Source organism: Salmo salar, chromosome ssa04 (assembly GCF_905237065.1).
Source record: "Salmo salar chromosome ssa04, Ssal_v3.1, whole genome shotgun sequence".
Classification (NCBI taxonomy): Eukaryota; Metazoa; Chordata; class Actinopteri; order Salmoniformes; family Salmonidae; genus Salmo; species Salmo salar.
In genome coordinates, this window is record NC_059445.1 from 34,969,590 (window position 1) to 35,230,364 (window position 260,775).

General features: G+C 41.2%; 1 protein-coding gene and 1 pseudogene across 6 annotated transcripts; both read left to right on the top strand.

The window, feature by feature from the left end:
* Positions 1–43,956: 43,956 nt before the first annotated feature.
* Positions 43,957–94,128, top strand: LOC106602811 (beta,beta-carotene 9',10'-oxygenase-like; annotated as a pseudogene).
* Positions 94,129–103,223: 9,095 nt separating this feature from the next.
* bco2b (beta-carotene oxygenase 2b) lies at positions 103,224–227,252 on the top strand. Of its 6 annotated transcripts, NM_001279080.1 has the most exon segments (13): positions 103,346–103,451; positions 129,412–129,628; positions 130,830–131,041; positions 139,660–139,775; positions 139,974–140,076; positions 166,447–166,575; positions 169,960–170,120; positions 174,784–174,951; positions 179,811–179,948; positions 184,957–185,139; positions 221,136–221,246; positions 224,208–224,302; positions 224,305–224,349. In NM_001279080.1, coding segments are annotated over 13 exon segments (1,695 nt in total). In that variant the 5' UTR covers positions 103,346–103,423; the 3' UTR covers positions 224,339–224,349.
* Positions 227,253–260,775: the final 33,523 nt, after the last annotated feature.

The window sequence follows — 260,775 nt, forward strand, 5'->3', positions numbered from 1 at the left end:
ACTACGCTGCTCTCATCACTCCACTTGGGATCATTGACATGGCTGATTAGCCTGTCTTCAGAGGACCAATCTTCCAGAGCGAGTGGAAGGGAACACCACATTTTAGTTCTTCTCCAGACTGCATTACAAGTCATTGTAGCCACGGACAACTAAGAAGAAGGACATTGTGACCTCTTGTGGACAATCAGAGCCTTACACTCAAGTCCGAGAAAAAGCCAACCAAACCCCTTTTGGAGAAGGCTTAATTCTGACATAGATAAACAACCAATCAAGGCATTTCACACATAAATAGATTAATGATTTCTTACTCCAAACGGGCGGTGGTTTGTTTGCAAAGTATATGATTCATGGGAGAATAGTTATAGAATGTATCCACAATAAGTGTCCCTTTTTCTCTAGTTCTCCCTTTTTCCCCCTCCATCTCTGTGAAATAAGCCGTCATATTTTATCAGTCTACTAGGGACCTTTGTCTCATGTAAAGGGTGTACGTTTATTCTGTGTTATTATTTAGTTAGCAAGTAAATAAATAATTAAACCAATTGGTGTAGTACTGAATCATGAGAAAGACTGACGTTTTTTGCAGATCCAAGAATGTTATAATTGTTCAGAATGATGATAAGTGGACTATGATTAACATGTTGACTGTTTTATGGATGTTATAGGTAAAGACCTTTATAGAGTTTAATTCGGGAGACGGTAGCGTCCCACACCCCCTAGAGAGGTTAAAGTGTTACCATCTCCCGAATTAAACTCTATAAAGGTCTTTACCTATAACATCCATAAAACAGTCAACATGTTACCTCAGCCTTTCTCATGATTCAGTACTACACCAATTGGTTTAATTATTTATTTACTTGCTAACTAAATAATAAACACAGAATAAACATCCAGTGAAATTGCAGTGCGCCAAATTCTAAAACACAAATACTCATTATAAAAATTCATGAAACATACAAGTGTCACGCATCGGTTTAAAGATTAACTTCTTGTTAATCCAACCACGGTGTCAGATTTCAAAAATACTTTATGGTGAAAGGAAACCATGCGATTATTTGAGAACAGTGCCCAGCAGACAAACAGTAACCAGCCAAGTAGACGAGTAACAAAAGTCAGAAATAGCGCTAAAATTAATCACTTATCTTTGATGATCTTCATATGGTTACACTCACAAAACTCCCAGTTACCCAATAAATGCTTGTTTTGTTCGATCAAGTCCCTCTTTATATCCAAAAACCTCAGTTTTGTTAGCGTGTTTTGTTCAGTAATCCACAGTCTCAAACAACATCCGGTGAAATTGCAGAGCGTGAAACTCAACAAAACAGAAATTCTCATAATAAACATACATAAAAGATGATCTTGATGATCTTCATATGATTGCACTCCCAAGACTCCATGTTACACAATAAATGTTAATTTTGTTCAATAAAGTCCCTCTTTATATTCAAAAACATAACTATTCAAACGTTTTGTTGGTGAGTTTTGTTCAGTAATCCATTGGAACAAAGCACGGTCACAACAGACAGACGAAAAATCAAAAAAGTACCATAAAAGTTCGTAGAAACATGTCAAACGATGTTTATAATCAATCCTCGGGGTTGTTTTTGTCATAAATAAATAAATCATATTTCAACTGGACAATAGCTTTGTCAATAGAAAAGAAAAAACAAGAAAGGCATGGTCCCAGTCACGCGCAGGACTCATGTCTGGAAATTTCCACTGTCCTCTCATTTAAAGTGGTGTTTCTCCCTCATTTTTCAGAGTAAAAGCCTAAAACAATGCCTAAAGACTGGCCACATGTAGTGGAAGCCATAGGGATCGTGAACTGCATCATAAGTCTTTGTATGGTGGATAGGCTTTCAATGGAAAAACAGGCATTTCAAAATAATAACACTTCCTGGATGGATTTTCCTCAGGTTTTTGCCTGCCATGTCAGTTCTGTTATACTCACAGACATTATTTTAACAGTTTTGGAAACTATAGAGTGTTTTCCATCCAAATCTACCAATTATATGCATATCCTAGCTTCTGGACCTGAGTAGCAGGCAGTTTACTTTGGGCACACTTTTCATCCAAAACCCTAGTGAGGTTAAACAACTTCTTCTGTGGTGCCCCAAATCCTAATGAGTTAATTGTTACATGAATAATTTAATTGGGTAACAATTAAACAGTTAGTGGATTAAATTAATAACAGTCATCAGATGAATGAAAGTAAAGTCAAGACATAGGCCAAGGACTATTGTGTTTTTTTCCCCTGGAGGTTTTCCTTATCGTAGACTACTACTTCAGCACTTTTAGTCTTGAAATCTTTGGTTGTTAACTAAACTACTCATTCTGTTTAGCACATGGCCTCACATGTGAATCCTTAAAGAGATGGGTGAGGCTAAGGCTTAAGAGGATGTGAACAATGTTGAGCGGGTGTAGACAAAGAGCTCTCCATTAGGTGTACCACAACTTTTCAAGGGCCATTTTCTCAAATGTGGGGTTACACGTTTATCAACGTTCAAAGCAGAATGACTTTTCCATTGTTCCTCAACTGCGGAGTATGATATACCTGTACTTTTATCCAATGTAAAAAAAACACAATTTGAAATGTTGCTACATTAGACCAAATCAAGGCAGTCGGTCACACATTTTAAAAGTTAAATGGCAAATAAATAACAAATATATATTTTGTATTTATTATTATTTGTTATAAATAATGTTTTGTTACCTACCCTTTCCACCTGGTGGGGGCCTGTCAGGAAGTCCAGCATCCAGTTTCAGAGGGAGGTGTTTAGTCCCAGGGTCCTTAGCTTAGTGTTGAGCTTTGAGGGCCCTATGGTGTTGAATGCTGAGCTGAAGTCAATGAACATAATTTTCACATAAGTGTTCCTCTTGTCCAGGTGGGAGAGGGCAGTGTGGAGTGCAATAGAGATTGCATCATCAGTGGATCTGTTGGAGCAGTATTCGAATTTTAGTGGGTCCAGGGTTTCTGGGATGATGGTGTTGATTTGATCCATGACCAGCCTTTCAAAGCATTTCATGGATTGTGAATAACTGATCTAATTATGTGTTTAAGCTGTTTAGACTTCATGTTCATCTGGCCATAACACAACACTCTCAGCCTCAGTATTACAGCCTGCTGAAGCTGCTGCTGCTCTTTGAGATGTACTGAAAGAGGAAGAGAAGAACATCTCTCTCTCTTTATCTATCACTCTGCTCTCTCTTGCTCCACCACTTTCTCCCTCTTCTCTCTGTTTGTTTCCACACTGTAAACCCCAAGGCATTTTTAACTCAAATAAGTCAGTGAAAAGTAATAATTGCTTAAAATGTTTGCGCTACTGACTCAAAACTAAAATGGAGTCACATCAACTCTTTTTTTAACTCAACTTTTTCAACCTTTTTCCTAGCATGCTCTACTCAAGTTGATTTTAGGGAATTGTTTTTAATATCTCTGTTTTTCCGTGATTTATCTTATGCTACACTAATCCAATCATTGAGTAATATTATTTGCACCAGTTACTTATAGATCTGATGTGGCCTGTAAACCATGAATTTCAGGCCACTCTTTTAGGGTAAAGCTAGGACTCAAAATAAGTCCTTATAAGATATGTAATGAATTGTCATATAGAGTGTAAAAACATTCACCTAGGAACAGGACTAAGGATGTACAAATTCAACAACCATGTCTCTGTCACTAACAAGTACAGTCATGGGTGGTAACTTTACAATTCACAATGGCAGTCTGGGAAATGATATACAGTACGAGGCATTCGATAAAACTAGAGTCTCAGATATACAAAATAGTTTATCATACACTGCATTTGAGGAACAATGGGAAAGTCATTCTGCTTTGAAAGTTCATAAACTTGTAACCCCACTTTTGAGAAAATGGCTCTTGAATATTTTTCATACACCAACTGGAGAGCTCTACACCTGTTCAGCATCATTCACACCCTCTTAAGCCTTAGCCCCACCCAACTCTTTAAGGATTAAAATGTGAGGCCATATGCTAAACAGAGTAAGCAAGCTAGTGTAGTAAACAACCAAAGATTTCAAGACTAAATGTGGTAAAAGTTGTAGCCTACAATAAGGAACAACTCCAGGTAAAAATACACTTTATCTAGTCCTTGGCCTATATCCTAATCTAACTTTGGTGCATGTCATGTTGTTATTCACATTGCCGTCTCTGGTAAACACACACTATATCAAATAAGATGTTGTTCATTTGTCACATGAACAGGATAAAGCTGGTGTAAACGATACAGTGAAATTGTTACTTGCATATTTGCATAGTAGCAATATCAAAAAATTATTTGATGGTGCTCACCCAGACACACTTCTCTACATTGATGGGTCATATGAAAGAAATGCTATAAACACCCCCTATACACATCTAGCTAAGTGGATGGGTCAATATTGTCTAGATATGTACACATGTTCATGAAATACAATAGATGGCCGTAATCACCCCCATGTAGATAGCTAGCTAGCTAAAATATGAATGATAATCACAACCCACGACTACTAGCAATACAAACTGATTGATTGTCATAGCTGTAGTATGAATTTAGGTTCAATGTCAGCTAGCTATCTGACATTAGGCTATAACTAGCAATGCAAATGGATTTCTGATACAAATAATATCAGAAATCAATACAGCTTGCTGGTCCATGGCTGTATAAACTTGTATAAATCTGTGACACATGGTAAAAGGCAACTATTGAAACAACCCTTTACATTTTCAAAATTCTGGCACACTTTACAAGAACGTTCTGAGCATAGAGGGCCATTCCATCCATATGATATGTGGTAGAGATGAGAGATGTTGCTTTCGCTATTATTCTCAGGGATTGTCCAAGTCTACTGTTAGGTGATGTCACAGCTTCTTTGGAAGGACCCGAAAAAGAAGGCACAAGTGAATGTGCAGGTATGCATGTGCGCGACTGGAGGATAGAGTGAGAAGGCCGAAAATGAGTAAAGGGGAGCCGAATTAAAAATGAAGCCTAAGTCGAGGTTTCGTTAGAGAAAGAGGACATGCTAGTCCTGGATGGGAAAGACGGAAGGCGTACAGAGACTGTTGGATGATCCTCGACGGTCTTAGAGGAGCTCTAGGGGAACATTTCCTAGGTACTCAGGCTCAGGCAGGGTTTTGCAGGGGGGAATATGGCGGAGATGAGAGATGTGGCTTTCACTATTACTCTCAGGGATTGTTTAAGTCCACTATTAGTCAGGTGACGTCCCAGCTCCGTTGGAAGGACCCGAGAGAGAAGGCGCAAGTGAATGCGTAGGTGGGCATGTGTGTGAATGGAGGAAAGAGTGAGAAGAAAAAAAATGGAGCCTACTTTGGGATTTCGTTGGACAAAGAGGACGTGCTTGCCCTGGAAGAGGATTGTTCCATACCACTTACTAGTCATTTCACCTTTTGGGATTGCCTTGAATTCAACTGAGGAAGCTACCCGCCGGAGTGATGGACTTTTCCATTGTTTCTAAAAGTTTCCTGTGGAATTAAGTTGGACATTCTGTTTATTTCCTAAAGAAGAGGACATCTTAGGACATTGTGTAGTTTTCTGTTTGACATTTCATAAGGCGAGGATATGAGTATCTATGATTAGCTGCTGTGAGATTGCTACAAACTGCTATTGGTTGTCAATAGATAGGCTACACGTGCACGTGAGCTGGGCAGAATGGTGTGAACTGTGAAATTGTGCCTGTTGTGCTGTTGCCTAAAACTGACAATATATTTTATTGGTTGTCAATGCGTTCGGACCCATAGTAGGAAACCTTTTGCCAATCCCATTTAAATAAATTATTGTGGGTTCCCAGACACACACAATCTAAATTCAGTCCCTTCAGAAATGATTCATACTCCTTGAATTATTCCACATTTGGTTGTGTTGCAGCCTGAATTCAAAATGGATTTTGTTCTCTCACCCATTCACACACACACACAATACTCCATAATGACAAAGTGAAAACTTGTTTTGAGAAAATGTTACTAATTTATTGAAAATGAAATACAGAAATAGTGTCTCATTTAGAGAAGTATTCACACCACGTTGCTATGACATTCTAAATTGAGCTCAGGTGCATCCAATTTTCTTTTGACCTTCCTTGATTAGAATCCACCTGGACAATTCAATGATACATTATGAATATGGTATTCAGGTGAGGTTATCTATGAGATTATCGGTTTACTGTTGTGCGCATTCAGTTTGCCTACAAAATAGCTTTACACACATACCTCAATGGAATATTAAACTTTGTGTAACACAGAGCCGTAACAACATCAAAAACCAAAGCAACTGTCTGTATTTACATGTATTGTAAATGTTTATCAGCACAGCATTATGACAGCATTTTCTAAACTGCAGAGGGGGTTCTTGCTATTATTTTGTAGGTTTTCTATACCATTATCTTCTGTAGAATGCTAACTTTGGTGCAAATGCCAGAGTTGAGTGGAAGTTTAAGGACATGACGGGTTCTACAACCAATGTCATTTTTGACAAACACACCTGTCTATATAAAGGTCCCACAGTTGTCAGAGCAGAAACTATACCATAAAGTCCATAGATTGCCAAGAATTGTGATGAGGCAAATACCTGGGGAAGGGTATGAAACAATTTCTAGAGTGTTTAAAGTTTCCAAGAGCACAGCGGTCTCCAACATTGGGGAAAATAAATGTAACTACCCAGACTCTGCCTAGAGCTGGCTGTCTGACCAAACTGAGCAACAAGGACCTTGGACAGGGAGGTGACCAAGAAACCAATGACCACTCTCACAGAACTACAGAGTTCTATGGGAGAACCTGACAGAAAGACAAGTCTCTACAGCACTTCACCAATCTGGGTATATTGGTAGAGTGGCCAGACGGAAGCCACTCCTGGGGAAAAAGGCACATGACAGCATGCCGGGGGTTTGTAAAAAGGCATGTGAAAGACTGAGGTCATAAGACAAAATATTATGTGGTCTGATGAGACAAAAATGTAAATATTTGATCTGAATGGAAAGCGTTATATCTGGAGAAAACCAGGCAAAACTCATCACCTGTCTAACACCATCCCTACGGTGAGGCATGGTGGTGGCAGCATCATGTTATGAAGCAGGGACTGGGAGACTTGTAAGGATAAAGGAAACAACGAATGGAGCCAAAAACAGACAAATCCTTGATGAGAACCTGCTTCAAAGTGCAAATGACCGTAGACTGGGGGGCGAAGACTTACATTACAACCAGTGGCGGCCAGTGCCGTCTAAGATGAGGGAGGACACTTTTTTTCTTCATGAGCATTGCCTTTTTCTATTACAGCATACTGGATTGCTCTAAATGATATTCCATTCACCCAGTTCAATGTAAATGCGATAGTTTTAGGCTACTACATGATACAGAAAATATCCCTATACCCATCATGAGGTTGCTAAAACCTAGCCTATGAATAAAAGTTTACAAAGTAGGTGCACACAGGTCAAGAGACAAATGAGGTGACAGAGAGTGACATTCAATACCACCTTGCACACTCTTGCCTGCATCTAGCTGATATCGGGTGTAATCATTAGTCCAACAGATGCAAACAAGAGTTTCTATTGGAAAAATTCAGGTATGTTTATCCCGTTTTTTTCTTTGCTTCCATTTAAGAAACGTTTTTCAACAGAATCGTCGGAATGAATAAACCCCTAATCACGTGTAAACAGAGTTCACTCTCATAACAGCCACATTCTTTTCCTTCTCTTCCCTTCGTTTGTGGACTTCAATGAACAACAAATCAGCTGTATGTGATCAGGTGAAAAAACCTTTCCAAGCCAAACCTCTACAAACACCCTACATTGTTGTCACCATGTGAGCTAAGGTAACGTCATAGTCAGCATAGCTAATAGAACTAATGCGTTAGTAAACCCGCTATGGCAATGACCCTATGCACACAGCCAAGGCAATGCAGGAATGGATTCAGAACAAGAATGTGAAAGTCCTTGAGTAGACCAGCAAAATCCCAGACTTGAATCCCATAGAAATTCTGTGGAAAGACTTGAAGATTCCTGTTCACCGCTGCTCCCCATCTAACTTCACAGAGCTTGAGAAAATCTGCAAGGAAGAATGGAAGAAAATCCCCAAATCCAGATGTGCAAAGCTGATACAGACATACCCATGATGACTCAATGCTGTAATCGCCACCAAAGGTGCTTCTACAAAGTATTGACTCAGGTGTGTGAATAGTTATGTAAATTAGATATTGATGAATTTCATTTCTGATAAATTTGCCAAAAATGTTATGGGGTATTGTGTGTAGATGGGTGAGAAAAATAATATTTAATATGTTTTTATTCAGACTGTAACACAAGAAAATGTGTAATAAGTCAAGTATGAATACTTTCTCTAGGCACTGTAAGTATGTTTTTAAGAGTTCTTTACTAATAGCGGTCTGAGAATAAATATCTCCATCACACATTTTGACTCAAACCTCATACTGTATATCAGCCAACTGAATAGAAGACAATAATTAAACATGATGTAAGGTCTATTCACTTTCAGATAAGAAAATATTCCTTAAAATGCTCTCTCAATATTGGATTTTCCATTATGCTTCATAATGTTAGGATATGCTACCTAGCAACACATAACATTGTCTTTCAGATGCTGTTCTTTACACCACACTTACAATTTGTCAACAGAAATACTTTTCATTACACTGTTAAAATTAACTTATTTGTAACCCTAAAACTAGCGGCAGCTGAGCTGCCACCAACTCTTTACAGTGCACATCCATTTGGCCATACAGGTAAAGGTGTTCACAATAAAGTCAGTGCGTATCTCTCTGATAACACAGCAATGTGATTCAAGTTGCTGTGGGTGTAAGGCTGCAGTTACACAAAGCAACTGTCACACAACTTTGGTAGCTTGCAACTGAGTTGCTTCTTGATTGCTTCATAAAACACTTCCATGCAACTAATAAGCAACTCATCTGCAACTTGGTTGCATCCAGTTGCAAGCAACAGCCAATCAAAACAAATGCTTTTATCACATGATCCATTCGAAGGTTCAGAACTCTGACCCAGTTGTTATGTCAACAACACAGCTGTCAGTGCTGCAGGAACCGTGATCAAGGTAGACAGAAGAGACATTTGCCAAACAGGAGCTGTATAATAAAAAATTAGATTTGGGGCTATTTATTGACTGCTTTGACGGTCAATAAATGTAATTTTTAATTGAACTCTTAAGTGAACCCTCTCTGACCAGTTTCAACTGATATTGTTCAACAGGAACGGCATTAGCTAGCTAGCTCGCTTAGTTAGTTAGCAACGAGCTAACAACAAACTATCTGTCTGATAATACTGTACAGACTGTGGGTGAGATAGACTGGTAGTAGTAGTCATCCTGCAGTCTATGTTATTGTCTCTGTGCCATCTGTCTCATCTCTCCCCTGCCTCCCTCCCACTGGTTGTGTGAATAGACACAGCTCAGCAGCTCACTGTTACAAATCACAGGACAGTCAGGACTTTTCCCAGGAGCACTGTGGTCTGGCTTAGTCTGAAGATGAAACCTGGCCCCTGGCCCAATTTTCGGGTTTTTGGCATGTAAGAACTGGACAGACTGCTCACACTGGGGAATGGGGTTGGCAGATAGAGAGACACAGCCCAGGCAGCCTGTCTGTGGAAAGTACCTTGTAAAGTCCAAGCCATCTGTGGGCCAGCCCATTGTGTGCAATGCTCTTTCACTCCACAAAGTTGCCCCGGTGATGACGCAGGGGCCAGATGTAAGAACGAATCAAATGGAGCCCTGCCCTTTGTGTTAGAATTATGAACCCAACCCCAGGCAGACCCAAACCACCTGCTCATCTCACACCCAGATACAATGGCCTGGTCTCTAATGTCATGTCCAGTCACAGAAGCCAGTGCAATGGTGCCACAAATATGTATCTATTTTGTCATGGCTTGGACTAAGCCTATGACACGGCTTATGAGGGAAATGTTGACATAAAAGCAATTCAAATTGCAAGGGTAATGCCTTATATGCCATTCAATATTAAATATCAAGTAATTTCATTCAGCATCTCTGAATCCTCCTCAATGTTCTGTGACCATGCTTCTACAAGTAAGTTGCAACGGGAACTTTATGGATCCCAGTGCTAGTATTGCAGACGGCAGTCTGTACCAAAGTTATTATAGTTTTGGGTTTTCATATTCTTTTTTATTTCTATTAGTTTTTTGTTTAAAAAATATATATATTTTCGTTTTGGAGGCAAACATAATAGTTGTTATAGTTTTAGTTTTTCAAATGGGTGTGTTAATTGTTTCATTTCAGTTTACGGAATCGTTTTTTCATGATTAGTTTTAGTTTAATTATAATAACAGCTGTATGGTACAGACCAAGGTTACAACAACATCTCCTCCAACCTCTCCTCCTTCCCATCCAAAAATTATATATCGAATAAAACACTCATACAGGACACACAACCACAACTCCAAACAAATCTTTTCAGGTTTTACACATAATTTACATGTGATCGTGTCATAAAGATTTTCCAGAGATGATCTCCAAACAGCTTTATGGCGTGATCCAGCCATATTACTACCGCTGGCAGAGATACAGTTCCTTGCCGGGACATCTGAGGTTAGACTGTCTTTCTCTGCCCCTTGCTGACTAGGACAGGGGTTTGAAGTCTCCAATCATTTAATTTATGAAAAAAAGTTATACACTGCTCAAAAAAATAAAGGGAACACTTAAACAACACAATGTAACTCCAAGTCAATCACACTTCTGTGAAATCAAACTGTCCACTTAGGAAGCAACACTGATTGACAATAGATTTCACATGCTGTTGTGCAAATGGAATAGACAACAGGTGGAAATTATAGGCAATTAGCAAGACACCCCCAATAAAGGAGTGGTTCTGCAGGTGGGGACTACAGACCACTTCTCAGTTCCTATGCTTCCTGGCTGATGTTTTGGTCACTTTTGAATGCTGGCGGTGCTTTCACTCTAGTGGTAGCATGAGACGGAGTCTACAACCCACACAAGTGGCTCAGGTTGTGCAGCTCATCCAGGATGGCACATCAATGCGAGCTATGGCAAGAAGGTTTGCTGTGTCTGTCAGCGTAGTGTCCAGAGCATGGATGCGCTACCAGGAGACAGGCCAGTACATCAGGAGACGTGGAGGAGGCCGTAGGAGGGCAACAACCCAGCAGCAGGACCGCTACATCCGCCTTTGTGCAAGGAGGAGCAGGAGAAGCACTGCCAGAGCCCTGCAAAATGACATCCAGCAGGCCACAAATGTGCATGTGTCTGCTCAAACGATCAAAACAGACTCCATGAGGGTGGTATGAGGGCCCGACGTCCACAGGTGGGGGTTGTGCTTACAGCCCAACACCGTGCAGGACGTTTGGCATTTGCCAGAGAACACCAAGATTGACAAATTCGCCACTGGCGCCCTGTGCTCTTCACAGATGAAAGCAGGTTCACACTGAGCACATGTGACAGACGTGACAGAGTCTGGAGACGCCGTGGAGAACGTTCTGCTGCCTGCAACATCCTCCAGCATGACCGGTTTGGCGGTGGGTCAGTCATGGTGTGGGGTGGCATTTCTTTGGGGGGCCGCACAGCCCTCCATGTGCTCGCCAGAGGTAGCCTGACTGCCATTAGGTACCGAGATGAGATCCTCAGACCCCTTGTGAGACCATATGCTGGTGCGGTTGGCCCTGGGTTCCTCCTAATGCAAGACAATGCTAGACCTCATGTGGCTGGAGTGTGTCAGCAGTTCCTGCAAGAGGAAGGCATTGATGCTATGGACTGGCCCGCCCATTCCCCAGACCTGAATCTAATTGAGCACATCTGGGACATCATGTCTCGCTCCATCCACCAACGCCACGTTGCACCACAGACTGTCCAGGAGTTGGCGGATGCTTTAGTCCAGGTCTGGGAGGAGATCCCTCAGGAGACCATCCGCCACCTCATCAGGAGCATGCCCAGGTGTTGTAGGGAGGTCATACAGTCACGTGGAGGCCACACACACTACTGAGCCTCATTTTGACTTGTTTTAAGGACATTACATCAAAGTTGGATCAGCCTGTAGTGTGGTTTTCCACTTTAATTTTGAGTGTGACTCCAAATCCAGACCTCCATGGGTTGATAAATTGGATTTCCATTGATTATTTTTGTTGTCAGCACATTCAACTATGTAAAGAAAAAAGTATTTAATAAGATTATTTCTTTCATTCAGATCTAGGATGTGTTGTTTAAGTGTTCCCTTTATTTTTTTTGAGCAGTATATTTTATACACCTTCCACCATCAGGCCTGCCATTCCTTGTGCAGGTACCAGTGCATTCAGATTATGCAATCAAGTGTAGAATAACAGAGCTATTCTAGCATGGGCAAAACCAATGTAGAGCTCTTCTTTCTCCTCTTTGCTTTATTGAGACTCCAGCTCAGTTGTTACTGCCAGACAATACAATAAAGCACCTGCTCAGCACATCAGTGTGTAATGAACAAACACTGTCTTCCTGCTTCCAGGCAAGGCAGACATACAAATTGTAGGCTATATCCCAAATGCCCCCCTATTCACTACAGCCTACACTCTTAAAAATAAAGGTGCAAGTTGGAACCAAATAAGGTTCATGAGAGTGATGCCATAGGATAACCATTTTAGAGTCTCTGAAGAACAAAAAATGGGAAGATTCTTTGAAGAACCATACAAAAATCCCAAACCAGAAATGTTTCGGATCTCCAGGACAGTAATTGAATAGCCCTTCTGTTGGGTTTTCAGCCTTAATTGCATATTTCTCAGGGTGCCTTTCGAGTGAATTTTAGAGTTACCAGTACCAACCATGACTGGGTTTTCTAGTGAGGAAGACATGTTTTTTGCATTCATCCATTTTCAGTCCACATGGCCTTCATCAAGTGAGATCAAGTTGACATTCAAATTAAATGATTCAATACAACACATCAAGCCTGCAAATCACATTATGCTGGCTTGAAAAGTGATGTGTAATTCCTATAAGATTCCAGCCAGATATCAGTCATTTTTAATTTTTATTCACTCCCAACCTGCATTCAGAATGACTGCTAGGGTTGGGAAGACCAAGCTATGAGACTACCTTAAACATCTGAACTGGAACATCAATTTCAGTAATGGTGCAATAAGCAGTAAAAAATACATGAAAGTACTACTTAAGTCGTTTTTTTGGAAATCTGTACTTGACTTTACTATTGATATCCATCTTTAGCAACTTTTACTTCACTACATTCCTAAATAACAGACTCACTAAACACAAATGCTTTGTTTGTAAATGATGTCTGAGTGTTGGAGTGTGCCTCTGGCTATTCGTAAATAAAATAAATCAAACTAAAATTGTCATCTGGTTTGCTTAATATAAGGAATTTGAAATGAATTACAGTGGCATGCAAAAGTATTCACCCCCTTGGCATTTTTCCTATTTTGTTGCCTTACAACCTGGAATTAAAATTACGTTTTTGGGAGTTTGTATCATTTGATTTACACAACATGCCTACCACTTTGAAGATGTCAAATATTTTTTATTGTGAAACAAGACAAAAAAAACTGAAAACTTCAGCGTGCGCAACTATTCACCCCCTCCAAATTCAATACTTTGTAGAGCCACCTTTGGCAGCAATTAATGATGGACTGTCATTTGGATGGAGCTGTTCTTGCCATAAAATGGACTTGGTCTTTTACCAAATAGGGCTATCTTCTGTATACCGCCCCTACCTTGTCACAACACAACTAATTGGCTCAAACGCATTAAGAAGGAACGAAATTCCACAAATTAACTATTAAGAAGGCATACCTGTTAATTGAAATGCATTCCAGGTGACTACCTCATGAAGCTGGTTGAGAGAATGCCAAGAGTGTGCAAAGATGTCATCAAGGCAAAGGGTGGCTATTTGAAGAATCTCAAATATATTTTGATTTGTTTAACACTTGTTTGGTTACTACATGATCCCATATGTGTTATTTCAGAGTTGTGATGTCTTCACTATTATTCTACAATGTAGAAAATAGTAAAAATAAAGAAAAACCCTTGAATGAGTAGGTGTTCTAAAAGTTTGACCGGTAGTGTAGATATTTAAACACACAATTCTATAAATCAACCTGCAATAGATCATGCTGGGAAATATGATGATGGCTGTGGTTTTGGTTCAACTCTGGTTATTTAACTCTTTACAGTTTTCATTTAGCTCTTGAATCAACACTAGAAATGTTAAACAAAAAAAATGTACATTGGCCAATTGTGTGTGCTATGAAAGGGACACATCTGCATGCTTCCATACAACTTTGTAGAATTGTGAAGAACCGTAGATGCCACGTCAAAAACCCCACACTTAACTCAAAGGCTCTTTATTAGGCAAGAGTTCTCCAATGAACCTTAAGAGCTGAGGAAGGACCATTTAAGAACATTTCTTTTTTTCAGTGTAAATAGTTCACTACTTTTGTCAAAAGCCTGATGGGGAAAAGGGTGTTATTTTACACATAGCCATAGTCTAGCTTCTGGCCCAGCTAACAGGCCTCAGCTCTACCGTCAGCATACTGACACTCCAAGCCTGGGCTGCCTGGGTCACAGGAACCTTCCACAAACTGATTAAAACATTCAGGAATCTCTGACTTACTGAGAAACGGGCTGGGCGTTACTAACACAGGAGATCAGTCCAAAAGTATTCATCAGGACAGGACCACACTGCTCTGTTACACACAAACAGGCAGACAGGCCAAGCCACAAGGGGACACAAACAAGTGGACAGACTGCTACTATTTTAGGTCATAGAACTGGGCCAAGGCACCAATACCATCATTCAGCCAAGTAAGTGGTGATGTAGAGAGAGAGAGAAAGAGACTCATATAGAGAATTAGAGAGAGAGAGAGAGAGAGAGAGGTCACTGTAGCCTCCCTCCACTGCCTCACATTTTGGATGGAGAGATGATACGTGTACATTTTAATACCATCCACATTAACTGGTGACTTCATGTCATTGACAGTTTACGGGTGAGAGTGCATACCGCAATCACTGCTAATATTAACCTGTCCACAGAATTACCTCTAATATTAACCCCTCTAGGGGTTAGGTTTCTTCAACAGGCACTGTTTTGGGAACATAATGCTATTTACACAGAACCACAATGTTTACAGGGAGCCTGACTTCATCTGTTGAGTGTTTACTATCATGGGTGGTGGTGGGGAAGTATGAGAGAGTGAAGGCGGGAGAGGTCATATTCCATACTAATTAAATATTCATCAAACTGCATCTTCACCCAACCTTATACCATTATTTTTGGTTGACTTCACAAACATCGCTCTGGTTCAAGAACGTATTCCCTCGCCAATTAAAATAGTTGGGGCAGGAGAAGGAAGAGGAGGAGGACTAGGGAGCGTGCACTGGCCTTGTTCGGTCTTGTTCTTGTTCCATTTAGGCACAGTACAGTGTGTACTCATTGCTGAAAAGCTCCACAGTAATAAAATGGACCAGCACCATTGAGTAATAGCTCTGCTGTTTTAAAAACATTCCATGGCCACCATGCCAAATAAACAACAAAAATAGATAAATGTCAAATTGTGAACGGTGCTGGAAGACTTGGACCAAGCACTTGCTGAGACACACAGACACACATGCACACGCAGATGCACACACACACACACACACTGTATCCTGTGCAGAACAGTCTCCACACTGAGCACAACACTGTTCTCAGACCAGAACCAAGAATCGCAGTTTTGGGACTTATAATTCAAGGGGCGGAAGGAGAGGGATAACCCGTAAAGTTGGAACAACATGCAACGTTTCCCCAACTACATGAGATGGAGTATAGTCTTGTGTTCACAGTCATTTCCTAATGGTTCATCTCTCATGACAGACATAGCTGGCCAGACACCAGCGTGCACACAAGATTTGGTTCTGGGTGCTGATATTACATAATAGTGAACATGAACTATGAGCTGCATTTTACATCACAGGTTTACATTAGTTTCAGACTTGAGGTTAAAGGTCATACTGAAATGGTTTTAGGCATCCTTCATCCTTAAACGCAATTGTTATAATGATTGACTGACAAGGTACAAATCTGTCGTTCTGCCCCTGAACAAGGCAGTTAACCCACTGTTCCTAGGCCGTCATTGAAAATAAGAATTTGTTCTTAACTGACTTGCCTAGTTAAATAAAGGTAAAAAAATATATATATTATCAACGTCCCTGTCATCCCTCTCCAATATAAGGGCTGCCCAAGTCATTTTAGGTCAAATATCTATGTTAATGTCTTCACATGTGAACTGGAGATTACTGCATTTCTAAATCTTTTAACGTGTCATGCTGTTGATTCAGTGTGTCTGGCCAGATACAGTCTTGGCTTGTAAAAAAAGACTCCTTGTAAGACGGCTGGAGTTTAGTTCATGCATGGTGCATACTTCTACCTCTTTCCATTTTACTGAAAATGTCCAGTGTTCCCCAGACCTTGACGTCAATCCATAGCTGGATACTGAGATGCTGCCCAGACGCAGCCTCCCACTAGTAAATTCACAGAAAAGAAACAGCCAAGAATCACTGTGATTCTTGCAAAGTGGCTACACTCTACACGGAACCCAAACCGGCTGCACGTGTGCGCCATCGTGCATACATTTATTTTGTCCCCCCACACCAAACGCGATCACGACACGCAGGTTAAAATATCAAAACAAACTCTGAACCAATTACATTAATTTGGGGATAGGTCGAAAAATATTAAACATGTATGGCAATTTAGCTAGCTAGCTGGCAATTTAGCTAGCTAGCTTGCACTTGCTAGCTAACTTGTCCTATTTAGCTAGCTTGCTGTTGCTAGCTAATTTGTCCTGGGATATACAGTGAAGGAAAAAAGTATTTGATCCCCTGCTGATTTTGTACGTTTGCCCACTGACAAAGAAATGATCAGTCTATAATTTTAATGGTAGGTTAATTTGAACAGTGAGAGACAGAATAACAACAACAAAAAATCCATGGAAAACGCATGTCAAAAATGTTATAAATTGATTTGCATTTTAATGAGGGAAATAAGTATTTGACCCCTCTGCAAAACATGACTTAGTACTTGGTGGCAATCACAGAGGTCAGACATTTCTTGTAGTTGGCAACCAGGTTTGCACACATCTCAGGAGGGATTTTGTCCCACTCCTCTTTGCAGATCTTCTCCAAGTCATTAAGGTTTCGAGGCTGACGTTTGGCAACTCGAAGCTTCAGCTCCCTCCACAGATTTTCTATGGGATTAAGGTCTGGAGACTGGCTAGGCCACTCCAGAACCTTAATGTTATAGACTGATCATTTCTTTGTCAGTGGGCAGGCAAATGTACAAAATCAGCAGGGGATCAAATACTTTTTTCCCTCACTGTAAACATTGAGTTGTTATTTTACCTGAAATGCCCAAGATCCTCGACTCCGACAATTAATCCACACATAAAATGGTCAACCTAATCGTTTCTAGTCATCTCTCTTCCTTCCAGGCTTTTTCTTCTCTTGACTTTAAATTGGTATTGGCAACTTTCATTAATTAGGTGCATTATCGCCACTGACTTCGTTCGTCTTCAGTCACCCACGTAGGTATAACCAATGAGGAGATGGCACGTGGGTACCTGCTTCTACAAACCAATGAGGAGATGGAAGAGACAGGACTTGCAGCGCGATCTGCGTCAGAAATAGAACTGATTTAGCCCCTGGCAACGCCGAAGCTCATTGGCGCGTGCGAGCAGTGTGGGTGCAATAATTGAATAAAATGGAATTCAAAATGTCTTTTGCATCGCTTGTGCACGCGACGCGAGCGGTGTGGTCAGCGAAGTAATATGCTGACCAGACCGGACACGTCACGTGCGTGAGCTTCGCAAAATACATTTTGAAATCCATGCTATTCAATTTTTGCACCCACACTGCTCGCGCACGCCAATGAGCGTCTGCGATGCCAAGGGCTAAAATAGAACTCCTTTCTATTTCTAAGTGGCTAAGTCCAAAAAACCAAGCATGTGCTTTGTCCAATATTTACTCAGCATTGGATTACCAAATAACCCAAATTGGGAAAAACAGATTTTTTGTTGTTGAGTGTAATAGTAATCAGTTTCTATAGCAATTATGATCACATTTCTGTCGAGGTGTGGGCAGAAAGAATGTTGCGATATTTTGCAGTGACATTTTCAAATTAAGCATGCATGCTGCCAATATAACGAGTGCCTGTCCCCACATTCTGCAAGATCAATTGTATATACATTACCGTTCAAAAGTTTGGGGTCACTTAGAAATGTCCTTGTTTTTGAAAGAAAAGCAAATTGTTTGTTCATTAAAATAACATAAAATGTATCAGAAATACAGTGTAGAGATTGTTAATGTTGTAAATGACTATTGTTGCTGGAAACGGCAGATGTCTTATGGAATATCTACATAGGCGTACAGAGGCCCATAATCAGCAACCATCACTCCTGTGTTCCAATGGCACGTTGTGTTAGCTAATCCAATATATCATTTTAAAAGGCGAATTGATCATTAGAAAACCATTTTGCAATTATGTTAGCACAGCTGAAAACTGCTGTCCTGATTAAAGAAGCAATACAACTGGCCTTCTTTAGACTAGTTGAGTATCTGGAGCATCAGCATTTGTGGGTTAGGAGCACAACAGGATTGCCTATTTAATCTTTTGCAGTATTTTATGCTGTATCTGTCAAAGGACCATCAATTTCTGTAAGAGAAAACAGTGGCAAATCGTTGTGGACCTGTCAGGAGAACGTTTGAATTCAACAATGTTTTGCATCGACTTTTCCACCACCTAAATATGGTAGATTGCCGGCGAAATCTGAAACATATATATTTTTTTTTAAGTACAAATCCAGTACTTAGCATACGCCTACTTTATGGTAAATCTCAACTAAATCCGAAAGTACTGTATATTATAAACCACGCTGCCTATGGGATTGCAAAACTTGAAATACATGAAGTCGGAGGTTTACATACACGTAGGTTGGAGACATTAAAACTCGTTTTTCAACCACTCCACAAGTAATTTTTCCAACAATTGTTTACAGACAGATTATTTCACTCATAATTCACTGTACTACAATTCCAGTTGGTCAAAAGTTTTAACATACACTGAGTTGACTGTGCCTTGAAACAGCTTGGACAATTCCAGGAAATGATTTCATGGCTTTGGAAGCATCTGATGGGGTAATTGACACAATTCAATAGGTCAGTAGGAGTCAATAGGAGGTGTACCTGTGGGGGTATTTCAAGGCCTACCTTCAAACTCAGTGCCTCTTTGCTTGACATCATGGGAAAATCAAAAGATATCAGCCAAGACCTCAGGAAAAAAAAATTGTAGACCTCCACAAGTCTGGTTCATCCTTGAGAGCAATTTCCAAACGCTTGAAGGTACCACGTTCATCCGTAAAAACAATAGTACGCATGTATAAACAACATGGGACCACGCAGCCGTCATACCACTCAGGAAGGAGACACGTTCTGTCTCCTAGAGATGAACGTACTTTGGTGCGAAAAGTACAAATCAATCCCAGAACAACAGCAAAGGATCTTGTGAAGATGCTGGAGGAAACAGGTACAAAAGTATCTATATCCACAGTAAAACGAGTCCTATATCGACATAACCTGAAAGGCCGATCAGCAAGGAAGAAGCCACTGCTCCAAAACCACCATCAGAAAGCCAGACTATGGTTTGCAACTGCACATGGGGACAAAGATCGTACTTTTTGGAGAAATGTTCTCTGGTTTGATGAAACAAAAATAGAACTGTTTGGCCATAATGACCATCGTTATGTTTGGAGGAAAAAGGGGGAGGCTTGCAAGCCGAAGAACACCATCCCAACCGGGTTTGGCAGCATCATGTTGTGGGGGTGCTTTGCTGCAGGAGGGACTGGTGCACTTCACAAAATAGATGGCATCATGAAGCAGGAAAAGTATGTTGATATATTAAAGCAACATCTCAAGACATCAGTCAGAAAGTTAAGGCTTGGTCGCATATTGGTCTTCCAAATGGACAATGACCCCAAGCATACTTCCAAAGTTGTGGCAAAATGGCTTAAGGACAACAAAGTCAAGGTATTGGAGTGGGCATCACAAATCCCTGACCTCAATCACATATAACATTTGTGGACAAAACTGAAAAAGTGTGTGCGAGCAAGGAGGCCTACAAAACTGACTCAGTTACATCAGCTCTGTCAGGAGGAATGGGCCAAAATTCACCCAACTTATTGTGGGAAGCTTGTGGAAGGCTACCCGAAACGTTTGACCCAAGTTAAACAATTTAAAAGCAATGCTACCAAATACTAATTGAGTGTATGTAACCTTCTGACCCACTGGGAATGTGATGAAATAAATAAAATCTGAAATAAATCATTCTCTCTGCTATTATTCTGACATTTCACATTCTTAAAATAAAGTGGTGATCCTAACTGACTTAAGACCGGGAATATTTACTAGCGACTAAATGTCAGAAATTGTGAAAAACTTGTATGTAGTGTATAGTAAACTTCGACTTCAACTGTAGCTATATAATTTATGTCGAGGTACTAGGTCCAGTTAAATGAGAGATTCACTTGGCAATTTGTTGTAGTGGCTACTTCAAGATTTGAAACCATCACATTCAGAAAAGGTGAGGAATTTACTATCCCACAATGGTTTTGCAAATAATATACATTACCGTTCAAAAATTTGGGGTCACTTAGAAATGTCCTTGTTTTTGAAAGAAAAGCTAATTGTTTGTCCATTAAAATAACATAAAATTAATCAGAAATACAGTGTAAACATTGATAATGTTGTAAATGACTATTTTCGCTGAACCGGCAGATTTTTTATGGAATATCTACATAGGCGTACAGAGGCCCATAATCAGCAACCATCACTCCTGTGTTCCAATGGCACGTTGTGTTAGCTAATCCAATATATCATTTTAAAAGGCGAATTGATCATTAGAAAACCCTTTTGCAATTATGTTAGCACAGCTGAAAACTGCTGTCCTGATTAAAGAAGCAATACAACTGGCCTTCTTTAGACTAGTTGAGTATCTGGAGCATCAGCATTTGTGGGTTAGGAGCACAACAGGATTGCCTATTTAATCTTTTGCAGTATTTTATGCTGTATCTGTCAAAGGACCATCAATTTCTGTAAGAGAAAACAGTGGCAAATCGTTGTGGACCTGTCAGGAGAACGTTTGAATTCAACAATGTTTTGCATCGACTTTTCCACCACCTAAATATGGTAGATTGCCGGCGAAATCTGAAACATATTTTTTTTTTTTAAGTACAAATCCAGTACTTAGCATACGCCTACTTTATGGTAAATCTCAACTAAATCCGAAAGTACTGTATATTATAAACCACGCTGCCTATGGGATTGCAAAACTTGAAATACATGAAGTCGGAGGTTTACATACACTTAGGTTGGAGACATTAAAACTCGTTTTTCAACCACTCCACAAGTAATTTTTCCAACAATTGTTTACAGACAGATTATTTCACTCATAATTCACTGTACTACAATTCCAGTTGGTCAAAAGTTTTAACATACACTGAGTTGACTGTGCCTTGAAACAGCTTGGACAATTCCAGGAAATGATTTCATGGCTTTGGAAGCATCTGATGGGGTAATTGACACAATTCAATAGGTCAGTAGGAGTCAATAGGAGGTGTACCTGTGGGGGTATTTCAAGGCCTACCTTCAAACTCAGTGCCTCTTTGCTTGACATCATGGGAAAATCAAAAGATATCAGCCAAGACCTCAGGAAAAAAAAATTGTAGACCTCCACAAGTCTGGTTCATCCTTGAGAGCAATTTCCAAACGCTTGAAGGTACCACGTTCATCCGTAAAAACAATAGTACGCATGTATAAACAACATGGGACCACGCAGCCGTCATACCACTCAGGAAGGAGACACGTTCTGTCTCCTAGAGATGAACGTACTTTGGTGCGAAAAGTACAAATCAATCCCAGAACAACAGCAAAGGATCTTGTGAAGATGCTGGAGGAAACAGGTACAAAAGTATCTATATCCACAGTAAAACGAGTCCTATATCGACATAACCTGAAAGGCCGATCAGCAAGGAAGAAGCCACTGCTCCAAAACCACCATCAGAAAGCCAGACTATGGTTTGCAACTGCACATGGGGACAAAGATCGTACTTTTTGGAGAAATGTTCTCTGGTTTGATGAAACAAAAATAGAACTGTTTGGCCATAATGACCATCGTTATGTTTGGAGGAAAAAGGGGGAGGCTTGCAAGCCGAAGAACACCATCCCAACCGGGTTTGGCAGCATCATGTTGTGGGGGTGCTTTGCTGCAGGAGGGACTGGTGCACTTCACAAAATAGATGGCATCATGAAGCAGGAAAAGTATGTTGATATATTAAAGCAACATCTCAAGACATCAGTCAGAAAGTTAAGGCTTGGTCGCATATTGGTCTTCCAAATGGACAATGACCCCAAGCATACTTCCAAAGTTGTGGCAAAATGGCTTAAGGACAACAAAGTCAAGGTATTGGAGTGGGCATCACAAATCCCTGACCTCAATCACATATAACATTTGTGGACAAAACTGAAAAAGTGTGTGCGAGCAAGGAGGCCTACAAAACTGACTCAGTTACATCAGCTCTGTCAGGAGGAATGGGCCAAAATTCACCCAACTTATTGTGGGAAGCTTGTGGAAGGCTACCCGAAACGTTTGACCCAAGTTAAACAATTTAAAAGCAATGCTACCAAATACTAATTGAGTGTATGTAACCTTCTGACCCACTGGGAATGTGATGAAATAAATAAAATCTGAAATAAATCATTCTCTCTGCTATTATTCTGACATTTCACATTCTTAAAATAAAGTGGTGATCCTAACTGACTTAAGACCGGGAATATTTACTACGACTAAATGTCACAAATTGTGAAAAACTGTATGTGTGTATGTAAACTTCGACTTCAACTGTAGCTATATATTTATGAGGATACTAGGTCCAGTTAAATGAGAGATTCACTTGGCAATTTGTTGTATGGCTACTTCAAGAATTTGAAACCATCACATTCAGAAAAGGTGAGGAATTTACTATACAATGGTTTTGAAAATAATATACATTACTGTTGAAAAATGTGGGGTCACTGAGAAATGTCCTTGTTATTGAAAGAAAAGCTATTTTTTTGTCCATTAAAATAACATCAAATTGATCAGAAATACAGTGTAAACATTGATAATGTTGTAAATGACTATTTTCGCTGAACCGTCAGATTTTTTTTATGGAATATCTACATAGGCGTACAGAGGCTCATTATCAGCAACCATCACTCCTGTGTTCCAATGGCACGTTGTGTTAGCTAATCCAAGTGTATTATTTTAAAAGGCGAATTGATCATTAGAAAACCCTTTTGCAATTATGTTAGCACAGCTGAAAAGTGCTGTCCTGATTAAAGAAGCAAAACAACTGACCTTCTTTAGACTTGTTGAGTATCTGGAGCATCAGCGTTTGTGGGTTCGATTACAGGCTCAAAATGGCCAGAAACAAAGAACTTTCTTCTGAAACTTGTCAGTCTACTTTTGTTCTGAAACAATGAAGGCTATTCCATGCAAGAAATGTCCAAGAAACTGAAGATCTCGTACAACGCTGTGTACTACTCCCTTCACAGAACAGCGCATAATGGATCTAACCAGAATAGAAAGAGGAGTGGGAGGCCCCAGTGCACAACTGAGCAAGAGGACAAGTGTCTAGTTTGACAAGTCCTCAACTGGCAGCTTCATTAAATAGTACCTGCAAAACACCAGTCTCAATGTTAACAGTGAAGAGGCGACTCTGGGATGCTGGCCTTCTAAGCAGAGTTCTTCTGTCCAGTGTCTGTGTTCTTTTGCCCATTTTAATCTTTTCTTTTTATTGGCCAGTCTGAGATATGGCTTTTTCTTTGCAACTCTGCCTAGAAGGCCAGCATCCCGGAGTCGCCTCTTCTCTGTTGATGTTGAGACTGGAGTTTTGCAGAGCCTCTCAAGCTCAGTTAGGTTGGATGGGGAGCGTCACTGCACAGATATTTTCAGGTCTCTCCAGAGATGTTCAATCAGGTTCATTTTCTGGGCTCTGACTGGGCCACTCAAGGACATTTCGAGACTTTTCCCAAAGCCACTCCTGCATTGTCTTGGCTGTGTGCTTAGAGTTGTTATCCTGTTGGAAGGTGAACATTTGCCCCAGTTTGAGGTCCTGAGAGCTCTGAAGCAGGTTTTCATCAAGGATCTCGCTGTACTTTGCTCTGTTAATCTTTCACTTGATCCAGACTAGTCTCCCAGTACCTAATGCTGAAAAACATCCCCACAGCATGATGCTGCCACCACCATGCTTCACCGTAGTGATGGCTGTCGTGCCTTTTACTGAGAAGTGGCTCCCGTCTTGCTACTCTGCCATAATGGCCTGATTGCTGGTGCTGCAGAGGTGGGATAACCTTCCAGAAGGACAACCATCTCTACAGAGGAACTCTGGAGCTCTGTCAGAGTGATCATCAGGTTCTTGGTCACCTCCCTGACCAAGGCCCTTCTCCCCGATTGCTCAGTTTGGCCAGGTGGCCAGCTCTAGGAAGAGACTTGGGTGTTCCAAATTGTTCCATTTAAGAATGATGGAGGCCACTGTGTTCTTGGAGACCTTCAATGCTTAAGAAATATTTTGGTACCCTTCCCCAGATCTGTGCCTTTCCAAATCAAGTCCAATTCATTTAATTTACCACAGATGGACTCCAATCAAGTTGTAGAAACATCTCAAGGATGATCATGGAAACAGGATGCACTTGAGCTAAATTTCGATTCTCATAGCAAAGGATCTAAATACTTACAGTAATTCAATCAGATATTTTAGTTTTATTGTGAATACACACAATACAAAATGTCTAAAAACCTGTTTTCGCTTTGTCATTATGGAGTATTGTGTGTAGATTGATAAGGCTGTAAAGTAACAAAATGCGGAAAAGGGGAAGAGGTCTGAATACTTTCCGAATGCACTGTACATGTAATACTTATTATCGACTGTGGCCTAGAACATTTTATTGTCTTTTCCCTGACATATCTCAATCAATCCAAAGTTATATGAACAGTGATCAGGCCTGATACTAAACTAAGCTCAACAATCAATACTTTTTTTCCATCCTGACATGAAACTTAATTTCATAGCATTTAACATATCAAGTTACAGAAGCAAATGATCCCTTCTGAATGAACAGACAGAGGCTTGCGTCCAAGCCAAGGACCTTTGTTTAAAATTATTCAACCAAACATTTAAATCACATCCATATTACAGGGAGAGAACTGTTGTTTTTGTAGTGAAATTTAAACACAGCATTATTCGACTGCTGATAAACCATCTTATCCCTCACCAAACCATTCCTGGAAATACGGAGAGAAAAAAGCCAATGTCTGGATGTTCTGCTGCTTAAAGTCAAATAAAGTGAGGACCTGTCAAGATCCATAGAGCGGTAGGAAACCTCACCACAACCTCATTTCCTAGCCAACTAGCTAACCTACATTGCTATATGGGTCAAATAGTGTTAAATATTCTTGCCACACTCTAACCAAAATGTTTAGTTATTACAAGGGTCATATGAAGTATGAAGGACCACATCTCTTTAGGGAAGTATTGCTCCTGACAGCGTAAAGTTGATTATATGACAGGAGAACCATAAGGGGAAAGTGCACTGAATTACTAAAATAAGTGACTGGCAACCCCATAGAAACAACTTTACACTCTCAGGAGCAAGACTTCTCTAGACAGATGTGGTCCTTCATATTTTATATGGCCCTTGTAATAACTACACATAACTACACATTATGTGTATAACATACAGTACCAGTCAAAAGTTTGGACACACCTACTCATTCAAGGGTTTTTCTTTATATTTACTATTTTCTACATTGTAGAATAATAGCGAAGACATCAAAATTATGAAATAACACATAACAGCTCAAATAAGCAAAGAGAAACAGTCCATCATTAATTTAAGACATGAAGGTCAGTCAATCTGGAAAATGTCAAGAAATTTGAAAGTTTCTTCAAGTGAAGACGCAAAAACCATCAAGCGCTCTGATGAAATTGGCTCTCATGAGGACAACCACAGGAAAGGAAGACCCAGAGTTACCTCTGCTGCTGCTGCGGAGGATAACTTCATTAGAATTAACTGCACCTCAGATTGCAGACCAAATTAATGCTTCAAAGAGTTCAAGTAACAGACATCTCAATATCAACTGTTCAGAGGAGACTGTGTGAATCAGGCCTTCATGGTTGATTTGCTGCAAAGAAACCACTCCTAAAGGACAGCAATAAGAAGAAGAGACTTGTTTGGGCCAAGAAACACGAGCAATGGACGTTAGACCAGTTTAGATTTTTGGTTCCAACTGCGGTGTCCTTGTGAGATCCAGAGGAGGTGAACAGATGATCGCCACTAGTATGGTTCCCACCGGGAAGAGTGGAGGAGGAGGTGTGATGGTGTGGGGGTGCTTTGCTGGTGACACTGTCTGTGATTTATTTAGAATTCAAGGCACACTTAACCAGCATGGCTACCACAGCATTCTACAGCGATACGCCATCCCATCTGGTTTGCGCTTAGTGGGCCTATAAATTTGTTTTCAACAGGACAATGACCCAGCACACACTTCCAGGCTGTGTAAGGGCCATTTGATTAATAAGGAGAGTGATGAAGTGCTGCATCAGATGACCTGGCCTCCACAATCACCCAACCTCAACCCAGTTGAGATGGTTTGTGATGAGTTGGACCGCAGAGGGAAGGAAAAGCAGCCAACAAGTGGTCAGCGTATGTGGGAACTTCTTCAAGACTGTTGGAAAAGCATTCCAGGTGAAGCTGGTTGAGAGAATGTCAAGAGTGTGCAAAGCTGTCATCAAGGCAAAGGGTGGCTACTTTGAAGAATCTCAAATATAAAATATATTTTGATTTGTTTAACTCTTTTTTGGTTACATGATTCCATATGTGTTATTTCATAGTTTTGATGTCTTCACTATTATTCTACAATGTAGAAAATAGTAAAAATAAAGAAAAACCCTTGAATGAGTAGATGGATCCAAACTTTTGACTGGTACTATGGAGCAAAGGGCCACAGGTGCATCTGCAGCGATATAACGGATGATAAACTGATCTTTACTGTTGAAGTCCATGGTGAGGGAAGGGTAGGGTCTGCTTTTCTGTTCTATTCTATGAAGATGACGGTATGATATGGTGTGCTACCTCTCAACGAAGGTGCCAAACAGCAGTCTGAAGATCTTCTGGATGTTCTCAGTGCACAGCCAGATCCATTGGTCCTTCATCAGCAGACACAGGATATTCAGAGGTACGTCTGCCACGGCCGTGTCTGCAGCACTGTCACACATACACAGAGTCAGATTCAGATTCACACATAGTCACGCATGCAAGCAACAGATACAAAACAGATATAACATGTGCCAGATGATACAAATACTGGGCCATGGTTCTGAAAGAAGAATAAAGGAAAGTGGATAGATCGCCCTAAATTGATAAACACTGGATCCTCAAAACAGTGGTATGATGCTGCCCTCCAGAGGCTGGGCAAGGTTACACCACCTTCTGGACATAACTGAGTGGCATATGCTCATTTTAGATGATCTAATTTAGAAAGTTGATATTGACATCTGTTCTTGCAGAGACAATCCTCATAGACTGTCAGACAGTTGACTGTATCTATCATGTACACTCAGAAAAAAAAGATTCTAAGTAGAACCATACAGGGTTCTTCGGTTTGTCCCCATAAGGTAACTATTTTTGGTGCTGGGTAGAACCCTTTGCAGAGGATGCTTTCTAGAACCCCCTATGTATGGTTCTTTAAAGAACCACTTCTTTATGGGACTACCTAGAACCCTCTATGAATGTTTCTGCATTGAACCCTCTATAAAAGGGTTCTACCAAGAACCATTTAATCATCTGAAGGTTCTTCCTAGAGCAGACTATGAAGGATTCAACCGAGAACCCTTTTATTTTTGGACAGTTCTTCCTAGAACCATCTATGAACTTATTAGCCTTCAATTGTTATTATGTATGACAATATATTACATATATCATTGAGGGCCTAGTTATACCCTAACCACCCACAGTGGTTCCCAAACTTTTTATAGCCCGTACCCCTTCAAACATTCAACCTCCAGCTGCATACCCCTCTAGCACCAGGGTCAGCACACTCTCAAATGTAGTTTTCCATTATTGTAAGCCTGCCACACACACACACACACACTATACGATACATTTATTAAACATAAGAATGCGTGTGAGTTTGTCACAACCCTGCTTGTGGGAAATGAAAAATAGATCTTATAGGACCAGGGCACAAGTAATAATATAATAATCAATAATTTTGCTCTTTATTTAGCCATCTTACATATAAATCTTTATTTGTTCATCGAAAATTGTGAAAAACTCACCACAGGTTAATGAAAGGGTGTGCTTGAAAGGATGTACATAACTCTGCAATTTTGGGTTGTATTGGACAGTCTCAGTCTTAAATCATTTTCCACACAGTCTGTGCCTGTATTTAGTTTTCATGCTAGTGAGAGCCGAGAATCCACTCTCACATAGGTACGTGGTTGCAAAGGGCATCAGTGTCTTAACAGCGCTATTTGCCAAGGCAGGATATTCTGGGCGCAGCCCAATCCAGAAATCTGGCAGTGGCTTCTGATTAAATTAAATTCTCACAGAACCGCTTGTTGCAATTTCAATGAGGCTCTCTTGTTCAAATATCGGTAAGTGTCTGTTGTTTGGTGCTTTCCCAGGTAAGAGGGCAGTAGCTCTTCGGCTGCATCAGATTCACAACTGTCAGTGTCCATGCTAGCTGTGCTAACAACAAATGTAGAATTACTGATGCTAGCATTAGATGTGCTCATGGAAGCAGAACAACTTGTGTCATTGACAGGTGCAGGTGTAGTACTGCTGGAAGTAGCAGTACTACCAATAGAGCTGGTATGTGTCTCTATGGCCTTACTTTCTTAACCATTCATCTATTTTCCAGCAAACGGAATGAGCAGCAACTACGTTTGGCAACATACGGACTGTTAGTGGAATTCCCACAAGAGAGTAACAGTTACTGTGATGTTAATTATTTGACTAGGCTACCTGTATTTGACATTGTGTTGTTATTTCGCTGAAAACTAGATGGTTTAATTTTGTTTTTGGCAATGAAACGAGGCTACTCAGGCGAGAAAAAAATCTCACCCGAATTAAAAGCCCCTTTGGAAAATATAAATGGACTGTTTGAAAATGAAAGGAAAAAAAACCCAGACGGCATTGCGCATGTACCACATTTGTGTTAGGAATCTCCTGGTTTACAGTAGTGATGGGGAAGCTAATCTTCCTGAAGGTTTTCTAGCAAATTGTGTCCAAAAAAGGTTCATTGCTCAACGCTTTGATTAAAGCACTGTACACTAGTGGCACCTGCTGGTCAAAAGAATTTAGAGCAGCCAAATTATACTGAACAAAAATATAAATGCAACAATATCAAAGATTTACAGCTCATAGAAGGAAATCAGTCATTTAAATGAATTCATTAGGCCCTAATCTATGGATTTCACATGACTGGGTAGGGGCGCAGCCATGGGTGGGCCTGGGAGGGCATAGGCCCACCCACTGGTGAGCCAGGACAGCCATCAGAATGGGTTTTACCCTAAAAATAAATACTCATCAGAGCCCACCCTCCCTCTTCTCAAACAATCCAGAAGGTGAAGAAGCCGGATGTGGAGGTCCTGGGCTGGCGTAGTTACATGTGGTCTGTGGTTGTGAGGCTGGTTGGATGTACTGCCAAATTCTCTAAAACAACGTGCAGACATTCCTGCAGTCATTCCTGCAGTCAGCATTCCAATTCCACGCTCCCTCTAAAATTGAGACATCTGTGGCATTGTGTGACAAAACTGCACATTTTAGAGTGGCCCTTTATTGTCCCCAGCACAAGGTGCACCTGTGTAACAATCATGCTGTTTAAAGGCTTTAATTGCATAAATAAGTTCCTCCTCTGTATTTTGGCCTTCACATGAGTGTCTGTACAGATGTTAATTTTACATTATTAATAGGAAAAAAATCCATACGATTAGCTTCAGTTAGTGGAGATGGAGGAGGCTGAAACGAAAACATTCTTAAAGTACTTTACTTCCTCTTTCAAAATATCATTCGGTGTATCATGCGTGACTCCATTTGTAACAAGTTAATACATTCTTTTGGGTAGCATTTCTATGTTGAAGATTGAAAAAGAATTGTGCATTTTTCCCATCCATTTAGCTTTATTTAAAAAAATATATATATTACACTGGATCTTTCTTGAATAAGATGTAACTTATTCTTTGCCTCTATGGTACAGTTTGTATTGCTATCTAACTGTACTGTTAGTCCTTTAATTTCCTTTGTTAATATGGACTCTTTTAATCTAAATTGCTTTTATTTTATAGATGAATACTGAATTGCATGGCCTCTAAAAGGCACATTTAAAAGTGTCCCATACAATAAGGGGATCTGCTGTACCTATGTTATGTCAGAAAAAGTCAGCTATAAATTCTTCTGTCCTAGTTATAAACAAGTAGGCTTTGATAAAATGTCCAATATCTTCGCCCACGTGGAAATTCTGTTAGAGTAATATTTATGCCAATTATGTGATGATCCGACAGCATTCTGTCTCCTATCAACACTTTTAAAACTTTTGGTGCCAGAGAGAATGACATAAGAAAGTAAGACGACTAGCTTGATTAAGCCACCATGTATATCTCACTAGGTCAGGGTATTTAAGCCTCCATATATCCACTAATTCCAATATATCCATAACATTCATGATTTACTTAAGTGCCTGAGGGTGATAGTTTGTAGGGTGATTTACTTTACGGCCCATAGAGGTATTTAAACCGTATTCAAATCCCCCACCATAATAATTGAGTCTAGTGTTGCTTGTAGAGTTGATACATTCTTATATTTTCAAAGAAGCTTGGATCATCATTATTTGGACCGTATAGGTTAATAAGCCATATTTGTTTATTGTCCAATAACATTTAAAATAATCCATCTACCTTGATGATCTGTTTGGACAATTTGCACATTTGGATCAAAATTACTGTTAATTAATTGTCACCCCTTTTGAATTTCTTTGCCCATGGGAGAAATATATTTTGCCCCGCCCCAGTCCTTTTTCCACAAAACTTCCTCAAATTGTTGGAGTTTCCTGTAAACAATAGATAGTACACTCCTTCTCTTTTAGCCAGGTAAGTACTGATCATCTTTTCTTATCTGCTAAGGCAATACAATTATCATCACTTAACATAGTGAGACAAGTTTCAATTCTATTTATCAAAATATATGTTTGTAAACACACCATTAAAAAGTAACATGATGATTAAGTGTCTATATAGCTGTACCATAATATTTGCATCGCTACTAAGTAAACCTCCAATTGGTCCCCACTATTCCACCCGCTAAAAGCCCTCCTCATCCCGAGTTGAGTTGTCATCCCAATGCCTGGCAGACCACCCCCGACCCCGCGGATCCCATAGCCCCGGAAAGACCGGGATCCATCCTTCAAAAAGAGCACACAGTGCCACCCACAGAATAGAAGCAGATCAACCGCCAAATGCATTTCTATTGCCCTCATCTCGATCTGTATTATATATAGCCATTAAAAATAAATATATGATAAATAAGATAAACATCATTTAAAATATACTTTAAGGCTTTTTACCTCTCACTAGTCTCGCCATTTCCAAATTACATTATGGCAAGCAATTATTGTGAATCATCCTATATCGTCCCAAACATCTTTTACTCCCTCGCAACAGTTGTGGGATACACACACCCACACACTCAACCCCTTTCACCCCACATCAACCATAGACTCACATTCTCAACAGTTGCACCATCCCAGAGCCCAACTCAAGGTATTGATTTACGAATGTATATACAGTTGCAGCTGTATGAGGCCTGCAAAACTGTGTAAAAAAAATGGGCAGAAATGGGGAGATTTTATTAAATAATGTCACGTCCTAGATGGAGGTCAGATATACCCCCTTCCCCTGAAACACCCACAACATGGTCCCCCATATTGACCTTATTCCCAAGCATCTCCGTGGAGTCAGACCTTTGATTTTGTGCCACCAGGGCCAAAATAATATGCCCCCTCTCTGAATGTCTGAGTGTGGCCCCTCCCCATAGGTTACTGCAGCTAGTGTTGCCAGCACTGCCACTGCCTGGGTGGGGGCATCCCACCGGAATCCCCACCGACTAGGTACAAGGTCATCGTCAAGGTTCTCATTAGCAGCTTTGAGAATTTCCTTATATATTATGCTCTCCCTTCAGGGGACTTTGGCTTTGCAGGACCAACCCTGCCAAGCAGGCTCAGGATCTTGTATTGCTGTTCCACCATGATAGGACAGTAAATAAATAACATGTATATCCCTCATCTGAACAACATTGAAAGCTCTCACAACCCCTGCTCACAGCAATACATTGGTTCTGGGCTATGCAACCATTTCCTTTCTCACTCAACGCCACACTTTCCCAAACACCAGAAAACACACCATCCATCCACACATACTGTACCTTCTGTTTACTGAGTTCTCCACCATGTTGAATTTGTGCTTTTGTGTTCCAATTAGTTACATTTGAAGATAGAAAAGCTATATATTTTTTGTTGCATTATTTACAATCCATAACCAGGCTAGAATTGTGTGTTTCCTTATTTGCCTCCTCTATGAGAACTTTGTAATTTTTAATATAGCCATGGAGAAGTCTTTGGATCTCTGAACTGTTTATCAATATACAATTTATCGACAACGAGAGCTATGCGTTCCCCTTTCAATCTATTTTCCTTGAAAATTGGATACAGCACTTTACGCCATTCTGCAATGTCCTTTGGGAACTGTTCATCCATTCCAATTTTTGTGCCAGCAAGTCTTTTGACCATTATTTTATCTTTAAAGAAAGTACATTTGGCAACAATTCATACAGTGAGGGAAAAAGGTATTTGATCCCCTGCTGGTTTTGTACGTTTGCCCACTGACAAAGAAATGATCAGTCTATAATTTTAATGATAGGTTCATTTGAACAGTGAGAGACAGAATAACAACATAAAAATCCAGAAAAACGAATGTCAAAAATGTTATAAAATGATTTGCGTTTTAATGAGGGAAATACGTATTTGACCCCTCTGCAAAACATTACTTAGTACTTGATGGCAAAACACTTGTTGGCAATCACAGAGGTCAGCCGTTTCTTGTAGTTTGCACACCAGGTTTGCACACATCTCAGGAGGGATTTTGTCCCACTCCTCTTTGCAGATCTTCTCCAAGACATTAAGGTTTCGAGGCTGACGTTTGGCAACTCGAACCTTCAGCTGCCTCCACAGATTTTCTATGGGATTAAGGTCTGGAGACTGGCTAGGCCACTCCAGAACCTTAATGTGCTTCTTCTTAAGCCACTCCTTTGTTGCCTTGGCCGTGTGTTTTGGGTCATTGTCATGCTGGAATACCCATACACGACCCATTTTCAATTCCCTGGCTGAGGGAAGGAGGTTCTCACCCAAGATTTGACGGTACATGGCCCCGTCCATATCCCTTTGATGCTGTGAAGTTGTCCTGTCATCTTAGCAGAAAAACATCCCCAAAGCATAATGTTTCCACCTCCATGTTTGACGGTGGGGATGGTGTTCTTGGGGTCATAGGCAGCATTCCTCCTCCTCCAAACACAACGAGTTGAGTTGATGCCAAAGAGCTCCATTTTGGTCTCATCTGACCACAACACTTTCACCCAGTTGTCCTCTGAATCATTCAGATGTTCATTGGCAAACATCAGACGGGCATGTATATGTGCTTTCTTGAGCAGGGGGACCTTGTGGGCGCTGCAGGATTTCAGTCCTTCATGGCGTAGTGTGTTACCAATTGTTTTCTTGGTGACTATGGTCCCAGCTGCCTTGAGATCATTCACAAGATCCTCCCATGTAGTTCTGGGCTGATTCCCCAACGTTCTCATGATCATTGCAACTTCACGAGGTGAGATCTTGCATGGAGCCCCAGGCCGAGGGAGATTGACAGTTCTTTTGTGTTTCTTCCATTTGCGAATAATCGCACCAACTGTTGTCACCTTCTCACCAAGCTGCTTGGTGATGGTCTTGTAGCCCGTTCCAGCCTTGTGTAGGTCTACAATCTTGTCCCTGACATCATTGGAGAGCTCTTTCGTCTTGGCCATGGTGGAGAGTTTGGAATCTGATTGATTGATTGCTTCTGTGGACAGGTGTCTTTTATATAGGTAACAAACTGAGTTTAGGAGCACTCCCTTTAAGAGTGTGCTCCTAATCTCAGCTCGTTACCTCTATAAAAGACACTTGGGAGCCAGAAATCTTTCTGATTGAGAGGGGGTCAAATACTTATTTCCCTCATTAAAATACAAATCAATTTATAACGTTTTTGACATGCATTTTTCTGGATTTTTTTGTTGTTATTCTGTCTCTCACTGTTCAAATAAAACGACCATTAAAATTATAGACTGATCATTTCTTTGTCAGTGGGCAAACGTACAAAATCAGCAGGGGATCAAATACTTTTTCCCTCACTGTACCTCTGCTCTTTGTCCGAAGCGGTGTACACATTCGAGTTGGATTTTGTCGATAGCTTCGCGTGTAATCTGAAGCGCTGTAAGGAGGAACTCTAACTACAGATTCAGGAACTTCTTTCTCTTGGATACCTGTAAGTACCAGATTGTCTCTCATGGATCTACTCTGTATGTCAGGTAAGGCTTCTCTCAGAACGATGTTCTCCTTTTTAAGTTCATTAACTTGTTATGGATAGGGGGCAGTATTTTCACGGCCGGATAAAAAACGTACCCGATTTAATCTGGTTATTACTCCTGCCCAGAAACTAGAATATGCATATAATTAGTAGTTTTGGATAGAAAACACTCCAAAGTTTCTAAAACTGTTTGAATGGTGTCTGTGAGTATAACAGAACTCAAATGGCAGGCCAAAACCTGAGAAGATTCTGTACAGGAAGTACCCTGTCTGATCATTTCTTGGCCTGCTTTGTCATCTCTATCCAAAACAGAGGATCTCTGCTGTAACGTGACACTTTCTAAGGCTCCCATAGGCTCTCAGAAGGCGCCAGAACATTGAATGATGACTCTGCAGTCTCTGGCTGAAAAACAGTAGCGCATTTGGATAGTGGTCGATCTGAGAACAATGAGACGGGACGCGCGTGCACGTGAAGAGGCCATTTTACATTTTCAGTCTTTGAACGAAAACAACGACTACCGGTCGGAATATTATCGCTATTTTACGAGAAAAATCGCATAAAAATTGATTTTAACCTCTTGGCGTTCCCCTAGGATAGGGGGCGCTAAAGCGATTTCTGAAAAGAATTCGTGCCCATTTTAAACGGCCTCCTACTCAAACTCAGAAGCTAGGATATGCATATAATTAATACTTGTGGATAGAAAACACCCTAAAGTTTCTAAAACTGTTTGAATGGTGTCTGTGAGTATAACAGAACTCATATGGCAGTCAAAACCCCGAGACAGATCGAAACAGGAAGTAGAATTCTGAATTGCGAACTCAACTTCATCACGTTGCCTATTAATCACACCGTGAGCTATGGTTCATTGAGCACTTCCTATTGCTTCCACTAGATGTCCCCAGTCTTTACAAAGTGATTTGAGACTCCTACTGTGAAAACTGAATGAATGAGACGCTGTGGAACGTGGTCACACGGAGAGGGCCATCACCATTATGACGCCGACGCCCCTGGTTACCCTCCCCTTTCGAAACTTTTGAAACAATGCAATCGTCCCCCTCGAATCTTATTGGCTCTCTTGTTGAAAAACGCCCTGAAGATTTATGTTATACAACGTTTGACATGTTTGAACGAACCTAAATGGGGAAAAAAATGCATTTTCTCGAAATGGCAGTCCCGTGGCCGACGGAAGTTTTGGAGCAGCCTTCAGACGCGCTAACAAGAACAAGCCCTTGGAACATAAAGGAGTATTTTTTTCGAACTAAAATACATTTGTTGTGGACCTGGGAAATCCTGGAAGTGCTTTCTGATGAAGACAACCAAAGGTAAGGGATTATTGACAATACTATACAAGACTAGATGTGATATGCGATTGTTCCAAGATGGCGTATCGCATCCCCTTTCATCGCAAAGTATGATTACCCAGTAAAGTTAATTTTAAATCTGGCATTACAGGTGCTTTCAAGAGATATTCATCTATAAATCTTAGAATGACAATATTACATTTTAAAAATGTTTTCGAATAGTAATTTAGTAAATTGTAGCTCTGTTTCATCGGATGCATTTGAGGGAAAATAGTTAGTCAACGTTACGCACCGATGTAAAATGCTGTTTTTATATATAAATATGAACTTTATCGAACAAAAGAATGCATGTATTGTGTAACATGATGTCCTAGGTGTGTCATCTGATGAAGATTGTCATAGGTTAGTGCTGCATTTAGCTGTTTTTTGGTTATTTGTGATGCATGTGGTTGTTTTTTTTTAAATTATTATAAAATATTGTTATGCTAATGTCGATATGATTTTTCGCTGGCCGCACAGGGGTTAAACAGCGTTTGACATTCTTCGAAGTACGGTAATGGAATATTTTGACATTTTTTGTCACGAAACGCGCCGGCGCATCACCCTTCGTTACCCTTCGGATAGTGTCTTGAACGCACGAACAAAACGCCGCTATTTGGATATAACTATGTATTATTTGGAACCAAACCAACATTTGTTGTTGAAGTAGAAGTCCTGGGAGTGCATTCTGACGAAGAACAGCAAAGGTAATACAATTTTTCTAATAGTAAATCTGTGTTTGGTGAGTACCAAACTTGGTGGGTGTCAAATAGCTAGCCTGTGATGGCCGGGCTACCTACTCAGAATATTGAAAAATGTTCTTCACCGAAAAGCTATTTTAAAATGGGACACTGCGATGCATAAAGGAGTTCTGTATCTATAATTCTTCAAATAATTGTTATGTTTTTTGTGAACGTTTATCGTGAGTAATTTAGTAAATTCACAGGAAGTGTTCGGTGGGAATGCTAGTTCTGAACGTCACATGCTAATGTAAAAAGCTGGTTTTTGATATAAATATGAACTTGATTGAACAAAACATGCATGTATTGTATAACATAATGTCCTAGGAGTGTCATCTGATGAAGATCATCAAAGGTTAGTGCTGCATTTAGCTGTGGTTTTGGTTTTTGTGACATTATATGCTAGCTTGAAAAATGGGTGTCTGATTATTTCTGGCTGGGTACTCTCCTGACATAATCTAATGTTTTGCATTCGTTGTAAAGCCTTTTTGAAATCGGACAGTGTGGTTAGATAAAGGAGAGTTTTGTCTTTAAAATGGTGTAAAATAGTCATATGTTTGAAAAATGGAAGTTTTCGGATTTTCGAGGAGTTTGTATTTCGCGCCACGCCCTATCATTGGATATTGGAGCGGTGTTCCGCTAGCGGAACGTCTAGATGTAAGAGGTTCTTCGGTTTCAATCTTATTGACGTCCATTTTAGCTTGTTTGTCCAATTTCTCAGCTTTTTCATCACTCATCTCGAGGCTTGCTTTCAACTCTTTTATATCCTTACTGACTAGTTCAAGTATACCCAGTTTGTCATTTATTGATTTTAACAGATCGGTTTCGACCTTTACCATTCCCGGTAGTGAAAATCTGTCTGTAGATGTCTCGTTTTCGTTTTGAAATAGGTTCCCGTCTTACTCTCCGTCATGTTTGGGTGTTGCTTGTTTTCGTAATATTTGTCGATAAATTTCTTTAGTCTCATGATTTGTTTTGTTATCCAGATTGAAGGTTATTACCCACCAGATTGTGTAGTGCTAATATTTAGTCTAACTTACCGATATTGATTATTACGTTTTTATCTTGAGGTGGTCTACATAGCTGTGTTCAGTCCGCCATCTAGTTGTTCATTTATTTTCCTTGTAAGAAAGGTAACGTGCGTTGTAAACGTAACTACAGTCGGTGGTTATCTAGCCAGCTAATTTTCACAAGCACCTAAATAACCACATATCTTTGGCCTAACCAAAATAGCTTTTTACCGGCTAGCAAACAGGGTTACCATGTCACATGGCTCCAGCGACTCCTGTCAATTACAGAGGTCGGAAAACGTTAAAATGCACGAGTCCTTATTGGACTAGTGGTTACAATCCGGTACATATAACATAACCATCCATGCTTAATATCAACTGAGAGACCTAAGATTAGCTAGTTCGCTACAAAAGCCAGAAGGAAGGGGTCAAACTAGTTTGCGACAGGATGTGTATTCTTGTATAATAGCCACATTATTGACTAATTAGCTTTTCATTTGAGGGGTAATTACAGGCAAATATTGATAAATGTTACCTTGTCCAATAGAGATTTGTGTCACGTCAGGGTAAGCCTACACGAGACACATGAAGTAGTTCTAAAATCCCTGACGGAAAAGTGAATGGGTGGGGGGGAATTATGGGAACCATTTCTAGGGTTTACAGCTAGGTTTTATGGGTATTATGATTCATACTGTGGTACTCAATAGGGTTCGATTTCCTCCTTAACTTTATTTAATGGCGAGACTTCTGCGTAAATTCTCCAAAACTGCCAACAAAAGTCACTTCTGCTAGTCAAAACCGGCAGACCCGCCCTGAGAACAGAGTGTTGCAACTTGAATGGCTGAATGCGATACACAACATCCGGGATTAGCATTAAACCACTTGAGCATGGTGGTGGAAAATAGTGTTTCATAAGGAAAGTATGCATACTTTCCCCATTTTTTGCCATTAAGTGGAAATCGAAGCCTATGCAGCCTGAATGGATAATGTTTTAGGGTGTTTTCACATATAGTTATCTTTAAAGTGAACAAGGGTAAAACAAAAAGCAAAAGAAAATAAACTTGGTTCTCTTTGTATTCACACTGCCCTCGTCTTTGAATGAGCACTCAACTGTTTTGCCAGTTCACTTCACCTATTTTGTGGGCCGAGTCCTCTTTGCATTTACATTGTTTATAAAGGAACCAAGATCTTTTTCCAACATTCACTCAATGCAGGACAAGCCATTCCATGAGAATATGTTGTTATCGGACACCTAGATATGTCTTATATTTTGGAAGGTAATAGATAGCATTTAATTAAAATTACAATTTTAATCAGAAGATAATATTAACAAGTAAATTTTCTTGCTAACAGAATAAATAGCAATAGAATAACTGCAGAATAAAGGATGCTGTAATTGAAAATTATACACTCAAGGTTGGCTAGTGCCCCTTATAGGGTACAAAATCTGTTCTACCTTTATGTTGTGATTCTCACCAAATAGGTTGTCTTCTCACACTATTCAACCCCCACAATCAATAATCAGCTTATGAAGCTCTCTTATCTTATAGATCACATATTGCAAGCAAATAATCTGAACTAAAAACTCCACACATTTTGGCATTTCTGTACATCCAGGCAATCGCTAATCAATATCCAAAAACAGCAAATTTTTTCCCATGAACCTGCACATCATCTCTATTTGTGGCACCAATGTGAGGGTTTATGGCAAGTGAAACAGTGTTGCATTAGTCTAGTGTGTGGTGTGGGAATAATAACAAGAGGCCCTGGGAGCTTTGCTTTCCCATTGCCCTAAAACAAAAGGAACCGGACCGCGGATTTCAAGCAAACCGAACTCAGACCACCACTCAAGATGGTCTCCGTTCGGGGCTCTTGAGGGGTCTGAGTTCCTTTGGAGTGTTTGGAATGTATTACTGGCTGCATTTGCATTTGGACGTTAAGATGGACTCAATATCGCCATCTGCCGGCCGTTGGGCTAAGCTTTCAGTTGCTTGACTGCTATAATCCTCTGAAGTTTCGAGGCCTCAGCTTTTTCAGGTCAAAACCTGAATCAAAATTAGCGATATTATCAATTAAGATAAAGTAGTATGTCTTGAATGCGTCATGGTAAAAAGTAGTTAAAAAGGGGTAATAATTTACATGTTTTATCATATTATGTTAAAAGTTTAAATTACTACAATTATTTATTTTTTACCATGAAGCATTCAATACATACACATTTTTATAATATTATTATTTAGGTTTCATAGTCTTTCATGCTGACCACACCGCCCATGTTGCGTGCATTAGCGTTGCAAAATAAATGTACACATACATGTTATTCAATCATTTCATCGAACTGTGTTGCCAGTTAGTCACTAACATGCTGACTACACCAGGCACCCACGTGCGCCATTGCACGCATGTTGAATATGTCCAGCCAAACCAGACTCAATCAGGATATGCATGTTGAAATAACAAAACAAACTCTGAACCAACTATATTAACCTGTTATGGCTAGGGGGCAGTATTTTCACGGCTAGAAAAAAAACGTACCCGATTTAATCTGGTTACTACTCCTGCCCAGTAACTAGAATATGCATATAATTATTGGCTTTGGATAGAAAACACCCTAAAGTTTCTAAAACTGTTTGAATGGTGTCTGTGAGTATAACAGAACTCATATGGCAGGCAAAAATCTGAGAAGATTTCATGCAGGAAGTGGCCTGTCTGACAAGGTGTCGTTCTTCTTGTCATTGTTTATTGAAGAGTGAGGATCGTAGCTGTCCCGTGACACTTTCTACGGCTGCCATAGGCTCTCAGAAGGCGGCAAAACGCTGAATCGTAGCTTTGCAGGCTCTGGCTGAAACAAAGTAGCGCATTTGGGTAGTGGCTGGTTACAGTACTGTGAGACTCAGGCTCGTGCCCGCGTCGACCGAAAGCTTTGTTTTCTTTCCTCTGTTTAGCTAAATGGACATTCCCGGTCGGAATATTATCGCTTTTTTACGAGAAAAATGGCATAAAAATTGATTTTAAACAGCGGTTGACATGCTTCGAAGTACGGTAATGAAATATTTAGAAATCTTTTGTCACGAAATGCGCCATGCGCACGACCGTTATTTACCATTTCGGATAGTGTCTAGAACTCACGAACAAAATTACGCTATTCGGATATAACGATGGATTATTTTGGACCAAACCAACATTTGTTATTGAAGTAGAAGTCCTGGGAGTGCATCCTGACGAAGAACAGGAAAGGTAAGACCATTTTTCTTACAGTAAATGTGATTTTGGTGAAGGCTAAACTTGCCCGGTGTCTAAATAGCTAGCCCTGTGATGCTGGGCTATCTACTCAGAATATTGCAAAATGTGCTTCATCCGAAAAGCTATTTTAAAATCGGACATATCGAGTGCATAGAGGAGTAATGTACCTATAATTCTTAAAATAATTGTTATGCTTTTTGTGAACGTTTATCGTGAGTAATTTAGTAAATTGTTAGTAAATTCCCCGGAAGTTTGCGGGGGGGTATGCTTTTTCTGAACGTCACATGCTAATGTAAAAAAGCTGTTTTTTGATATAAATATGAACTTGATTGAACAAAAAATGCATGTTTTGTATAACATAATGTCCTAGGTGTGTCATCTGATGAAGATCATCAAAGGTTAGTGCTGCATTTAGCTGTCTTCTGGGTTTTTGTGACATTATATGCTAGCTTGAAAAATGGGTGTCTGATTATTTCTGGCTTGGTACTCTGCTGACATAATCTAATGTTTTGCTTTCGTTGTAAAGCCTTTATTTGACTACCCACATTTGGGCAGTCTTGTACTTTTACCAAGTTAAAGCATTTTTTTTGCACACATACATGTACATTTGGGCAAGCTTCCTTACTTGGGTGGATGCCAACCAATGTTTAAATACCATAGGAAGTTCAAAGATACAAGTCTGTGACATCCTTCATTGTATGCATATAGAGAAGTTCAACAAACCCATGTTAGGATTGGATTAACTCACCCATTCAATGATGCTTGCTCTGCCTCTCAAGCTGATGTGGACCTCAAAGGGTGGAAGGGCATGGCAATCTTCACCTCTTCCCCAGTTGTGGTATGGGCATTGATCTACAGGTAGCACAAGAAAGTTTGTCAGATGTATTAAACTGTCTTCATAAGTGATGGATACACGCTTGACAATGTTGTCATCCTCGCAAATCACTTGATGTGGAGGTGTGTCTGTGGATGGAGGTGCCTGTGGCAGAAGAGTCTTCTAAAAGGATGGAATCATGCACTGTCTCTTCCACACTGATGACCGGTAGTCTATCAATGCACAGCTGTGGATGGAGAAATCCACCCGTTCTGTTTTAATACATAGAAAATAATGTGGATAAATAATTTTTGAGATGTAGCATAAGATGCACATACATGGCTAAAGGCATAGAATGATAATAATACCTTACACAAAAGGAAGGAATGTATTCATCCGAGCTGCTATCCCCAGAATCTTCAAAGTCGTCAGACTCCTCTTCAGAATCTTTGTTCACCTGTGATTCCTTTAAGGGACTCCAGGTCTCATCAGCACCACTCTCATCAGCACCAATTTCATCATCCCAATCAATGCAATCAAAAATAATACAGAATAATAATAGAATGGTAAATTGTAAATACAAAGAGTATCAGGTAGTATCACAACCAGCCTTATTGGGAATCCCATAGGCCGGCGCACAATTTTCCCAGCATCGTCCGGGTTAGGGTTTGGCAGGGGTAGGCCGTCATTGTAAATACGAATTTGTTCTTAACTGACTTGCCTAGATAAATAAAGGTTAAATAAAAAAATACCTTTGGGATGAATTGGAACACAGACTGCGAGCCAGGCCTCATCTCCCAACATCAGTGCCTGACCTCACTAATGCTCTTGTGGCTGAATGGAAGCAAGTCCCCGCAGAAATGTTCCAACATCTACTGGAAAGCCTTCCCAGAAGAGTGGAGGCTGTTATAGCAGCAAAGGGGGGACCAACTCCATATTAATGCCCCTGATTTTGGAATAAGATGTTTGACAAGCAGTTTGACATACTTTTGCCAATGTAGTGTATTTTGTGGTGAGGATTCATCTGCTTGGTGTATAAACAGGGTTGTGGCTGATGCCTTGTGTGGTGAACTAAGATGTACACTACCGGTCAAAAGTTTTAGAACACCTACTCACTCAAGGGTTTTTCTTTATTTTTACTATTTTCTACATTGTAGAATAATGGTGAAGACATCAAAACTATGAAATAACACATATGGAATCATGTAGTAACCAAAAAAGTGTTAAACAAATCAAAATATATTTTATATTTGAGATTCTTCAAATAGCCATTCTTTGCCTTTGATTTATTTAACACTTTTTTGGTTACTTACATGTGTTATTATTTCATAGTTTTGACGTCTTCACTATTATTCTACAATGTAGAAAATAGTAAAAATAAAGGAAAACCCTTGAATGAGTAGGTGTTCTAAAACTTTTGACTGGTAGTGTGTTTACTGACGTCAATCAGAGCAATAATCTCTTGCCAAGTCCAAACAGTTTTCATAATTCAATTATATAATTATAATTCATAGTATTTAATGAGCGTGTGTAAAAGTAATGTGCCTTCACATGCACCAACCCCTTTAGCCTTTATCTCACCTTCTGTGTATGTATTTGCTCTGTGTTAACATTCTGTTTACCCTCAAACTTTTAACATACTATGCTGGTGCATATGGAATATGTGGGCAAACAGATGTTCTAGAGTCTATAGGATGCAGTAGATGGGGGAATCATAGGACAGAAAAGGTGAGACCTGTGTAGCGAGCATTACACATTGCATACAAAAAACTAAAACCAGTTGACTAAACAAATCTAATTTAAAAACATTTCCAATATGAATACCTTTGGTATATGTCCTGATACGACGTAGGGGATTCATACCTTCATATCTTCTAGTTGTAGTAAAGTGGAACCAATAATTTTGTGAGGCTATGTACAGTATGTATGGTGTAGGGCAGATATGAGATTGATGGGCTATTATGCTTTGCATTTTACCTATATACTGAGTAAAACAAAACAAAACCACATCTGTTTGTAAAACTAGGATAAATCTAACCATGAATGAACAGTTTGACATATCGAAAGTCCATATTCATGACCTATTTTCTAAAAACAGGATGTTTCTAGATGGTTTGTATGAGCATGGTCTGGTCAACAATATGGTTCGGTTTGTGTGTCATAGGACTCACTCATAGGGCAGCAGCCTCTAGATAGCCTAGAGGTTCAAGAGATACAAACATTTATAGAAAATGATCTATTATTTTGTGCAGATAAGACCATCACACAGTCTAGTGATGTCAAGCCAAAGGAGCTCAATAAGTGTAACCAGCTAAAGCAGAAGGGTCTGGAGTCTATCGCCCCTCTGGTGCGTTCCGTGGAGGAGACCCCAGAGCCCATCTCCACAGAGGTGCGTGAGACCATCCCTACCTGGATCCGAGGCAGCCTCCTCCGCAACGGCCCGGGGAAGTTTGAGTTCGGAAACCAACAGTGAGTCACACCTTTAGCCAATTTTATTGGAACAACTTAGACCAACAACCATTAGACCAGTAGAATAAAACAAAAATAAGCACAAGTAGGCTACACATTGGAATAACAAGAATTAACCTATCCTGTTTAGCATTTGACCACCAAACTATTTTACATTTAACAACAAAAATATGAGGATGTTAGCCTGTTCTCTGACTTGTTTGTTCTGCCTTGCCAACTCCTAAAGTGCTATGGACAACAGCCAAGTAAATACAAACAGATCTAGAACCATGCTACAGTATATGGATACATGATGAATCCACTTCCAGTTTATTCATGACAAATATATCACCACTGTCCTGTTCTGTCCACTAACCCTGACGTAGCCCTAACCTATCCCCACTGTCATTTATTCTTTAGCTACAACCACTGGTTTGATGGGATGGCCATGCTGCACCAGTTTAAGATTGAAGATGGCAAGGTGACTTATAGGAGCCGCTTCCTGCAGAGTGATGCCTAGAAGAACAGCGAGAGGGACCGCATCATGGTGTCAGAGTTTGGCACGGTGGCCATGCCCGACCCCTGCAAGAACTTCTTCATGCGTTTCCTCTCTTGCTTCGAAATGCCAGGTTAGTCACAGTCACAGACAGAGTGGAGAGTGGGTGGATATAAGCCAAGCAGCTGAACGAATGATTTATTGAGCAACATTTTACAGTTTCACTTACACCTAGTAAGTTTTATTATTACGGTAACAGCATTGTCATTATCTCCCCTCTGAAGCATAATATACTTTTAGTTTGTCAAATCGACAGTTGGCGACCCATACCTTACGAGATTAATTGACACATTGTTAAACAAACATTACACTGATTCTTACAATAATTATTCTGGTGTTCTGCGCAGTACACACCGCATATTAAGAAATTAAAATATCAATACAAAATAGTAGATACGGTTATCCAAGCAATAACCATTACCCTCAAGCAGCAAAAATAAATTAATACAGATGAATAAATTCAAATAAAGGTAATGGAGGAATATGTTTAAACCCAGTCAGTCAAAAGAGAGGTTTGATGGTCAATGTAATCATTTTCATCCTGCCTGGGAGCCTCCCCGTAGCTTGCCGGCCCATGATTGTCAGCACGTGGTCCTGTGTGATGACAAATGTAGTAGTCAGAGTGATCACTATTTAATTCAATAATCTTGATCATCACTCGATCATAATAAACTAAATTTAGAGCAAAACAACGTCAACATTTTTGGGGTTAGGCCTTTCTGTAATTTTCATAGGCTTTCTAGGGCAGACCATGGCTTTTGGCACCGCTAGGTTGCTACGCAGTAGCTGACCAGCAGAACTCGTGACTTCACGCTCGAGACCAGACACTGGGGGCCTGAATATACCACAGCTAAGGGCTGTTCTGAGGGACGACGCAACGTGGAGTGCCTGGATACTGCCCTTAGCCATGGTATATTGATCATATACCACAAACCCCTGATGTGCATTATTGTTATTATGAACAGGTTACCAACATAAATATACTTGCTTACTCTTCTAATTAAGCAATAAGGCGCGGGGGGGTGTGGTAAACGGCCAATAAACCACGGCTAAGGACTGTTCTAATGTCACGTCCTGACCAGTATAAGGGGTTATTGGTTATTGTAGTTTGGTCAGGACGTGGCAGGGGGTATTTGTTTTATATGGTTTGGGGTGTGTGTGTACTTAGAGGGGTGTTGTATTTATGTGTTCCGGGGTTTTTGGTTTATGTTCTTGTTTTGTATTCTAGGTTGTGTATTTCTTTGTTTGCCTGGTGTGGCTCTCAATCAGGAACAGCTGTACATCGTTGTTTCTGATTGAGAGTCATACTTAAGGAGCTTGTTTTCCACCTGTCTCTTTGTGGGTAGTTGTCTTTGCACTGCTGTTAGTTTAGCCTGCAAAACTGTCGTTCCTTGTTTATTGTTTTTCGTGTTCACTTATAAATAAATAATGATGAGCGTGCAACCCGCTGCGCCTTGGTCTAATCTCTACGACTACCGTGACAGAACTACCCACCAACCATGGACCAAGCAGCGGAGTGTGGAGCAGGAGGAAGAAGGATGGACATGGGCGGAGATGAGGATGAGCATTTCCAGGGCTATGGAGGAGTTAAGGGAGCCCGAGAGGCAGCCCCAATAATTTTTTTGGGGGGGGCACACAGGTAGTTTGGCTGGGCGAGGATTGAGCCCCAAGCCAAATCCCCGTGCCTTTTTTAGGCAACATATGACTGGACAGGTCCCGTGCGTACTGTGGCGAGGCCAGGTATTTTCAGGCCGGTGTGCGCAGTGCCAGCGCCCCACATTTGCCAGGGGGAAGTGGGCACCCAGCCAGTACGGGCGGTGCCAGTTCTGCGCTCGAGACCGCCAGTGCACCTCTACGGTCCAGGGTTTCCCGCTCCTTGCACTAGCCTAGAAGTGCGTGTCTCGAGTCTGATACCTCCAGTTCCAGCACCACACACTAGGCTTCCAGTGCATCAGCCCAGTCCAGTATGTCCTGTTCCCGCTCCTCGCACTAGCCTTGAAGTGCGTATCTCCAGTCTGGTACCTCCACTACCAGCCCCACGTATCAGGCTTCCAGTGCGTCAGCCCAGTCCAACTCGGCCTGTTCCGGCTCCCCGCACGAGCCCTGAGGTGCGTGTCTCCAGGCTGGTACCTCCACTACCAGCCCCACGCATCAGGTTTCCAGTGCGTCAGCCCAGTCTCGAGCTTCTGAAGACAGTGCCCCGTCCAGAGTGTCCGACGACAGTGCCCCGTCCAGAGTGTCCGACGACAGTGCCCCGTCCAGAGTGTCCGGCGACAGTGCCCCGTCCAGAGTGTCCGGCGACAGTGCCCCGTCCAGAGTGTCCGACGACAGTGCCCCGTCCAGAGTGTCCGACGACAGTGCCCCGTCCAGAGTGTCCGGCGACAGTGCCCCGTCCAGAGTGTCCGGCGACAGTGCCCCGCCCAGAGTGTCCAGCGACAGTGCCCCGTCCAGAGCACTCCACACAGCAACTTGCCCAAGCCTCCCCCATTTCTCCTTCACCCAAATCCAGATAGCTTATGTTCTGAAAGAGTTGCAAAATCTGGACCCCTACAAATCAGCTGGGCTAGACAATCTGGACCCTCTCTTTCTAAAATTATCCGCCTCAATTGCCAGAGAAGTGAGTGTTCATTTCTCTACCACAAGCTGCCTCCAACGTCGTTTTTGAGGACTTGGCAGTACTTCCAACCAGGCTCACAACCACAGACCAGGCAAGCCCAGGACGTCCACATCCGGTTTCTTAACTTGTGGGATCTTCTGAGGGGGCTGGAGTGGGTGCTGAGGAGTATTTTTGTCCGTAATAAAGCCCTTTTGTGTGGAAAAACTCATTCTTATTGGCTGGGCTGGGCTCCCCAGTGGGTGGGCCAATGGCTGCACCCTTGCCAAGTCATGTGAAATCCATAGATTAGGGACTCATTTATTTCAGTTGACTGATTTCCTTATATGAACTATAACTCAGTAAAATTATTAGAAGTTGTTGAGTTTATATTTTGTTCAGTATATATGAATGCAGCTGCCACTTCATTAAAGCCATTAGGAGCAGTTTATCATAGCACACTGCACTTTATTCCGGGCATCAATATTAGCACTCATCACTGCAATCTTTACCAGAAAGTTGGTTGGCCATCTTTCATGTCATGTAGGATGATACATTGCTATGTTTTCACAAAAACTCCAACTTTACCTAACATCATAACTAAACTTTAGACATACGAGTTACCACACCCGGTCGCAGGGATGGCTAACTCTGGATATTCCTTTGGTCTATACTGAGTTAGGTAAATCAGCTTTCAGTTTGTTCCACAGTAAGGTGCAAGAAATCTTCAATGTTCTGGTGCCTCTAGGGCAATTCAGAAAGCTGATTGACGACCTTACTAATGAATGTGTTTGTTTTTCTTTCTGCTTGCATTTTGTATTTTCTGTAAAAGAGACCTTGGTCTCAGTATGACTCCCTGATTAAATAAAGGTTAAATAAATTATAAATAAATCCTTCTATTGTATATATGTACGTATACGAGAGATCACCATGATGTTACATAGCAAGCAAATGTTGCTCCTGTTGGAAAAAGTTGCATTCTGTGCATGGTTCTCTGCATGATTGTGCTCTGTACTTACAAATCTGTAATCATATAAAATAGTTGACAGTATGGTAAGGGGCAACAGCTCAGCCATGAAGTGGCAGGCCACACAAGCTCACAGAACAGGACCGCCGAGTGCTGCAGTGCGTAAAAATCGTCTGTCCTCAGTTGCAACACTCACTCCCGAGTTCCAAACTGCCTCTGGAAGCAACACCAGCACAATAACTCTTTTTCAGGAGCTTCATGAAATGGGTTTCCATGGCCTAGCAGCCGCACACAAGCATTAGATCCCCATGCGCAATGCCAAATGTCGGATGGAGTGGTGTAAAGCTCGCCACCATTGGACTCTGGAGCAATGGAAACATGTTCTTCGAAATTGCTGAATCACACTTTACCTTCTGGCAGTCCGACAGACAAATCTGGGTTTGGCCGATGCCAGGAGAACACTACCTGCCCGAAAGCATAGTGACAACTTTAAAGTTTGGTGGAGGAGGAATACTTTACTGAGGTCTGTTTCAGGCAAGGTCCCTTTGTTCCAGTGAAGGGATTCCTTAACGTGAAAGCATTCAATGACATTCTAGACGATTCTCTGCTTCCAACAGTTTGGGGAAGGCCCTTTCCTGTTTCAGCATGACAATACCCCTGTGCAAAAATGGAGGTCCATACATAAATGGTTTGTCGAGATCGGTGTGTAAGAACTTGACTGGCCTGCACAGAGCCCTACCTAAACCCAAATGATCACCTTTTGGATGAATTGGAACGCTGACTGTGAGCCAGGCCTAATCGCCCAACATCAGTGCCAGATATCACTAATGCTCGTGGCTGAATGGAAGCAACTCCTCGCAGCAATGTTCCAACATCTAGTGGAAAGCCTTCCCAGACGAGTGGAGGCTGTTATAGCAGCAAAGGGGGGACCAACTCCATATCAATGCCCATGATTTTTGAATGAGATGTTCAATGAGCAGGTGTCCACATACTTTTGGTCATGTAGCGTTAACTTGTCCAGTGATTTTATTATTTTTTGGTTGGGACATTTACAAAGTTTGCATAGAAAAGATGTGCAACAATTGCCTGCTAGGGTGCGTTTCCATTTGACTATCTTGTTTAAGAACAGCTGGAGGTAAATAAAAGTTTTTGCAAAAATCTGGTGTTGAATAAAATTGTAGTGGTTAAAGTGTTTCCATTACCCATTTAGGTATTAATAAGTTGGTGACAGCCTGTATTATATTTTTATTGTTTTACCTTTATTTAACCAGGCAAGTCAGTTAAGAACAAATTCTTATTTTCAATGACGGCCTAGGAACAGTGGGTTAACTGCCTTGTTCAAGGGCAGAACGACAGATATTTTACTTTGTCAGGTCGGGGATTCAACATTTCGGTTACTAGTCCAACGCGCTAACTAACGCTCCAACTATGCCCTCCCTCCTATCTGTTTCATGTCTCAGGTAGCCAATGTATCGCCACGTCCATGTCATGGTGAAACTTACAAGAATTCCTGAATTGCTTCACCTTGCTTTTCCGGTTGGTAGGCAAGTTTCACCATCAAAATATTTCAGATCTACAGGAGTGCAAGTCAGGACAATCCATGTCCAGCAAAGAAACATTATTTGTATAGTTGAAAAAAAAAATCCATCATTTGTTGCATTAAAAAAGTTTGACAAAAGAAAAATCCACCCCGTCGAAGGGATAACAATGTTATTGTCATAAAAATAGTTGTACTCATCCTTAAAAATGTCGTACTGGAGAGAAGAGGACCAAAACGCAGCAGGTATGTGCAGGCTCATCTTGACTTTTATTAACTATCAAAAATGAACACCCAAAATAACAAAAAACTCACGAGAATGAACAAACAACACCAACAGTCTGGCAAAGCATAGGCTCAACACAGAACAATTCCCCACAAACCCCAGTGACAAACAACTCCTACATATGTGACTCCCAATCAGGAACAACGATTCCCAGCTGTTCCTGATCAGGAGTCACAAGACACACACCAGACTGCCACGTCCTGACCCCCAAACTACTACACCAGCTCCATCTGCTGGTCAGGACGTGACAGTTATCAATCTTTAGAGAATTTCTTCCATATTTGCCATTTTCATTACACATGTCGGTATTATATTTTTTGCGACATTGCTTTTGTCGAATAAACCTGGGTCAATGGAAACCTGCCTATTGTCAATATCGCAGTGCTATTTCATGGTGTAATCTCAAATGTAACCTTGGTGGAGATTGTGGTGTCAGTTCTAGTGTGGTTTCCAGATTCTGCTGATCTGTTCTATTTAACAGTGAAGACAAAGAATGTACTTTTATTGAAGATTGTTTTTTCAGGACTAATTCAGAGCAAGTAAAATGAATTCAATGAAGAATTCCTAAATGAGATGTGCCTCTCTTCCATCTGTAACTCAAGCTTGTCTGTGGCCCGTGGTGTCCCTTCTTCCCCCCAGTCCCCACATTTCAACTTGACATAACCTTGGATTGTAGCCAAGCCCCTGAGGCCTCCATCAGGTCTCCCGGGTCGCATACCAGCTTGAGTTACAGTATGAACAGACGCACATCTCATGTAGGAATTCTTATTTGAATTGAGTTTACTTGTTCTGAAATAGTCCTGAAAAAACAATTTCCTCTCCTCTCCAGAATTTTCATACAGCAATAGGAGTCTTTGCAAGCAGCACAACTCTTTGCAAGTAATATGACTGTTTGCAAGCAACATGAATCTTTAATTTTCCATGCAAGCCATGCACAGACTATAGTCATTTCCAAGGTTTATAAAGAAAGAGTTTTTCCAAAAATGTAATGTCACTCACTCATTTATTTTGTGTAGGCCTACACCAGAAAGGAAAATGAAGGAATATCAGCAGCAACAAGATGCATTTGCCCCCATATAAATAGAATGATTAATTTCAACATTCTATTTTCTCCCTGCAGAGGCAACAGACAATGCCAGTGTTAGCTTTGTAAAGTACAAGGGAGACTGCTTTGTCAGCACTGAGACCAACTACATGTACAGGGTGGACCCAGAGAGCCTGGAGACACAGGATAAGGTACAGTAATGACACAAGAAATAGGAGATAAGAGACAGCCAAAGAAAACAATGAGCTCAGTGACCAGACACATTTCACAATCATACCCTTGCACAAATCTACTGACTTACGTAACTTATGCAGTGTTTGAAATATACAGTGTGATTGTATTCAGCCTCCTTCACTTTTTCCATGTTTTGTTATGTTACAGCCTTATTCTAAAATTGATTAAATCGTTTTCTTCCCCTCTCATCAATCTACAAACAATACCCCAAATGTATGAAACTTTTTTTTTTATATTACATTTACATAAGTATTCAGAACCTTTACTCAGTACTTGGTTGAAGCACATTTGGCAGCGATTACAGCCTCGTATTTGGGGAGTTTCTCCCATTCTTCTCTGCAGATCCTCTCAAGCTCTGTCAGGTTGGATGGGGAATGTCGCTGCACAGCTATTTTCAGGTCTCTCTAGAAATGTTCGATCGGATTCAAGTCTGGGCTCTGGGTGGGCCACTCAAGGACATTCAGAGACTTACTTGTCTTGAAGCCACTCCTGCCTTGTCTTGGCTGTGCGCTTAAGGTCGTTGTCCTGTTGGAAGGTGAACCTTCATCCCCAGTCTGAGGCCCTGAGCGCTGTGGAGCAGGTTTCCATCAAGGATCTCTCTGTACTTTACACCGTTCATCTTTCCCTCGATCCTGAATAGTCTCCCAGCCAATGCCGCTGAAAAACATCCCCACAGCATGATGCTGCCACCACCATGCTTCACTGTAGAGACCTCCCTGACCATGGTCCCCCGATTGCTCAGTTTGGCCGGGCAGCCAACTCTAGACAGTCTTGGTGGATCCAAACATCTTCCATTTAAGAATGATGGAGGCCACTGTGTTCTTGGGGACTTTCAATGCTGCAGAAATGTTTTGGTACCGTTCCCCGGATCTGTGCCTCGACACAATCCTGTCTCGGAGCTCAATGGACAATTCCTATGACCTCATGGCTTGGTTTTTGCTCTGGCATACACTGTCAACTGTGGGACCTTATATAGACAGGTGTGTCTCTTTGCAAATCATGTCCAATCAATTTAATTTACCACAGGTGGACTCCAATCAAGTTGTAGAAACATCTCAAGGATGATCTATGGAAGCAGGATACAGCTGAGCTCAATTTCAACATGTTTTCCCTTTGCCATAATGGGGTATTGTGTGTAGATTGATGAGGATTTTTTATTTATTTAATCAAATTAAAATAAGGCTGTAACGTAACAAAATGTTGAAAAAGTCAAGGGGTCTGAATACTTTCTGAATGATTCTTGTGATTGCCAAAGTCTCTTAGGGGTGTCCGACGTCAACATATTTGTGTGGGGGCTCACATTGATATTTTAATTCTCATTGAGTGCACCTGATTTGTTATGGGGATGACAAGGCCCCCTGTCACACCAACCCTGATTATATATATAATACATATTTTTTGTCATTTGAATTGGTGGAACAGTAGGAAATTGAGAACATAATGTGATCTGTGTTTGACTTTCTGGTCAAACTCCCTCTACTCCTTGCTAGACTATCTGCTGACACATTGATGGTGGACTGGGCCTCTCAGACACCTAACCTGACATACATTAGTAACAGCTGTGTAGTTTATCTGACCTGTTCTTCCTACTATAGGTGGACTGGACAAAGTTTATTGCTGTGAATATGGCCACTGCGCATCCCCACACTGAACCAGACGGCACTACTTACAACATGGGCAACTCTTATGGCAGAAAAGGTCAGTCTAGATAGAATCTCTACTAGGCCCGCATCGGCAGAGCTCTACACTGACATTTTTTACAAGGAGCACATGTGCTCCTAAGTTGAAAAATGTAGGAGCACAAAGAAATATTGGAGCACAATTAAAAATATTCAACATATTAGTAGGAATTGCCAGCAATTACACAATTCAGGGTTGAGGAGCATCAGAATTTTTTTGTTGTTGTTGATTGTGATGTACCCTACATTGGGCCAATATGAATCCTAGCTACTTTAAAAGATCATCCCCTAAAGAAGCTTTCCCTTTCTTTCTGTTCACCCTTAGCGAAAAAAATGGCTTCTGGCAAGCAGTCGTGGCAAACTCAGTATGAATATGCAAATTAGATCAGGTTTTTGGTGTTAAACAACATCGAAATGTATCTACATAAACCAAATCACAACTTTAAATTAACTTACTTCACAGAACAAAAAGAAACAAACTAAATATTGTAAATATACTAAACAACAGATACAAATTAATCCAATACAACTTGAAGTCATCAGCATGGTAATATAGAAAATAACAAGACTGTATTTTTACCAAATCGATTGTGTAATCTTTTTATGTAGCTACAACATTTACATGACAGAAATGTAAACACTATGGGGATGTGAATTATTTACATGAGCCAAGTGATAACCGAGCAATATATTAACCAATGAAAGTTCAATATTTTAATGATTAAAACGAAATCAAACGCAGTTGAGAAGTATTGCCTTTTTAAGTGAACTTTGGAGATTGGTGGCCCTCTGGAAGTCCTTTGTCCAAAGCTTGTTGAATGCATGCACTGAAACAATCAGAAAACATAACACAATTAGGGTAATGAAAACAATAAAAATCTTAAAATTCTTAAAAGGTAGAAATTGAGGTAATATATACTGCTCCAAAAAATAAAGGGAACACTTAAACAACACAATGTAACTCCAAGTCAATAACACTTCTGTGAAATCAAACTGTTCACTTAGGAAGCAACACTGATTGACAATACATTTCACATGCTGTTGTGCAAATGGAATAGAAAACAGGTGGAAATTATAGGCAATAAGCAAAACACCCCCAATAAAGGAGTGGTTCTGCAGGTGGTGACCACAGACCACTTCTCAGTTCCTATGCTTCCTGGCTGATGTTTTGGTAACTTTTGAATGCTGGCGGTGCTTTCACTCTAGTGGTAGCATGAGACGGAGTCAACAACCCACACAAGTGGCTCAGGTAGTGCAGCTCATCCAGGATGGCACATCAATGCGAGCTGTGGCAAGAAGGTTTGCTGTGTCTGTCAGAGTAGTGTCCAGAGCATGGAGGCACTACCAGGAGACAGGCCAGTACATCAGGAGACGTGGAGGAGGCCGTAGGAGGGCAACAACCCAGCAGCAGAACCGCTACCTCCGCCTTTGTGCAAAGAGGACCAGGAGGAGCACTGCCAGAGCCCTGCAAAATGACCTCCAGCAGGCCACAAATGTGCATGTGTCTGCTCAAACGGTCAGAAACACTCCATGAGGGTGGTATGAGGGCCCGATGTCCACAGGTGGGGGTAGTGCTTACAGCCCAACACCGTGCAGGACGTTTGGCATTTGCCAGAGAACACCAAGATTGGCAAATTCGCCACTGGCGCCCTGTGCTCTTCACAGATGAAAGCAGGTTCACACTGAGCACATGTGACAGAGTCTGGAAACGCCGTGGAGAACGTTCTGCTGCCTGCAACATCCTCCAGCATGACCGGTTTGGCGGTGGGTCAGTCATGGTGTGGGGTGGCATTTCTTTGGGGGGCCGCACAGCCCTCCATGTGCTCGCCAGAGGTAGCCTGACTGCCATTAGGTTCCGAGATGAGATCCTCATGTGGCTGGAGTGTGTCAGCAGTTCCTGCAAGAGGAAGGCATTGATGCTATGGACTGGCCCGCCCGTTCCCCAGACCTGATTCCAATTGAGCACATCTGGGACATCATGTCTCGCTCCATCCACCAACGCCACGTTGCACCACAGACTGTCCAGGAGTTGGCGGATGTTTTAGTCCAGGTCTGGGAGGAGATCCCTTAGGAGACCATCCGCCACCTCATCAGGAGCATGCCCAGGCGTTGTAGGGAGGTCATACAGGCACGTGGAGGCCACACACACTACTGAGCCTCATTTTGACTTGTTGTAAGGACATTACATCAAAGTTGGATCAGCCTGTAGTGTGGTTTTCCACTTTAATTTTGAGTGTGACTCCAAATCCAGACCTCCATGGGTTGATAAATTGGATTTCCATTGATTATTTTTGTGTGATTTTGTTGTCAGCACATTCAACTTTGTAAAGAAAAAAGTATTTCATAAGATTATTTCATTCATTCAGATCTAGGATGTTTTATTTTAGTGTTCCCTTTATTTTTTTTGAGCAGTGTATAATATTGCAATTCATATTACTTTCCCCAAAATTAATTATTGTTTCTTTAAAAAATGCTGGGTCAAAATCACCCAATTTGGGTCATTTCAACAACCCAGCGCTGGGTTAATATTGGCCAAACACAGCATTGGGTTAATTCAACCAAGCGGGTTTGAGTTGTGCATCTAACCCTGCTGGGTAAAGTATACTATATGGCTGGGTTAAAACCGAGTATGTTGGGTTGTGACATAAACCCAGCACATTCGGTTGGGGGATTGACCCAGCAGCAGGATCATTTATGTAATCCTTGGGTTATTTTCAGTACCATCCTACTTTTAATTTTGCTTGTATATTTTTGCCTTCTCTACCATCCCACCCCTCCCTTCCCTACACATAGACAATCAAGATTAAATTATGAATTTCATATCACGTCAGAAAATGTACAAAAATATGTATATTTTTAAATAGCATGTTCAAACAAAGCCCTATTGTCTAAATGTAATATTTCACAAGAATTCATAAAATGGGATTGATTATTAGAATGTATTTATATTATTTAATGAACCAAACAATCCAAACATCAGATTAAAGCCTCAGTTGAGCTTGATGTGCACACTCAGATTGCAATCTGTGAAAAACAAAGCATGCATGCGTGTGATATTGTCTGTCTTTATTAAGAGGTATTAACTAGGGCTGTGGCGGTCATGACATTTTGTTAGCTGATGATTGTCAGCAAATAACTGCAGGTCTCACCATAACTTACCGTTAATTAACATAAACACATTTAGCATCTCCTGGCTTCCATGCATAGCCTACAAGCCACTGATGCAGACCTTTGGAACATCTACATTTTAAAAAGTCTAATAAATCCTTGTAATATAGCCTACACCATCACAATAAATCCATGATTTATTTTAGACAGGTCTAAATAAACATTACATGAAGAAAATAGTCTACATCAGAAGAAGAGAATAACATTCTCTAAGTTGTCATTATTTAGGCCCTGATTTGGCTATGCCATATTGCTTTGGGCTACCCTAGTTCATTTAGCAGACAATATTTGCTTAGAATTCCGTGGCATTATTTTATAGAATACAATTGAACATAACTCAATAAAATAGAAAGTAAAATTTCCCCAAACGATTTGAGTTAGTGTGCACATACGGCTATTCTGTGTTGAGCAGTTAACAAAGAAACAGGTCCTCATATTATGCTTAATTTAGAGTTATTTATGCAACTTCAGTTCTGATACAAACGTTGGGCTATATGTTTAGATGTTTTATACATTCTAAGGCTGCATGATGTGACTCTAATGATTTGTTTTAAGTTGAATGAAAGGCATGAGCTTTGCTTTGTTTTTTTCTCAGGCTACACACACTCCATCAGTCTCTCATTCACAATTTGACAAGCACTTGATAATGCGGGAATCCCCTTTGTGTGGCCCCCCCCCAAAAATAAAATAAACATGCTGCCAGTGGCCATTGTGCCCTTGGGCATAATATAACAATTATAATTCCCTTATCCGGGCTGCATGCTCCGAAGCACCTCTCACTCACATTGCTCTCCTAGATAGCACAATTCTCATTAGCCAATGCCCGTCATTGACTACAAGGGTAGACAGATACATCAGGGACGCAACTGTGTGCGTCCTTATCCAATTCCAAGTCGCATATTGAAGATATTGGAAGAACAGTCTACATTTACTTTTCGTCAGCCAACAAGATAAGTAGGCCTAACAAACAGCAAAATAACTAGTCTATGTCAATCTACTATCACCCATAGTACAAAAGTTTACCTATTCTATTCTGTGTGAGAAATTTATATTCCAAACATAGTCTGAGACAGTTGTGGGATTTTTAATGGGGAAAATGATCTTCCCCAAACTAGACTGCATATCTATATATGCACTGCATATATATACTGCACACAAGCTGGGCATCATTCACAAGTGATAATATGCAGTATCATTCACAAGGGAAGAAAATACATGTCATCTATGCACTTAAATAGCGAATGGAGGACGCTTTCTCCGTGGTTCATTTTCATGCCAGCCAGGTAGGCTATACTCCTGTTGTAAAGAGAAGCAATGTGCTTAATATTAGGATAGTTGAGAAATAAATATAGTAGCCCTAGCCTATAGAACGCTGATGGGATCCTCCTCTTTTTAATAGAGGCCATCACTCTGTTTTCTCACGCAATTGCATAGCCTATAGAAATGTTGCGCAACATGATCACATTTGCATTGATATCAGAGTGGTTAGAGGGACAATAGAGTGCTGAGTACCAGGCAGTTTGCAAGTTTGTTAGGCTACTAATGACCATTAGCAGCATCAGAGCTTGGGGAAGCCTAATTACTGTGACTAAACGGTCACGTGGAATTTGACTGCCGTCATGAGTCGTGACCGCCGTTGTGGCAGTAATACGGTCACCATAACAGCCCTAGTATTATTAACACAGATCGGTCTATCAGACAGTGCCAGAGCTAATTAATAGATATTCACATTCACTGACTAGTGGTATAAAGTACTTAAGTAAAAATAGCTGAAAGTACTGCTTGAGTAGTTTATTTGGGTATCTGTACATTACTATTTATATTTTTGACAACTTTATCTTTTACTTCACTACATTCCTAAAGAAATGAATGTACTTTTTACTGCATACATATTCCCTGACACCCAAAAGTACTGGTTACATTTTGAATGCTTAGCAGGACAGGAAAAGTCACACACTTATCAAGAGAACATCCCTGGTCATCCCTACTGCCTCTGATCTAGCGGACTCACTAAACACATGCTTCATTTGTAAATGATGTCTGAGTGTTGGAGAGTGCCCATGGCTATCCGTAAATAAAAAATAAAATAAATGGTGCGATCCAGTTTGCTTAATAAGGAATTTGAAATGATTTATACTTTTACTTTTGATATTTAAGTATATTTTAGCAATTACATTTACTTTTGATACTTAAGAATATTTAAAACCAAAAATTTTAGCATTTTACTCTTTTGCACACCAGTATCCCTACTTGCACATCATCATATGCTCATTTATCACTCCAGTGTTAATCTGCTAAATTGTAATTATTCGCTCCTATAGCCTATTTATTGCCTACCTCCTCATGCCTTTTGCACACACTGTATATAGACTTTCTTTTTTCTACTGTGTCATTGACTTGTATATTGTGTTATTGGCTTGCTTATTGTTTACTCCATGTGTAACTCTGTGCTGTTGTCTGTGTCACACTGCTTTGCTTTATCTTGGCCAGGTCGCAGTTGTAAATGCGAACTTGTTCTCAACTTGCCTACCTAGTTAAATAAAGGTGAAATATATATATTTTTTATAATTAAAAAGGGGCAACAATCGGTTGAATAGCATGCATTTAGGTTTACTAGCATTTAAAAGCAGTTGGAGGCCACGGAAGGAGTGTTGGTATGGCATTGAAGCTCGTTTGGAGGTTTGTTAACACAGTGTCCAAAGAAGGGCCAGATGTTTACAGAATGGTGTCGTCTGCGTAGAGGTGGATCAGAGAATCACCAGCAGCAAGAGCAACATCATTGATATATACAGAGAAAAAATTGGCCCGAGAATTGAACCCTGTGGCACCTCCATGGAGACTGCCAGATGTCCGGACAACAGGCCCTCCGATTTGACACACTGAACTCTATCTGAGAAGTAGTTGGTGAACCAGGCAAGGCACTCATTTGAGAAGCCAAGGCTATTGAGTCTGCTGATGAGATTGCACTGATTGACAGAGTTGAAAGCCTTGGCCAGGTCGATGAAGACGGCTACACAGTACTGTCTTTTATCAATGGCGGTTATGATATCGTTTAGGACCTGGAGCGTGGCTGAGATGCACAAATGAAACCAGATTGCATAGTGGAGAAGGTACGGTGGGATTCGAAATGGTCGGTTATCTGTTTGTTAGCTTGGCTTTCGAAGATTTTCAAAAGGCAGGGCAGGATGGATATAGGTCTGTAACAGTTTGGGTCTAGAGTGTCTCCCTCTTTGAGGAGGGAGACACTCCTCAAAGAGGGGATCTTTGGGGATCTCAGATGATACGAAAGAGAGGTTGAACAGGCTAGTAATAGGGGTTGCAACAATTTCGGCGGATAATTTCAGAAAGAGAGGGTCCAGATTGTCTAGCCCAGCTGATTTGTAGAGATCCAGATTTTGCAGCTCTTTCAGAACATCAGCTGTCTAGATTTAGATGGAGCTTGGGCAAGTTGCTACAGAGGGTGCGAGCTGTTGGTCGGGGTACGGTTAGCCAATTGGAAAGCATGGCCAGCCGAATAAAAATGTTTATTGATTTTCTCGATTATCGTAGATTTATCGGTGGTGACAGTGTTTCCGAGCCTCAGTGCAGTGGACATCTGGGAGGAGGTGCTCTTATTCTCCATGGACTTTACAGTGTCCCACAACTTTTTGGAATTAGTGCTACAGGATGCAAATTCTGTTTGAAAAAGCTAGCCTTAGCTTTCCTAACTGACTGAGTATATTGGTTCCTGACTTCCCTGAAAGGCTGCATATCACATTGGCTATTCGATGCTAATGCAGAATGCCACAGGATGTTTTTGTGCTGGTCAAGGGTGAACCAGTTCTGTTCTTAGTTCTACATTTTTTTAATGAGGCATGCTTATTTAAGATGGAGAGGAAAGCACTTTTGAAGCCAACCAGGCATCCTCTACTGACAGGATGTGGTCAATTTCCTTCCAGGATACCCGGGCCAGGTTGATTAGAAAGGCCTGCTGGCTGAAGTGTTTTAGGGAGCGTTTGACAGTGATGAGAGGTGGTCATTTGACTGCGGACACATTATGCATGCAGGCAATGATCTCTGAGATCCTGGTTGTTGACAGCAGAGGTGTATTTAGAGTGCAAGTTGGTCAAGATGATATCTAAGAGGGTGCCCATGGTTACGGATTTAGGATTGTACCTGGTAGGTTCCTTAATAATTTGTGTGAGATTGAGGGCATCTAGCTTAGATTGTAGGAACGCCGGGATGTTAAGCATATCCCGTTTTTTTTGATACACTGCCGATTTTGAAGGTTTTCCTACTTACAAAGCATGTAGAGGTCTGCAATTGTTATCATAGGTACACTTCAACTGTGAGAGACGGAATCTAAAACAAAAATTGTATGAATTTGTATCACATTGTATGATTTTTAAGTAATTAATTTGCATTTTATTGCATGACATAAGTATTTGATCACCTACCAACCAGTAAGAATTCCGGCTCTCACAGACCTGTTAGTTTTTCTTTAAGAAGCCCCCCTGTTCTCCACTCATTACCTGTATTAACTGCACCTGTTTGCACTCGTTACCTGTATGAAAGACACCTGTCCACACACTCAATCAAACAGACTCCAACCTCTCCACAATGGCCAAGACCAGAGAGCTGTGTAAGGACATCAGGGATAAAATTGTAGACCTGCACAAGGCTGGGATGGGCTACAGGACAATAGGCAAGCAGCTTGGTGAGAAGGCAACAACTGTTGGCGCAATTATTAGAAAATGGAAGAAGTTCAAGATGACGGTCAATCACCCTCGGTCTGGGGCTCCATGTAAGATCTCACCTCGTGGGGCATCAATGATCATGAGGAATGTGAGGGATCAGCCCAGAACTACACGGCAGGACCTGGTCAATGACCTGAAGAGAGCTGGGACCACAGTCTCAAAGAAAACCATTAGTAACACACTACGCCGTCATGGATTAAAATCCTGCAGCGCTGCAAGGTTCCCCCGCTCAAGCCAGCGCATGTCCAGGCCCGTCTGAAATTTGCCAATGACCATCTGGATGATCCAGACGAGGAATGGGAGAAGGTCATGTTGTCTGATGAGACAAAAATAGAGCTTTTTGGTCTAAACTCCACTCGCCGTGTTTGGAGGAAGAAGAAGAATGAGTACAACCCCAAGAACAGCATCCCAACCGTGAAGCATGGAGGTGGAAACATCATTCTTTGGGATGCTTTTCTGCAAAGGGGACAGGACGACTGCACCGTATTGAGGGGAGGATGGATGGGGCCATGTATCGCGAGATCTTGGCCAACAACATCCTTCCCTCAGTAAGAGCATTGAAGATGGGTCATGGCTGGGTCTTCCAGCATGACAACGACCCGAAACACACAGCCAGGGCAACCAAGGAGTGGCTCCGTAAGAAGCATCTCAAGGTCCTGGAGTAGCCTAGCCAGTCTCCAGACCTGAACCCAATAGAAAATCTTTGGATGGAGCTGAAAGTCCGTATTGCCCAGCGACAGCCCCAAAACCTGAAGCATCTGGAGAAGGTCTGTATGGAGGAGTCCCTGCTGCAGCGTGTGCAAACCTGGTCAAGAACTACAGGAAACATATGATCTCTGTAATTGCAAACAAAGGTTTCTGTACCAAATATTAAGTTCTGCTTTTCTGATGTATCAAATACTTATGTCATGCAATAAAATGCTAATTAATTACTTAAAAATCATACAATGTGATTTTCTGGATTTTCACAGTTGAAGTGTACCTATGATAAAAATTATAGACCACTACATGCTTTGTAAGTAGGAAAACCTGCAAAATCGGCAGTGTATCAAATACTTGTTCTCCCCACTGTATGTGGGGCAATCAATTCACATATGGTGTCCAGGGCACAGCTGGGGGCTGAAGGGGGTCTATAACAAGCTGCAACGGTGAGAGACTTGTTTCTGGAAAGGTGGATATTTAAAAGTAGAATCTCAAATTGTTTGGGCACAGACCTGGATAGCATGACATAGTTGCAACTCCGCCCCCTTTGGCAGTTCTACCTTGACGGAAGACGTTATAGTTAGGGATGGTATTTTCAGGATTTTTGGTGACCTTCCTAAGCCATGATTCAGACACGGCTAGGACATCAGGGTTGGTGGAGTGTGCTAAAGCAGTGAATAAAACAAACAGGGAGGAGGCTTCTAATGTTAACGTGCATGAAACCACGGTTACAGAATTCAACAAATGACTGCGCCTGGGGAATGGGAGTGGTGTTGGTGGCTGCAGGGCCTGGGTTAACCTCTACATCACCAGAGGAACAGAGGAGTAGGATAAGGATATGGCTAAAGGGTATAAGAACTGGTCGTCTAGTGCGTTCAATACAGAGAGTAAAAGGAGCAGATTTCTGGGCGCGGAAGAAGAGATTCAAGGCATAATGTACAGACAAGGGTATGGTAGGATGTGAATACAGTGGAGGTAAACCTAGTCATTGAGTGACGATGAGAGAGGTTTTGTCTCTCGAAGGCACCAGTTAAGCCAGGTGAGTTCACCGCATGTGTGGGGGGTGGAACAAAAGGGCTATCTAAGGCATATTGGGCAGGGTTAGGGGCTCAACAGTGAATTATGACAATAATCACTAACCAAAGCAGCAATAGACAAGGCATATTGACATTAGGGAGAGGCATGTGTAACCGAGTGATCATAGGGTCCAATGAGTAGCACTAGATGAGTCAGAGAGCCAATTCCGTAGTTGCTGCTACGCTAGGCGAGCTGGATACACGGCGATTCAGATAGCTCACCTGCTAGAAGTAAAAACCTGTGAGCAGTCCCCAAGAGCCAACACAAATGGGTTGGGGTCTGGTCACCCCCGCCTGGTGAATGTACTCGACCACATTGAGGCGCAGGTAGCCTAGTGGTTAGAGCGCTGGGTTAGTAACCAAAAGGTTGCAAGATCAAATCCCCGAGCTGACAAGGTTAAAATTGGCATTCTGCTTCTGAACAAGGCAGTTAACCTGCTGTTCCTAGGCTCTCATTGAAAATAAGAATTTATTCTCAACTAACTTGCCTAGTTAAATAAAGATAAAATAAATGAAAACAATTGGATTAAAAAGGCTGAATGATCAATGGGTGAGTGAATTATCTTTGTCTTATGCCCTACAATTTGCAAACAGTCTGATTAGACCATCATGTCAATACCATGTCTGTCTCTGCAATTGCATTTGTTACACTCTGAAACGCAAGTGGGACTTCTCTTGATGGCATACTTCCAAAATCTCGAACTCTTGAATTACATTTTTTCTGTCCTGAAAGACTCATTGGGCAACTAAGATGTATTGTTATGCTTTTATTGTTGATCTCTGGTAATGTGTGACCAAACCCTGAGACGGTAGATACCATGTAATTGCTACCGACTCCCTTTGATTTAAAAAATAGAGCAGGTTTTGGCCTCTTAAATGTTGATGTCAGAAGTCTATTTCCAAAAATGAACATGATTAGAAAACAGGAAAATATGACAAATGCAGACATAATGGGTTCATCATAAACTTGGCTAAATAAATCTGTGTCAAATAACTCGATATCTATTGATGGGTACACAGTTTTTAGAACGGATCGGATGAGTAAAGGAGGAGGGGTTGCAATTTATGTGGAATCCAAGTTTAATACCTCTGGAATTCTCTCAATTACCAAAGCCAAACATTTTTTTAATTGCTTGCGGTTAAAGTGAACGTATATAAGGACTCCCACATCACACTAGTCAGCTGGTACAGACCGCCCTCGACTTCGGGAGACGCACTTCATTATCGTTCTGATGTCCTGCATAAGCTAAATGACTCTGAATTTCTTCTTTTTTTCACTCTTTTAAAGAACTGCTTGACTGTCTGAATCTTGCAAAATTAATTAATGAGGCTACAAGACCGAATTCCAGAGCACCTAAAAAAATCAATATTGGACATTCTTCTAACGAATTCACCTCACAAATACACATCAACTGGGATATTCTGTAATGATGTCAGTAATCACTGTGCAATTGCTTGTGTTAGAAATACAAAAATAAACAAAGCCAAGCCAATAATAAATTAACAAAGTCCTGATTACTCTGTAGTACAGCAGATAATTACTTTTTTGTAAAAAAAATTTTACAAACAAAAATATTATGACTAAAACAATAGTCAACTTAACATGTACATACATATCCACAAATATTAATGACATCAAACTTGCTCAAATCCATGTGTTCCCACCGTATTTCTAATGCTTGTGAGACTCTGCCACATATGACATCAAAATGTGTAATGTTTTAGCCAGACAAACAATTACTTTTCCATTGCAGTTAATCACTAGTCTGGCTAACACCTAACTCTTGAAGTCCTCCTGACTTCAGAGTCGGGAATGGCTCTTTGATGTTGTCAGCACAAAGCGTTGATAATGAAGGGGGCTGTGCTTTTCCTGGTTGGATCTCTTCTGTGTCTTTCTCATTCAAACACCCAGAGCCACACACAGCCCCTGAGTGCCACCTCCTATTACAATGGTTGGATTTTCAAATCCAAACAATGAGAGGTCTCAACCCCAAGGGGAAGAAAAAACATTTCAGAGAACCAATCAAGCCCCATCGCACAATTTAGGTCAGGGCTCTGTGCATACCAGTCAAGTTCTTCCACTCCGATCTCGACAAACCATTTCTGTATGGACCTCGCTTTGTGCACGGGGGCATTGTCATGCTGAAACAGGAAAGGGCCTTCACAAAACTGTTGCCACAAATTTGGAAGAACAGAATCGTCTAGAATGTCATTGCATGCTGTAGCGTTAAGATTTCCCTTCACTGGAACTAAGGGGCCTAGCCCAAAAACAGCCCCATAATTCCTCCACCACCAAAACGTTTAAGTTGGCGCTATGCATTGAGGCCGGTAGCGTTCTCCTGGCATCTTCTAAACCATGATTTTTCCTTCGGACTGCCAGATGGTGAAGCATGATTCATTACTCTAGAGAATGCGTTTCCACTGCTACAGAGTCCATTGGCGCTGAGCTTTACAGCACTCCAGCTGATGCTTGGCATTGCACATGGTGATCTTAGGCTTGTGTGTGGCTGCTCGGACATTTCATGAAGCTTGAACAGTTCTTGTGCTGACATTGCTTCCAGAGGCAGATTGGAACTTGGTAGTGAGTGTTGCAACCGACCACAGACAAATGTTACGTGCTATGCGTTTCAGCACTCAACGGACCCATTCTGTGAGCTTACAGTGGCAAGAAAAAGTATGTGAACCCTTTGGAATTACTTGGGTTTCTGCAAAAATAGGCAAACACAGTGTGCTTAAACTAATATAGTGAGGGAAAAAAGTATTTCATCTCCTGCTGATTTTGTACGTTTGCCCACTGACAAAGAAATGATCAGTCGATCATTTTAATGGTAGGTTTATTTGAACAGTGAGAGACAGAATAACAACAAAAAAATCCTGAAAAACGCATGTCAGAAATGTTAGAAATTGATTTGCATTTTAATGAGGGAAGTAAGTATTTGACCCCCTCTCAATCAGAAAGATTTCTGGCTCCCAGGTGTCTTTTTTATACAGGTAACAAGCTGAGATTAGGAGCACACTCTTAAAGGGAGTGCTCCTAATCTCAGTTTGTTACCTGTATAAAAGACACCTGTCCACAGAAGCAATCAATCAATCAGATTCCAAACTCTCCACCATGGCCAAGACCAAAGAGCTCTCCAAGGATGTCAGGGACAAGATTGTAGACCTACACAAGGCTGGAATGGGCTACAAGACCATCGCCAAGCAGCTTGGTGAGAACGTGACAACAGTTGGTGCGATTATTCGCAAATGGAAGAAACACAAAAGAACTGTCAATCTCCCTCGGCCTGGGGCTCATTGCAAGATCTCACCTTGTGGAGTTGCGATGATCCTGAGAACGGTGAGGAATCAGCCCAGAACTACACGAGAGGATCTTGTCAATGATCTCAAGGCAGCTGGCACCATAGTCACCAAGAAAAAAAATTGTAACACACTACGCCGTGAAGGACTGAAATCCTTCAGTGCCTGCAAGGTCCCCCTGCTCAAGAAAGCACATATACATGCCCATCTGAAGTTTGCCAATGAACATCTGAATGATTCAGAGGACAACTGGGTGAAAGTGTTGTGGTCAGATGAGACCAAAATTGAGCTCTTTGCATCAACTCAACTCGCCGTGTTTGGCGGAGGAGGAATGCTGCCTATGACCCCAAGAACACCATCCCCACCGTCAAACATGGAGGTGGAAACATTATGCTTAGGGGGTGTTTTTCTGCTAAGGGGACAGGACAACTTCACTGTATCAAAGGGACGATGGACGGGGCCATGTACCGTCAAATCTTGGGTGAGAACCTCCTTCCCTCAACCAGGGCATTGAAAATGGGTCGTGGATGGGTATTCCAGCATGACAATGACCCAAAACACACGGCCAAGGCAACAAAGGAGTGGCTCAAGAAGAAGCACATTAAGGTCCTGGAGTGGCCTAGCCAGTCTCCAGACCTCAATCCAATAGAAAATCTGTGGAGGGAGCTGAAGGTTCGAGTTGCCAAACGTCAGCCTCAAAACCTTAATGACTTGGAGAAGATCTGCAAAGAGGAGTGGGACAAAATCCCTCCTGAGATGTGTGCAAACTTGGTGACCAACTACAAGAAACGTCTGACCTCTGTGATTGCCAACAAGGGTTTTGCCACCAAAATTCCTCCTGACCGTTGGGCAGTTCTGCTCCGCAACTACATACTTTTGAATATATATTGTAAAAAAAAAAAGATGGACACAATAAATGTAGCTATAAATGCTACAAAATCCACCTTCACAATAAGTGTATCCAGACAACTTGTTTGACATATAACATTTGCAACTAGTTGCTGTGCATCCACTGCCGTATCTTCTTCAACACTGAGGCTTTTTGCCCCTTCAAAACTCTTCTCCACTCCACATAATCTAGGAGATTTGCTGAATAGCCTTGATCCTTGACACCTCAGCCGCTTTTACCCTAACATGGTGCTCAGGTCACGGAATTAGGGAATATGATCTCCACCACAGTTACAACATTTTACATTCACAGACTCTTCAATAACATATTTATTCCGTCTGCAAACACTTGACACCTGGTCGCATTGCATATGGTTTCGCACGAACGCTCTCACGAGGTATTTTATACAGGGAAAGTTGGAACTTTACATACACTTAGGTTGGAGTCATTAAAACTTGTTTTTCAACCACTCCACAAATTTCTTGTTAACAACATATAGTTCTGGCAAGTCGGTTAGGACATCTACTTTGTGCATGTCATAAGTAATTTTTCTAACAATTGTTTACAGACAGATAATTTCACTTATAATTCACTGTATCACAATTCCAGTGGGTCAGAAGTTTACATAAACTAAGTTGACTGTGCCTTTAAACAGCTTAGAAAATTCCAGAAAATGATGTCATGGCTTTAGAAGCTCTTGATAGGCTAATTGACATCATTTGAATCAATTGGAGGTGTACCTGTGGCTGTATTTCAAGCCCTACCTTCAAACTCAGTGCCTCTTTGCTTGACATCATGGGAAAATCAAAAGAAATCAGCCAAAACCTCAGAAAAAAAATTATAGACCTCCACAAGTTACCACGTTCATCTATACAAACAATAGTATGCAAGTAAAAACACCATGGGACCACACAGCCATCATACCGCTCAGGAAGGAGACGTGTTCTGTCTCCTAGAGATGAAGGTACTTTGGTGCGAAAAGTGCAAATCAATCCCAGAACAACAGCAAAGGACCGTGTGAAGATGCTGGAGGAAAGGGGTACAAAAGTATCTATATCCACTGTAAAATGAGTCCTATATCGACATAACCTGAAAGGCCTCTCAGCAAGGAAGAAGCCACTGCTCCTAAACTACCATAAAAAAGCCAGACTACGGTTGGCAACTGCACATGGGGACAAATATCGTACTTTTTGGAAAAATGTCCTCTGGTCTGACGAAACACAAATATAACTGTTTGGCCATAATGACCATCATTATGTTTGGAGGAAAAAGGGGGTGGCTTGCAAGCCAAAGAACACCATTCCAACCGTGAAGCACGGTGGTGGCAGCATCATGTTGTGGGGGTGATTTGATGCAGGAGGGACTGGTGCACTTCACAAAATAAATGGCACATGAGGAAGCAAAATTATGTGGATATCTTGAAGCAACATCTCAAGACATCAGTCAGAAAGTTAAAGCTTGGTCGCAAATGGGTCTTCCAAATGGACAATGACCCAAAGCACACTTCCAAAGTTGTGGCAAAATGGCTTAACTTCTCTAGGGCCAGTGGGACGATTTCGTCCCACCTACGTAACAGCCAGTGGAATCCGGTGGCGCGTTATTCAAATACCTTAGAAATGCTATTACTTCAATTTCTCAAACATATGACTATTTTACACCATTTTAAAGACAAGACTCTCGTTAATCTAACCACACTGTCCGATTTCAAAAAGGCTTTACAACGAAAGCAAAACATTAGATTATGTCAGCAGAGTACCCAGCCAGAAATAATCAGATACCCATTTTTCAAGCTAGCATATAATGTCACAAAAACCCAGAAGACAGCTAAATGCAGCACTAACCTTTGATGATCTTCATCAGATGACACACCTAGGACATTATGTTATACAATACATGCATGTTTTGTTCAATCAAGTTCATATTTATATCAAAAACCAGCTTTTTACATTAGCATGTGACGTTCAGAACTAGCATACCCCCCGCAAACTTCCGGTGAATTTACTAAAAATGTACTAAATTACTCACGATAAACGTTCACAAAAAGCATAACAATTATTTTAAGAATTATAGATACAGAACTCCTCTATGCACTCGATATGTCCGATTTTAAAATAGCTTTTCGGTGAAAGCACATTTTGCAATATTCTAAGTAGATAGCCCGGCATCACAGGGCTAGCTATTTAGACACCCAGCAAGTTTAGCACTCACCAAAGTCAGATTTACTATAAGAAAAATGTTATTACCTTTGGTGTTCTTCGTCAGAATGCACTCCCAGGACTTCTACTTCAATAACAAATGTTGGTTTGGTCCCAAATAATCCATTGTTATATCCAAATAGCGGCGTTTTGTTCGTGTGTTCAAGACACTATCCGAAGTGTAAATAAGGGTCACGCACACGACGCATTTCGTGACAAAAAAATTCTAAATATTCCATTACCGTACTTCGAAGCATGTCAACCGCTGTTTAAAATAAATTTTTATGCAATTTTTCTCGTAAAAAAGCGCTAATATTCCGACCGGGAATCTGCGTTTAGATAAAAAGACGAAAGAAAATAAAGCATGGGGTCAACTCGTGAACGCGCGTAAGCCCATTGTCCTCTGATCGGCCACTTGCCAAAAGCGATAATGTGTTTCAGCCTGGGGCTGCCTCGATATCATTCAGCTTTTTCCCGGGCTCTGAGAGCCTATGGGAGCCATAGGAAGTGTCACGTTACAGCAAAGATCCTCAGTCTTCAATAAACAGAGACAAGAATAACAAGATCTTGTCAGAGAGGGCACTTCCTGTAAGGAATCTTCTCAGGTTTTTGCCTGCCATATGAGTTCTGTTATACTCACAGACACCATTCAAACAGTTTTAGAAACTTTAGGGTGTTTTCTATCCAAAGCCAATAATTATATGCATATTCTAGTTACTGGGCAGGAGTAGTAACCAGATTAAATCGGGTACGTTTTTTATCCGGCCGTGTCAATACTGCCCCCTACCCCCAACAGGTTAATAAGGACAACAAAGTCAAGGTATTGGAGTGGCCATCACAAAGCCCTGACCTCAATCCCATAGAAAATGTGTAGGTAGAACTGAAAAAGTGTGTGCGAGCAAGGAGGCCTACAATCCTGACTCAGTTACACCAGCTCTATCAGGAGAAATGGGCCAGAATTCACCCAACTTATAGTGGGAAGCTTGTGGAAGGCTACCCAGCAACGTTTGACCCAAGTTAAACAATTTAAAGGCAATGCTACCAAAAAGTAATTGAGTGTATGTAACCTTCTGACCCACTGGGGATTTGATAAAATAAATAAAAGCTGAAATAAATCATTCTCCCTTCTATTATTCTGACATTTCACATTCTTAAAATAAAGTGGTAATCCTAACTGACCTAAGACAGTGAATGTTTACTTGGATTAAATGTCAGGAATTGTGAAAAACTGAGTTTAAATGTACAGTCGTGACCAAAAGTTTTGAGAATGACACAAGTATTAATTTATACAATGTCTGCTGCCTCAGTTTGTATGATGTCAATTTGCATATACTCCAGAATCTAATGAAGAGTGATCAGATGAATTGCAATTAATTGCAAAGTCCCTCTTTGCCATGCAAATGAACTGAATCCCCCAAAAACATTTCCACTGCATTTCAGCCCTGCCACAAAAGGACCAGCTGACATCATGTCAGTGATTCTCTCGTTAACACAGGTGTGAGTGTTGACGAGGACAAGACTGGAGATCACTCTGTCATGCTGATTGAGTTCAAATAACAGACTGGAAGCTTCAAAGGAGGATGGTGCTTGGAATCATTGTCTTTCCTCTGTCAAACATGGTTATCTGTAAGGAAACATGTGCCGTCATCATTGCTTTGCACAAAAAGTTCTTCACAGGCAAGGATATTGCTGCCAGTAAGATTTCACCTAAATCAACCATTTATCGGATCAAGAACTTCAAGGAGAGCGGTTCAATTGTTGTGAAGAAGGCTTCAGGGCGCCCAAGAAAGTCCAGCAAGCGCCAGGACTGTCTCCTAAAGTTGATTCAACTGCGGGATCGGTGCACAACCAGTACAGAGCTTGCTCAGGAATGGCAGCATGCAGGTGTGAGTGCATCTGCACGCACAGTGAGGCGAAGAATTTTGGAGGATGGCCTGGTGTCAATAAGGGTAGCAAAGAAGCCACTTCTCTCCAGGAAAAACAACAGGGACAGACTGATATTCCCTGTACCTTTTGCAGAATATCAGTCTGTTTGGGGCATCCGGGAAAAAAGCTTGTCCGGAGAAGACAAGGTGAGCGCTACCATCAGTCCTGTGTCATGCCAACAATAAAGCATCCTGAGACCATTCATGTGTGGGGTTGCTTCTCAGCCAAGGGAGTGGGCTCACTCACAATTTTGCTTAACCTCACTAGGGGGTGTGGTATGTTAGCGAAATTGCAGACCTCCAAATTCTAAAACAGAAATACTCATTATAAAAATACATGAAACATACAAGTGTTATACATGGATTTAAAGAAACTTCTTGTTAATCCAACCACGGTATCAAATTTCAAAAAGGCTTTATGGCGAAAGCAAACCATGCAATTATCTGAGAACAGCGCCCAGCAGACAAATCATTACAAACAGTTAGCAGCCAAGAAGAGGAGTAACAAAAGTCAGAAATAACGATAAAATGTATCACTTACCTTTGATCTTCATGTGGTTGCACTCCGAAGACTCCATGTTACACAATAAATGCTTGTTTTGTTCGATAATGTCCCTCTTTATGTCCAAAAACCTCAGTTTTGTTGGTGTGTTTTGTTGAGCAATCCATTGGAACAAAGCGTGGTCAAACAGACAGACGAAAAATCTAAAAAGTACAATAAAAGTTCGTAGAAACATGTCAAACGATGTTTAAAATCAATCCTCTGGTTGTTTTTGTCATAAATAATCAATAATATTTAAACCGGACAAAAGCTTCGTCAATAGAAAAGGAGAAACAAGAAAGGGGCGCTCCCAATCGCGCGCTGGACTCATGTCTGGAAAGTTCCACTGTCCACTCATTGAAAGTGCTGTATTTCCCTCATTTCTTAGAGTAAAAGCCTGAAACAATGCCCAAAGACTGGCCACATGTAGAAGAAGCCATAGAGATTGTGAACTGGGTCCTAAGTCTTTGTAAGGTGGATAAGCTTTCAATGGAAAAACAGCCTTTCAAAGTAATAGTACGTCCTGGATGGATTTTCCTCAGGGTTTTGCCTGCAATATCAGTTCTGATATACTCACAGTCATTATTCTAACAGTTTTTGAAACTTTAGACTATTTGCTATCCAAATCTACCAATTATATGCATATCCTAGTTCTGGGCCTGAGCAGCAGGCAGTTTACTTTGGGCACGCTTTTCATCCAAAATTCCAAACAATGCCTTTTCCAGCATGATGGAGCACCTTGCCATAAGGCAAAAGTGATAACTAAGTGACTTGGGGAACAAAACATCGATATTTTGGGTCCATGGCCTGGAAATTCCTCCTTAATCCTATTGAGAACTTGAGGTCAAAATCAAATTCAAATCAAATTTATTTGTCACATACACATGGTTAGCAGGTGTTAATGCAAATGTAGGGAAATGCTTGTGCTTCTAGTTCTGACCATGCAGTAATATCTAACAAGTAATCTACCAATTTCACAACAACTACCTTGTACACACAAGTGTATAGGAATGAATACGAATATGTACATAAAAATATATAAATGAGTGATGGCCGAACGGCAGGCAAGATGTAGTACATGGTATGGAGTACAGTATATACATATGAGATAAGTATTGTAGGGTATGAAAGCATTTAAAGCAGCATTGTTTAAGGTGGCTAGTGATACATTACATCAGGATGGCAAGATGCAGTAGATGGTATAGAGTACAGTATATACATATGAGATGAGTAATGTAGGTTATGAAAACATTATATAAAGTGGCATTGTTTAAAGTGGCTAGTGATACATCTAATTACATCAAGATGGCAAGATGCAGTAGATGGTATGGCGTATAGTATATACATATGAGATTAATAATGTAGGTTATGTAAACATGATCTAATATAAATAATATTAAGTGGCAAGTGATAAATTGATTACATAAATTTTCCCATTATTAAAGTGGCTTGAGTTGAGTCAGTATGTTGGCAGCAGCCACTCAATGATAGTGATGGCTGTTTAACAGTCTGATGGCCTTGAGATAGAAGCTGTTTTTCAGTCTCTCGGTTCCAGCTTTGATGCACCTGTATTGACCTCGCCTTCTGGATGTTAGCAGGGTGAACAGGCAGTGGCTCGGTTGGTTGCTGTCCTTGATGATCTTTTTGGCCTTCCTGTGACATCGGGTGGTGTAGGTGTCCCGGAGGGCAGGTAGTTTGCACCCGGTGATGCGTTGTGCAGACCTCACTACCCTCTGGAGAGCCTTCCGGTTGTGGGTGGAGCAATTGCCGTACCAGGCGGTGATACAGCCCGACAGGATGCTCTCGATTGTGCATCTGTAAAAGTTTCTGGGTGTTTTTGGTGACAAGCCAAATTTCTTCAGCCTCCTGAGGTTGAAGAGGCGCTGCTGCGCCTTCTTCACCACGCTGTCTGTGTGGGTGGACCATTTCAGTTTGTCCGTGATGTGTACGCCGAGGAACTTAAAACTCTCCACCCTCTCCACTACTGTCCTGTCAATGTAGATAGGGGGCTGCTCCCTCTGCTGTTTCCTGAAGTCCACGATCATCTCTTTTGTTTTGTTGACATTGAGTGCGAGGTTATTTTCCTGACACCACACTCCGAGGGCCCTCACCTCGTGGCCAACAACATAGTACCCTCAAGAGGTGGGTGGACAAACAAAGCCCACAAATTCTGACAAACTCCAAGCATTGATTATGCAAGAATGGGCTGCCATCAGTCAGGATGTGGCCCAGAAGTTAATTGACAGCATGCCAGGGCGGATTGCAAAGGTCTTGAAAAAGAAGGGTCAACTATTGACTCTTTGCATCAACTTCATGTAATTGTCAATAAAAGCCTTTGCCACTTATGAAATGCTTGTAATTATACTTCAGTATTCCATAGTAACATCTTACAAAAATATCTAACCACACTGAAGCAGCAAACTTTGTGGAAATTAATATTTGTGTCATTCTCAAAACTTTTGGCCACGACTGTATTTGGCTAAGCTGTATGTAAACTTCCAACTTGAACTGCATTTCCCAGCTTTACATAGGTTGGTAGATACTCTTCATTAATAATACAGATAAACTTTGCTCCTTTTTCCCATGATCTGCAAGGGTTAAGCGACGTGCATTAACTACACTTGGATTTTTTTGCCTAAGATAGTGATTATCAATATCCAAAGGACACCAGAGATAAAACTTTTTACTGGTGCCCTGCTCCGAAAATCAAAGCTGTCCACTTCATGCATCGATAATTTTGTGAGCCACAATGCACACTCACTCCTTTTGCTCTTTAGATACACACAATATCAACACCATACTGAGCCACTCCTGCTTACTCCACTTTTATCAGCGCCACCTTCACCATCTTTGTGACTTCAAAAGGGTTTCCCAAATGTACATCCTTATCCAAAAAAACATACTCAAACAAGCAACAATTAATCTGACTCATTTTCCACAAAATGTTTTCCATTTTTGGATCACAATTGTCCACTCATCTTTCTCATTAACTGTACTTGATGCACTTTCAGCTTCAAAAAACATTTCTGCTCCAGCCATCTCAACCTCCCTCGATGTCTTTCCCAATCACGGCTTCTGGTACACTGTTTTCCACTAGAGGCAATAAATGTTGTTGCGATAGGTTTGCAACAGATTCAAATAGAATCTTGAAAGAATTGCCTATCAGAAATAAATGTTTTGCCATGTTTTGCCACTAGCGGCAATAAACATTATTGTTGCCAAAGCTTTGCTGCAGATTCACCACTAGTGGCAAAAGTTTGCAAACGTCTGGCAACATTTTGTTGCACACTATTTAGTTTGCAGCAAATTTGCCACAAACTTGTGGGAAGGTTGCCGCAACAAATTCATTTTGGTAAGGGACCTACTAAATGTTATGTGTGATTATTATAATTTTTTTCTGGTGGCACTGGTGCTCCCAAATAAAAATTCCAGGTAGCACAGCAAAATATGTAGGAGCATATACGATCAAAATGATAGCACTGTATAGTCCTGATTGGTTTTTCATCAAGATCACTTAAAGGGGCACTTCACCACTTCTTAACTTTGACAACATAGGTCTATTTTCTGTATTACTATTTTCAAAAATGTAGACACTGGTATGGTGCAGGAGGCATAAACTGGTGAGATGTACCTTTTAGGCAGTATTGTAATATACAGTAGAAGTCTGTCTATTACTGCATCTTAAACCTTCTGAGTGTGACTCAAGACAGAAGTAATAGTGCTGATTTAAACCAGTAAGAGATATTATATGAGTTTTATTTATGTCTATGAGCTCAGATGGGTGACGGGGTAATTGTCCTCCTCAAACATACCAAGCTGAAAACCTCATAGACAACAGTGGCGTCATCTGTGTTGAGCAATGAGCACACACTGGTTGTTCATTTCCGACAACATATTATTTACTGTAATCTCTGTGAGATACTTATATACAATTATTTCTTGTTTATATACAAGTGTGTGTTTTATGTGGCTCTGACACAATATCACAGGGTGACAGGTTGTGTAGAAACAGTGTTCCTGTGAGTTTAGGTGATCATTTCTTGTATACACACCAGTGTTGTGACACAGTATTACAACACTGCGAGAGGTTGTGTACTAACTGTGTCCCTGTCATTTTAGGTGCCTTGTATAACATAATCAAAGTGCCACCTATGAAGAACAATCCTGAGGAAACCCTGGAGGGGGCCAAAGTGCTCTGCTCTATTGTCCCTGTAGACAAGGCCAGGCCCTCCTACTACCACAGCTTCGGTAAACCTATCAAACACTTCATGCAATACCTATGCAATAAGAGCCAAAACATAACCATGTCTGTGTCCCAAATAGCACCCTTTTCCCTTTATAGTGCACTTATTTTGATCAGGGCTGGTCAGAAGTAGTGCAGTATAGAAGGAACAGGGCGCCATTAGGGATGCATCCCATGACTTCCCTTAGATGCACGTCTCTATCATATCCGTAAGGAACAAAATGTACCCTGACTTAAGTGTCAAACTTCCAAGTCTCATTTTAACTTGACAGAAAGCCAGAAATGGAGGTTCCTCTGCCCTCCTTATACTCATGTACACATAATCTCACAATGTCACTACATAATGCTATTTTAGCAATGAGAATCATTGTGAAAATGGGCAGGGGGTATTTACAGGTATATGTATATCTTCCTCTCTTTCTGTAGCAAAACAATATATAAATGAAAGTCAATTCAGGAAGTGATTTGAATAGAAAAAAAGGAGAAACCATCCATTCAAATCGACCCCATCCCCAATGAAAACAATGTATTTGACATGCCTCTTCCCTTCTTCCTGTAGCCATGTCAGAGAACTATGTGGTATTCATAGAGCAGCCTATCAAAATTGACCTGCTGAAGAGCATCACAGCCAAGAATAGGGGGGAAAGGATCTGTGAAGGGTTCTACTGGGACCCCAAGCAAGATACTGTCTTCCACCTGATTGACAAACAATCAGGACAGGTGAGCGATGGACAGGACAATGCTTTAAAGGCCTTCATAATGCAAATAAATAACTCATATGGTTCTATTACGGAAGCCCTGAAGCCTAAGCCAAAAAATATATAAAAACGTAGTCTCTTGGAATTATCTTCTTTGAAGGTCTTAGTATCTAATTTGAACGTCTTAGTAAACAAAAAAAATGGAATGACTCATCTCATTTCGTGTACTTCATTTTTACTTTGTCTAATTAGCCCTCATTCGTTATGCAGCTTGTCAGACCATTCAAAGGTTGTCACTGATTCCACCCATTGAAATTATTATTAATTTACAGTTCTTTGATAGCCTAAAGCAGGGCTGCATTTGAATGCCAGAGCATGTAAGTGGTCGAGTGTGGAGTCGAGCATTTGAAAAAAAATGTGTTGCCATTCTCTCCCGCTCCAATTTTACTCCAGTACTGCCTACCCACAAGCTCAGGGGTATGCTCTGCTTAGCTTTTTTCATTTTCCTTTATCACTATTCTTTTAATTACTGTGACACCACCCACAGTACTCTATATCAAGTTTATATTCTACTTTCTAAAATTAGGATATGTATTTTCACTTGACGCTTTCCACCTTCTCCAATGCGGTCCCATTGATGTGGATAGGGGTGTGCTCCCGCTGCAGTTTCCTGAAGTCCACAATCAGCTCCTTCGTTTTGTTGACGTTGGGTGAGAGGTTATTTTCATTGCACCACACTCCCAGGGCCCTCACCTCCTCCCTGTAGGCTGTCTCGTCATTGTTGGTAATCAGGCCTACCGCTGTTGTGTTATCTGCAAACTTGATGATTGAGTTGGAGGCGTGCGTGGCCATGCAGTCATGGGTGGACAGGGAGTACATGAGGGGGCTGGGCACGCATCCTTGTGGGGCCCCAGTGTTGAGTATCAGTGTTTTTTCCTACCTTCACCACCATCCTGACATGACCCTCCAGCATGACAATGCCACCAGCCATAATGCTCGTTCTGTGCATGATTTCCTGTCAGTGTTTCCTGTCAATGTCAGTGTTCTGCCATGGCCAGCGAAGAGCCCGGATCTCAATCCCATTGAGCACGTTTGGGACCTGTTGGGTCGGAGGTTGAGGGCTAGGGCCATTCCCCCCAGAAATGTCCGGGAACTTGCAGGTGTCTTGGTGGAAGAGTGGGGTAATATCTCACAGCAAGAACTGGCAAATCTGGTGCAGTCCATGTGTAGGAGATGCACTGCAACACTTAATGCAGCATGTGGCCACACCAGATAGTGACTGTTACTTTTGATTTTGACACCCCCTTAGTTCAGGGACACATTATTCCATTTATGTTAGTCACATGTCTGTGGAACTTGTTCAGTTCATGTCTCAGTTGTTGAATCTTGTTATGTTCATACAAATATTTACACATGTTAAGTTAGCTGAAAAATATGCAGTTGACAGTGAGAGGACGTAGAGGGCAGTATACTGTATCATCATTTGTTTAATCTATCAGAAAAGTAGAACGTATAGGAGTCATGTTCCCCACTGATACAGCTAGTAACTAAGCTACTTACTATATTGCTTAATGACCAGTAAATTATCTGTTAATTTTATATAATATTTATCCCACGCTCTATTATCTCCTATAGATCAACTCAGTGAAGTAACTTTTATTTCACTAGCTGTTTGTCCCTCTCTCTTCTGTCTCCTCTAGACCAACTCTGTAAAGTTCCACACCAAGGCGCTGTCAGTGTTCCACCAGATCAACGCTTATGAAGAGGATGGCTTCCTGATGCTGGACATGTGTTGCTCTGACAATGGAGTGGCCCTTAACAACTACCTCATCCAGAACCTACGCAAGTCAGGGGAGGCTCTCGATCAGGTCAGCATGGAAATACAATGCCTTTTCCACATGTTGTTGTGTTACAGCCTGAATTTAAAATGGATTACATTTAAATGTTTTGTCACAGGCCTACACACAATACCTCATAATGTCAAAGTGGAATTATGTTTTATACATTTTTTTACAAATTAATTAAAAATGAAAAGCTGAAATGTCGGAATAATAAGTATTCAACCCCTTTGTTATGGCAAGCTTAAAAATAAGTTTAGGAGTAGAAATTTGCTTAACAAGTCACATAATAAGATGTATGAACTCATGACTAAAATGTAATGTAAATGACGGTGCCGCGTTGAAAGTCTATGAGCTCTAAAGTAAGGCCAGTCTACTACAAATGTTTTTGGAGATTGCTGTGTGCTCGATTTGATACACTTGTCAGCAACGGGTGTGGCTGAAATAGAGAAATCCATTCATTTGAAGGGGTGTCCACATACTTTTGTGTATATATATACAGTGTAGTAGCAGTAGCAATATAAGGATATAACATCTAAAAAAGAGACAGGAATGCTTAAGGGGGAGGTGTTGCTTTATATATTCAGAGACAAATCCCTGTAACGCTTAGAGAAGATCTTAAGTCAAGTGATATTGAAGTGTTGTTTATTTTTGCAGGTTCACTTGGCACATCTAAAGCCTTTTTTGGGGGTGTGTTGCTATATGTTGCTATACCAAATGCTAACAGTCAGTATCTAAATAATATGTGTGAAATGCTTGATAGTGTAAATGATGTAAACAGAGAGGTCTACTTTCTTGGGTACCTGAATATTGACTGGTTTTCATCAAGCTGTCCGCTCAAGAGGAAACTTCTCACTGTAACCATTGCCTGTAATCTGGTTTAGGTTATTAATCAACCTACCAGGATGTTAACAAACACTGCAGGAACAAGATGATCCACATGTATTGATCACATTTTTACTAATACTGTAGAACTTTGTTCTAAAGCTGTATCCGTACCCATTGGATGCAGTGGTCACAATATAGCAATATAGTGTCTATTTCCAGGAAAGCCAAAGTTCCAAAAGTTGGGCCTAAAATAGTGTATAAGAGATGTAGATGAGATAAAGATAATTTGTTGTTCTGACGTGATTAATAAGGAGCATCCAGATGTGGCACTTCATGCATTTATGAAATCGCATTATGGATAAACATGCAAAAACAGAGCTCCGAATAGAAGTGTGTCACAAAACAAACAATATCTCACAATGATGGGGTGCAAAGAACTGAACTAAAGAGCGTGTGATGATGACATACAGGTGTGTGAACAGGTGATTAGAATTCAGGTGATTAGGATCTGGAGAGTGAGCTGTGTTCAGGGGATCTATGTGTTTGAGAGTGTGAACTGGAACGTGGGCTGGAAAGTGAGCTGTGTTCAGGGGATCTACGTGTTTGAGAGTGTGAGTTGGAAGCAGATGTTACATTTTAATGATTACTTCATTGGCAAAGTGGGCAAATTTAGGCAGGAAATGCCTATAACGAACAGTGAGCCATCGCACTCATGCATAAAAAACAAATAGTGAAAGAAAAGCATTGCATATTTTGTCAAGTTAGTGTGGAAGATGTGGAAAAATGATTGTTATTGATCAATAATGACAAACCTCCTGGCATTGACAACTTCAATGAAAGCTACTGAGGTTGATAGCTGACTCTATAGCCTCTCCTATCTGTCAAAACTTTAATCTGAGCAAGAAGGAAAGTCTTTATCCTCAGGCTTGGAGGGAAGCCAAAGTCATTCCGCTACCCAAGACTGTTAAAGTGGCCTTTACTGGTTCTAACAGCAGACCTATCAGCATGCTGCCAGCTCTTAGCAAACTGTTGGAAAAAATGGTGTTTGACCAAATCCAATTCTATTTCTCTGCAAACAAATTAACAACAGACTTTCAGTCTGATTATAGAGAAGGGCACTCAACATTTACTGCACAAACATAAATGACTAATGACTGACTGAAAGAAATTGATAATAAGAAGATTGTGGGAGCTGTACTGTTATATTTCTGTGTAGCCTTTGATATTATTGACCATAACTTACGTGTTATGGCTTTTTAAACCTCTGCCATATCATGGATTCAGAGCTATCTGTCTAATGTAACTCAAAGGGTTTTCTTAAATGGAAGCATATCTAATGTCAAACACGTAAAGTGGGGTGTACCGCAGGGCAGCTGTGCTGCCGCTACTCTTTTCTATTATTACCAATGACCTGCCACTGACATAAAACAAAGCATGTGTGTTCATGTATGCTGATGATTCAACCATATGCACATCAGCAACCACAGCTAATGAAGTCACTGTAACCCTTAACAACAGTTTCAGTATGATTTGGAATGGGGGGCCAGTAATAAACTGGTCCTGAACAATTCTAAAACTAAGATAATTGTATTTGGTCAAATCATTCCCTGAGTTCTAGACCTACGCTGAATCTGGTAATGAATTGTGTGGCTCTTGAACAAGTTGAGGAGACTAAATTACTTAGGGTTACCTTACATAGTGAACTGTCATGGTCAAAACATATACAGTTGAAGTCGGAAGTTTACATACACTTAGGTTGGAGTCATTAAAAATGGTTTTTTTAACCACTCCACAAATTACTTGTTAACAAACTATAGTTTTTGCAAGTTGGTTAGGACATCTACTTTGTGCAGGACACAAGTAATTTTTCCAACAATTGTTTACAGACAGATTATTTCACTTATAATTTACTGTATCACAATTCCAGTGGGTCAGAAGTTTACATGCACTAAGTTGACTGTGCCTTTAAACAGCTTGGAAAATTACAGAAAATTATGTCATGGCTTTAGAAGCTTCTGATAGCCTAAAAGACATAATTTGAGTCAATTGGAAGTGTACCTGTGGATGTATTTCAAGGCCTACCTTCAAACTCAGTGCCTCTTTGCTTGACATCATGGGAAAATCAAAAGAAATCAGCCAAGACCTCAGAAAAGAAATTGTAGACCTCCACAAGTCTGGTTCATCCTTGGGAGCATTTTCCAAACAACTGAAGGTACCACGTTCATCTGTACGAACAACAGTATGCAAGTATAAACACCATGGAACCACGCAGCCGTCATACCGCTCAGGAAGGAGACGCGTACTGTCTCCTAGAGCTGAACGTTCTTTGGTGCGAAAAGTGCAAATCAATCCCAAAACAACAGCAAAGGACCTTGTGAAGATGCTGGAGGAAACAGGTACAAAATTATCTATATCCACAGAAAAACTAGTCCAATATCAACATAACCTGAAAGGCCACTCAGCAAGGAAGGAGCCACTTCACCAAAACCGCCATAAAAATGCAGACTACGTTTTGCAACTGCACATGGGGACAAAGATTGTACTTTTTGGAGAAATGTCCTCTGGTGTGACGAAACAAAAATAGAACTGTTTGGCAATAATGACCATCGTTATGTTTGGAGGAAAAAGGGGGATGTTTGCAAGCCGAAGAACACCATCCCAACCGTGAAGCAGGGTGGTGGCAGCATCATGTTGTGGGGGTGCTTTGCTGCAGGAGGGACTGGTGCACTTCACAAAATAGATGGCATCATGAAGAAGCAAAATTATGTGGATATATTCAAGCAACATCTCAAGACATCAGTCAGGAAGTTAAAGCTTGGTCGCAAATGGGTCTTCCAAATGGACAATGACCCCGACATACTTCCAAAGTTGTGGCAAAATGGCTCAAGGACAACAAAGTCAAGGTATTGGAGTGGCCATCACAAAGCCCTGACCTCAATCCCATAGAAAATTTGTGGGCAGAATTGAAAAAGTGTGTGCGAGCAAGGAGGCCTGCAACCCTGACTCAGTTACACCAGCTCTGTCAGGTGGAATGGGCCAAAATTCATCCAAATTATTGTGGGACGCTTGTGGAAGACTCCCCAAAACATTTGACCCAAGTTAAACTATTTAAAGGCAATGCTACCAAATACTAATTGAGTGTATGCAAACTTTTCACCCACTGGGAATGTGATGAAAGAAATAAAAGCTGAAATAAATCATTCTCTCTACTGTTATTCTGACATTTCACAATCTTAAAATAAAGTGGTGATGCTAACTGACCTAAAACAGGGAATTGTTACTAGGATTAAATGTCAGGAATTGTGAAACACTTTAGCTAAATACAACTGAGTTTATGTTTTCCCTGTGGTCTTCACCGTGGCTCACTGGGTAGAGCATTGTGTTTGCAATGCCAGCATGGTGTGTGCAATGCCAGGGTTGTGGGTTCGATTCCCACGGGGGGGCCAGTACAAAAATAAATATATGAAATGTATGCATTCACTACTGTAAGTCGCTCTGGATAAGAGCGTCTACTAAATTACGAAAATGTAAATGTAATGTAAATTTCTGACTTCAACTGTAGATTCAATAGTTGTAAAGATGGGGAGAGGTCTGTCTGTAATTAAGATATGCTCTGCTTATTTGACGCCACACTCCAAAAAGCAAGTCCTGCAGGCACTAGTTTTGTCTTATCATGATTATTGTCCAGTCGTGTGGTTTAGTGCTTCAAGGAAAGACCTAGTTAAGCTGCAGCTGGCCCAGAACAGATTGGCACGTCTTGCTCTTCGTTGTAATCAGAGGGCTGATATAAATAATATGCATGCCAGTCTCTCTTGGCTAAGAGTTGAGGGGAGACTGACTTCATCACTTCTTCTTTTTATAAGAAACACCGCTCTGACAAACACACTAACCCAGCCAGACATACCAACAGGGGTCTTTTCACAGTCCCCAAATCCTGAACAAATTCAAGAAAGCGTACAGTACTATATAGACCATTATTAAATGGAACTCCTTTCCATCTCATATTGCTCAAATGAACATAACTGGTTTAAAAAAATGAATAAAGCAACACCTCACGGCACAATGCCTCGGCCGTGAAAATACTGCCCTCTATCCTAAACAGGTTAAGGGCTTGTAAGTAAGCATTTCATAGTAAGGTTGACACCTGTTGTATTCGGCTCATGTGACAAATAAGATTTGATTTGATGTTCACGTGCACTGTATTTGTTCCTCAGGTCTACAACACCATGTACAAAGCTTTTCCCCGACGCTTTGTTCTGCCTCTCAATGTGACTAACGACACACCGACAGGTGTGAACCTCAACACACGTCCCACCAGCTCTGCCACTTCTTTCAAAACAGCCGAAGATAAGGTATGCTGGAAATGTGCATGTTTCTGTTATCTATGCTGTATGTGTTATTGTTAGTAAAGGTTAGGTGTGTTAGAACTATGCATGTTTCTGTAAACTGTGATATTTTGTGTGTGTGAGAAAGATATGGCTATTCTGGCGAGCCAGCAACCGGGGGATTCCCAGTTCGAATCCTTGTCCAACGGGAAAAATCTGACGGGAAGTGAGTTGGCATCCGGCGGCTTGCTGGTATCAAATTCTAGATGCCATTGCCTGCCGTTGTAACCTTGAGCAAGGCACTTAACCTCTTGGGGCTAGGTGGGACGCTAGCGTGCCACCCGTGGTGCACTCCATCAACAGCAGGTGCATTTCAAGAGCGGCAAATTTGAATCCAAATAAATGTCAAAATTCAAATTTTTCAAAAATACAACTATGTTACACCATTTGAAAGATAAACATCTCCTTAATCTAACCACGTTTTACGATTTCAAAAAGGTTTTACGGCGAAAGCATAAATTTAGAGTATGTTAGGACAGTACATTTACAAGAGTTGTGTGTAATGTTTTGTCAAGTCAAAGACAGGGTCACCAAAACCATAAAACCAGCTAAAATGATACACTAACCTTTTACAATCTCCATCAGATGACACTCCTAGGACATTATGTTAGACAATACATGCATTTTTAGTTCTATCAAGTTGATATTTATATCCAAAAACAGCGTTTTACTATGGCATTGATGTTGAGGAAATCGTTTCCCTCCAATAACCGGCAGTCAAGTCAGCGTCACAAATTAAATAATTAAAATTAGAAAACATTGGTAAAATATTATATTGTCATTTAAAGAATTATAGATTTACATCTTTTGAACGCAATCAACTTGCCAGATTTAAAAATAACCTTACTGGGAAATCACACTTTGCAATAATCTGAGCACTGTGCCCAGAAAAATACGCGTTGCGATACAGACTAGACGTCATGTTGGGGAGATCTAAAATCGAAAATACTATGTAAATAATCCATTACCTTTGATTCTCTTCATCAGATGTCACTTCCAGGTATCACAGGTCCATAACGAATGTAGTTTTGTTCAAAAAAGCTCATCATTTATGTCCAAAAATCTCCGTCTCGTTAGCACATGATGTAAGCCAGCCGGACTTCTCGTCATGAACGAGGGGAAAAAATATATTTCCGTTCGTTCAAACATGTCAAACGTTGTATAGCATAAATCATTAGGGCCTTTTTAACCAGAACATGAATAATATTCAAGGTGGACGAATGCATAGTCTTTTATAACGTATTGGAACGAGGGTACCCAACATGAAGTAGCGCGCCAGGTGTCTAATGGGACATCACCGTTCCATGGCTCTTGTTCGGTCAGATCTCCCTCCAGAAGACTCAAAACACTTTGTAAAGGCTGGTGACATCTAGTGGAAGCAATAGGAAGTGCCAAAATATTCCTAAACCCCTGTGTTTTTCAATGGGATAGGTTTAAAGTCAATACAACACATCAGGTATCCACTTCCTGTCAGAAAATGTCTCAGGGTTTTGCCTGCCAAATGAGTTCTGTTATACTCACAGACACCATTCAAACAGTTTTGGAAACTTTAGAGTGTTTTCTATCCATATATAATAAGTATATGCATATTCTAGTTACTGGGTAGGATTAGTAACCAGATTAAATCGGGTACATTTTTTTTATCCAGACGTGCAAATGCTGCCCCCTAGACCCAACAGGTTAATAGTTTAATTCGGGAGAATTACCACTCTGGTGGTGCCCCAGATCCCAATGAGTTAATTGTTACATGATTAATTTAATCCGGTAACAATTAAACATTGTTATTTATGTAATTAACTAACTGACTTCAGATTAATGTTAAAGTCAAGTCATGACAATACACATATATACATATACAGGTTTTGGAGAGGTGCGGTGGGCTGCCATACTGCGCACCCAGGGAGCTGTTGTTGTGGGGGGTTAACCTGTTAGGGCTAGGGGGCAGCATTGACACGGCTGGATAAAAAAACATACCCGATTTAATCTGGTTACCACTCCTACTCAGTAACTAGAATATGCATATACTTATTACATATGGATAGAAAACACCCTAAATTTTCTAAAACTGTTTGAATGGTGTCTGTGAGTATAACAGAACTCAAATGGCAGGTCAAAACCTGAGAGATTCCTTTACAGGAAGTGGCCTGTCTGACCATTTGTTGAACTTCTTTTCCATCTCTATCATTTACTAAGGATCTCTGCTCTAACGTGACACTTCCCACGTCGTCCATAGGCGCTCAGAGCCCGGGAAAAAACAGAATGTCGTCATTCCAGCCCCAGGCTGAAACACATTATCGCCTTTCTCAAGTGGCCCATCAAGAGACACTAGCTTATGCGCGTGACCCCGACCGCCCCCGCCTTTGGGATTTTTTTCCTCTGTTTGCCGAAAAGGAGATTCCCTGTCGGAATATTATCGCTTTTCTACGAGAAAAATGTCGTAAAAATTGATTTTAAACAGCGGTTGACATGCTTCGAAGTACGGTAATGGAATACTTAGAATTTTATTGTCACGAATTGCGCCAAGCGCGCGACACTTCTTTACTATTTCGGATAGTGTCTGGAACGCACGAACAAAACGCCGCTATTCGGATATAACGATGGATTATTTTGGACCAAACCAACATTTGTTATTTAAGTAGCTGTCCTGGGTGTGTATTCTGACGAAGACAACAAAAGGTAATGAAATTTTTATAATAGTAAATATGATTATGGTGAGTGCTAAACTTGCCGGGTGTCTAAATAGCGAGCCCGTGATGCCTGGGCTATGTACTTAGAATATTGCAAAATGTGCTTTCACCAAAAGCTATTTTAAAATCGGACATATCGAGTGCATAGAGGAGGTCTGTATCTATAATTCTTAAAATAATTGTTATGCTTTTTGTGAACGTTTATCGTGAGTAATTTAGTAAAATGTTAGCGAATTCCCCGGAAGTTTGCGGGGGTATCTAGTTCTGAACGTCACATGCTAATGTAAAAAGCTGGTTTTTGATATAAATATGAACTTGATTGAACAAAACATGCATGTATTGTATAACATAATGTCCTAGGGTTGTCATCTGATGAAGATCATCAAAGGTGAGTGCTGCATTTAGCTGTCTTCTGGGTTTTGGTGACATTATATGCTGGCTTGAAAAATGGGTGTCTGATTATTTCTGGCTTGGTACTCTGCTGACATAATCTAATGTTTTGCTTTCGTTGTAAAGCCTTTTTGAAATCGGACAGTGTGGTTAGATTAACGAGAGTCTTATCTTTAAATGGCTGTAAAATAGTCATATGTTTGAGAAATTGAAGTAATAGGATTTTTAAGGTTTTGAAAATCGCGCCACAGGATAGCCGTGGCTGTTACGTAGGTGGGACGAATTCGTCCCGCCTAGCCTAGAGAGGATAAATGCAGTCTCAAGATATATGGTTTCCAGTTTGCATAAAGTCCAGTGAAGTTCCTTGAGGGCCGTCGTGGTATTGGCTTGTGGGGGAATATACACAGCCGTGACAATAACCAAGGAGGATTCCCTTGGAAGATAATACGGTCGGCATTTGATTGTGAGGAATTCTAGGTCAGGTGAACAAAAGGACTTCAGTTCCTGTATGTTGTTACAATTACACCATGAGATGTTAATCATGAAACATACACCCCCACCCTTCTTCTTCATGGAGAGATGTTTATTCCTGTCGGCGCATCTTACAGAGAATCCAGGTGGCTGTACCGACTCCGACAGCATATCGCAAGAGAGACATGTTTCCGTGAAACAGAATATGTTACAATATCGAATGTCTCTCTGGAAAGTAACCCTTGCTCTAATTTAGTCTACCTTGCGACTGGACATTAGCGAGTAATATACTCAGAAGCGGTGGGTGGTGTGCGCATGTCCAAAGTCAGACCAGAAGACCACTCCTTCTGCCTTTTCTCCGGTGCCGTTGCTGTGGGTCAGCCCTCATCATCATGTGGAGGATGAGGGCTGCAGTAGATATCTCAGATAGGGGGGAGTGAGGCTTAAGTGGGTTATATAAATTAGCATCAATCAGTGGGTCTTGCAACGGGTATATGGGGTTTACAGAAGAGTATTGTCACGTCCTGAACATAGTAAGATGTTATTTTCTATGGTAGAGTAGGTCATGGCGTGACGGGGTGTTGTGTTTTTTTTCTATGTTTAGTTCTAGTTTTCTATTTGTGTGTTGTTTTTTTGGGGTTGATCTCCAATTGGAGGCAGCTGGTCCTCGTTGTCTCTAATTGGAGATCATATTTAAGTAGGGATTTTTCTTCCTGGGTTTTGTGGGTTATTATATTTTGAGTAGTGTTTGTTTCTCTCTGCATCACGGTTTGTTGTTTTTGTCAATTCAGTTATTTATGTATCGCAAAGTTTCACGGATTAAATAAAATGTGGAACTACAACCACGCTGCACTTTAGTCTGCTCCCTTCAACAGCCGTGACAAGTATAAAGTGCAGCGATTTGTCCTATAAGGAGCATTGGTACTTTTAGCCAACGTACAATCACTGGAAAATAAATGGGACAAACTAAAAGCACGTATATCCTACCAACGGGACATTAAAAACTGTAATATCTTAAGTTTCCCTGCATTAAAGTCCCCTCCGCCTCTGGATGAGTGTTTTCTTGTTTGCTTATGGCGGTATACAGCTCATTGAATGCGGTCTTAGTGACAGCATCAGTCTGTGGTGGTATGGAGACAGCTACGAAATATACAGATGAAAACTCTAGGTAGATAGTGTGGTCTACAGCTTATCATGAGATACTCTACCTCGGGCAAGCAAAACCTTGAGACTTCTAACCTCCTCAGATATCGTGCATCAGCTTTTGTTTACAAATATACACAGACCGCCACCCCTTGTCTTACCAGAAGCTGCTGTTCTATCCTGCCGATAGAGTGTATAACCTTGCTCCTTACTTACGCACCTACTTTCACACAAACAGTAGATATCCTACGCACATACATACACACGAACAATAGGTGAGTTGTATCCTTCTCCAGAGTTCTCACCCCTGTGTATCACTACCCAGCCGACAGTTCCATTCCCCCTAGATTAGAGAAACCTTGAAAAGTACTCCCTGTCCTATCATAAGTTTCTCAGAGTTCTAGCCAGATCGAGTCAAACACAGTTTAATTGTTCTCGGTATTTTCTTCGGCACACACATACACACACATTTATCTCCCTCCCAGTCCAACCTAGTTGGACTTATGTTTAATACTTTAATTATTCCTTATACATGCTACTTAACCTCTCTTGGGTATGTGGCACGTGACCGTCCCACCTGCGGGACACACTATTCAACAGCCAGTGAAATAGCAGAGCGCCAAATTCAAAACGACAAAAATCTCATAATTAAAATTTCTCAAACATACATCTTTTATATCCCATTTTAAAGATAAGATTCTCATTAATCCAACCACAATGTCCGATTTCAAAAAGGCTTTACGGCGAAAGCATAATATTAGATTGTGTTAGGACAGCACGTAAACAAGAAAAACCACACAGCCATTTTCCAAGCAAGGAGAGGTGTCACAAAAACCAGAAATACAGCTAAAGTGAATCACTAACCTTTGATGATCATCAGATGGCACTCATAGGACTTCATGTTACACAATAACCCCATTTTACATTGGCGCATGATGTTCAGAAAATTTCTTGCCTCCAAAATTTCCGGTGAATGAGCACATCAATTTACAAAAATACTTATCATAAACGTTGATAAACTTTACAACAGTTATTGAAAGAATTATAGATACACTTCTCCTTAATGCAACCGCTGTGTCAGATTTCAAAATAGCTTTACGGTGAAAGCACATTTTTCAATATTCTGAGTACAGAGCTCAGCCATCAAAGCAAGCTATGCAGTGACCCGCCAAGTTCTGGAGTCAAAAAAAGTCAGAAATAGTATTATAAATCTTCCCTTACCTTTGCTGATCTTCGTCGGAATGCACTCCCAGGTCTCCCACAAGAAATGTTCGTTTTGTTCGCTAAACTCCATATTTATGTCCAAATACCTCCGTTTTGTTCGGGCGTTCAGTCGAGTTATCCAAAAGCGCCATGCTCGTGCATTTTGTTGAAATGATAAGTCCAAAAAGTTATACTACAGTTTGTAGAAACATGTCAAACGATGTATAGCATCAATCTTTAGGATGTTTTTATCATACATCTTCGATAATATTCCAACCGGACAAATCCTTTGTCTTCAGAAAGGAAAAAGAAAGCACCTCACGCTGACGGCCACACGCATGAATGATCTAATGGCACTCTGGTTGAAATGACTGTCATTCCCTTCCAGGTCACAGTAGAAGCCTGTACGTTCTAAAGACTGTTGACATCTAGTGGAAGCCTTAGGAACTTCAAAATGACCCCTAAGTCACTGTAGTTTGAATAGGGAATCAATTAAAAAAACTACAAGCCTCAGATTTTAAACTTTCTGGTTGGATTTTTCTCAGGGTTTTGCCTACCATATGAGTTCTGTTATACACAGACATCATTCAAACAGTTTTAGAAACTTCATAGTGTTTCTATCCAAATCTACTAATAATATTCACATCCTACCTTCTGAGTCTGAGTAGCAGGCAGTTTAATTTGGGCACGCCTTTCATCCGGACGTCAAAATACTGACCCCTACCCTAGAGAAGATAAACTATAATCCCTAATGGTTATGTTTCAGGGTAGAATTATTTAATCATTATCTTTAAACATATAAATTATTTTATCAAAGCACCAGTGACTTGGTCAATAAAAAAGTTATGATTGACATATTTTCCTTAACATTATTTTGATTAATATATTGATACTATTTCATCCTTCCACAAGATATAGTTCCATCAAAAATCTAGGGTTGCTCCACAAGCTGGCTGGTCGCTTGTTCTATTGGTTTGGTTGCCAGAGATGTGACCCAGTCGTTCAGTCTTTTTTTTCTATATCTATGGGCGTGACCCAGTCATTCGTTCTAAATGTTCCATTGCCATACTGGCTGGCAACGTTCTTATTCCTTGCTTACTAGCTAGCCAACTACGGCTAACTTACAGTCAAGTCAAACAGTACAGGCAGAATATGAACAGTAGCTGCATTGGTTTATGTTGTTTTCTTGTGACATTTATTTTGATACATCCATAACAATGAGCTAATGAGGCATGATTTCGCCTGACATAGAAAATGTGCACTCTCGTTAGGACACTGTTGTTCAGAGGAGCTAGCCAACAACACAGCTAACACCATAACTTCAAACTGAAGCTGGAAAGACTGCAAACTAGCTGCACTTCATTTCGTTTCACAATTTTTTCAATTTACATTTCTTTGTATATATCCATAAAAATGACGCCAGCTGATTCATGATCTTGACTGGCTGAGAAACGCTGCATGCCTCTCCTCCCAACTCCCGACCCCTACACATTCAATACTATGGGACAGTTGGAGATTGAATTTGAATATTAAAACAACGTTGCAAATGTCAGAGAGACAGACAGCAAGGTTTATACAAATCTATGCTGTTGAAAACTACATTTGTCGAATGCTTTTGATATTAGATGCTTTTTATATTGGAGATCAAGTTCATGACTTCCCTGTCTGGGCTAATGAGACAGTGGAACAGTCAGGTGGAACAGAGTAAATAGGCATTTTAACATCATAGATTTACCCAGTGGTAACTTAGATTTAGCTGGTGGTAACTTGTGGAATAGACACCGGCTGGAATGCGCTTTTAACCAATCAGCATTCAGGAGTGCGTAATTCTGGGGAACCTGGCTCTTTCGAACGCCAGGGGGGGAAGAGCGGGAGCATGCGTGACATTACCCCCCCCCCCTCCCCCTGTAGGGGCGCCACCCTGCATCCCACCTGGGTGAGCCTGACGGGCCGGCTGTGGCACAGGCGCTGGACAAGCTGGCTGGGCGTAAAATCCTGACGATCCGGCTGAGGCGTGGGAGCCCGATGATCCGGCTGAGGCGTCGCAGCCTGACGAGCCGGCTGGGTGTAAAAACCTGACGGTCTGGCTGAGGCCTGACGTGGGATGGGCGTCTTCCGAGCCAACCGGGGAAAGGAAACCTCTCGAGCCAGCTAGGGCATGGAAGCCCAACAATCCAGCTAAGGCACCCCCGGTTCCATCGGTGGCAGTCCCCGGACCGGACGTCACCACCAACCAAACCGCCAGCACTCCCCGATGTTTAATTTGATGGCTGCGGCATTATGTAAGGACCGATGGAGAAGAGCAGCAGGTACGGGGAGTCAACATTTAATCAGAACAGACATGAAAACAGGACAGAACAGCGTCAGAACCAGGTAATACACAGATGTAAGACAACTAATGCAGCAGCGGGGAATAGAGCTGGAAAACTGACAAATATAAGGGAGGTAATAAACAGGTGATTGAGTCCAGGTGAGTCCAATAATACGCTGATGCATGTGACGAGGGAAGGCAGGTGTTCGTAATGATGGTGGCAGGAGTGTGTAATTTTGAGGAGCCTGGCGCCTTCGAGTGCCAGGGGGGAAGAGCGGGAGCAGGCGTGACACACACACCCCTCTGGCCCTCCCCACCACTCACTCACTCAACAACAGCCTGCCTCACTGCCTGATAGTCAGCAGGAGCAGGTCACAGTGAAATATATATATTTATATATATATATATTTTAAGAGAAATGCCATGGTGGCTGCGGTGCAACTTAGAAGTAGCCCAAAAACCTACAACCAATACATTTTCACCCGCGACAGCGTTTTCAAAGTTGCCCAATAGCACGAAAACCGTGAACATGGCAACCCTGCTTTCTACTTGTCAATGAGTTTGCATGGAGAAATGTGCCTTGAGGGATGACATCAAAGCTTGCAACAAGATGTGTAGTTCTGTATGATAGTAACATTAGAGACTAATTAGCATTTTCTTTTTGGAGGGTAATTACAGGCAAATATAATGATAAGTGACTTTGTCCGAGAGAGATTTGCATGGTTATCAAAACGTCACGCCAGGGTATGCCTACATGAAATACAGACCTTATAATTTATGAAGTAGTTCTAAAATCCTGATGGAAAAGTGAATGGGGAAAAAAAAATTGGAACCGTTTCTCGGGTTTACCTTTAGTTTTTATGGCTATTATGACTCATCCTGTGGTACTCGATAGGATTTGATTTCCTCCTTAACTTTATTTAATGGTGACAAGGTGGGAACAAAATGAGGGAAATACTTTTCTTATGAAACACCACCATGCTAGAGTGGCTAAATTCTAATCCTGGGCATTTTGTATCAAGTTCAGCCGATCAGGTTGAAACTATCAGACCAAATGTTCAGTTTCTTTTAAGAGAAACACCTACTGCTTTAGCAGCATCGCATTAATGGAAACCAAGCCTGTTCTTAGGGCAGACCTGGTTGTAGCTAGATATGTTCGAGTCACACTGGGGAAAATGTTTAGCATTTTAGCTAACCCTAACCCAATTCTCCTAACCTGCTGCGTAAATTCTCCTAGGCAGCCAAGAAAAGTCACTTTTTCTAGTCAAAAACTAAGTTAAACTAACAACAGATTAATATATCTCAAATCAGGTAAATATAAATCATAAATGTACGTACCTAATATTTCATGATATACATTCATATTTAATATATTACACAAACGTACATGGAACTCTGTATGTTCTGTCTTTTATACAAATATGTCCAAATCGGCTCTAACACCGGCAAACATGCTCTGAGAACAGACTGTGGCAACCTGATTGGCCGAACACGATACACAATATCCGGGATTAGCATTTAGCCACTTGAGCATAGTGGTGGAAAATAGTCTTTCATAAGGAAAGTATGCATACTTTCCGCATTTATTTCCACCTTCTTGTCATTAAATTAAATAAAGTTAAGGAGGAAATCGAAGCCTCTGCAACCTGAAAGGAGAATGTTTTAGGTTTTTTTCACATATAGTCCTCTTTAAAAGAACCAATTTCAGTTCTCTTTCAAGTGAAGCTCTCTTTGTATTCACATTGCCATTGCCTTTGAATGAGTACTCTTTTGCCAGTTCAATTCACTTATTTTGTGGAACGAGTCCTCTTTGCATTCACATTGCTATGTTATGTTGTCTATAAAGGAACCATGATCTTTTTCCAACATTCACTCAATGTACTGTGGGTTTTTACAAAGTGCAGGACAAGCCACTCCATCAGAATGTGTTATCGGACAGCTAGATATACCTACTTATATTTTGGAATCTAATATATTGCATTTAAGTAAAATATGAGACAATAATTGTAATCAGAAGATACTATTAACATCTACATTTTATTGCTAACAGAATACAAGCAATAGAATAACTGCAGAATAACTTCAAATTGTACACCCGAGGTTGGCTACTGACCCTTTAAGAGATAGATTTTGTACCCTATGTTGTGATTCTCACCAAATAGGTTGTCTTCTCACACTATTCAAACTCCACAATCAATAAACCGCTTATGAAGCTCTCTTAGCCTATAGATCACATATTGCAAACAAACAAACTGAACTAAAAACTCAACACATTTTGGAATTTCTGTGCGTCCTTGACAATCACTAATCAATATCCAAAATCAGCACATATGTTTTCTGGCGAACCTGCACATCATCATCTTGCTTCTTTTGAGGGGTCTGAGTTCATTTGGAGTGTTCACACCGAATAAAAAAAAAAATAAGCAAACTGCACATAGTTAACAATAGTTGGCTGAAAGGGACCAAGTGTGAAAACATCCTTAGGTATGAACCGGTCTATGAAGGATACGAATGTATTGCCTCCTGCATACAATGTTTGGACAGTCTACAACTGGGCAGCCCTGAGTTGAATCGGGTGCGAACCACCATATACTGAGAGAATAGAAGACCTGAAAATATTACAAAATCATTATTTATAATGTTTTTCAGAAACCTTTTCAGACAATGTAAATAATATTCTGCATATTCCTGCACCGACTTGTATCTGGATCGCACCCAATACATCACTCACGGGCTACCGTTGTCAGAGCACAGCTAACCTTGATGTACCATGGTTAGTGTGCTGAGGATAACCAGCCTCTGTCAAAGAGGAATCGAACGTAAGTTTCAAAACAGTATACGCCTTGTTTTATTACCAATGTCGATTGTCGTGAATGGATAAGTAACGCTAGACTGCTCGTCATGGCGAAACTAGGAAAACAGACGTTTCACCCAGCTTGTCTAGATCTCTATCGGCAAGATTTATTATTTATTTTTATTTTTATTTAACCTTTATTTAACCAGGAAGGGCTCATTGGGATTTAAAATCTCTTTTTCAAGAGCGTCCTGGCCAAGATAGGCAGCACCAAGTCATTACAAAAATTACAGACAAACAAAATGAAAAACTATAAGTAATCTAGTAAAAACCATAGAATTCACAAGAGTATAACAAAATCAAAAACAGCAAATTAAAAACATTGACAGGTCAGGGAATCAGTCTCAAGATCATTCATCAGTGAAATAAAAAATACCAATCGGGACAAGTTCTTCCAGTTTAAAAGTATTTTGTAAGGCGTTCCAAGATGATGGCGCAAAGTACATAAAAGCCCTTTTACCAAATTCAGTTCGGACATTTGGAACAGTTAGCAGGATAAAGTCCAGCAAATAAAGAGAGTACCCACCGCATTTCTGACCAATAAAAATGCCCAAATAAAAAGGTAGTAAACCCAAAATGGCTTTGTAAATAAAAGTATACCAGTGACTGAGCCTACGAGTGACTAGACAAGGCCAGCCAACCCTGGTATACAAAATGCAGTGGTGTGTAAGGGTTTTGCAGTTTAAAATAAATCTCAAAGTGTAATGGTAAAGGGTGTCAATTGATCTCAAACACTGAGCGGAAGCATTCATATATAAAATATCCCCATAGTCTAGTAAAGGCATAAATGTAGCTGATACTAGCCTCCTTCTGGCTTCAAAAGAAAAACAGGCCTTATTCCTAAAATAAAATCCCAATTTCAGCTTCAATTGTTTTGTAAGTTGTTGAATATGCAATTTAAAAGAGAGGCCGTCATCAATTAAAATTCCAAGATATTTATATGAGGTTACAACCTCAATCTCCTTGCCCTGACAGGTAGTAATAGGTGAAAGGTGCAGAGGTCTATTTCTTGCTTTAGAAAACACCATTAGTTTAGTTTTGTCAGTATTGAGGATAAGCTTCAATTGACACAAGGTATGTTGAACAGTATAAAAAGCAGTTTGCAAGTTCTGGAAAGCTTTTGTAAGAGACAAGGCACAACAGTAAATAACAGTATCATCAGCATAAAAATGAAGTTGCGCATTTTCTGACATTTTTGTCTAAATCATTTATATAAATAGTGAATAAGAGAGGACCAAGTACAGAGCCTTGGGGCACACCATTAAAGACAGACAATTTAACAGACATAAGCCCATCAAATTGAGTGCACTGAGTTCTATCAGACAGATAGTTAGCAAACCATGCAACTGCATGCTCTGAAAGACCTACACTCGTCAATCTCTGCCTTAGTATAGCATGATCAACTGTATCAAAAACCTTAGAGAGATCAATGAAAAGTGAGACACAGTGCTGTTTTTGTCAAGGGCTTCAGTGATATCATTTAAAACCTTCAAGGCTGCTGTAATTGTGCTATGCTTCTTTCTGAAGCCCAATTGGTACATTGATAAAATAGAGTTAGTAAATAAAAACTCTATTAGCTGTTCACTCACAAGGGTTTCAAGTATTTTCACCAGGGGTGACAGCTTTGAGATTGGCCTATAATTATTTAAAAGAGTTGGATCTCCCCCTTTTAAAAGTGGTAGGACAAATGCTGATTTCCAGATCTTTGGAATGTCATTACATTCCAGGGATAGATTGAACAGATATGTAAGTGGTTCAGCTATGAAATCAGCTGCCAGATTTAAAAAGCAGGGATCCAAAAGATCAGGACCTGCAGGCTTTCTCTGATCTAAGGATTTCAGGGATTTATGTACCACCTGCACTGAGAATGGCAAAAAGCTAAAAGTTTGACCAGCTCTCACTGGTTCATCCACACAGGGTTGTACAGAGACAGAGGACACTGAATCAAACAGCCTACCAGATGATACAAAGTGCTCATTGAAAAAATTCAGCATTTCGGTTTTGTCAAAGAGCAACAGAGTCCTTCAAAACACATGACGGTAAATCATTAACATTACTGTTACCAGACATAGACTTAATAGCCTTCCAAAACTTTCTAGGTTCATTCAGGTTATCAGTGGTAACAGACATAAAATATTCAGACTTGGCCTTCCTGAGAAGAAAATAACACTTGTTTCATAACTGCCTAAAAACAAGCCAATCAGCATCAGAAGATGATTTCCTTGCTTTAGCCCAGGCTAGATTACAGTTGTGAATAATACAAGACAGCTCAGAAGAAAACCATGGATTATCCCGCCCTTTAACCCTGAACCTGCGGAATGGGGCATGTTTGTTTACTATTTGGAAAAAAACATCATTAAAACCTCTCTAGGGTAGGTGGGACGAAATCGTCCCACACTATTCAACAGCCAGTGACAAATCAGAGCGCCAAATTTAAAACCACAAAATGTCATAATTCAAAGTTCTCAAACATAGGACTATTTTACACCATTTGAAAGATAAGACTCGTTAATCTAACCACATTGTCCGATTTCAAAAAGGCTTTACAGCGAAAGCAAAACATTAGATTATGTCAGGAGAGTACCCTGCCAAAAATAATCACACAGCCATTTTCAAAGCAATATATGTCACAAAAACCAAAACCACAGCTAAATGCAGCACTAACCTTTGATGATCTTCATCAGATGACACTCCTAGGACATTATGTTATACAATACATGCATGTTTTGTTCAATCAAGTTCATATTTATATCAAAAAAACACTTTTTACATTAGCATGTGATGTTCAGAACTAGCATACCCACCGCAAACTTCCGGTGAATTTACTAAATTACTCACGATTAACGTTCACAAAATACATAATTATTTTAAGAATTATAGATACAGAACTCCTTTATGCAATCGCGGTGTCAGATTTTAAAATAGCTTTTCGGCGAAAGCACATTTCGCAATATTCTGAGTATATAGCCCGGCCATCACGGCTAGCTAATTTGACACCCACCAAATTTGGCCCTCACCAAACTCAGATTTACTATAAGAAAAATTAGATTACCTTTGCTGTTCTTCATCAGAATGCACTCCCAGGACTTCTACTTCAACAACAAATGTTGTTTTGGTTCCAAATAATCCATAGTTATATTCAAATACCTCCGTTTTGTTCGTGCGTTCAGGTCAGTATCCAAAGGGCGAGCGCATTTCGTGACAAAAAATGTCAGAATATTCCATTACCGTACTTCGAAGCATGTCAAACGCTGTTTAAAATCAATTTTTATGCGATTTTTCACGTAAAATAGCGATAATATTCCAACCGGGCGACGTTGTATTCATTCAAAGGCTGAAAGAAAAACATGGAGAATTCACATGAACGTGCATCTCCAGTGTCACTGTTCTCAGCCTGACCACTCACAAAATCTCCTGCTGTTTTTCGCCCAGAGACAGGAGAGACGTCATTCCACTTTCTGGCACCTTCTGGGAGCCAAAGGAAGCCTTAGAAAATGTCACATTACAGCAGAGATGCTGTACTTTCGATAGAGATGCCACAGAAGGAGAACAAATTGTCAGACAGGGATCTTCCTGTATGGAATCTTCTCAGGTTTTGGCCTGCCATATGAGTTCTGTTATACTCACAGACACCATTCAAACAGTTTTAGAAACTTTAGAGTGTTTTCTATCCAAATGCATATTCTCGTTTCTGGGCAAGAGTAGTAACCAGTTTAAATCGGGTACGTTTTTTATCCGGCCGTGCAAGTACTGCCCCCTAGCCCCAACAGGTTAAAGAATTTCCAGTCAGTTTCCACATCAGGGATAAGCTCAGTCTTGCTCCAGTCAAAATAAAACAAATCATGAAAGAAAGCCTGCTCATTTAAATACCTCAAATTTCTCTTACGAATAAAACGTGGGTTAGTCTTAGGAACCTTAGTATTTCTAACAGCAACAACAGCACAGTGGTCACTTAAATCATTACAAAAAACACCAACCGCAGAATATTTATGTGGAACATTTGTCAATATCAAATCAATCAGGGTAGATTTATCTGGGCATTTAAGATTTGGGCGAGTGGGTGATTTAATCAACTGGGTAAGATTCATAGAATTACAAAAAACATTTAAATCATCAGACACACAATCAGAGTGGTCCAGAGGATTGAATAGACAAGCTAGCCTTATAATGGACTAAAGGTGCCTTACGTTACTCCTTATAGTCCAAGGACCTTACATGTTCTGTTTAGAGGCGAATTGGCTCTGGCAGCCAAAGAAGTCAAATACTCCATCTTCCATCACATGAATCAATTCTCAATTGTGGTTAGGCTAGGCAGCCAATAGTGGCTGCTAGCTAGATCTATACTATCGTCTATGGATGTGCATTCCCGGTGTTGCGCTGGAAAGCTCCCCCCTGCCTATAACCCCCCCCCCTTCGTGTGAAAGCGCACCTACTCAATTCTTCATTGCTGCAACTTGCTTGCTAGTTGAGATTTCTGATCATGTTCGGCTGTATTTTTTATGTCGGTTTGATAGCGGGGAGGCACTAGTAATGTCGGCAGTTTTTGGTTTGGCTATTTGTTTCAAGTGTATTAGTCTATAAGTAAATCTCTTTGCCAAAATTCGTCATCTCTCCCCTGTCTTATTCAACTACTAGTTGTTCTGAAATGTTTATTGCTTGCCTACATTTTCAAATCAAATCAAATTCGATTAGTCACATGCGCCGAATACAACAGGTGTAGACCTTACAGTGAAATGCTTACTTACGAGCCCCTAACCAACAATGCAGTTTCAAAAACTACAGATAAGAAGAAGAGATAAAAGTAACAAGTAATTAAAGAGCAGCAGTGAAATAACAATAGCGAGACTATATTCAGGGGGGTACTGATACAGAGTCTATGTGCGGGGGCACCGGTTACTTGAGGTAGTATGTACATGTAGGTAGAGTTATTAAAGTGACTATGCATAGATGACAGAGAGTAGCAGTGGTGTAAAGATGGGGTGAGGTGGGAGGAGGGGGGCGCACTGCAAATAGTCTGGGTAGCCATTTGACTAGATGTTCAGGAGTCTTATGGCTTGGTGGTAGAAGATGTTTAGAAGCCTCTTGGACCTAGACTTGGCGCTCCGGTACCGCTTGCCATGCGGTAGCAGAGAGAACAGTTTATGACAAGGGTGGCTGGAGTCTTTGACAATTTTTAGGGCCTTCCTCTGACGCCTGGTATAGAGGTCCTGGATGGCAGGAAGCTTGGCCCCGGTGATGTACTGGGCCATTCTCACTACCCTCTGTAGTGCCTTGTGGTCGGACACCGAGCAGTTGCCATACCAGGCGGTGATGCAACCCGTCAGGATGCTCTCGATGGTGCAGCTGTAAAACCTTTTGAGGATCTGAGGACCCATGCCAAATCTTTTCAATCTCCTGAGGTTTTGTCGTGCCCTCTTCGCGACTGTCTTGGTGTGCTTGGACCATGTTAGTTTGTTGGTGATGTGGACACCAAGGAACTTGAAGCTCTCAACCTGATCTACTGCAGCCCCGACGATGAGAATGGGGGTGTGCTCGGTCCTCTTTTTTCTGTAGTCCACAATCATCTCCTTTGTCTTGATCACATTGAGGGAGAGGTTGATGTCCTGGCACCACACGGCCAGGTCTCTGACCTCCTCCCTATATGCTGTCTCGTTGTTGTCGGTGATCAGGCCTACTGTACCACTGTTGTGTCATCGGCAAATTTAATGATGGTGTTGGAGTCGTGCCTGGCCGTGCAGTCATGAGTGAACAGGGAGTACAGGAGGGGACTGAGCACTCACCCCTGAGGGGCCCCTTTGTTGAGGATCAGAGTGAAGGATGTGTTGTTACCTATCCTTTACCACCTGGGGTCCGGCCCATCAAATTGGAGTGGGTCTAGGGTTTCTGGGATGATGGTGTTGAGGTGAGCCATTACCAGCTTTTCAAGGCACTCATGGCTACAGACTGGTCATCTGGTCCTGCAACATTGTGAATGTCGCAGCATCCTTCACTCTGAATGTCGAGCTAGACCCATCTCCCATCTGAAGAGGTCCATCAGCCAGTTCTTGGGCATCAATACCTAATTTGCCAATTGGCCTGGACCTTTTTACTGCCGACATGGAGTCCCACCGATCCATCACGACTGGTCTGCAGACGTAACCGTCCGAGGGGGTTTCAACAGGCTCTTCCGTTGCGACGTTAAATGCAAGTAAGACTAAATGCATGCTCTTTTTGTTTGATTTGACCGATTGCTGCCCACACCCTCCTGCCCGACTAGCATCACTACTCTGGATGGTTCTGACTTAGAATATGTGGACAACTACAAATACCTAGGTGTCTGGTTAGACTGTAAACTCTCCTTCCAGACTCACATTAAGCATCTCCAATCCCAAATTAAATCTAGAATTGGCTTTCTATTTCGCAACAAAGCATCCTTCATTCATTTCTGCCAAACATACCCTCGTAAAACTGACTATCCTACCGATCCTTGAATTCGGTGATGTCATTTACAAAATAGCCTCCAACACTCTACTCAGGAAACTGGATGTAGTCTATCACAGTGCCATCCGTTTTATCACCAAAGCCCCATATACTACCCACCACTGCAACCTGAATGCTCTCGTTGACTGGCCCTTACCATATATTCGTTGCCAAACCCATTGGCTCCAGGTCATCTATAAGTCTATGCTAGGTAAAGCCCCACCGTATCTCAGCTCACTGGTCACCATAGCAACACCCACCCGTCGCACGTGCAAAAATCACTGAAGCTGGAGTCTTATATCTCCCTCTCTAACTTTAAGCATCAGCTGTCAGAGCAGCTTACCGATCACTGTACCTGTACACAGCCAATCTGTAAATACCACACCCAACTACCTCATCCCCATATTGTTACTTATCCTCTTGCTCCTTTGCACCCCAGTATCTCTACTTGCACATCATCATCTGCACATCTATCACTCCAGTGTTAATGCTAAATTGTAATTATTTTGCCTCCATGGCCCTACTCTTCTACATTTGCACACACTGTACACATAATTTTCTATTGTGTTATTGACTGTATGTTTGTTTATGTGTAACTGTGTTGTTGTTTTTGTCGCACTGCTTTGCTTTATCTTGGCCAGGTTGCAGTTGTAAATGAGAACTTGTTCTCAACTGGCCTACCTGGTTAAATAAAGGTGAAATAAAAATAAACCAAAAAAGTATCTGATCATCAATGAATTTGAGAAAAAGCCATTTGTTTTTTTTAACACAGCAACTGCATATCATCAGTTAGGCCTATATGCACTTGCAACTTTTGTTCATTTGGGAAAGTATCATTTTCAAGTTTATTTAATTTAATGATATTGTATTTAAAAATAGATTTGCGTTGACTGTGATTAGGGCATGGTAATATAAGAGCAGCTGCTAGGCTAAATTAACAAACTAGGCATGATCCTCAAACCAAAGACTGGCCAAAATTGTGTTTCTAAAACTGAATTCAAAGGCCGTGTAGAATGACTGTATAGCCAGGGATTTTTCTTTTCATTTTTTCATTCTAAGTAATATTTTTATTTATTTGTGCATTGGTTTTCAAGGAGTAGTAATAAATGTCCCAAGGTTCTACTGTACTACACTGTGTAGGCATCATCTGAATAGCCACAAGGGGGAGTTGTATGCTAGTATATCAGAGATGATCTGAACGTGTAACAGGTTTACACTGTCTTTGCGTGTAGCCTTTAGCCCATACACAGTGTATGTCCGGCCATATATGTTTGACCCACTGACTGAACCGGGGAATGTGAATACCCCCAGTGCACATTGACTGCCACCGGTCTATTCTCTATGTCCATTTTCTTATTTTATTACACAAGTATTTATGTTTTTCAGATATCCATAATTTGAACAGGCCAGCATCCTTTTAATTGATAAAAAAAAAATACACAATATATTGGTTTAAATGTCCAGTGAATGTATAGATACAGAGAACTATTATGCATTTTTCATTATAGTGCCATTAGAGAATAGTTGAATACTAATAGTAGATGTGTGTGTGTGGGATGAAAGCAATGAAACTCATTTGACCCTTGCCCCTGTGAGGTGAGGTAAGCTGTACAAATAGCCCAAATGAGGTCATAATCACTTCCCACTACAAGATGACTTAGCCTAAAGGTTCAAGTTCAAGCCTAAAAGTACTACACATCCTAGGAAACAACATGCAAAACAAATTAAAAAATGCTTAAAACTTCAAGAATTGCCTCTGAGATGCAGTCATTTCATTCAATTCAGGAAGTAAACAAAAAAAAGCACTACGGTAAAATAGGACCTATCGCAATGGTTCTCTGCCTCTATACATTGAAATTAACCCCCGACCCTGGTGTGAAGGTCAGAAAAGGGACTGTTCTATAACTGTCCCTGTATTCTCCTCCCTGAATGATGATGGCTCTCTTTCCACTCTCTCTCCCCTCCCTGTCCCTTTGTTCCTCAGCAATGGGTTATATACCAGGATTATATAATGCACCGCCTCCATATTGACTGCCAGTACAGTGTGTAGCTCACTAGCGAGCAGTGTAGAGCGCAACTAGCAAAAAAGCTTTCTTTATAAAAGGACAGTAGACTTCTGTAGCTAACTGAATTCCACACACATAATTCTTCGAACAGCAGCAGCAGTGTTCTAACTCAAGCCATGCCACCAGTAAAGCTTGAGGTATCAGGTAAGGTTATTCTCCTCTTTAATGGTTAATCCTATATATTGTTATTTGCTTTATCCATAACCTACAGCTACATATTACTTTTGTATCCAGGCTACAGCTGAATATGACCGTTTTTCCTTAAGCTACAGCTGTTGGCATATTAGTTGTTTCATAGTCTACATATTCCTGCATATTATAGCTGCATGTGATTGCTGTTTCCTAGGTTACATATTACTGCATATTATAGCTGCATGTGATTGCTGTTTCCTAGGTTACATATTACTGCATATTATAGCTGCATTTTACTGTTGTTTCCTAGGCTACATATTACTGCTTATTATATGTGCATTTTACTGTTGTTTCCTATGCTATATTACTGCATATTATAGCTGCATGTGACTGTTGTTTCCCTCTGTGTGGGTGTGTATCCTGTCCTTACTAAAAACAGTTGGCAAATACAAATGGTAGTCTGGAATAGCCTGTTTGACTGAAAGATAAGACATGTTGGTCATAGAGACTATAATAATGCTGGCTGTAAAGTATGTTTACTTTCTTGTTTGCAATGGGAGCATACAGTGCCTTCAGAAAGTATTTATTTTTTCACATTTTGTTGATTTACAGCCTGCATTTTAAATTGATTAAATTGGAATTGTGTGTCACTGGCCGACACACAATACCCCACAATGTCAAAGTGGAATTATGTTTTTCTATTTTTTTCTTTTTACAAATTCATTAATAACGAAAAGCTGAAATGTCTCGAGTCAATAAGTATTCAACCACTTTGTTTTGACAAGCCTTAATAACCTCAGGAGTAAAAAATATGATTAACAAGTCACATAAGTTGCATAGACTCATTCTGTGTGCAATAATTGTTTTTAACATGATTTCTGAATGACTGCCTCATCTCTATACCCCACACATACAATTATCTGTAAGTTCCCTCGGTCGAGCAGTGAATTTCAAACACAAATTCAACCACAAAGACCAGGGAGGTGTTGCAATGCCTCGCAAAGAAGGGTACCTAGTGGTAGAAGGGTATGAATAAAAAGGTATACCTTGAATATCCCTTTGTGCATGGTGAAGTTATTAATTACTCATTGGAATGGTGTATCAAAACACCCAGTCACTACAAAGATACAGGGATCCTTCCTAATTCAGTTGCTGGAAAGGAAGGAAACCACACAGGGATATCACTATGAGGCCAATGGTGACTTTAAAACAGTTAGAGTTTAATGGCTGTGATAGGAGAAAACTGAGAATGGATCAACAACATTGTAGTTACTCCACAATATTAACCTAATTGACAGAGTGAAAACAAGGAAGCCTGTACAAAATACAAATATTCCAGAACATGCATCCTGTTTGCAACAAGGCACTAAAATAATACTGCATAAAATGTGGCAAAGCAAATCAATTGTCCTAAATACAAAGTGTTTTGTTTGTGGCAAATTCAATACAACACATTACTGAGTTCCACTCTCCATATTTTCAAGCATAGTGGGTGCTGCATCATGTTATTGGTACGCTTGTAATCGTTAAGGACTGAAGAGTTTTTCAGGATGAAAAATATAAGGAATGGAGCTAAGCACAAGCAAAATCCTAGAGGAAAACCTGGTTCAGTCTGCTTTCCACCAGACACTGGGAGATGAATTCACCTTTCAGCAGGTCAATAACCTAAAACACAAGTCCAAATCTACACTGGAGTTGTTTACCAAGAAGACAGTGAATGTACCAGAGTGGCCAAGTCACTGTTTTGACCTCAATCTGCTTGAAAATGGCTGTCTAGCAATTATCAACAACCACCTTGAAAAATATAGTACAATGCAGGTTTGTAAATCTCTTAGAGATTTACCCAAAAAGACCCAGAATTGTAAATGCTGCCAAATGTGATTCTAACATGTATTGACTCAGGGATGTGAATACTTATGTAAATCAGAGATATCTGTATTTCGTTTTCAATAAACATTCATATCATTTCTAAAAACCTGTTTTCACTGTCATTATGGGGTATTATGTGTACATGTTATTTATTTATTGTTGTATCTATTTTGAATTCAGGCTGTAATGCAAAAGAAATATGGAATAAGTGAAGGGGTATGAATACCTTCTGAAGGATATGTTTTAAACACTGTCTTACGGTATGCCTTAATGCAGAAACATCTGTTGATAGAATAGAATATAGGGACGGGTACATTATAGAAATATTAGAATATCGGAATGGACATTGGTATTCGAAAACTTGTGAGAGAATTCATTTTTGTGCAAAAAAAGTGGTTCTGTGGGTGTCAACAAGTAGGCTGATACTTTATACCCTATTTCATAGCTTAGGCTGTAAAGTCCAATATGTATGTTCAATACATAAAATAGGCTGAATGCTTAATGTGGTTAATTTCGCACTGGTTTTTAGATTCCCAAAATAAGAGCTAAGACGCTAATATTTGTGTTAATCAAATCAAATCTTATTTGTTACATGCGCCGAATACAACAGTGAAATGCTTACCTACAAGCCCTTAACCATCAATGCAGTTTTAAGAAAATACCCCCCATAAAAGTAAGAGATAAAAATAGCAAATAATTAAAGAGCAGCAGTAAATAACAATAGCGGCGCTATAAACAGGGGGTACCGGAACAGAGTCAATGTGCGGGGGCACCGGTGTCGAGGTAATAGGTACATATAGGTAGAGTTATTAAAGTGACAATGCATAGATAATAACAAAGAGTAGCAGCAGCGTAGAAGAGGAAAACTTCAAATAGTCTGGGTAGCCATTTGATTAGCTGTTCATGAGTCTTATGGCTTGGGAGTAGAAGCTGTTTAGAAGCCTCTTGGACCTAGACTTGGCGTTCCGCTACCGCTTGCCATGCGGTAGCAGAGAAAACAGTCTATGACTAGGATGGCTGGAGTCTTTGACAACTTTTAAGGCATTCCTCTGACACCGCCTGGTATAGAGGTCCTGGATGGCAAGAAGCTTGGCCTCGGTGATGTACTGGGCGGTACGCACTACTCTCTGTAGTTCCTTTCCGGTCGGATGCCGAGCAGTTACCATACCAGGCAGTGTTGCAACCCGTCAGGATGCTCTCGATGGTGCAGCTGTAAAACCTTTTGAGGATCTGAGGACCCATGCCAAAACTGTTAAGTCTCCTGAGGGGGAATAGGTTTTATCGTGCACTCTTCACGACTGTCTTGGTGTGCTTGGACCATGTTAGTTTGTTGGTGATGTGGACGCCAAGGAACTTGAAGCTCTCAACCTGCTCCACTACAGCTCGTCGATGAGAATAGGGGCGTGCTTGGTCCTCCTTTTCCTGTAGTCCACAATCATCTCCTTTGTCTTGATCACGTTGAGGGAGAGGATGGTGTCCTTGCACTACACTGTCAGGTCTCTGACCTCCACCCTATAGGCTGTCTCATCGTTGTCGGTGTTCAGGCCTACCACTGTTGTGTCATCAGCAAACTTAATAATGGTGTTGGAGTCGTGCCTGGCCGTGGAGTCATGCGTGAACAGGGAGTACAGGAGGTGACTGAGCATGCACCCCTGAGGGGCCCCGTGTTGAGGATCAGCGTGGCGGATGTATTGTTACCTATCCTTACCACCTGGTGGTCCCTCATCAGGAAGTCCAGGATCCAGTTGCAGAGGGAGGTGTTTAGTCCCAGGGTCCTTAGCTTAGTGATGAGCTTTGAGGGCACTATGGTGTTGAACGCTGAGCTGTAATCAATGAACAGCATTCTCACATAGGTGTTCCTTTTGTCCAGGTGTGAAAGAGCAGTGTGGAGTGCAATAGAGATTGTATCATCTGTGGATCTGTTGGCACAGTATGCAAATTGAAATGGGTCTAGGGTTTCTGGGATAATGGTGTTGATGTGAGCCACTACCAGCCTTTCAAAACATTTCATGGCTACAGATATGAGTGCTATGGGTCGGTAGTCATTTACACAGGTTACCTTAGTGTTCTTGGGCTCAGGGACTATGGTGGTCTGCTTGAAACATGTTGGTATTACAGATTCAGACAGGGAGAGGTTGAAAATGTCAGTGAAGACACTTGCCAGTTGGTCAGCGCATGCTCGGAGTACACGTCCTTGTAATTCGTCTGGTCCTGCGGCATTGTGAATGTTGGCTGTGGAGAGCGTGATCACATAGTCATCCGGAACAGCTGATGCTCTCATGCGTGTTTCAGTGTTACTTGCCTCAAAGCGAGCATAGAAGTTATTTAGCTTGTCTGGTAGGCTCGTGTCACTGGGCAGCTCTCGGCTGTGCTTCCCTTTGTAGTCTGTAATAGTTTGCAAGCCCTGTCACATCCGACGAGCGTTGGAGCCAGTGTAGTACGATTTGATCTTAGTCTTGTATTGATGCTTTGCCTGTTTGATGGTTCGTCGGAGGGCATGGTAGGATATCTTATGAGCTTCCGAGTTAGAGTCCCGAATCCTTGAAAGCAGCAGCTCTAGCCTTTAGCTCAGTGTGAATGTTGCCTGTAATCCATGGCCTCTGGTTGGGATATGTACGTACAGTCACTGTGGGGACAACTTCCTCAATGCATTTTTTGATAAAGCCAGTGACTGATGTGGTGTACTCCTCAATGCCATTGGAAGAATCCCGGAACATTTTCCAGTCTGTGCTAGCAAAACAGTCCTGTAGTTTTACATCTGCTTCATCTGACCACTTTTTTTTATAGACAGAGTCACTGGTGTTCCAGCTTTAATTTTTGCTTGTAAGCAGGAATCAGGAGGATAGAATTATGGTCAGATTTGCCAAATGGAAGGCGAGGGAGAGCTTTATATGTGTCTCTGTGTGTCACGTCCTGACCAGTAAAAGGGGTTGTTTGTTACTGTAGTTTGGTCAGGGCGTGGCAGGGGGTGTTTGTTTTGTGTGTTTCGGGGTTTTTGGTTTATGTTTTCTATTTCTATGTGGGTTTTCTAGTTTTTCTATTTCTATGTTAGTTTTGTGGACGACCTCCAATTAGAAGCAGCTGGTTGTCGTTGCTTGTAATTGTAGGCCATATTTAAGTGGGTTTATTTTCTCTTGTGTTGGTGGGTGGTTCTGTCATAAGTTTCGTCTACTGAGGAGGAAGAAATATCGGACCAATACGCAGCGTGGTAAGTGTCCATACTTATACTTTTATTAAAACGTGAACACTGAAACAAAACAAGAAGACAAAAAACAGTCCTGTAAGGTACATAGACTATGCATGGAACAACCACCCACAAACACACTGTGTGATGGGCACTTATTCAAATGGAACATAGGTCTCTAAAATAAACAGATGCTCATTTAAGTTCTGTGTCCATACCTGTTAAGACATCATAGAACCACATCAGTTAAATTAGTGAAAGAATTTCAACATGTTTTTAATTCTTTGTGAATTGCAGTATGCCATTTATTTATTAAAAAAACTTGTTTAAAAACTCAAAAGGATTGTACTCTTTTTATTTTTGTATTTATTTTTTGTAACTCTTTTTTTTTTTTTAATTTTTTTTTGCCTCAAATGACATACCCAAATCTAACTGCCTGTAGCTCCGGATCTGAAGCAAGGATATGCATATTCTTGATACCATTCGAAACGAAACTCTTTGAAGTTTGTGGAAATGTGAAATTTATGTTGGAGAATATAACACATTAGATCTGGTAAAAGATAATACAAACAAAAAAACATGGGTTCAAAGCTGTTTGCAAAGCTCTCATCAAGACAAAGGGTGGCTACTTTGAAGAATGTAAAATAGATTTTGATTTGTTTAACACTTTTGTTTACTATATGATTCCATATGTGTTATTTCATAGTTTTGATGTCTTCACTATTATTCTACAATGTAGAAAATAGTAAAAAATAAAGAAAAACCCTTGAATGAGTAGGCGTGTCCAAACTTTTGACTGGTATTGTATATCAGGTTTATAACCAGTCTGTAGAGATATTTGATGCAGTTTAGCAATGTTAAAATTTTAACATTTATCTAAAAGTGAAGCTAGGTAATGGCTGCAAGGGTCAGTTGTAACAACTTGTGAGAAAATGTTACAACTAACCCAGAGTAAAACTGGATGTTTTTGGTACGTTTTCTTTTACTTTCAGCATGCCTAGATCCAGTGATGTGAAGTACTTGTCACATTCGTCTGAAGAATGGGACCAAGGCGCAGCGTGTGTATCGTTCCACATTTTATTATAACTGTGAAACTATGCAAGACATACAAATAAACTGCTAAACAAAATAACAAACCGTGACGAAGAGGTGAAACATACACTATCTCAAAACAATCTCCCACAAAACCTAGTAGGAAAAACAACAACTTAAATACACTGCTCAAAAAAATAAAGGGAACACTAAAATAACGCATCCTAGATCTGAATGAATGAAATAATCTTATTAAATACTTTTTCTTTACATAGTTCTATGTGCTGACAACAAAATCACACAAAAATAATCAATGGAAATCCAATTTTGGAGTCACACTCAAAATTAAAGTGGAAAACCACACTACAGGCTGATCCAACTTTGATGTAATGTCCTTAAAACAAGTCAAAATGAGGCTCAGTAGTGTGTGTGGCCTCCACGTGCCTGTATGACCTCCCTACAACGCCTGGGCATGCTCCTGATGAGGTGGCGGATGGTCTCCTGAGGGATCTCCTCCCAGACCTGGACTAAAGCATCCGCCAACTCCTGGACAGTCTGTGGTGCAACGTGGCGTTGGTGGATGGAGCGAGACATGATGTACCAGATGTGCTCAATTGGATTCAGGTCTGGGGAACAGACGGCCAGTCCATAGCATCAATGCCTTCCTCTTGCAGGAACTGCTGACACACTCCAGCCACATGAGGTCTAGCATTGTCTTGCATTAGGAGGAACCCAGGGCCAACCGCACCAGCATATGGTCTCACAAGGGGTCTGAGGATCTCATCTCGGTACCTAATGGCAGTCAGGCTACTTCTGGCGAGCACATGGAGGGCTGTGCGGCCCCCCCAAAGAAATGCCACCCCACACCATGACTGACCCACCGCCAAACCGGTCATGCTGGAGGATGTTGCAGGCAGCAGAACGTTCTCCACGACGTCTCCAGACTCTGTCACGTCTGTCACATGTGCTCAGTGTGAACCTGCTTTCATCTGTGAAGAGCACAGGGCGCCAGTGGCGAATTTGCCAATCTTGGTGTTCTCTGGCAAATGCCAAACGTCCTGCACGGTGTTGGGCTGTAAGCACAACCCCACCTGTGGACGTCGGGCCCCCATACCACCCTCATGGAGTCTGTTTCTGACCGTTTGAGCAGACACATGCACATGTGAGGCCTGCTGGAGGTCATTTTGCAGGGCTCTGGCAGTGCTCCTCCTGCTCCTCCTTGCACAAAGGCGGAGGTAGCGGTCCTGCTGATGGGTTGTTGCCCTCCTACGGCCTCCTCCACGTCTCCTGATGTACTGGCCTGTCTCCTGGTAGCGCCTCCATGCTCTGGACACTACGCTGACAGACACAGCAAACCTTCTTGCCACAGCTCGCATTGATGTGCCATCCTGGATGAGCTGCACTACCTGAGCCACTTGTGTGGGTTGTAGACTCCGTCTCATGCTACCACTAGAGTGAAAGCACCGCCAGCATTCAAAAGTGACCAAAACATCAGCCAGGAAGCATAGGAACTGAGAAGTGGTCTGTGGTCACCACCTGCAGAACCACTCCTTTATTGGGGGTGTCTTGCTAATTGCCTATAATTTCCACCTGTTGTCTATTCCATTTGCACAACAGCATGTGAAATGTATTGTCAATCAGTGTTGCTTCCTAAGTGGACAGTTTGATTTCACAGAAGTGTGATTGACTTGGAGTTACATTGTGTTGTTTAAGTGTTCCTTTTATTTTTTTGAGCAGTGTATGATCCCCAATTAGAGACAATGATGACCAGCTTCCTCTAATTGGAGATCATCGCATAAAAACTACAGAAATACAGAAACTAGAACCCCACATAGAAATACATAAACTAGACAAAATCCCCTGTCACGCCCTGACCTACTCTACCATAGACAATAAAAGCTTTCTATGGTCAGGACGTGACAGTACTTAAGTAAAAATACGTGAAAGTACTACTTAAGTAGATTTTTTTTGGGGTACTTGACTTGACTTTACTATTTATATTTTGTAGGCTACCATAGTGGAAACAGGGTCTTCATGGATGAGCAGAAGTTGTCAGTATCTCTTTAGGGCATCTGATTTATCAACTGTGCCCACTGTTATGCATCCCACCTCTCCAGCTGCCTCCCAGGCCATCTCTCCAGCTGCCTCCCAGGCCACCTTTCCAGCTGCCTCCCAGGCCACCTTTCCAGCTGCCTCCCAGGCCACCGCTCCAGCTGCCTCCCAGGCCACCGCTCCAGCTGCCTCCCAGGCCACCGCTCCAGCTGCCTCCCAGGCCACCGCTCCAGCTGCCTCCCAGGCCACCGCTCCAGCTGCCTCCCAGGCCACACCTCCAGCTGCATTCCAGGCCACCTGTCCAGTCGCTTCACATGTATCAGGCTGTGGCTGGGAAACACCTCATTACTCTTCTGATTTCAACAAAGTTGAAATTACAGCAAGGGGTAGGAAGAGGAGAAAATGGATGCACCCGTCAAGGATGCACTGGAAGAAGAGAATAAAAAGTCAAGCACTCAGAAGGCAAAAATGTACATTGCCCTGCCTAAAAAACAGCTGGATAGAACCAAGCCAAGACAAACCACTCTGAACAACAACAACTGTCCTGCCTAAGAAAAAAGCCAAAACAAAGTACATTGAATCTGAAGATTCAGATTACTCCAACGAGGAAAACTTTTAACTATTCCAAGTCCAAGGAGGTCTGGGTGTAGTGCTGCAAATGCAAGTTATGGGCCCACACACACAGGCACACGCATCATAAAGGTTCAGGTGTTAAGCTTAGTTGTTGTTTGTTTGAGAAATACCATTTAGTGGAGGGGAAATTAATAAACAATGTATTATTTATTATTTCTGTAAAACAAAATGTTAAACAAGGCAATGTTGCTCTCATGGTCTCAAAGGCGTTCAATAATTAGTTGCATGTCATGATTTATGCACTTTTTCAATCTGTTACAATTCACCCCAAATACTGTTACAATTAATCCAGAACGTGGAGTAAATTTTAACACTTCAAATTATATTGGTGAGTGTAGCTTGTGCTTCTAGTTCCATCAGTGCAGTAATATCTAACAAGTAATCTAACAATTCCCCAACATCTACCTATTACACACAAATCTAAAAGGGGTGAATGAGAATATGTACATATAAATATATGGATGAGTGTTGGCCGAGCAGCATAGGCAAGGTGCAATAGATGGTATAGAATACAGTATAAACATATGATATTAGTAATGTAAGCTATGTAAACATTATTAAAGTGGCATTATATAAAGTGGGCGGCATTGTTTAAAGTGACTAGTGATCCATTTATTAAAGTGGCCAGTGATTGGGTCTCTATGTAAGCAGCAGCCTCTCTGTTAGTTAGTGATTGCTGTTTAGCAGTCTGATGGAATTGAGATAGAAGCTGTTTTTCAGTCTCTCGGTCCCAGCTTTGATGCACCTGTACTGACCTCGCCTTCTGGATGGTAGCGTTGTGAACAGGCAGTGGCTCGGGTGGTTGTTGTTCTTGATGAGCTTTTTGGTCTTCCTGTGACATAGGGTGCAATAGTTGTCATGTAGGGCAGGTAGTTTACCCCCGGTGATGCGTTGTGCAGACCGCACCATCCGCCTTGCGGTTGAGGGCGGTGCAGTTGCTGTACCAGGCTGTGATACAGCCCGACAGGATCATCTCGATTGTGCATCTGTAAAAGTTAGTCAGGGTTTTGGGAGACAAGCAACATTTCTTCAGCCTCCTGAGGTTGAAGTGGCACTGTTGTGCCTTCTTCACCACACTGTTTGTGTGGGTGGACCCTTTCAGTTTGTCTGTGATGTGTACTCCGAGGAACTTAACTTTCCACCTTCTTCGATATGGATAGGGAGGTGCACCCTCTGCTGTTTCCTGAAGTCCACGATCATCTCCTTTGTTTTGTTGACGTTGAGTGAGAGGTTGTTTTCCTGACACCACACTCCGAGTGCCCTTACCTCCTCCCTGTAGGCTGTCTCGTCATTGTTGTTAACCTCTTGGGGCTATGTGGGACGCTAGCGTGCCACCCGTGGTGCACCCTATCAACAGCAGGTGCATTTCAAGAGCGGCAAATTTGAAACCAAATAAATGTCAAAATTCAAATTTTTCAAACATACAACTATCTTACACCCTTTGAAAGATAAACATCTCCTTAATCTAACCACGTTGTCCGATTTCAAAAAGGTTTTACGGCGAAAGCATAAAGTTAGATTATGTTAGGAGAGTACATTGACAATAGCTGTGTGTAATGTTTTGTCAATTCAAAGACAGGCGTCACCAAAACCATAAAACCAGCTAAAATGATGCACTAACCTTTTACAATCTCCATCAGATGACACTCCTAGGACATTATGTTAGACAATAAATGCATTTTTAGTTCTATCAAGTTCATATTTATATCCAAAAACAGCGGTTTACTATGGCGTTGATGTTCAGGAAATTGTTTCCCTCCAATAACCGGCAGTCAAGTCAGCACCACAAATTAAATAATTTAAATTAGAAAACATTGGTAAAATATTATATTGTCATTTAAAGAATTATAGATTTACATCTCTTGAACGCAATCAACTTGCCAGATTTAAAAATAACCTTACTGGGAAATCACACTTTGCAATAATCTGAGCACTGCGCCCAGAAAAATACGCTTTGCTATACAGACAAATGGCCATGTTGGAGAGATCTAAAATCGAAAATACTATGTAAATAATCCATTACCTTTGATTCTCTTCATCAGATGTCACTTCCAGGAATCCCAGGTCCATAACGAATGTAGTTTTGTTCAAAAAAGCTCATCATTTATGTCCAAAAAGCTCCGTGTTCTTAGAACATGATCTAAGCCAGCCGGACTTCTCGTCATGAACGAGGGGAAAAAATATATTTACGTTCGTTCAAACATGTCAAACGTTGTATAGCATAAATCATTAGGGCCTTTTTTAACCAGAACATGAATAATATTCAAGGTGGATGAATGCATTCTCTTTTATAACGTATTGGAACGAGGGTACCCAACATGAACTCGCGCGCCAGAGTCTAATCGGCCATCACCGTTCCAAAGCTCTTGTTCGGTCAGATCTCAGTAAAAGACTCAAAACACTTTGTAAAGGCTGGTGACATCTAGTGGAAGCAATAGGAAGTGCCAAAACATTAATCAACCCCTGTGTGTTTCAATGGCATAGGCTTAAAGGTAATTCAACACATCAGGTATCCACTTCCTGTCAGAAAATGTCTCAGGGTTTTGCCTGCCAAATGAGTTCTGTTATACTCACAGACACCATTCAAACAGTTTTAGAAACTTTAGGGTGTTTTCTATCCATATATAATAAGTATATGCCTATTCTAGTTACTGGGTAGGATTAGAAACCAGATTAAATCGGGTACGTTTTTTTATCCAGCCGTGAAAATACTGCCCCCTAGCCCCAACAGGTTAATCAAGCCAACTACTGTTGTGTCTTCTGTAAACTTGACGTTGGAGGCGTGCATGGCCACGCTGTTGTGGGGGAACAGGGAGTACAGGAGGGGCTGAGCACACACCCTTGTGGGGCCCCAGTGTTGAGGGTCAACGAATTGGAGACGTTGTTTCCTACCTTCACCACCTGGGGGTCGGCCCGTCAGAAAGTCCAGGCCCAATTGAAAAGAGTGGGGTTGAGACCCAGGGCCTCCTGCTTGATGATGAGATTGGATGGAAATGTGGTGTTGAATGCTGAGCTATAGTCAATGAACAGCATTCTTACATAGGTATTCCTCTTGTCCAGATGGGATAGGGCAGTGTGATGGCTATTGCATTGTCTGTGGACTTGCTGGGGTGGTATGCAAACTAAAGTGTGTCTAGGATGGCCGGTAAGGTAGAGGTGATATGATCCTTGACTAGTCTCTGAAAAGCACTTCATGATGACAGAAGTGAGTGCTACGGGGTGGTAGTCATTTAGATCAGTTATCTTTGCCTTGTTGGCCATCTTGAAGCATGTGGGGACAGCATACTGGGATAGGCAGCAATTGAATATGTCCTGTAAACACACCAGCCAGCGGGTCTGCACATGCTCTGAGGACATGGCTAGGGATGTCGTCTGGGCCAGCAGCCTTGCGAGGGTTAACACATTTAAATGTTTTACTCACGTCGCACATGGAGAAGGAGAGGGGGGTGGTGCAGTCCTTTTTAGAGGGCCGCGACGGTTGCACTGTATGATCCTGTGGTGGCTAATTTCTCTATTACCAAATGAGGAGAGTTACAAACACAACAGTCTGAGTTAAACTGCATCTTTAATAATTAAGATACTTTTGCAAAAGCACTTTGACCTTCAATAATGCACTATCTCGAATGAACCATTGAAAAAGTGATTACACAATGGCTACTGAGACATTTTATAGCAACGATCCACCCCTTCAGCGTACATGACGAACAACAGATCCCAGGAACAGTTCACAAAGGTTAAGTTTAGTATGAAAGACATCTATAAAACATAGCAGACAGCAATTGCTATATCAACAGTGTTCATTGTATAGACCGGTGTCTGGTCTCCCTAGAACCGTCCCTCCCTGGTACGGTATAGTACAAAAACACTATCTCATCCAATGGCAAATATCAATTGTCAACTCTAGATACTCCCATCTCAAGTAAACCCCCTCTTGACTCCACTCCTGGACAAGCTCACTGAGGGGAGTGACTTGCGCACAGACATTGTGGAGACAAATAATTGGTTCCCCATTAATCCCGCCATCCCTTCACATGGTTTAAGAATAGGTAAAGACACATTCACATATGAAGACAATGTTTCATTCTGTCCTCCTCCCTGTCTGATATTCTGCATAGCAAGAGACATGAAAAAACCAGTCTGACCCCCCAGCTGAGGGAAACGTGCAACTGAAAGACACCAGTCCAAAGAGTCCAAAGGACACTTTCTAATGACTAGTATCTCACATAAGCATATTATACAAATAAAACATCTTAATTATCTATGTTACCCAACTAATTCTGATTCATCCGCTACAATCCTCAAAGCAAATCAAGGCAAAGAAGGTGTTAAGTTTGTCTGGAAGCATGACGTCGGTGTCCGTGATGTGGCTGGTGTTCTGTCTCCTAGAGTTGAACGTACTTTGGTGCGAAAAGTGCAAATCAATCCCAGAACAACAGCAAAGGAACTTGTGAAGATGCTGGAGGAAAAAGGTACAAAACTATCTATAAAGCGAGTCCTATATCGACATAGCCTGAAAGGCCGCTCAGCAAGGAAGAAGCCACTGCTCCAAAACCGCCATAAAAAAGCCAGACTACTGTTGGCAACTGCACATGGGGACAAAGATCATACTTTTTGGAGAAATATCCTCTGGTCTGATTAAACAAAAATAGAACTGTTTGGCCATAATGACCCTCGTTATGTTTGGAGGAAAAAGGGGGAGGCTTGCAAGCCAAAAAAGCACCCCCACAAGCAGTATCATGTTGTGGGGGTGCTTTGCTGCGGGATGGCCTGGTACACTTCACAAAATAGATTGTGTGATATATTGAAGCAACATGTCAAGACGTCAGTCAGGAAGTTAAAGGTTGGTCGCAAATTGGTCTTCCAAATGGACAATGACCCCAAGCATACTTCCAAAGTTTGGGCAAAATGGCTTAAAGACAACACAGTCAAGGTATTGGAGTGGCCATCACAAAGCCCTGACCTCAATCCCATAGAACATTTGTGGGCAGAACTGTAAAAATGTGTGGGAGCAAGGAGGCTTGCAAACCTGACTCAGTTACACTAGCTCTGTCAGGAGGAATGGGCCAAAATTCACCAAATGTATTGTGGGAAGCTTCTGGAAGGATACCCAAAATGTTTGACTCAAGGCAATGCTACCAAATACTAATTGAGTATATGTAGACTTCAGATCCACTGGGAATGTGATGAAAGAAATAAAAGCTAAAATAAATCATTCTCTCTTCTATTTTTCTGACATTTCACATTCTTAAAATAAAGTGGTGATCCTAACTGAGCTAAGACAGGGAATTTTTAGTAGGATTCAATGTGAAAAACGGAGATTAAATGTATTTGGCAAAGGTGTATGTAAACTTCCGACTTGAACTGTATGTACTGACGAGAGCCTACATCAATGTTCCCTCTAAGCTGTGCTGTGCTGAGTGCGGGCACCCAGTTGTCAGAGACGGCCACACAGCTCCCTGGGACTGCCATGCAGTACACAGAAGAAAAATCAGCCCACTAAGAAGCACGAAATTGAACTTCACTCAGCATTCTAGAGCTTTCCCTTTTAGTTAACACTATTAATGTTTCCCTTTACTATGGCAATTGTGATCAAATCAACACAATTTTAGCCACTTTTAACCCCTGTGCGGCCTCCAGCGAAAAATCATATCGCCATTAGCTAAACAAAATGTAATAATAAAAAAAAAAAATTCTAATGATATCGTTTTATAGATACACCTCTCCTGAATCGAACCACGTTGTCCGATTTCAAAAAGGCTTTACAGCAAAAGCAAAACATTAGATTATGTTAGAGGAGTATATCGTAAAAGTAGCCACATAGCCATTTTCCGACCAACCACATGCATCACAAATAACCAAAAAACAGCTAAATGCAGCACTAACCTTTGACAATCTTCATCAGATGACACACCTAGGACATCATGTTACACAATACATGCATTATTTTGTTCGATAAAGTTCATATTTATATATAAAAACAGCATTTTACATCAGTGCGTAACGTTGACTAACTATTTTCCCTCAAATGCATCCGATGAAACAGAGCTACAATTTACTAAATTACTATTCTAAAACATTTTTAAAATGTAATATTGTCATTCTAAGATTTATAGATGAATATCTCTTGAAAGCACCTGTAATACCAGATTTAAAATTAACTTTACTGGGTAATCATACTTTGCGATGAAAGGGGATGCGATACTCTGAAAAATAGGCTAACGTTACATGTCAGCGCCATCTTGGAACAATCGCATATCACATCTAGTCTTGTATACTATTGTCAATAATCCCTTACATTTGTTTGTCTTCATCAGAAAGCACTTCCAGGAATCCCAGGTCCACAACAAATGTATTTTCGTTCGAAAAAGTTCATCCATTATATTCCATTAGCTTGTTCTGGTTAGCGCGTCTGAAGGCTGATCCAAATCCTCCGTCGGGCGCGGGACAGCCATTTCGACAAAAAGCATTTTTTTCCCATTTAGGTTCGTTCAAACATGTCAAACGTTGTATAACATAAATCTTCAGGGCCTGTTTCAACAAGAGAGCAAATCAGATTCGAGGGGGACGATTGCATTGTGTTTCAAAACGTTTCGAAAGAGGAGGGTAACCAGGGGCGCCGGCGTCATAATGGTATGGCCCTCTCCGTGTGACCACGTTCCACAGCGTCTCATTCATTCAATTTTAACAGTAGAAGGCTCAAACCAATTTGTGAAGACTGGGGACATCTAGTGGAAGCAATAGGAAGTGCTCAATGAACCATAGCTCACGGTGTGATTAATAGGCAACGTGATGAAGTTGAGTTCGCAATTCAGAATTCCACTTCCTGTTTCCATCTGTCTCGGGGTTTTGACTGCCATATGAGTTCTCTTATACTCACAGACACCATTCAAACAGTTTTAGAAACTTTAGGGTGTTTTCTATCCACAAGTATTAATTATATGCATATCCTAGCTTCTGAGTTTGAGTAGGAGGCAGTTTAAAATGGGCACAAATTTTTTTCCAAAATCGCTTTAGCGCCCCCTATCCTAGGGGAACGCCAAGAGGTTAATGGAACATACCGAAACAAAACAAACTATGCAAGAGATTTTGCTGTAGACAGAATGCATCGCAGTAGAATTCTATTGCGCATGAATCAGCCCATACTCTACAGACCTGTGAGGCGTAACCAGTCAGAGCTGCAGTATTTTATTTTATATTTTAATTAACCTTTATTTAACTAGGCAAGTCAGTTAAGAACAAATTTTTATTTACAATGATGGCCTACCCAGGCCAAACCCGAACGAAGCTGGGCCAGTTGTGCGCCGCCCTATGGGACTCCCAATCATGGCTGATTGTGATACAGCCTGGAATCAAATCAGGGTCTGTAGTGACACCTCTAGCACTGAGATGAAGTGCCGTAGATCGCTGCGGCACATTTGTTTGATTCTCTTCAATAATGGTATGGGAATAACAACTATTTTTTTTTTTTTTCTTGCAACATACACATTTTTTTCAGTCACCTCAATTAGGTATGAAGGTAAGACCCAGATGCAGACCACGTTGAATAAACATTTGTTTAATATTCCAACGGGGGCAGGCAATAGAACGGCAGGGGTCCGTAAACCAGAGGTGGGGCAACAGTACCAGGCGGCAGGCAGGCTCAGGTAGAGGTCGGTAATCCAGAGGGGGGCAAAGGTACAGGTCGGCAGGGTCAGGCAGAGTGGTCAGGCAGGCGGGCTAGGAGTTAGGACAGGCAACGGTCAAAACCAGCAGGGCGAGAAAAGAGACTGGAAAAAGAAGGAGCTGAGACACAAAATGCTGGTTAACTTGAACAAACAAGACGAACTGGCAACAGACAAACAGAGAACACAGGTATAAATACACAGGGGATAATGGGGAAGAAAGCCGACACCTGGAGGGGGGTGGAGACAATCACAAAGACAGCTGAAACAGGTCAGGGTGTAACAACCTCCTTGTTGTTACACCCTACATTTAACCTCTTGGGGCTAGGTGGGACGCTAGCGTGCCACCCGTGGTGCACTCCATCAACAGCAGGTGCATTTCAAGAGCGGCAAATTTGAATCCAAATAAATGTCAAAATTCAAATTTTTCAAAAATACAACTATGTTACACCATTTGAAAGATAAACATCTCCTTAATCTAACCACGTTTTACGATTTCAAAAAGGTTTTACGGCGAAAGCATAAATTTAGAGTATGTTAGGACAGTACATTTACAAGAGTTGTGTATAATGTTTTGTCAAGTCAAAGACAGGGTCACCAAAACCATAAAACCAGCTAAAATGATGCACTAACCTTTTACAATCTCCATCAGATGACACTCCTAGGACATTATGTTAGACAATGCATGCATTTTTAGTTCTATCAAGTTGATATTTATATCCAAAAACAGCGTTTTACTATGGCATTGATGTTGAGGAAATCGTTTCCCTCCAATAACCGGCAGTCAAGTCAGCGTCACAAATTAAATAATTAAAATTAGAAAACATTGGTAAAATATTATATTGTCATTTAAAGAATTATAGATTTACATCTTTTGAACGCAATCAACTTGCCAGATTTAAAAATAACCTTACTGGGAAATCACACTTTGCAATAATCTGAGCACTGTGCCCAGAAAAATACGCGTTGCGATACAGACTAGACGTCATGTTGGGGAGATCTAAAATCGAAAATACTATGTAAATAATCCATTACCTTTGATTCTCTTCATCAGATGTCACTTCCAGGTATCACAGGTCCATAACGAATGTAGTTTTGTTCAAAAAAGCTCATCATTTATGTCCAAAAATCTCCGTCTCGTTAGCACATGATGTAAGCCAGCCGGACTTCTCGTCATGAACGAGGGGAAAAAATATATTTCCGTTCGTTCAAACATGTCAAACGTTGTATAGCATAAATCATTAGGGCCTTTTTTAACCAGAACATGAATAATATTCAAGGTGGACGAATGCATACTCTTTTTATAACGTATTGGAACGAGGGTACCCAACATGAAGTAGCGCGCCAGGTGTCTAATGGGACATCACCGTTCCATGGCTCTTGTTCGGTCAGATCTCCCTCCAGAAGACTCAAAACACTTTGTAAAGGCTGGTGACATCTAGTGGAAGCAATAGGAAGTGCCAAAATATTCCTAAACCCCTGTGTTTTTCAATGGGATAGGTTTAAAGTCAATACAACACATCAGGTATCCACTTCCTGTCAGAAAATGTCTCAGGGTTTTGCCTGCCAAATGAGTTCTGTTATACTCACAGACACCATTCAAACAGTTTTGGAAACTTTAGAGTGTTTTCTATCCATATATAATAAGTATATGCATATTCTAGTTACTGGGTAGGATTAGTAACCAGATTAAATCGGGTAAAAATTTTTTATCCAGACGTGCAAATGCTGCCCCCTAGACCCAACAGGTTAACTTCACACATTGGCTGCTACTGTAGGCTGAATGATATAACAGCTATTTCCATGTTATTAAAATGTTATGCATTTTCTCCATCGTTTTCGATGGTATACCATGTTAGGTCTACATTATTTTACATTTACATTTTAGTCATTTAGCAGACGCTCTTATCGAGAGCGACTTACAATAGTGAATGCATACATTTCATTTCACGCATTTAAAAAAATAATAATAAATTGTACTGGCCCCCCGTGGGAATCGAACCCACAACCCTGGCATGGCACACACCGTGCTCTACCAACTGAGCCACAGGGAAGACGGTTATGATCAAATAGCCATAGTAGCTTACTTGGCCACTGTTAAAACTAACTTGCAATCTACTGCAAAGTTAGCCTGCAGAGTTCCGTATTACTATCCAAGTCTGTACCCAAACAATTCGAGCTTCTACTTCTAAAAATTCACCTTTCCAGAAACAAGTCTCTCACTGCTGCCGCTCGCTATAGACCTCCCTCTGCCCCCAGCTGTGCCCTCGATACCATATGTGAATTGATTGCGCCCCATCTATCTTCTGAGCTCGTGCTACTAGGTGACCTAAACTGGGACATGCTTAACACCCCGGCCATCCTACAATCTAAGCTTGATGCCCTCAATCTCACACAAATTATCAATGAACCTACCAGGTACAACCCCAAATCTGTAAACATGGGCACCCTCATAGATGTCATCCTAACTAACTCGCCCTCCAAATACACCTCTGCTGTTTTCAATCAAGATCTCAGTGATCACTAACCTCATTGCCTGCATCCGTAATAGGTCTGGGACTAAACGACCACCCCTCATCACTGTCAAACGCTCCCTAAAACACTTCTGCGAGCAGGCCTTTCTAATCGACCTGGCCGGGCTATCCTGGAATGACATTGACCTCATCCCGTCAGTAGATGATGCCTGGCTATTCTTTAAAAGTGCCTTCCTCACCATCTTAAATAAGCATGCCCACTCCAAAAATGTAGAACTAGGAATAGATATAGTCCTTGGTTCACTCCAGACCTGGCTGCCCGTGACCAGCACAAAAACATCCTGTGGCGTTCTGCATTAGCATCGAATAGCCCCCATGATATGCAACTTTTCAGGGAAGTTAGGAGCAAATATACACAGGCAGTTAGGAAAGCTAAGGCTAGCTTTTTCAAACAGAAATTTGCATCCTGTAGTGCTAACTCTGGGACACTGTAAAGTCCATGGAGAATAAGAGCACCTCCTCCCAGCTGTCCACTGCACTGAGGCTAGGAAACACTGTTACCACCAATAAATCCACTATAATTGAGAATTTCAATAAGCATTTCTCTATGGCTGGCCATGCTTTCCACATGGCTACCCCTACCCCGGTCAACTGCCCGGCACCCTCCACAGCAACCCGCCAAAGCCCCCACCATTTCTCCTTCACCCAAATCTAGATAGCTGATGTTATGAAAGAGCTGCAAAATCTGGACCCATACAAATCAGCCGGGCTAGACAATCTGGACCCTCTCTTTCTAAAATGATCTGCCGAAATTGTTGCAACCCCTATTACTAGCCTGTTCAACCTCTCTTTCGTATCGTCTGAGATTCCTAAAGATTGGGAAAGCTGCCGCGGTCATCCCTCTTCAAAGGGGGGTGACACTCATGACCCAAACTGCTACAGACCTATATCTATCCTACCCTGTCTTTCTAAGGTCTTCGAAAGCCAAGTTAACAAACAGATTACCGACCATTTCGAATCCCACCATACCTTCTCCGCTATGCAATCTGGTTTCAGAGCTGGTCATGGGTGCACCTCAGCCACGCTCAAGGTCCTAAATGACATCATAACCTCCATCGATAAGAGACATTAATGTGCAGCCGTATTCATCGACCTGGCCAAGGCTTTCGACTCTGTCAATCACCACACTCTTATTGGCAGACTCGACAGCCTTGGTTTCTCAAATGATTGCCTCGCCTGGTTTACCAACTACTTCTCTGATAGAGTTCAGTGTGTCAAATCGGAGGGCCTGTTGTTTGGACCTCTGGCAGTCTCTATGGGTGTGCCACAGGGTTCAATTCTCGGGCCAACTCTCTTCTCTGTATACATCAATGATGTTGCTCTTGCTGCTGGTGATTCTCTGATCCACCTCTACGCAGACGACACCATTCTGTATACTTCTGGCCCCTCTTTGGACACTGTGTTAACTAACCTCCAGACGAGCTTCAATGCCATACAACACTCCTTCTTTGGCCTCAAACTGCTCTTAAACGCAAGAAAAACTAAATGCATGCTATTCAATCGATCACTGCCCGCACCTGCTCGCCCGTCCAGCATCACTACTCTGGACAGCTCTGACTTAGAATACGTGGACAACTACAAATACCTGGGTGTCTGTTTATACTGTAAACTCTCCTTCCAGACTCACATTAAGCATCTCCAATCCAAAATTAAATCTAGAATCGGATTCCTATATCACAACAAAGCATCCTTCACTCATGCTGCCAAACATACCCTCGTAAAACTGACCATCCTACCGATCCTCGACTTCGGTGATGTCATCTATAAAATAGCCTCCAACACTCTACTCAACAAACTGGATGCAGTCTATCACAGTGCCATCCGTTTTGTCACCAAAGCCCCATTCACTACCCACCATTGCGACCTGTACACTCTCGTTGGTTGGCCTTCGCTTCATACTCATCGCCAAACCCACTGGCTACAGGTTATCTACAAGTCTCTGCTAGGTAAAGCCCTGCCTTATCTCAGCTCACTGGTCACCATAGGAGCACCCACTCATAGCACGCGCTTTGGTCACCCCCAAAGCCAATTCCTCTTTTGGTCGTCTTTCCTTCCAGTTCTCTGCTGCTAATGACTGGAACGAACTGCAACAATCTCTGAAGCTGGAGACTCATATGTCCCTCACTAGCTTTAAGCACCAGCTGTCAGAGCAGCTCACAGATCACTGTACCTGTACATAGCCCATCTGTAAACAGCCCATCTATCTACCTACCTCATCCCCATACTGTATTTATTTATTTATCTTGCTCCTTTTGCACCCCAGTATCTGTACTTGCACTTTCATCTTCTGCACATCTACCATTCCAGTGTTTAATTGCTATATTGTAATTACTTCGCCACCATGGCCTATTTATTGCCTTAACTTACCTCATTTGCACTCACTGTATATAGACTTTTTGTTTTCTTTTGTTCTACTGTATTATTGACTGTATGTTTTGTTTATTCCATGTGTAACTCTGTGTTGTTGTATGTGTCGAATTGCTATGCTTTATCTTGGCCAGGTCGCAGTTGCAAATGAGAACTTGTTCTCAACTAGCCTACCTGGTTAAAAAGGTGAAGATTAAAAAGGTGAAATAAAAAAATAAATAAAATATAAAACTTCTCTTCCTCTACTGCAACCACAGCCTACATAACACACACAGGTACCGGAGGCGGGACAGACAGTTTCCCCGTGATCGTTAACTTTGTGACTGACAGGTGCCTGTCCTGTCAATAGATCACTAGGAGATGCATTTTGTTAATTCAAGCGCAGGGATGGGCAACTCCTGTCCTCGGGGGCCGGAGTGGTGTCACACTTTTTTCTCATCCCAAGCAAACACAGCTGATTTAAACTAATTGCATTCTAAACTGAAGATCATGATTAGTTGATTATTGGATTCTGGTTTGTTAGCTGGGGCTGATACCAACCGGGCCCCTAAGGACTGGAGTTGCCAATCCCTGTTCGAGTGGGAGAGGGCTCGGCTAACTTTTTTTCTGACTTGCGAATTGAAAAGTAGCCTAATTAATTTAAGTGGAAAAATAGGCTTTCTGGCTGAAAATGAGTGTGTGACCTGTATAGCAGACAGAAAGCGCTAGTGGAAAACACTCGTTAACACAAATATTAGCATCTTAGTTCTTATTGTGGTACAGCCGCGAGCTGCCCAGTGACACGAGCCTACCAGACGAGCTAAATCGCTTCTATGCTCGCTTCGAGGCAAGCAACACTGAGGCATGCATGAGAGCATCAGCTGTTCCGGACGACTATGTGATCACGCTCTCTGTAGCCGACGTGAGTAAGACCTTTAAACAGGTCAGCATACACAAGGCTGCGGAGCCAGACGGATTACCAGGACATGTGCTCCGGGCATGTGCTGAGCAACTGGCAGGTGTCTTCACTGACATTTTCAACATGTCCCTGATTGAGTCTGTAATATCAACATGCTTCAAGCAGACCACCATAGTCCCTATGCCCAAGAACACAAAGGCAACCTGCCTAAATGACTACAGACCCGTTGCACCCACGTCCGTAGCCATGAAGTGCTTTGAAAGGCTGGTAATGGCTCACATCAACACCAGTATCGCAGAAGCCCTAGACCCACTCCAATTTGCATACCGCCCAAACAGATCCACAGATGATGCAATCTCTATTGCACTCCACACTGCCCTTTCCCACCTGGACAAAAGGAACACCTATGTGAGAATGCTATTCATTGACTACAGCTCAGCGTTCAACACCATAGTGCCCTCAAAGCTCATCACTAAGCTAAGGAACCTGGGACTAAACACCTCCCTCTGCAACTGGATCCTGGACTTCCTGACGGGCCGCCCCCAGGTGGTGAGGGTAGGTAGCAACACATCTGCCACGCTGATCCTCAACACTGGGGCTCCCCAGGGGTGCGTGCTCAGTCCCCTCCTGTACTCCCTGTTCACCCACGACTGCATGTCCAGGCATGACTCCAACACCATCTTTCAGTTTGGAGACGACACAACAGTGGTAGGCCTGATCAACGACGAGACAGCCTATAGGGAGGAGGTCAGAGACCTGGCCGGGTGGTGCCAGAATAACAACCTATCCCTCAACGTAACCAAGACTAAGGAAATGAATGTGGACTACAGGAAAAGGAGCACCGAGCACGTCCCCATTCTCATCGACGGTAGTAGTGGAGCAGGTTGAGAGCTTCAAATTCCTTGGTGTCCACATCAACAACAAACTAGAATGGTCCAAACACACCAAGACAGTCGTGAAGAGGGCACGACAAAGCCTATTCCCCCTCAGGAAACAAAAAAGATTTGGCATGGGTCCTGAGATCCTCAAAAGGTTCTACAGCTGCAACATCGAGAGCATCCTGACCGGTTGTATCACTGCCTGGTACGGCAATTGCTCGGCCTCCGACCGCAATGCACTTCAGAGGGTAGTGCGTAAGGCCCAGTACATCACTGGGGCAAAGCTGCCTGCCATCCCGAACCTCTACACCAGGCGGTGTCAGAGGAAGGCCCTAAAAATTGTCAAAGACCCCAGCCACCCCAGTCATAGACTGTTCTCTCTACTACCGCATGGCAAGCGGTACCGGAGTGCCAAGTCTAGGACCAAAAGGCTTCTCATCAGTTTTTACCCCCAAGGCATTAGACTCCTGAACAGGTAACCAAATGGTTACCGGGACTATTTGCATTGTGTGCCCCCCCAAACCCTCTTTTACGCTGCTGCTACTCTCTGTTTATCTTATATGCATAGTCACTTTAACTATACATTCATGTACATACTACCTCAATTGGCCCGACCAACAAGCGCTCCCGCACATTGGCTAACCGGGCTATCTGCATTGTGTCCCACCACCCGCCAACCCCTCCTTTTACGCTACTGCTACTCTCTGTTCATCATCTATACATAGTCACTTTAACCATACCTACATGTACATACTACCTCAATAAGCCTGACTAACCGGTGTCTGTATATAGCCTTGCTACTCCTATTTTCAAATTTATTTTTACTGTTGTTTTATTTCTTTACTTACACACACACACACACACACACACACACATACCTTTTTTTCGCACTATTGGTTAGAGCCTGTAAGTAAGCATTTCGTTGTAAGGTCTGCCCCTGTTGTATTCAGCGCAAGTGACAAATAAACTTTGATTTGATGAAAACAAGTGTGAAGTTAGCAGCATTAAGCATTATTATATATGCATTGACCATACATATTGGACTGTACATTCCTACCCAGTGACACCCACAGAACACAACTATGTAGAGTTTACGCATATTAGCGTCTTAGGTCTTATTAGAGAACTTTAGCTGTAGGAAATCAGCTCACTATACAGCCATTTGAACATATATATTTTACTGTACAGCCTAAGCTAGAGATTGCGCACCCATGAAATGGGGAATCAGCCTACTCAGTGATACCCATAGAACACAGCTGTGAAGAGTTTTCTCAAATATTAGCTTCATAGCACTTATTGTGGGACTTTGAAACTGTTGTGAAATGAGTCACATTCAGCTCATAAGTCAGTCTTCAATGTACTGAAAATGCATTTTCCAATGTGCAGCCTTAGGTATGGTTCTTGGATCCATGAAATAGGGTATCAGTCTACTCAGTGACATCCACATATTACAATTCTGAAGAGTTTACACAAATATTAGCATCGTAGCTCATAATAGGGAACTTTAAGTATGGGAAATCACCTCACTATAGACCTACAGCCTATTGCGCGTATTGACATTCATATTGCAATGTAGAACCTTACCTATGGATCTTGGGTCCATGAAATGGAGTATCAGCCTACTGTTCATGCAGGAACCAATGGGGTGCTCGGGGGGATTCATGCAGGTACCAATGTGATGCTCGGGGGGGGTGGGGGGGGGGGATTCAAGAGGAACAAAAGAGAGCTCAATCTCAGTCGTTTAAGTTTTTTTGCAAGGCAAGCATGAGGCCCCAACAGGATTTGTGAAAGTATTTTGTTGGTGATTTCTCTGGTGGTAAGACTATGCATCTGCTTGGTGTATAAACAGTTCACTGTGACTGAGGCCTTGTGTGGAGAACTAAGATGTATTTACTGAGGTTAATCAGAGCAAAAATCTCTTGCCAAGTCCAAACAGTCTTCATAATTACATTTTATAATTAAGCAATAAAGCACGAGGGGGTGTGGTATATGGCCAATATACCACAGCTAAGGGCTGTTCTTATGCATGACCAACGCGGTGTGCCTCGATATAGCCCTTAACAGTGGTATATTGGCCAACGTAATTAGAGCAGTAAAAATAAATGTTTTGTCATACTTGTGATATACGGTCTGATATACCACGGGCTGTCAGCCAATCAGCATTCAGGGCTCGAACCACCCAGTTTATAATTATAGTACCTAATGAATGTGTGTAAAAGTCATGTGCCTTCACGTGCACCAACCCCTTTAGCATTTATCCCACCTTCTGTGTATACACTGTTTGCTCTATGTTAACATTCTGTTCACCCTCAAACTTTTAATATACTGTGCTGGTGTATATGGAATATGTAGGCAACCGGATGTTCTAGAATATATAGGTGTCAAGGCTCAGTAGAAGACCCAGATGCAGACAGTTTCAAAGTAACAAAAGTTTATTACAAAAACAAGGGGGCAGGCAAACGACAGGTCAATGGCAGACAGAGGTCAGTAATCCAGAGCAGAGTCTGAAAGGTACAGAACGGCAGGCAGGCTCAGGGTCAGGGCAGGCAGAATGGTCAAAACCTGGAAAACTAGAGAAAGACAGGAGCACAGGGAAAAAATTGCTAGTAGGCTTGACGAAACAAACTAACTGGTAGCAGACAAACAGAGAACACAGGTATAAATACACTTGGGATGATGGGGAAGATGGGCGACACCTGGAGGAGAGTGGAGACAAGCACAAAGACAGGTGAAGTAGATCAGGGTGGGAATCATAGGACAGAGAAGGTGAGACGTGTAGCGAGCATTGGTTTGTGTATCGTGGGACTCACAGCATCTTAGAGGTTCAAGAGATACTTTTATTTTTGTGTCTCATTTTTTTGCAGATGCGACCATTACACCATCTAGTGATGCCAAGCCAAAGCAGCTCAATAAGTGTAACCAGCTAGAGCTGAAGGGTCTGGAGTCTATCGCCCCTCTGGTGCGGTCCGTGGAGGAGACCCCAGAGCCCATCGCCACAGAGGTGTGTGGGACCATCCCAACCTGGATCCGAGGCAGCCTCCTCCGCAACGGCCCAGGGAAGTTTGAGTTCGGAAACCAACAGTAAGTCACACCTTTAGTCACATTTTTAGACCTGCAGTCATTGGACCAATAGAATAAAACAAAAATAAGCACAAGTAGGCTACACATTGGAATAATAAGGATGGGGTTCAGAGACACATCAACACATATCCTTTTTAGCATTTCACCACCAAACGGTTTTACAAGTAACAAACAAATATAAGGACGTTGGGCTGTTCCCAGACCTGTTTGTGCTGTCTTGCCAACTCCTGTAGTGCTATGGACAACAACCATAGGAGTTGGCAAGACAATACAAACAGATCTAGAACCACGTTATACGGATGCATGATGACTCCACCTCCACTTTATTCATGACTAATCGAATCTTTCTTCACTGTCCTTTTCTATCCACTAACCCTGAACCTATCCCTAACCTTTAACCCATTAGAGTCTAAGCCATGTCTAGGGGGGGTTGCTACTAAGCTATATGGAATTGTTTTATGACGGTCGTACCAGGATCATTTTGCTATTTGATTTTGAATTTTAAGACTCCTTGAAGACCCCCTATTATTAGCCCATATGAACACATTGAATAACACATTCACTACATGGAACAACACATAGTCCCTATCTGATATTTTATTTACCAAAACCCTTTTTTTTCACTAAACAGACTCCATATATCCTTCCATACATTTTTGGGATGGGTAATTGGGCAAAACAACCGACATATTCATGAGACTCTGACCTTTACATGGATGGATCATATTAGTTTGTTGCCCAAACAGTTCGGACACTATAGACAGAAGTTGGTAGATCAGCTGTACCGACTTCAGACTAGTCCCACATCAGACGAAGTGTAGAGCAAAACAGAGAACACCATAATATTCATAAGAGTCTCATCTTTCCATAGAGGTGTCATACTAGTTTGTAGGCTAAACAATTCGGATGCTACAAACGATTTTGTGAGAACTGATTTTCAGGATGTCTCTTGGTCTGACAAACACTGATCTAGAGCTGTCACCTTTTTATTTTATTTAACCTTTATTTAACTAAGCAGATGTGGTGGATTGAGACGCATCCAATGCAAATAATACTGATGTCTCTAGCTTAAATTGGCAGATTTTTATGGGGATATTTTTATTATGCTAATTAGATTTATGCAGGGGCGCAGACATCAATCTTAGGGGGTTTTAGCACTTTCCCTTGCCCTTACCTATCCCCACTGTCCTTTATTCTTCAGCTACAACCACTGGTTTGATGGGATGGCCATGCTGCACCAGTTTAAGATTGAGGATGGCAAGGTGACCTATAGGAGTCGCTTCCTGCAGAGTGATGCCTACAAGAAGAACAGCGAGAGGGACCGCATCATGGTGTCAGAGTTCGGCACGGTGGCCATGCCTGACCCCTGCAAGAACTTCTTCCTGCGTTTCCTCTCTCGCTTCGAGATGATAGGTGAGTCAGTCACAGAGATAGTGGAGAGTGGGTGGATATAAACCAAGCAGCTTTACGAATGATATTTTGAGCAACACTTTACAGTTGCACTTACACCTAGTAACAGCATTGTCATTATACATTTCATCATAGTTTTGCAATTTCCTCAAAAATTCTAGCTTTTAGACAAGACATAACTTACTCAGTGTGTTGTTGTACCATTCAGTGTCTATGTCTTCACTCCTAAAGTAAATGTAGGCTATGCATGCATTGCAGCTCAGGGAGATGTCAGGGTCAATGTACAACAAGTACAGGATGCACATACTATGTCTAAACTGAGTTAACTCCACACCAGACTTCAGAAACTAGACCATGTGGATCATGCAGATATTACGTATACTGTCTAGCCTTCCCTCTGAAGCAGATACTTTTATTTAGTCGACAGTTGCCAACCCATCCCTTACAGGATTAATTGACACATTGTTAAACAAACATTATAATGATTCGTACAATTATTCATCTAGTGTTCTGCGCAGTATGCACCGCATATTAAGAAATTAAAATATCAATACATAATAGTAGATACGGTTATCCAAGCAATAACCATTACCCTCAATCAGCAAAAACAAATAAATACAAATAAATGAAATGGAAGAAGTCATTTAAACCCGGTCTGGCCAAAGGCGAGGATTGAAGTGTGAAAGGTAGGCCTACCTACATGCAAACAATCTATACATATGTGCTCTTTTATGTCTGGAGTTAAGAATTACATGACAGATAGAACACAATGTATATCTACTGATGGTGTTAAATCAGGTTTCCTTTACATTAAGAATATCGACATGTCTGTCAATTTTTTTAACTGCACTTGTATGCCGATGATACTGTTGTGAATGCCTTCGCCCCCACGGTTGACCAGGCTCTATCTGAACTACAAAAATTCTGCCTTCATTGTATTGAAGAATAACATTATTGACCTGAAGATAGCACTGAATGCAGGTAACACTAAGTATATGTTGTTCATATTGATCGTGACTGTGCTATAAATAGCTGGTCATTTGCATAGTTAAAAAGCATATTGATGAGTTAGTTAAGAAAGTGGTGAAGAAAAGTGCTTCTTCTATAGAAATAGGTCCTGCTTCTCACTAAATAGTAGAAAGCAGATTATTCAGTCAACGTTCCTATCGGTCCTAGACTATGGCGACATTATCTATATGAACGCAGCTGCCACTTCATTAAAGCTGTTAGATGCAGTTTATCATAGCGGACTGCGCTTTATTACGGGTGACAATTTTGGTTGGTCCTCTTTGATGTCACGTAGGTTGATACATTGCTATGTTTTCATTTATAAAGCACTTTTACAAAAAGTCCCACATCAGTACTAAACTTTAGACATACGAGTTACCACACCCGGTCTCAGGGATGGCTTACTCTGGAAATTCATTTGAGTTATGTAGATCAGTTTTTAGATTCCTTGTACATTATTTGTCGAACAATCTTCAAAATGGTACCTCTATGACAATCCAGAAAGCTGATTGAAGACCTTATTACTGATGAATGTATTTGTTTTTATGACTTTGTTTCTTTTTTTCTGCTTGCATTTTGTATATATTATATTTTGATGTGTGTATTTTATATAATTTATGTAATTCAGGGCTATATAATAATGGACTGCCGTTTATCTTTGCTTATTCGAGCTGTTATTGCCATAATATGGATTTGGTCTTTTACCAAATAGGGCCATCTTCTGTATACCAACCCTACCTTGTCACAACACTACTCATTGGCACAAACGCACTAAAAAGGAAAGAAATTCCACAAATTAACTTTTAACAAGGACACATGTTATTTAAAATGCAATCCAGGCAACTACCTCATGAAGTTGGTTGAGAGAATACCAAGAGTGTGCAAAGCTGTCATCAAGGCAAAGGGTGGCTACTTTGAAGAATCTCAAATATAAAATATACTTTAATTTGTTTAACATGTTTTTGGTTACTACATGATTCCATACGCTTTATTTAATAGTTTTGATGTCTTCACTATCATTCTACAATGTAGAAAATAGTAAAAATAAAGAAAAACCCTTGAATGAGTGGGTGTGTCCAAACTTTTGACGTGTACTATACATACATACATACATACATACATACATACATACATACATACATACATACATACATACATACATACATACATACATATAAACTCAGCAAAAAAAGAAACATCCCTTTTTCAGGACCCTGTCTTTCAAAGATAATTCGTAAAAATTCAAATAACTTCACAGATCTTCATTGTAAAGGGTTTAAAGACTGTTTCCCATGCTTTGTCACACCCTGACCGTAGAGAGCCTTTTTATTTCTCTATTTGGTTAGGTCAGGGTGTGATTTGGGTGGGTATTCTAGATTATGTAAACATCTCACAGAAAGAACTGGCAAATCTGGTGCAGTCCATGAGGAGAAGATGCACTGCAGGACTTAATACAGGTGGTGGCCACACCAGATACTGACTGTTACTTTTGATTTTGACCCCCACCTTTGTTCAGGGACACATTATTCCATTTCTGTTGGTCACATGTCTGTGGAACTTGTTCAGTTTATGTCTCAGGTGTTGAATCTTGATATGTTCATACAAATATTTACACATGTTAAGTTTGCTGAAAATAAATGCAGTTGACAGTGCGAAGACGTACATTTTTTTGCTGAGTTTATATACAGTTGAATTCGGAGGTTTACATACACTTAGGTTGGAGTCATTAAAACTCGTTTTTCAACCACTCCACACATTTCTTGTTAACAAACTACAGTTTTGGCAAGTCGGTTCGGACATCACTTTGTGCATGACACAAGTCATTTTTCCAACAATTGTTTACAGACAGATTATTTCACTTAGAACTCACTGTATCACAATTCTAGTGGGTCAGAAATTTACATACACTAAGTTGACTGTGCCTTTAAACAGCTTGGAAAATTCCAGAAAATGATGTCATGGCTTTAGAAGCTTCTGATAGGCTTACTGACATAATTTGAGTCAATTGGAGGTGTACCTGTGGATGTATTTCAAGGCCTACCTTCAAACTCAGTGCCTCTTTGCTTGACCACATGGGAAAATCAAAAGAAATCGGCCAAGACCTCCACAAGACCTCCCCAAGTCTGATTCATCCTTGGGAGCAATTTCCATATGCCTGAAGGTACCACGTTTATCTGTACAAACAATAGTACGCAAGTATAAACACCATGGGACCACACAGCGTCATACTGCTCAGGAAGGAGACGTGTTCTGTCTCCTAGAGATGAATGTTCTTTGGTGAGAAAAGTGCAAATCAATCCCAGAACAACAGCAAAGGACTTTGTAAAGATGCTGGAGGAAACCGGTACAAAAGTATCTATATCCACAGTAAAATGAGTCCTATATCGACATAACCTGAAAGACCGCTCAGCAAGGAAGAAGCCACTGCTCCAAAACTGCCATAAAAAAGCCAGAATACGGTTTGCAACTGCTCATGGGGACAAAGATCGTGCTTTTTGGAGAAATGTCTTCTGGTCTGATGAAACAAAAATAGAACTGTTTGGCCATAATGACCATCGCTATGTTTGGAGGACAAAAAGGGAGGCTTGCAAGCCCAAGAACACCATCCCAACCGTGAAGCACGGGGGTGGCAGCATCATGTTGTGGGGGTGCTTTGCTGCAGGAGGGACTGGTGCACTTCACAAAACAGATGGCATCATGAGGAAGAAAAATAATGTGGATATATTGAAGCAACATCTCAAGACATCAGTCAGGAAGTTAAAGCTTGGTCGCAAATGGGTCTTCCAAATGGACAATGACCCCAAACATACTTCCAAAGTTGTGGCAAAATGACTTAAGGACAACAAAGTCAAGGTATTGGAGTGGCCAGCACAAAGCCCTGACCTCAACCCTACATACATTTTTTGGGCAGAACTGAAAAAGCGTGTGCGAGCAAGGAAGCCTACAAACCTGACTCAGTTACACCAGCTCTGTCAGGAGGAATGGTCCAAAATTCACCCAACTTATTGTGGGAAGCTTGTGGAAGGCTACCCAAAACATTTGACTCAAGTTTAACAATTTAAAGGCAATGCTACCAAATACTAATTGAGAGTATGTAAACTTCTGACCCATTGGGAATGTGATGAAATAAAGAAAATCTGAAATAAATCATTCTCTCTGCTATTATTCTGACATTTCACATTCTTAAAATAAAGTGGTGATCCTAACTGACCTAAAACAGGGGATTTTTACTAGGATTAGATGACAGGAATTGTGAAAAACTGAGTTTAAATGTATTTGGCTAAGGTGTATGTAAACTTCCAGATTCAACTGTCTATATACACATAATATACATACAGTACATACATTCATGCATATACATATCTTTAAAAAAATCCTTTATTATTTTCCACTAACCCTACCACCCCTCCCCTAATTGGACTAAACTAATGACCAACAACAATTACGCTTCTACTTCCAGCATACCATATATCTTTTACAGACACAATCTGTTTTACAATAGTTATATTTTGTTTGTTTTTAGTCTTGTCCTTCCTCTATCCTCAACCTCTCTAATCTATTTCTGATGTCCATCCAGTTTGATTATTATTTGGCATATATTTTTAACTGTGTTGTTTCACAAAAGGTCTGAACTTATATACATTTTACGGACACAGTATATTTTACACGAGTTCTTGTTGTTATTAGTACCACCCTTCAGCTCCATTCAACCCCTCCCATCTATCTCTTATTAACACCATCCATTTCGGATTTCTATATGCCATATATTTTTCAACTGTGCTGTGATGTTTCACAAAATATCTGAACCAAAATATCTGAACCTTTATTACAGATTGTAATTAAAGATAAACATTATTGCTAAAATTATTATTATATTATTGATCGATTGACTATGACTTTTCAAATCACCCAGTAGTGCTACAATATCTGCAGAGTTGGCTCCAAGTAAATGTTGCAATTCTTCAGCCATTCCTGGACCTGTGACCAAAAACAAGCCACATCAAATCAAATGTTATTGGTCACAAACACATGGTTAGCAGATGTTAATGTGAGTGTAGCGAAATGCTTGTGCTTCTAGTTCCGACCATGCAGTAATATCTAACAAGTAATCTAACAATTTCACAACAACTACCTTATACACACAAGTGTAAAGGAATGAATAAGAATATGTCCATATAAATATATGGATGAGCGATGGCAGAATGGGATAGGCAAGATGCAGTAGATGGTATAGAGTACAGTATATACATATGAGATGAGTAATGTAGGGTATGTAAACATTATACAAAGTGGCATTGCTTAAAGTGACTAGTGATACATTTATTACATCCAATTTTTAATTATTAAAGTGGATAGAGATTTGAGTCAGTATGTTGTCAGCAGTCACTCAATGTTAGTGATGGCTGTTTACCAGTCTGATGGCCTTGAAATAGAAACTGTTTTTCAGTCTCTCGGTCCCAGCTTTGATGTACCTGTACTGGCCTCACCTTCTGGATGATAGCTGGGTGAACAGGCAGTGGCTCGGGTGGTTGTTGTCCTTGATGATCTTTTTGGCCTTCCTGTGACATCGGGTGGTGTAGGTGTCATGGAGGGCAGGTAGTTTGCCCTCGGTGATGTGTTGTGCAGACCTCACTACCATCTGGAGAGCCTTGTGGTTGTGGGTGGAGCAGTTGCCGTACCAGGTGGTGATACAGCCCGACAGGATGCTCTCGATTGTGCATCTGTAAAAGTTTGTGAGTGTTTTTGGAGACAAGCCACATTTCTTCAGCCTCCTGAGGTTGAAGAGGCGCTGTTGCGTGTGGGTGGACCATTTCTGTGTGGGTGGACCATTTCAGTTTGTCCGTGATGTATATGCCGAGGAACTTAACTTTCCACCTTCTCCACTACTGTCCCGTTGATGTGGATAGGTGGGTGCTCCCTCTGCTGATTCCTGAAGTCCACGATCATCTCCTTTGTTTTGTTGACGTTGAGTGTGAGGTTTCCTGACACCACACTCTGAGGGCCCTCACCTCCTCCCTGTAGGCCGTCTCATCGTTGTTGGTAATCAGGCCTACCACTGTAGTGTCGTCTGCAAACTTGATGATTGAGTTGGAGGCGTGCATGGCCACGCAGTCATGGGTGAACAGGGAGTACAGGAGAGGGCTGAGAATGCACCCTTATGGGGCCCCAGTGTTGAGGATCAGCGGAGTGAAGATGTTGTATCATTCCCTCACCACCTGGGGGCGGCCCGTCAGAAAGTCCAGGACCCAGTTGCACAGGGTGGAGTGGAGTTTGGAGGGTACTATGGTGTTAAATGCTGAGCTGTAGTCGATGAACAGCATTCTTACATACGTATTCCTCTTGTCCAGATGGGTTAGGGCAGTGTGCAGTGTGATTGCGATTGCGTCGTCTGTGGACCTATTGGGGCGGTACGCAAATTGTAGTGGGTCTAGAGTGTCAGGTAGGGTGGAGGTGATATGATCCTTGACTAGTCTCTCAACGCACTTCATGATGACCAAAGTGAGTGCTACAGGGCGATAGTCATTTAGCTCAATTACCTTAGCTTTCTTGGGAACAGGAATGGTGGCCCTCTTGAAGCATGTGGGAACAGCAGACTGGGATAGGGATTGATTGAATATGTCCGTAAACACACCAGCCAGCTGGTCTGCGCATGCTCTGAGGAAGTGGCTAGGGATGCCGTTTGTTCCGGCAGCCGTGTGAGGGTTAACACGTTTAAATGTTTTACTCACGTTGGCTGCGGTGAAGGAGAGTCCGCAGGTTTTGGTAGCGGGCCATGTCGGTGCCACTGTATTGTCCTCAAAGCGAGCAAAGAAGTTGTTTAGTTTGTCTGGGAGCAAGACATCGGGATTCGCGACGGGGCTGGTTTGGACATTACTAAAATAAATGATCTAACGACTCTGTCTATTCGCAGCAAGAATCACTCTATAGATGGTAAGGTTGTATCCCTCATATATATATATATATATCATTCAATTGTTTGCAAGAATTTTGTATAATAATTTACATTGAATTCTCAGTTTTGAATCCGGTGTTGTTTTGCGTATCAGTTCTTAAACCATGTGCCATGAAATCGGTACATCAAAAATATCTTCCCAACTATTTTGCAATCTATATGTCACAGCTGTACATTTGTTTTATCCTTAAATTGAACTGGTATACTTTTTTATATATCACAATTTTCTTGAACCAATTTTGTTCTTTAATGCAGGGCCGAAAGACAAGTTCTTTACTTTTCCCCCCTTCCACTTGCCTCTTTCATTTTTGTCATTTTTTTTTGCCATTTTTGGTTGTGATTTTGGGTAGAGCAAACATTTCCATATATTTTTGTTGGCTGCATGTGTGACATAACTCCACCAGTCCTATTTATGATATAATTTACAAGAAGAAGAAGCTGGATATGGAGGTCCTGGGCTGGCATGGCTGACATGGTTACACGTGGTCTGCGATTGTGAGGCCAGTTGGACCTAAATTCTCTCAAACAACGTTGGAGGTGACTTATGGTAGAGAAATGAACATTCAGTTTTCTGGCAACAGCTCTGGTGGACATTCCTGCAGTGAGCATGCCAATTGCACAAAACTTGAAACATCTGTGGCATTGTGTTGTGTGACAAAATTGCACATTTTAGAGTGGCCTTTTATTGTCCCCAGCATAAGGTGCACCTGTGTAATGATTATACTGTTTAATCAGCTTCTTAATATGCCACACCTGTCAGGTGAATGTATTATCTTGGCAAAGGAGAAATGCTCACTAACAGCAATGTGAACATATCTGTGCATAACATTTGAGAGAAATAAGCTATTTGTGCATATGGAACCGTTCTGGGATCTTTTATTTCAGCTCATGAAACATGGGACCAAAACTTTACATGTTGTGTTTATATTTTTGTTCAGTATATATATCTGCCATTTCCATTACACAAGTCACAATTATATTTTCTGTGACATTGCATTGAATAAACCTGGAGCAATGTAAAGCTGCCTATTGTCAATGTTGCAGTGCCATTTCATGGTGTAATCTTAAAATTATCCCTGTGGAGATTAAGTCAGTTCCAGTGTGGTTTGTAGATTCTGCTGATCTTTTCTGTTTAATAACAGTGAGGAATGTGACAAAGGACTTTATTCAAGATCTGGTTTTTATAAGACTATTTCAGAGAAAGTAAACTCAATGCAATGAAATGTGCCTCTTCAAACTAACTCAAGCTGGTCTAATGCCCGGGAAACTATGTTGAGGCCTCAGGGGCTTGGCTACAGTCAAAGGTTATGTAACATTTAAACAGGGGGATTGGAGGAAAGAAAGGAGGCTTTTCCTCTCAAGGGTTTGCAAGCCGCAACAGGAGTCTTTGCAAGCAACACAACATCGCAAGAAATATAACTTTGCCAGAAATGACTGTTTGCATGCAACTTTAAACTTGAATTGACCATGCAAGCCATGCACAGGCTATAATCATTTACCAAGGTTTATAAAGAGCTTGTCCAAAAATCTAATAAGTTATTCACCCATTCCTTTCGTGCACGTCTAAATCAGAAAATAAAATTAAGAAATATCAACAGCAACAAGATGCAGTTGCCCCCATCGAAATAGAATGATATATATTTCTGTTCTCTCCCTGCAGAGGCAACAGACAATGCCAGTGTTAGCTTTGTAAAGTACAAGGGAGACTGCTTTGTCAGCACTGAGACCAACTACATGTACAGGGTGGACCCAGAGAGCCTGGAGACACAGAATAAGGTGCAGTGATGCCATAAGAGAAGACAGCCAAAGAAACAATGAGCTCAGTGAGCAGACACATTTTACAATCATACCCTTGCACAAATGTACTGACTTATGTAAATGATGCCCTGTTTGAAATATACATTGATTGTTAGTGCCCAGACACCTGACATATTGGTATCTGCTGTGTACTTTATCTGACCTGTTCTACTACAGGTGGACTGGACAAAGTTTATTGCTGTGAATATGGCCACTGCGCATCCCCACACTGAACCAGACGGCACTACATACAACATGGGCAACTCTTATGGCAGAAAAGGTCAGTCTACATAGAAGCTCCACATGCTCCTAATTTGAAAAATGTAGGAGCATCATGGAAAATCATATTAAATGGTAAGAATTGCCAGCAATTACAAATTATAGGGTTAAGGAGCACCATGAAATGGTATTTTTGAGATTGAGATGTAGCCTACATATATATAATCTCCTAGAGAAGCTCTCCCTTTTCTCTACCGATAAAACTGGCTTCTAGCAAACAGGTGTGGCCAATTTGCCGCAAGCTCATATTTTCACATGCAAATGAGTTAAAATTACTGCCAAAGTTTGCATAATTTGTGGCAACTTGTCAACTTCTGGCAAACAATTCTGGGAAAATTGTGGCCAACATTCTGTTAACTGCAAACTCAGTGACAATATGAACATGAGTTTAGGTTTTTGGTTACTGTGTGATAACATTGACATCTACATAAGCCAAACAACTTTAAATGAAATGACTTCAGAGAAAAAAAAATGAACATACTAAATGTGCTAAACAAGTATTCAATGTCTTTAACAGATCAAAATAAATCCAATACAACTTGAAATCATCAGCATGGTAATGAAGAAAATAGCAGACTGGATATTTCCCAAATAAATGGTTTAATCTTTTTATGTAGGAACAACATTTACATGAGAGAAATGTTAACACTATGGGGATGTTGACCTCTGTCACGGCTGTCAAAAGGAGAGGTCCAAGGTGCAGCGTGTGTGTAGTTCCACATATTTATTTACTCTGTGAAACTATGCAATACATCAAACTGAATAGACAAAACAACAAACCGTGACGCAGAGGAGAAACGAACACTACTCAAAAATAATCACCCACAAAACCCAGGTAGAAAAACCCCTACTTAAGTATGATCTCCAATTAGAGACAACGAGGACCAGCTGCCTCTAATTGGAGATCATCCCAAACAAACCAACATAGAAATAGAAAAACTAGAACCTAACACCATAGAAATAGAACACATAGAATAAACCCCCCTGTCACGCCCTGACCTACTCTACCATAGCAATAGATTAACCAATGGAAGTTTTAAATAACTAACAGTTTAATAATTAAAAAAACTAAAACTAAATCAAACCCAGTTCATTCAGAACTATTGCCTTTTTGAGTAGACTTTGGAGATGACGACCCTGTGGAAATCTTTCGTCCAAACTTTGTTGAATGCATGCACTGAAACAATTAGGATACTCAAAACAATTTATATTTTGGCATCTAAAAAGTTAGAAATCGGGTTATGCCTAATATGGCAATTCATATCACTTTTCCTAAATGGGTTATTGTTACTCAAAAAAGTGCTGGTTTAAAAATAACCAGCGCTGGGTCAATATTAATATTGGACAAACACAGCATTGGGTTAACCTTGTCACATATGACTTCCAAATATCTCTAGCGGTCGGCACAGTATGAGTTTGTTATGCACGTGATGTCAGAATGTGCTCACTGTTCCAAAATGTGAACGTTACTCAACAGGACAGCCCTCAAAATAAGGCATGCTGCCTGCTTTGTTTATAGGCTGTTTTAACTTGTCAATTTCAAATTATTTTCTAACAAGTTTTATTTTCTAACAACAGTTTGAATTGAGGTGTGTTCCACCTCATTAATTCACATAAAATTAGGCCATTTCATATTTTTTAGGCATTACTGAGGCGGACAAACTTCCCCAAGCACTTCCCCCTTGTTTCTGCAGATCAAGCATGCAGACATTTGCCCATCTCCAGTCAGAACAGGACCTGCACAAACTTTTTCACATTTTCTGGCTGGTGCCCACTTCGCCTTCATTGTTGTTTTCATTACTACATGATAATAACTTTGGACATTTGTGTTTTTCTATCAAAGTAAGTGCCTTATTATGTTATAATACTTTATGTATGTTGTGTTATGTTGTTTCTACTGTAGCTCACTATGTATGGAGCATAATATATTTCTGTATATTCTTCGCGGACATGCGAGGTAACATTGTTAATTTCATAACCTTTATGGTGTTATACTCAATTGTGCTTATGTAGCTAGCTACATTCTTCCATTAGCTCTGTAAAACAATGCTAATTGTGTCAGAAGTATTAGCTTGTGTTTTCATATGTTTTGGTTTTTTTGGCCTGTTAAGCATTGCTCTGTTCTGCCCTGCCCCTTTGTGGAGCTCAACAGTTACTGTTTCTTATTGTAATATAACTAATTTTTGTGATTTTGTCAATGCAATTTATAATTTTTATAGCAGTGTTATGTTACTTCTTTGAAATATTGTTTTATTGCTATATCCTGATATTGTATTCTAATGACTTATAATTCCTCTTTATTCTGTACTTTCAGAAACCACACACACAAACTGTATTGAACATTATTTGCCAATATCATAACTGGAATGGACATCTATCGAACTGAAGATTGAGGCCAGCTTGTGTATGCTATCGTTGTCACGTCCTGACCAGTATAGGGGTTATTTGTGATTGTAGTTTGGTCAGGACGTGGCAGAGGGTATTTTTTTTATGTGGTTCGGGGTGGTGGTTTGTTTAGAAGGGTGTTTGATTTATTATTTCCGGGTTATATTCTATGTTTTTGTATTTCTATGTTCTTTCTAGTTTAGTATTTTCTATGTTAGGTATTGGGTGTTGGACTCTCAATTGGAGGCAGGTGTTTGTAGTTTCCTTTGATTGAGAGTCCTATAATTAGGGATGTGTTTTGTTTGTTAATTGTGGGTAGTTGTTTTTGCATTGCGTTGGTGTAGCCTGCAAAACTGTTTCCTGTCGTTTCTTTGTTTATTGTTTTTGGTGTTCACATTTAATAAATTATAATGTTGAGCACGCAACCCGCTGCGCCTTGGTCCTCTCTTCACGAAGACAGCCGTTACAAGCGTACACTCCTTAACATTATTACTGGATGAAAACACAGCAAGATCACATATAGGAAAATAGGTAATAATATTGGTGGCGGTTAAACAAAAAAACTTGTTTTACTAGATGAAAATAAACTGCAAGAAAAGACTGACAACTTATGAATATGCATAACCCATATTCATCCATAACTCTTTTCACATGTACCAACAAACGGGTGCGATCGTTCTACATTGGTCCCTGCAGTGTACGCTCAAACCGGTCTGATTTATTTAGAACGTCCAGCATTTGAGCTGGCCACACTGTTTTTTCACAGAAACATTTTGCACAAAAACAGTCCTTACAAAGTTATGTCCTGAATGTGAACAGTTTATTTTTTCTATGCAATGTTCAGACATTCACAGAAGTAACTACAGCATAACACAATCATCCAAACCGGAAAATGTAGGCTGTGTTTGTCCTAGCACTAACTGAGGAAAAATTGATGTAACACAAGCGATCATATTTAGATAACTCTCGACTGACAGAAACTACAATATGAACTAGCTAATCGCAATTAGTATTTAAATTAATCACATCACGAGTGAGCTCACCATTGATAAAAATAATTCAGTTAAACACTTTCTAGAAATCAAAAGTTATCCGAAGATGGGAAGTTTGTGCTTGACGCCATGTTTGTTTTTTCACTTCAACCAAAGATAAAAAGAAAATACAAGATTAGTTTGGTCTGTTTGCAGTATGCATGTTGAAGGGGGTGTGTCGTCTACTTTCATTCCCATCCCATCATTCACTTCCAGAAGTTTACTCTGTGAACCCTCCCTCACCACATTTTGTTATGAAATCTTTGTCCGACCGACGTTTACGTAAAACCCAGAATGCATTGTATGTCAACAAACATGGCTCCGCACATAACTGGAATTAGCTTAGCTCATCATAATCAGTACAACCTTCAAAAGAATGTTTGACAAACATAATGTGTTCATTACAATGTATGCAAGAATCAGAATGCATGATTCGTCACCAGAACTTGAAATCCCAGTGGGTCAGAAGTTTACATACACGAAGTTGACTGTGCCTTGAAACAGCTTGGAAAATTACAGAAAATGCTGTCATGGCTTTAGAAGCTTCTGATAGGCTTATTGACATAATTTGAGTCAATTGGAGGTGTACCTGTGGATGTGTTTCAAGGCCTATCTTCAAACGCAGTGCCTCTTTGCTTGACATCATGGGAAAATCAAAAGAAATCTGCCAAGACCTCAGAAAAAGAAAGTCTGGTTCATGCTTGGGAGCCATTTCCAAACGCCTGAAGGTACCACGTTCATCTGTACAAACAATAGTACGCAAGTATAAACACCATGGGACCATGCAGCCGTCATACCGCTCAGGAAGGAGACGTGTTCTGTCTCCTAGAGATGAACGTTCTTTGGTGCGAAAAGTGCAAATCAATACCAGAACAACAGCAAAGGACCTTGTAAAGATGCTGGAGGAAACAGGTACAAAGGTATTTATATCCATAGTCAAATGAGTCCTATATCATCTTAAAAGGCCGCTCAGCAAGGAAGAAGCCACTGCTCCAAATCCACCATAAAAAAAGCCAGACTACGGTTTGCAACTGCACATGGTGACAAAGATCGTACTTTTTGCAGAAATGTCCTCTAGTCTGATGAAACAAAAATAGAATTGTTTGGTCATAATGACCATTGCTATGTTTGGAGGAGAAAGGGGGAGACTTGCAAGCCGAAGAACACCATCCCAACCGTGATGCACGGGAGTGGCAGCATCATGTTGTGGGGGTGCTTTGCTGCAGGAGAGACTCATGCACTTCACAAAATAGATGGCATCATGAGGCAGGAAAATGATGTGGATATATTGAAGCAACATCTCAAGACATCAGTCAGGAAGTTAAAGCTTGGTGGCAAATGGGTCTTCCAAATGGACAATGACCCCAAGCAGTTGTGGCAAAATGGCTTATGGACAACGAAGTCAAGGTATTGGAGTGGCCAGCACAAAACCCTGACCTCAGTTCCATAGAAAATGTGTGGGCAGAACTGAAAAAGCGTGTGCGAGCAAGGAGGCCTACAAACCTGACTCAGTTACACCAGCTCTGTCAGGAGGAATGGGCCAAATTTCACCTTGTGGAAGCTTGTGGAAGGCTAATTAAAACATTTGACCAAGTTAAACAATTTAAAGGCAATGCTACCAAATACTAATTGAGTGTATGTAAACTTCTGACCCACTGGGAATGTGATGAAATAAATAAAAGCTGAAATAAATCATTCTCCCAACTATTATTCTGACATTTCACATTCTTAAAATAAAGTGGTGATCCTAACTGACCTAAGACAGGGAATTTGTACTAGGAATTGTGTAAAACTGAGATTAAATGTACTTGGCTAAGTTGTATGTAAACTTCCTACTTCAACTGTATGCACACGGGTAGAGTTATTAAAGTGACTTATGCATAGATAAGAGGTTAGCTATTTCATTAGATGTTCAGTACGCTTATGGCTTGGGGGTAGAAGCTGTTTAGAAGCCTCTTGGACCTAGACTTGGCGCTCCGGTACTGCTTGCCTTGCGGTAGCAGAGAGAAGAGTCTATGCCTAGGGTGGCTGGAGTCTTTGACAATTTTTAGCGCCTTCCTCTGACAAAGCCTGGTATAGAGGTCCTGAATGGCAGGAAGCTTGGCCCCAGTGATGTACTGGGCCGTACGTACTACTCTATGTTGTGCCTTGCGGTCAGAGGCCGAGCAGTTGCCATAGCAGGCAGTGATTCAACCAGTCAGGATGCTCTTGATGGTGCAACTGTAGAACCTTTTGATGATCTGAGGACCTAATCCAAATATTTTCAGTCTCCTGAGGGGGAATAGGTTTTGTCGTGCCCTCTTCACGACTGTCTTGGTGTGCTTGGACCATGTTAGTTTGTTGGTGCGTGAACACCAAGGAACTTGAATCTCTCGACCTGCTATATAATAATGGTCTACATCTGGGTCAAGTTAAACATTGTTACACAGAACAAGTGTAAAATATTAAATTTGAAGGTCACTCTACTAAGGACATGCACTAACAACATTTCTTAATAACTATTCAATTCATAAAGCACTTTTCACAATCACGCACACACCCACATAACCAAGAATGGAAAACATTCGGAAAGTATTCAGACCCCTTCACTTTTTCCACATTTTGTTACGTTACAGCCTTACTCTAAAGTGGGTTAATATATATATATATAATAATTTAATTCATTTAACATTTAATTGAATCCATTTTATAATATAAGGCTTTAACGTAAAAAAATGTGTGAAAATGGAAGGGGTCTGAATACTTTCCAAATGCACTGTATGTGCGAGCTGTTGGCTAGAGCGCATGGGCATATTTGTTATATAACGTAGCAGTTTGTGACAAAACCATCAGTACAGTTGAAAATGCAATGGAAACCCATTGAACTTGTTTTTTGGGGGGGATTTAACGACAAAAGTTATTTTTACGTGCACTACTTCATCACGCTCACACAGCCTTTTATCCGCAAAAAGTCTGTTTGCTGGAAACATCTCCGATGGGAAGATGCGCATATAGTTTAATGCAGATTTTAGAATATTCGGATGAAAATCTGTCACAAATTGGATGGAAACCTACCTAATGTCTTGGAGTGTGCAGTTATGAGAAACAGATTTTGGGAATGCTGTTCCTTCGTTCAAGTATTACAAAATGCTATCATCTAATTTCCCATCACTCTCTCTATGCCTAGTCACTATTTAAACGTACAGGCTAAGTAAGTCAATGGAGGACTTTCTGGTCTCATTGATGCTGGATCAGAATGTCTTCCTGCCTATCTTGTACTGGTGTTGGGAGGACCACTGGAAGATATCTTAAAGCGATGTCACATGTATCTGGAGAGAAGAATGTTTAGTGAATATCTTTATTGTTTCAGGCTAAAAATAAATGAGCATCTGCGGCACCACCAGCAGGGTCATTTCAAACTATACCTGCACTTCGGAAAGAATATCTGGGCCTGCTTCTCTCTGGGCTGGCAAAGGAACGTTTTTTTGTCCTTGAAGACCGAGTGAGTTTTCCCGAGCAGTCCAGTTTTGAAAGGTAGAAGTCATGAGCAATCTGTAGTAAAGTAGACAATTACATTTTTATGGTAATATTTTATTTTACTTTAAAAAAAAATACAAAAAAATAGACAACTTAACATTTAAAACTGCACATATCCACAAACATTAATGACGTCGCACTTGCTCAGATTCACATGTTCCCACCGTATTTACACACAATGCTGTTTCTAATGCTTGTGAGACTGCCCCATATGACTTCAAATTGTGTTATATTGTAGCCAGACAAACAATTACTTCTCCATTGCAGTTAATCAATGGTCTGGCTAACACCTAATTCTTGAAGTCCTCTTGACTTCAGAGTCTGAAATGGCTCTTTGATATTGTCGGCACCATGCGTTGATAATAAAGGGGGCTGTGCTTTTATTGGTTGGCTCTCCTCACTCAATCACCCACAGCCACACACAGCCCCTGAGCGCTGCCCCCTTCTATGACTTTCAAATCAAAACAATAAGAGGTCTCAACCCAGAGGAAAAAAATACATTTGAGAGAACCAATCAAATCCCGCCCAATCATTTATTAGCGAAAAATGCATTAAAACCCCCTTGAGTCGATTGACGCATCGGTGGGTCAATCTACGTAACATAATAAAAAAATCCAACTAAATCAGTCAGATTAAGCTAGAGATACTGTATATACAAAAGTATGTGGACACCCCTTCAAATTAGTGGATTCTGCTATTTCAGCCACACTCTTTGCTGACAGGTGTATAAAATCGAGGACGCCACCATGCAATCTCAATAGTCTAACATTGGCAGTAGAATGCCCTTACTGAAAATCTCAGTGACTTTCAACGTGGCACCGTCATAGGATGCCACCTTTATCTTGTGATCAAGCCATCAATGTTTTGTGATTACTGGTGTCGTAAAAATATTAGCTAACAGGTTAGCAATTAGTATGTTTGACATTTCAGTGGAAATACTATTACTATAAGCTTTTTGATAAGCGCTTCAGCAAAAAATATACCTCCCGTATTGTCGGCATACGTTCCCCAGTTTTGGGCCACTTTACTATTTTGTTCAATTACAAGGTATATCCATTTAATTTTGTTCAAAAAAGAGACACCACCCTCGTATCCAAAGTGTTTACTAGACAGTTGACTAGATGGCTAGCCTTCCAATATAAAAAAAAATACGTGCCTGTCAACTTTTCATTGTCTAGCCCGGTGCGCCCTCCTGTAGACTCTTAAAAATGGTTCTTCACCAACATCTTCTTCAGTGTTGTAACCAAATAATGTCATGAGACGGAGTCTACAACCCACACAAGTGGCTCAGGTAGTGCAGCTCATCCAGGATGGCACATCAATGCGAGCTGTGGCAAGAAGGTTTGCTGTGTCTGTCAGCGTAGTGTCCAGAGCATGGAGGCGCTACCAGGAGACAGGCCAGTACATCAGGAGACATGGAGGAGGCCGTAGGAGGGCAACAACCCAGCAGCAGGACCGCTACCTCCGCCTTTGTGCAAGGAGGAGCAGGTGGAGCACTGCCAGAGCCCTGCAAAATGACCTCCAGCAGGCCACAAATGTGCATGTGTCTGCTATCAGTGTGCATTCGGCAACACTCATAGCTTCCTTCAGCCCAGTGATCAGAGTCTCAATGTACTTGTTGCAATCCACAACACTGGAGTCGTCCAAGACATTGTGGAACATCACATCCACTGGTAGCTGAGGGATCCTACCAAACATGAGAAAGAATGGAGCATAGCCCGTAGTCTCATGAACAGTGGCATTGTAGGCAAATGTCAATGACTAGATTTGTTAAGGCCAATGTTCTTTGATTTTCAGGGGTAGCCTCCTGAGCATGCTGCCTAAAGTCCTGTTGAAGCGTTCAGTCGCTCCATTCCCCATTGGGTGATATGCCGGGGTTCTTGACTTTTGGACACCAGAGAGCTTAAACAGTTCTGCTATTAGCTCGCTGTCAAAATTCACACCCGGATCAGTATGGATCCTTGCAGCAAATCCGTAGACACAGAAGACATGATCCCACAGTTTATGAACTACTTGCTTGGCTGTCTGGTTTCTGCATAGCCATGCATGGGCAAGTTTAGTGAAGTGGTCAGTCACCACTAGAACATAAACTGAGCTCTTCTTACTGTCTTCCGATGTCCAAAAATCCAAACACACCAACTCCATGGGAGAGCAGGTTTTGATGCTCTCTAATGGGGCTCTAGCCACTGGCTCTGGAGTCTTTGCTATAATGCATCTCTGGCAGCAGCGCGCATACTCCTTGATGTCTCTCTCCATTGCAGGCCAGAAAAACCTCTGTCTGGCCAGGGCTAGAGTTCTAGCTTGGCCTTGATGTCCTGCAAGGGCGTGAATGCCGGTCATTGCTTTGAGTCTCAACACCTCTGGTAAGACATACTGGAACTTTCTCTGGTTTTTGTGACTCTCCTTAACCTCTCTAGGCTAGGCGGGACGAATTCGTCCCACCTACGTAACAGCCACTGCCAGCCTGTGGCGCGATTTTCAAAACCTTAAAAATCCTATTACTTCAATTTCTCAAACATATGACTATTTTACAGCCATTTAAAGACAAGACTCTCGTTAATCTAACCACACTGTCCGATTTCAAAAAGGCTTTACAACGAAAGCAAAACATTAGATTATGTCAGCAGAGTACCAAGCCAGAAATAATCAGACACCCATTTTTCAAGCCAGCATATAATGTCACCAAAACCCAGAAGACAGCTAAATGCAGCACTCACCTTTGATGATCTTCATCAGATGACAACCCTAGGACATTATGTTATACAATACATGCATGTTTTGTTCAATCAAGTTCATATTTATATCAAAAACCAGCTTTTTACATTAGCATGTGACGTTCAGAACTAGCATACCCCCCGCAAACTTCCGGGGAATTCGCTAATATTTTACTAAATTACTCACGATAAACGTTCACAAAAAGCATAACAATTATTTTAAGAATTATAGATACAGACCTCCTCTATGCACTCGATATGTCCGATTTTAAAATAGCTTTTTGGTGAAAGCACATTTTGCAATATTCTAAGTACATAGCCCAGGCATCACGGGCTCGCTATTTAGACACCCGGCAAGTTTAGCACTCACCATAATCATATTTACTATTATAAAAGTTTGATTACCTTTTGTTGTCTTCGTCAGAATGCACACCCAGGACTGCTACTTCAATAACAAATGTTGGTTTGGTCCAAAATAATCCATCGTTATATCCGAATAGCGGCGTTTTGTTCGTGCGTTCCAGACACTATCCGAAATAGTAAAGAAGTGTCGCGCGCATGGCGCAATTCGTGACAATAAAATTCTAAGTATTCCATTACCGTACTTCGAAGCATGTCAACCGCTGTTTAAAATCAATTTTTACGACATTTTTCTCGTAGAAAAGCGATAATATTCCGACAGGGAATCTCCTTTTCGGCAAACAGAGGAAAAAATCCCAAAGGCGGGGGCAGACGGGGTCATGCGCATAAGCCCAGTGTCCCTTGATCGGCCACTTGAGAAAGGCGATAATGTGTTTCAGCCTGGGGCTGGAATGACGACATTCTGTTTTTTCCCGGGCTCTGAGCGCCTATGGACGACGTGGGAAGTGTCACGTTAGAGCAGAGATCCTTAGTAAATGATAGAGATGGAAAAGAAGTTCAAGAAATGGTCAGACAGGCCACTTCCTGTAAAGGAATCTCTCAGGTTTTGACCTGCCATTTGAGTTCTGTTATACTCACAGACACCATTCAAACAGTTTTAGAAAATGTTGAGGTGTTTTCTATCCATATGTAATAAGTATATGCATATTCTAGTTACTGGGTAGAAGTGGTAACCAGATTAAATCGGGTATGTTTTTTATCCAGCCGTGTCAATACTGCCCCCTATCCTAAACAGGTTAATGACACGATACAGAACTCCCTCTCTTAGGTTCAAGCGGTCCCACCGCTTCATCAGCAACAACAATTTAGAAGAAACAGCACATCGGTCTCGCCTAGTGGGCCGTTTCTTATTGAAGATGAAAGGGATGACCTTGGAAATCGCAGAGTCTTGCAGCTGGAGATCCCAAAGTTCCTCATACAAGAGTTCAGGCTAAGTGCCAATACCAAGAGAAAGCAGCTGTTGGAACCAAGATGGATTGCTTGCATCGCTGTTGAACATTCCCAGTCAATATGTAGCTGACATATGGCTTTCACTTCAGCAGTGGTCAAGGAGGTTATCTCCTGAGGATAAAAGCCTGCAGGAAGGCATCTTGGACACATCATCATTTAGCATCCCAACAGCCTCAGACAGAAGTGCTTGGTAAGACTCCCTCATCAGTCTCTGCGCAACAGTCACTGCAAAGGGGTCACAGCTCAGTGCATGTTCTTGCTTCAAATCGAAGTTGTACTGGGCCAGCTTGGCAACACATCTTTGCTCACAAGCGTCTAGCTTAGGTTTTGTCATGAGGTACGTTAATGGGTTACTATCTGTCCAGAACGTGAACTCATGCCCCTTAAGCCAGTGACTGAATTTCTCACACACGCTCCATTTCAGCACTAGAAATTCAAGTCTGTGTGCCGGATACCTTGCTCACAAATGCTATGGACCTTGCTTTATCTTCACCTTCAGGCACTTGACAAAGCACAGCCCCGAGACCATCCAAAGAAGCGTCAGTGAAGAGAATGAACAGCCTCTCAAAATCAGGGTGAGCTAGCACGACACAATTCAGAAGAACATCCTTCAGCTTCTGGAATGCAACGACACACTCCTCAGTCCAATCGGACATCGCCATTTCTTGGGTGCTAGATTGAGGTTGTTGGCACTAAGATGGCTAAACACAACTTCAAGTCGCTGCAGAGCCAGTTCCTCGGTGGGTGCAAAGACCAAGTCATCCAGTTAACAAAGGAGATTTGAGTAATGTAGGTCCCCAAATATTCTTAACATAATTCTCAGGAAAGAGGCTGGGCTGTTACAGACCCTGTGGCATGCAATTATACTCATAAAGTCCCATTGGTTTGGTAAAGGCTGTGTACTTTTGTTCTCTTCATGAACTTCATGAACATGTTATACAATCCTGAGATCAAGTCCATGGTGCTGAAAAATGCCCCGCCACAATCTGCTTGATGAGGAAGGGGATGAGCGTCCTTTCCAGTTCGTGCATTCATCCACCTGAAGTCAGTCACTAAACCTCAGACTTCTGTCTTTCTTCCATACCATGACTAAAGGGGAGACATACTCACTAACCAACTTGCATATAAGGACTACTTCCTCCATATCTGTTAACACCTTCCTCAGCTTCAGGTAATGAGCAGGCAGAACCCTTCTTTATGGTAGGCAGAAGGGTCTGTCATCAACCAAGTGGATATGGTGAACATAAACCCTGGCTCCTCCGCAGTCCAGATTATGTCTTGAGAAGATGTTTTCATATTTTGTGATGGCATTTACAAGTTTCTCCTTCCACTGGTCAGTCACGTGGCATCCATCAATGTCTATGTCTCCTAATCCTAGTTCAGACAGTCTTTGTTTCAGGTTGTGGCAGCCATGGTCATCCTGCTTCTGTTCCATTGGGGCTTTTCCCCACCTCATGAAGGCCCTGAAAGATCGTTGCATCCTCAACAGCCAAGCATGTAGACACATCGGCCAGCTTCATGTTATGTCTTAGAATGAGATGTTTATCTGAACAGTTTACTACCTTTAAAGGGACCCAGCCATCTCCCCACATCAAATCAAATGGTATTGTTCACACACATGGTTAGAAGATGTTAATGCGAGTGTAGCGAAATGCTTGTGCTTCTAGTTCCAACAGTGCAGTAATATTTAACAAGTAATCTAACAATTCCCAACAACTACATAATACACACAAATCTAAAAAGTAATCTAACAATTCCCCAACAACAACTTTATACTCACATATCTAAAAGGGTGAATGAAAATATGTACATATAAATATATGGATGAGCGATGGCCGAGCGGCACAGGTGCAGAAGGTATTAAATACAGTATATACATGTCAAATGTAAGATATGTAGACATTATTAAAGTGGCATTATTTAGAGTGGCATTGTTGAAAGTGACTAGTGATCCATTTATTAAAATGTCCAGTGATCGGGTCTCAATGTGGGCAGTAGCCTCTCTGAGTTAGTGATTGCTGTTTAGCAGTCTGATGGCCTTGAGATATTGAGAAACAGCTTCTCTCTCGGTCCCAACTTTAACATACGTGTGCTGACCTCGCCTTCTGGATGATAGCGGTGTGAACAGGCAGTGGCTCGGGTGGTTGTTGTCCTTGATGATCTTTTTGGTCTTCCTGTGACATCGGGTGCTGTAGGTATCATGGAGGGCAGGTAGTTTGCCCCCGGTGATGCATTGTGCAGACCGCACCATCCGCCTTTCAGTTGTGGGTGGTGCAGTTGCTGTCCCAGGCTGTGATACAGCCCGACAGGATGCTCTTGATTGTGCATCTGTAAAAGTTAATCAGGGTTTTGGGAGACAAGCAACATTTCTTCAGCCTCCTGAGGTTGAAGAGGCGCTGTTGCGCCTTCTTCACCACACTGTCTGTATGGGTGGACCATTTCAGTATGTCTGTGATGTGTACGCCCAGGAACTTAAAACTTTCCACCTTCTCCACTGCTAACCCTTCAATGTGGATGGGAGGTGCTCCCCCTGTTGTTTCTTGAAGCCCACAATCATCTCCTTTGTTTTGTTGATTTTGAGGTTGTTTTCCTGACACCACACTCGGGGTGCCCTCACCCCCTCCCTGTAGGCCCCAGGCCCCATTGTTGAGGGTCAGTGAAGTGGAGATGTTGTTTCCTACCTTCACCACCTGGTAGCGGCCCACCAGAAAGTCCAGGACCCAGTTGACCACGGAGGGGTTGAGACCCAGGGCCTCCAGCTTGATGATGAGCTTGGAGGGTACTATGGTGTTGAATGCTGAGCTGTAGTCGATGAACAGCATTCTTACATAGGTATTATTTTTGTCCAGATGGGATTGGGCAGTGTGCAGTGCAATGGCGATTGCGTTGGGGCGGTTTGCAAACTGAAGTGCATCTAGGGTAGCCGGTATGGTGGCGGTGATATGGTCCTTGACTCTCAAAGCACTTCATGATAACAGAAGTTAGTGCTACGGGGCGGTAGACATTTAGTTCAGTTATCTTTGCCTTCTTGGGTACAGGAACAATGGTAGCCATCTTGAAGCATCTGGGAACAACAGACAGGGATAGGGAGCGATTAAATATGTCCGTAAACACACCAGCCAAGTGGTCTGCGCATGCTCTGAGGACGCGGCTAGGGATGCCATCTGGGCCAGCAGCCTTACGAGGGTTAACATGTTTAAATGTTTTACTCATGTCAGCCACTGAGAAGGAAAGGGGAGGGCTGCAGACTTTGTTAGCGAGCCGCGACGATGGCACTGTATTATCCTCAAAGCAGGCAAAGAAGATGTTTAGTTTGTTTGGAATCATGACATCGGTATCCGTGACGTGGCTGTTTTTGATTTTGTAGTCCGTGATTTCCTGTAGACCCTGCCATATAAGTCTCGTGTCTGAACAGTTGAATTGCAACTTCACCTTGTCCTTGTACCAGCATTTCACTTGTTTGATTGCCTTGCAGAGGGAATAACTACACTGTTTATATTCAGCCATATCGCCAGACCTCTTTCCATGGTTAAATGCGGTGGATCGCAATTTCAGTTTTTCGCTAATGCCGCCATCCATCCATGGTTTCTGGTTAGGGTAGGTTTTAATAGTCACAGTGGTTATGACATCTCCAATGCACTTATTTATAAACACACTCACCAAGTCAGCGTATAGGTCGATGTTGTTCTCTGAGGCTGACCGGAACATATTCCAGTCCTCGTGATCAAAACAATCTTGGAGCATGGCTTCCGATTGGTCAGTCCAGCGTTGAATGGTTCTCGTCACTGGTATACATTCTTTTTGAGTTTCTGCCTATAAGCCGGGACGAGCAAGATGGCGTCGTGGTCGGATTTGCCAAAGGGAGGGCGGTGGAGGGCTTTGTATGCATCGCTGAGGTTAGTTAATATGCTGCTTACATTTTGGTAAAAACTTTTTACTTATTTTTTTAAAAACCTTCTTCCTAGGTTTTGGCCTTTCTAGGGAGTTTTTCCTAGCCACCGTGCTTCTACACCTGCATTGCTTGCTGTTTGGGGTTTTAGGCTGGGTTTCTGTGCAGTTCTTTGAGATATCAGCTGATGTAAGAAGGGCTATATAAATACATTTGATTTGATTTGAGGTAACATTGATCTCAAATTTCCTTTGTTAAAATCCCCAGCTACAATGAATGCAGCCTCCGGGTATATAGTTTTCAGTTTACATAGAGTCCAGTGAAGTTCCTTGAGGGCCATCTTGGTGTTCGCTTGAGGAGGGGGGGGGGGTGTGTAACTGACAATAATTATTTTGGTAGGTAGAATGGCCGGCATTTGATTGTAAGGAATTCAAGGTCAGGTGAGCAGAAGGACTTGAGTTCCTGTGTGTTGTTATGATCGCACCATCAGTTCTTAATCATAAAGCATGCAACCCCACCCTTCCTCTTCCCAGAGAGGTGTTTATCTCTGTCGGCGTGATGTATGGAGAAGCCCGGTGGCTGGACCGATTCCGACAACATATCCCGAGAGAGCCATGTTTATTTGAAACAGAGAATGTTACAGTCTCTGATGTCACTCTGGAAGGCAACTCTTGCTCAAATTTCGTCTACCTTGTTGTCAAGAGACTAGCCATTGGCGAGTAGTATACTCAGGAGTGGTGAGCGATGTTTCCGTTTACGAAGCCTGACCAGAAGAGACCCGTCCAAAGAGAGGATCTGCTTCGGGAAAGTCGTATTCCTGGTCGTAATTTTGGTAAGTTGACTCTGCTCTTATATCCAATAGCTCTTCCCGGCTATATGTAATAAGACGTAAGATATCCTGGGGTAACAATGTAAGAAGTAATACATAAAAAATTAAACACTGCATAGTTTCCTAAGAATGCGAAGCGAGGTGACCATCTCTGTTGGCGCCATCTTAATCTCTGCTCTATGCTGTCATGAGCGTAATAACTCTACCCACAAGTATGTTTCCCGGCATGACCTTTGACCTGGTAGGCTCGACTATTACAGTGCTGCCTGGAGACAATGCCACATTTTTAGGTAATTTACCCCAAACTAAGTGTTCAGTCTTCGGAAATATAGTCACAGCTTGAGTGAGCTTCACGGTCTAAATCTTGCCATCAACTTCCTCTCCCTTCCATCTTGTGACACACTGGTGAGTGAGTCTGGCCATCAATGTTGTTGACTAGCTTCCAGTATTTGTCTGTGCCCTTCATCTCATCCAATATATGCTTGATGACATTCGATCCCAGTAGAAGATCATCACGCTGTCCAGGAACAAATAGGGTGGGCAATTTAACATCAATCCCATAGATTTGCATCTCCAAATCATAGAAATACTTTGGTGAGGCCTTCTTCCCCCCACAACCCACTAACACTAACTCTTTAGGAGGCTGATAATGCTGAGGAAAGGCACTTGCTTCCAAAAGTCTCTGCTCAGCATGTTCACTCAATGTACAGGCCATAAACCCAGTGTCAATCATACCCTTAAAACCTCTTACATCTAGACGTTCCGCTAGCGGAACACCTGCTCCAATATCCAATTATAGGCGTGGCGCGAATGACAAATTCCTCAAAAATACAAAAACTTCAATTTTTCAAACATATGACTATTTCACAGCATTTTAAAGACAAGACTCTCCTTTATCTAACCACACTGTCCGATTTCAAAAAGGCTTTACAGCGAAAGCAAAACATTAAATTATGACAGCAGAGTACCAAGCCAGAAATAATCAGACACCCATTTTTCAAGCTAGCATAATGTCACAAAAACCCAGAAGACAGCTAAATGCAGCACTAACCTTTGATGATCTTCATCAGATGACACACCTAGGACATTATGTTATACAATACATGCATGTTTTGTTCAATCAAGTTCATATTTATATCAAAAAACAGCTTTTTACATTAGCATGTGACGTTCAGAACTAGCATACTTCCTGGGAATTTGCTAACAATTTACTAAATTACTCACGATAAACGTTCACAAAAAGCATAACAATTATTTTAAGAATTATAGATACAGAACTCCTCTATGCACTCGATATGTCCGATTTTAAAATAGCTTTTTGGTGAAAGCACATTTTGCAATATTCTAAGTACATAGCCCAGCCATCACGGGCTAGCTATTTAGACACCCGGCAAGTTTAGCACTCACCAATATCAGATTTACTATTATAAAAGTTTGATTACCTTTTGTTGTCTTCGACAGAATGCACTCCCAGGACTGCTACTTTAATAACAAATGTTGGTTTGGTCCAAAATAATCCATCGTTATATCCGAATAGCGGCGTTTTGTTCGTGCGTCCCAGACACTATCCGAAATGGTAAATCAGGGTCGCGCGCATTGCGCAATTCGTGACAAAAAAAATCTAAATATTCCATTACCGTACTTCGAAGCATGTCAACCGCTGTTTAAAATCCATTTTTATACCATTTTTCTCGTAAAAAAAGCGATAATATTCCGACCGGGAATGTCCATTTAGCTAAACAGAGGAAAGAAAACAAAGCTTTCGGTCGACGCGGGCACGAGCCTGAGTCTCACAGTACTGTAACCAGCCACTACCCAAACACGCTACTTTGTTTCAGCCAGAGCCTGCAAAGCCACGATTCAGCATTTTGCCGCCTTCTGAGAGCCTATGGCAGCCGTAGGAAGTGTCACGGGACAGCTAAGATCCTCACTCTTCAATAAACAGAGACAAGAAGAACGACACCTTGTCAGACAGGCCACTTCCTGCATGAAATCTTCTCAGCTTTTTGCCTGCCATATGAGTTCTGTTATACTCACAGACACCATTCAAACAGTTTTAGAAACTTTAGGGTATTTTCTATCCAATAATTATATGCATATTCTAGTTACTGGGCAGGAGTAGTAACCAGATTAAATCGGGTACGTTTTTAATCCAGCCGTGAAAATACTGCCCCCTAGCCATAACAGTTAAGCTGCACTTTCCCATGTACAGACACAGAGGTGTAAAACAAATCTGAAAAAGCCTCAACCTCTTGTGAACCTAACATAACAATTTTCTCTCCTTTCGCATCAGAGCACAACATCTCATATGTTTTCTCGAGATCATCGGATTCTTTCTTAGGGGCAGACAGTTGAACACCCACATCCCCCCCTTCACCTGTAGGCGTGTCAGTTTAACGGTTGCTGATGTGGTGGGTTTCTCTGCTGCTGTGTTAGGTGTCTCTCACAGCCAGGATTGGCATAGCGTTCCCCCTGTTATGGACAATTTGATTTACAATGATCTGGGGAAAGCATCAGTGGCACAGGTTATCATGTCTACAGTGCATCAGTGGAGTGATCTGTTGAGCCACAAACCCTCCATTCCCTACACCTGAAGGGCTGAGAGGGGAAAGATGGCACCTTCCTCTTCAAATATATTCTCATCAACTCATCCCATTCATGAATGGAGAATTTGTCTGTACCATCTCCTCTATATGTAGGAAGTTCCTTCACGTCTGATTGAATGATGAACTTCATTTTACTGAGGTCTACATATCCTGCTGACTCTGAGTGATGATCCTGCTGACTCTGAGTGATGATTTTCTCCGTAATTACTGGTGGCTCATGAGTGCTGGATCTGCCACTTTGTATTTCTTTCCTAATGGAGCTCCCTATTTCCTGGGTTAGCTGAGTGACCAGCTCTGCTTAAACATCTTCAAGGGCTTTGATTAAGACTATATGAATGGCTTTCATCAGATTTTTTTGTGGAGCAAAACATGGGGTGGATCTACAGTGGTTCCTCCTTTAAAAGTTTGAGCTTACACTGCAGGACTTAGAGGTACCCAGCGTCATGGCTTCATTGCTCCAGACCACCACAAGGGGGAGTTGGAGCACTCATTATGCATTTGGTTCCCAAGGTTTTTATATGACCAACCATATTGAACGAATTTGATGCGGAGCAACCCCTACCTGCTGACTTTCTTGAGCAAAGGTGGCTGACAAAACATTACGGGGAGGGAAATGTAAGTAGTTATAATGTCATAATGAGTCAAGCAAAAAATGTACAATTGAGAGGAATATGTTAGTTAATGTAGAGACTAACGATTGTGCATATTTTTTTGTCATTAACTTAATTTATGAAAATCGCTATTTCGCAAGTTTTTTTTCTCCCATATCCAATACCAGGTGTATCAAACTCCATTCTGTGAATGATGCTGTCTGCATGTATGTATTACAATTATAGAATTCAACAGTGTTTACCACTACTGCTTCTGGGACATCAATGATTACACATTGTAACTATCCAATTGACTAGAAACATGATTTTGTGATTCATATATACAGAATAAAAAATAGTACATCCTGCGAATGACGCGTGGAAGAGAGCGAGGAATGAGATGGGAGTAACAATCCAGACTATTTGCTCTGAGACCTGCATAATAATGTAATGAAACAAACATATATGTGGTTCGAATTCAGGCTGTATCACATCCAACCGTGATTGGGAGTGCCATAGAGCGGCGCACAATTGGCCCAGCGGATTTGGCCGGGGTAGGCCTTCATTGGCCGGGGTAGGCTGGTGCTGAAAATATAGTTAGCTTGTTATGCAAGTGTTGTACACCAACAGATGGAGAAAACCTACACCAGTCGAGCAATTCATTTCAACATTAATTGAAATTGGCGGCAGGTAGCCTAGCGGTTAGAATATTGGACTAGTAACCAAAAGGTTGCAAGATCGAAACCCCAAGCTGACAAGGTAAAAATCTGTCATTCTGCCCCTGAACAAGGCAAAAACCCACTGTTTCTAGGCCATCATTGAAAATAAGAATTTGTTCTTAATTAACCTACTTGCCTAGTTAAATAAAGGTAAACCACTAATATTATGTTAAAATTTCTGTTGGTGAACACACTTCTATGTTAGTTAACCATAAACAGCACCCTCAATACATCAACAGGAAAGAAAATACACTGCAGTTCCGCTTTAGGCCACAAGGCGAGATGAGTACCTCAATGATGTAAACAGAGTCTATAGAGCAGCAGCTCCGCGGTGATTGAGCTGACGTCAATCAACGATGAATCCAGGTCTAGAAGGCACCAATGTAACTTGTGCTATACTGCACCGCTGTAACTCTGCGTTGAGTGTGATTGATTGAGACTATAGACGTGGACTTCGGATATCAGGTTGTTTATAGAATCAGAATTCTCTCTCTGCATCCAAAAGAAAAGACAAAACATTTGTAGAGCACAAATATGTTCTGCCAGTTGTCGCCTCTTTCTCTCATAGTGAATCAAAATTATTTTATAATACAAAAATGACTACAACCTCTCCTTATAATGTACCAGCACATAACATACATTTTACATCGATAAAACCACATACCTGCATCCAAAAGATAAGACAAAACATTTGTAGAGCATAAATATGTTCTGCCAATTGTCACCTCTTTCTATAACATAGACACACAATACAAAGGACTGGGATCATTCGAGGAGCTAGCCATCGTTCGCACATACAATACCTTAGCTAGCTAGTAACCGCATGATGAATTCAGAATGTTAATATCATCCTAAAAAGTACAATTACAATTGCATTTTGACAATACCATCCACTTATGAGTAAACTCTAAATATACAACACTATTCATAACAAAACACTGTGTCATGACATTGTGCTTAAAGGAATCTAACTTTTCTGAAGACGACAGAAAAAGGGTGCATACCTCAGTGCATCAAAATTATTTGAGCATGAGCACAGAGGACAAAATGCAAGTACACACTCCCCTATTCCCAGGACGCAGGCATGAATAATAACACATCAACATGCTATAATAATATATGAACCTGGTGAAATTCACAAAGTATTTTAACAACTGTTACATTAGCAAGCTAGCTAACGTTACCACAGCCAGAGATATTAGTACAGATTTTTTTATTTCACCTTTATTTAACCAGGTAGGCTAGTTGAGAACAAGTTGTCATTTGCAACTGCGACCTGGCCAAGATAAAGCATGGCAATTCGACACATACAGCAACAGAGTTACACATGGAATAAACAAAACATACAGTCAATCCCATAGATTGGATAAGCTCTGGATAAGAGCGTCTGCTAAATGACTTAAATGTTATATGTAAATAATACACTAGAACAAAAGAAAACAAAAAGTCTATATGCAGTGAGTGCAAATGAGATAAGTTAAGGCAATAAATAGGCCATGGTGCCGAAGTAATTACAATATAGCAATTAAACACTGGAATGGTAGATGTGCAGAAGATTAATGTTCAAGTAGAGATACTGGGGTGCAAAGGAGCAAGATAAATAAATGAATAAATACAGTATGGAGATGAGGTAGGCTGTTTACAGATGGGCTATGTACAGGTGCAGTGCAAATGTTTAGCTAGCTACCATAACTATGATTGGACAAAATAAAGTTAGCTGTTTTTCACTGGTCAGTCACTCAGTCACACTAGAACTAGAATATTTTAAATATTCAGAACCCAACCTCAATAACCCAGCACCAACAACCCAACCTTTCTATATTAGCAGAAAACAATTGACCCAATGCTTGCAACCAAGCAATTGGGTCATCCAAACAACCCAACATGTTTTACATGTACCTTACATCTCAAATCTATGCATGGAAGAAGTCTTGACCTGTCTGGTGTACACATTTCTCTGTCCTCAGTTTGATTGAAGGCCTCAATCTGTATGTTTGCCTTGTAGCTAACCGATTGCAAACTAGAAAGAGTGAAGGAACAACACATTATTAAAATAAGCTAGCTACTGGTTTAAAACAATGAAATATCTAATTGTTACAAACAATGAATGTATGGGCTGCATTTATGAGAATTCATGCATTTAATTACCTTATCAATCTTGAAGACGATACATTCATTGTGCAAAAAAAGTGTTATGAGTGAGTTTACCACAAACATATTTCCAGGGTGTTGATGCATTCTCCTCCCAACACAGCGTCTTCCAACACCAAAGGAAGGGTATCCATCTGCTAAAGTAAAGTTTTGCTTTGATGTCAAATATACTCATATTGTTGCTAGCTAGCTAGCTGTTGTGCAAGCATGACACTAGCATATTGACATGCATATTGCTATTAAATTGCAAAAATATGATAGCTAACATTAGCTAGCTAAGCACTAGCGAGTCAGTCAGTGGCGTTGACAGATAGAAAATTGTATCAACAATGTAACACTCGTCGTTGAAGGGGGACCAAAACGCAGCGGGTAAAGTGCTCATCCTCTTATTTATTAAAGAAAATACTTAATCAACACAAAACAAACGACGAAAACAGTCCAGTAAGGTGCATAGACTATACTAGAAACACCCACCCAAAAACCCCAGTGGAAACAAACACAACTAAATATGGCCTCCAATTAGAGACAACAACAACCAGCTGCCTCTAATTGGAGGTCATTGACAAAACTCACATAGAACTAGAAAAGCTAGATAAACATAGAAATAAGAAAACTAGAACCTAAACCCACAATACCCAACCACACAAAACAAACACCCCATGCCACGCCCTGACCAACTACAATGACAAATAACCCATTTTACTGGCCAGGACGTGACAAACAAAATATGCTTCACTCTATCCCATAAAACATGACATTGCTAACTAGGCATCATAAAGATAATTTGTTTATTAGGAAGTTTAATTAATATGTTAGACACTCACCGGAGAACTTTAGTAGGTACTGTAGCTAGCTAGATAGCTTTGTTTCCATTTTACAATCATTTATTCTAATTCCGTTGATTGGTCTTCTTTGTTCGGAATAACTGTACGGTATGTGCATTCCGCCACTTACTGTCCACACATGTTCTATGGGATTGAAGTCAGGGCTTTGTGATGACCACTCCAATACCTTGACTTTGTTGTCCTTAAGCCATTTTGCCACAACTTTGGAAGTATGCTTGAGGTCATTGTCCATTTGGAAGACCCATTTGTGACCAAGCTTTAACTTCCTGACTGATGTCTTGAGATGTTGCTTCAATATATCCACATAATTTTCCATTCTCATGATGCCATCTATTTTGTAAAGTGCACCAGTCCCTCCTGCAGAAAAGCACCCCCACAGCATGATGCTGCCACCCCCGTGCTTCACAGTTGGGATGGTGACTTGGGCTTGCAAGCCTCCCCCTTTTTCCTCCAAACATAACAATGGTCATTATGGCCAAACAGTTCTATTTTTGTTTCATCAGACCAGAGGACATTTCTCCAAAAAGTACAATCTTTGTCCCCATGTGCATTTGCAAATCGTAGTCTTGCTTTTTTATGGTGATTTTGGAGCAGTGGCTTCTTCCTTGCTGAACGGCCTTTCAGGTTATGTCGATATAGGACTCGTTTTACTGTGAATATAGATACTTTTGTACTTGTTTCCTCCAGCATCTTCACAAGGTCCTTTGCTGTTGTTCTGGGATTGATTTGTACTTTTCGCACCAAAGTAAGTTCATCTCTAGGAGACAGAAAGCATCTCCTTCCTGAGCGGTGTGATGGCTGCATGGTCCCATGGTGTTTATACTTGTGTACTATTGTTTTGTACAGATGAACGTGGTACCTTCAGGAGTTGGTAAATTACTCCCAAGGATGAACCAGACTTGTGGAGCTCTACAGTTTTTGTTCTGAGATCTTGGCTGATTTCTTTAGATTTTTCTATGATGTCAAGCAAAGACGCACTGAGTTTGAAGGTAGGCCTTGAAATACATCCACAGGTACACTTCCACTTGGCTCAAATTATGTCAATTAGCCTATCAGAAGCTTCTAAAGCCATGACATAATTTTCTGGAATTTTACAAGCTGTTTAAGGGCACAGTCAACTTAGTGTGTGCAAACTTCTGACCCACTGGAATTGTGATACAGTGAATTATAAGTGAAATAATCTCTCTGTAAACAATTGTTGGAAAAATTACTTGTCATTCACAAAGTAGATGTCCTAACCGACTTGCCAAAACTATAGTTTGTTAACAAGAAATTTGTGGAGTGGTTGAAAAACGAGTTTTAATGACTCCAACCTAAGTGTATGTAAACTTCCAACTTCAACTGTACATTCACATCCATAACAACTATCAATAATGACATTTAAATTAAACTAAATCAGCTTGCTTTTCTAACAACATTCTAATCAGATCCCTACACAGGCTCAGAAGGATCCTGTGAGGGTGGGACATTTTCTGGCGACAGTTGTCCTTGCAGTGCTTCTGCCATGTCTTGGCGTTTTGGAGGCCCAAAAACTTCTTGGCTGCAAATATAATTTTATTTATTTATTTATTTATTTATTTAACCTTTATTTAACCAGGTAGGCAAGTTGAGAACAATTTCTCATTTACAATTGCGACCTGGCCAAGATAAAGCAAAGCAGTTAGACAACATACAACAACACAGAGTTACACATGGAGTAAAACAAACATACAGTCAATAATACAGTAGAAAAATAAGTCTATATACAATGTGAGCAAATGAGGTGAGATAAGGGAGGTAAAGGCAAAAAAGGCCATGGTGGCAAAGTAAATACAATATAGCAGATAAAACACTGGAATGGTCGATTTGTAGTAGAAGAAAGTGCAAAGTAGAAATAAATAATGGGGTGCAAAGGAGAAAAATAAATACAGTAGGGGAAGAGGTAGTTGTTTGGGCTAAATTATAGATGGGCTATGTACAGGTGCAGTGATCTGTGAGCTGCTCTGACAGCTGGTGCTTAAAGCTAGTGAGGGAGATGGGTGTTTCCAGTTTCAGAGATTTTTGTAGTTCGTTCCAGTCATTGGCAGCAGAGAACTGGAAGGAGAGATGGCCAAAGGAGGAATTGGCTTTGGGGGTGACCAGAGAGATAGTATACCTGCTGGAGCGCGTGCTACAGGTGGGTGCTGCTATGGTGACCAGTGAGCGGAGATAAGGGGGGACTTTACCTAGCAGGGTCTTGTAGATGACCTGGAGCCAGTGGGTTTGGCGACGATTATGAAGCGAAGGCCAGCCAACAAGAGCGTACAGGTTGCAGTGGTGGGTAGTATATGGGGTTTTGGTGACAAAACGGATGGCACTGTGATAGACTGCATCCAGTTTGTTGAGTAGGGTATTGGAGGCTATTTTGTAAATGACATCGCCGAAGTCGATAATGATGTCCTTCTTGGACAATTGTGTAATACAAATAATAACTGTGGCTATGAATGCCAAAAAATCCACCTTTTTCACAATCAGTGTATCCAGACGTATAACATTTGCAACTGGTTGCGGTGCATCCACCGCCATATCTTCTTCAGCACTGTGGCCTCTTTCACCTTCAACTCAATCTCTCTTCACCGCCTTCAACTTTCTTCACGGCCTCCAACTCTCTTCATCACCTCCAACTCTCTTCACCGCCTGATGTGTTCACCAGAAACGGCTTCTGGTAAACCTAGTGGCAATAAATGTTGCTGCCACAGGTTTGCCACAGATACAAATAGATTCTTGAGAGAATTGTCTGCCAGAAAAAAATCACTGGTGAACTGTTTGCAACTAGAGGCAATAAATATTATAGTTGCAAAAGGTATTCCGCAGATTCACGACTAGTGGCAAAAGTTGGCAAACTTATTTTGTGGAACACTATTTAGTTTGCAGCAAATTTCCCACAAACTTGTGGGAAGTTTCCAGCAACAAATTCATTTTTGTGAAGGAGCAACTAAATGTTGTGTGATTTTTTTTTTTTTTGTAGTTGCACTGGTGCTCCCAAATAAAAAATCCAGGTAGCACAGCAAAATATTTATGAGCATATGCGACCAAAATTGTAGGACTGTAGAGCCGTGATGGGGTTTTCATCAAGCTCACTGTAAGGGGCACTTCACCACTTCTTAACTTTGACAATATAGGAGGTCATTTTCTTAGGACCTTTTCTTCAGACTGTTTTCACGTATGTAGACACTGGTATGGTGCAGGAGACATAAAATGTTGAAGTGTCCCTTTAATGAAAATATTGTAATATACATATTATTGCACCTTAAACCTCAGTGTGACTTAAGACAGAATTAAGTGTGGATTTAAACCGGTAAGATATATTTTGCAAGCTTTATTTACATTTTGCCTATCTCAAATGGGTGAGGGGGTAACTATCTTCCTCAAACATACCAAGCTGTCATGACAACCCTATAGACAATAGTGGTTTTCGTGTTGAACAATGAGCACACACTGGTTGTTAATTTCCGACAACATATTATTTACTGTAATCTCTGTGAGATACTTATATACAACAAATTAATTGTATTTATATACACGTATTTCTTGTTTAAATACAAGTGTGTGTTTTACGTGGCTCTGACACAATATCACAGGGTGACAGGTTGTGTAGAAAGTGTTCCTGTGAGTGTAGGTGATTATTTATTGCATGCACCAGTGTTGTGACACAGTATTACAACACTGTGAGAGGTTGTGTACTAACTATGTCCCTGTCATTTTAGGTGCCTTGTATAACATAATCAAAGTGCCCCCTATGAAGAACAATCCTGAGGAAACCCTGGAGGGGGCAAAAGTGCTCTGCTCTATTGTCCCTGCAGACAAGGCCAGGCCCTCGTACTACCACAGCTTCGGTAAACCTATCAAACACGTGCAATACCTATGCAATTAGACCCATAACAAAATCATGCCTGTGTCCCAAATAGCACCCTTGTCCCTTTATAGTGCACTTATTTTTACCAGGGCTGGTCAGAAGTAGTGCACTATACAAGATAAAGGGTGCAATTTGGGATGCACCCATTACTTAATGTTGCTGTACGTCTTTATCATATCCGTAAGGAACAATATGTACCCTGACATTAGTGTCTCATTTTAACTTGTGAGGGGGGGTGATGCTATTTTATTTAGAATTTTAGGATCCCGTTAGGTATCAAAATAAAATGTATTTTTTTAAAAGTCCATAGAAATGCATTGAATAACACTATCATAAATGGCAAAAAGGACATTCAAAAAATGTGAAATAAGAAACAAGGTTTTGAAGTGTCTGTCCTAAATCTAGGAGATATAAAATAAAACTTTGTAAATATATGTATGCATTTTTTTGACACATTGATTAGTCTTTCATGGCTTGGAAAGAAAGACTTTCATTACGCCAATACATCCCATCAAAGCCCCACAGATTTGGAGTCAGGTTTTTTGTTTTATGTGACCATCTGACAGGATATGAACAGGACCTGATCTACACCTGCACCACCACAGATAAGCCATTTTGAGGGTCTTGGCATATCTGGATCAGTGATGATCACCATGCTGCAGCCTTACCTCAGAAAGGGGCATACTGTATTTGTGGACAACTAGTACAGCAGCCCTACACTTTTACAGTAACTTTTGAGGGAGAACACATGGGCCTGTGGCACAGTGAGATCCAACAGGAAGGGGATTCCACTATTCAAAAAAATGAAAAAGAGCAAGGGGGAGGTGACGTTCCAAATGAACGGGGAGATGATGGCAGTGAAAGGGCATAACAAACGCGATGTCCATGTTCTGTCCACTGTGCAGACCTCCAAAATGTCGAACACAGGAAAACTGAACTATGTCACCTGACAGAAGAAAATTAAGCCAGAATGTGTCTTGGAGTACAACAAGAAGATGGGAGCAGTTGACAAAGTGGACATGCAGAAGTGTTTTGTTGAGTGTGCCAGAAAATACCTAAAAAAGTACAAGATGCTATTTTTCCACCTAATAGACATAGTCCTACTCAACAGCTACATTGTCCACTGGCAGGTCACAGAACAGGTGATCTCATACCAGCTGTTCAGGATAAACCTGATGCGGCAGCTCCTTGAAGACCACCACACTCCTCGTTGTCCGTCTGCTGGGGACCGGCCTGTCTGTGACAATCCTCTACGCCTCACTGAACACCGCTTTCCTAGCAATGTCCCTCAGACCACCCTGCAAGGAAAAAGCACAAGGAGGCATTGCAAGGTCTGTCTAACATCAACCCGATGACAGAAACAAAGGAAGTTGACCAAGTAAATGTCTGAACCATGTGACAGCCTTGTGTGCAGTTCCTTGCTTTGTCGAGTACCACACCCTGAAGCATTACTAGGTGGAAAATATTTTTGGGGACTCCTGGGTTCTATTTCTGAAATAAAACAGAACAAAAGTATGTAATCAACAATTGTGAAATGTATTGAAATGTATGACTTTATGTATTTGATGTGAGGGGGGATTGGAGAAATGTTCTTAAAAAAAGACAAAAAAAAGATAGAAATGTAATATATGGGTGTTTACTTTGTTTGACTCCTGGGCTCCATTTCTGAAATAAAACAGAAAAGGAAAAGTACGTAATCAACTTTCGTTATTCCTTGATTTGTAATGCATTCTTGCAATTATGTTTTATCATTTTGCCAAATAGTTGTTGGCTAGGGAAAATATGATTTGATTATTTCAATAAAATAATATCTTCCTTAGCAAACAACCTTTAGCCTAACCTGTAGACTAAAGAGAATGATTTGAGTTGTTACATTACATCGAGTTGTCCTAGAAATATACTGTATAGTTAGTAATACTTGAAGTTCATACAAATGTAACCACGTTTTGGAAGGAGAGCGATAACTGGTCCACCCACGTAACAGTCAGCCCATAGATGGCGCCAAAGCATAAACCTATATAATCCTGTTTAGCGCCATAGTTTAATATATCTACAACACCGCTTCCCTCATGCCAAGGTCTCTGCATACATTATAGCTGATTACACGCACGCACCATTCAATCTGATCAATCTGTTTACATGACTTTGTCCTCATTCTCCTCTGTCTCAACCAGTCTAAAACCTATCTAAGCCATAATACTCATCGCATTTGATGAGAAATATATTCCTTGCTTGGTGACAAGGCAGGCATCTGTAGGCTACATGTTCAGTGGTGATAATACATTGACATGGTTACGAATTGAAGCCACCGCTGTAGACTAGTTTTTCCAGGAGAGAATAAATGATACCATTTTTTTTTAATTAACAAAACTTTTTTAGGGTCCCAGCGTATCCCAGCCTTAGCCATGGTCGACATATGTAATATATGCTCATACCCTGCTCTCACTTTGTTTGTTCGCCACTATTGTGTCAAATACACCAGATTTAGCGCCTCAGGTTTCCCGCCCTATCTCACATGCGCAGCCCCTCAGACAGGCTAATACTAGAGCCTTTTTCAGATGATAATACAAGTAATATAGATTATAATAATTATAAACTAGGTGGTTCGAGCCCTAAATGCTGATTGGATGACAGCCATGGTATATCAGACCGTATACCACGGGTATGACTAAACATTTATTTGTACTGCTCTAATTACGTTTGGTAACCAGTTTATAATAGTAATACGGCATCTTTGGGGTTTGTGGTATTTGGCCAATTAACCACGGCTAAGGGCTGTGTCCAGGCACTCCATGATGCGTTGTGCATAAGAACAGCCCTTAGCCGTGGTATATTGGACATATACCACACCCCCTCGTGCCTTATTGCTTAATTATACAATTATCAATAATACTATACAGTAGATACTCGCTGCTACTACTACAGGAATAATGTTTTATTAAGCCTCATATGAAGTAGACATTGTGGTGTCGATACAATGAGGAGTGTAGAGAATAGTGTCAAAATGCAACAATCTAATTCTAGAACAGCAGCATAGAATTCTGGAAACGCGTGCAAAAATAACTCACGATGTAAGGGCCGTTATTAATATTTAGAACTTAAGCGTTAAAAGGTTAACGCTCCCTGTACCCATGTACACACAATCTCACAATGTCACTACACAACCCTATCTCAGCAATGACAATCATTGTGAAAATGCCTTGTGTGGTTACAGGTATATGTACTGTATATCTTCCTCTCTTTCTGTAGCTAAAAAAATTCTGGAAGTGATTTGAATAGAAAAATATAAAAACCTTCAATTCAAATTGACCCCAACCCTGATGAAAACAATGTATTTGACATATATTTTCCCTTTTTCCTGTAGCAATGTCAGAGAACTATGTGGTGTTCATAGAGCAGCCTATCAAGATGGACCTACTGAAGATTGTCACAGCCAAGCTGAGGGGAAAGGGGATCAGTGAGGGGGTCTACTGGGACCCCAAACAAGATACTGTCTTCCACCTGGTAGACAAACACAAGGGACAGGTGGACAGGACAAGGCTTTTAAAGGCCTTTAAAATGCAAATAAATAACAAACGTGGTTCTATTACAAAGCCCTGAAGCCCAAAGCAAAAAAAATATACAAACGTAGAGTTTGAATTCTCTCGTTTGAACATCTTAGTATCTCGTTTGAATTACTTAGTTAAAAAAAAAGCCTACAAAAAATGTCACAATTCCTAAGTCGTTTCAACTACTTATCTCATTTGAACTACTTAATTGTTCTTTTGTCTAATTAGGCCTCATTCGTTATGCAGCTTGTCAGACCGTGCAAAGTTGCTGCACCCATTCATTCACTGATTCCATCCAGTGATATGATTATTCATTGTGTTTTTTGATAGCCTAAAGCAGGCCTGCTTTTGAATGCCAGAGCATGTAAGTGGGAGAGTGTGGAGTGAGTAGCAGAGCATAAATCGAGCATTTAACTTCTATGGGCTACGTGGGACGCTAGCATCCCACCTGCGGGACACAGCCAGTGAAATAACAGGGCGGCAAATTAAAAAACAACAAAATGTCATAATTCAACTTTCTCAAACATACAACTATTTTACACCATTTTAAAGATGCACTTCTCCTTGATGTAACCACATTGTCTGATTTCAAAAAGGCTTTACAGCGAAAGCAAAACATTAGATTCTGTTAGGAGAGTACATAGCCAAAAACAATCACACAGCCATTTTCCAAGCAAGCATATATGTCACAAAACCCAAAACACAGCTAAATGAAGCACTAACCTTTGATGATCTTCATCAGATGACACTCCTAGGACATTGTGTTATACAATACATGCATGTTTTGTTCAATGAAGTTCATATTTATATCCAAAAACAGCTTTTTACTTTGGCATGTGATGTTCAGAACATGCATTCCCACCCAAAACTTCCGGTGAATTTACTAAATTACTCATCATAAACATTGACAATATACATAACAATTATTTTAAGAATTATAGATACAGAACTCCTTTATGCAATCGCTGTGTCAGATTTTAAAATAGCTTTTCGGCGAAAGCACATTTTGCAATATTCTGAGTACATAGCTCAGTCATCACGGCTAGCTATTTTGACACCCGCCAAGTTCGGCGCACACTAAACTCAGAATTACTATTAGAAAAATTGTATTATCTTTGCTGATCTTCGTCAGAATGCACTCCCAGGACTGCTACTTCCACAAGAAATTGTGTTTTTGTTCCAAATAATCCAAATAATCCATAGTTATGTCCAAATACCTCCGTTCTGTTCGTGCGTTCAGGTCACTATCCAAAGGGGCGAGCACATTGAGACAAAAAAACCAAAATGTTCCATTACCGTACTTAGAAGCATGTCAAACGCTGTTTAAAATCATTATTTTTCTCGTAAAATAGCGATAATATTCCAACCGCACAATAGTGTATTCATTCAAAGAGGAAAAGAAAAAATAGTGTGCTCACGTGAATGCACATATCCAATCTCTTTGTCACCAGGCAGACCAATGACAAACTGAGCTACTATACTCTGCCCAGAGACAGAAGACGCCTCAATCTGCTTTCTGAAGGCTTTAGAGAGCCAATGGAAGCCTTAGAAAATGCTACGTAACCCCACAGATACTGTAGTTTCGATAGAAAATCAAAAGAAGAACTACAAATTCTCAGACAGGCCACTTCCTGCTTGGAATTTTCTCAGGTTTTTGCCTGCCATATGAGTTCTGTTATACTCACAGACACCATTCAAACATTTTTAGAAACTTCAGAGTGTTTTCTATCCAAATCTACTAATAATATGCATATTCTCGTTTCTGGGCAAGAGTGGTAACCAGTTTATATCGGTACGTTTTTTCATCCGGCCGTGAAAATACTGCCCCCTATCCCAAACAGGTAAAAAAAAAGTTCATCTATAAGCTCTGGTCGTGCTCTGCCTAGTTATTTTCCTTTCCGTTCCTCACTATTCTTAATCACTATTCTTTTTCTTACTGTGACCCCACCAACAGTAGCCTATATCTTGTGTATATTCCACTTTCTAAAAGTAGGATATGTAGTTTCTATTTTGAAGGACTTCAAATGTATTAACAGATATTTTAGGTTGGCAATACATATGCTACATTTTTTAATTATTGGAATAAAAACAATATAAATAAATGTAATTAAGCTAAAATATCAGAAATAAATCATAAATAACAAAGGCCAGTATTAGATTCTTTTCATAAATAACAGTGAATAAATATTCTCAAACTGCAGTGTTCAAATGAATTGCGCACCCCCGTGTGTGGATGCAATTTCTCCACATAAAATCATATTTCCTACAGCATTTTTTACAATTTCATTGGAGAAAGAAAACCAAAAATGAATGTACATTTTACAGTAGCCTATCTAAAACATATGTTAATACATTTGATGTCCTTCAAAATAGAAACTATCCTAATGTTAGAAAGTAGAATATCAACTAGATATACATTAGGCCATTGTGGGTGGGGTCACATTAATTAAAAGAACGGTGATAAAAGAAATAAAAAATGCTAGGCAGAGCATGCCCAGAGCTTGTGGCTGAGCAGTACCAGAGTGAAATTGGAGCAGGAGAGAAGGCTCACACCATTTTTAAATCTGCTTGAATAATGCTCTGCTCATCGTTACACACTCGTCCACTTGCATGCTCTGGTGTTCAAAAGCAGCCCTGCTTTAGGCTATCAAAGAACTGTCAATGAATAATCATTTCAATGGATGGAATCAGTGAATGAATGGCTGCATCAACAATTACACGATCTGACAAGATTCATAACATATTAGGCCTAATTAGACAAAAGAACGATTACAATACAGTGAAAAAGTATTTTCCCCCTTTCTAATTTTCTCTACTTTTGCATATTTTTGATACTGAATGTCATCAGTTCTTCAACCAAAACCTGATATTAGGTGAAGGGAACCTGCGTGAACAAATAACACAACAATTACATACTTATTTAATTCATTTCATAAAAAAAGTTATGCAACACCCAATGCCCCTATATGACAAATAATTGCCCCCTTACACTCAATCACACTAACACCACCATTCTTGACCGTTGTTGTAAGGTTCTTACTGTGGAGTGCAGTGTTTGGTTTTTGCCAGGCATAATGGGACCCATGACATCCAAAAAGTTATTATTTTGTCTCATCTGTCCATAGAACATTATTCCAAGAGTCTTGATGATCATCCAGGTGCATCCTGGCAAACTTTGGTCAACCTTTTGGATGAGATGGGTCCCATTATGTATGGCAAAAACCAAACAAGAACCTCATACCAAAGGTCAAGGATGGTTTGGGGATGCTTTGCTGCCTCAGGACCTGGACAACTTGCCTTAATAAAAGGAATCATGAATTCAGCTCTGTATCAGATAATTCTACAGGAGAATGTCAGGCCATTCATCTGTGAGCTGAAGCTGAAGCACAGCTGGATGATGCAGCAAGACAATGATCCAAAACACACAATCAAGTCGACATGAAAATGGTTAAAAAGCAACAAATTTGAAGTTTTGGAATGGCCCAGTCATTAGTCCAGACCTAATATCAATTGAGATGTGGCAGGACTTGAAATGAGCAGTTCATGCTTGAAAACACACAAATGTCACTGAGTTAAAGGAGTTCCGCACGCAAGAGTGGGACAAAATTTCTCCACAGCGTTATGAGAAATTTTTATCTTGTCAGGGTGGCAGGTAGTCTAGTGGTTAGATCATTGGACTTGCAACCAAAAGGCTGCTAGATTGAATCCCTGAGCTGACAAGGTAAAAATCTGTCGTTCTGTCCCTGAACAAGGCAGTTCACCCACTATTCCCAGGCCGTCATTGTAAATAAGAAATTGTTCTTAACTGAGTTGCCTGGTTAAATAAAATAAAAAAATCTACAACTACATCCCAACCAAAGGTGGCACAACCAGTTATTGAGTGTAAGGGGCAATTACTTATTCACACAGGGGAATTGGGTGTTGCATAACCTTGTGACTTAAATAAATAAAAAATCATCCATTATTTTTTGTTGTTATTTGTAAACTCAGGTTCCCATTATCTAATATATGGTTTTGGTTGAAGATCTGATAACATTCAGTATCAAACACATGCAAAAATAGAGAAAATCAGAGAGGGGGCAAATACTTTTTCACGGCACTGTAAGTCGCTCAAACAAGATAATAAGTAATTCAAACAATTTATCATCTTGTTTGAACGACTTGAACAACATTTGAACGACTTTGAATGACATTTGTATTTTTACTAAGCCATTAAAACGAGATACTAAGTCGTTCAAATGAGATACTATGTCATTTGAAGAGACACTAATTCGTTCAAACAAGATACAAAGTCGTTCAAACGAGAATTCCAAGAGTCTGCATTTATTTTATTTTTTGGCCTTGGGCTTTGGTATTTTTCATATGGAAAGATAATTGCTTCACTGTATGGGAAGTACACAAGCGCTAATCTTTGATACAGTATCATAATTTGTTTAATCTATCATAAAAGTAGCACATAGCAGTCATGTTCACCAGTGAGTAATACACTGAATCAGTGATACAGTAGTAACTAAGCTACTTACTAAATTGCTAAATGACCAGTAAATTATCTATTTATTTTATCTAAACTTTGTCCCACATTCTATTATCTCCACTAGACCAACTCAGTGAAGTTATTTGTCCTGCTCTCTCTCCTCTAGACCAGCTCAGTAAAGTTCCACACAAAGGCTCTGTCAGTGTTCCACCAGATCAATGCTTTTGAGGAAGACGGCTTCCTGATGCTGGACATGTGTTGCTCTGATAACGGAGAGGCCATCAACAACTATCTCATCCAGAACCTACGCAAGTCAGGGGAGGCTCTCGATCAGGTCAGCATGGAAATATAGTGCCTTAAGAAAGTATTCACATCCATTGACTTTTTCCACATTTTGTTGTTACAGCCTGAATTTAAAATGTATTAAATTGAGATGCTTTGTTACAGGCTTACATACAATAAATACCCCATAATGTCAAAGTGGATTTAATTTTAGATACATTTTTTTACAAATTAATAAAAAATGTAAAGGTGAAATGTCTTCAGTCAACAACTATTCAACCCCTTTGTTATGGCAAGCATAAAAAGTTGGAGTAAAGTCACAAAATAAGATGAATGGACTCTATGTGCAAGAAGGGCACCTATTGGAAGGGCACTTATTGGTAGATGGGTAAACATGTAACATGTAAAAAAAAAAGCAGACATTGAATATCCCTTTGAATGTGGTGAAAGTTATTAATTACACTTTAGATGGAGTATCAATACACCAGTCACTACAAATATACAGGCGTCCTTCCTAACTCAGTTTCCGGAGAGGAAGGAAACTGCTCAGGGATACCACGAGGCCAATGGTGACTTTAAAACAGAGTGTAATGGATGTGATAGGAGAAAACTGAGGATAGATCAACAACATTGTAGTCACTCCACAATACTAACCTAATTGACAGAGTGAAAATAAGGAACCCTGTAAAGCAGGTATTCCCAAACTGGGGTACTGGGTTACGCTCAATGCCGTCGGGGGTACGCCAAATAAAAATGTGATTCACATTTTTCAACAGTACATTTATATTTTCCAACAGGGCTACACATTTGGGTGAAGTAGTTTTCTCACCTGAGTAGCCTCGTTTCACTGCCAAAAATAATATTAAAACATCTAGTGTAGCTGACCATATAAGACGTTCCCTGGGTGCCCAGCGAAATAACAACACAATGTCAAATACAGTTAGCCTAGTCAAATAATTAACATCCAATCACATTAACCATTAGTCTCTCATGGGAAACCTTCACTCTTGCGCAGACATTTAGAAACGAAACATGACCATTTGAAAAATAAGCTACGTGAGTTTTTTGAGCGAGAATAAAGACGATTTTCGAGTAGTAAGACATGTATAAAAGCAACAGATACCATTAATAAGTGTCTTATATGGTGAGCTACCGTGTGGCTAGGACAGGCAAGCCCCATACTGTTGTGGAGGACTTAATTCTTCCTGCTGCTGCGAATATGGCTGGGACAATGCTGTGGGAAAACGCCCCAAAAAACTATACAGACAATGCCTTCATGAAACAACACTGTTTCACGACGCATTAGTGACATGGCAGGAGATGTTTTGAATCAATTACTGCTTCGCATACAAGCCAGTGAATGATATGCTTTACAGCTGGATGAGTCAACAGCTCCCGGTATATGTCCGTTACGTTTATGGGGAGTCCATTAAGGAAGACATCCTCTTCTGCAAACCACTGGAAACCAGGACAACATGAAAGGATATTGTTTAAGTACTGGAAAGCTTTGTGACATCAAATGGACTTTGGTGGTTAAGATATGTTGGTATCTGTACTGATGGTGCAAAAGCCATGACAGGGAGATATAATGGAAAGGTAACACACGTGCAAGCAGTTGCTCCCAACGCCACTTGGGTACACTACAGCATCAACCGAGAGGCTCATGCTGCCAAGGGAATGCCTGACAGCTTGAAAGATGTTTTGGACACTACAGTGAAAATGGTTAACTTTGGTAAAGCAAGGCCCCTGAACTCGTGTATTTTCTGCATTATGCAATGATACTGGCAGCGACCATGTAACGCTTTTACAACGTACAGAAGTGAGCTGGTTATCAAGGGGCAAAGTATTGACACATTTTTTTAAATTGAAAGACAAGCTTAAAGTTTTCTGACGACCATAATTTTCACTTGTCTGACCGCTTGCATGATGACGAGTTTCTCACACGACTGGTCTATCTGGGTGATGTTATTTTCTCATCTGAATGATCTGAATCTAGGATTACAGGGACTCTCCACAACTATATTTAATGTGCGGGACAAAATTGAGGCTATGATTAAGAAGTTGGAGCTCTTTTCTGTCTGCATTAACAAGGACAACACACAGGTCTTTCCATCATTGTATGATTTTTGTGTGCAAATGAACTACGGACTATGTCAAATGTGATATAGCGAAGCACCTGAGTGAGCTGGGTACATAATTGCGCAGGTACTTTCCCGAAATGGACGACACAAACAACTTGTTATCCATTTCATGCCCTGCCTCCAGTTCACGTACCGATATCTGAACAAGAGAGCCTCATCGAAATTGCAAAAAGCGGTTCTGTGAAAATTGAATTTAATCAGAAGCCACTGCCAGATTTCTAGATAGGGCTGCGCTCAGAGTTTCTTGCCTTGGCAAATCGAGCTGTTAATACATCTAGACGTTCCGCTAGCGGAACACCTGCTCCAATATCCAATGATAGGCGTGGCGCGAATTACAAATTCCTCAAAAATACAAAAACTTCCATTTTTCAAACATATGAATATTTTACAGCATTTTAAAGACAAGACTCTCCTTTAACTAACCACACTGTCCGATTTCAAAAAGGCTTTACAGCGAAAGCAAAACATTAGATTATGTCAGCAGAGTACCCAGCCAGAAATAATCAGACACCCATTTTTCAAGCTAGCATATAATGTCACAAAAAACAAAACCACAGCTAAATGCAGCACTAACCTTTGATGATCTTCATCAGATGACACACCTAGGACATTATGTTATACAATACATGCATGTTTTGTTCAATCAAGTTCATATTTATATCAAAAACCGCTGTTTAAAATCAATTTTTATGCCATTTTTCTAGTTAAAAAGCGATAATATTCCGACCGGGAAAGCGTGTATACGTACAAAGAGAGAGAAAATAAAAGCATGGGATCCCCTCGTGCACGAGCCTGAGTTTCATAGTACTGTGACCGGCCACTATCCAAACGCGCTACTTTTTTTCAGCCAGAGCCTGCAAAGCCACGATTCAGCTTTTTGCCGCCTTCTGAGAGCCCATGGGAGCCGTAGGAAGTGTCACGTAACAGCAGAGATCCCCTGTATTGGATAGAGATAATCAAGAAGGGCAAGAAATGGTCAGACAGGGTACTTCCTGTACAGAATCTTCTCAGGTTTTGGCCTGCCAAATGAGTTCTGTTATACTCACAGACACCATTCAAACAGTTTTAGAAACTTTGGAGTGTTTTCTATCCAAAGCTAATAATTATATGCATATTCTAGTTTCTGGGCAGGAGTAATAATCAGATTAAATCGGGTACGTTTTTTATCCGGCCGTGAAAATACTGCCCCCTAGCCATAACAGGTTAAGACACTGATGCCCTTTGCAACCACATACCTATGTGAGACTGGATTCTCGGCCCTCACTAGCATGAAAACTAAATACAGGCACAGACTGTGTGTGGAAAATGATTTAAGACTGAGACTCTCTCCAATACAACCCATCCTTTTTGCTAGAGGTGCTAAAGTAATACTGCAAAACGATAAACCTTTTGTCATGAATACAAGGTGTTATGTTTGGGGCAATCCAATAAAACACATTACTGAGTGCCACTCTCCATATTTTCAAGCATAGTGGTGGCTGCATCATGTTATGGGTATGCTTTTAATCAGTGGTGGATCTAGCTTATATGGCTCCCTGGGCAAAACCCCCTTCAGCACCCCCCCATCCCCTCCTCAAAAAAAGCACCATTCTGCACTAACTCATTTTTATTCAGACATTTGGAACAATGCAAATAAATAATCATAACATTTAAAACTATATAAATATAAAAATATATACAAAAATAAGACTCATAAATATAAAAAATAACAAAAACAAATAGAAACAAATTGTAGTTAATAAATACAAATAAACCATTTAATCAAATGATTACACAATTACCCCATTGCTAACAAAAGACACACAAATAAAACTAAATTGCACAAATCCTATCACACAATACACAAATAGAATAACACACTTATAAAGTGTTGAAGAACTATTGTACATTGAACATATAATATAAAATATAGAACACAACATGCAACAATTTCAAGGATTTTACTGAGTTAAAGTTTATAAAAGGACTTCAGTCATTTGAAATGAATTCATTAGGCCCTAATCTATGGATTTCACATGACTGGGAATACAGATAAGCATCCATTGGTCACAGATAGGGTAGGGGTGCGGATCAGAAAACCAGTCAGTATCTGGTGTGACCACCATTTGCCTCATGCATGGAGTTGATCAGGCTGTTGATTGTGACCTGTGGAATGTTGTCCCACTCCTCTTCAATGGCTGTGCGAAGATGCTGGATATTGTTTGGAACTGGAACATGCTGTCATACATGTCGATACAAAGCATTCCAAATGTGCTCAATGGGTGACATGTCTGGTGAGTAAGCAGGCAATGGAAGAACTAGGACATTTTCAGCTTCCAGGAATTGTTTACTGATCCTTGTGACATGGGGAAGTGTATTATCATGCTGAAACATGAGGTGATGGCGGCGGATGAATGGCACGACAATGAGCCTCAGGATCTCGTCACAGTATCTCTGTGCAATCACATTTCCATCGATAAAGATGCAATTGTGTTTGTTATCCGTAGCTTATGCCTGCCCATACCATAACACCACAGCCCCCATGGGGCACTGTGTTCACAATGGTTCTCCTATGGGGACAGCCAAAGAACCCTTTTAGGTTCTAGATAGCACCTTTTTTTGAATAGGGTACACACACACACACTAACGCATGCATGCACGAACACATGCAAACACACACAACACACAGAAACCTAAACACAGAAACTCAAAACACACCCATTGATACCACACATTTATACTGTGACATTGTGATGTTTTGATGTTCACGTGCGCTGTATTTGTTCCTTAGGTGTACAACACCATGTACAGAGCATTCCCTCGGCGCTTTGTTCTGCCCCTCAATGTGACCAACAACACACCGACAGGTGTGAACCTCAACACACGTCCCGCCAGCTCTGCCACTTCTTTCAAAACAGCCATAGATAAGGTATGCTGAAAATGTGCAAGTTTCTATCTATATGTCTTGATGTTAGTGATATTTTGGTATGTTGGAAATGTCCATGTTTCTGTATGTGTTGTTGTTAGTGCTAGTTAGGTATTTTAGAAATGTGCGTGTTTCTGTACTCTGTGTCTTTGTTTTTCTGTGTTCTTTGTGTGAGAAAGATATGGCCAGGGGGATGAGTTTTCTTCACCTTTTGTTCGTGTGAGAACGATCAGGGTGGGGCGGAGTTACTGTACTTAACTGTCAACGTATTTTATTTTTGTATATGTTTTCGACCTTCTCAAGTGTGACAACAAAATAAGTGTTTGTGGAGAGTTCCAGTGTACTTATTATCGTACTGTGGTGATTGTAGTGCAAACTATCTAGATGCTCTGGAACCTTTCCCCTGCCAAGTCTGGTTGTTGATGACAGTTTTTTGAAACATGATAGTGGTTCTCAACATTACAGTTGTAAGTTTGGACTTATTCCATGTATTATACAATGGGGGAAAAAAGTATTTGATCCCCTGCTGATTTTGTACGTTTGCCCACTTACAAAGAAATGATCAGTCTATAATTTTAATAGTAGGTTTATTTGAACAGTGAGAGACAGAATAACAACAACAAAATCCAGAAAAACACATGTCAAAAATGTTAGAAAATGCTTTGCATTTTAATGAGGGAAATAAGTATTTGACCCCTCTTCAAAACATGACTTAGTACTTCGTGGCAAAACCCTTGTTGGCAATCACAGAGGTCAGACATTTCTTGTAGTTGGCCACCAGGTTTGCACACATCTCAGGAGGGATTTTGTCCCACTCCTCTTTGCAGATCTTCTCCAAGTCATTAAGGTTTTAAGGCTGATGTTTGGCAACTCGAACCTTCAGCTCCCTCCACAGATGTTCTATGGGATTAAGGTCTGGAGACTGGCTAGGCCACTCCAGGACCTTAATGTGCTTCTTCTTGAGCCACTCCTTTGTTGCCTTGGCCATGTGTTTTGGGTCATTGTCATGTTGGAATACCCATCCACGGCCCATTTTCAATGCCCTGGCTGAGGGAAGGAGGTTCTCACCCAAGATTTGACGTTACATGGCCTCGTCCATCGTCCCTTTGATGAGGTGAAGTTGTCCTGTCCCCTTAGCAGAACCCCCCCCCCAAAAGCATAATGTTTCCACCTCCGTGTTTGACAGTGGAGATGGTGTTCTTGGGGTCATAGGCAGCATTCCTCCTCCTCCAAACACAGCAAGTTGAGTTGATGTCAAAGAGCTGCATTTTGGTCTCATCTGACCACAACACTTTCACCAGTTGTCCTCTGAGTCATTCAGATGTTCACTGGCAAACTTCAGACGGGCATGTATATGTATTCTTGAGCAGGGCAACCTTGCGGGCGCTGCAGGATTTCAGTCCTTCACGGCGTAGTGTGTTACCAATTGTTTTCTTGGTGACTATGGTCCCAGCTGCCTTGAGATCATTGACAAGATCCTCCCGTGTAGTTCTGGGCTGATTCCTCACCGTTCTCATGATCGTTACAACTCCACGAGGTGAGATCTTGCATGGAGCCCCAGGCCGAGGGATATTGACAGTTCTTTTGTGTTTCTTCCATTTGCAAATAATCACACCAAATGTTGTCACCTTCTCACCAAACTGCTTGGCGATGGTCTTGTAGCCCATTCCAGCCTTGTGTAGGTCTACAATCTTGTCCCGGACATCCTTGGAGAGCTCTTTGGTCTTGGCCATGGTGGAGAGTTTGGAATCTGATTGATTGATTGCTTCTGTGGACAGGTGTCTTTTTTACAGGTAACAAGCTGTGGTTAGGAGCATTCCTTTTAAGAGTGTGCTCCTAATCTCAAAACGTATTTCCCTCATTAAAATGCAAATCAATTTATAACATTTTTGACATGCGTTTTTCTGGATATTTTTGTAGTTATTCTGTCTCTCACTGTTCAAATAAACCTACCATTAAAATTATAGACTGGTAATTTATTTGTCAGTGGGCAAACGTACAAAATCAACAGGGGATCAAATACTTTTCCCCCCACTGTAGCTCCATAACATATATGACCTACAGACAAACAAATATATATATATATATCAGTACCAGTCAAAAGTTTGGACACACATACTCATTCAAGGGTTTTTCTTTATTTTTACAGATTTCTACATTGTAGAATAATAGTGAAGATATCAAAATTATGAAATTATACATATGGAATCATGTAGTAACCAAAAAAGTTTTAATTTTAGATTCTTCAGAGTAGTCACCCTTTGCCTTGATGACAGCTTTGCACACTCTTGCCTGTCCCTTAGTAAACTTATGGAAAAATAGTGTTTGACCAGATACAATGCTATTTCACAGTAAACAAATTGACAACATACTTTCAGCACGCATATAGGGAAGGACACTCAACAAGCACGGCACTTACACAAATGACTGATGATTGGCTGAGAGAAATCGATGACAAAATGATTGTTGGGGATGTCTTGTTAGACTTCAGTGCAGCTTTGACATTATCGATCATAGTCTCCTGCTGGAAAAACGTAAGTGTTTTGGCTTTACTTGTCTAACAGAACACAGAGGGTGTTCTTTAATGGAAGCCTCTCATTTATATTCCAGATTGAATGGTTATGGGTCTAAATAAATAAATGCTATAGCCTACCGCCATTGCGCACGTTCACTCTTTCAAATTACCTGTGAGTTCTATTGGGCTGCTGTTTTTAACATTCAGCAAAAAAAGAGCTTGCATCCCTCTTCGCATAGTCTTTTGGTATGAGAAAGGAGAGTTTTCTAAGTAGAGGCCTGAGGAGCACAGGTGTTAATAATTTATTATAATTTATCTGTTTCTCTGAGTTATTTATCCCAGGAAAAGGGAGTGGTTTTGGGCGGTAAATCTCGGTAACCAGGTTCCTGCCATTCAACCCTAGTATGGAGACAGTTATGATATACAGGTAACTGCCAAAATAAAGGATACACCAATATAACGTTTCTTAATGGGGCGTTGGGCCACCACGAGCCACCAGAACATCTTCAATGCACCTATATGTATGGTATAGATGTGTCTGGAACTCTATTGAAGGGATGCAACGCCATTCTTTCAAGATTAATAATGACCACATTTGGTGTTTTGCTGATGGTGGTGGAAAACGCTGTCTCAGGCGCCACTCCAGAATCTCCCATAAAGTGTTCAATTGGGTTGAGATCAGATCCCTATACTATGAATCAGGTTTGAGGAGTTAGTACAACTCGGGATAACCGGTACCACAAAAGTTGCTTTTAGCGAGGTACATTTCTATGGCAACAAAACCTTCGGAACTAACCTGCTTTGGGTAGGCTAACTCAAGGCTAACTCCATTTATCCTGAATCAAGTATCACCTGCTCTTTTCATGACAGACTGGCCAGGTGAATGCTATGATACCAGTTGAAGCTCGCATCCGCTACAAGACCATGGTGCTTGCCTACGGAGCCGTGAGGGGAACGGCACCTCCGTACCTCCAGGCTCTGATCAGTCCCTACACCCAAACGAGGGCACTGCGCTCATCCACCTCTGGCCTGCTGGCCCCCCTACCTCTGAGGAAGCACAGTTCCCGCTCAGCCCAGTCAAAACTGTTCGCTGCTCTGGCACCCCTATGGTGGAACAAGCTCCCTCACGACGCCAGGACAGCGGAGTCAATCACCACCTTCCGGAGACACCTGAAACCCCACCTCTTTAAGGAATACCTAGGATAGGTTAAAGTAATCCTTCTAACCCCCCCCCAAAAAAGATATAGATGTACTATTGTAAAGTGGTTGTTCCACTGGATATCATAAGGTGAATGCACCAATTTGTAAGTCGCTCTGGATAAGAGCGTCTGCTAAATGACTTAAATGTAAATGTATGATCCCTTATTGATGTCACCTGTTAAATCCACTTCAATCAGTGTGGATGAAGGGGAGGAGACAGATAAAATAAGGGTTTTTAAGCCTTGAGACATGGATTGTGTATGTGTGCCATTAAGAGAGTGAATGGGCAAGACAAAATATTGTGCTTTTGAACAGGGTATGGTAGCAGGTGCCAAGCGTACTGGTTTGTGTGTGTCAAGAACTGCAATGCTGCTGGGTTTTTCACGCTCAACAGTTTCCCATTTGTATCAACATTGGTCCACCACCCAAAGGACACCCAGCCAACTTGACACAACTTTGGGAAGTTCTCCACACCCCAAATAATTGAGGCTGTTGTGGTCAAAAGGGGTCCAACTCAATATTAGGAAGGTGTTCCTAATGTTTGTAAACGCAGTTTATAATCCATAGATGGCAGTTCCGTTTCAAGTCAAGACTTGCAACCATTGCTAGTGTACAGTCAAATTGCCTGGGTTAGAGTTTCCAAAACCCTTCTATGGATTATATGTCTATGGCCACAACACAACAAGCTGTTCCACAGATAGAAGGAGCAATAGGAAAATAAATGTGCTTGCGCATTGATAAGCACATCAAAGACTGCATTAATGATAAGCAATAAAATAAAGACGAAACATCTAAAAGCTTATTTCACACCATAGCCTGCTGAAATTGCAAAAATATTGCACTGACTCACCCATGAATTAATTGTCTCAATGAAGAGTCCGGAGTTCGACTAGCCACGTGTGACATGCACGCGCAGGTACAAGCCTGCTAAAGTTAGTGGCAGGCGGGCGAGCAATATCCACTGTCATAATGCGGATTAAGCCTGACCTGGAATGTGAAGCTAACTGAAGTGGTCTAGCTTTATAAAAGCCTGAGTAGATCTAGCTTGCTCGTAGTACACAACTCTGGCGACTGAGACACACACGCTTTAAACCCCCTGTTCTCCTTTGAGACCCCTCTTTCAAAGTCACTGAGTACATTTACATGCACACTAATAATTCTATATGAAACTGATTATGGCAGCCAGCAGATAATACAATAGTGTCAGCTTTCTTTAAATCATTGAAGGGAATCAAGTTTCCGGCTTTTACCTATTATCAACTCTTGTTCAGCTTGGTCTCTTTGTGTCCTGGTCAGGTGGTGTGCCAGTTTGAGGATCTCCATGGAGAGGACCTTTATGAGTATGGAGGTCTGGAGTTCCCCCAGATCAACTACAGCAAGTTCAACACGCGGCCCTATCGCTACTTCTACGGCTGTGGCTTCAGACACCTGGTGGGAGACTCACTCCTCAAGATTGACCTGGAGGGAAAGAAAGTCAAGGTGAGTTTTGTAACAAAAGTAATGCTACTCTGTCACAGAGAGTTTCTTTTGGACAAATTCAGGTATGTTTATCCTCGTTTTGTTCCAGTCACTTCTGTTTAAGAAATGTTTTAACAAAATCGGCGGAATGAATATACCTCTGATCACCCGTAAACACAGTTCAGTTTCATAGCAGCCATGTTGTATACGTTATGCACCCTCCTCCTTTCACTTGTGGAGTTCAAATCACAACACATCAGCTGTATGTGACCAGGCAAAAAAAAACTTTCCAAGCCAAACTCCTACACACAGCCTACATCGTTGTTACCATATTAGCTAACGTAACGTCATAGTCAGCATAGCTAATAGAACTAACGCGTTAGTAAACCCACTACAATCATGCTGTAACGTTACAGTGTACAGTAAGTAAGCAGTTACACTGCCCGGCCCCGGTGACAATAAATTAGTAAAACGAAAAGCTTACCTTGACTTGAAATAGTTTGTGTTGTGTTGGATAATAATAGCCAGCTAGCTAACACAGCATCCCTCTGTTTGAGCAGGGTGTTTCAGTAAGCTAAACTAGCTAGCTGCATTTGCTAGCTAAGTGAGTGAAACTGAAAAAAATACTCTGTATTTCTCTTGCTTCTCCTTCATTTAGGAAGAAATGAATTTCTTCAACTGTTTTTCTTTCTCTCACTTTGAGTCAACTACTCACATTTGATGCACTGCAGTGCTAGCTAGCTGTAGCTTATGCTTTTGGTACTAGATTAATTCTCTGATCCTTTGATTTGGTGGACAACATGTCAGTTCATGCTACAAGAGCTCTGATAGGTTGGAGGACGTCTTCCGGAGGTTGTCATAATTACTGTGTAAGTCTATGGAAGGGGGTGAAAACCATGAGCCTCCTAGGTTTTGTAAAGAATGTACCCAGAGGAGGAAGGAAGCTGTCTGTCCTCCGGCTACACCATGGTGCTATGCTACAGAGTGCTGTTGAGGCTACTGTAGACCTTCATTGCAAAATAGTGTGATTATATTTAGTATAGTTTTATCTAGAAAAGGCTAACTTTAATGTTTTACAATTTACATTTTTCATGAAATTCACTGAGGATGGTCCTCCCCTTCCTCCTCTAAGGAGCCTCCACTGCATTGAAGCTGGGTCGGAATATCTTCCTGCCCATCGTGTAGACTGTTGTTGGGAGGACCAATGGCAGAAGTCTTAAAGCGATGTCACCTTGTGTATCTGGAGAGAAGAATGTTAAGTGAATGACTTGATTGTTTCAGTCAAAACATGAATTGGCATCTGAGGCACCAACAGCATGGACATTTCAAACTATACCTGCACTTCGAAGCGAAGATCTTGGGCTTGCTTCTCTCAGTTTTTTGTCCTTGAAGACCATGATCCAGTCATCAGTGAGTTTCCCCAAGCAGTCCGGGTTTGAAATGTAATCCTGAGCAATCTGTAGTAAAGCAGACAAACAATTAATTAAGTATTTAACAATCAAAAACATAATTGACAAAAACAATTGACGACTTAGCATTTACCAACATTAATGACATCACACTTGCTCAGATCCACATGTTCTCACCGTATCCACACACAATCCTTTTTCTAATGTTTTGGAGACTCTGCCCCATATGACTTCAAATTGTGTTATGTTGTAGCCAGACAAACAAGTACTTTTCCATTGCAGTTAATCAATGGTTTAGCTAACACCTAACTCTTTAAGTCCTCCTGACTTACAGTGCCATCGGAAAGTTTGAAGACCCCTTGACTTTTTCCACATTTTGTTATGTTACAACCTTATTCTAAAATTGATTAAATTGCTTTTTTCCCTCATCAATCTACACATAACACCCCATAATGACATAGCAAAAACAGGTTTTTAGAAATGTTTGCAAAAGTATTAAAAATAAAAAACAGAACATTTACATATGTTTTCAGACCCTTTACTCAGTACTTTGTTGAAGCACCTTTGGCAGCGATTACAGCATCGAGTCTTAGGTATGACGCTACAAGCTTGGCACACCTGTATTTGGGGAGTTTCCCCCATTCTTCTCAGCAGATCCTCTCAAGCTCTGTCAGGTTGGATGGGGAGCGTTGCTGCACAGCTATTTTCAGGTCTCTCCAGAGATGTTCGGTCGGGTTCAAGTCCGGCCTCTGGCTGGGCCACTCAAGAACTTTCAGAGACTTGTCCCGAAGCCACTCCTGCATTATCTTAGCTATGTGCTTAGGGTTGTTGTCCTGTTGGAAGGTGAACCTTAGCCCCAGTCTGAGGTCCTGAGTGCTCTGGAACAGGTTTTCATAAGGGATCTCACTGTACTTTGCTCTGTTCATCTTTCCCTCGATCCTTACTAGTTTCCCAGTCCCTGCCATTGAAAAACATACCATGATTCTGCCACCACCATGCTTCACGGTAGGGATGGTGCCAGGTTTGCTCCAGACGTGACTCTTGGCATTCAGGCCAAGGAGTTCAATCTTGGTTTCATCAGACCAGATAATCTTGTTTTTCATGGTCTGAGAGTCCAATAGGTGCCTTTTGGCAAACTCCAAGCAGGCTGTCATGTGCCTTTTACTGAGACGTGGCTTCCGTCTGGCAACTAACATAAAGGCCTGATTGGTGGAGTGCTGCAGAGATGGTTGTCATTCTGGAAGGTTCTCCCATCTCCACAGATGAACTCGGGAGCTCTTTCAGAGTGACCATCGGGTTCTTGGTCACCTCCTTGATCAAGGCCCTTCTCTCCCTATTGCTCAGTTTGACTGGGCGGCCAGCTCTAGGAAGAATCTTGGTGGTTCTAAAATTCTTCCATTTAAGAATGATGGAGGAAACTGTGTTCTTTGAGACTTTCAATGCTGCAGACATTTTATGGTACCCTTCCGCAGATCTTTGCCTCGACACAATCCTGTCTCGGAGCTCTACGGACAATTCCTTCGACCTCATGGTTTGGGTATTGCTCTGACATGCACTGTCAACTGTGGGACCTTATATAGACAGGTGTGTGCCTTTCCAAATCATGTCAAATCAATTGCATTTACCAGGTGGATTTACAGGTGGACTCCAATTTGTAGAAAAATCTCAAGGATGATCAATGGAAACAGGATGCACCTGAGCTCAATTTGGAGTCTCATAGCAAACCAAATAAAATTGTATTGGTCACATACACATGGTTAGCAGATGTTCTTGCGAGTGTAGCGAAATGCATGTGCTTCTAGTTCCAACAGTGCAGCAATATCTAACATGTAATCTAACAATTCCACAACAACTACCTAATACACACAAATCTAAGTAAAGGAATGGAATAAGAGAATATATATATATATATATATATATATATATATATATATATATATATATATATATATATATATATATATGGATGAGCAATGACAGAGCAGCATAGGCAAGATGGAAACAGATGGTATAAAATGCAGTATATATAGTACATATGAGATGAGTGATGCAAGATATGTAAACATTATTAAAGTGGCCAATGATTTGTAGTCTGTATGTAGGCAGCAACCTCTCTGTTTTAGTGATGGCTATTTAACGGTCTGATGGCCTTGAGATAGAAGCTGTTTTTCAGTCTCTCGGTCTCAGCTTTGATGCACCTGTACTGACCTCGCCTTCTGGATGGTAGCAGGGGGAACAGGCAGTGGCTCAGGTGGTTGTTGTCCTTGATGATCTTTTTGGCCTTCCTGTGACATTGGGTGCTGTAGGTTTCCTGGAGGGAAGGTAGTTTGCCCCTGGTGATGTGTTGTTCAGACCGCACCACCATCTGCAGAGCCTTGCGGTTGTGGGAGGTGCAGTTGCTGTACCAGGCGGTGATACAGCCCGAAAGGATGCTCTCAATTGTGCATCTGTAAACATTTCTGAGGGTTTTAGGTGACAAGCCAAATTTCTTCAGCTCCTGAGGTTGAAGAAGCGCTGTTGCGCCACTGTCTGTGTGGGTGGACCATTTCAGTTTGTCCAGCATGTGTACACCGAGGAACTTAACTTTCCACCTTCTCCACTGATGTCCCATCGGTGTAAATAGGGGGGTGCTCCCTCTGCTGTTTCCTGTAGTCCACATTCATCTCCTTTGTTTTCTTGACGTTGAGTCAGAGGTTGTTTTCCTGACACCACACTCCGAGGGCCCTCCCCTCCTCCCTGTTGGCTGTTTTGTCGTTATTGGTAATCAAGCCTACTACTGTTGTGTTGTCTGCAAACTTGATGATTGAGTTGGAGGCGTGCATGGCCACTCAGTCATGGGTGAACAGGGAGTACAGGAGGAGGCTGAGCATGCACACTTGTGGGGCCCCAGTGTTGAGGATCAGCGAAGTGGAGATGTTGTTTCCTTTCTTCACCACCTGGGGGTGGCCATCAGGAAGTCCATGATCCAATTGCACAGGGCGGGGATGAGACCCAGGGCCTTAAGCATAATGTTGAGCTGGAGAGTACTATGGTGTTGAATGCTGAGCTATAGTCAATGAACAGCATTCTTACATAGGTATTCCTCTTGTCCAGATGGGATAGGGCAGTGTGATGGCTATAGCATCAACTGTGGACCTATTGGGGCGGTAACCAAATTGAAGTGGGTCTAAGGTGACAGGCAAGGTGGAGGTGATATGATCCTTGACTAGTCTCTCAAAGCACTTCATGATGACAGAAGTGAGTGCTACGGGGCGGTAGTCATTTAGTTCTGTTACCTTTGCCTTCTTGGGAACAGGAACAATGGTAGCCATCTTGAAGCATGTGGGGACAGCATACTGGGATAGCGAGAGATTGAATATGTCCGTAAACACACCAGCCAGCTGTACTGTTCATGCTCTGAGGACGCAGCTAGGGATGCTGTATGGGCCGCCAGCCTTGCGAGGGACAACACGTGTAAATGTCTTACTCACGTCGGCCACGGAGAAGGAGAGCCCACAGTGCCTGGTGCGGGCTGCGTCGGTGGCACTGTATTATCCTCAAAGCAGGCAAAGAAGGTGTTTAGTTTGTCTAGAAGCGTGACGCCGGTGTCCGTGACGTGGCTGGTTTTCATGTTGTAGTCTGTGATTGTCTTTAGACCCTGCCACATGCATCTCTTGTCTGAGCTGTTGAATAGCGACTCTACTTTGTCTCTATACTGACAGCTTGTTTTATTGCCTTGCAGAGGGAATAACTACCCTGTTTGTATTCGTCCATATTCCCAGTCACCTTTCCATGGTTAAATGCAGTGGTTCGCGCTTTCAGTTTTGCGTGAATGCTGCCATCTCTCCATGGTATCTGGTTAGGGTAGGTTTTAATAGTCACGGTAGGTACAACATCTCCAATACACTTCCTTATTAACTCACTCACCGAATCAGCGTATACATCGATATTATTCTCTGAGGCTACCTGGAACATGTCCCAGTCCGCGTGATCAAAACAATCTTGAAGCGTGGATACTGATTGGTCAGACCTGCATTGAATCTTCCTTAGCACGTGTACATCCTGTCTGAGTTTCTGCCTATAGGAAGGGAGGAGCAAAATGGTGTTGTGGTCTGATTTTCCAAAAGGAGGGCGGGGGAGGGCCTTGTATGCATCGTGGACGTTAGAGTAGCAGTGATCCAACGTTTTACCAGCGTGAGTGCTACAGTTAATATGCTGATAGAATTTAGGTAGCCTTGTTCTCAAATTTGCTTTGTTAAAATCCCCAGCTACAATAAATGCAGCCTCAGGATAAATGGTTTAGTTTGCATAAAGTCCAGTAAAGTTCTTTGAGGGCCGTCGTGGAATCGGCTTGAGGGGGGATATACATGGCTCTGACTTTAACTGAGGAGAATTCCCATGGGAGATAATACGGTCGGCATTTGATTATGAGGAATTATAGGTCAGTTGAGGTCCAGTATGTTGTTACAATTACACCATGAGACATTAATCATGAAACATACACCCCCGTCCTTCTTCTTCCCGGAGAGATGTTTATTCCTGTTGGTGCGACACACAAAGAATTCAGGTTGCTCTACCGCCTTCGACAGCATATCCCGAGAGAGCCATGTTTCTGTGAAACAGAGTATGTTACAATCCCTGATGTCTCTCTGGAAAGCAACCCTTTTGTCTAACTTTGTCTACCTAATTTTGTCAACCTTGTTATCTAGAGACTGGACATTTGCAAGTAATATACTCAGAAGCGATGCGTGGAGTGCACGACTCCGAAGACTGACCAGAAGACCGCTCTGTCTACCTCTTCTCCGGCAGCGTTTTGGGTCAGTCTCTAGAATCAGTTCAAACGCCCTGGGTGGTTCGGACAAAGGATCCGCTTTGGGAAAGGCGTATTCCTGGTCGTAGTGCTGGTAAGTTGACGTTGCTCTGATATCCAAAAATTCTTCCCGGCTGTATGTAATAACACTTAAGATTTTCTGGGCTAATAATGTAAGATATAATTATTTTTTTTAACTAAATGCTGCAAAGTTTCCTAAATGACTAGAAGTGATGGAGCCCTCTCTGTTGGCCACCAAAGGTTCTGAATACTTATGTAAATAAGGTATTTCTGTTTTTTATTTTTAATACATTTCAAACATTTGTAAAAACTTTTTTTCGCTTTGTCATTATTTGCTATTGTGTGTAGCTTGATGAGGATTTTTAATTTTTTATCCATTTTAGAATAAGGTCGTAAAGTAACAAAATGTGGAAAAAGTCAAGGAGTCTGAATACTTTCAGAAAGCACTGTAGCGCCACTATTCCTATTCATAATAATATTAATAAATATACAATTATTTAAAAAAATGTAAATCAATCAATATATTTCAGTTTAACAATAATATTTGTTGTAATATTTGTTCTGTCTTTTCTGTAGAATAAAATGTAAATTGTAACCAGCTTTGTATGGCTTGTTTAAGAAAGGGTGATACTTTGAACAAAGTTTATTTTCAATTAATCAGAAATGAGAAGTTGTATTCTGTGTAAATGCAAAAAGGCCACATTTTTTACCAAGTAGGGGCACATTTTGGTAATCTACTGCACAACCTGTTTGGGTTTAAATGTAATTTATGTATGAGTGAAGTTTTTAGTGAGAGGTTTAATGCTTTAATATTTACATTTCAGTCCCCAAAACTCAGATTCATTATACAATTAGGCATGGTTCATTTTATCTAGCTTTGCTGCTAATTCTTTGTGGCTATCTAGCTAGCTAACAGTAGTAACTAGCCAGTTAACGTTAGCCCTATTGACTTACTATGGGCTTGCGAGCTACGCACACTACAGGGAGTATTGAAGGCAGATAAACATGCCATAATTAACACAGTGTTTATGTATTAATGTATCAAGAGAAAATATTGTAGACAGGCAACATATGAGATGTGAATGGGCAGCATTTCATTCCGAAGTCGTAGTTTATTTTCTCTCACTTCAGCTCAAATAATGGCTGCCATTGATTTCAAGAAATGTTGTGTAATTTTTTTTAGATGGTTGCATCATATTTCTGTGCATACTCGCCGTTGAAGCTTGCATCGATACATGCTACAAACGAGTATGTGTCCGAGAAATGCCCCTCTCTGCTCCATTTTGCATACTTTGATTTGGACTCTGACCCTCCCATGTTTCAATTTGCGTGTGGTCTCAGAGCGCAGTAGTATGCAGAGCGCAGTAGTAAGCATTTTGAGAAACACCCCCAAGTGCTTGTCTGCAAAGTTTGATAATGTAGTGCTGATCAATTCCATTCGAGATGTGTAACCATTTGTTTTCCTCAGCATGGCTCATGTCCTCATGGTAAGGGATCTTTTCCCGAATCCAGCTTGGATAAGCTCCAACTCTTTTGCTGGTGAGGGGGTAGTCTCTGAATTCCTGTTCAATAGGTTCACATTGAAACTAAAAGGCCTCCAGGCGTTTGCAGCTCTTCCAGGTGTCCAATAGGCATTTTGAAATCTCCTGCTGCCCTGCTGCTGCTGGACCTGAGCTGTATCCTGACTCAGAGTTTGTGTCAGCCCATTGTTAAAACTCTATTCTGCTGATACAATACTGGCATACTCCTCTTTCTGTTGAACACAAATTACAATGATTATTAAAAACATATGAATATACCCAGTGGGGAACCGTCAGGGCCCTCTACGAACTCAGAGGGCCTAAGGACAGTTACAAATCTGTATATATTTTTTTTATATTATAATTTGTAATTTTGTTTTCATTGATTTAATATTTTTTTGTCTTAATTGTATTCATCTTCCTATTGAATTTCTTCAGTTTGTGTTGGAAAAAGAAGGGACTACCAAATAATCTCTCTTTGGTAGTCTCTTGGTAGAAATAATCTAGCTGGGCTCAACGCTCATTGGCTAGGCCCTCAAGCTTTGAATAGAAGGCACCAGCCAACGTCATTGACATTGACTTCAATTAGAGCAGAATTTTGGAATGACAATAGAATCAACCAATCACAAATTGTCTTGTAAAAGGTGGCACAATTGTAGGATGCCTCAATGCCCTCTAGAGGCCTTAAGTATACGTCACTAATTCAGATCCAATAGCGAGCCTTATCTTGTTTTCTCATGCTTGAGCCTAGCTAGCTGGCTAGCTTTTTGTAGTAAGTGTATGTAATGATGGCGATGGCAACTTCAGAGAAAGTAATAGAGGACGATGTGGTGGCTAAATTTTTAGCATCGCCCTTTTCAAGACTAACTTTTAATGAAAAGTTAAATCTTGGACAGACCAGGAGACCAACTCCTGCACTGCCTGGTTTGGTGCAACAAGGAAAGAGTGTTGAAAGGCATTTTCAAGTTAATAATTATGAGAGCTATCCATGGATAACCAGCTGTGAGCTGACAAAAAAGCTTTACTGTTGGAATTGCCAACTCTTCAGCACCGATAATAGCTCAACCTGGACAACTGGTTTCAGAGATTTTGCCTGTTTGACAAAGTCAGCACTTCGACACCAAAACTCAGCTTAACACCTGCAAGCTACAGTGAGATTAAAAACATTTGGGGAAACAAGAGTAGACCTTCTTCTTAACGAGCAGCGGCGCAATGAGACACTTGCTCACAATGATAAAGTCAGGCACAACAGGGATATTCTAAAGCACCTTGTGTTTTTAGTTGTTTTTTAGGCAAGTAAGAATTGGCATTCAGAGGACATGATGAGTATAAAGAATCAGCTAATAAGGGAAACTACTTGGAAATACTGGATTTCTTGGCTGAGTATGACAGCACATTAAACTGCCATTCGGCTACGGCTACCATGTTCACAGGCACTTCCAGCTAAATCCAAAATGACCCAATACACGTGGTCACAAATGTAATGACAGATGTCATGAAGAAAGAATTGAAGAAAACCCCCTTTGTAACCATCATGGTTGATGAGACGACAGACATCAGCAATGTAGCCCATATGTCTTATGTGTTGCGCTAAACTACCAATGGTGGTGTGAAGGAAAGGTTTTTCAAATTTGAAGATGTAATGAGGATAAACAGGCAGAAGCTGTTGCTGCCCGAATTATCAGCTTGTTAGTGAAGTGTGAATGCACAGCCAAAGTTGTGACACAGTGTTAAGATGGGGCCGCAGTCATGGCCTCTGGTAAACGGAGTACAAGCCTAGGTGAAAGAAACTATCCTGCAAGCTCTGTTCATTCATTGCTATGCGCACACTCTTAATCTGGTGGAGTCACAAGGTGCTGTTAAACTAAAAGAATGTAATAATTTTTTTCTCATCTTGGTGGCCTAGCAGCGTTTTTCTCAAGATCTGTCAAATGAACAAAATGAACAAAACGGATGAAATATGCCAGCGAAGACTACCCAGAGTGCCGCCAACACGATGGAACTTCCTCACGCTTAATTAATTTGCACTGTGTACGAAAAAAAGGCGGAACTCATTGAACTCTCTAAATACATAGACCATCACTATGACTTTGATGAAGACACCGTTCACAGCGCAGATGGATACATGATGCACCTGACAAGCTTCGAGTTCTGCTTCCTGCATTCTACTCCATATTTGCATACTCCGACGTGCTATTTGGAATATTGCAGAACAGGGAGTTTGACATGCAGTTCTGCTTGTCCAGGGTGGACGACTTCTGCAACACCACAGAGAGGGAAAAAGGAACATTTGATTCCATCTATGAGGACACTGTGAGTGAGACCGGAGTTCCAAGGGGGCGCAGGACACATATGCAAGGAGAAGTTCGTGGGCGGTACCAACAGCTACGCAGTGCGATCATCAACAACGTTATCACTCAGCATGAAAGGCTCTTGTTCCTTGCCCTCCTTGACCCACAACAGTTCCCAATATATAGGGAAATGCCAAACTTTCCAAACGCTGCGTTCTCAAGTCTCGAGGAAAGATATGGCCCTAGTTTTGATTTGCCCTGGCTTAAAACACCGTTATGTACTCAATGTCTGACTTCGAGGGTAAGAGCCCGGATGATCTGTTCCACTTTCTCCAGCAGAAGAGACTAATTGATAGAATGCACCAATTGTATTTGTTTCCCCTGTCTAGTTTTGAACATTCCGGTGTCCACTGCATCAGTAGAAAGAAAAATGTTCTGCACTAAAAAGAATCAAGACATATTCCACGAACACCCCTGGACATGCCCGACTGTCAGCCCTGGCTTTGATCTCAATCGAAATATAATTAATTTAAAATAATTTAAAATCAAAAGACAAGCTACAGTTGAAGTCGGGAGTTTACATACACTTAGGTTGGAGTCATTAAAACTCATTTTTCAACCATTCCACAAATTTCTTGTTAACAAACTATAGTTTTGGCAAGTCAGTTTTAAAACATCTACTTTGTGCATGACACAAGTAATTTTTCCAACAATTGTTTGAAGACAGATTATTTCACTTATAATTCACTGTATCACAATTCCAGTGGTTCATAAGTTTACATACTAAGTTGACTGTGCCTTTAAAACTTCTTATGGATCAAATCCCGTTAGAGGGATCGATTTGACAACATCCGGTGAAATGGCAGAGCGCCAAATTGAAAATAAATTATTTGAAATATTTAACCTTCATACAATCACAAGTGCAATACATCAAAATAAAGCTTAAATTCTTGTTAATCCAGCCACCATGTCAGATTTCAAAAAGGCTTAACGGCGAAAGCAAACCATGCTATTATCTGAGGACAGCACCCTATCAAACAAACACATGACAATCATATTTCAACCCGCCAGGCGCGACACAAAACTCAGAAATAACGATATAATTCATGCCTTTCCTTTGAAGATCTTCTTCTGTTGGCACTCCAATATGTCCCATAAACATCACAAATGGTCATTTTGTTCGATTAATTCCGTCGTTATATTCCCAAAATGTCCATATATTTGGCGCTTTGATTCAGAAAAAGACCGGTTCCAACTCGCCCAAAATGACTACAAATGATGTAATAAGTTACCTGTAATCTTGGTGCAAACATTTCAAACAACTTTCCTAATCCAACTTTAGGTATTTTAAAACGTAAATAATCGATAAAATTTAAGACGGGATAAACTGTGTTCAATAGCAGATAAAATCAAAGTGGAGCGAGCTTCAGGTCGGCGCCCCAAACAAAAAAGTACACTTGGCTCTACTCTCTGAAAGGAAAGGGCTACTTCTTCATTACTCAAAAGAAAAACATCAACCAATTTCTAAAGACTGTTGACATCTAGTGGAAGCCATAGGAACTGCAAGAATATTTCTATTAAAACGGGCTTGCCATAGAAGCCTAATGGAAAAAAGATTGACCTCAAAAAACAAATTCCCTGGATGGATTGTGCTCGGGGTTTCGCCTGCCAAATCAGTTCTGTTATACTCAGACATTATTCAAAAAGTTTTAGAAACTTCAGAGTGTTTTGGAAAATCAAAAGAAATCAGCCAAGACCTCAGAAAACAATTGTAGACCTCCACAAGTCTGGGTCATCCTTGGGAGCAATTTCCAAACGCCTGAAGGTACCACGTTTATCTGTATAAACAATAGTATGCAAGTATAAACACCATGGGACCACGCAGCCATCATACCGCTCAGGAAGGAGACGCGTTCTGTCTCCTAGAGATGAACGTACTGTGGTGTGAAAAGTGCAAATCAATCCCAGAACAACAGCAAAGGACCTTGTGAAGCTGCCGGAGGAAACAGGTACAAAAATATCGATATCGACATAACCTGAAAGGCCACTCAGCAAAGAAGAAGCCACTGCTCCAAAACCGCCATAAAAAAAAACTACGGTTTGCAACTGCACATGGGGACAAAGATCGTACTTTTTGGAGAAATGTCCTCTGGTCTGATGAAACAAAAATAGAGCTGTTTGGCCATAATGATCGTTATGTTTGGAGGAAAAAGGGGGAGGCTTGCAAGCCGAAGAACACCATCCCAACCGTGAAGCATGCAGCATCATGTTGTGGGGGTGCTTTTTTGCAGGAAGGAATGGTGCACTTCACAAAATAGATGGCATCATGAGGCAGGAAAATTATGTGGATATATTGAAGCAACATCTCAAGACATCAGTCAGGAAGTTAAAGCTTGGTCGCAAATGGGTCTTCCAAATGGACAATGACCTCAAGCATACTTCCAAAGTTGTTGCAAAATGGCATAAGGACAATGAAGTCAAGGTATTGGAGTGGCCATCACAAAGCCCTGACCTCAATCCTATAGAAAATGTGTGGGCATAACTGAAAAAGCGTGTGCAAGCAAGGAGCCTACAAATCTGACTCAGTAACACCAGCTCTGACTGGAGGAATGGGCCAAAATTCACCCAACTTATTTTGGGAAGCTTGTGGAAGGCTACCTGAAATGTTTGACCCAAGTTAAACAATTTAAAGGCAATGCTACTGTTAGGTTCTTATTTTTCAGAGTAAATAACCCACGTACACTAGAGAAGATTTAACCAAGTTGAATTCTTCCCAAAGTTGCTGTACCGCTGTAATCAGACATCCCAACATTTGTCCCATCCAGATATTTATATCCCACTTAAGACACTTCTCCTGTCCTCTCCAATCCTTACATTTTATGGTTCTACGGGAAGAAGGTAACCAGATAATAAACCCTGATTTCTCACTTAAGGGGAACTGACCTCACCCCTCATTTGCTGACCTCAACCCCTCCTTCATCTAATCAAGAGAGGTACATCTTTCTCCCCTGTATCAACACGTTGCTCTCCTCTCCTCCATCAAACACATTCCAAAGCCTTCTGGCTTTCCACAGAGAACCCTTAACTTTCTCCTTTAATTCTATGCTTCTTCTCTGTCATTTATTTCATATCTCAATGTTCAAAATGTTGAACCCAATGTGATGAAATGAATATGGGAATGTGATGAAATGAATAAAAGCTGAAATAAATCATTCTCTCTACTCTTATTCTGATATTTCACATTCTTAAAATAAAGTGGTGATCCTACCTGACCTAAGACAGGGGATTTTTACTAGGATTAAATGTCAGGAATTGTGAAAAACTGAGTTTAAATGTATTTGGCTAAGCTGTTTGTAAACTTCCGACTTCAACTGTATATGAACCTGCCATTGCCCATTTCATACAGAAGGACAGGAGAATGGACTTCGTTTTTATATGATAATCATAATGGTGAGTGGACTTTTTGTTTTCATCTACAGCTTTGTTTTTGTTGCTATGTCATTCATATCATTTTGAATACAATGTGTAAAATATTATTTCAACTTTATATCACTGGTTGTGTGGTAAAAACAAAGGTAATGATGTTGCTATTGGAAGTACTGGGCACATGACATTTTGTGTTGTGGTGCATTTTTTTTTATTGTTGCATGCTGGAGATAGAATACAGCACAACTTTTTTCTCTCTGACAATGTGTGTAGTTGTGTTTGAATTTATTCCGCCACTATTTGAGTGACTGTTTGTTTTGGCAAATGTTTATTTTCTTCTAACGTGGTTCCTGCTATCGATATTTGCAACTGTTGTGTACGTGTGCTGCTTCTGTGAGCCACAGCCGAGGCGTTTGAATCTGTCATCAAAGAATTGCTTCTCCTACATAGGTCTGCAAAAGAAAGGTCTTAAGTCATGCTCTGTATGCACAGGCATCCGAGTTCTCTATCTATATGTATGACGTCAGATATTTTTCCGCAACTGAGGGACTAGCTCCAATAGTCACAGTTCACCACTGGATATACCCTGAACTGGGCTAGGTTGCCCGTGGCCCTGTTAATGACATGATGTACCTGCTAGCCTAGCTAACTGACGTTACTTTTCCAGGGCAGCCAACTTTTGAAGATGGCTTGGAGTGAGATGTTCCATTTTGAATGTCATTGGCTCCACCCCTTCAATACAGCCTATTCTCATGACTTAGAAAAATGCATATTTTCAAAGACACAAGTTGGCATATCAGATTTCAAATAGCCTAATTAATTAATAACCTTTTTTTATGACTGTTTTTCTTTCTGCTGGCATTTTGTATTTATATTTTGAATTCACAGCTCATCTGAAAAAAAGAGCCCTTGGTCTCAGTATGACTCACTGATTTAATAAAGATTTAATAAAAAATGGGATTTGCTAAGCAAACTTTCCATTCTAAATCTTCAACCTTGTTCTTCTTCTGAACGCTACTCCTTAAGTAAAGATTGCACCGGAGGGGATGAATGTCGTCTTATCGGCTCTTGTTCATAACTTGTTTTGTACATAATGTTAATGCTACCGCCTCTTATGACCGAAAAGAGCTTCTGGACATCAGAACTGCGATTACTCACCTCAGTTTAGACAAAGAGTTTTTCTTCAATGAGTCGGACGGGAGGGATATACTACAGACACCCGACCAGGCCCAGATTCCCGTCATTCGCTGGAGAAGGAAACTGAGATTTTGCGGAAAAAGATCAGGGTGCCATGTGAGGATCAGGCGAAGAGTGGCTAATCTGCCTTTGCCTTCCATTCTGCTAGCTAATGTTCAATCGCTGGAAAATATATGGGATGAACTGAAAGCACGTATATCCTACCAACGCCACATTAAAAACTGTAATATCTTATGTTTCACCGAGTCGTGGCTGAAAGACGACATTAAGAGCATACAGTTGGCGGGTTATACACTCTATCGGCAGGATAGAACTGCAGCCTCTGGTAAGACATGGGGCGGGGGCCTATGTATATATGTAAACAACAGCTGGTGCACGATATATAAGGAAGTCTCCGGATCTTTCTGGCCCGAGGTAGAGTATCTCATGATAAGCTGTAGACCACACTATCTACCTAGAGAGTTTTAATCTGTATTTTTTGTAGCTGTCTTCATACCACCACAGACCGATGCTGGCACTGAAACCACACTCAATTAGCTGTATACCGCCATAAGCAAACAGGAAAACGCTCATCCAGAGGCGGTGCTCCTAGTGGCCGGGGACTTTAATTGCAGGGCAATTTAAATTAGTTTTACCTAATTTCTATCAGCATGTTAAATGTGCAACCAGAGGGAGAAAAAAAAATTCTAGACCACCTTTACTTTACACACAGAGATGCGTACAAAGCTCTCCCTCGTCCTCCATTTGGCAAATCTGACCATAATTCTATCCTCCTGATTCCTGCTTATAAACAAAAACTAAAGCAGGAAGCACCAGTGACTCGGCCTATAAAAAAGAAAGTGGTCAGATGAAGCAGATGCTGAAGTACAGGACTGTTTTACTAGCACAGACTGGAATATGTTCCGGGATTCTTCCGATGGCTTTGAGGAGTACAACACATCAGTCACTGGCTTATCAATAATTGCATAGAAGATGTCATCCCCACAGTGACTGTACACACATACCTTAACCAGAAGCCATGGATTACAGGCTACATTTGCACTGAGCTAAAGGGTAGAGCTGCCGCTTTCAAGGAGCGGGACTTATAAGAAATTCCGCTATGCCCTCCGACGAACCATGACAGGCAAAGCGTCAATACAGGACTAAGATCGAATCATACTACACCGGCTCCGATGCTCGTCGGCTGTGGCAGGGCTTGCAAACTATTACAGACTACAAAGGGAAGCACAGCCGCGAGCTGCCCAGTGACGCGAGCCTACCAAATGAGCTAAATAACTTATATGCTCGCGTCGAGGCAAGTAACACTGAAACATGCATGAGAGCAACAGCTGTTCCGGACGACTGTGTGATCACGCTCTCTACAGCCGATGTGAGTAAGACCTTTAAACAGGTCAACATTCACAAGTCTGCAGGGCCAGACAGATTACCAGGACGTGTACTCTGTGCATGCGCTGACCAACTGGCAAGTGTATTCTTTGATATACCAACATGTTAAAAGCAGACCACCATAGTCCCTGTGCCCACGAACACTAAGGCAACCTGCCTGAATGACTATCGACCCATAGCACTCACATCTGTAGCCATGAAATGCTTTGAAACGCACATCAACACCATTATCCCAGAAACCGTAGACCCACTCAAATTTGCGTACCGCATCAAAAGATCCACAGATGATGCAATCTCTATTGCACTCTACACTGCCCTTTCACACCTGAACAAAAGGAACACCTTTGTAAGAATGCTATTCATTGACTACAGCTCAGCGTTCCACACCATAGTGTCCTCAATGCTCATCACTAAGCTAAGGACTCTGAGACTAAACCCCTCGCTCTGCAACTGGATCCTGGACTTCCACCCCCGGTTGGTAAGGGTAGGTAACAACACATCCACCACACTGGTCCTCAACACCGGGGCCCCTCAGGGGTGCGTGCTCAGTCCCCTCCTGTACTTCCTGTTCACTCATTACTGCACGACTCCAACACAATCATTAAGTTTTCTGATGACAACAGTGGTAGGCCTGATCACCGACAACGATGAGACAGCCTATAGGGAGGAGGTCAGAGACCTGACCGTGTGGTGCAAGGACAACAACCTCTCCCTCAACGTGATCAAGACAAAGGAGATTCTGGACTACAGGAAAAGGAGGACCAAGCACGCCCCCATTCTCAATGACGGGGCTGTAGTGGAGCAGGTTGAGAGCTTCAAGTTCCTTGGCATCCACATCACCGACAAACTAACATGGTCCAAGAACACCAAGACAGTCTTGAAGAGTGCACGACCAAAACCTGTTCCCCCTCAGGAGACTGAAAAGATTTGGCATGGGTCCTCAAATCCTCAAAAGGTTTTACAGCTGCACCATAGAGAGCATCCTGACAGGTTGCATCACTGCCTTATATGACAACTGCTCGGCCTCCGACCGCAAGGCACCACAGAGGGTAGTGTATGGCCCAGTACATCACCAGGGCCAAGCTTCCTGCCATCCAGGACCTCTATACAAGGCGATGTCAGAGGAAGGCCTTAAAAATTGTCAAAGACTCCAGCCACGCTAGTCATAGACTGTTCTGAGCGTTTGCATCTTTGTATACTACTATGCTACTTAAATCTGGCGTTTCAAATTGTATTCTGATAAAAAGGTACAAATCAAATTGTATTGGTCACATGCACATGGTTAGCAGATGTTAATGCAAGTGTAGCGAAATGCTTGTGCTTCTAGTTCCGACCATGCAGTAATATCTAACAAGTAATTTAATTATTTCACAACAACTACCTTTTACACACAAGTGTAAAGGAATGAATAAGAGTATGCACATATAAATATATGGATGAGCGATGACTGAACGGCATAGGCAAGATGCAGTAGATGGTATAGACTACAGTATATACATATGAGATGAGTAATGTAGGGTATGAAAACATTATATAAAGTGGCATTGTTTGAAGTTACTAGTGATACATTTATTACATCCTATTTTTAATTATTAAAGTGGCTAGAGATTTGAGACAGTATGTTGGCAGCAGCCACTCATTGTTAGTGATGGCTGTTTAACAGTCTGATGGCCTTGAGATAGAAGATGTTGTTCAGTCTCTCGGTCCCAGCTTTGATGCACCTGTACTGACCTCGCCTTCTGGATGATAGCGGGGTGAACAGGCAGTGGCTCGGGTGGTTGTTGTCCTTGATGATCCTTTTGGCCTTCCTGTGACATCGGGTGGTGTAGGTGTCCTGGAGGGCAGGTAGTTTGCCTCTGGTGATGCGTTGTGCAGACCTCACTACCCTCTGGAGAGCCTTACCGTTGTGGGCGGAGCAGTTGCCGTACCAGGCGGTGATACAGCCCAACAGAATGCTCTTGATTGTGCGTTTGTGAGTGTTTTTGGTGACAAGCCAAATTTCTTCAGCCTCCTGGAGGTTGAAGAGGCGCTGTTGCGCCTTCTTCACCATACTGTCTGTGTGGGTGGACCATTTCCGTTTGTCCATGATGTGTACACCGAGGAACTTAAAACTTTCCACCTTCTCCACTACTGTCCCATCGATGTGGATAGGGGGTGCTCCCTCTGCTGTTTCCTGAAGTCCATGATCATCTCCCTTGTTATGTTGACGTTGAGTTTGAGGTTATTTTCCTGACACCACACTCCAAGGGCCCTCACCTCCTCCCTGTAGGCCATCTCGTCATTGTTGGTAATCAAGCCTACCACTGTAGTGTCGTCTGCAAACTTGATGATTGAGTTGGAGGCGTGCATGGCCACGCAGTCATGGGTGAACAGGGAGTACAGGAGAGGGCTGAGCACGCACCCTTGTGGGGCCCCAGTGTTGAGGATCAGCGGGGTGGAGATGTTGTTTCCTACCCTCACCACCTGGGGCATCCCGTCAGAAAGTCCAGGACCCAGTTGCACAGGGCGGGGTCGAGACCCAGGGTCTTGAGCTTAATGACAAGTTTGGAGGGTACTATGGGGTTAAATGCTGAGCTGTTTCAGTAACCGCGTCATCATTTTCTGTAACTTTTTTGCAAACATCTGCCATTTTCACCACTAACCCAACAAGTTAGACAAAAAGTTAGAGGGAATGAAATCTTCCCATACTTCTCTGCATTTCAAATCCGAAAATGGATTAGGAATAATCTTTAGCAATCAGTAGATAGAGATGTTTTAGTAACCCATCAACTGCTCTCTTTCTAGCTGCAGTAAGTCATGTCAGAAGCTCGGATATTAATTATTTACCAACAACAGCTGCAAATTCTAATAAAACGACAATGTTTTGAAGTTAACTTTCCTTGCTTTGTCTAACAACAATATCATGTAAGTTCTGTGGGTCAGAGTGCAGTATTTAGTTAGTATTAAAGCAAAAACGTACTGTATGTTAGCAAACATCTAGCCCACATCTGGCCTGATTCCGGCATTCCAGATCTAAAACTGCTGGCCCGGGTCTGGCTGCTGGATCAGGCCCGAGTCAGGTAGTAAAATTATATTAAATGTATTATATTAAATATTATATTAAAGGTAGTCATATTGCAGCTATCAACTGAACCATGAACAATAGACATGACATTTTCTCATTTTAAAGTTTTATTTAAATAGATGAAATTGATTTGGTGTCTGTGTCATCCCTCAACAGTAGAATGGATGTATCCAAATAAATGTCACTAGAAAACTGCTTAAACAAATACAAATGCCGCAACTTTGATATTCTACAGTGCATTCGGAAAGTATTCAGACCCCTTGACTTTTTACACATTTTGTTACGTTAGCCTTATTCTAAAAAAATGTTTCCCTCATCAATCTAAAATTTGCACATTTAGATTAAAAAAACAGATGCCTTAGGTTTTCAGACCCCTTGCTATGAGGCTCTAAATTAAGCTCGGGTGCATCCTTTTTCCATTGATAATCATTGAGATGTTTGTAAAACTTGATTGGAGTCTTCCTGTGGTAAAATCAATTGATTGGACATGATTTGGAAAGGCACACATCTGTCTATATAAGGTCCCACAGTTGACAGTGCACGTCAGAGCAAAACCAAGCCATGAGGTCGAAGGAATTGTCCATAGAGTTCCGAGACAGGATTGTGTCGAGGCACAGATTTTTGGGAAGGGTACCACAAAATGTCTGCAGAATTGAAGGTCCCCAAGAACACAGCAGTCTCCCCAAGAACATAGTTTGAAACCACCAATACTCTTCCTAGAACTGGCCGCTCGACCAAACTGAGCAACTGGGGGAGAAGAGCCTTGGTCAGGGAGGTGACCAAGAACCAGATGGTCACTCTGACAGAGCTCCAAAGTTCCTCTGTGGCGATGGGAGAGCCTTCCAGAAGGACAACCAACTCTGTAGCACTCCACCAATCAGGGCTTTATGGTAAAGTGGCCAGATGGAAGCCACTCCTCAGAGTTTGCCAAAAGGCACCTAAAGACTGTCAGACCATCAGAAACTTGATTCTATGGTCTGATTGAACTCTTTGGCCTGAATACCAAGCGTTACGTCTGGAGGACGGTGAAGCATGGTGGTGGCAGCATCATGTTGTGGGACTATTTTTCAGCAGCAGGGACTGGGAGTAGTCCTGATCGAGGCAAAGATTAACGCAGCAAAGTACATGAAAACCTGCTCCAGAGCGCTCAGGAGCTCAGACCGGGGCGAAGGTTCACCTTCCAACAGGACAACAACCCTAAGCACACAGCCAAGACAGACGTGGCTTCGGGACAAGTCTCTGAATGTCCTTGAGTGGCCCAGCTAGAGCCCGGACTTGAACCTGGTCAAACAGCTATGGAGAGACCTGAAAATAGCTGTGCAGCAACACTCCCCATCCAACCGGATAGAGTTTGAGAGGATCTGCATTCATGAATGGTTGAAATTCCACAACTTCAGGTGTGCCATGCTTGTAATGTTATACTCAAGGCTGTAATCACAGCCAAAGATGCTGCAACAAAGTACTGAGTAAAGGGTCTGAATAGTTGCGTAAATGTGATATACACTGCTCAAAAATATAAAGGGAACACTTAAACAACACATCCTAGATCTGAATGAAAGAAATAATCTTATTAAATACTTTTTTCTTTACATAGTTGAATGTACTGACAACAAAATCACACAAAAATAATCAATGGAAATCCAATTTATCAACCCATGGAGGTCTGGATTTGGAGTCACACTCAAAATTAAAGTGGAAAACCACACTACAGGCTGATCCAACTTTGATGTAATGTCCTTAAAACAAGTCAAAATGAGGCTCAGTAGTGTGTGTGGCCTCCACGTGCCTGTATGACCTCCCTACAATGCCTGGGCATGCTCCTGATGAGGTGGCGGATGGTCTCCTGAGGGATCTCCTCCCAGACCTGGACTAAAGCATCCGCCAACTCCTAGACAGTCTGTGGTGCAACGTGGCGTTGGTGGATGGAGCGAGACATGATGTCCCAGATGTGCTCAATTGGATTCAGGTCTGGGGAACGGGCGGGCCAGTCCATAGCATCAATGCCTTCCTCTTGCAGGAACTGCTGACACACTCCAGCCACATGAGGTCTAGCATTGTCTTGCATTAGGAGGAACCCAGGGCCAACCGCACCAGCATATGGTCTCACAAGGGGTCTGAGGATCTCATCTCGGTACCTAATGGCAGTGAGGCTACCTCTGGCGAGCACATGGAGGGCTGTGCGGCCCCCCAAAGAAATGCCCACCCACACCATGACTGACCCACCGCCAAACCGGTCTTGCTGGAGGATGTTGCAGGCAGCAGAACGTTCTCCACGGCGTCTCCAGACTGTCACGTCTGTCACATGTGCTCAGTGTGAACCTGCTTTCATCTGTGAAGAGCACAGGGCGCCAGTGGCGAATTTGCCAATCTTGGTGTTCTCTGGCAAATGCCAAACGTCCTGCACGGTGTTGGGCTGTAAGCACAACCCCCACCTGTGGACGTCGGGCCCTCATACCACCCTCATGGAGTCTGTTTCTGACCGTTTGAGCAGACACATGCACATTTGTGGCCTGCTGGAGGTCATTTTGCAGGGCTCTGGCAGTGCTCCTCCTGCTCCTCCTTGCACAAAGGTAGCGGTCCTGCTGCTGGGTTGTTGCCCTCCTACGGCCTCCTCCACGTCTCCTGATGTACTGGCCTGTCTCCTGGTAGCACCTCCATGCTCTGGACACTACACTGACAGACACAGCAAACCTTCTTGCCACAGCTCGCATTGATGTGCCATCCTGGATGAGCTGCACTACCTGAGCCACTTGTGTGGGTTGTAGACTCCGTCTCATGCTACCACTAGAGTGAAAGCACCGCCAGCATTCAAAAGTGACCAAAACATCAGCCAGGAAGCATAGGAACTGAGAAGTTGTCTGTGGTTACCACCTGCAGAACCACTCCTTTATTGGGGGTGTCTTGCTAATTGCCTATAATTTCCACCTGTTGTCTATTCCATTTGCACAACAGCATGTGAAATTTATTGTCAATCAGTGTTGCTTCCTAAGTGGACAGTTTGATTTCACAGAAGTGTGATTGACTTGGAGTTACATTGTGTTGTTTAAGTGTTCCCTTTATTTTTTGGAGCAGTATATAAAAAAACTGAATTATATACATTTGCAAAAATTCCCAAAAGCCTGTTATTGCTTTGTCATTATTGGGTATTGTGTGTAGATTGATAAAAATTTGAATTTTATCAACTTTAGAATATGGCTGTAATGTAGCAAAATGTGGAAAAGGTCAAGGTGTCTGAATACTTTCCGAAGCACTGTGTCTGCAGAGTTGAATTGACTGTATCAGCCACAGATGGCTAGCTAGCAAGCAAGGGATAAGAACATTGCCAGGCTGCATAGCAATCAAACAAATAAAATTAACAATCAGTCCACTTCTCTAGCAACTTAACTAACAACCAGGTGAGAGTGGAAGGATGAAATGGTATCAATTTGTTTCTCCTGACAGCACCTTTTGAATAATAGAAAAAAAGACCGAAAGAAGTTGTTGCAACAATCATTCAGATTTGACACCACACAAAAATCATAGGAATCACAGCCCAGACCTCAAATGGGAAGCACATCAACACATCACAATAACCAGAGGTTTTCTATTTCCGCACTGAGTCAAACAGATCAAAATATGTGGCTGTTGTAGCGCCAGTGTGGTCAATCTAAATCTGCTTGCATGTGTTGAGTCTTGACAGGGTTAAGAACGTGTTTACCAAGTTTGGTTACAATACAAATGTCTGTCTGATTTATATGCATTTATGTGCCAGACCATACCCACATTAATGTTTATTGGTCAGTTGTTTGACATACTAGTCTGGAAAATATTGCATTGAAAGACATTTATCCATAGATGCCATATTTCAAGTTTCATCCAGATCGGCCCTGTGGCTCCGGAGGAGATGTCATTTAAGTGTTTTTCAGAAATTCAAATTGGCAGAAAATCCATCATGGCAGACTTTGTGGGTCCATGAGGCAAATGTGTTCCTTGTGTGAACAGGGAACTATGTACAAAATTTCACAATTCTAGGTCAGGGATGGGCAACTCTGGGCCGCAGACCGCAAAGGCCTGGGATCAATTTCCCTGAGAATATAACTATTTTCTGTGATCTATTGTCAGAATATGTCATAGAATTATTATTCGTAATTCTATGGCCAGGCCACTGGCTCTCTCACACCAGACTCTCATCTCGTGCCCCTGCCCAGTATTCATGGGTACAGATCTCAGAAAATAAACATACGGTCCATGCAATTCAGCATCCTTTGGACGTCCCTACCCCATTGTTAAAATGGTTAAGGTTAGGTAAGGGATTTGGTTTTGTGTAAGATTACGGTAAGAGTTAAGGTTAGGGTTATGGTTTAGGGTAGGGATGTCCCAAGGATCTGTGTTAGCACTGACCATTAACATATAGGAGCTATGGATGCAAGGACTTAAAGTTTGAACCATGTTTTGAGTCTATACAGTGTTTTCAGTTAAACAAGCCTATATTTGGTTCTGATGGGGAAGAACAGTTAAACTAAGCTCGACAAGAATGTATAACTTATTTTCTTCAAGACTCAATGGCCTAGTGAAAGTCTACACACCCCTAAACAGTTTTCACATTTGAGATTGACTCCTTTACTGTCCGGCCACACCAGCTCAGGTTCAGGGTGCCAGCCTTCAAATTCACATTTTGAGTATTTGGCGCACAGTGGTGGAAGGTGGAGACAGTCCATCAGAGAGGCTGAGGTTGGAGAGACAGAATCTGCTCGTAGGGAGAAAAACAAGAAGACATACAATACCGGTCAAAGTTTTTAGAACAGCTACTCATTCAAGGGTTTTTCTTATTTTTACTATTATTCTACATTGTAAATACATATATTTTATATTTGAGATTCTTCAAATAGACACCCTTTAACTTGATGACAGCTTTGCACACTCTTTGCATTTTCTCAACCAGCTTCATGAGGTAGTCACCTGGAATGCATTTACATTAACAGGTGTGCCTCCTTAAAAGTTCATTTGTGTAATTTCTTAATGGGTTTGAGCCAAACAGTTGTGTTGTGACAGGGTAGGGGGTATACAGAAGATATTTGGTAAAAGACCAAGTCCATATTATGGCAAGAACAGCTCAAATAGGCAAAGAGAAACGACAGTCCATCATTACTTTAAGACATAAAGGTCAGTCAATATGGAAAATTTCAAGAACTATGAAAGTTTCTTCAAGTTTAGTCGCAAAAACCATCAAGTGATATGATGAAACTGGCTCACATGAGGGCCGCCACAGGAATGGAAGACCTAGAGTTACCTCTACTGCAGAGGATAACCTCTTACATCTAGACGTTCCGCTAGTGGAACACCTGCTCCAATATCCAATGATAGGCGTGGCGCGAATTACAAATTCCTCAAAAATACAAAAACTTCAATTTTTCAAACATATGACTATTTCACAGCATTTTAAAGACAAGACTCTCCTTTATCTAACCACACTGTCCGATTTCAAAAAGGCTTTACAGCGAAAGCAAAACATTAGATTATATCAGCAGAGTACCAAGCCAGAAATAATCAGACACCCATTTTTCAAGCTAGCATATAATGTCACAAAAACCCAGAAGACAGCTAAATGCAGCACTAACCTTTGATGATCTTCATCAGATGACACACCTAGGACATTATGTTATACAATACATGCATGTTTTGTTCAATCAAGTTCATATTTATATCAAAAAACTGCTTTTTAAATTAGCATGTGACGTTCAGAACTAGCATACCCCCCGCAAACTTACGGGGAATTTGCTAACAATTTACTAAATTACTCACGATAAACGTTCACAAAAAGCATAACAATTATTTTAAGAATTATAGATACAGAACTCCTCTATGCACTCGATATGTCCGATTTTAAAATAACTTTTTGGTGAAAGCACATTTTGCAATATTCTAAGTACATAGCCCAGGCATCACGGGCTAGCTATTTAGACACCCGGCAAGTTTAGCACTCACCAATATCAGATTTACTATTATAAAAGTTTGATTACCTTTTGTTGTCTTCGTCAGAATGCACTCCCAGGACTGCTACTTCAATAACAAATGTTGGTTTGGTCCAAAATAATCCATCGTTATATCCGAATAGCGGCGTTTTGTTCGTGCGTCCCAGACACTATCCGAATGGTAAAGAAGGGTCGAGCGCATGGCGCAATTCGTGACAAAAAAAATCTAAATATTCCATTACCGTACTTCGAAGCATGTCAACCGCTGTTTAAAATCCATTTTTATGCCATTTTTCTCATAAAAAAGCGATAATATTCCGACCGGGAATGTCCATTTAGCTAAACAGAGGAAAGAAAACAAAGCTTTCGGTCGACGCGGGCACGAGCGTGAGTCTCACAGTACTGTAACCAGCCACTACCCAAATGCGCTACTTTGTTTCAGCCGAGCCTGCAAAGCCACGATTCAGCGTTTTGCCGCCTTCTGAGAACCTATGGCAGCCGTAGGAAGTGTCACAGGACAGCTAAGATCCTCACTCTTCAATAAACAGAGACAATAAGAACGACACCTTGTCAGACAGGCCACTTCCTGCATGAAATCTTCTCAGGTTTTTGCCTGCCATATGAGTTCTGTTATACTCACAGACACCATTCAAACCGTTTTAGAAACTTTAGGGTGTTTTCTATCCAAAGCCAATAATTATATGCATATTCTAGTTACTGGGCAGGAGTAGTAACCAGATTAAATCGGGTACGTTTTTTTATCCAGCCGTGAAAATACTGCCCCCTAGCCATAACAGGATACGTTTATTAGTTACCAGCCTCAGAAATTGAAGCCCAAATAAATGATTCACATAGTTCAACTGTTCAGACGAGACTGTGTGAATCAGGCCTTCATGGTCGAATTGCAGCAAAGAAACCACTACCAAAGGACCACAATAATAAGAAGAGACTTGCTTGGGCCAAGAAACATGAGCAATAGACATTATACCGGTGGAAATTTGTCCGTTGGTCTGGAGTCCAAATTGGAGATTTTTGGTTCCAACCGCCATGCCTTTGTGAGATGCTGTGTGCGTGAACGGATGATCTCTGCATATGCATTTCCCACTGTAAAGCATGCAAAACGCCATCCCATCTGGTTTGTGCTTAGCTATAGGTTGTTTTTCAACTGGACAATGACCCAACACCCCTCCAGACTGTGTAAGGGCTATTTTACCAAGAAGGAGAGTGATGGAGTGCTGCTTCAGATGACCTGGCCTCTACAATCCCCTAACCTCAACCAAATTGAGATGGTTTGGGATGAGTCGGACCGCAGAGTGAAGGAAAAGCAGCCAACATGTGCTCAGAATATGTGGGAACTCCTTCAAGACTATTGTAAAAGCATTCCAGGTGAAACTAGTTGAGAGAATGCCAAGAGTGTGCAAAGCTGTCATCAAGGCAAAGGATGGCTGTTTGAAGAATCTCAAATATAAAATATATTTTGATTTGTTTAACACTTTTTGGGTTACTACATGATTCCATATGTGTTATTTCATAGTTTTGAATTCTTCACAATTATTTTACAATGTAGAAAATAGTAACATTGAACATTAAAACCCTTGAATGAGTAGGTGTTCTAAAACTTTTGGCAGGTAGTGTATATTGTAGAACACATCAGTTTACATAGAGTTCAAGTGAAGAATGTGGTCACCTGGAAACTAATCATTCAACCTGGGGGAGGCAGGTAGCCTAGTGGTTAGAGCGTTGGCCTTGTAACCGAAAAGTTGCAAGATCGATACCCTGAGCTGACAAGGTGAAAATCTGTTGTTCTGCCCATTAACAAGGCAGTTAACCCACTGTTCCTAGGATGTAATTTAAAATAAGAATTTGTTCTAAACTGACTTGCCTAGTTAAATCAGAATGGATGGACTGTAATTGTTTTTCAACAAATAACATGTTAGTATGAGTGATAACAGATACGTTTCTGTCTGTGAACAGTAAGTATTTAGGGCATGATGGTGGAAGGTGGATACAGTCCGTCAGAGAGGCTGAGGGTGGGGATAGTCTGCTGGCAAGTAGACTAACAAGAAGACATGTATTGTCGAGCACATTGCTTTACATGGGGTTCAAGTAAGGAATGGGATCAGCTGGAAACTAATCATTCAACCTATAGAATGTTGTTTTACATTATAATTATCTTTTTTTATAGATTTGATTTTCAATGAAAGAAGACTGGAGCTGATTGACCCATTGACTGTATAGGGTCAGCCATGAATAGTTTCGCAAAACTAACTACATCCAAATAATGCAGGTAGCTAACGTTACACAGAACCACTGGGACCGTATATAAAAAAAGCTTCCATATTATACATGAAATGAAATAAACCATCATTTCATCTTGGAGTGCTCTTTGCCATCTCCACTTGAGACCAGTTGGGGTCGCGCAAGTCCTTTGTGACTACTGGACATAGCTAGCTAACTGTGACTGTTAGCTAGCTGGGTGATTTTTTTCACGACTTCCACCGAAGTCGGCTCCTCTCCCTGTTCGGGCGGCGTTCGGCGATCGACGTCACAACAACCAGTTGGAAAGTCAGTCCAGCTCGAGCTGCAAAGCAGATGGCTCGAGCAGCAGATGGCTCGAGCAACAGAGGCCACCGCTGCTGGATCATGTGTTTTTGGTATCTTCAGAGGTAATGCTAGCTCCCTATTAAGGATACTTCAGAAAGCATTGATGTTGTCAATTGACGATACATGTACCCTATGCTGCTATTTGTAATGTTGAAAATTACAAGCACAGATTTATAAAACAGACAGTAGCCTATTTTTGACTTGATGTGCGGTCTCAATCTTGAAATAGACTTCATCTATGTTTAGGTTCAGCAAAAATGTGGCATGCATCCTTGTGTTATGACAAAGTTACAATTCATAACTTACCTGCTTTAGATACGCTGTTTTATTTTCTCCTGTCTTCTCAGAATGTGCAGTCAGAACATAGCTACTGTCAAAATGTTCAATGTCTCACAAATATGAGGTGTGCAAAAATAATACGTGACATTAAGCAGATGCTTTTATCCAAAGCGACAGTATACATGCATTCAGTTTCTGTTCGTGGCCCCGGAAATCGAACCCAATCATGACCTTCAATCATGACCTTTCGAGCACCATGATTTTTTCCATTGCCTGTCAAGGTCGTTATTTATTTAGCTATTTTAATAGGCAACAGACTAAATTTGTAACAGTTTAATAGGCTATTGCATTAATTCAACATTCATGGTTGTAGGCTGCATCGCTCCTTTGGCCAGGATTTGCCGTGGGACTAAAATTAATATAATTAGTGTGAGTGGGGTTCCAAACAAAATCAGTAATCAAATCTAGTTCATTTTTAGCATAGATTCTCTAGGGTCCTTCTCCATCTAATAGCATAATAGTTCGAATTTTAGCTTGCAAATTCGAGGAGAAATGATTACATTCATTAAAAAAAAATCTTTCATCACCTGCAGAATAAAAACATCATACCCTACTTCTGAAACAGTTAATCGGGTCAGATATGTTGAGGTGGACTCGGCCCGAGTACCATTAGCCAGAACCCAGAGTAATATGATTCTGCCGGACTTGGGAAGAGCTCGGCCTGTATGAAGCCCCCCGAGTCCGAGTCGATTCCGAGTCCCCAGAGTCTCAAACGGAATAGGCCCAAACCCAGCGTGTTGAATGGGATGTTTATCACACTTGAAATTTGCCATAAGGGAGCAGTGTTGCCAAGGCTACTGTTGTTTAGCAACGCTTGACTCTCAGGAGAGAATATCTGTGTTCGAATACCCATACTAACATATTGTATACTACATACTTAATGAGTATATACTATAAGTTCATTTTAGTATACTGTAAACGAACGTATCATTTCAGTTGAGCGTACTAGCGCTACACTTGTAGTTAGTATGAGTATTCGAACAGCTAATGTCTTCCTAGCTCCACAAATTCCCATGATTTGTGAATCTGTTTCTAACTGAACGGCAATCGCCAAGATTTTGAATGCTTCCCCAGTCTGGGCGACCAAGAATGACAAAGAGAAGATTTCTAATGCTCACTAGGTTTGTCCTCCTTCTCAGGATCATGCTCCGTGCTTTAAATAACTCAACTGGATAGTTTGCCTGTCTCTAAAGAGGAGGGCGGGCTGTACCCCACTGATTGGATGAAGCAGATTAGGAATGGCTTCTACCAATAAAAAGTTACAGTTGTTTGTCAGAGTTTAGAGTGACAAAAAATGGCTAGCTAATGTATTCTAACAGCTATGTATCATCATTGGGCAGCCCAAACGGAGCCTTTGCTAAGGGTACTCACAGACGCAAGAGAGCAAAAATTATGACAAGGGTGAAGAGGGACCACAATTACTGACCACAAGCACACAACTGAACCACACAACTACAGACCACAAGCACACAACTACTGTCCACAGCCACACAACTACTGAACAAAACTACTGACCACAATTATTGACCAAACCACACAACTTCTAACCACACAACTATTGATCACATTTTGTGACCACAACCACACAACTTCTGACCACACATCAAATCACCATAACGACTGGCCACCACAACTACTGACCACAACCACCTGGCCACAACGACTGACCACAACCACACAACTTCTGACCACACAACTACTGACCATTCAACTGCAGACAACACTTCTGACGACTCAACTTCTGACTACTCAACTACTGACCACAACCACACAACTTCTGACCACATCCACAAAACTGCTGACCACATCTAGTGACCACAACCACACAACTTCTGACCACACAACTGCTGACAACACATCGAATCACCATAACTACTGACCGCCACAACTACTGACCACCCAACCACTGACAACAACTACTGACCACTGCTGAAGATAACTACAGACCACAAATACTAACCACAACTACTGATCACAACCACACAACTACTACTCTGGTCTGCCCAGGCTTTGGTCCAGCTCAGGTACTGGGTGTAGCTAGCTACAATAGCTCTGGCTCGCACTAGCGCTGGTCTAGCTCTGGTCTGTGCTATAAATTATAACTACTCAAATGTGCATAAGTTCGCATATAATCGCAACAATAATTCATCCTTTCAAACTTTGACAGGTTCATGCTATCCTAACTTCAAATTCTTTAAAACGTTGATAAACTATATCAAATGTATTTATAAAGCCCTTTTTACATCAGCAGATTTCCCAAAGTGTTTATACAGAAACCCAGCCTAAAACCCCAAACAATGCAGATGTAGAGGCACGTGGCTGGGAAAAACGCCCTACAAAGGCAAGAACCTAGGAAGAAACCTAGAGAGGAATGAGGCTCTGAGGGGTGGCCAATCCTTTTCTGGCTGTGCCTGGTGGAGAGTATATATTTGCATAAATTAGAATAATATATCTCACCAACAGTTACTCTTGAACCGTTCAACCTAGATACACCAAACTAAGTTTCACATGTTTAAGGCTATCCTAAATTCTAAATCCTTAACATGTATTCATTTCAAGCCATTGGGGAAGAGAGGTGGAGTGCTAATCTGACATATGGAATTGTTTTAAGATAGCTGTAACGGCCGTCTGAAAGAGTCGACCAAGGCGCAGTGTGGTTAGTGCTCATCATGAAATTTATTTGAATGAACACTGAATCAAAAAACCAAAGTGCAACAGCTAAACAGTTCTGTCAGGTAACAAATGACTAAACAGAAAATAAGCACCCACAAAACCCAAAGGAAAACAGGCTGCCTAAGTATGGCTCCCAATCAGCAACAACGATATACAGCTGTCCCTGATTGAGAGTCATACCCGGCCGAAACAAAGAAATACCAAACAGAAAAAGGGACATAGAATGCCCACCCCAACTCACGCCCTGACCAACCAAAATAGAGACATAAAAGGATCTAAGGTCAGGGCGTGACAGTACCCCCCCCCCAAAGGTGCAGACCCCACTCCACCGCTGGCTCACCCCACTTTAATGGCTCCCCTAGAGCGTGGTCTCTTGCCGCCGACCACGGACTGGGGACCCTCGCAGCGGGCCCCGGACTGGAAGGCGACTCTGGCTGCGCCCGGCTGGCGGGCGACTCTGGCTGCGCCCGGCTGGCGGGCGACTCTGGCTGCGCCCGGCTGGCGGGCGACTCTGGCTGCGCCCGGCTGGCGGGCGACTCTGGCTGCGCCCGGCTGGCGGGCGACTCTGGCTCAGGGCTGAGGAGTGTCTCTGCAGGCTCCGGACTGTGGGCCGTCTCTGCAGGCTCCGGACTGTGGGCCGTCTCTGCAGGCTCCGGACTGTGGGCCGTCTCTGCAGGCTCCGGACTGTGGGCCGTCTCTGCAGGCTCCGGACTGTGGGCCGTCTCTGCAGGCTCCGGACTGTGGGCCGTCTCTGCAGGCTCCGGACTGTGGGCCGTCTCTGCAGGCTCCGGACTGTGGGCCGTCTCTGCAGGCTCCGGACTGTGGGCCGTCTCTGCAGGCTCCGGACTGTCGCCGGAAGCTCTGGACGGGGAACTGTCGCCGGAAGCTCTGGACGGGGACTGCGCACTGAAGGCCTGATGCATGGGGCTGGCCTTGGAGGCGCCAGACTATTTACACGCACCACAGTGCTAGCCCGAGGAGCAGGAGCAGGATGTACTGGACTGGGCTGACGCACTGAAGGCCTGGTGCGTGGTGATGGCACTGGAGGTACCAGACTGGAGACCCGCACCTCAAGGCTAGTGCGAGGAGCAGGAACAGGACTGTGGGGTCGCACTGGAGATCTGGTGCGTAGGCTTGTTACCCATCTTCCAGGCTGAATAGCCAACCTAGCCCGGCGCGGGCGGAGCGCAGGCACAGGACGGACTGATTCATCCCAGCACTCCGGAGACACAGTACGCAGTGCCGGCGCAGGATAACCTGGACCGAGACAGCGCACCGGAGACCAGACGCGCTGAGCTGGAACACTCTGTCCCGGCTCAATGCCCACTCTCGCCCGGCAGATGTTAGGAGCTGGGATGTAGCGCACCGGGCTCTCAAAGTGTACTGGGGACACCGTGCGCTCTACCGCATAACACGGTGCCTGACCAGTACTACGATGCCTCCTGTAAGCACGGGAAGTTGGCTCAGTATTCCATCCTGACTCAGGCCAACTTCTCGTGTGCCCCCCCCCAAAAAAAATTGGGGGCTGCCTCTCGGGCTCCCCTAGCTCCCGTAACTTGTCCTCCCAGAATCTTCGCTCCTTCTGCCAAGTCCATTCGTCAACCCGATGCTCCAATCCACGCTGCTTGGTCTTCTTATGGTGGGTGGTTCTGTAACGGCCGTCTGAAAGAGTAGACCAAGGCGCAGCGTGGTTAGTGCTCATCATGACATTTATTTGAATGAACACTGAATCAAAAAACCAAAGTGCAACAGCTAAACAGTTCTGTCAGGTAACAAATGACTAAACAGAAAATAAGCACCCACAAAAGCCAAAGGAAAACAGGCAGCCTAAGTATGGCTCCCAATCAGCAACAACAATATACAGCTGTCCCTGATTGAGAGTCATACCCGACCGAAACAAAGAAATACCAAACATAGAAAAAAGGACATAGAATTCCAACCCCAACTCACGCCCTGACCAACCAAAATAGAGACATAAAAGGATCTCTAAGGTCAGGGCGTGACAATAGCTAAATGATCCAGTATGACTATTTGATTTAGAATTTTAAGACCCCTTAAGGTATCCCCAAAAAATACATAATTTGAAAAAATATTGATTTTGGCCTTTAATACTAAAGCCTATAGAAGCGCATCGAATAACACATTCATGAATGTCAAAAAGGACATGCAAAAATAAATCATAAGAAACAAAGTTTGGAAGTGTCTGTCCTAAATTAAGGAGATATAAAAAACTCTGGAAATATATACATACACTACCGTTCAAAAGTTTGGGGTCACTTAGAAATGTCCTTGTTTTCCATGAAAGCATATGTGAAATTAGTTGCAAAATGAATAGGAAATATAGTCAAGACGTTGATAAGGTTATAAATAATGATTTTTAATTGAAATAATAATTGTGTCCTTCAAACTTTGCTTTCGTCAAAGAATCCTCCATTTGCAGCAATTACAGCTTGCAGACCTTTGGCATTCTAGTTCAAATCAAATTTATTTATAAAGCCCTTCTTACATCAGCTGATGTCACAAAGTGCTGTACAGAAACCCAGACTAAAACCCCAAACCGCAAGCAATGCAGGTGTAGAAGCACGGTGGCTAGGAAAAACTCCCTAGAAAGGCCAGAACCTAGGAAGAAACCTACAAAAGAACCAGGCTATGAGGGGTAGCCAGTCCTCTTCTGGCTGTGCCGGGTGGAGATTATAACAGAACATGGCCAAGATGTTCAAAGGTTCATAGATGACCAGCATGGTCAAATAATAATAATCACAGTGGTTGTCGAGGGTGCAACAGGTCAGCACCTCAGGAGTAAATGTCAGTTAGCTTTTCATAGACGATCATTCAGAGTAGCTCTACTGCTCCTACTGTCTCTAGAGAGTTGAAAACAGCAGGTTTGGGATAGGTAGCAAGTCCGGTGAAAAGGTCAGGGTTCGATAGCCGCATGCAGAACAGTTGAAACTGGAGCAGGACTCCAATGCCTCCACCATGCTACAGCATCTTTAAATTTTTTCTGCATCTCACGAATGTTCTTCTTTGTGATCCGAACACCTCAAAGTTAGATTATTCTGTCCATAACACTTTTTTCCAATCTTCCTCTGTCCAGTGTGTCTGTTCTTTTGCCCATCTTAATCTTTTATTTTTAACTAGACACTCTAATGTACTTGTCCTCTTGCTCAGGTGTGCACCGGGGCCTCCCACTCCTCTTTCTATTCTGGTTAGAGCCAGTTTGCGCTGCTCTGTTAAGCGAGTAGTACACAGCGTTGTACGAGATCTTCAGTTTCTTGGCAATTTCTCGCATGGAATAGCCTTCATTTCTCAAAACAAGAATATACTGATGAGTTTCAGAAGGAAGTTTTTTGTTTCTGGCCATTTTGAGCCTGTAATCGAACCCACAAATGATGATGCTCCAGATACTCAACTAGTATAAAGAAGGCCAGTTTTATTGCTTCTTGATTCAGAACAACAGTTTTCAGCTGTGCTAACATAATTGCAAAAGGGTTTTCTAATGATCAATTAGCCTTTTAAATTGGTAAACTTGGATTAGCTAACACAACGTGCATTTGGAACACAGGAGTGATGGTTGCTGATAATGGGCCTCTGTACGCCTACGTAGATATTCCATGAAAAAATCAGCCGTTTCCAGCTGCAATAGTCATTGACAACACTAACAATGTCTACACTGTATTTCTGATCAATTTTATGTTATTTTAATGGACACAAAATGTGCTTTTCTTTCAAAACAAGGACCCCAAAATGACCCCAAACTTTTGAACAGTAGTGTATATATACACAGTACCAGTCAAAAGTTTGGACACTCATTCAAGGATTTTTATTTTATTTTTACTATTTTCTACATTGTAGAATAATAGTGAAGCCATCAAAACTATGAAATAACAATGGGCCCTTTACTTTTTCTGTATTAGCGGACAGATATAGCAGTATATAGCACAGGATTGAAATCAATGCGTGTGAGTGTGTAAAGAGGGTCAAATACGTGTCTCACAGCCAGTGTGTGAGAGTTGGCAGCACTGCTTTCTGATATCAGTTGATGATAGAACTTAGACAAGCTGTAAATGCAACAAGTACTAATATTGTATCATATAATATCCTTCACAGCTTTTCAAGATAAAAAAATCTGAGATATTTATGGTCTTTTTACATGTATTTTCGAGGCAATTTATACAGGGAATGTGTATTAAACCCATATAAACTGAATTTAAAATCAAATTTACATTTTTTTAGGTTAACTATAATTCTAATACACAATTTCTGATACATCACATGCCTTACTTTTATTTTCCTGCATAAGTAAAAGTAGGAAATGCATCACCTATGCGTTCCTGCCATAAATTTAAATTAGATTCATTTTTGGATTTCTCACTGACCAAGATGGCTGCCAGTTTAGCCCCATTATTGAACTTTGAGGGTTTATGACCAATCCCCTCTTGGCATTTTAATTTGATCTCTATGGTTTAAGCATTGTTGTGGACTTAGAACATCCAATTTGGTTTTGTTTCTATTAAAAAAGTGTGATTACGAGAGTGACAATCTGAAAAAAATCCCAAACCTGGAAAAACAAAACTGACAAACAGTAATTTGGCAGAAAAAATAAGATGTAATTGTGCCTTATGTGTTCCTCTCTGGGAAGACTGAGTTTATCGTTGCATGTCATGATAAACCTTAAACGCAGACCAAAGAGCCCAATTATCACGGGTGTCGTAGGGTGTAGACCAAAACGCAACGGGAAAATGTATACTCATCTTCTTTTTATTTAGTGAAGAAGGAAAAACACAAACAACGTATACAAAAAACAAACGAACTAGACAGTCTCGTCAGGCATACAGCAAAACAAGAAACAATCTCCCACAAAATCCCATGACAAACACATTCCTATTTATAGGACCTTCAATCAGAGGCAACGATAGACACCTGCCTCCAACTGAAGGCCCCAACACCAATTAGCTAAACATAGAAATACAAACAACTAGACTGAACATAGAAATAAACTAACATAGAACAATAACCAAAACCCTGGACTAATAAATCAAATACCCCTCTACATACACAACCACCCCGAACCATATAAACCAAATACCCCCTCTACATGAACACATACACACCCTGAACCACATAAAACAAATACCCCCTGCCACGTCCTGACCAAACTATAAGAACAAATAACCTCTTTAGTGGTCAGGACGTGACACCAACTCTCTGTCTATTGTGGTTTGGGAAGTTAGGAGTAATGAGACTAATAAAATGTATATTATGAACTTGTTGTTCTCTTTCTTTTCAAAGATTGACCATGTTTACTTTTTGGGGTCCCACTTTGCATCCCTGCTTTCTCTGTCTCAAGGTGTGGTACCAGAAGGGTTTGTTCCCCTCAGAGCCTGTGTTCGTTCCCTCGCCGGAGGCCGTGGAGGAGGACGATGGGGTCATCCTGTCCGTGGTGGTCACGCCCACTGAGGTAAAGGTTATGGGTCATTATATCGCACACATGACTAGCGAAATTATAAAATATGATCTTACAGTGTTAGGCTTTCACAAGGAAATTCAGAGAAGCAGATTGTAATTTTGTTGTGCATAGAATGAAGTCATGAGTGCATTCTGATGTGTGGTCTGTAGCAAATTTTCCTCACAATAAAACAAACAGGTTGTTCTGTTCAGGACAACCCAGGTATAACATCATGTCATCTTGTAACTGTACATGAAAGGTAGTCATCATAAACGTTACATGACTTTTATGATATGGAAATGTATAGTTCACATTTGGACTCATGCTTGTATCATCAAATCTGTATTTATTATAATCCTCAACATTTTATCTTCCAAAATGCACAGAGTCCTTGTAATTTACAGCATTTTCCTCACTCAGACAACAAAATTCAGGCCAACCGATATGGGAATTTAGGGAGGCAAAAGTCACCAATTACCAATATATCTACCGATTTATATTACTTTTTTAGAAATGGAATGAAACACAAACTGTCTTTATTACACAATGTGCTCCAAACGATCATTTATTAACTAAATATTCAAATTGATATTCAAATTTTACATGATAACCACCAAAAAGCAACTATAGTGCCTTCAGAACGTATTCAGGTCCTTGACCTTTTCCACATTTTGTTGTGTTACAGCCGGAGAGGTTGTGTCACTGGCCTACATACAATACCCCATAATGTTGTAGTGCGATTCTGATTTTAAAAATGTTTTACAAATTAATGTCTTGAGTCAGTAAGTATTCAACCCCTTTGTGACAGCAAGCCTTAATACGTTCAGGAGTAGAAATGCGCTTAAGTCACATAATAGGTTGCATGGACTCACATTGTGTGCACTTATAGTGTTTAACATGATTTTTGAATGACTACTTCATCTCTGTATCCCACACATACAATTATCTGTAAGGTCTGTCAGTTGAGCAGTGATTTGCAAACACAGATTCACCCACAAAGACCAGGGAGATTTTACAATGCCTCGCAGAGAAGGGCACCTAATAGTAGATGGATAAAAATTAAAAAAAAGCTGACATTGAATATCCCTTTGAGCATGGTGAAGTTATTAATTACACTTTGGAGGGTGTATCAATACACCCAGTCACTACAAAGATACAGGTGTCCTTCTTAACTCCGTTGCTGGAGAGGAATGAAACCGTTCAGGGATTTCACCATGAAACCAATGTTGACTTTAAAACAGAGTTTAATGGCTGTGATAGGAGAAAAATTAGGATGGATCAACAACATTGTAGTAGTTATTTCACAATATCAACCTAAATGACACAGTGAAAAGGAGGAAGCCTGTACAGAATACAAATATATTTGCAATAAGGAACTAAAGTAAAACCGCTAAAAATGTGACAAAGAAAATAACTTCATGTCCTGAATAGAAAGTGTTATGTTTGGGGCAAATCCAACACAACATGTCACTGAGTACCACTCTTCATATTTTCAATCATGGTGGTGGCTGCATCATGGTTATGGGAATGATTATCATCAGCAAGAACAAGGGAGTTTTTCAGGATAAAAATAAAAGGAATAGAGCTACGCACAGACAAAATTCTAGAGGATATTCCTTGTTCAGTCTGCTTTCCAACAGACACTGGGAGACAAATTCACCTTTCAGCAGGACCATAACCATACACTGGAGTTGCTTACCAAGATGACATTGAATGTTCCTGAGTGGCCTAGTTAGAATATTGACTTAAATTGGCTTGAAAATCTAACCAACTTGACAGCGCTTGAGGAATTAAAAAAATAATAAAATGCAAATATTGTACAATCCAGGTGTGCAAAGCTCTTAGAGACTTGCCGATAAAGACTCACAGTTGTAATCGCTGCCAAAGCTGATTCTAACATGTATTGACTCAGGGGTGTGAATACATATGTAAATTAGATGTCTTTATTTAATATAATACATTTGCAAAAATGTCTAACAAAACATTTTTTCACTTTGTCATTATGGGGTATTGTGTGGAGATGGGTGAGATCTATTCAATCCATTTTGAATTGAAGCTGTAACAATACAATGTGGAATAAGAATTCACTTTATATATAAATACAAAACCCTTGTTCAGTTTACCTTCTTAGACACATGTTTAAGTTGTACCTATTTTTGGCAGTGGATAAGAATGCAGAAGTGTTTATGCTGAAGCACCACAAGCACACTAATAAACAAGAAGGGCTGAATGAATTAAACTTTGTCTCAAAGTAAATCTGAAACTGCACCAAGTTCAAACTATGCAGTAACATTCAGTTCCCAATGTCACCACTAGATGTCAGTATCATCATTTTTATTGAGTAGATTCACTACTGTGCTTTACAACAGTCAAAGGTCATGTAAAGAAACACTTTATGGCAACCTTGCAACAACAGCTTGTTATGACAAGCACAGGCTAACTGTTCATTATAAAAATGTTTTCTAACTGAAATCATAGTGTAAATTACACTGTTATTCAATACAAAATGTATTTGCTATATATTTCTTATATATAGTGCTGTGAAGTGGAGACTCTGAGTTCTGACATCATGCAAAGCATGTTACTGTACAGCCGCTGCGTTCAATTTAGGTGCTTTTCATTGTCCAAATCTGCCATTTTATTTTATCCTTATCCGGGTACAAGTGTATAGGGCTACAGAAAATGTGAAAAACATTTAAACAGGGTGGTTTTGACAACCATTGTCAACGTAATTAAAAAAAAACTTGTCATCAATAATATTCACACAACGAGCGTGTTCAGATTGTTCACCTTTCTCATCCGCTCATTAGGGTCAAATGGCGATATTCACTGGGTTTCAACCTCAGTTATTTTAGACACAAGTTACAGCATTTCAGAAACGTGCCATATGGATATGGTATTAATAGAGATTAATTTGGAATGTTCTACAGTGTTTATGTAGATTAATCTGGAAGGTTCTATCTCTCTGTGCAGGATAAGAGTACATTCCTCCTGGTTCTGGATGCCAAGACATGGGAGGAGCTGGGGAGAGCAGAGGTGCCTGTCAATATTCCCTACGGTTTCCATGGTACCTTCAACACCACTGCCTAGATCAGCATTACTGACATAACAATCACCCATTCCTTCCTTCCTCCATCCCTCCCTCCCTCCCTCAGATTATTTTGTGCCCAATAGAAATTAATGGTAAATAATGTATTGTGTCATTATGGAGTCACTTTTATTGTAAATAAGAATAGAATATGTTTCTAATCACTTCTACGTTATATGTTAAAATGTGGATGCTACCATTATTACAGATAATCCTGAATGAATTGTGAATAATGATGAGTGTGAAAGTTAGATGCAGAAAGAGCATAGCCCCCCAAAAATGATAACCTCCTCTGTTATTGTAACGGTGAGAGGTTAGCATGTCTTTTGTGTGTCTGTAACTTTCTCACTTGTCATTATTTATGATTCATTCAGGATTTTCCATATTCATGGTAGCATCCACAATAATGTACAGTGGAAGTGTTTAGAAACATTCTATTCTTATTTCCAATAAAAGTGACTCCAAAATGACAATACATTATTTACCATTCAAGTCAAGGGGTCTGAATATGCTGTATACACATATTTTACATATACATTTTACACACATGGTACTTTTATATAGCGCAATCACATAATAATAATAATAATAATAATAATAGTAATACATTACCAAACACAAGCTCTTTAATCACACATGAATTTTGAACCTTCCTAATCGCATATTATCCACAGATTGTAAGCTAAAGATGAAAACCTTTCCTATGATTATTCTTATATTATTGATTGATTGACAATGGCTTTCCAAATTGCCCAACACTGCTCTTTGTAAGGTTAATGTTAAGTCAATGTTGTGATTGGAAACAAGCTACTGTACATAGGGGCAATACCATAATAAATGATCTCTTCGCAGAAAAATCTACAGTGCTGAGATTGTTGTATGCCCTATTTATACAGCATGAAATTGGTGGCAAGAATTTGGTATAATAATTTTAATTGAAAAAGTCAGTCTTGAATCAAATGTAGTTTTTTTGTATCAGTTCATATACCATGTTTCATGGAATCGGTACATCGAAAATCTCTTCCCATTTATTTTGCAACCTGTATGGCGCAGCGGTCAACATTTTTGCCCTCAAATGAAACTGGTATATTTTTCTATTTATGCCAATCATTTTCAGCCAATTTGTATCTTTAGTATATGGCAGACAAACAAGTTCCAAACATTCTCCCTCTTCCCCTTGCCCTTGGTAATGCTGCAATCAATTGGTTGTAACTTTGGATTGAGCAGACATTCCCATATATTTTTGATAGCTGCATGTGTTACTTAACTCCACTATTTCTATTCATATTATCAATAATACATATAATACTTTTTTTTTCTTCCATAAATAACTTTTTTTTATTAATCAGTATTTTAGTTTAACCATAATATTTGTTCTGTCTTTTCTGGAAGGTAAATATATATATAATATATATATGAGTGAAGCTTTTAGTGAGACGTTTAATGCTTTAATATTTAATATTTTTAGCCCCCAAAACGCATATTAATTATTTTGTCTGGTTTAGCGTTCCAAATTAAGTGAAATATTTTTTGCTCATATGATTTTTTTTTTTACATTTTACTAATGGCAATGCCATGAGTAAGTAAACTGTGATAGGACCAAAGAGTTAATAAATGTGATTTTTCCATAAAGAGACAAGTATTTACCTCTCCATGGTTGCAGAATCCTATCTATTTTTGCAAACTTTCTTTTGAAATTGGTTGTGATAAGTTAATTTATATTTTTGGAGATATGAATACCAAGTATGTCTACTTCACCTTCCTCCCATTTTATTGGTAAACTACAAGATAGTGTAAACAATGACTTTTAACGATCCAATGCGTTATATTGTACACTTGTCATAATTAGGTTTTAGTCCAGAGAGGCTAGAAAAGTGATCTAGATCTTCAATGAGACTGTGCAGGGATCCAGATTGCAGACTTAAGAAAAAAACTTGAGTCATTGGCATACATTGACACATTTTTGTTTCTAACCCCTTGATGTTTTTGTTGGATCAAATTTTAATAGCTAGCATTTCGATGGCCATAATAAATATATACGGAGACAATGGACAGCCTTTTACTACTCTTAAAAGCTCAATACTTTCTAACCATTATTTACTATTTTACACCTGGGGTTGCTGTACATAACTTTAACCCATTGTATAAGAGATTCACCGAAATTAAAGTAATCCAGGCATTTATATATCAATTATAATTGTACTTATTCAAACTCCTTTTCGAAACCTGCAATTAGGGAGACTAAGTGTGTACATTCACTACAACAAATATCAATGTTCAAGTAACTTCAATCGTTATAGATCAGAATACATCATGCAATTTAGTTTCAAAAAGTTCATAAAACATTAAACAGTTAAGTATTTACAACTTAAGAAGACCATATGGGTGGTGATACCACTTTATTACTTTAAGTATTGAACACTGAAATACTCTGAGTTGGGTTACTCAAATGGTTCTAGGCAACTGGTTTCCACATAAACTAATTGTTAGCAGAACAAATTACTTTTTACAGTGCAGAATCTGATGCCTTACTTTACATTAAGTTACGCATGCATATCCCAAGGGTGCATCTTTAACCACTAACAATATTTTTTATTTTTTGTACATTTTATACAAATGATTTTACTATGTTCTGTGGTACATTTTTTATAAAAAAGTGATACTATAAAAGTTTCTCATTTGTTTTCTGACCTTTATCAGTCATTGATATTATTGATATATAAATTGAATTAAATGTTAGTGATAGTAAAGCCACCAGTGGCCTGGGGTGGTTTAGCTGCTCTAACGGTCTAAACTGCTTCCTCTAGAAAACTATATACCACTGTGTCAGAGCATGAATTGAAATCTGACCAAGTGTTCTTTCAGCACACTCTTCTTGCCTCTCCTGTCTCTCTGTTTCCAAACCAATAAACATAGAAACTCTGTTTTCAGTCCAGTGGGTGTATTATTGTACAGTGCTGAATGTTTTTCCAATCAACCTACATGCATGTCCTATGTAAATAAAAGTAAACATATTTCTTCTAGGCTTCTCAGGTATTATGAGAAGCCTTGAGGGAGTGTTAGTGGTCCAGGTGTAACAGGGTTATAAATGTCACTGTAAGTTGTGACTTTCTCCAAAATGATTTGTTTTTCATGTTACTCATGTGTTATGAGTGATCTCTACTGGCGTAATGCGGTACTGCAGTTCGGTGGTCGCAAAGACCAGGATGTAATCTCCAGATAAAAGGCTCTGCATGATCAATCCAATGTCTGAAGTGGACGTACAGAATTTACTGCGAAAAAGCCTTTGCAGACATCAGGGCTTTCATACGAAGCCTCCGACCACATTTTCAGATCAAGCATAAATTGGCTTTTAATTGAATTTACCATAGAACCCCACAGTGGATGCATCATAATACCCATAAAACCTAGCAGTCAAACATGTAAATGGTCTCAATTATTTTCATAAATGTTTCTCATAGGGGATATTAAAACCACTTCAAACAAGGTGTGTGTTTCATGTAGGCTTTCCTTGGCGTTATATTTTGATAACTGTGTTAAAACCTGTTGGGGCTACAGGTTAGCAATGAACCCCGAGCCGGGATTGCTAACAAGGCTGGAAATTAAAAACATCAAAAATCTAATAATTTCAATTTCTCAAACAATCAACTATTTTACACAATTTAAATGATAAACATCTCCTTAATCTAACCACATTGTTCGATTTTCAAAGAGGCTTTACGGCAAAAGCATAAAGTTAGATTATGTTAGGACAGTACATAGCCACAAAAGTACAAACATCCATTTTCAATTCAAGGTCAGGCGTCACCAAAAGCAGAAACCAGCTTGAATTATGCACTAACTTTTGTCAATCTCCATCAGATGACACTCCTAGGACATTATGTTATACAATACATGCATTTTTTGTTCCATCAAGTTCATATTTATATCCAAAAACAGCATTTTACAGTAGCGTGAAATTCAGATTTTTTTCTTCTCTGAAAGGCTTCCGGTGAACATAACAAAATTACTATTCGAAAACATTGGTAAATTATAATATTGTCATTCAAAGAATAATATATTATCATCTCGTAATTGCTACCGAATGGCCAGATCTCAAAATAACTTTACTGGGAAATCACATTTTGCAATAAACGGGGTGCTATGCTAAGAACAACAGGCTATGCTATACAGTTAGCATCATCTAAAATCGATAATAACATTGTAAATACCCCCTTACCTTTGATTATCTCCATCAGAAGGCAGGATCCCAGGTCCGGAAGGCATTCCAGGTCCGGAACAAATGTGGTTTCTTTTGACAAAGTTCATAATTTATGTCCAAATAACACCAAGTACTTAGCGTTCATTATGCTCCCACAAAACGTGGTTGGGGGCTGGTAAAATCACGCCGAAAAGCTAAAAAAACCTAGTAAATAATCTATTTATGTTCGTTCAAACATGTCAAATGTTGTTTAGCATTAATCTTTTGGTCCATTTTTAACGTTAAACATCAGTAATATTTTCACACAACCTATCCTATGTCTAGATAAAAAATGATGACAAACTCACGTTTCTCAGATTTATGCGCAGGCGCAAAAAAATGAAGTGATGACATGTCAACTTCCTTGGATTCTAATTTGCTCTCTGTTTATCATAGACGCTTCAAACAACTTTATAAAGATCGTTGACATCTAGTGGAAGCCGTAGGTGTTGCGAAATGAATCCTTTCTCACTATGGTATCTATAAAACAATGACACTAAATAGTACAGTCACAAAATTCACATTTTTTTGTATCTATTTTTCACAGGTTTTTGCCTGCAATATGAGTTTTGTTATACTTACAGACACCATTCAAACTGTTTTAGAAAATTCAGAGTGTTTTCTATCCGAATGTGTTAATAATATGCATATCCTAGCTTCTGAGTTGGTGTAGGAGGCAGTTAAAAATGGGCACATATTTTTTTCAAAATGTCTCAATACTGCCCCCGAGCCCCAACAGGTTTTAATCTCTCTTGGACAAGAATACTTTTATCGATATATTCGGCTCTACAGTGGCTTGCGAAAGTATTCACCCCCTTGACTTTTTTCTATTTTGTTGCTTTACAACCTGGAATGAAAATTGTAAAAAAAAAAATTGGGGGGGGGCTGTATATTTGATTTACACAACATGCCTACCACTTTTAAGATGCAAAATATTTTTTATTGTGAAATAAGACAAAAAAACAGAAAACTTGAGAGTGCAGAGCTATTAGTGTTTTCCTTGATGGCCAAAAAGCTCAATTTTAGTCTCATCTGACCAGAGTACCTTCTTCCATATGTTTGGGTAGTCTCCCACATGCCTTTTGGCTAACACCAATGGCTTTTTTCTGGCCTCTCTTCCGTAAAGCCCAGCTCTGTGGAGTGTACGGCTTAAAGTGGTCCTATGGACAGATACTCCAATCTCCGCTGTGGAGGATTGCAGCTCCTTCAGTGTTATCTTTGGTTTATTTGTTGCCGCTCTGATTAATGCCCTCCTTGCCTGATCTGTGAGTTTTGGTGGGCAGCCCTCTCTTGACAGGTTTTATTGAGGTGCCATATTCTTTCCATTTTTGAATAATGGATTTAATGGTGCTCCGTTGGATGTTGAAAGTTTCATATATTTTTTTATAACCCAACCCTGATCTGTACTTCTCCACAACTTTGTCCCTGACCTGTTTGGCGAGCTCCTTGGTCTTCATGGTGCCGCATGCTTGGTGGTGCGCCTTGCTTAGTGGTGTTGCAGACTCTGGGGCCTTTTAGAACAGGTGTATATATACTGAGATCAAGTGACAGCTCATGTGACACTTAGATTGCACACAGGTGGACTTTATTTAACCAATTATGTGACTTCTGAAGGTAATTGGTTGCACCAGGTCTTATTTAGGGGCTTTATAGCACAGGTGGTGAATACATATACACGCACCACTTTTCCGTTTTTTATTTTAGCGAATTTTTAAAACATGTTATTTTCTTTTCATTTCATTTCACCAATTTGGACTATTTTGTGTATGTCCATTACATGAAATCCAAATAAAAATACATTTAAATTACAGATTGTAATGCAGCATAGAAGGAAAAACGGCAAGGGGGATAAATACTTTTGCAAGGCACTGTATTAACTCTCCGATTTGAAAATGCTAATTAGTGTAAGTAGTAGACATCATGCATGTAGACATCATGCATGACTACAAATCCCTGCAAGCTCCTGCACATCTTTGCTGTCAGCTAACTAGCTACTATCTACCTTGATTGAAAAAGAAAGATACTGAGCATTTTCATTTGTTCCATATTTGATTTAACTAATTTTTGTTGTCTTATTTATGCATTTGGTCTGGTACAGAATACTATCCTAGTAGCAGTCAGATATTTGCAATGAATACTAGGATAGCTTGTTGCAAAGAAGCTAGCTAGCTAGTTACAATAGCTACTTACCGAGATGATGTTAGCAACATACCCTTATTTTACCAGATCGTCTTCTCCTTCAGCCAATCGTCTATATTTAATCCCTTATAATTTCTGCCAACTATATGAACAATGTGAAATCTACAGTACCAGTCAAAAGTTTGGACACACCTACTCATTCAATGGTTTTTCTTTATTTTGAATATTTTCGACATTGTAGAATAATAGTGAAGACATGAAAACTATGAAATAACACATATGGAATCATGTAGTAACCAAATAAGTGTTAAATCAAAATATATTTTATTTGAGTTTCTTCAAAGTAGCCACCATTTGCTTTGATGACAGCTTTACACACTCTTGGCATTCTCTCAACCAGCTTCACCTGGAATGCTACATGATTCCATATGAGTTATTTCATAGTTTGATGTCTTCACTATTATTCTACAATGTAGAAAATTGTAAAAATAAAGAAAATCCTGCAGCATTGAAGGTCCCCAAGAACACAGTGGCCTCTATCATTCTTAAAAGGAAGAAGTTTGGAACCAACAAATCTCTTCCTAGAACTGGCGGCCCGGCCAAACTGAGCAATCGGGGGAGAAGGGCCTTGGTCAGGGAGGTGACCAAGAACCCAATGGTCAATAGAAGGGAGGACCTTCCAGGAGGACAACCATCTCTGCAGCACTCCACCAATCAGGCCTTTATTGTAGAGTGGCCAGACGGAAGTACAGAGGAAAACCTGCTCCAGAGCGCTCAGGACCTCAGACTGGGGAGAAGGTTCACCTTCCAACAGGACAATGACCCTAAGCACACTGTCAACACAATGCAGGAGTGGCTTCGGGACAAGTCTCTGAATGTCCTTGAGTGGCCCAGGCAGAGCCTGGACTTGAACCCAATTGAACATCTCTGGAGAGACCTGAAAATAGCTGTGCTGCGACGCTCCCCATCCAACCTGACCGAGCTTGAGAGGATCTGCAGAGAAGAATGGGAGAACCTCCCAAATACAGGTGTGCCAAGCTTGTAGCGTCATACTCAAGAAGACTCGAGGCTGTAATCACTGCCAACTCCACATCAACAAAGTACTGAGTAAAGGGTCTGAATATTTATGTAAATGTGATATTTCACTTTTATTTTTTATACATTTACACAAAAATCGAAATTATTATTTTTTATTTTGGCCAGCAATTTTTGGGATCCTCACGCTGCTACCTGTGCACACTGAGAGCTAGTGCTCATGTGATGTTCCGTATTAAACCCAATGCAACTCAGATATAGACTGTTCATGAATCAGCCTATGCGAACGTGAATAGATTAGATTACCTTGAAAACAAGTTGGACCTCTTGTGTCCAGTTCTTATTATACCTCAGTGGGTTAGACTGGCCATAGCCAGGTGCACGTCGGGTCAGCTTAATGTTTATATAGCAGGTTAAGCGAAGTAATGTAGCTGGTTTGGAGAATTAACATAGAAAATTAGGATAACTAACGTGGCAGGTTAGGAGAATGAGGTTAAGGTTAGGAAAAGGGTTAAGGATAAAATGCATAGTAGGTTAGGATGATTCATGTGGAAGGTTAGGAGAATGAAGTTAGGGTTAGGGTTAGCTTAGTCTCCTATTTCCATAATCACGTCTTTGTCACACCTTCTGTCATGCCCTGATCTGTTTCACCTGTTCCTGTGATTGTCTCCACCCCCTCCAGGTGTTGCTTATTTTGCCCAGTCTACTTATCCCCGTGTTTCCTGTCTCTCTGTGCCAGTTTGTCTTGTATGTTTAGTCAAGTCAGTTCCCGTACTCCTTTTTGCTATTCTCCTTTTTCGACTCCTCCTGGTTTGAACCTTGCCTGTTTCTGGACTCTGTACCTGCTTGCCTGACCATTCTGCCTGCCTTGACCACGAGTCTGTCTGCCACTCTGTACCTCCTGGACGCTGATCTGGTTTGGACCTTTTGCCTCTCCACGAACATTCTCTTGCCTACCCCTTTAGATTATTAAACATTGTAAGACTCCAACCCTCTGCCTCTTGTGTCTGCATCTGGGTCTCGCCTTGTGCCTTGATAGTATGAACTGGCCACGGCAGACCCAGCAGACTTGGACCAGCTCCGCCACGCTGTCTCCCTGCCACCATTCGGAGACATGAGGAGTTGGTACATGGCCTTTTGGAAGGTGTCAGGTCCTTGACGGAACACCACGACCATGGGTTAAAGGCTATTATGGAGCAAATCGGGGAGTTAGCTCAGAGGCTACCTGCCACCTCTGAAAAACCACAATAACCCAGTAATTTTTCCCCTATCTGTGGTGAGTATGTACAGCCTATCCCGGCTGCATGTGTCAGATCATTTCATTCTTTCGGGATATTAATACTGAGTATGTCCACATCACTGTTAGACCATTGTAAATCAAATGAAATTGTATTTTATTTGTCACATACACATATTAATGTGAGAGTAGCGAAATGCTTGTGCTTCTAGTTCTGACAGCGCAGTAATATCTAATAAGTAATCCAACAATTCCCCAACAACTGCCTAAAACATACAAATCTAAAGGGGTGAATGAGAATATGTACATGTAAGTCTATGAATGAGCGATGGCCGAGTGGCATCGGCAAGGTGCAAAAGATGGTATAAAATACAGTTGAGGTCGGAAGTTTACATGCACCTTAGCCAAATGCATTTAAACTCAATTTTCCACAATTCCTGATATTTAATCCTAGTAAAAAGTCCCTGTCTTAGGTCAGTTAGGATCACCACTTTATTTTAAGAATGTGAAATGTCAGAATAATAGTAGAGAATTATTTATTTCAGCTTTTATTCATTTCATCACATTCCCAGTGGGTCAGAAGTTTACATACACTCAATTAGTACTTGGTAGCATTGCCTTTAAATTGTTTAACTTGGGTCAAACATTTCAGTTAGCCTTCCACAAGCTTCCCACAATAAGTTGGGTGAATTTTGGCCCATTCCTCCTGACAGAGCAGGTGTAACTGAGTCAGGTTTGTAGGCCTCCTTGCTCACACACGCTTTTTCAGTTCTACCCATACATTTTCTGTAGGATTGAGGTCAGGGCTTTGTGATGGCCACTCCAATACCTTGACTTTGTTGTCTTTAAGCCATTTTGCAAGTATGTTATTGTCAATTTGGAAGACCCATTGGACAAATATTTAACTTCCTGACTGATGCCGCTTCAATATATCCACATCATTTTCCTGCCTCATGATGCCATCTATCTTGTGAAGTGGACCAGTCCCTCCTGCAGCAAAGCACCCCACAACATGATGCTGCCACCCCCGTGCTTCACGGTTGGGATGGTGTTCCTCGGCTTGCAAGCCTCCCCCCTTTTCCTCCAAACATTACGATGGTCATTATGGCCAAACAGTTCTATTTTTGTTTCATCAGACCAGAGGACATTTCTCCAAAAAGTACAATCTTTGTCCCCATGTGCAGTTGCAAATCGTAGTCTGGCTTTTTTATGGCGGTTTTGGAGCAGTGGCTTCTTCCTTACTGAGCGGCCTTTCATGTTATGTCGATATAGGACTCGTTTTACTGTGGATATAGATAATTTTGCACCTGTTTCCTCCAGCATCTTCACAGGGTCCTTTGCTGTTCTGGGATTTATTTGCACTTTTTGCACCAAAGTACGTTCCTCTCTAGGAGACAGAATGCATCTCCTTCCTGAGCGATATGATGGCTGCGTGGTCCCATGGTGTTTATACTTGCGTACTATTGTTTGTACAGATGAACGTGGTACTTTCAGCCGTTTGGAAATTGCTCCCAAGGATGAACCAGACTTGTAGAGGTCTACACTTTTTTTTCTGAGGTCTTGGCTGATGTATTTTTATTTTACCATAATGTCAAGCAAAGAGGCACTGAGTTTGAAGGTAGGCCTTGAAATACATCCACAGGTACATATCCAATTGACTCAAATGATGTCAATTAGCCTATCAGAAGCTTCTAAAGCCATGACATAATTTTCTTGAATTTTACAAGCTGTATAAAGGCACAGTCAACTAAGTGTATGGAAACTTCTGACCCACTAGAATTGTGATACAGTGAAATAATCTGTAACAATTGTTCGAAAGATTACTTGGATCATGCACAAAAGTAGATGTCCTAACCGACTTGCCAAAATTATAGTTTGTTAAACAAGAAATTTGTAAAATTAGTTTTAATGACTCCAACCTAAGTGTATGTAAACTTTCGACTTCAACTGTATATGCCAATTATTTGATGGTCCGACCGCCTTCTGTCCCCTATCAACACTTTTTAAACTTTTGATGCCAGCAAGAATGACATAAGAAAGTAGTCAAGATGACTAGGTTGATTGAGCCTCTGCCATGTACAGTGGGGAGAACAAGTGTTTGATATACTGACGATTTTTGCAGGTTTTCCTACTTACAAAGCATGTAGAGGTCTGTAATTTTTATCATAGGTACACTTCAACTCTGAGAGACGGAATCTAAAACAAAAATCCTGAAAATCACATTGTGTGATTTAAGTAATTCATTTGCTTTTTACATATATATATATATATATAAAAAGGCAAATTAATTACTTAAAAATCATACAATGTGATTTTCAGAATTTTTATATATAATTTTTTTTTTTCACCTAGGATTATAGCGGCTAACGTCCCCTGAACGCACAGCCGCTAATCCGCGGCCTGCTAGCTAGCTAAAGCACATTGGACTGCTGGCTTAAGAGGCCCTTCGGACATATTTCTTTGGCCACTATACATATTTTGCCAATTGGCCTGGTTTACCACACGGAGCCCTGCTGATCCGTCCGCTGATGTAACTGCACGAGGAGGCCACAACAGGCTTTCCTCCATCGTGTCGCCCCTCTAAGGCCTTTCTGTTAGCCCGCCGCTAGCTGCCTGATGCCACGCACTGGACTCTTATGATCACCCGGCTACGCATGCCTCTCCCTAGCATCACCATGCCTTGTCCATTGCTGTTTTGGTTTGTAACTATTGTTTTATTTCACTGTAGAGCCTCTAGCACTGCTCAAAACGCCTCGGCTAACAATTTAGTTCCACCTCCCACACACGCAGTGACATCACCTGGTTTAAATGCTATTTCTAGAGACAATATCTCTTTCATTATCACTATATGCACAGGTTTATCCCCACTGTATTCACATCCTACTATACCTTTGTCTGTACATTATGCCTTGAATATATTCTACCGTGCCCAGAAATCTGCTCCTTTTACTCTCTGTTCTGAACGTGCTAGGCGTTCAGTTCTGTTAGCCTTTAGCTGTACCCTTATCCTACTCCTCCTCTGTTCCTCTGGTGATGTAGAGGTTAATCCAGGCCCTGCAGTGTCTAGCTCCACTCCCATCCCCCAGGCTCTCTCATTTGTTGACTTCTGCAACCGTAAAAGCCTTGGTTTCATGCATGTTAACATTAGAAGCCTCCTCCCTAGAACTGCCAAAGGGGGTGGTGTTGCAATCTACTGCAAAGATAACCTGCAGAGTTCTGTCTTACTATTCAGGTCTGTACCCAAACAATTCGAGCTCCTACTTCTAAAAATTAACCTTTCCAGAAACAAGTATCTCACCGTTGCCGCTTGCTATAGACCACCCTCTGCCCTCAGCTGTGCCCTCGACGCCATATGTGATTTGATTGCCCCCATCTATCTTCTGAGCTCGTGCTGCTAGGTGACCTAAACTGGGACATGCTTAACACCCCGGCCATCCTACAATCTAAGCTTGATGCCCTCAACCTCACACAAATTATCAATGAACCTACCAGATATAACCACAAATCCGTAAACACGGGCACCCTCATAGATATCATCCTAACTAACTCGCCCTCCAAATACACCTCTGCTGTCTTCAACCAAGATCTCAGCGATCACTGCCTCATGGCCTGCATCCGTAATGGGTCTGCGATCAAACGACCACCCCTCATCACTGTCAAACGCTCCCTAAAACACTTCTGCGAGCAGGCCTTTCTAATCAACCTAGCCGGGGTATCCTGGAATGACATCAACCTCATCCCGACAGTAGAGGATGCCTGGTTGTTCTTTAAAAGTGCCTTCCTCACTATCTTAAATAAGCATGCCCCATTCAAAAAAATGTAGAACCAGGAATAGATATAGCCCTTGGTTCACTCCAGACCTGTCTGCCCTTGACCAGCACAAAAACATCCTTTGGCGTTCTGCATTAGCATCGAATAGCCCCCGTGATATGCAACTTTTCAGGGAAGTTATGAACCAATATTCACAGGCAGTTAGGAAAGCTAAGGCTAGCTTTTTTAAACAGAAATTTGCATCCTGCAGTACAAACTCCAAAAAGTTCTGGGACACTGTAAAGTCCATGGAGAATAAGAGCCCCTCCCAGCTATCCACTGCTCTGAGGCTAGGAAACACTGTTACAACTGATTAAATCCACTATAATTGAGAATTTCAATAAGCATTTCTCTACGGCTTGCCATGCTTTCCACCTGGCTACCCATACCCCAGTCAACTGCCCGGCACCCTCCACAGCAACCCGCCCAAGCCCCCACCATTTCTCCTTCACCCATATCCAGATAGATGATGTTCTGAAAGAGCTGCAAAATCTGGACCCCTACAAATCAGCCGGGCTAGACAATCTGGACCCTCTCTTTCTAAAATTACAGTGGGGGAAAAAAGTATTTGATCCCCTGCTGATTTGATATGTTTGCCCACTGATAAAGAAAGGATCAGTCTATAATTTTAATGGTAGGTTTATTTGAACAGTGAGAGACAGAATATGAACAAAAATATCCAGAAAAACACATGTCAAAAATGTTATAAATTGATTTGCATCTTAATGAGGGAAATAAGTATTTGACCCCCTCTCAATCAGAAAGATTTCTGGCTCCCAGGTGTCTTTTATACAGGTAACGAGCTGAGATTAGGAGCACACTCTTAAAGGGAGTGCTCCTAACCGCAGCTTGTTACCTGTAAAAAAGACACATGTCCACAGAAGCAATCAATCAATCAGATTCCAAGCTCTCCACCATGGCCAAGACCAAAGAGCTCTCCAAGGATGTCAGGGACAAGATTGTAGACCTACACAAGGCTGGTGTCACAACTGTCGTGGAAGAGAGAATGGGACCAAGGCGCAGCGGGTTGCGTGCTCGACATATTTATTATAACAATGAGAACACCACGGAAAAACAATAAACAAACTAACGACAGGAACAGAGAAGCATGTACAACAAAAGCAGTGCTATCAAAAAACTACCCACAAGTGACAAACAAAACACACACCTATTTATAGGACTCCCAATCAGAGGCAACTAGAAACACCTGCCTCCAATTGAGAGTCCAGCACCCAACCTACACAAAGAAAAACTACCCTAGAACATACACATAGAAATACAAACATAGACCAGTGACCAAAAAACCCCGTAATACATAAATAAACTACCCTCTGCCACGTCCTGACCAAACTACAATAACCAAATATCCTCTCTACTGGTCAGGACGTGACAGCTGGAATGGGCTACAAGACCATCGCCAAGCAGCTTAGTGAGAAGTTGACAACATTTGGTGCGATTATTCGCAAATGGAAGAAACACAAAAGAACCGTCAATATCCCTCTGCCTGGGGCTCCATGCAAGATCTCACCTCGTGGGGTTGCAATGATCATGAGAACGCTGAGGAATCAGCCCAGAACTACACGGCAGGATCTTGTCAATCATCTCAAGGCAGCTGGGACCATAGTCACCAAGAAAACAATTGGTAACACACTACGCCGTGAAGGACTGAAATCCTGCAGCGCCCACAAGGTCCCCTGCTCAAGAATACATATACATGCCCGTCTGAAGTTTGCCAATGAACATCAGAATGATTCAGAGGACAACTGGTGAAAGTGTTGTGGTCAGATGAGACCAAAATGGAGCTCTTTGGCATCAACTCAACTCGCCGTGTTTGGAGGAGGAGGAATGCAGCCTATGACCCTAAGAACACCATCCCCACCGTCAGACATGGAGGTGGAAACATTATGCTTTGTGGGTGTTTTTCTGCTAAGGGGACAGGACAACTTCACTGTATCAAAGGGACGATGGACGGGGCCATGTACCGTCAAATCTTGGGTGAGAACCTCCTTCCCTCAGCCAGGGCATTGAAAATGGGTCGTGGATGGGTATTCCAGCATGACAATGACCCAAAACACACAGCCAAGGCAACAAAGGAGTGGCTCAAGAAGAAGCACATTAAGGTCCTGGAGTGGCCTAGCCAGTCTGCAGACCTTAATCCCATAGAAAATCTGTGGAAGGAGCTGAAGGTTTGAGTTGCCAAACGTCAGCCTCGAAACCTTAATGACTTGGAGAAGATCTGCAAAGAGGAGTTGGACAAAATCCTTCCTCAGATGTGTGCAAACCTGGTGGCCAACTACAAGAAACGTCTGACCTCTGATTGCCAACAAGGGTTTTGCCACCAAGTACTAAATGCATATCATTTTATAACATTTTTGACATGTGTTTTTCAGGATTTTTTTGTTGTTATTCTGTCTCTCACTGTTCAAATAAACCTACCATTAAAATTATAGACTGATCATTTCTTTGTCAGTAGGGCAAACGTACAAAATCAGCAGGGGATCAAATACTTTTTTCCCTCACTGTACGTGGATAACTACCAATACCTGGGTGTCTGGCTAGACTGTAAACTCTCCTTCCAGACTCATATTAAGCATCTCCAATCCAAAATGAAATCTAGAATCGGCTTCCTATTTCGCAACAAAGCATCCTTCACTCATGCTGCCAAACATACCCTTGTAAAACTGACCATCCTACCGATCCTCGACTTCGGCGACGTCATCTATAAAATAGCCTCCAACACTCTACTCAACAAACTGGATGCAGTCTATCACAGTGCCACCCGTTTTGTCACCAAAGCCCCATACACTACCCACCATTGCGACCTATACGCTCTAGTTGGCTGGCCCTCACTTCATACTCGTCGCCAAACCCATTAGCTACAGGTTATCTACAAGTCTCTGCTAGGTAAAGCCCCGCCTTATCTCAGCTCGCTGGTCACCATAGCAGCACCCACTAGTAGCACGTGCTCCAGCAGGCATATCTCACTGGTCACCCCCAAAGTCAATTCCTCTTTTGGTCGCCTTTCCTTCCAGTCCTCTGCTGCCAATGACTGGAACGAACTGCAAAAATCTCTGAAGCTGGAGATTCCCATCTCCCTCACTAGCTTTAAGCACCAGCTGTCAGATCAGCTCACAGATCACTGCACCTGTTCATAGCCCATCTGAATACAGCCCATCTATCTACCTCATCCCCATAATTTATTTATTCTGCTCCTTTTGAACCCCAGTATCTCTACTTGCACATCCATCTTTTGCACATCTACCATTCCAGTGTTAATTGCCATATTGTAATTACTTTGCCACCATGGCCTATTTATTGCCTTAATTCCCTTATTTTACCTAATTTGCACTCACTGTATATAGACTTTTTTTCTTTTTTCTACTGTATTATTGACTGTATGTTTTGTTTATTCCATGTGTAACTCTGTGTTGTATGTGTCTAACTGCTATGCTTTATCTTGGCCAGGTCGCAATTGCAAATGAGAACGTGTTCTCAACTAGCCTACCTGGTTAAATGAAGGTAAAATAAAATAAAAATCAAGGTTCTCATTAGCAGCATTGAGAAATTCCTTGTATATTATGCTCACCCATCTGGGGGCTTTGGTTTTGTAGGACCAACCCTGCCAGGCAGGCTCAGAATCTTGAGGAAGCAGAGTTGCTTTAGTGGGTCTCTGAAAAAGAAAATAAAGCATAGGGTCGACTCGGGCACGCGCCTAAACCCATAGCCCATCGTTCAGCCTATGGGAGCCGTAGGAAGTGTCACATTACAGCAAAGATCCTCAGTCTTCAATAAAAAGAGCCAAGATGAAACACAACTTCTCAGACAGGCCACTTCCTGCATGGAATCTTCTCAGGTTTTGGCCTGCCATATGAGTTCTGTTATACTCACAGACACCATTCAAACAGTTTTAGAAACTTTAGGGTGTTTTCTATCCAATAATTATATGCATATTCTAGTTACTGGGCAGGAGTAGTAACCAGATTAAATCGGGTACGTTTTTTATCCGGCCGTGTCAATACTGCCCCCTAGCCCTAACAGGTTAATAGTAGGTCATCAATTTTATTTTCCAATGATTGCACGTTAGCAAGAAGAACAGATGGCAGTGGGAGTTTACTCGCTTACCTCACGGATTCTTGGAAGGCTGCCCGATCTGCGGCCCCTTTTCCAGCGTCTTTTCTTCACGAAAAAGGCGTGGATCTGTGCCTGTTCCAGTGGAAGCAGAATATCCTTGTCAGACTCATTAAAATAAAACGTTTCTTCCAGTCTGCGGTGAGTAATTGCTTTTCTGATGTCCAGACGTTATTTTTGGTCATAAGAGATGGTAGCAGCAACAGTTTCAACACCGTTTTGGTGGTTGTGGAGACATTTTCCAAATCCTGCTGTTTCAACTTTCTCTCTGGTATCTCTACTGCTCTCCAGGTTGCTGAGTCGCTATTTCAGCAGGTCTTCTGGAATTATTGCCTTTCGGAGGACATTGTCTCTGACCGTGGCCCCAAATTCACATCACGGGTATGGAGAGCCTTTATGGAGAAGCTCCATAACCAGATTAAATCGGTTACATTTTTTTATCCGGCCGTGTAAATACTGCCCCCTATCCCCAACAGGTTAACTTCCTGACTGATGTCTTGAGATGTTGCTTCAATATGTCCACGTCATTTTCCTTCCTCATAATGCCATCTATTTTGTAAATTGCACCAGTCCCTCATGCAGCAAAGCACCCCCACAACATGATGCTGCCACCCCCGTGCTTCACTATTGGGATGGTGTTCTTCAACTTGCAAGCCTCCCCCTTTTTCTTCCAAACATAATGATGGTCATTATGGCCAAACAATTCTATTTTTGTTTCATCAGACCAGAGGACATTTCTCCAAAAAGTATAATCTTTGTCCCCAAGTGCAGTTGCAAACCGTAGTTTGGCTTTTTTATGGCGGTTTTGGAACAGTGGCTTCTTCCTTGCTGAGCGGCCTTTCAGGTTATGTCAATATAGGACATAGTCAAAGATATAGATGTACTATTGCAAAGTGGTTGTTCCACTGGATATCATAAGGTGAATGCACCAATTTGTAAGTCGCTCTGGATAAGAGCGTCTGCTAAATGACGTAAATGTAAATGTAAAGACGATGAGTGATCACAGCATTTCCACAAATTAAGCCATAGACAATACATCTTAAGCATTGAGGACAGCATTTTGTTGACAACATGGTGGTTTACATTATGTCTACTGTGTGTAAATGATAGAAGAATCTTACTCCAGCTGTAGGTCCATTTGAGTGTGTGTGGTCACTTAGGCCTGCACACCAACCAGTACTGGGAGTCTGGGAGCATTGGAGACTTGGGATGCTTGCATTTTTGGGGTGTAAATACAGATGAATACATTGACAAAAGTCTCCTTGGCCGAGAGAGATTTACACAGATATCAATACGTCACGCCAGGGTAAGCCTACACGGAACACAGACCTTATTTGAAGTGTTTCTAAAATCCACAATGGATAAAATGTATGGTGGAAAAACATTTCCATGTTTGACCGCTAGGTTTTATGGGTATTATGACTCATACTGTCGGGCTCAATTGCGAGTGTACCCATGAGTCAGTGGAGGCTGGTGGGACGAGCTATAGGAGGACGAGCCCATTGAAATGGCTGGAATGGAATACATGGGTTTCCATATGTTTGATACTATTCCATTTATTCCATTCCAGCCATTACAATGAGCAGTCCTCCTATAGCTCCTCCCACCAGCCTCCTCTGCCAGGAGTTTACCAGTCAAATTGCTAGTCAAGCCTGTTCTTTTCATTCAATTTTTTTGTGTGCTGGTGCTGCATTGTGGGGGGCGTTGCCTAAGTAACCGAAGGCTCATTTGCTACAACAACTTGCTGGCTTTAGGAAGGAGCAACAACGTTTCATCACATTGTTAAGTCCATGTTATGGTATAAACTGACTCAACCACACAAATGCCCGGACGTCCCATCGTTATTCAGTCAAATGTATGGCATTCCTGACAGGGAGACATGTCCATCATGCATGATGATGTATACAGGTAAGATAGTCTAGCGTTAGCTAGCTACATTTTCAGATATTACACTTTTCTAATTTGGACAGAAAGTGGTTTCACTTCAAGCTAAAGTGTACTGTTAGCTAACGTTAGCTGGCTGGCTCCCTAGCTGACGTTATTATTCGTTTTCCAGAACTGTTTGCTTTTCTAGTTAGAGCCTAATGTTAGGCATTGTTGGCACTTTGTTCATTGTTGGCACTTGTTTCATTGTTGTTTATCTAGCTAACGTTAGCTGGCTGGCTCGTTAGATAACGTTACATGACGTGTGTAAAACACCCATTGAATACGGCTGGTGTCAGAAAATGTCTGCAAAAAAAATAATGAAATTGTTGCCAGCAGAGCTGGTTAGGCTGTTTTCATCTTATCCAGAGGTAAATAAATAATCGGTCAGAGCATCAAGTGTGCGCTCCAAGAGCGAAATGAGATGGGTGGGGCTAAAGCTTAAGAGGGTGGGAATGGTGCTGAATGGATGTAGACAAAGAAGAGCTCTTCACTAGATACCAAAACATTCAAAGGCGATTTTCTCAAAAGTGAGTTTACAAGTTGATCAACTTTCAAAGCAGAATTACTTACCCATTGTTCCTCAAATGCAGTGTATGATATTTCATTTTGTAGCTCTGAGTCTCAACTTTTATCCAATGTAAAAAACACCATTTCACATTTTGCTACATAAGACCGAATCCAGGTCAGAGTCACAAATGGACTTCATCCATAACCATTGGTTGTTTACACAGTTATATGGTACTTACATGGTAATTGTGCCAGCCCTCCATAGTGCAGCTTCTAATTAGTTCACAATGTTCCACAATAACAGGAGAGAGACATTTGATATTTTCTGATTGTATCACATCTCTAGCGTTCATTGCACGCAGAGTCAGGGTATATGCAACAGTTTGGCTCGTTGCGAACTAATTTGCCAGAATTTTACGTAATTATGACATAACATTGAAGGTTGTGCAATGTAACAGGAATATTTAGACTTAGGGATTCCACCCGTTAGATAAAATACGGAACGGTTCCGTATTTCACTGAAAGAAAAAAATGTTTGTTTTCGAGATGATAGTTTCCGGATTCGACCATATTAATAACCTAAGGCTCGTATTTCTGTGTGTTTATTATACACTGCTCAAAAAAATAAAGGGAACACTAAAATAACACATCCTAGATCTGAATGAATGAAATAATCTTATTAAATACTTTTTTCTTTACATAGTTGAATGTGCTGACAACAAAATCACACAAAAATAATCAATGGAAATCCAATTTATCAACCCATGGTGGTCTGGATTTGGAGTCACACTCAAAATTAAAGTGGAAAACCACACTACAGGCTGATCCAACTTTGATGTAATGTCCTTAAAACAAGTCAAAATGAGGCTCAGTAGTGTGTGTGGCCTCCACGTGCCTGTATGGCCTCCTACAACGCCTGGGCATGCTCCTGATGAGGTGGCGGATGGTCTCCTGAGGGATCTCCTCCCAGACCTGGACTAAAGCATCCGCCAACTCCTGGACAGTCTGTGGTCCAACGTGGCGTTGGTGGATGGAGCGAGACATGATGTCCCAGATGTGCTCAATTGGATTCAGGTCTGGGGAACGGGCGGGCCAGTCCATAGCATCAATGCCTTCCTCTTGCAGGAACTGCTGACACACTCCAGCCATATGAGGTCTAGCATTGTCTTGCATTAGGAGGGACCCAGGGCCAACCACACCAGCATATGGTCTCACAAGGGGTCTGAGGATCTCATCTCGGTACCTAATGGCAGTCAGGCTACCTCTGGCGAGCACATGGAGGGCTGTGCGGCCCCCCAAAGAAATGCCACCCCACACCATGACTGACCCACCGCCAAACCGGTCATGCTGGAGGTTGTTGCAGGCAGCAGAACGTTCTCCACGGCGTCTCCAGACTGTCACGTCTGTCACATGTGCTCAGTGTGAACCTGCTTTCATCTGTGAAGAGCACAGGGCGCCAGTGGCGAATTTGCCAATCTTGGTGTTCTCTGGCAAATGCCAAACGTCCTGCACGGTGTTGGGCTGTAAGCACAACCCCCACCTGTGGACGTCGGGCCCTCATACCACCCTCATGGAGTCTGTTTCTGACCGTTTGAGCAGACACATGCACATTTGTGGCCTGCTGGAGGTCGTTTTGCAGAGCTCTGGCAGTGCTCCTCCTGCTCCTCCTTGCACAAAGGCGGAGGTAGCGGTCCTGCTGCTGGGTTGTTGGCCTCCTACGGCATCCTCCACGTCTCCTGATGTACTGGCCTGTCTCCTGGTAGCGCCTCCATGCTCTGGACACTACGCTGACAGACACAGCAAACCTTCTTGCCACAGCTCGCATTGATGTGCCATCCTGGATGAGCTGCACTACCTGAGCCACTTGTGTGGGTTGTAGACTCCGTCTAATGCTACCACTAGAGTGAAAGCACCGCCAGCATTCAAAAGTGACCAAAACATCAGCCAGGAAGCATAGGAACTGAGAAGTGGTCTGTGGTTACCACCTGCAGAACCACTCCTTTATTGGGGGTGTCTTGCTAATTGCCTATAATTTCCACCTGTTGTCTATTCCATTTGCACAACAGCATGTGAAATGTATTGTCAATCAGTGTTGCTTCCTAAGTGGACAGTTGGATTTCACAGAAGTGTGATTGACTTGGAGTTACATTGTGTTGTTTAAGTATTCCCTTTATTTTTTTGAGCAGTATATTATAATTAAGTCTATGATTTGATAGAGCAGTCTGACTGAGCGGTGGTAGGCACCAGCAGGCTCGTAACCATTCATTCAAACAGCACTTTCGTGCGTTTTGCCAGCAGCCCTTCGCTGTGCTTCAAGCATTGCGCTGTTTATGACTTCAACCCGGGTGGGTATAATTTTTGAAACGTTCCAACAGGAATCTATTCCAAAAACTTCGTAAATAACAAGGTTGCCAAAAAACAACGCATACAAAGTTGTATAGCGGCAGAATAAGATACCGGGTAGGGAGCGGTCTTTTTCATTGCGTTTTTCACTCATCACGTTTATTCCAAAAAATGTCTGTCCTCACTCTGGTTGCCTATGGACAAACATTAAGAATAAGCTACTTGGTGAGTTGATGCCTATTCGGCAGCTAGTTAGCTAGGTTTGTATGCGTTGCTACTTTGTATGCATTGTTGGTTGGCAACCTTTTACTTTATGTTTTTTGGAACAGATTCCTTTTGGAACGTTCCACAAATTATACCCACCCCTTCAAGCCTATCAACTCCCAAGATGAGGCTGGTGTAACCGATGTGAAATGGCTAGCTAGTTAGCGGGGTGCACGCTAATAGCGTTTCAAACGTCACTCGCTCTGAGACTTGGAGTAGTTGTTCCCCTTCCTCTACATGGGTAACGCTGCTTCGAGGGTGGCTGTTGTTGATGTGTTCCTTGTTCGAGCCAGGTAGGAGCGTATAGACAGAAATAGTCCTATAATAACTACAACCTAAAACTTCTTACCTGGGAATATTTAAGACTCATGTTAAACGTCACCACCAGCTTTCATATGTTCCCATGTTTTGAGCAAGGCACTTAAACGTTAGCTTTCTTACATGGCACATATTGCACTTTTACTTTCTTCTCCAACACTTTGTTTTGCATTATTTAAACCAAATTGAACACGTTTCATTATTTATTTGAGGCTAAATAGATTTTATTGATGTATTATATTAAGTTAAAATAAGTGTTCATTCAGTATTGTTGTAATTGTCATTATAATAAAATAAAAATAATAATAATAATAAAAAATAAATAAAAAAATTCAATAAAAAAATTATATATATATATATATATATAAAAGAAAATAATATATTATTTATATAAATACAAATAAAAAAAATCGTCCGATTAATTGGTATCGACTTTTTTGGGTCCTCCAATAATCGATATCGGCGTTGAAAAATCATAATCGGTCGACCTCTAACACAGACTACATATATGAGAGAAAATCTAGTACTTACTGGTATCAAATAAAGTGGCGAAGATCCTGAACATGTGGTCAAAGAATTCTTTCTTATAGCGCTACAGATCTCAGGTGATACTGTCGACAAAATTAAACTAACATTTCGTAAAGAGGACAGAGATATGAGCGCCCAATCGTTGCCAAATTTGCGTTCTTTGAAGATAAAAATAATGACTAAAAGCCTGGGTAAAAGATTCGCTGGCACAAAAATAGGCATGAATGTTCAGTTCCCGAAGGAAATTACAGAACGGTACAAAGTTCTGAACCACTCTTCAAGGTGAATAGATTAAAGGGAAACGTGTAGCTCTTAGTCGATAAACTGTATATTGATAACCAATTGTTCCGAGACACCAAGACTACTCCATGGCTATTTTAAATATTACAAAGTTGCCATAGAGGAGTTGAATAATGGAACACCCAATACTATCCATGGTAGGGATTGTAATAGAAAAAAAACTAGGAAAACAATAAAATACAACAATTGATAAAGAAATAAACTACAAATTCACTATACCATTGTAAAAGAATTAGTATTCAACTTCCTATTTATAGTATTAATAAATAGATAAGACAGAATTAGAAGAAGGATTAATTATTTATATAATACATCTTCAAATATATGGAATACAAAAGTACTCAAAAGCCAGAAATTAGGTAGGAATCAACATGTTCGGGATAAAACACAGCAAACAGAGGACATAGATGGCACAGTATGTGAGTATGTGCAAGTGTAATGTGATGGAAGGTGGGGGGGGGTTGTGTTTGGAAAAGTGTGGAGATAAGTGAGTGAAAAATGAAAATGGTTATAAATGCCAGAGGCCATATCTATCTGTGAGGAGGAGTTGTGACAGAGAGCTTTCAATTTTGTGCAGATATGGGATATACAAAATATTGTTTATTTATTTATTTATTTATTTATTGTCTTATCATGATAGAACAGTCCCCAACCCTTGAAACATGGACACTGGGAGTCGAGAAGCAGGTGGTAAGTTTAATATAACAAAGAACATGGAACGATACAACTTAGGACTAGCGTCTTGACATGAAACACGAAACAATACTGCCTGGGGAAAGAATATAAGCGAGTGTAAGATAAAGGGGAGGTAAAGAGTGAGGTAATGGAGTCCAGGTGTGCCTCATGATGAAGCGCAGTTGGGCGTAATGATTGATGCCAGGTCCGCATAATGATTGTTGCCAGGGCCAGTGGTTAGTAAACCGGCGACGTTGAACATCGGAGGGGAGGAGCGGAAATAGAGGTGACAGTACCCTCACCCTGACGCGCGGCTCCAGCCGCAGGACGACACTGGCCAGAGGTGCGGGCCGGACGGTTCCACCGGAACCCAACACTGCTCCTCTGGGCCGTACCCCTCCCAGTCCACCAGGTCCTGGAGCCGACCCCCATGACGTCAGTAGTCCAGTAGGGATCTGACGGCATAGGCGGGACCTCCCTTGGTGTCCAGGGGGGCGTCTTAGGGGACAGCATTAGTCAGGGGGATCAGGAACCACCAGCCTGTGAAGACAGACATGAAAAGAAGGTGAGATACGGTAGTCACTGGGAAGCTGTAACCTATAAGTCACCTTGTTGACCCTCCGGAGAACCATGAATGGCCCCACAAACCGAGGGCTCAGCTTCTTGCAGGGCAGGCGGAGTGGGAGGTTCCTGGTGGAGAGCCAGACACGATCCCCAGGATGGAACACTGGAGTCTCACTGCGGTGGCCGTCTGCCTGCTCCTTCTGAAGGTGGACAGCACGCTAGAGTCCCAAACTTCTTCTGCGCGCCTCAACCACTCAACCACCACAGGAGCTTCAGTCTGTTCTGGGGTCCACAGAGCCAGGGCCGGCTGAAAACCTAGAACACACTGGAAGGGAGTCAGCCCGGTGGAGGAGTGACTTAAATTCTGGGCGCACTCCACCCATGGAAGGAAATCGGGCCCACTCTCCCTGCTGGGCCTGGCAGTGACTCCTCCCCAGCTCCTGATTCACCCTCTCCACCTGCCCATTAGACTGAGGCCTATACCCGGAAGTAAGGCTGACCAAGACCCCAAGCTTCTCCATAAAGGCTCTCCATACCCGTGATGTGAATTTGGGGCCACGGTCAGAGACAATGTCCTCCGAAAGGCAATAATTCCAGAAGACCTGCTGAAATAGCGACTCAGCAACCTGGAGAGCAGTAGAGATACCAGAGAGAAAGTTGAAACAGCAGGATTTGGAAAATGTCTCCACAACCACCAAAACGGTGTTGAAACTGTTGCTGCTACCATCTCTTATGACCAAAAATAACGTCTGGACATCAGAAAAGCAATTACTCACCGCAGACTGGAAGAAACATTTTATTTTAATGAGTCTGACAAGGATATTCTGCTTCCACTGGAACAGGCACAGATCCACGCCTTTTTCGTGAAGAAAAGACGCTGGAAAAGGGGCCGCAGATCGGGCAGCCTTCCAAGAATCCGTAGGTAAGCGAGTAAACTCCCACTGCCATCTGTTCTTCTTGCTAACGTGCAATCATTGGAAAATAAAATTGATGACCTACTATTAACCTGTTAGGGCTAGGGGGCAGTATTGACACGGCCGGATAAAAAACGTACCCGATTTAATCTGGTTACTACTCCTGCCCAGTAACTAGAATATGCATATAATTATTGGCTTTGGATAGAAAACACCCTAAAGTTTCTAAAACTGTTTGAATGGTGTCTGTGAGTATAACAGAACTCATATGGCAGGCCAAAACCTGAGAAGATTCCATACAGGAAGTGACCTGTCTGACAAGTTCTTGTTCATCTTGGCTCTTTTTATTGAAGACTGAGGATCTTTGCTGTAACGTGACACTTCCTATGGCTCCCATAGGCTCTCAGAACCCGGGAAAAAGCTGAATGATATCAAGGCAGCCCCAGGCTGAAACACATTATCGCCTTTGGTAAGTGGCCGATCAGAGGACAATGGGCTTAGGTGCGTGCACGAGTCGACCCCATGCTTTATTTTCTTTCATCTTTTTACCTAAACGCAGATTCCCGGTCGGAATATTATCGCTTTTTTACGAGAAAAATGGCATAAAAAATTATTTTAAACAGCGGTTGACATGCTTCGAAGTACGGTAATGGAATATTTCGATTTTTTTTGTCACGAAATGCGTCGTGCTCGTCACCCTTCTTTACCATTCGGATAGTGTCTTGAACGCACGAACAAAACAGAGGATATTTGGATATAACTATGGATTATTTGGGACCAAACCAACATTTGTTATTGAAGTAGAAGTCCTGGGAGTGCATTCTGACGAAGAACACCAAAGGTAATAAAAATGTTCTTATAGTAAATCTGACTTTGGTGAGTGCTAAACTTGCTGGGTGTCTAAATAGCTAGCCCTGTGATGCCGGGCTATCTACTCAGAATATTGCAAAATGTGCTTTCACCGAAAAGCTATTTTAAAATCGGACATATCGAGTGCATAGAGGAGTTCTGTATCTATAATTCTTAAAATCATTGTTATGCTTTTTGTGAACGTTTATCGTGAGTAATTTAGTAAATTTTTTGTAAATTCACCGGAAGTTTGCGGGGGTATGCTAGTTCTGAACGTCACATGCTAATGTAAAAAGCTGGTTTTTGATATAAATATGAACTTGATTGAACAAAACAAGCATGCATTGTATAACATAATGTCCTAGGTGTGTCACCTGATGAAGATCATCAAAGGTTAGTGCTGCATTTAGCTGTGGTTTGGGTTTTTGTGACATTATATGCTAGCTTGAAAAATCAGACAGTGTGGTTAGATTAACGAGAGTCTTGTCTTTAAAATAGTCATATGTTTGAGAAATTGAAGTAATAGCATTTCTAAGGTATTTGAATAACGCGCCACAGGATTCCACTGGCTGTTACGTAGGTGGGACGATTTCGTCCCGCCGACCCTAGAGAGGTTAAAGCTTGGTCGCAAATGGGTCTTCCAAATGGACATTGACCCCAAGCATACTTCCAAATTTGTGGCAAAATGGCTTAAGGACAACAAAGTCAAGAGTGGAGGAAAGAAGAAAATGTGCGTTTAAAAAGTTGTTGTTTTTTGCTATTCCAACTTTTATTACGGTGACCGCGGTCATTTGGCTGGCCAATTACCGCAATGCAAAATTCCATGACCATCACAGCCCTACCTTGATAGCTATATGATCACACAGAAGTGTTGTATTTTATCTTGGGGTTTTGATTGAACACTTTTGTAAAACTATACGAATCACATTGTAACTTGTAGCCTTCTGAAAGTATTCACACCCCTTGATTTTTTCCACATTTTGTTGTGTTACAGCCTATATTTAAAATGGATTACATTGATATTTGTGTCACTGGACTACACACAATACCCCATAATGTCAAAGAGGTCTTTTGTTTTTAGATTTTTACAAATTAATAAAACATGAAATCTGAAATGCCTTGAGTCAATAAGTATTCAACCTCTTTGTTATGGTAAACCTAAATAAGTTCAAGAGTAAAAATTTGCTTAAAACCAATTGAAGTATCAAAAAAATAAATATATATTTGATGAAAAATTGTATTTGGCCTTAGTGCTATTAGCCCATACAAACACAATGAATAACAAATTCATTGCATGGAACAACATATAGTCTCCCCAAAATAATCTAAAGGAAGTTTGTTCTTAAGTGTCTATATCTGAGAGATATAAGAAAGATCAGGAAATATTCTTATTATAAATAAAAACAATTATGTGTATTTAACCCCTTATTTTTGTCAATAAACAGTCTCCATATATACTGCCATAAAAAAAATTGGACTGGTACCGGGAGACCTTCAGACGAGTCTTCGTGAGCGTCTCACCTTTACACAGAGGGGTCATATTAGTGTATAGCCCAAACTGTTCGGACGCTAGAGACAGAAGTTGTCAGATCACCTATACCGACTTCAGTTGAGAACTCAATTGTTAACTCAATTGTGTTCATGAGAGCCTCATGTTTTCATCGAGGAGTCATAATAGTTTTGTAGGCCAAACCGTTCGGATGCTACAGCTGATTTTGTGAGAAGACCTATTTTCAGAGTGTCTCATGGTCTGACAAACACTAGCTCTAGCTCTGTCAACTTTCACAACAGATGCGGAAGTGTTGCATAGGCAGATGTGATTGATTGAGATGCATCCAATAGGGATTTTTTTATTATGCTAATTCGATTTCCGTGGGGGCGTGGACATCGACCTTAGGGGGTTAAAATTCGAAATAAAAACAGCAAAATGAGCCTTGGTATGACCTTCTTAAAACAATTCCATATAGTTTAATAGTACTCCACTCTCACCTGGCTTAGACAGGGCTTAGACTCTTATTGGTTAAAGTCACCTGAGTGGTTTCCTTCCTCTCTGGCAAATGAGTTCAGAAGGATGCCTGCATCTTTGTAGTGACTGGGTGTATTGATACACCATCCAAAGTGTAATTAACAACTTCACCATGCTCTAACGGATATTCAATGTCTGCTATCTACCATTATGTGCCTTTCTTTGCAAGGCATTGGAATACCTCCCTGGTTTTTGTGGTTGAATCTGTGTTTGAAATCCACTGCTCAACTGAGAAACGTACAGATAATTGTATATGTGGGGTACAGGGATGAGGTAATTCAGAAATAATGTATTGCATAAAGAGTGAGTCCATGCAACTTACTTTGTGACTTGCTAAAACAGTTACAGAGTTGAATTGCTGTTGTAGGAGAAAACTGAGGATGGACCAAAAATATTGTACATACTCTACAATACTAAACTAGGTGACAAAAAGAAAAGAAGGAAGCCTGTACATTAAAAAAATATATATAAAAAACATTGTGGGGAATAAAAGAAATGGAAAAGCTAAGCACAGGCAAAATCCTAGAGGACAACCTGGTTCAGTTTGCTTTCCAACAGACTCTGGGAGACAAATTCACCTTTTAGCAGAACAATAACCTAAAACACAATGACAAATATACACTGGAGTTGCTTACCAAAATGACATTGAATGTTCCTGAGTGGCCTAGTTACAGTTTTGATTTAAATCGGCTTGAAAATCTATGGCAAGACTTGAAAATGTCTCTCTAGCAATGATCAACTTACCCAGAAAGACTCACAGCTGTAATCGCTGCCAAAGGTGATTCTATATTGACTCAGGGCTGTGAATACTTATGTAAATGAGATATTTCTGTATTTCATTTTCAATAAATGTATAAAAATTTGTAAAAACATGTTTTTACTTAGGCATTATGGGTATTGTGTGTAAATGGATGATAAAAAAAATATGCTTATTCCATTTTGAATTCAGGCTGTAACAAAAGAAGATGTGGAATAAGTCAAGGGGTATGAATACTTTCTGAAGGCACTGCATATTAAATTGTAACTTATGCTATGGTTTTGAGAACAATATCATAGGTTTACTATTGTATCTCCTTCATAAAGCTTAGTTTATTTTACTATTGCTGGAGATCCTGTACATAACTGCAGTTACCAAGAGCATTTCAACAAGACACTATTAGATGTTCAATGTTTCTTTTGAAAAAATATTTTTAAAGGAATAGTTTCACCAGATTAAAACAAAAGGGTTGACCTTAAAATGAGGGACAGACTCATTAAATGAATCACTAATATTAAATAAATAATCTTCAGGAATTACTTTGTCAAAACAACAAAGTAACTTGGGGTTTACAATTATGGTAAAAACTTGGAGAAATGTAGGGGTTCAGTGCACAGAATTTTGCCACATTAGCGAGTCTATATTCAGGCACCACAGGCTGAAAAAAAAATGATGCATCTACCTATCAATTTTGAGATTTGTTGGTATTTTGGTCTATTAATATTAGTCTTTCCTAACATTAAAAATTAAACATTTAAAAAACTTGATTAAAAAAACATTTTCTTTAGTTTATCATATGGTCATCAACATTTGAATGAATTTAAACACTTTAAAATGGACATAAATCAATCATTTCAAAGCTCACTACATAAAATTACACATAATTTACAAGCCATTTTCATAGTGTTACATACTAAACTATATTTAGTAACTTAATTTTAAGAGATGGTGATTGGGTCTAAATAGGCATTTGTGGTTTGGTAGTCTAAATTCAGTGTACTTGTCTTTAATGCCATTTCCCGAAAGTCTCTTCCCACACACCAACTCATTTTTTCTCAGCTTCAGAAGCATCTGCATTCACCAAATGTTGTGTTGTCTTAACAAAATGTAACCAAAATATTTAGGCTGATTTCAACCAGTCCTGAAAAATGGATTTGTGCAATTTGCAAATATGGGCATATTTAATATATTTTCTTTATAAAAACATTTCTGATATGTGTTATACAAATATGCAAATGAGGCGATTAACATATTTCAGCATAATTTTTTATAAAAAAAATATTATAATTGTGTTTACATTCAACTAGTAAAGGGAGAGTGTGATTTGATTAAGGGGGGGAAAACAATGAGGGTGTGGTGCCTGGTCTTACTTTAACAGTCTTTTGAAATTTAATATTGGTGCACAATTTCAACTTATAATATCAAAGGCACTCTTTTCGTGGAATCACCCAGGACTGAAGAGTCAGTCTCCTCTATTCTGTATTTGTTTCCATTTCTACACAGTGCTTTTCTTTTTTCCCTGGTTATTTTCTGTCACCCATATATCAGAATGCAGGCTACAAACACAGACAGACAGACAAACAGACACAGAGTGTTGGGATGAGTCCGAACTGAGCCTTGGTAGCACACTGTCATCTATCTACATCATCAAAGATAGAGTGACAGACAGACAGAGACAGAAAGGTGCTGTTGTTGACTACGGGCAAAAACGTTGCCTATCTTTTTCCCCCTACATTCACAACTTCCATACTCAATCAACTCATTATAAATACCAATCAAAGACTCCAGCCACCCTAGTCATTGACTGTTCTCTCTGCTACCGCATGGCAAGATATACCGAAGAGTCAAGTCCAGGTCCAAGAGGCTTCTAAACAGCTTCTCCCCCAGCCATAAGACTCCTGAACATCAAATCAAATGGCTACCCAGACTATTTGCATTGCCCCCCCCCCCCCCCCTTTACATTGCTGCTATTCTCTGTTTTTATCTATGCATAGTCATTTTAATAACTATCTACATGTACATATTACCTCAATTACCTCGACTAACTGGTGCCGCCGCACATTGACTCTGTACCGGTATCCCCTGTATATAGCCTCGCTATTCGTATTTTACTGCTGCTCTTTTATTACTTATTCTTAATGTTTTTTATTTGTTTTATTTTTAATTGTAATTTGTTATTTGTTATTTTCTTTTTTTTAAACTGCATTGTTGGTTAGGGCTTGTAAGTAAGCATTTCACTGTAAGGTCTACACCTGTTGTATTCGGCGCATGTGACAAATGAAATGAGATTTGATTTTGATTTGAAAAACACTTATGGCAACTCATTACTTCATGAAACCTGCTTATATCTGTGCTAACATGCGTCCTTTCTCCTGATCCACATTCTGATTGTGCTCACATTTTTGGACACAATCAGAATGTGGACAAGATCAAGACAAAAGACCCATGTTAGCATCTAACCCATGTTTGAATCTAAGCTCAGGATCCTACAGTAAAAAATATGAATTACCACAGTGTGATTCACTGTATAGCCAGTAGAGGTCAGGGTGAGTGAGCAGATGTGCAGGGTTGATGTCCGTAGTGTGGAGAAGATCATTCAGTGCCTGTAAGTCTGACTATAAAGTATGAAACTTTATTCTCTCATGTATGAGAAAAAAAGTTGATAAAGAAAGTAGGCTCAACGTACAGATGCCCCGTACTAGATGGTGTTGAGAGAGAGAGAGAAATAAATAAATAATTAAATAATTAATAATAAAAGGAAGCAGCATAGCAGAATAAGGTTCAGGATCTGGCGGTAAAGCATGCAGGAGGTGAGGCGGGAGGTAACCACAGCTATGTGTGTGTGTTTGTGCCCTGCAAATCCCCCCCAAACACCTGCACTGGGAGCCCCCCCTGCCGTCTTACCACCACCTCACACACACACACACACACACACACACACACACACACACACACGTCTCACCACACAGGACAGAAGCACATGTCCACAGAGGAGAGAACAAAAGAAGAGAGAAAAAGGATTGAACGATTTCTCTCGTTTACCTCATCGCTAGTTTAAGCTCTGGAACACAACCACTTAAGAACCAAAGCTCTAAATCTAGCTGATAACGCTGGCTGCATCCTTTCTGCCAAATAAGCACATTCACTGTTATCTGCCATTCAAACTTTGGGGAGTGCTATAGAAATGTGCCTAGACTGTAGCTTCTTAGAACAGAGCACACCCATTGGTATGACTGTTATTACAAATAATAAACATTTATTCTTTGTTTAGAGTGATTATATTGCTGTTATGCTACTATATGATTTTATTACACATACAGTATACTGGCATAAAAATAATTTCTAGCAAGACTGAATAATGTACAACATTTGTAACGTAATTTTACAAGTACATATAGTCCTGTTCTGTATATGGGGAAGGAATAGTCAGGTGATCTTACTGAGACAGGCACATGTGACCTCATGGCCTTGACCCTGATATCTAAAATTCAACCCTTGACCTTTCAGACAGTGAGAGCTGTATCTGTCTCACATAAGGGGTGTTGCCGTGGTGATGCAGAGGTGGACAAAACACACAAAACGACTTAGGAGTAATAGGAGTACATCTACACTCTTGGAAGAAAAAGGTATATCTAGAACCTAAAAGGTTCTAGAACCATTTCCATAGTGGGTTCTACATGGAACCAAAGAAGGTTCTTTAAAAGGGTTGGCACAGCCAAAGAACCCTTTTAGGAACCCCTTTTCTAAGGACTCATGTCTCTCTGTAAGAGGGTAGCTTTGGGAATGAGCAGCACTCACTCCAAGGTCAATATCACTATCATTATGTAACTTTACGAAAATCAAGAAAATCAAGAAAAATAGAACAGGACCAGCTTGATGAGAGTTATATAAAATGGCAATAAAATGCTTCTTAGACTCTGTAAGTAGAGGAGGGATCTGTAATATACACACAGGCAGTTTCATGTATTTTCAAACTGCAAACAGGGCATGATGAGTACATTTACACTTACAACTCTAAGTTTAAAAAAGGATACAAGTCTGTGATATATTGTTACTATCCAGGCCTTAGTGACAGACAAGGTTGAGAGTGAGGTCTTCATCACACTGAGAGCTATAGCCTACCAACTGGTCTTGTAGCCAGTTGGCCCTGAGGTGTATTCTGTTGGAAGGAATTGTCCATGGACATAGACCAGAGCTAAGCTACACAGAGGGATGTGGATGTGGGCTCAGAGATGAAGGTGCCAAACCCAAAGAACTTTGAGTATAAATTGAACTTTTCTAAATAAGGTTGATGAATAATCAAGGAAGTATTTCGACCCCATGTGCCTCCTTTCTCGTTTAGGCAAAGGAATCTGGATATGGCCATGCAGCGCTGTCAGTGCGATGACACGAAAGATGTAATTACTCACAAAGCACATGACCTCCTAATGCACATGATTTGATATCTGTGTCTCTTTGTGCAGCAGAGACTCACGACTAAGCTCATGTGAGGATCCCAGCCATGACACAGTATAGTAGTGTGTGTGTGTAGGCGTGCGTGCCTGCGGTGCACATATGTGTGTATCAGCGTCCGTGTGCCTACATGTGTTAGCTCTTTTGGAAGTACATAAACCCAGGTTCTCCACAAACACTCGGGAACATGGACAGACATCCAAACACACCTACACTTACAAACTGTAGATACACACATATGTACACCCATAGGCCAAGGCACACTGTACATACATGCATGCACTCCTAAAACATCCCATGCATACGCTTGCATGTACTCACACACACACCCACACCATCCCTCCCTACCGCAGTCTTTTCAATACATCTAGTCTCTGATTCACTATAACACATAAAACATGTCTGACATATTAATCAGGTCTGCATGTGCGGGCTGCTCTGCTCCACTGTCCTACTGATGCTGGGGAAGGCTCTCATTGGGCCGTTGAACGCTTCCTGGTGGCCAATGAGAGAAGGCTGCGCCTCTCCTCTCCTAGCAACAATAATCCTTTTCTCTGCAAGTGGTGCAGTGAGCAAACCGACACCCATAATATTACCACATGAATAATGGCAACTTAACAGCTTTGTAGCGGGGGGCAGGGAAGGAATGAGCTTCTCTTTTTCCTCCCTCCCTCCCCTACTGGACTCTCCCTGTCTCTCTCTCAATCTCTCTTCCTCTCTCTCTCCATCTTGGCTGCCTCTATGTCTCAGTCCAAGTGCATTCAGTTGACTCCTGTTTCAGCGTCTTAAAGGAGCAGCACCGCATATTCAAATTTGGGCTGCACCAGAGGTAATGGGTAACTTGTGGGTAATGGTCTGCACTCGTTGACCCGATGGTGCTGCACCGCCATGGGGCCTCTCTCGGGAGGAGGAGAGGGGATGGAGGGGAAGAGGGGGAGGAGGAGGGAAGGAGAGAGGGAAGAGGGTGGAAGGAGGAAAGAGGAATGCTGAAACGCGGCGCAGGGAAGGCTACCACTTCCCTGAGATAACGTATGGCCAGACAGCCAGCACTGCTGGAGAAAGAGGGAGGAGGGCAGTAGGCTCTCTCTCAATACACAGTCAACATCACAGGCTCATTCCACTTCTCATGCAGGGTTGTATGATTTGTAATATTGATCTCAAAACATGCCCTGGTGGATAAACACACTGTAATCCCAAAGGCATTTTTAACTCAAATACTTCTAGTAAGTTGAACTCAAAGTCAATGAAAAGTCATCTTGAATGATAGGGCAACATTTTGATTTCCGCCTAAATAGACATACTCAAACGTAAAAATTGTTCATGAATTGGCCATAAACAATAACTGGTACTGTTGCATAGTTTTAGAAATGTCTAGAACTCACCTGTCTGGTAAAAATGGTTATCAATTGCTGAGGTGTACTCACTTTTGAGGACAGAAACTCAAACATAGTACAAATATTATGAAAATATGAAAAATCAAATCATAAATGATGTTTTTCCTATTCAACAAAAGTGAATTTAATTACTGTAAAATAAATATGATCATACTTAGTGACAGTTCAATATTGGCACTATTTCATATAACTGACGACAGGGAATTTTCTCCTCAATGTCCACTGAGTGGCACAGAAACACAATTTAAATGTGTGCAGACTCATTACAACTTCAGCTTTAAGCAGGAGGGGATTTTGTCTGTCTGTGACCAGTTCTATGAAATTATTTAGTATTTTTTCATGTTGAGAGCTTAAAATCCGGCTGAGAATATCACAGCAAGATGAAACCACAATGGCTGGATTCGTTAGGTTAGACTGTCACAATTAATTTGCCGTCTCCTAGACTGGGCTCACTCGCTCAGAGATAATGTATTATTTCTCTGGATAGGCCAGAAATTGTGACACGTCACTCCCTATGCAAATATGGGGTCTGAAACCTGACACCTCAAGTCTGCACTGCTGAGAGAGCTGAAACAGAGAGCAGACAGATGAGGATTTTTGGAACTATAAGGCACGGGACCCTACGGCGTTCAGAGCGCTTTGTACACCAAAATGTGGGGACTTACATGTTTATGTGGAACTGACTCAAAACTAAATGAGAAGTCACATCAACATTTTTTTAAAGTTATGATAACAAATTGAGTTTTTTTCCCCAGCATGCACTACGGCAGGTAGATTTAAAAAAAATCATTTTTAACATCTGTGTTTTTGCATGTACATTGAGTGATTGATTAATCTTATGCTACACAAAGATAAATAACATATGTTTTTTTAACAAATCCAATCATTTAGTTCGATTTTTTTGCACCCGTGCGTCAATCTAAGTAACATAACATTTTTTGCATGGGCTGCGTCTCAATCCACTGCATCCACCTATGTCGGCCTTCTGTGTCTGCAGTGAAAGGTGGCCGACCTACAGCAGTGTTTGTCAGACCTTGAGACATCCCGAATATAGATCTTCTCAGGTCTGTATCGTCCGAACAGTTTGGCCTACAAACTACACTGCTCAAAAAAATAAAGGGAACACTTAAACAACACATCCTAGATCTGAATGAAAGAAATAATCTTATTAAATACTTTTTTCTTTACAGAGTTGAATGTGCTGACAACAAAATCACACAAAAATAATCAATGGAAATCCAATTTATCAACCCATGGAGGTCTGGATTTGGAGTCACACTCAAAATTAAAGTGGAAAACCGCACTACAGGCTGATCCAACTTTGATGTAATGTCCTTAAAACAAGTCAAAATGAGGCTCAGTAGTGTGTGTGGCCTCCACGTGCCTGTATGACCTCCCTACAACGCCTGGGCATGCTCCTGATGAGGTGGCGGATGGTCTCCTGAGGGATCTCCTCCCAGACCTGGACTAAAGCATCCGCCAACTCCTGGACAGTCTGTGGTGCAACGTGGCGTTGGTGGATGGAGCGAGACATGATGTCCCAGATGTGCTCAATTGGATTCAGGTCTGGGGAACGGGCGGGCCAGTCCATAGCATCAATGCCTTCCTCTTGCAGGAACTGCTGACACACTCCAGCCACATGAGGTCTAGCATTGTCTTGCATTAGGAGGAACCCAGGGCCAACCGCACCAGCATATGATCTCACAAGGGGTCTGAGGATCTCATCTCGGTACCTAATGGCAGTCAGGCTACCTCTGGCGAGCACATGGAGGGCTGTGCGGCCCCCCAAAGAAATGCCACCCCACACCATGACTGACCCACCGCCAAACCGGTCATGATGGAGGATGTTGCAGGCAGCAGAACGTTCTCCACGGTGTCTCCAGACTCTGTCACATCTGTCACATGCTCAGTGTGAACCTGCTTTCATCTGTGAAGAGCACAGGGCGCCAGTGGCGAATTTGCCAATCTTGGTGTTCTCTGGCAAATGCCAAACGTCCTGCACGGTGTTGGGCTGTAAGCACAACCCCCACATGTGAACGTTGTGCCC

Bases quoted from the DNA above. Each gene is read 5' to 3' on its own strand.
- bco2b (XM_014195690.2), top strand. From the start codon at position 103,424: ATGCCACCAGTAAAGCTTGAGGTATCAG. The intron at 170,121-174,783 runs GTGGACAGGACA...TCTCTCCTCTAG, and splicing joins TAGACAAACACAAGGGACAG to ACCAGCTCAGTAAAGTTCCA. The intron at 174,952-179,810 runs GTCAGCATGGAA...TTTGTTCCTTAG, and splicing joins CAGGGGAGGCTCTCGATCAG to GTGTACAACACCATGTACAG.